This window comes from Rhopalosiphum padi, chromosome 3 (genome assembly GCF_020882245.1).
Source record: "Rhopalosiphum padi isolate XX-2018 chromosome 3, ASM2088224v1, whole genome shotgun sequence".
Classification (NCBI taxonomy): Eukaryota; Metazoa; Arthropoda; class Insecta; order Hemiptera; family Aphididae; genus Rhopalosiphum; species Rhopalosiphum padi.
In genome coordinates this window covers 40977942-41266299 of record NC_083599.1, presented here as the reverse complement: position 1 = coordinate 41266299, position 288358 = coordinate 40977942, and the positions used below count along the sequence as shown (strand labels likewise).

General features: G+C 28.8%; 3 protein-coding genes and 1 non-coding gene across 4 annotated transcripts in view; 1 reads left to right on the top strand and 3 right to left on the bottom strand.

Annotated features, from left to right (window-relative positions):
* LOC132927403 (uncharacterized) overlaps positions 1-6249 on the bottom strand; it is an 8839-nt gene extending 2590 nt beyond the window's left edge. The window contains exon 1 of the mRNA XM_060991923.1: positions 6032-6249. Coding sequence (XP_060847906.1) covers positions 6032-6115 — 84 coding nt within the window. The 5' untranslated portion in view covers positions 6116-6249. The remainder of the gene's footprint in view (positions 1-6031) is intronic.
* A 50358-nt stretch (positions 6250-56607) lies between these two features.
* On the top strand, positions 56608-250603 carry LOC132926647 (carbonic anhydrase-related protein 10-like). Its single transcript, XM_060991020.1, is given in 13 exon segments — positions 56608-56959; positions 81264-81343; positions 154180-154230; positions 197607-197743; positions 200638-200829; positions 203112-203207; positions 229689-229736; positions 229738-229756; positions 230364-230464; positions 230466-230515; positions 245811-245949; positions 248244-248292; positions 248647-250603. Coding segments are annotated over 12 exon segments (975 nt in total). The 5' UTR covers positions 56608-56959; positions 81264-81273; the 3' UTR covers positions 248670-250603.
* On the bottom strand, positions 65005-65076 carry Trnap-cgg (transfer RNA proline (anticodon CGG)). The gene has a single exon. It is a non-coding gene; the product is annotated as a tRNA-Pro (tRNA).
* A 17862-nt stretch (positions 250604-268465) lies between the features above and the next one.
* LOC132927667 (cytochrome P450 4C1-like) lies at positions 268466-279731 on the bottom strand. The gene is made up of 12 exons (XM_060992249.1): positions 279551-279731; positions 279285-279394; positions 275507-275597; positions 273910-274098; positions 273570-273636; positions 273377-273503; positions 273179-273260; positions 273004-273110; positions 272833-272901; positions 271372-271540; positions 270509-270688; positions 268466-269040 (listed from the first exon to the last, which is right to left on the bottom strand). The coding sequence occupies exons 1-12, from the start codon at positions 279729-279731 to the stop codon at positions 268838-268840; spliced, it is 1575 nt and encodes a 524-aa protein (XP_060848232.1). The 3' UTR covers positions 268466-268837.
* Between the last annotated feature and the right edge of the window lie 8627 nt (positions 279732-288358).

Here is a 288358-nt window from a genome sequence, read left to right as displayed (position 1 = left end):
TCAAATAGAAAAAAATGACGTTCTTTAATAACAGTTTTAAAAAATACAAACATAAAATGCATTAGAAACTAGTAAAATATTAGAGATTTTATTAAAGCATGATACTAAAAATTAACATTAATTTCAATCATTTTAATTTATTATTTTTATTGAATTTATTAAAGCAGATTCTCTAAAAAAAATTGTTTTCTTCTATTCCATGAGCATTGAGCATTTTATGGCATACTGATTGATAGTAAGCAATTAGAGTGGGATGAAACTCTAAAACTGTTATTTTTTTTAAATTTTCCTCAACAATGGTTTTAATACTAATAAAATATTTTTTTTATAGAGATATTATTTATTAAAATATTGTACATTTCTACACAAGAAAACCAAACTATGTATTTGTTAAAATATACGTTTTTATGAGATATATTATAAACACAAGCTATCACGAATAATATTATTAAATTATAACACAATAATTAACATTTTTATTCATTGTTTAAATAAATAGTTTTGTCAAATTTATAAAAAAAAATTAAAGTTTTTACGTATGTTTCAGTAATTCAGTATAGAAGATGAAGTTATGAGGAATCTTGTATTCAATTTTCAAAATGTAGAAATAAAAAAAATATTTTTATGTACTTAAATGCAAAACTTAAACAACTTCATATAAAATTTCCAAGCATTTTTATCCGGTGAATAATTTTTTATTGACACTTATAGATAAAAAACAAAAAAATCGAAAATTTCTAATACCTATAAATAGTCAAAATATTTTGAAAATTTAATCGTAAAATTATAATATAACATTTGGTGGAAGTTTCAAGTACCTACGGACTATACGGTAATCAGTTTTCCAGTTACTAAATTGATTTCGTTGAAAATTGGATTTGAGTAAGAGTTTACGATTTTCTGAATTATAAAAAAAAGAGACCACTACCCCATTTTTTGAAAATTGAAGCATTTGGTGATGACAGACAGAAAAAAAACATGTACAAATAATTGTGAAATAAATAGCTATAACTCCACTTGGAATCTAAAAATATTAAATTCTTACAATAGGCATTGTTATTATTTAGTATTTTAATTCTAAAAACGCACTGATTTAGAATTGAGTTTTGAGCCTTTTGCAAATATGTGCTCATTAATGGAAACTCCGACCATTTACAAAATGACGTACTAGTATTTTCTTTAATAGGATAGGTCAACCGATATTACACGGAATCGCACTATAATCATCGAATTTAGAGAATACAGACACAAACCAAAACGTATGTTGGAAACAAAGGAAATAAAGTTTATTATGTGTAATGATACGTCTAAAAAATACTTATACGAGACTGGTATATCGACATATTATGTCTAGTGATCCGCGTGACATAAGACAATCGTTATTTCGAAAACTAATTACGTAAATTATGTAAAATAAATATATTCATAAACGTTAGCGTTTTCTAAAATAACGACGAGTGTCTTGCATTAAATGAATTATATATTCTAATAATATAATAGGTATAGATATAGTCAGGTATTTGATAATTGATAGAATTATGAACATAAAATTGCTATATAGTTAAATTTTAAGTTATGCATGTCTGGCGTTCGCCTACACAATATACTTACAAAGTTATAATACGATTTCCCGCCAGAAGTCTATATTCTATAGTAAATACGATTTTAAAATGTATATTATTTCACAAACATTTTTTAAACTTTTTTCGGTCATCGTATATACTATTAGTACAAAAGTTTAACAATAATATCGAACAACGACAAAATCAAAAACAATATTCAACGCACATACGGTTAGGACAAAAACCATTTTCAAAAGTTATTGTATGTGTGTCTATTGCAGTGAAGAGTGAATAATAATGTTAATATTTTTTTGTTTTTAGTTAGTTAGTTATATACGACGGGAAGATTAACTAACTGTAGCAGTTGTTGTAGTGTCGGCCGTAGAATAAAATATAAAAGCTCACTATAATATGTAATTTATTTATATATTATTATTAAAAATATAAATCGTTTCCGTAAAATTACATTATTGTTGTAATATTATAGAAAGTTTCAATACCCTTTTTTGGGGGATCCATTAGCCCGAAATATAAGAAAACGTATTTTTGGGGGCTCTCGATCAATATATTTATTTATATACGTATAATATAAAAGATAGATTTTCTATAATAAAAATTTCGATTTTAAGAAATACCATATATTGATAGTGTTTCAATATAATATGTCACACAGTGAATAACGGAAAATTAAACGCTCCGAATAGTTATGGATTTTTTATTTTGTAAAACGTGCAACGAAATGTTTCAACCTGTGCGACTGTCTCGGTTACTTTATTATGATCAGCCGACAGCGCGAGACGTATGCCCTCAAATATAACAGTTGTTGTCATCGGCCGCTGAAAATTTAAATCTGGTTAAGGCTCCGAATATGTATTACCTATTATTATTGTCTGCTATTCGTATAAAACAGTGCGGCAATAGAAGGTAGAACATTTTGAAATTTGGAACTTTTTTCGCGTTGGTCGTTACCGTAGTACGGTACACATCGCATTTTGTCTATATATATATATATATGATATTGGACTCTTATACCATTGGACGATATCTCTTGTAATGGCGTGTTGTCGATCGCCGACGTGGCTATGAAGAAATCAATCGGTTACAAGCCGTGGCCGCACTACCACAGTGTTCGTTCCGTTCCGTGTAAAATGTTTTCAGTGTTTATTACTTTATTAGACAACAATGTAACACACACATATATATATATATATATTATTATATAGGTCAAACAAAAACCCCCTCCTTACAGTTGCCTGATGGCAATTAAAAAAAAAAAAAGAAATACGTCAATCAGCTTTATTCTATAAAACGTACCGTTTATGTTTATTTTATGCGTTTTGTAAATACGTTGCCAATATTATTATGTTTAGACAACACTTTCTGTGAAATCACATATTTATTTTATTTTTATATCAACACAATGGTTGACGGTTCAAACATCTATTCAGAAATATATCCTACTGCACAAAAAGTGTGTGTACAAAAGTATGATAAAACATTGGCAGTATAATATTGAAATTTCAGTTTTTTATGAATTCAAATGATCAGTATTATTTTTATAAGCCTAATGGCAACGATCGGTAACATTATACACCTGTTTAATCGTATTCGTCTAAACCAATATAGTATTATTATTATTATCAAAATCGATAGTGATATACTGTACGGTTAAAATGTTTGTTGTACTTACAATTTTGTATGATAATTGTTACGTTTTTAGTATATTCTTTTAATCTTTATAGCTTGACTATATGTATCGTAAAATCTTACATGGGACAAAACACCCAGTTAAAATAGAATATTACAAACGGCGAAGGGCATACGTCGATGGTATATCATATAATAATATGTAACTAACCATGTTCAAATTAAAAGTTGAAAATAATTACGAGTATAAACCAGGCTAATAATGTAATATGATATGCTTATTTTAGAGGAATAAGTTATAGTCTGCATATGAATCACACTAAAAATGTTTGAAGAGAACAAGAAACAATAACAACAGGTATTAAATAAATATTACTCAAAATATTTTGAAACTATCGTAAGATCAAATAGGTAATACAGAGAATAATAATATGTAACATAATAATTTATGTTATGTAAGTAAATATAATTAATTATGTTTCACTTATTATTAATTATTAATTTAGATGACATTTATTACTTGTTATTACGGAAATTTTAATTCGTAGACGATATGAATAGTATATGTCTTATACATCGTAGACAAAAAAAAAATTAGAATGTAAAAAAATTTGTATTAAGAAATTATTTGAACGTATTGAGCTCAAAAGAATCGATTCGTCGACAGCTCATCATATCATTCTTTTGATTTAATAGTAATAATAATACATAATAACAGGTTTATTATATAGGTATACATAGATTATAACCTCGTTATTAATGGTAATATAATTGTATTAAAATGATTTATAATAATCCAAAATATTACAATAATAATATTTAAATTTAGAATTGATTGAAGAACCCAAAATAATTGAAATCTAATTAAACGCAAAACAAGAAACTCTCCTAAAATGTATTTAGTTTGCTTTTATAATAAAAAATAAATAAATACAAAAACATTGAGGATTATTAGATTGTCGTCGAGAATAATTAGTAATAAATACAAATAAATATACTTCACGATAATTAAATATAGTATAATATTCGCACTACGGATAAGATAATATAAGAATACTATTTTTTTTAAATAATTCCTATGTAAATAACCTAATAAAATGTATCGTTTATTGATTCTTATTATAATTTTATAACACTGACATAATCAATATTAATTACTTAAGCATAAGTAATTGAAGATATTTGAAATCTTAAAGGTGTTTATTCAATTTATTATTTAAATGAAAATTAAAATGTTGACTATTAAAAATATTATTTGTCATTTCAAAAATGAAATAGACAATTATGACGTACTGTCGAATAATACTAGTTTTTAATATGTAGAGATGTAAACTACATATTATACGTTATTGTTTTTAAATGTAGTTTTTCTATCATGACTTTTAAGCCAATAATATATACTCTTGGATCTGATAAAGTTCAAGCCAATCCTCTAAGAAGACTTAAGGAAAAACATGGTAGACATAAAATATTAATACATAATGTTTTAAAAAAAAAAAATAAAGTTAAAAATAAAAAATAATAATTTTTCATCTACATTAATATTAATATAAATAATATACTCATGATATATTTTAAGTCTAAAGTACAGTTGATATTATAATATAGTGTATCAAAATAAAATAAATTATTTTACTTTACCGTTTTTTTTTTCAGTTTAATAGAATCGATATGCAACACCATGAAAAAGGAACTCTGAGGTTGTATTACAATTTATTTGTAACTAAATATTATAGCAAATGCTGATGACGGGTAAAAATAAAAAGCTATTATTTAAAAAAATTTAAGGTCCGTAAATGCGTTAAAACTCACAACAAAACAAGAACTGATTGCCCATCGAAGTAATTTAATTTTTTTTCAAAATTTCTCACCATGAGAATTTAGTACCTACCTATTCTATACTTCTTTCGGCCAAAAAGCTCGGACTTATCTTTGTATAAATGAGAAAATATAGTACACTCGGGATTAAGTTCAAACACTGTACTGTCCAAGTGCACACACAAGCAAACTTCGAACCGATTACTTAAAATAAAAAACTTTCGCTACAATTCTCTGAGTTGTTTTTCGTTTACTTTTACAAAAACGAGCACATATCTGTACGTATCTAGAACTACTAGAAGTGTTGCGAAAAGGAATAAAATTCATTTTACTAAAAGTAAAAGTTATTTACAAAGTTTTCGTTCAGAATTTTCTTTATAAGGTTCATATTAAACGAAAATATATTATTTTTTATTATTTCAGATAAGCGTTCATAATATAATATTCTGTAGGTTAGGTTATCGAATAATGCAGTTGCGCAAACGTTAGTACTTTTTGAGAGAATGAGTGCTTTTCTTTTAATTAAATATCTTTTGTACACGTAATTAATAATCATTGACCAATACAACATAAACTATATTATATGAACTCACTATTTATTTTCTCTCCGATCCATAATATGTATCATACCAATTTTTTTTTCGGTGCAGATTTAATCTTGTGTTTTTAGCTTTATTACTATAGTGAATATAACTAAAAGTTAAAAAATTAATTGTATTCGTACGTAAACTTCGATGTTTATCTTGATATAAGAGCATTTTTAAATTGCGATATTTTACACATAAACACTTAAATAAAACTAAAACATATTTAAACTAAAAAAAAACCGATAAACACATATAATTCTTTTAAATTTAAGTTTGATAATAAGTTAATTAAATATAATAATACAGCTTTCAACACAGTATTGGTTCTGTTGAACGTAAATTGGTGTGTCACACGTGTATCAGAGAGAAGATACAAATAGTGTGCTGAGTTCTTCTTAAGTCTTTTTCGATACTTACTGAAGAGATTCCTTGCGACGAGGGCAGATTGAAAATGATCACGTTAGAACTCAATATAAAAAAGAAGCTCAAAAATAAAGTCATATTTTTTATTTTTATTTTCTGTTTTTTCTGTTTTTTTTTTTTTCGAACCTTAAAGTGCAGTATAGTTTATTACAATTTACCACAATAAAGGTTCATGACGATTTACCAACCACGAAAACATCTGCCTTGACGGCATTTATGAATTGTATAAACAACGATGCTTTGACATCTGTCCACCGGTCTAGTAATATTTTATGAGTTACGTGTTTAAATTGCGTATTGAATAACATACGATACGCGTAACAATATGACACATCGTATATTAAGATAAATATTCAATCAGATTTTACAGAATGGAAGAAAAAACTATTTGTATGTAATCGATTTGAATTAGATATCGAGTTGATTAGTTTTTAATTGAGCAAGTCTTGACATCGAATTATACATGACATCGAGTTATCTATAGTGATGTTAAATTTCGGTAATTTAATTTTTCTTTTCAACTTCAATCTAAATTCTATTTGTATTAAAAATAAAAAATAGAAGTATTCTTTAAATTTAAAAATAAATGCCATTAGTTTGAATTTATTTTTAAATAATCTATGTCAACTTAATATATTAAAACTAAATAAATGTAAACTAAAACTATAATTAAAAGGTTTTTGTGATGAAATTTGTTTTGGAATAATTGTCCACTAACATCTGCAGTAACATCACCATAATAACATTACGCATTACGTAAAACACATATTTTAATTAAACTGGCGAAGCGTGTACAAATCAATTTCTGTAATATTTTTAGCTGGAACATAACCGATATATATATATACGTACCATTGGATATTCCGGCCAATGAATATAAAATAGAATTATTAGATTTTAAAAGGCAATATTTAATGGCGTTATTTGCTACAAAATGTGTTAAGTTATAAAATTGACTAACTTAACTATTAGGTTAGGATAGGTATTCTGATGTTAATCAGATCAATGTTTTCATCATATTATGATGATTGGTAGGAAGTATACAAGTATAAAATATAGTCCATGACGGTTACCTACCTTTCTGTATTCATTATTAATTATAATTTTTAGATTCTGAGCGGAGCGACGAATAAATTGATTTTATAACGATCTGCGTTATTTTCTGTCTTTCATTACCTCTTTGAGTAATTAATTTTTTTTTGGATTTTAAAGTTTGGAGGGGATTTCTAAAAACACCAAAAATATCTTGTCAAAATATTGAAAATTTGCAAATTATTTAATTGTTCAAAATTTAATTTTTAATATTCATACCAAGATAAGATTTGAAAATTTAATGCAATGTTTTATTCATATAAAGATTGCTCTCAAGAATTATAAAAAAAGTTGAGGGTAATTCAAAAAAGTATGTTTATGAGCATCTGAATTTTAAATTTTAATGAAATTGAATATCTACGCCATGAAAATATATATAATAACGATTTTAGTTATTTGTTGAAAACCATAAATATTAATCATAGAGACTTAAAACATTCAAGTTAGTTTTAATTATTTGTACTCAATAAAATTTAAAACATATTATTTAGACTTATTTTAAGATTTTTAAAAAGCATTTGAAATTTTTTTATTTTTAAGTTTTAATTTATATAGTACGTATTTTATCCATTATTTTTCACATTTATAATGGTTAATGAAGACACTACTACTTATTAATTTTGAATATCAAGCTAAGACAATCTATACAGCAATTACATTTTTACATAATCTTAAGTTGAATATACTCTTTTTAAAAATGTTATGCATAAAAATCAAATACTAAACGATATTTTCACTTTATTAAGCAATTATTACAAGTTTATGTTGGTAACAGACAAAAAGTGTAAAATTACCGGTGTTCTACTTATTATTAACATTACATTGTTATTTATAAAAATATTATTTCAATTTTTATATTTTTATATTGTTTAGAAATGTATTCTGTTTCAAGTCATGAGACTTAAAGGACAGGTTTCCATTCAAAAATCGAAATTTGATAATAATGGGCTCAACAAACATCGCTTCAGTTTCCTTGTTTTTTGTTTGTAAGATAATTTATTAATTTGTTTCGCAAGACGAATTCTTTGATTTGATAATTGAGTGTTCTCTTGACGCACGTAAATGTTATATATAATATAGATAGAGATAAATATATATTATAATATTTAATATAATATTTTAATGATTTAATGATTTATTTGTTTACGTTGTTTGAAAAGTCCAAGACATTGAAACGCGGAGATCATTACATAATAATATTATAGGTACTCGAATAATAAAAAAATATTTTATTTTATCTCGCATTGTACGTATTATATTGTATACTAGGAATAACCAAATCGTGTTTTAAAGGTTTTACTTAACGGTGAATTTTATTATGATTCGTATTCTTCGAAACCACTGCTATTACGGAACAAGCATGACCTTCCATTGTTCGTAATTTTGATTTATAATTGATTAAGAATATCGGTTTCTATATACTTATTTATAGAAACTTATATTGTACTTACACATTTTATTGAACTTTTGATTTCGAAATTTCAATCTTTACTTGTCTAACGTATTGTTGAAAGATAAGACATATCGATAAAAATATTAACAAACAATATTTGAAGTTGATTTAAAGTACACTTGTTATTTATTATTTATTAATTTATATAATATAATAATTAATATTTGTTTTTTCTCTACAGAACAAAAACAAAAGTGATAATCAGTCAATAAGGAAACTCGTTTTAGTAATTTTAATATATGTATTGCCAAAGGTGAAGGCATTTACCTATGCGTCGTTGTGTTCGTAACCTCAATAGAATTGTCGAAAAACTATGTTTCGAATTTTAAGATAAATTTATTTTTTATTATTTTTGTTACGTATAGTTATTATTACATAGTCAGATAGTCTGTGAGATTTTTATTGAAAATTCGTAGGTATATTATTTTTATGTTGTTAATTGTTTTTCAATATTAGTATTTCTCTTTAATACTCCGTATTGCATTTGAATAGCTCATTACTCATCATTAGCAATTTACAGCCGAAAGCATAAACAAATATTTATCGAATATTAGAATATTATAGTTTTCAAACAAATCCAAAATGCCTTAGTTCATTTCCAAAAACTAGTTTAGGCTAATTTTAATGTTATTTAATATTATTAATATTCATATATTCGGAATCACATTGTACTTATCAAATTTAAATTATTGGTCGATGATTTACACGTCAATTACAGAAATAATATACCTATTGTATATAATATCTTTACAAATTGTTATTAAAAAAAAAAAAATTATAATAAGAATAATAATAAGTTATGTGTTGGTGATTCATTTTATTACTAAGCTATTTAGATATATTGTAGGCGGCGCCAGATAGACTATACTGCTATAAGCACCAGTTTGCGAGTTTTATGATTTTTAACATATTTTGATTACAGTTTCAGATACTGTACAATTTAAAATCCAATTCAATTACATTTTCTATTAATGTTTGTATTAGTTTATCGTTATCATAGTTTATCATAGTTTATGATTTTATAATAATATTATATTTAAATCATATTTTATAATTCATAAAAATAAAATTACCACCAAACAAGTATAACCGGCCCATCGAAATTTTTTCTGTAACTCGTCGACTTGGTTGCATACTATTACTTAGAAGTATGTTATCACTGTATATAAAGTGAAAATCAATATAGAAAATCTTTGCAAATTGAAAATTGTAATAATAATCTAAAAATATTATGTTATAGTTAATTTTAAATTTTGTGTAATATAAACATAATTTAAAATAACAAATAATTTCGAAACTTTACTATGTGCTATAAATTATTTTTGTATTAAAATCAGTATCAATATTTATCGGTTTGGCCGATTTCCGTATATTAATAATAAGTATCTGGCAATTTCTAAAAATATTGTATAAACACGAATGACTATAGTATATTTTTATTTAAAAACACCGATTTAAACTGAAATAAGTAATTATATAAATTAATTTATCAGCGCCAATATTGTATCACGGTAACTATAATATATAATATGTGTGACTAATTTGTATGAGTGAAAAGCAAAAAAAAAAATACTTTACTATAAAGTTCCATTTTATCATCATTCACTCGTATGAACGAGTGATAAAACATATAGTGATAAAAACAAAAAAAAACTTTAGTGGTTGATAATAATGTAAAGACAGAAAAAGGGATCATCAGTTGGACCATCAAAAGGTCAAAAGCCCAGCAGACTACCGATTATACTGGTACACATTGGGTACCAGAGCGAGAGCATTATTCGTTTATCAATCCCTTTTCAATTCATCAAACATTTTATTTTTTTAGTATCATAACGTCCAGTGCATTTTCCTTTGCTTACAAGATATCGTAATACAAAGCGCGCGGTCGTTTTATTATAGATCAATATTATACAATATGCTACACATATTATTAATACATATTCTTAAAAAAACGGTTCGGAAATTATTTATAACAGTTTTGCTTGGGTATCGAAATCAATGGTAATTTTCCAATACTTAGATGAAATATAAATAAAAATTATAATGTTTTAAATCTGATGATAATATTCAACATTTAAACAGTTTATGGATTAACTATATTGTGTGAAAAACGATTAACTTACTATTTTTATTGCATGTGACATAACGTGTTGACCGATAAGCCTACGGACGTGAGATTTCATTGATTTCACCATACCTTTTTTTTATTAGAAGAACAGCCAAAAGGTCCATCGATTCCGCTACATAGGGCAGTAGTTCCATCAATTCCGTCAATTTTAAATTATAAGTTGTAAGTTTAAGTGACACGATTTTTCAAGTTAAGAATGTTAAGATACTATTTTAATATAAAAAAAAACAGCTATTCGAATCAAACAAATGTGGGTAAAATACGAATATAAACTTCTAAAAAAATAAATTTTAAATCACCATCTTATACAATACTATTATTTATTAAATATATTAATAATTGCATTTTAATTATATTATTTATATAATCAGTATCTGATTTATTATTTTGTAGATTAGAAATATTTTGTTTTACCGTGTCTATTTAAATTTGTTTGTTTAATCGATTGATTATTTTTAAAAATATAAGATTATATTTTTGAATTTTGATATTACATATTTATATATTTAGCTGAATGTAATTTGCGTTATATAAATGAAAAATTAATTATATTTTTATTAATTTATATCTACAAAAAAAAATAAAATGTAGAGTTAAATAGTTGAATCAGATGTTGATTAATATTAAAGTTTAGAAGTAACTAAGAGGACCTAAAGTAAAAATCTATATGTTTTATTTTTTTTTTTGGCACCTTACTGTTGCAAAACACAATCTTATGATATATTATATACTATAAACATTTTGGTGATGAATAGCCAATATTTTGTGTTATTTAGAAACATTCAAATGCATGTTTTATTTTTCCAGAAATTGAAAATTAAAAATTAAATTCTGAATTTTGATTAAAATTAAGATTTCAAAGAGACTATAAAAAAATGTATAGTACCTAACCACAATAACTTTGTCAAGTAATTTTGCATATTATTAGAGAACATGTTGGTCCACGATCCACGATAAAGGGCCTAAATAAATATTCTGATAGACTGTCTCAATTCAGAATCGTTAATATAAGCAATGAATTATCATTGAATCAAATTTAACACATCTACTACAATGACCCACTAGAGTACTAGACACTGTCTTAAATGTACAGCAGAGTAGTGCCCACTTACCCACTTTTTTTTAAATTGTTGAAGATAAACAATTGGTTTAAATTATCAAATGAATCACATAAAGTTGAGGTATATATAACTATAGTAATGTGTGTTAATGATTTTGAGAATATTTCTGACATACTTATGTATTAATAGACAATAGTATTTGAAGAATTGCAGAATATATAGTTTTGATTTAAATTGAATACTGACGAATGTTTTTAAACGATTTTTATATTCGCAGAAAATATTGCTAATAAAAAAGATAATATTCACAGAATATAATTGCAATATTAAAAAAAAAATAATAATAATAAATAGATAAAGTAGATCTATGTAATAATTTGGAATGCAAAGTTAGTTTGGAGTGGCCGTTTAATCGTTTATGTGTATATAGGTACCTAACAGGTTTTAAAATGTTTAATTAAACGGTGCTTCTGAAAATAATTTCCAAACGTCGATAAGAAACATTACAGACGATGTTTCACATGGGAAATGAAACCGCATGCTATTCAATATAATATTATAATATGGTTTATAGTTATTACTAGTAGTTATCATTGCTTTAATTTTTATTAATATTACAAATGCTAAAAGCCGAAATGCATAGTAATTTTTTTTCGTGTACATAAAATACCTAAGGACTATATATTTCAAACAAAAACCAATTATAATATTAGTAGGTACAGACGTAGTAGACGATAGATAAGATATGAACAAAATAAATAAAATGCGTTTATCGGTAATCAATAAAAAATGGTTTTTTTTTTTTTTAATCATTCATATAATGATTTTAATTAGTACGGTATATTTTAAGCAGAACAAACATCCTATTTTGTATACTCAATCAATTTGTATACACTTGTGTTTTAAGTTAAAAGTAAAAATTAAAATGAGATCTTAAAAAAAAAATAATATATGATTATAATTAAATACATTAGATTTTGATTTATAAATACTGACCTTGTAGCGTGTTATTAATTAAAATAATATTGATAGTTAAACATTTTATGTTAATGAATATAATTAATAATCGTAACTTTTCTTCGATAGAATCCACTGTTATAGTTGATATGCCCATGGAATGGCGCAATATATTGGTTTATAAATTAGTGTTAGTGATGATTTTGATCAAAATTTTACTTATAACATTATAGTTATTATTAACTTATAACATTTGTATTGTGTTTAGCTTATTCAAGTAAGAAGTGTCAACCATATTTTTATTTATATTATATAACTTACATTTTGTCGCATGCGAATAAAAACTTTAAACATTTTAAGAAGATTCTACAGGCCATTTTTTTTGGAAAAATTTAGACTTTTTTATACTATTGATTTAAGCTTTATTTCGATAATAATTTTGAAAAAGGTTTTATTTTATTGTTAAATAATTTTAGGACCCTTTGAGTCCCATTTTTAGTTTATTGTTTTTAAAAAGAAAATAATGTCGTATTTTTAGAAATTTCAATGGAAAAAATACAGTTTTTTTTTTTCATAACTCTAATATTCAAAGATTCTGATTCATTATTATGAACTTCATAGTAAATTCAAATATTATGTTTTAGAAATTATTATCGGAGTAAAACTCAAATCAATACGTTAGAATGCGTATTAAAGGTTAGGTTGCTTCAAGAAACGGTAGATAGAATCCCTTTAAAGTTCATAATGTTTTTACTTTACTAAAGTTTAGAGAATATTATTGCGAATATGATGTAGGCTACTACTAGTTTTTTGCGTACCTTTAAGTAATACATATCGAAATTATTTAAAACAGAAATATGTTAATTTAATTAATTTACTAGATAATATACAAGTAATTAATATAATATATTTGATATATGCATTTATGCATATTAAAATACCTCGATATCGATTTTTTTTTATGTTTTTACAGCATTTAGATAAAATTAATCAATTATTGTAGCAAGGTTATGTTATTTTCTCCGGCTTATAACGCTTTACAATTCACTCGTATTACATATTAATAATTAATACACACAAGTGTAGTAACACTATATGATTTATATATATTTTTTTCTATTTAATATGAAATACATAACATAAAATATTGATCATTGTTTGGTTTTTGGCCTTGGGAGATTGATAAAACGATACCTACACTACAGGTGCATGCCCGATACAGTTATATTTGTTTTGCATTAATTATAAATTAGCCAAACACCGATTAATTAAAGATAAAAATTATGTTTGAATAACGGGTTTTCTATGAATATTATTTATATATTTTTCAATGTTACAACAAACTGATAAAAATATATAATATTATGTAGATTTGTAGGAACACTTTTTTTATCCGCCAAAAGTAAGCATAAACTTTTTTTTTATATTTTTGAATATGCTCAAAAGAATTCACATAGATTACTCGTTTTTAATACTGTATTGGTGTTTTATTTAATCTTAATAATATTATTCTTTGTAAAAAAAATCACGCAAATAGGTTGTATTTTTTTCAATATAAATAACTTTGAAAATTGAATTAGCGAATTTCTTATGGTGATGAATGAATAATGAATATAAGAACAAATGTCGGAAATGTATTGGTCTTATTATTGAATCATAGATAATCGTATAAACATAGTAAATGTGTTATTCTACATTCATATTTTATTTTGGTCAATCAAAAATCGAGTAATAACTTCGGACTGTGAAAATGGATTTAAACACGATATATTCTCATTAGTCATTTACATATTATATTATATATTAGGTTAACTCAATGTTTTTATTTTATTTTGTTAACTAAAAATTATTAGTGACTAGTGGTAACAGTTAAACACAATTTGATATTAAATAATAATAAATAAATAAAATTTTATTAGAGCACATCTTATTATCGTAAATGATATTTTATTTATTTTTTCGAGGTTGATGTCATTTTATTATTAAATATCTATAAACTAAATAAATAAAATCAATTTTTGTTGTTCATCATTTTTATAATATTGTTTTTATTTAAAGCGTCTAAAATGCATTTGAAAGAATAAATTATGATCACCAGATATAACTATTATATAACTTATCAATTATTAATATCGAAAAAATTGCATTATTACTTCAACAGTATTATAACACGCATTGTAAAACTAAAATAAAAACAATATTTTCCAATTTGTTAAGAAAAAAAAAAACACTTAACTATACATTTTTGAAGAATCATGACTTTTTGACATGAAGTTTAACATAACAAGTAAATTACAAGAAACCAATAACACGATTCTACGTATTTAATTATTGATTATTGAAGACCTTAAATAATATGATTAGCAACTGTGTAATATGTAATATGCGTGTGTAATAACTTTTTTGTACTATTTTACTTTTGTTTTATTTTATTCAATTATGCGGAATATGATGAATTTATGATACATATTTTTGTAATTCTTTTAAAGGCGATCACGAAAAGCCTTAAGTTATCATTATTAGTATAAATTCTTTTTAGATAAATCTATTTATAAACGTTATTTTATACAACCGTTGCAAATAAACAATTGGCCTGGATCGACGCGCAACAAATAAAACATACTATTTAATAATATGATAGTTGTTCAGCAAAGTACACCGGTCGTCAACATTTTTTACTGTTATTAAATACAGAAGTTAACGATTTGAACGTATGTTTGTACCAATTGTAGATATAGGCACTGAGCTTAAAATAAATTTTACAGATTCTTATCAACAGAAGCAGCTGGTGCACAAAGCGGAGTGATGATTCGAATCTTTAAGTTTTACTACGATGGGGTTTTCTCTCGTATTTTTTTTTCTCTGTAAACACTCTGTTGATGGGTTTTTGTACACAAACCCTTTTATAAAGTCATATATGTCAAAAGATTCGGAAGTTTTTTGAGATGAAACATTTAGATAGCCAAAACGTTTTTCTAAAAGAAAACACTAACAATAAATTAAAAATGTTTAAATGTCATTAAAAATGAAATGAACCTATTTGTGATGTTTGCTTTTGTTTTAGAAACGTATAGTATTTAAATCTAATTACGATAAAAGGGATAAAGGAAACATGAAAATTATATATTCATAAGTGTTCGTGCTTTTAACAAAATGCCCCGTCCGAGACTTCACTGTTTCGTACAATCTGGTTAATTGTTTTTTTTTTTTTTTTTAACAGAATTTCAAAATAGAATTTTGTATTAGTGTTTGCCTTTATGATTTTTAATATTCACTTAAAACTATGTATTAAAAATCTGGATGAATCCACTGAGTACATATATCATCTTATAGCTTATATATCTATTACGTATATATTATATAAAATACTAAGAGTTTACCGATTACTGCTGCAGGAAAATGTTATAATTTCGGGACTTTACTAATATTGATCTCGTTAAATTCTAAGATATATATGAATTTGATTAAACCTCGAATGATAATATTATGTAGTTCTAGCTTTATAAACAGAAAACGATAAATCTTAGGATACTTAGCAATTTATCATAGCAAAAGTCCAAAGTATAAAAATAATAAGTCAATAATGTAAATTTCCAAATTCTGTATGATAAAATTGAAATTAATATTTGAATTTTGTTCTACATATTTAAGTTTGAGTTATTTTATTAATAAATTTAAAAAAATTATTTAAGAAAAAAAAATGTAGCCAATTGTCTGCAGAGAAAAGTTAGTGTTAAATAGATCACTGTATTGGATATATTCAAATTGAATTAAATAATATATATCGTTACATACAAAGAATGATTCAGCGCGAAGATAGCCTGCCATTCTAGAATATTCGTTATTATATTTATATTGGTATTGTTAATTTATTTAAAAATAAGTATTATGGTTGGTTGACTTAATTTTACCTGGTAACATTGCATTTATTATATTATTAATACCTACTTCATTATTATAATACTATATATTTGTGTTATTTTTTATTATTAGTAACTTTTGAGTGAAAGCTGTAAAACGATGCGAACAGGTCCATAGTAGGTAAGTAAAAAAAAGTAATAGTTTAAAATAAATCGAAATATTTTGAAAATGTCACACAAATAATATAATTGAATTCCAACAAAATAATTTACATTTTAAGTTTATCTGTTTTAATGTATATATGTCTAATTTGAACTTCAAATTTGTATAATATAATAAATGTGCTAATAAATCTACTTATATAAATAAACCACTTATAAGGAACCGTATGTTATATATTTTCAAGATTTTCGACCGAGTGAAAAATTATATTTCAATAATTTATAATGACGAAAAAGCTAAATGAAATCGAAAATGTCAAACGTGTATCTAAAGATTATAAGTACTTAGTTAAAAACGAAAGTCGAATAATTGATAATACAAAAATATTCGGAGTGCATTTCGTGTATTTATTTCTACGGTTGTTCGTCTTAGAATAACATAAATCAGAACACAAATGTCAAATTCGTATATGTATTATTAGTCTTAAAATGTATTTCAATGCCATTAAAGACCCCGAGTCAACCATGTCACGTCGGTATAGGTACTCGGGGGGCCGCCTCTCTGTCGTTATTCGCCAGAGACAATAATAGTCCGAGCCTAAGATCGAAGGAAATAGTATTGATGTTATACGTTCCCGCGATGGATTCGGCGATCGGACCGTGCGGACTAGCGGATGGCTGGACCAGCGGGTGGCTGCCAGACAGCGAGAATGATAAAAAAAAAAAAAAAAAAGACGTACGATATATAGCCGAACGAAAAGGCCATCATGTATTATGTAATAAACATCCTTTGAGCGGAGATCTTTTCGCCGAACCGCCGGCGGCGAGGGAGTAAAGTACCAATGGACGTTAATGTCTGCGGGATGAGATATGGACACGCGGGACCGCCGCCGTCGAAAGGTAAAACGACGGCGAAAAAGGACGCTGTTCGGCCACTCGCGCGCGCACACACTTAAAATGCTCACACACACACACACACACCTTTACCGATGTGTGCGTATATATATATATATATACACACACGGGCCTACGCGTCGTCCGACCGTATAATGGCCCCAAAAGTACATACAATAGTTTATACACAGTAAAGTAAACCGAAAGCTCTCATGTGCGTTTGTGCGAGTACATCGTACGATTGCGATAGTAGTGTATGTCTGTGCGTGTGTGTGGGCCCATTTCGTTGCACGTGGGAAAACGGACACGTGAACTACAGAACAGCGTTTCCGGTGTTGCGAGCCGACCGCCGAACTCTACTTCCTTCGTCCTTTTATATTACACTCGCACACGTGCAATTCGCGTATCCGGACAACACACACGGTCACAGGTATATAAGTGTACATAAATAGGTACGAATGTGTTGTATACGACCGTGGCGATATTTCCTTCAATTAACATCGATCAATCTCACCGCCGAACACGCACGTGTATAACTATAACTGGCAGGTATATATATATATATATACAACACCTATGTATATCCACCACTTATTTTTCCTCTGCACTTTTTCGTTCGAGGGACGGCGCGGCGCTTAGTCATCATTGGCCGGGTTTTCCGGGCAGTTTCGCACGGTGGAAAATTGGCCGAACGATTAAACGGCATACGAGGGGCAATACAGATGAGTCTCCGACCGACCGCGACACTGCGCCTCCCCCGGCGGAAATTAATCCGTTCCGATAGTGCCTATATGATTCGTCGCGACTTGTGGTAATTTCGTACAGACACGTACACAAGAAGTTGTCATTATTATTTTTATTTTTTTTGGGGGGGAGGGGAGGCTTCCGTATACGTGCCCGAATACCTATACTGTAGAACGATTCACCCAGTCATTTTTATCAATTCCGTTTTGTACTTTGATCGTGTGCAACCAGAGCCGCATTTAACGGGGGGCAATTGCCCCGGGGCGGCAAATTTTTGAATTGTAATTTTCTTAAGGGCGGCATATTTTAGTTTGCCCCGTATTGGCAACATAGCTTAACGCGGCACTGTACGCAACTACATGACATTTAAATTTTTGCAAATTTTAAGCAATTATTATGCATTACTACATTTTTAAATACTTTGATTTTTACGGCATCCCAAGGTTATGGTGGGTTAGCCTGCAGTGGTATTGCAAAATTTTTTTATTTCGAGTGACACTCGCTTTTTACTGCAGAATATTTTTTAACGGACCGAAAATCGTACGAGTAAAGTATTCAGAGAAATTCATATTTAAGTTGTACGTTAATCACAAAATATAGTTTATAATCATTACTCAGGCAGTAAAAATTATAAAAAGCATTAATTTAGATATTGACTGTAATTTTCGAATCAATCATTCGATTAGGGCCAATTGAAAATAATATTATCGCGATCTGCTGAGTATAGTTTTTAAAAATTGTAAAAATAGTAATTTGATTAAATTTTCGAATAAGTTAAGAATAGAGTAGGGCTGAGCATGAATAGTAAATCGTCTTGTATAAATAAGTGTATTATGTATTTTAAGCGTTAACAAGCGATGTAAAAATATACGAATTGGTCACAGGTTTATAGGTAATATTTTAATACGTTCAGCATGATTGTTATCACATCGACAAAACCGAACGAGATGAAGGTCACTCATCTGCGAGTAAAATGAATTGATCGTCCAATATCGTCATTTTATTGTAAAATAAAATAAAAAATATTGCACGTTTTTTTTATGCTGATTTAAGCCATCAAAGCAATTATACTCTCGTAGTAGGCACCTATACTATGGTCAAAACAACATATTCGACGAAATGTGTAACATTAAAATAAAACGAGAAGAAATTATCGGTTAGCGTTTATATGTTTTTAGGGAAATCATGTTGACTTTTCGTGTGAGTTTTCCGGGTATTCACGTGTATTCATTTCATCAGGAATATTAAAACAACACATTATTTTTAGAATTCAAGCCAAGTAGGTATGTAATATAATATAATATAGGTTATGCAAACACCAAACGGTTAAAATTTTCAGACATTATTTGGTCAACGATGTTTATCATAATTATTGTGATCGACAATATTTTTAACCATATAATAATAAAAACAAATTTATCTTTAAAGATAAGGTAAAATTACACTCGAGCACACATGATTACCGGACAGAACCCTTAAAATGAGATGCTTAATAATTCCCTATCGGCAGAATTATATGTTTGTATATTAATTTTACGCTCCGATGGAATCGGACACTTTTCAATTATTGTGAAGACTATTTTTGTATCATCATAGTGTGTTCTACAGAAATAACGTTACACCATTAGTAGGTACACGTTCTTAATATGTACTAGTTAAAAAAATGTATTAATATTATTATTTTAATTCCTAACTTATTGACTGTTGTATATTCATTTTTTGTATTTTAATTCAACGACACAAAAAGAATTATGCATAGATTATACAAGACAATGAAAAAAAAAGTAGAAAATCGGGTAAACTCGGGTTGAGTGGGTAACTGGTATAGATATTAAATTTGAAATCAATAAATAAATATAAATAATTATAATACATGATTGTAAACGAATAAACGATTCTGAGCAGAGACGGCCTGTCAGCCTATATGATTAAGTACATTTCATGGCATGTTTTTTGATAGTTATTAAAGTAATTTATTTTACTATTAGTATTAGTATTAGGCTAAATTGATTAAAATTTGTTGAAAAAAATTGCTTTTATTATATTATTAGTGTTTAACTATTATACTATAATACATTTAAACTATATTATCTATATTATTGTTATTAAATTTTTAGTCAATACTTTTTGCCGTATAAAATGTGTGAATAGGTCCATTAAATAAAATTGTTAAAAGCACAAAAACAATCTAGATAATTTAAAAATCTAATTGTGTATAGTAAAATTCATAATATGCATAAAAGAAGTTTTAAGTCCCCGTACCAGTAAAATGTTTTTTTAATTATAAAAAACTAAATAATGTGCTAAAAATATATAATTTCAAACTTGGATTTCAAATGTCTATACAAATAATTGTATTTATATATTCATTGGATTTTTTGGTTTAGATATGAAAAACTTATGTGCAACATTCAACATTGTATTACATTTTTAAATTTAAGTACGAATATTTTTTTTTTTTATGTGAAGATGTTAACTTTAAACACATATAAAAAAATGTATGTCTATGTATTTTTAATATTTTTTAACAGATATAAGTAAAACTTAAGAGTATTTTCAAGAATTTTGGCCCAGTGAATTATTTTTTATCAATATTTATTGAAAATTTAAAATACTCAAAGTTTTTTGGAAAATTGTATTATTTATAGAAATTTATAATAATAACAACATAACGGAAAATGTCAAAAACTTATAATTTTTTTTTTTGGTTCACAAAAAAAAAAATCTTTTACGGTTATTTGTATAATACAGAAAAACATTTGATTCCAAAAGTACCATCTAGATCTAATTTTCTACCAAAACCATCCTCAAAGTTATAAACTGAGCATTTTTATTGTCTTAAAGACGATAATAAACAACAAATAAAAAACCCAAACATTTTTATAAAATTAACATGTCCATTCCTTATAATTATATATATAATATTTCCTGAAATATTACTATTTTTGATTTAATAAATATGATTTAAAATTTATAAGCAATTTTATTGATTACGATAATTTTTAATATTATCTTATTTACCTAATAGCTCTTTAACAAATGATAAATATCGAAGAACTTTTAAAAAAGAATTGAAATTGGAAACGTTTTTGATACGTTGTTGATGATGCGTTCCAGTTTGTTAATTAATTAATAATTAATAAAATAATATGTATGTATTCTTCTTGATTGTATGTGTATAAAAATAAACTGATACACTATATTTCACCTGAAATTTTCAACTAAAATATTGAAATTATATTCATGTTATTATATTTCTATAATGGAATCCCAGGAATCCAAAATGAAAATAATAATTAACATTGGTTGTCACATTATTATGTTACTTCCAAACATGCAAGTAAAATAAACTCTAAAAAATTAATTTTAGCTGAAAATAAATATTATCTACATTTTAAAGCTTAAAGTTTAAACTATCTATATATTTAAACATAATAAATATAACTGTGAGCACACGTATATTATGCGCATACTTCTTTTTTTTACGGGTTATCGACGTTTAGTCATTTAGTGGACCCTAATTGCTGAGGGTTTTTGTGATAATTGTGTTTGGCACAGTGAGTTTTGTATTAATTATCGAATCTTGCTGCGTTTTAATACGACTTAATTATTATGAGTTGAAACTTCTTTGAAAATAATTATTCAACCCCCCCGTGCCGTCTACTATTGGCTAGTATCCAAATGTATAAGAGGGTAAATAATAATAAAAAAAACCTGACACTGCAATATTATTGAAGTATAATTTATACGGTTTTTACCGTTTTATTCTTCAAGGGTGGCAAAACGAAAAAAAAAACATTTCAATAAAATATTTTTTTTCCAAAGTGAGGGACAAAATTTCAACGAATTTCGGTCAAAAGCGAGCCGCTTTGTACAACAAACAAATCTTATATACGAAAACAACTTTCTTTTTGTACTTTTTATTATACGATAAATGAGTAGAATTAAATACCATTGAATTGAAGCATAATTTTTTTTTATACCATTTGAACTTAACCATTATAATAATGTGCCGATCGTGAGATTGTTCAATTCGTGAATTTGAAGAGTTTTTTGTTCGGCTGGTGAATTGGTCGTTTTGAGAACAAATAAGTTTCTTTATTTAAAAATATAAAAAAAAATGGTTTTTGTCAGTTTACCAAATTGGACGTGTAAAAAACCTATGCTAAGAAAAAAATAATTTTATTATAATAACTTGCCACCTTGCGCATTATTACAACTTATAATAAACCGCAATTTCAATAGATAGAAAAAAAAAATATTAACATTTTCAATCATTATCGTAAGACCGTATTTTAGTTAACGTATATAGTAATCGTACATTTCATTTGACGTATTTGTTGTGCGTGTTGTAAAATATTTTCAGTTCAAATGAAAAAAGTCCATCATCAATTGAAAAAAAAAAAACCAAAACATCTGAATTATATGTGATGTACTGATGTGTTCTTGTACAGCTAATGATAAAATATCGATTTCTAGTATATTGTGTACTGGATGCATAATTTTGAACAACTCCAGACAACCGTAAATGATTACTACTGGAGAATCGAGAATTCAAAAGAAAAAACAACAACTAACGTTTCGGTAAGAATAAACTTGGACCAAGATATTATGGCCAATATTAACGGCGGAAGAGGTGGGGTTTCGGAGATTAGGGTCATCACAAAACAGATTAATGTCTGAGTATTTTAACAGATGTTTGCCGGTGGACCAGGGGGTGGGGGAAAAAGGAATAGTGAAAACTACAGACACCTATAGCTGAGTATAGCCCACATGAACTGCTAATCCATCTTGAACTTTTCCCATTCCGTTGCACATCCCAAAATTGTTACCTTAGCATTAACTAAAACAGAGGGGAAAAGAAAAAAAAAGACAGAAGAAAATACCTAAAATAACTCTACCGCGGGTCATTTGTGAAAAGACGAAGTGGGATTTATTTCAATCTATTACCACTGATGGTAACTACACTTTGGTAGTTTGTGTTTTTTCCGGTGGGACCAATTTATCATTTGCCAACGTTAATCTCGTATAAATTAATATTACTGTCGCTTTAAAATAATTTGAAAAGAGGAATAAAACGACTAATACATACCAAAAGGAAAACGTGCTTAAAGGACGTTAAGCTTCTTATATATACGGTGACTGTTGAGGAAACAATTTAAAGCTCGAGGATTAATAAAATAAAATAATATGGACATAATGTATAAATAATATCAACAAACAAGTGTTGTCACTAAAAATATACGATTGACGTACCACAGTAGTAATATACAAGTAATACTATGCCGCACGATACATATATAATTATATTTTATTCGTGTAGATACTGTATAAGGGTGCCATTCAAAGAAAACAATAAGTAGGGTTTGGATTTAGTGACAAAATAAATTGTTAAAAAAAGCTTTTATAATTTTGAGAAAAGGAAATTTATTTGATTTAAATCTTAAAAAAATTTCCACAAAGTGATTTACTTTATAGTATATTATAATATGTCGAATTAACTCGTTATTGAGTAAATCACTTTAATGGATTTAGTTAAATTTAAATTCATTGATAACCCATTGTAGGTATACGAAGAAACACAATTCTGAGCGAAGACTAAATTTCTATAATTATAACTTAATACTAAAAAATGTTTATATTATATTGATTTAAGTAATTTATTTTTTTATTAAAAAAATTTAAGTTACACTCATTTTTGCCTAAAACGAATCGCATGTATTAAAATACAATGATAATAATAATAATAATAATAATAATAATAATAATAATAATAATATTTCACACCTTTAACAGTTTGTTGTTAATAACGTATAAGTCAATAATGGCATACCGTAGAACGAAGTGAAGAGATTCATTATATTCATTGTGCATATTTTGAAAGTATCATTGTGAGACGTGTATATTTAATAATAATAATATACACATTTTATATTAAAAAATTTCAAAATCCTAAGATGAAAGTATTTTGAATAACTACCATAAAAAACTAAAACCGTTATTTTTCATTTAAATATATAGTTTAATAAATTGAAATTTGAATTTGAAAAAAAAGATTTGTTTTTGCTAGAAAAATTAGAAGAACGTATTATAAAATATTTGAACCTAATCTATTAAAACTAAACGTTTTATAAATAATTAAAAAATTTTATAAATTGCAAGGTCTCGTGACTTCGATGAATTTCGTTAAAATGTGAATTTCAAACGTTTATACAAAATCAACTTACGTATATAATTTAAATTTTTTTGAATGATTTCACATCTAGTAAATGCCAATAAAAAAATTTGGTGAAAATTTTAAATCACTAGTTCTTAAAAATTGTTCATTTTTAAGTTGCGCCAAAAAATAAAATAAACTTAATTCGGTTTGTTATTAGAAACTATAATCGATATATTTTCACTTTTCCAAAAGTCCATTACGAGAAAAACACACATTATCGTTAAACTAATACATTCATTACTCCACTCAGAATCTAAACAATTTAATTTTACTAACATATTTATAGGGCTTGGAATTTTCCTTCCCAAAATTAAAATCGAACACTTTGGTAGAACTACAACTATAATCTGTATTTCAATGATTACTTTATCAGCAATCTATTAATTATATTACCTCGACAACAAAACAAATTAAGTAAACTCGACAAAAAATATGAACACTTTACTAAATTATGTCGTAAATATATTATAAGGATGGTTAACTCAATGCTACTAGAAGGCAAATTTTTTGAAAGTAAAAATCTAACGGTATGGAAAACATAGAAAGAAAAAAAAAGGGTCAATAAACTTTTTTTTTATTGACATTTTTATACATTTATTTATAAATAATATAATATCGAGGCATTTATAATAGTTCAATACCAGATAATAATTCATACCTATGTTTTACGATAAACGTTATAACGATTTTATAAATATAACAAAAAAAATACAGAAAAATCTTAACATTTTATATTTTTATAAAGTAATTTTGAATGTAGCATGGGCCAGTTAAAAATGCTACGTGGACCGAATGTGGCCCGAATGCGGCCCATCCCTAGTTTAATGCTATACTATAGTAAATAAAATGGCTATATTATTTTTACAATGAATAAAACGTAACACATTTTCTTAATATGTATTCAACAATTATGCAAAAAAATACATTTAGAAGAAAAAGGCAAAATACAATTTGCTGGATTACTTACATTATAATCAAAATGATGCGAAACACATTTATATAAAATATGCATATATGTATTATATACAGTGGGTGCCGCTTATAAGACTCACTTTGGGACTACCACAAACCGAATAAATCTTATATGTGAAGTAGGAGGAAATTAACAAAACTTAGAATTACATATTTATGAATTTTATTTGAATTTACTTTAATACATATTATTAAATTATTGCATACTACTTATTAGTGAATAATTGAAAAAAAAGTATAATTAATTTAAAAAAATTATGTTACTATAAAAATTATTGCATATTAATAAAAAATTATAAATTATGTATATAAATGCTTAAAATTTATGAAAAAATTTGTTATTTTGGTTTTTTTTTGACTTATGTTATTTTTTTTATTATTTATTTGTTGTACGTTTTTTACAATGTATTTGGATACTTCCAGACGATTTTGAGTCTAATAAGTGACTGAACCTTATATCAGTGAGTCTTATATGCGGCGTATATACTGTATAAATTAATATATAAAAATTGCCACACTCCTCGAAAATAATTTTATGCTACATGATATTACGTATAAGTCACTAGCCAAGATTATTAATATTATAGCTTATAGGTGACCTACAGATTTTCAGGAAAAAACCTGCTTTTTTTGCAGAAATATTGAAAAATACATATATTGAAAAAAAAAATCATTTTTTTATTTATTAAAAAAAATAAGAATGAATAAACAAACATAATATAATTATAATATTTTTAGAGCAAATATAATATATATTGATAATACCATTGGTTATTGAATTTTACTGGAAACTACTATATAGTATATTATAATATTATATAAGTACTTATATTCAATTTTATTTTAGGTCTTATCAGTTATTCTTTTATGTTGGAATATTAGTATTTTTTTATGCTGAAAACGATTGTGCAATCTAAAATCAACTTACGGATTTAGTTTTGAAGCTAAATAAATTTCAAGTTGGACCGTACTTGGTAGGTCATAATATGTTGTAGCTTAAATGATTACTCACAATTGTTTTGTTTCGTGGTTTGTTTTTTTATTTGTGATTTATATATATATATATATATATATATATACTTTTAAAATATTCTAAGCGTAAATAAACTTTTATAATTTTAATTTATCAGTTTATTAGTATTAGAATTTCAAATATCGTGATTAATCATCAAGGTTGAAGGTTTATAGATAATATTACATTACTAACCTTGATTAATTATTATGAAATGTTTAAACATGTTATCAAAAATAAATAATTAAATAATTATGAATTTCAAATTGTATTTTATTATTATTTTTTTTTCATATTCTTTAATGATATTGAACTATTATTTTAATTCACTTTTGGGGACTGTGAAGGCAAAGCTCCCCACGGTACTGTGTTTGGAAAATTTTATGGACTACACGAACAATTTCTAAACATGCCACCGAAATACGTATAATACGAAAGTGACAGTGCTATAATAAATTATATACTTATGTTCATTATGTTTAGAATAATTAATTCTATAAATGTATAGTTAATGATGAACTAAATTGTATTATAAAAACTTAAAAAATTATTACGATAATAAGAAAAACTGTTGTTTTATTTCGACTGAAAATTTTGTAAAAACAATATTTTCAAAACATAATTATATTTTGAAATATTGAGTGTTTTTCGATAACAGAATGGCCCTGTATAATAAGTGATGTTTAAATGGCTATAAAATTATGTTTATTATAAATTAATTTAGTATTAAATAAAATAATTAAAACTATACAGGGTAGTTTATCATGCATATTCACTCCTATTTTTTGTTTTTGTTCAAATGTATTAAAATTCTGATAATTAAAATTATTCAATAACACGGAGATCGTATTTAAGACTTCTGAGATTTGTACCCAATACTAATGAAGATACACGTGGAAATACAAATATTTGTTTTTTTTTTATTCAAACTATAATTTTTCTTTTTTACTATAAATTATTTAGAAAACAACTGTTGACGGTTTTTATTATATTTCTATTAAAATAATCAAAATTGCTATTCTTTGTTAAATTATTAAATTTCGTCCAAATTTTATAAAAAAAAATTATATTTATTTATTTTTAAGATTTGTTGGTTACAGTATTAAATACTTATGAGAGCATTATAATAATTTATAATAAAAACTGAATATTTTATACATTTTCAAGTAAAAACTCATTTGCAAATTTTCGTTATCTTTACGGATTGTATTAAAATTTGAATATAAAACGCGTATAAATAAAAACTATGCCTATAAATAGCTATAAAATAACTTCTGAGAAACATTTTAAGCTTATTTATCTTATGAATACAATTTTATGTTAAATTTTGAACCCTATTTCTCAAATTTTGGTATTAACATATTATACTATACATTGCAGTGTACATAAACAAACTTAAAATAAAATTATTTTTTGTTTGTTTTTTCAATTATTTTGTTAAATGCTGTGCATTTTTTTACTTTTGATCTTGTATCAATCGACCCAAAAAAGATCAAATTTTCTACTGGAAATTACTTCAAAGATAAAAATTAAAGCATTTTTATTACCACGAAAGGTGTAACATAAAATTCTAAATAAATTATTAAAAAAATCTATGTCGTTATAAAGTCAGTATATGTATCGCTCCGCTCAGACACTATATAATTACTATTTATAATAATATAATAAATACTATATTTGTTATTATGATGCATTATGTTTTAAATTTTTGTAAAATTGTTTTTAAGGTTTATTAGCCGTTGTATAAACATTTTATTATCTTGAAAACTACTCGTTTGAAATTTGAATTGTATAGGTAAATGCATCAACGTCAATATATATACACACACACACACACTACACACACACACACACACACACACACACACACACACAATTAATTTACAGTAAAAATGAGTTCATATTTGAAGTATGTATTTACACTCTTTTAGTCGTGAAAAAATCTCAATAGTTTAAAAACTATTAATAATACTATATAATATAAGTTTATTTAAAAAATCAGATTTTTAATTCCTTCATCGTCGTTTATAGAAAAAAAAATATATAAATTTTAAGTTTTAAATTTCTAATATTTAATGTGTTTATGTACTATTAATTCACTTAATATATTTAAATATCAATACTGTAACTTTTAAAAATTATATTTAAAATTGAAATGGTTTATGTTGTTTGTATATTAAATTTAAGCTCTTGATATTATAGAATAATAAAATATTGTTTTCCAGTAATGTATCAACCAACATACAATAACAATAATAAAGCATACCTATATATTTATCAATTTATTTGTAAATAATAATAATAATAATAATAAAAACAAATATTAGTACAAAAATATACAATTTTGTAATATTGATATCTGATATTGGTTCTCATGGAAACCGATTGTAAGAAATTACTAAGTATGGATAAGATACACGGTATTATAAGAAATGTATACTTATAGAGAAACTTACAAACTACATTCATAATATACAATATTTACGATACTATATCATTTCATATATTAGTATTTAAAGGCATTAACAAGATTGGAGATAACTTACCTGTAAAGTAGATTTCGCAAGTGCCATACTTAAACAAGCGTTTTCAATAAGCATATTTTAGTTACTTTTTAAATTAATTCTAAAAAATTGATTGTACACCGCAAACTTGGAATTTTTACTGATGTTTTCTGAATTTTGTAATTTTCACAGAGTGATCTACGCAAACATTCCAGTCGAATACGTATAACACGAATTTACAGTAAACGTTGAGAGCTTGTTTATTGCCATCGTTTAATAAATATAAAAACAAAAAAAACTTACTTGAAGTGATGTAGGCTAGAAAGCTGATTCACTCTGATTGAAATAAAAAAAAAATAATATTACTTTTTAATTTAACTAATATCAAATTATTTTAAGTAACTACATGATCATATTATATTGTTTATTAGTGTTCAGTGGCACTACATTGAACGGGATTTAACCTTTATTTTAATTTAATTCAACACTACATAATAATATTACTAATAGTCAGGGCTCGGAAGTTATAACACTAAAAAAATGTATATATATATATTTTTTTTTTTTATAGAATATGGTACTAGGTATTTAGGAACTTTTGTCAGCTCTGGATCGTAAATAAGACAAATTCAGTTCAACGCGACTAACATACATTTTATAAATAACCGAATTATTGGAAATTAGTAGTATTAATTGTCCGATGTCATTCGTCGATAACAATCGACAACGTAACTACTATGCGAAAATCAAAATACGAAATCATAATGTTTTCGTTCGCGTATTTGTATACGTCACTGAATTTACATTTTTATTTCCTTTATTACATACAAATATGCCTATAATATTATTAGCAATTCAAACTTTAAATTAGTAAAATAGCACTAAAAACAGATATGCATGAATTCATAAAATTTATCATACAACATCAGGAAAGTGTGAAACATATATTTTTATCTTACTTTCGATGTCCTATATCGTAGGATCTACGACTTAGCAAAAAACAAATATATGTTTGCTAGCACTTGAGTCTTGATTATATTTTTTTTAACATATAAGAAAAATGCATGTGGTTGTATATATACATACTCAAAAACTGCTTGGCCAGTTTCAGCAATTAATTTGAGTTAGTATAGTAAAATGAAAAATGAACCCAAAAGTTTCTTTATTTATATTTTATTTTAAAATAAATTAACTTTTTAACTTTATTTCGTCTTTTTTGACTAGTTAATTAATACCCATTCTTGTATACAAAGCTCTTCATAAGTTGTACATTTTTCTATTAAAAATATCGTAAATATAATTTATTGTCACAATTTTTTTTTTTATAAGCGTTTAAAGTTCAAATTTTTACTAAATCATAAAAATCACAAAATTAATAAATTTTGTGGTTGAAAATTCATAGAAATTATCGTTTTTATACCTAAGATTTAAAAATGTAATACAAGGTTCTTTATTAAAACTTAAACGTAAATAAAAAAAAAAAAATTTCTACTGGATTACCAAGTTAAATTTTTATGAGCATTTCAAATTCAAATGTTTACACGATGTTAACATAATTATATTTCCTCAAACAATTTCTGATATTTTATTGTATTTTAAAATAAAAAACAATAATATATTCTAGAAATGTTCACAAAGTGTTTATATATTTTTATTTCAATTATACGATTAATTGTTTATAATTTTTAAACTATTTTTGAGATATTTATAGGCATGAGAAAAGGGAAAAAAAATTTCTCATACCTATAAATTTTAATTTTTTTTTTCGATAAATGTCGATAAAAAATAATTCACTTAGAGCCAAAATTCTCAACAATTTAATATACAATTCCACAAAAATTATTCTTACATCTGTACTGTATAAAAGTATTAAAGATGAACATAGTCACAATTTTTTTTTTAATGTTTTTAAGTTAGAACGAAATTACTTATTTTTAAACGATAAATAACGAAATTTCTAACATTTATGTTAGTTATTTCATTATAATTTAAAAATATTATTCTTGGAAACTTAATCTTTTATGTATTTTATTATATTATTACAAATTTAATATTACTATACACAATAACGGTATTGTTTTATTTTAAAATATTATATGTTTTTACTGTCTTACGCTATTTAAATAAAAATGTTATTATATTTTGTATTATATAAGTTATAATAATATAATAAATGCAATATCTTTGGAAAAATTATATCAAAATATTATAAAACTAAAAATAAAATAATTGAATTTATAATTAACTATTGAATTAATAGCTATATCAAAAAATCATTATCACTAAATACTTGGTGATATAGGTCAAAAGACCGTTTCCACACAGAATTATTTTTTGTATACAATGATATATAATTTTATAAAATTATTAAAATCCTAAACATATAAGCGGTGTGGGAAATGTGGCCCATTCTGTGATTGATTTTGTTGACTATGATTTTCTTAAAATATAAAGCAAAACTTCAATTTAGAGTAAAAAAAAAAATAATAAAGTACAATTAATTTCGAAAATATGGGGTTTTCAGTTGGCAATTTGTGGCCATAAAAATGTATTGTATTTAACCTTTTTTCCCCAATATTTTAATACGTATTATTAAGTATATAATATATTCTCAATATTAGTTAGGTTACAAGAACTGTAATTCCCCATTCATTCCCTTATTGGCGCGTCGTCTGCTGTACAACCATGCAATGATCCGGACGGCGTGACACAAAGGGCTTATCACCACTGACAAACTGCCGATGCACAAATTACGGACATTACAGTATTCGCATCCACGACTGTCACAATGGAGTAGCGAAGTCATATTGTTGTATTGCATTGTACTCATACGGTTTCTGCATGCATGCCGTAGATGCGCAGAGAGATAATAAGGACGTCATTGACGCGTATATTTTGATGGTCGTGCGTCGGTTCGATCACTCACACAGTCACAACATCACTCTCCTTTGGGAATCGGTCTAAGAAGGTCTTAGTTTTGTATACGTATTTTTTATACTATAGTAAACCACGTCTACAAAATCGTGGAATTAGTATTATATATAGTAATTAAGCTGAAGAAAAAAATATAAAAAAAATGTCTAAGAAGTCCATCAACAATAAGGGTTTTCGAGGGCTTCTCTGCTCCGGTTGTAGGACACTTTGTACGGTCACCCGGAAAAAATGAAAACCGCGGACAGTTTGTACTATTTCAGAAAGTAATAAAATATACATGGCGGACAGTTTGTACTATTTCAAAAAGTAATAAAATGTATATGGCGGACAGTTTGTAACTATTTCAGGTAAAAAAAAATGTTGAGACATGAAATGTCAGACATAATTATTTGTTATTACAAAACACAGGTAGTTAACAATGTTAACATACATAAATAATAATAATAATAATCAGGGCTAAAATTTGTATGCAATAAATAATTGTAAAATATACATTTTTTTTTAATTTTAATTTTTAGAACCTTTAGTAATTCACATTCAATAGTGGAAATATTTTTAATTTTATGTTTGAAAAATTGGAAAATTTATGTTTGACAAAAAAAAAACCAAGTTTTATACTTTAATCAGTTGGGCTTGAATTAAATACGAAATATTAATATTAAATTATAAATATCAAATACGAAATATATCGTACTTTAAAACATAAACTTTTCGCAATAATATTCTTTTATTCAATATATGCAATAATATGCATTTTATCCAAAATATGCAAAAACGTGCAAAATAAAAACACCACCATTTACATACCGTACAAAACGTCCGCGATCGAATTTTACCAATTTATTATCACCGTACAAAGTGTCCGCGATATGCAACTCAAACAATAGATAGTACAAACTGTCCGTTTACCTTCTGCTCCGCATCCAGAGGAGTTGTGGTCACAAACACGACGCCGAGTTATTGCGAACAGACTGTGTTGCGTGATAATGAGATTAAACACGAGGGCGAATGTAACACGAGGACAATGTTTGCGTTATTTTATACGATTTTTGTAATAGTCAATTGTTGATAATCCGATTCACCGACCGTTGAAGCGTATTTTTCGATTGCCGTCGAAGTCAGACCTAAATTACTGACATTTCTCACCGGGCAGGAATCTACCTAAATACCGCACAGGTCCAGCACTAACAACACAGCACTAACTATATACAATATGTACGTCAGACGATAGTATGTAAATAATTTACTGGCCGTGATTCGTCCAGGAAAAAATAAACATATATAAAATACGGCGCCATGTGGGCGTATCTCGGTTTCACTATAGTTCGCTTTGTAAACTAATTCTATCAAGACAGGAGATTTGAAGTTCAGTTATAGAAAATTGATGTCAAAATCATAAACATTTTCGAATTATTTTATAGTTAAACAGTTATAATATGTTCAATCTGTCTAGCTAAGACTTAAACACGTAATACAATAGGTCCTCCATGAGTAGTTAGTAGTTTTTACCGAAACTAACAATTTTAGTCATTTTTGTGTAGAAATTTTAGATTTTTACGTATAATTTTAAATTCTGTATTGACGATAAAATGTTCAAAATAGTTATATTATAAGAGGTATATAATTGTACCGCATGTGTTGTCTCTGTCTTACTATTGTACAACATAGCAAATATGTGTTCAGTATAATCCATTTTATGTTGTTTGCTTTAATATAACAGTCGATTTATTTGTATAAAACTTAAAGGTAAGTGAGTACCACTCTGTTGTATATAAGATGTCTAGTGGGTCACTACATACTGTGATTTGTTAAATTTGAACTCAATGATAATATATATCATTGAATACGAAAAAAGATTAGTACATAGCAAGAACGGTCTATTCGATTATATCGCTAAGTTTTTTTTTTTTTTTTTTTGACACTGCTATTTAATTAAATTATTTTAATTTTAGTACTATAGTCGTATCATTAGTGTTTAATTATAATAATAATATATATTTTGCCATATTAAATCAACTTATATAGTTATATAAATTAAAATTGAACGACACCTTTCTTTATATACCCTAAAGCAGTGTAAATAAATTCATAGTAGATACCTATAAATAAGTAATATTTTAAAATAATTATAAAATATTATAGCATTGTAAAATTCGTAATAATAAAAATACATAAAAATTAAAGTTCTCAAATACCTACAATGTTTTTAAATTATAACGAAATAACTACATATCGTTATTTATCATTTAATAATTAAATTTCTCCAAATTTGAATTTAAAATGTCTATAAAATATAATTGTATTTATATACTTTTTTAGATTTTATGGTTTTAATATGAACTGCTTATGAGGAATCTTATATTAAATTTTCAAAACTTAAATACAAAAAGTAAAGTTTTTATGAATTTTAAACTACATAATAGTTTTCAATTTTCGCGATTTTGACAAAATTCGTCAAACTAACCCATATAAAAAAAAAATAGATTAAAAAATATAATTTGAGAGATCTAGTATTACATTTTTAATCATTCCTATCCAACAAATAATTTTCGATCGAAATTTATAAAAAAAATAGAAAGTTGCTCATACCTGTAAATATCTCAACAATAATTTAACATATCGTATAATAAAAATTTTAATGTAATCATTTGGTGAAAATTCAAGTATCTATTAGTTATTATTTTTTTTTATTTTTAAATATAATAAAATATCAAAACATTTTTGAGATGAAATAATTATTTCACGGTTGAATAACAAAATATGTCATAATATTTGAACTTGAAATTCAATAAAAAATGTTACAATCTTAAATCGACATAATAGTATTGAAAATTGCATAAGTCTTATAAATTAAATTACATTAATTTATACTTAACGATAAATGTTGTCATTTTTAAAAAAAAAAATTTTAAATGTCTATAAATAGGTGAAAGACAGTAAAAATATTTTGAAAATTGTATAATGCATAGAATATGTAGAAAATGATAAAATAAATAGTAAAAAATTCAAGCATCTGCCGTTTTTAAATTCTGAAAAATAAAATTAATTTTGTCAAAAACTACTTTTACGTAAAATTTCCCATTTTTCTTTAATTATTTTTTTTCTCTCTTCATTTCAAAAAGTACCAGGTGTTACCTCTAAAGTTGAAAATCAAAGCATTTTTACTGTCCAAAAAGGTTTATGACACACAGAAAAAACACATATATCATATTAAAATAAATACATTCATTGTTATCTATGATTAGAATCTAAAACAAGAACATTTGTAATCTTAAGGACAAATACTTATGAATAACCTAAAAAATGTTTAAATAATATTATGTTCTATTAGGGAAAATATTTTTAAACAATTTTGTGTATTTCTTAAGATATTGTCGGGTGTTTACAATTTATAAAATTTCTTCGGGTTTTTTTTCATATACCTAATATTTATATATATATATAAATGGGTTAGTTATATACCGACGTATTATTATTGAGAGTGGTTGTTCTATCGGTATATTGGTCTTATTGTGCTCTGCGCGTTGGCGAAATGTCTGTTAAACAAGACATTTAAAGGGTAGGCAGGCATATCAATAAACAAAGGCTAGGTTTCCGTTCGCTAGACAGGCGAGCATTTAAATCGAAGTGACACGTGCGCGTTGTACACTTATTACTCCGCTCTTTCACATCTCCAATATAGCGGCATTTCCAGTTTGATTACACAACGCAGTTCAAAATGTTACTTTATCGACACTATGTCCATTTGCGCGTCAGTATATAATATATAGTACTGATATACACGTGTCGATTGGTTTCGTTTATACACCGTGATAACTGTATACAATAAATACACGCATATGTTCTTCACAGTGTGTACTGTTTGTCAAAAGTGAGCAAGTTAACGGAAAAATCAACCAAGAAATAGGTGAAGTAGGTAACCGCTTTGCTCTGTTCAGTAGGTGTAATATTTAATTCGTAATTAAGTAGGTCAATGGTGTAGTGGATGTCTTAAATTTGAATTAAGCGATTCGGAGCAATTAAATGATATATTATATTAAGTATATTTTATGATATATTTATGTTAGTACTATCAGTAATACGATGAGTTGAATACATTTTTTTTCAAAAAAACGTGGCATTTATCAAAATATTGTGAATATTTAATTCAGTAGTTTTCAATCTCTTTAACCATGTGGCACACTTCATCTCCTACAACATTTCCACGGCATACCAATCCATATAATATGTGAAGTATATTATAATATATAACTACATATAAATACATACTAATAAAACTATTAACATATTTTTCGCGACACACTTCAAGAGCGCTCACGGCACACCGGTTGAAAACCACTGGTTTAATTATTATATTAGTGCCAGTATGTTTATATCATATTTTATTTTATAATATAACGTCTGAGTCAATACAACTTATTGTTGAACGATATGAATAGTTCCGTGTAGTATACTACATAGGCAATAGCATAAAATTAATCTAAATAATATGTTGATGATTTTACTGTGACATTTCGTGTATATCAAATATAATAATATGTTTTAGGTGAGTTCCCACCAATAATTATTCTTCATTTAAATATTTGATTTCAACCAAATTTAAACGTCAAATGTCTAGTTGTATGAATTGTTTTCAGCTACAAAACAATTTGCAAATTTTCGCGATTTAGACGAATTCGAAAAGGAAGATAATGTTCAAAAACTGTATATATTATTATGGTCACTCTACTATATATACTTAAGTGTACGCGCTATAGAAATAATATTCATTCGTGGCATGGCTTATACTGTATGAGTCTGTGTGTGGAAATTGTTTAATAATGATGTATATACGAACATTAAAAAACAAGTACGTTCCGTAAGTACGTAATGTCACTATTGACAATTATATAGCTTACACAATTTTATGCAACTCTACTGCCGTACCTAACATAAATTTCATAGGGCCAGTCCCCATCCACCCGCCCTATTACCGATTGTGCGACTCCGGTGCTTAGCCCGCTATGTTTGACGAGTGGTTTTTCGCACGAAAAGACATGCGTGTATGGTCAATAAACAAGACGTATAAACCGGACTCGAACCGATTGGAAACGTTTATCGTTTTTTTCGAAACCGCAAGCCCGCGATTTCGCTATTTTCCACGCTATTGGATTTCTCGCTTTCGTCAAATTGTTATACTTACGCAGGTACTATTGTAACCAGACCATATAAAAATTCAATAAACTGCACCTGTATTGTCGTACAATCAAAAACTATGTCAACGTATATATTGATTTTTTTTATATACATAATATATACCTATATACAGTGCTTTAGAATATGCAACGTGGACGGGAGAGTCTCGTTACGATATTAGTTATCCAGAGATGGTATTCTATTCCTTACGGATAAGTTTTCCGTATCTGAGGGTTAGAGCACTACGTGTGAGGCTTTTTTTTTATCAATCAATGATAAGACGCGTTTGGTTTATAAATCTATAGTGATTTTTAGGTAGGTATATTTAAAACAGTACTCAACTGTCTTAGAAGATGGCTGTTAACAATAAGTGTATCGGTGACGTGTCGAAAAGTATATTATATTAAGTAGTGTATATTTTTGTATTGGTCAATTTTATAGTGTGTGTTTATTGTATAACAAATATATAGTGTGAAACGAATTTTAAAAATATTTTAAGTTATCTAATATATTTTGTTATTAAATTGAATTTGGATGGTCGTGTGCACCAAATTTACAATAATTTAGACTTTTGAAGAATCGCGGGTGTTTATTCCGAGGCACGTGACATTAATTAATTTACTCGAAATGTGTCACGTGAATATGTTACTTAACCTCTCGTTGTTACGTATAAAAATCGTATTGTTTGTAGGTAATTAGTAATTGTAATCGTCGAAAAGTGTATTTGATTATTTTTACGTTAATTTAGCTAAATAATCAGCGATTATTCACACCTAATAAGTTGTTAATACGGCCTATTAAATCCGGTTTTATCCGCAGTATATTTTAACATTAGTTGTTTAATTGAAAATATCAAACCATCGCGTTTGTTATTCGATAATCGATAAAAGATTAAAAATTATGCGTCCATTTAAAATTTCGGCATAAGTATATATTATTATGGCGAGAAAATTCGAAAAACGTTTTAATTTTTAATTTTTTGTTTATGAGCATTGATTAAATAAACGTTCGTATGGGATATTGAGTTATTGACCTGCGTCAACACAAGCAGTAAATAAATACATCAACATTTTTGTGATAAATCTGATTACGAACCTCATCCTTTTCACCCTATCAACTCCAGCCATCAGAATTCAACCCTCCTCCATAAAATTATGTATCGCCATCTATATCGATTCCGTTAAAATTAATTTGTTTTCACATAATATAAGTTTTGTGAATTCATTTATTTAATCTCCCTGTTGCAACCAATGCTCATCACTCATACTCGTATCCGTTGCCAATAATTTGTACGGTTTTTTTTTTTCTACTGAATACGCGTTGTTGACCAATACAATTAATTAATTTTTAATTTTTTTGTTTTAACGAAGAAACACATTTATAATACCATAGTTGTATACAATTATTTATATACAGAACAAAATGCAGGTAAATTATTATGTAAAATCAACGCCATGTGATTTGCAGGATAAATGGATTCCAGTACTGAATTAGAGGAATATTTTTTTTAGAGAATATGTTCATTATTTATTTAGCTATCATATTTGTGTGTATGAATAATAAATGCTCTACGGTTGAATATTAAAATCACGAAAAACAACTGGAAATATGAGTGTCGATCTACGTACGTCGTTGTGACGTAATGCGATTGAATTTAAATCGCTGATCAGATTTTTTTCACTAGTTATACCAATATTGTGTTCTTATTGTTTCGATTCTCAGATAAAAATGATCAGATGAAAACAAAATTATGTAGGTATCTCATTAATGAAATAAATAATAATACGTAATTTAATAATAAATGTATTTATTTATTAAGGAAAAATGCTATATAATTTAAATCATAATAGTAGCATAGGTGCTCGATGAAGTTATTATTTTTGTTTTTATTTGTTAGCATAGATTTTTTTATTTTTAATATAGTTTATTTTATACAACTGGTTATTAGGCGGGTGAACTATAAAGACGCATATCATTCTATTGACCAGAAGAATAAAAATAAAAACGCGTCACTTAAATAATATTGTAGATAAGTATAACTAGTATAGGTGTATATTATATTATGTTTATAAAATATCAATTACAAGAGATATTACATTTGATGTGTACAATAATATATATTTCAATTCATACCTATACAATAATATGATAATTAACAGGGAATGGATTTAAATGCAAATTGCATATTTTTCTGAATGTCCGAAAACATTGCTTTCTAATCACATAGTATATTTTTAAGTTTAGTATTTTTTTTAAATAAACTAACTATAATAGTGGCCATTGGGTGAATATTTTTAACTGTTCAGCATATTTATTTTATTATATTAAATTGTACTTATTAAGCTTAAAATATAGACATCGTTTATACAAATTTATATATAATATCATTAACATTGGTAGAAAAATACCATTTTTTTTTTTTATCGAATCTTCGAATATAAATTATGACTAAATCATATTATTCATCATAAATACTTTTGGAATATTTATCAATCTAAATATTAATTAAATGTTTTATATTATTTTAATCACTTATAATTAATTTTGAAGGCGGATGTCTAGTTATTCACATAAAATGATACGATTAATTCATGTCACTGGTTAAAATTATAATTTACACTCTAATTGGATTTTGATAAATTTTAACCGATAAAATATTTAAGGATTTAACAAGCATAATATTTTAAACGAGACGTTAAAATTAAGATAGATTTAAAAAAAAGTTTTATTCAATCCAACATTTTATTACCAAAAAAACAAGCTGCTCTAATTCTTCTTTTTAATACTTATCATTGTTAGGATAACTAGAAATATGTAATAAATAAATAAAATGTATTGTATACTTATATTAATAGTTTAGTTGTTTATTTATAATTTGTATACAAAAAAAAAAAGTGGGCACAAGTGGATATTATGATGTGTAATAGATTTTGAGTGACCTAAATTGTAATGGATATGTGTTAAATTTGATTTCGATGATGTATCATTGTATGTGAAAAACGATTCTGAATGGAGGTGGTTTGTTTGTCAGCCTACGTCACTAAGTATATTTCTTAATATTTATATTAAAGAAATGTATTATGCTATTGTAGGTATAACGGTAGATTGATTTAATTTTTTTTGAAAATACTGCATTTATTATATTATCGTTATTTATTGATATTTAATAATTAAAATAATATTATTATTAAATGTTGAGTAAATACTGCATTACTGTATATAGTTGATAGGTTCATAATATACAGTTATAACTATTAGGTAATTATATCTTGAAATTAATTTATATACTTCATAAATGTATAATATAAGTAAGTCCTTTACGAAAAATGTTTTTAAATTAAGACAAAATAATTAATTTATTAAAATATCATTATTAATCGTTAATAAATATAATAATGTCCAAATTTAAATTTAAATTATTTAAATATAATAATTACTATATACTATTGATATATAATATCTACGATTATTCGTTTTCAAATTATAACAAAGATAGAGAAATTAATTTTATCGAAAACTGTTTGGACGCCCACAGTTTAAAATCAAAGCATTTTTACTATTGTCCCAAAAATGTACACACATAAAATAAAACACACATCGTTGTAAAATTAATAAATTGATTACTCCGCTCAAAGTCTAAAACAATTTTATAAAATAAACAGTATTGCGTCAATTCATCTAAATGTAAATCAATTTTTGTAAACGGGATATTATTATTTTTGAACGTACCTATGTTGGACACAAATAAATAGACATTATAATTTAATCCCCAAAAAACGAATTCATTATAATATTATATATTGTATATTTATTTTTAATTAACAAACTTATCGGATTCTATTGATTTATGTATCTACGTGATGTTTATTATATTAAGAATACTAAATAAAAATATCGAGTCTCTGAAATATCACGTACCCTGATCATAGATATGCGTATAATACCAGTGTATCTCAAGTGATTCAAGAGTCACTTTTGTATTTAATTTTGTCGCCAAGTTATTTTCCCACAAAAAAAATTGATATATACGTATATATTTACAATAAAAAATATCTATATTATTATAATAAGTATACCAACTAATATAATTTCACCTGAAAATGAATTTAAGTTTATTAGGTTCCCGAGGAGTCATATGCATATTTCATATTCAATTTAAGACTAATTGATAACTTTAAAATTCTCTTTGTAATGCAAAGCGAAATGTTATTCTTTTTAGTACCATTTTTAAAGTATTTACTTAATATAGGTCAATTGGGGTAGAGACCTCTTAAGTTTCATTTTTGTCAGTAAAAGGCGTTAAAATGAAAGTAATATTTTTACCCTCAGTAACTCCATAATAAAATCAACTAAACCTTTGTCGACATCACCAAAGTGCTCCAAATGCCGTGAAATAATCTTATATGCGTTTATATACTATACTATTATCTTACATTATTATTGCTTGTTTTCTACAAAATTAGATGTAGAACTGATATCATAAAACATAATAAGTTACGATTTAAAGTTACATTTTTAAGGTAATACAATGAAATCAAATCACAATTTATTTAAATATTAATTATACTTTTAAATAACGATGATTCCTATTTACTATGCTGACATTGCAAATAGTAATTTGATCATTGACAAAAGAATATACTTAATTTTTTTTTTTTTTAATATTACAAATGAATATTATTTAAGTGTTTTTCAAAACATAAACTATTATATTAACACAAATATAAAAACATAAGTAAAAAAAATAAAATCACAAACGTAGAAAGCTATCTTTGCAGAAAAAATATATCAATGGTTAAACTATGTGGTTGTGGGAGAAGTGAATAATTTAGGAGGATTAATATTTACATCATCGCATCTATATTGTGTGGTATATATTAGTGTAGTTGTCGTCGCGTAGTTACTGGTGTTGGGATGTTTATCACTGTCTCTAAATAAAATACGATTTAAACAACTCAAGTTCCATCTTACGTCTTACACTATAACTTATACTGACATTGTATACCTACTTTGTCGTATTTTTGGTTTTAGCAAACCATGTCTACCGACTACTGCTATTATAAAATATTTGGAAAACGCGCCTAGCGTAGCCGCGCGTGTTATAGTGATGAAACCTGAACAGTCACATACAAGTCGTTCCTATAGTATAAACCAGACCCCGAGCTAAAAATGAAATTGTTCCGGGAACCCCATTTTTTTGGTATTTCTTCCCGTTACCCGCGTTACCGTGTCATAAACGAGGGCCCGCGGCTTATAGTCGTACTATCAAACACAGACAATCGCGACCCCCCCTAACATTGACCCCGGGAATCACTGATTAATAGTGGAAATCGTCGGTCTATATATTATGAAGTGTAAAATACGTGTGATATCGACTCAATTATTACCTATGGTATTAAAAAAAGTGTTACAAAAAATATATTATAAATTATGATGATTCAAAATTACCGGGAAAACGGACCCGCGACACTAGAGTAGCTAAATTGCCTATAAAAAACGCCGTGCTTATTATTAGATATATTATAATAAAATAATGTATTAAAATATTATCATAGATACTTACGTGCATCACTGGGCATTTTATTAAAAAAAACGATGCTAAAATGGGATGGAAATAACTGTATAAGACTATATGTTGAATGGAAGCATTGGATTTGAGTATGTTATTTTACCTGATCGCCTTGGAGTTAAAAGCTATACATTTTATTTAATTTTAATAATAATATAATGTAAGGTTAAAAATAATATATAACTAACAATTTAATAATATAAGATAAGAAATTAATTTGTCAAATATCAGAATACTGTAATAAATATTTATATTCGATTCTGAACGAAGTGAGGAATGTATTGATTTAACAATGATGTATGTTTTTTTTTTGTGTCAATCATCACGATTTTGAGTAGAAATAATCTTTGATTTTTGACTTCCCCTCTTTGAAAAGGAAAATTCATCTAGTTGATACTTTAGGGAGTCAAAAGTAAGAAAAATTCTAGTAGTTTCCAAAAGCGTTAGGAAAAACCCTAAAAAAGTGACGGAAAAACGGGAATTTTTACATTTTTACGCATAATCGGTTTTTGACAAAATTGATTTTTTTATTTTGAAGTAATTTGAAAACGAATCATTGTAAATACTTGAAATTTTCACCAAATGTTTATATTAGCGTTATATATTTGCGATTAAATTTTCAAAATATTTAGAATTTTTTTAAACTATTTAATAGAATATTGACATTTTCGATTTTTCTAGGTTTTTTTTTTGAAAAGCATTTAAAGTTCAAATATTTATGAAATATGTTAAAATCACTAAAATTTGCAAGGAATTTCGAAATTGAAAATTTATAAAATTTTCGTGATTTTTATTTAAGGTTAAAAATCCCATTATAAGGTTCTTCATAAGTTTTCCTTCGAGTAATTATAAAAAAAAATTCTAGTGTCAATATAGAAATAATTTTATGAGAATATGAAATTACAATATACCACGATTTAAATATAGGTAATAATATTATATATCCTACTAAATATCCTAGACTGACAAATAATCTCCGTTCCGAATAATCTTTTGTGCACAACGATACCTGTCATTGCATTTAAATTTAACACATCCATTATAGTGATCTACTCTCCATCTCAACTATACAGCAGAGCGACACCCACTTGCCCACCTTTTTAAGGTTTCAGACCATGACTTTAATGAATTTTTTTTAATATTAAATGTAAGTAGTCAAAATCCAAAAATACATTTTAATGTAAAAATCAGAATTTAAAAATGCTAAAATTATTTTATTTTATTTTAATTTTTTACTACAAATATAATAATATTGGATATATATATAATATATCTAAGCATTCTAAAGCTATTAAAATATTATTTTAAATGCATAAAATCTGTTTGCGACGTGTGGTGTTTTCTTTCTTTTACCTTTATATTTTTTCTTCTGTTAAGATAATGGCTAAAAATACGATATATAATTAGATCCACACGATTCAGATTCAAATATGGGTAGATCGTTTTTGGCTTAGAGGTAATGGTGTACTATTCTGGTACATCATTATAAAATTGATACATTCATCATTTCGTTCGGAATATAAAATAAATACATTTTTTTTTTATAATAAATGTATATATCAATTATTAAATTTGAAAAAGTAGTTGTAATCGTTACAAGTGGGGAAGAACCATTCTCAGACTTAAGTCTTAATAATTAAGAAACCAACAATTTTTACATTAATAATTTATCTATCAGTTTTATTTGTATGATAAAATGTTGTTTTCTGGTGATACCATTTTTGTTACACAGTTTTATAATTATAAACATCAACCAAAAATGTTATTGACATAATAGTTATTTCGAATTAGTATTTTAATATATTTAAGAATTAAAATTTGAATTTTTTAAATTATTTTTAAAATTTCATATAAATTGCCTATTACCTATATCAGATTTTTTTTATTCAAATGTTGCGATATCCTATTTAAAAGAATATGAATTTTCATTAGTAATTTTATTAATCAATTTATAAGGTATGTTAAACTATACAAACGTTTGGTAAGTTTTAATATTAAGTTTGACAAAAAAATAATAATAATAATAATAAATAAATAGTTATTAAGAAAATATTTACATTTTATGCCTTAAAATAATTATATTAACACAAAAATTATTAGTTTAAACTCTCATTAAAAATAATCTTTGTGTGTAATACCACTTTAGTTAGCTCACTCGAAATATTGTCAAATTAGTTTTCGGACTTAAAATATTATTCTTTGAAAGTTACTTTTCTTAATTAACGTATTTTATAATATTGACTTTTTAATAAGTAGATACCTGCGGGCTGTAGTTGCTTATACAAAATTCTCGAGTAAACTTTTTTCAAATAAAACTTAATACTTAAAAAAAAATAATAATAAAATAAAATAGTGGCAAGACAATGATAATAAAAGAAAATTGTTTGAAAAAAACACATAAAATATATTTAATGATTAAAAAAGAATACATTTATAAAAGAATATTTTATATAAAAATATATTGTAAATCCTATGATTTAACGTATCAAAATGGTTAAGAACTTGATTGTAGATATCGAGCGTACCTCGTCATTAACTAGGTAACTGTAATGGATGTGTTAAATTTAATTTACGGGATCTTCAAACGGTATTACGAAGTAAAATTTTGTAGTTTTTTCAATTATTTTATGTAAAAACAACTTACGAAGAGCAATGTTTTAAATTTTCATTTCTGATGAAAATTGTATGAATTTTAAACTACAAATTAACCTAAAAATGTTTTCTAATTCGATACTTAAACTATACCCTCAAACTTAAAAATAGATGCAATTTTCCCCTAAAAGGGAATATTATAATATAATATATTAAAGGGATAAAAAAAATCTAGTTAATAAATAATAACGAACTACTTATATTAAAAAGTTAAATCAAATAATAATAAAAAAAAAAAATTGTTAGTTACATATTATTATTATGTACTACTATAGGTAAGCAATTGAATAATAAACTTTTTTTCACGTTATAAATTTGAATAAGTACTTTAATATTCCTTATTCTCCAATCACCTTAAGGATAAGTTCATACAATTATTAAATTATTAAACACACATTACTATAATATGAGGAGTTGGTTTTCTAAAATTTAATATCGTAGAAGTAACTGAGCAACAATTACGATTTGTGTTGCATCAAACTTTTATCCCGATTCGATAATTTATAATTCAAAATATTTATCAATATGATATTATAAAAAAAATACGATAGTTAATTTCATAAAATATATTTTAATAATATATTAAAAATAGCACTTATAGTTTTGTACTAGACATTTTTAAACTTTCATGTAAAAACGTTAAACTATAATAATATTTGTTTTTTTGAAAAATTCTATAGGAAAATGTACCTCGTTTCACAATTATTTTAGTATTTGGTTGATATTCCTCGCAAAATTTGATAGATGTACTTTAATCCTTGGCTGTTTGATCATTCAAGCACTGAACTGTATTGTCTGCAGATTATTGTTACAATTGCAATTATGTATTCAATTTTGGTAACTGTATTGCTACAACTAATTGCCACTGAGTGCACGCACATTACACCGTGTATATGATATTACAATAATATGCATAAACATAAGAAGAATAATTTAATAGAGCAGTATTACAAAATACCTATAGGTATACGTGACATTTATATATTTGATTTTACCTAAAAAATGGAAGAAACATCGGCTGTAAAATGATCACCGATACGTAATGATCAAATTTCAGGATGTATATTATAGGTAATTTATTTTGTTTTTAAGAAAATCAAACTGATATATTTTATATGTTTTAGTCATGATTATTAATAAGTATATAATATAATTTATTATGTTTTAGTTTAAGTAATGAAACTTACTACCATAATAGTAATATAATATTATTAATCTAATTATTGTATTCTGGCTTGAATTCAATACTTATGTAGGTTACATTTTTTTTTATAATAATTCAATTTCTGAATCTTACTAGACTCTTAGTATACCTATTGTAATACCTTTATATGACAAATAAAAATAGCTACACCCGATGCATTTACTCCAGAAAATTGTTTAATATTTTTTTAAATTTTGTATAGAACACAAAGTATAACACATGACAATTTGATATTAGTCTACAAACTAGCAAATAAAAAACATGCGTATTAAATACAATGTTACGTTTAAATAATGTATAGAATAAATATAAATTCTAATAACGTATTAATATTTTACATAGTACGGTTATATTAAATAATTTAAATTTGACGACTATAAATTGATTATAAAAGGTTAGTAAAATTTTTATACAAACGTAAATATTTTATTTTATGTTTCTTACCTAAATAAAAAAACATATTTTATACAATAGTTATTTGTTTGTTAATAGGCGGTTGGTGGTATAGTTTTATTTGTCAAGTACTCATTTATATTATACATTCTAAGTGGATTATACACGTTTAAAATTTAAATTTTCGCGAATGCGTTTTGCTAACAATCTTAAAACGTATTTTTTTAATTGTATTTTTATATGTTTATTGTTAAAACCATTAAAAATGCACTCAATAATGTATATAACTTTTATTGCTGAAAATTCTAAAAATATTATATACACAAGAAAAAGTTTATTTTAGATTACAGTTATTTTATTATAACCGCTATATATTTATATATATATATATATATATATTACATATTAGTTATATTTTGAATGATATGTCCTTCGGTAAATTTACACGATATATTTTCTCAGATATGATGTTGCAATAATATAGCAGTTATTTTCGTGAAATGAAAACGCAAAGTGTTCTATTTAATTCTGACCTATAATTATTATTAGTTGACTAGACACTGTGTAGAAAAAGTAGCAAATCAATGTAGTCTGTCAGCGGCGAGTGCGCAAATTATGCATGTAAAATTTGGTGGTAAAGTTCGCGGTCGGGTTACGCGTACATACACGAGTGCAATATTCAACGCTAGGCGGACGCGTGTGTTCCCGCGCGGTTTTAGAGACGCGAACGGAAAATAGTTTTACCCAATTTTAGTATTTAATTCCCCCAGAGAATCAACACAATTGCACAAGTCTTCTAACCCCAACGCTCATGTGTGTGGTGATGCTACACCACGCGCCGCTCTACCGATACGGTCGGCCGGATTCGACGCCACCGAAGATTGATACAAAAACCTCATTGGAACCGCGATTTAACCTTAAAAAAAAAAAAATAAATAAACCATTTCCCCTGACAAGCATTGTCGAGTTAAGTATTTTTTTTGTTTTCATATTTTTGTTTGTTTTAAATTAGCTATAACTACTGTTAAAAAATCTTAAAACAAAACACGCCAAACTTGTTTATATAGGTACGTAGATAATGTATGAATAATATCTAAATATTCGTTGAGATTTGCCACTTGCTACAGAACCAAACGAAATATTATACATTAAACTGACTGGAAATTTGACCGACGACGATATGGAAAGATTCGGATCAAACAGCAGTGTGAATTATCTTCTTGGATTGAAAGGAAGACAATATTGTCACTAATAAAACCAAACATTTTATATTTGTTTCTGAACACGATGAGAAAAGGTGATATTTGTGGGTTTTATAAAATGTATGTGTTGTATGTTTTTTTTACACTTGTTCTGGTTGAAACAGTGCTCTAAAAGTTTCATTATACGATCTATATTTCATATATTTGATTGAAAATTTGACACAGATGGTTATTCGCCAAATGGCAAACATTTCAAGAGAAATCTAAAAAAAAAATAATATCAGAAACAATCTAACAATCCACATATACGCATCTACAGTTAAATTATTTATACAAACTTTATTTCGGTGTTTAGATAAAATGTAAATAATAATAATTCTAGATAACTGTATTATACAAATAATACAATACCGACTTGATCTATCTTAATTCATCGAAATGGTTGTAAAATCAGTCAGTTTACTACCTACATGTATATATGTTTTAATTTCAGTTACTTCTTATATTGTATGTTTTTTGTTTTTAATTTGAAATTTATCATGGAAATAAATCAAAATGTTTAAACGCTAGCTTAAATAATTTATATATACTCTGAATATTTCAAAAATGAATTACTGATTATTATCTTCTTATTCATTATTAACTTATAAAGTTGTATACATAGAAAAACGGGGATTTTTTCGTTTTCCGCCTGAGTGACTCTCGCCTCATCATGATCGTTTTCCATCAAATGTTATATTGCAATTATATAAATAATAATAATAAATTATTTTAGATATTTGTTTAGAACCACTGAACCTAAATCCATCAAATTTTAATGATTATATTATTTGTATCACAAATATTGATAATAAACTGTTATTTACATTTTTTCTAATAATATTACTCACATAGCTAATGTATTTCCCAGCGTATACGCTATTATACATAATATATTTAAATACAATTTAGTCGTATTCCTGATATATTATGTTCTTAAGCATTTTTATGTGGAACGGTATTATACAATTTTGATTTAAAGTTAATACTTAATTTATATACAGTGTGTAACAGATAGAACTGACTTTTGGAATAATTTTTTTTTCTAATTAATATTTTCAATATTTTTTTTTTTTATCATTAAGAAACCCTAGTGCTACATCTATAATATATTTTTTTTTATGTTTATTTTTTGGTACTAAAAATAAAAAATTTAAATTTGATTTACATTTTTTTGGATAAATTTAAAATAGCCAATTTGTGAATCTGATTATAAAAAAAAGATTTGTCTAAGTCAAGTAGTTTATTTTTTAGATTTTTTACAAATATTAATATTTTTTGATTAAGTTAATTTGGAACGTAATACATTTTTTTAAAAGTACAATTTTTGAGAATTTTCTGACATGAGTATATTTCTTAAATTATTTATTCATCATATAATATTAACAATTTTTGTCATACTTTTAAGTAGCATAATTTTTTTTTTTGGTCAAGTCTATCTGTCACACCCTGTATAGTGTATATATTATATTATATTTGTTTCAGTTTTACCATTATTTATGTCTGCCATACCGAGATGTGTAGATATGAATCAGTGTGATTTCAAATTTGAATACTTGATGCGTATCGTTGTAAACAGTACAATAGAGTAAAATATTCTTCTGTTATGGATGTTAAAAGTGCAAACCTTAACAATATTTAGTAATTCATTTGCATAACTGAATTTAAAGATCAAATAATAAAATTAATTAATTGTGTTAAAACCGTTTATTAAAGTATTTTTAATAATTTTCAATGAAGAAGATTAATAATTCTTGTTAATACACTTATATTAATATTGTACTAATTATTTCCTTTGTCCAATAATAAAGGAGTGGATTTTCATCATACCTTCGGCATGCAACTGCATAGGTGATTGGGTTTTAGAGTACTACTACGAATACGATATTACTAATAATTTAATAATTTTATGAAACAATTATTGTTTTTTGTAACGTGTATTGTTTTGCTGTATTATTTATTATTTCAATATTATTACTCGTAAATGGACTGATCCAAGTAATTCAGTCGAAAAGATGGTCAACACAATGTTCAAATGTTGTAAAATATTTATATTATTTAAAACTAACCAATATACTGTAGAAGTGTAGACCGAAATTCTTAGTAAATATAATAATGCTTCAATATTAATTAAAAAATGTGTTATTCAAAAAAGTAAAAATCATAAGAATGTCAAAGGAAAAAATAGTAAGAATATAATTTTTTTTTAAATTTTAATTTGAAATTAATTAAATTCATGATGAAAAAATATTTTTATAACCATTAATAATATTGTTGAGATAATGTGTTAATTGTTAAAATAATCACTCAGTATATTATGATACAATTACACATCTTGTTCTTGCCATTATTTTAATGTAATTGCATGCAATGTTACATATTATAATATACCTAGCTTATTATATAGACTATATAGTTATATATACCTAGCGTATATTATATATAGCTGCAAGTAAATATTTTTTTAAATTTGCTATTATTATAATAAATTTATCTATTTAAGAGGATATCTGCCCAGCGCCTTTTTTCTCTCAAATAAACACTCAACATAGACAAAACGTATTTTCACGCAAAATCTTTTATTTTTTTTTTTTTAAGATTTTTGAGTAACCTTGTAACCTTAGACCCAACCCAATAAACCCTAAAATCATAGACAATAATATTTTTGAGGGTTGCATTCTATTTAACTAAAAAAGAAAAAAATGTGTTAATTTAAATTTATATTAAATTTTTTGAGATAATATTTAGACAAATCGGTATGCCATACTCTCAAAAATATTATTCTCTATACTTCTTTAAATCGATGTTTTTATTCAAAGATTATTCAAAAAAATATATATTTATACAAACTATTTTACGTGAATACGTTAGCCTATGTTCTCCGTGGGTTAAATAAAAATAAAATACAAACAGAATTAGCATCTTCTTAAATAATGTTTTAAAAAAAAAAGTATAATATGTTTATTTTTTTGGTTCAGACTTTGTGTGGTTTAAAATTTTGTTAACTTAGTTTTTGCTTAAAACTATAAAATAAATACACCGTACTTTGCATCCAATTAATGTATTCACCTTCATTTATACTTGTTTGGCACTCAGTATTATACTCTGTACCTATTGTGCTTAGTTTTAAAAACGAAAATTGTGGCGTTCACATACATATTATTGTCGATAACTCTGGAAAATTAATTAATTTTATTCTGGTGTTAAAAAATATAATAATATTTTTTACTGTCTACTACACAATTTATTTTAAAATACACAAAGCAAAATAATTGTATTGAGTGTGTTATAATTATTAAGTATTTGCTAATTGTTATTGTTTAGCTGTATTTATACAATTCTAAAGCGTGTATAAACGTTATAAGATAACAAAATTTCATAATTAATTAATAATTGTAATTTATTTATGATTTAAATTATCGTAGATCTGTACATAGACGACTGTCGAAAAACCACTAAATTTGAAATTGTAAGGAAAGAAAGTATTTTAGTAACGTTAAAATATAATAATAAACAAAAAAATGTATACACTGAAAAATATATGATAAGCTAAACTTTAACTTAAAATACTTGTATTAACTTAAGAGCTCATTAAATGTTCATTGACAATTCAATTTTTATAGATCAAAATATCTAGAAAATAATTTGTTTCAGAGATCAATAAAAAAATGTATGTTGTTATTTAAAAAAGTAGAACAAATTTAAATCATGGTTAGAATAAAAACACCGAAAATATTTTTCCTTTATATATTGTTTGTAATGAATTCAAATATTATAACAAAAAAATTTTCAACATTTTTAATACTTTTTAAGATAATGCATGGTTGTTAACTAATAAAAAAAAAATAATTAATTGTATTTAAAAAGTCACGAATCAATTGATTTTTTTTTGCTTTAATATTATAAGATATACGATAACCTAAGCATATGCAGTATGCAAGCAATATCTGCAGCCATAGCAAAAAAAATTGTAGAGTAAGCAAATTTTGTTATCTCCATTAAACAATTTTAATTATATCAAATGCATTTTTTTTTAATATCATCTGATTTTTTTAATTAATATTCAAAGTCTATCATAAATGAGGCAATGAGGCATATTATTGATTATTATTAGAATTATTTATTATGGCTTACATAATTTGCTTAACATAACTTTTTATTCAGCTATCTGTTTCAATGTTAACAATGAGTATAATTGATACAGTAATATACAGCACAATAATAACAAATTGAAGAGACCTCCAGTGGAGATACTTCGTCAAGAAACGAAGGGCTTACACTTTAATGTACTAAAAATGTAAGTATAATAGCTTATATTTTATATTCTTATTATTTTTGGATTTGTTTGTTTTTATATTAGAAATATTTATAGTAAGTGAGTTTTAAATAATTATTATATCAATAATAATTATTAAATAACTAAATTGTGTATCTATTATGTAATACAGTTGAGTTGCGATAACTCGAAAAACTTGACAACTCGATTTTTTTTTTTATTCCCCTAGAAATATAAATTTTCAGATTCTATAAATTAATATAAATTCGAGTTAGATATCTCGAATTAATACATATCTCTAAACGAATTATTATCTCCCTTCAACTTCGAGTTATCGCGACTCGACTGTATTAATATGGTTTACAACACTCTTGATGTCTGCAATTGACTTAAATTGAAAAACTGAAGTTTTTTTAAATATTACTGTAAATTCAATAAATTTTCATAATTTTATGTAGTATTTATTATAAGCATACAACAATAAATTAATATTTAATTAAACATTAAATGTTATTGTATCAATATTTATTTATTGATATGATTTGTAAAATACCTATATGGTTTTACAAAAATGCACTCGATATTATTCATTTTTATATTTTTTATTACACTACTAAAAATAAACTATTTTAAAATTAGTTATTTTTTTTTTAAACTTTTTTTGCAAACGTGACATTAAAAAAAATAAAAAATAAAAGGTAAAAGTTCTGTTCTTCCTATGTTAAATTTGTGGTTATTTATCAAAATCTATAATTTTCTCTGTAGTTTTTCACATAAAGCCATTTTTTTATATAATTTCATAATAGCACAGCAACTATATAAATATGTTACATGTATTACTAACATACGAAAGCTACTTATAAGTTATTCTTTTTGGCTTTTTACGAGCTGTTTAGATCCATTTTTGCCACAAAATTTCTCCATCTCAGTAAGTTGGTAAATCTCATTCAGTAGTTGTACTCCATTTTGTACTCCCAATAATAGTGCTAATAAGTCTTTGACGACCCATTTCAAGATTTCCCGGGCCATCATCTTAGCCATTTTATGTTTCGTTTCCATCTTATGAACCCATTACTCCAAATTATTAAAACTGTCTTCGTTTCTCTGTAAAACTCTTAAATTTTTGGTTTTCCTTTTTTATCGTATTCTCTGTGTTTCTTTTTAGTAAAAATATCCTTTTAAGAATCTTATGAATAATATTTTATTAGTTATTTTAGATTAGCATTTAAAATATATATTATTCAACAATTATGTTTTAAATTGACTAATAAAAACTCTTAAAAGCGAATGTGTAGCGTATTGTTTTCGTACTTGTGAATGAAGAAGCATAGACAGTGGTTTTATTGATAACCAAATGATATGACACTATACCGAATTAATATGTTGAAAAACGGCTGGCGATGAGTGTGTTTCCTTAAACATCGTAACGCACATACATATTATTTTAGTTACAGAAATGAATTATTTTTAAATACAATTTTTAATTTTGTGATACTCTGATAATGATACACGAAACTATCAGAAATCAGTCCAAGGCAGCATTTTGACTATACTGTTTCGTGTGGAGTGAAATATATTCAACTTATCGGTAACTAACGTGTTACTAATATCTTGTTACCTCTGAGTTAAATATGTAAAACACGACTTGAAACTATGTAGTATGAACCCAGATTAAGAGGATGACTCTTAGACTGACTGAAAATATAACGGTTATTATACACTCATCATGAGCTTAACATATGTATTCGTCACTATATAAATCCTAAAATGTGAAATATAGTTTGTCAAATTTATTCAGCGACTTAAGTGGAATATTTGAAAATAGCCATTTTTTAGAGTTATTTATTTTTAATGTTGAAAAAAAAAACAATTTTTTAATCGGTTGAATTTTGAATGAACGAAAGAAACTTCTATTTCAAAAAATATAGATGATAATATTATGATAAAAATTGTATAGTTTTGGTAACTATATAGGTAAGTATAAGTAATCCAAACTGTATTAAAGAATAGGTACACTACTCATTAAAATTTAATTTAATTTATTTTGTTTTTATAATATTATTCAATATTTTCATTATACACTGCTAATTTTAACTCCGTCGTGGTTTAAATCAAATATAGTCTTATCTGAAAAAAAAAACGTTTAAATATGTTATATTAAATTATAATTGGTCTAAACATTTTTAAAAGTACCTAAACAAATAAACAATAATATTAATAATAATATTAATTATATCCTGATGAGGTTATTAATATAGTGATATGTACCAATTAATGTTAACTATTATGATAAAATTCTATCAACGCAATATGCAGGTGCGTAAATAACTTAATTTAACATTAGGTAGTCTTGATTTTGATTTTATTTCACCTTATTAATTTAATAGAATGAAATTGAATATTCCTAAGTACGTAGAAGTACATAAAATACCAACGAGTTGTGTGTTCTTTAACATCTATTGAATTAGAAAATTAGTTATTATAGTGTGAATATCATACAATTTTACCATAATGTTATGCTATATTTTTTTAAATAGAAGATTCTTTTATTCATTTAAAATTCAACCAATTTCAAAATTAGATTTTTTGCTATAATATTAAAAATAAATAACTTTAAAAATGGCTACTTAAAAAAAAAACTAAGTGATTTTTTTATTATTTTTATTTTTGACCACTGTAAAAGGTAAAATATAAGTCATATTATACTACATTGGGAAAAACTGCACCATAATATCTGCATTATTTTTCGAATTACAGCTACTGACTTTTCAATTAGTTAACATATTGTATATTATATGTATTATTATATAGTCAATCAAATTAATAAAAATAAAAATTTTAAAAATCTAAATTTGATTAATTGCAAACAGTTAAGTTGTATAGTTTGTATACAAATGATGGAATAATTACTGTGCTTAAAAAAAAAAAAATCATAGTATTATTAGTACATACAATGAACCTTTTTCTCTCAGTCTTAATTTAGGGGGAGGATGTAAACTTTATACTTTTAAAATATTATACAAAACTATAATTTATATAAAATAATAGCTTCCACAAATATGTATACTACTAAACGTTATTTAAAAAAAAAAACTTAAACTATTAATTTAAGGAGAGGGGGATTGGCAGTGCAGCGACCATCACGTCATCCCCATTAAAAAATACGCCCTTACGATTACCATGGAAGTATTTAGTGGAGCGTGGTGGTCGCGTTGGTCTGTATTTTTTTTTATATGAGCATAATTCGAGCTTTTTTTATTTTATTTATAATATTGTTATTCATAATATTATATTTTATTACACGCCTGCAACGACCGATCACGGAACAACCGACTGAAAAGTCATGTTTATTGAATAATAATGAGAGTTCTGATCACTGATCAATGGTTCTCGATAATATATTATAATGAATTAATATTATTTAGTTATTTTCAGTATGTTAATGTTTGCACTAATTATATACGATACTACCTACGTATAATAGGTACCTACACAATCGATCACGGTACATATTATTAATGATATTATAAAGTACGCGTGTGAAATCAATTTTTATTGTCGGAAATTGAATTTTTTTTTTTTCGAAACAGAGCGGGCCGCCGTGTGTCGAAACGAAATTAGCGAGGGGGTGCGAAAACTGCAGCAGTATAATACGGGGGGGGGAGGGTGGGCGTATACGTCTGCGAATATAATAGCGTTCGTCGACGAATCGCGTTGACAACAATATTATACGGTATAGATGAAATACGATTTTTACTACTGTCTCGTTTCGCGGAGGAAAACACGCTCGCGCAATGTTTTCGTCGGCCGCACACGACGAGCGGGCGTCGTACCCGGCGGCGGCCGGCTCGCGGGTACGACTGCTGGACGGGCGGCCGGGAAATCCCGTCGAACGCCGACGAGACAGCGGCGGCGGCGGCGGTGGCGTCGTAGTCGGCGACGAACCACATGGCGGCGGCCGCGGAGACCGCGTGCGCGCGTGACCGGCGGCGGCGTACTGTCTATTATTATTGTGACGGTCGTCGGCGCGCCGGCGGCGGCGGTCGAGGCTTCCGCGGAGGCGTGGGCGGGGGGCGCGGCGTGCCCGACGAGCGCGTGTTGTAGTCGCACGGCGTCCGCCGCGTCACTCAATCGGCCCTCGCGCTCCGACACGCGCGCGACGCCGCCGCTGACGATAAACCGACTCGACGACGACGACGACGACCGGAGAGTCGTATCCGGCCCGGAGCTCACGAGCCCCCCCGTCGTCGTACACTAAACGTGCCTCTCATCGAGACGGAATTTTTTTTTTGAAATTCGCACTCGCACACACATACACATAATTATACACACACGCACACACACAAACGCCCAAGTATAAAACGCGCGCACCAAGTCGCCGCCGACGACGCTGTCGCGGGACCCGCACACTTTGCATTCGTGAGTATGATAATAATATATATATTATAATAATATCGTGATAAGAATATAATAGTATACGAGTGTTATGAAAAAAAAAAATTATACACGAGTTGCCACCTCGAGACGCGTTCTACAGGTCGTCGTCGCCTGTTAACGCATTACAACAGTAGCTATAATAATAATAATAATAATAATAATCATAACGACATCAATAATAATGTATGCGTATATAATATACATACTCTCGTTATATCCAGTCTCGTAAAAGATACGATTTAAACGTCTTTAAGTATCTGTACTGTGAATATAGAATATTCATAATATATTATTGGTGTTCAGAAGTAAACGTTTGGTTACAACCAAGGAATAAATTCTAAAAAAATATTTAAGGATACTTATTTGATATAATAATAGTACTTATATAAATTTATTATTTATTATTATTTATTACGTATTAAGAGATTTTTACTAAGAATATTTTTAACCTATCCTCAATAAATTTTTTTTTGTTATTTCGTGTTTAATATTTAAATTTATTAATAAATAAATAAATTTATAAATCATATTAAAATATATTATTCTAGTTTTTTTTATATATATATATACATAATTTGATATAAAATAGAAAAAATTATTACGTGTTAAAATGTATTGGGATTATTGGGATTTTGATATTTGTAAACGAAACAATATGAAAACTAGGAAAATATCAATGCTAGAATATTATATCATAAACCACATACAATCCACTTCTAATAACCACACGTGAAAATGGTGGGTTAATATGTTTTCCATGGAATGTGGATGATAGATAATTTAAAATTTTGTTGCTCTGATTATTTTTTTTTTCTACGCTCCATTCTGATAAATGTCAATTTTCGATAGTAAAGAAATAATAAATATACATTCAGTAAAGGTCTGGTTTTAAAAATAATTTTGTTTTTTGCTATTAAGAATTACAATTTTTTTATTCATTTTACTATTATTACATTATTTAGAATTGTTTGTATAATTTTAGGTATCAAGTATAATTTTATTTTGTATTTAATGTTCTGAACTTATGAAATATTAGAACGTCATTTAATTTTTAGATTTGAAATAAGAGTAGAATTATAATGGGATACCTAGTGAAATGTACGTTAATTTCTGTATAATTTAAAATACATTTTTAAAGATAACTAGGAGTTATACGTATACTAGACATTTTGGGTGGGAATAATCACCGGATATAAAAAATACCATTACATTTTTACATGGAATTAAATTTTCCCAAAAAATATTTAAAAAAAATAAATTATGCTAGTAAACGTTGTACATTTGTAAATATTTATATTAATTATGTACACAAAAATAAAACATAATTATATAAATAAATAAATTAAATTAAAATAATCTTTTTTACATTTTATAATTTAATTATATTCCAAATATTAATTTTAGTTGTGTTTGAAATTATTATCTTTATAGTACAATATGAAGTATAATAAGTTCATGACTGAATTTTTATCTATATACTTCATGGTTGTAATAATAATAATTTAACTTATTTTACCTATACATTTATAATATTTATAATACCTACATAGTATATTATATGCTTTTAATGTGAACTTCTAAAAATTCCGGAGACATTGTTTGAGTAGATACATATTAAAAGCTGAAAATCAAGTGACTTTATGCTTTATCTACTTTATAGTGGCCTCTTGTCTACGTGCATACCTATCCAAGGCAGATTATAATTCCCTGAATAAATTTCTTCAACGTACCATTATTTGATTTTGCTTTATTTTAAAGATATAATCTGCTAGGAAATAGGGATCAAAAACAAAACTAAAACCCTTAATACATACGAAAAGCTGAAATACCACTGAGATGTATGTATACAACGTAAATTACTCGGGGGAGAGGGGTAAAAATACATATTGTACGTGAAATAAAAATTACAATTTAGACTGTGTAACTGAAAGATTAGGTACCTATACGACTTACTAGTGTATTAATTAAACAAGATATTTTTTTTTTTTTTGAATAATGAACTTATCTTGTTCCCATATTATATATTATTTTACTCTTAGTAAAAGAAAAAATCATTTGTACCATTTTATTTTAATATATTATAATATATTAATTAGGTAGCTATAAAAATAAATGCTTATTATAAATAATTAAAATATAATGTATAATATAATACGCGTTTAATATATAAATGTGTAATCGAAAGCTTATTGAAAATTGCGTTGGTATAATAGATATTATAAATAAGTTTACATCGTTAGCAATTTATTGACATTATTATTATTATTGCCGTTTTTATCATTTCCAAAATGTTTATTAGGTTTATAAATGGTGAATTGTTTTCTACTCTAAAACAAGAAAACAATTATGAGCTTAATTTTAACTCAATTCATTACATGATTTAAAAACAGTTGTATTATTCATTTAATAAAGGATCAAAATATTTATTTTATTTATTAATAGTTTGATTTAAGTTGTATTAAATTAGCTTATAGTTTAAGTAGTTTAACCAGTAATATATTTTGAATCTTTTCAAAATTATAAAGTTATGATGGTTTTTGACAAACAAATATATCATATACGTTCAAATTCATAAGTTATTAAGCAATTCAATACTTGAAAAATATTTTTTTAACCTTTTATAAAGACTTTTAAGTAGGCACTCGAAGTACATAGGTAGTGAAATCCAACTGAAGAAGGAGGTTTTCGTATAATCTTGAAAAATCTCGGCAATCTCACATCGTTTTTTTTTTTTAAAGTTTTAAACTTTTCAACGGAAAATAATAATTTATATTTGCCAGTTAATCGGCTTCACGGAGGGTTTTATTCCAAATCCAATAAAATTATAATACATCGTTGTAAAATTAAAAACATTATGGTAGCATTGGTAGCTACTCCCAACACAATCATTGCTTATAGGGAAAAGTATCAACATTTATACTTGTAACTATATTAATTAAGCTAAACATACTTGTAATTTGTAATATTGATATTAAATGTTTTGATGTTAAATAAATAATCAAATTTTTCACTTTATGGATTACCTCTTAAATTATTGTAATTAATTTTGGAGTACTTATATTGAATTTAGAATAAATGTACATTTACTTTTATAGAAGTGCCATTACCTATTTTAATTAAACTTTGGTGCTTAACAGTAAAAATATTTTTAAGACAAAAATAATTAAAACAAATTCTTAATTTACCAAAACTGTCATAAATAATTATTTGATAATAAATATTATTCAAGAGCTATTTTCTTTTAAAACGTGTGTATGATAATATTATCACAAAAAGACATGATTATACACTAATTTATTTTTATAGTGACAATAAACCATAATTACTAAAACAACGTACCTATAATGTAATTATTTTTAACAGTTTAAACACATTTACATTGTTAATAAGAAATGTCTACAACCAATTCATTGTTGTTTGTGTTAAAATTAATGATCTGCAACATTGGCATATTATTTATTTGTATATACACAATAGATGTCTTAGCAGGATTAAAAATTAAACATTACTCTGTGTGTTTACAATAAAAATATATATTATTTACAATTAAATAGTCAACATTCTATTTTGGATATACTAAAGGTAAATTAAAAAAAAATCCAAAATATACATAATATTATGTGCTGTTATACTTGTCTTATAAACATAAGTTATGTTACATAAGACATATTAATTTGAGATTCTATTTGATTAACGGAATATTCTAAACATGATTTTTAATCTTACATAAATTTTTAAATGTGTGTATATTTATTATTAAGAAATTATTTTATTCAATTAAATATGTACATATTAGTAATGTTACAATTTTGATCAATATTACTAAGTAGAAATACAAATATATACACATATTATTTTGATGAATTGTACTACTAAATCTACTACTTAATGTCAATCTAATAAGTTTTACATGTCTTGTTTGCGTAATACTAATAACCTATCGTATGATGGTAAATGACACAATTTTATTTTAGTATAAAGTGTGCTTGAGCAATCGTTGTTCATAAAATATTTAAAAAAATAATGATTTGTTTGAAATATTGCCATTTGTAGGTAAATGTCAATAATCATGACGTGACGGTATACATGAACAGAACTCAATAAATCTTTGGATACAAAATATAATTAATAATAGATATTAAATTCACTTAATACTGTCAGAGCTAATTGTTTGCTTTAAAATTAAACCCTTATAATTAATACTTGAATTTATTACGATTTTAGGCAAGAGACTGTAAGAGGTATTTGAGTGATTAAAAACATAAACGTGTAATTAAAGGAGAAATTATATAAACTCATGAAATATTTACAGTTCTCATTCGTATCAATTTACTGGTTGAATATAATGTATTTTTTTTTTTTTTGTATGCATAATAACTACGTAGAAAAGATTATTCAACAAAGAATAATATATTTAAAGACATAGCTTGTAATACATTTTTGGTTTCAAAAATAAAATTACATCTCGGCAAAGAAGATGTATGTCTGTTAAGAGTATGTCTTAACGACTGAAATTAAAGGAACACATAGCACATTTATATATATTGTTAGCCAGAAGACTTGTATAGTGTAATGTAACATCACTGCATTGTTCTCTCGAGTCTATGTAATTCAGTCATTAAAGTATTACATTAAATACATCAAAACAGTTTTATCACTCAAGGACTCTGATTATTAGATTCTAATTTTTAAGGAACAATTATATATATATATATGTTTCATAATTATGTTTTTAAAATGATCATCCATGCGAGTAGCGAGTATAATACAAAAAAAATATTTCATTTTTCACTCAAATGGACAAATTTAATTCACATATTATCAAAACTTACTCAGAATGCTTATTACTTAGTATTTATGATTGAGATAAAACCATGTAGATTTTGACAAAATATAATCATAGCCCCAAGCCTTCTTAAATGAACTATGACAAAATATAATATTTTTTTCTGTACAGCAAATATTATAATAATATACATTATAGGAAGTGGCTACTTTTACGTACTATGATTATGATTGGCCCTAATATTGAAATAATATTTTTATAATAATGATCATGTCTCAATGTAAATATAAAATTAATACAAGTACTCTTAGATATTTTTAATTTGTGTTTTAAAGTTTTAGTTAGCTGTATTAATATTAATGATTATTCGCAGCTTAATTAATAATAATACTATTATTACAGTTTACTTTACATAGTACAAACAGAAATACAAAATACATATATTTTACCATTCAATCAATAATATGTTTTAAAATTTTTAATTATTTAATTATTTTTATTTAAATGAACTTGTGGTCTCGACGACTATTGGGTGATATTGACAAGATTAAATTACATATAGATAATATATAGGATTAAAGATCTAAAATATAAATTAATATACAAAACGACTAGCTAAACACTGATTCATACGTTGGAAATTGTTAGTTTAGTGATGATGACTTTAAATTATCTGGTTAATTCAAGAAGAAAAGGTCAGTGATAATATTTGATTGATCTGATTTTGGTCAACTTAGTCGAACACTCATGCCTGATAGTACTATTTGCATGCATTCGTATTAATTGTAAATCGGTCATAAGACATTTAACTGTTTGCGGTTATTGCGAAGGCAAACATTTTTTTAATAGTGGTTTGACAAAGGATGTCAGCGCTCATCGTATTATTTGTTTTCTTTTTCTGACCCACGCGTGCAAGAAAGTAAATTTACGTTCAGCAGCAGCAATTTTGTGTTGTTAGCTTTAATATTAAAGTGAATTAAAGTATCATCCAACTTAAAGTTAAGAACATTATATTCCGTGCTTGTACGTTGGATTTTTTTAAGGATATTTCATTCTTCTGCGATATATGATTATTTTTAAATTTGAATATTTTACATACTCATAAAAATAAGTAAAGGATATCTACGTGATATACGTTATAAACATATCAATCAACTATCAAAGTTTCACTTTTATAATCTTTTTTTTCTGCTACGGTAGTATGTTCCTTAAAAATGACAACAATGTACGAGCTCTGAACTGCCATTCCAGCATTTCTAAAATTGGGTGGTATTAAAAATGTAAGCGTCAACAAAAATCTAAAATAGAGTAAATCAGCCCCCAATTAACTACATTTCTGTTAACATTTAAATTTAAATTGAGGTAGTAATCAAATAAGTGTTTATGAGATAACTTTATACTTCTTTCGCTGTATAGTTCACTTAGCTGATCATAATTTTCGACTAAAATATTACGAATTTGATGTTTTATCATAATATTAAGATTTAGTTAGTTCTCTCTGCCATTTCATGTTACTTATATAATCATTAATGTATATCATTTTTCAACATAAATATCAGTGCTACTTCTACTGTGATTTAAGTATATGCAGTTTCTGAAGATAGATTATCTATTTAGATGTAGCCTACTTATAAGGTTATGTTGAAGGTATATTTTTTATTTATACATTTTACTATCTGTACATTTGCGTCGATACAGTAAGTAAAATATATTCTGATAAATTTTAAGATTTTTAGATAAATATAATTATTAAGTACCTACTTATACACATTTAAAATACCTATTTACTAAATCGTTTGATTTTTGTTTAGTTTGTATGTTACCAATAAATAAATGTCTCTTAAAATAATAAAAAAATGTTATGGGGAATGTTTGCATTGTACATTTTACTATGAACAATACAAACACACTATCGTATTGTACAAGTTATAATATTGATAAATACAGAATAATAAATAATAATTTATGATATGTTAGTAATAATAAAGCTAAGTAAAGAAGCCGTTAATCTGATTTTAAATGTACGCGGATTATTTTTGCTTTAATTTTATGTTACCAGTTCTTCTGTTTTAAAATATTCAATAAATTTTCAATTTGATAAAGCACATAATTTCTATATAAATGGATAATATTAGTAAATGTTAGTTTCTATTGGTGGATATTGTGAGATAACAATGCACTATTAATCTATTATAAAAAATTAAAATTACAAAAAATATATTTTAATTATTAGGTATAATAATTATTAACAAAGTCATAACTTATAAAAGTAATAATAATTAAATTTAATAAGTGTTTGACTGTTTGAGTTAATAATTTTGTTATTAATAATGAAAATTGGAGTTCTATATAATATATAGAATATACATTTCTCATAAGTTGTCTGTATTGAAACCAAAAATAATAATATACGATGTAAGTAGACTGATTGAGCAAATTGTATACGTTTAAAATATTTTAGTTTCAATAATTTGTTGCTGTGTAATTAATAGTTATATACATTAAAAATAAATTAAGACTGTTTGCAAGCTTTTAAGTTTTTATGTTTATGTTTATCTTATCAATATTATAAATGATTCCCTCTTGCGTTTATACTTACTTATGAGTTTCGATAGTAAAATAATATATTCAAAACGATGACCAAAACGCTAGGTAAAACTTCTAGTAATAAAAGTTGTGCTTATTGGACATTTTATGAATCGTCACTTGGGTCAAACTAACGTACTTCTCCTCCTAAAATATCCTTAAACCATTACATTAAACAGGAGCTTCGAAATTATGGAAATTATATGGTTTTAACGTAAAATGGTAATATCGTGAATTTTGCACAATTTTTTTGTGTGCCATCAAATCTCTGTTCTAGTATCGAAAGTACCTATTGCATATCGGTCACGTTTTATCGCAAAAAAAATTTAAGCAAACGTGTCAAATATACGACGGACTCGTACGTTTCGCACACGTACGTTCTTACACGCTCGCAAATCATTCGGTACGATTGTTTGGCATCTATCAAGAAGTGGGGCAGCTCTACCGACGTGGTTTAAGTGAACGTCATTCTCTCTCTCTCCGTCTCGCTCGTACCGGAGCGCGACGTCCGGAGACGTGGCGATAGCAGCTCGTGCGCGTCGCAACCGGTCTTAAGTGAAAGCCGTCGCGTGGCCTGTTGGTCATCCGGCGTGAATGCGTTCACCGTATTCTTCCGCTTAAGACTGCTGTATAAAAACGGCAAAAATTTAACAGCGGGCCTGTCCGGGATTTGAACCCGGGACCTCTCGCACCCGAAGCGAAAATCATACCCCTAGACCAACAGGCCGGTTGAATGTAATAGTAAAAGTTTAATGGCTTAGACAGATCGAAAAAAAACGTGTGCGCGCAGAGCGTTTATCGCATGAAATACTGTTACTATTGCCGTACGCATAACATATACCTGTATCGTAGCGATGAGTATGCACTATACAGTGACTGAGAGTACGTGTTTTGCCTACCCGAGTGCCGTACGCGGGGCCGAAATCAACGAGAGGAGCACGCCGCCGACTCGAATGATGCGCGCAAATCTCGTCGAAATTCGGGAATATCGTTTCACGAACGCGAAAGATATTCCTGTTTGGAGTAATATTTTTGAGGGGGATAATGAATTAGTGGCAACTGAATTTTCCAATCACGGAGATGACCATTATCTCACATTCAGTTATTATTATATTTAACCGTTGTCGCCCGAGTAACATATTTTATATTATGTGCAACGTCGGTGCTTATGCACTGTGCTTTGAGCACAACTCACACACGGGTCCAGTGTTCGGGGAAAATAACGTACGAGTGTATTGATGACAGCCAACGTGTAAAATCTTACTGTAATATAAAAATTTGATAAACACGGTTCTCGTTCAGAACCATGGTTAAAAATTGTTTTCGGTCACCAACAATGCCGATGTAATAACAGTTATTACCGATCCCCCTGCGTTCATAGGTAAAAAATGTGTCAATATTATTATTTCGGTGCTCGTTAACCGTACTTATGAAGTTAGTAGGTGCAATGCACGCACAGTGTTTTAATGTTTACAATTTTTTTTTTTTTTTTATTGATCGAAAAGAAAGAATATACATAAATGTATATGAAAATAACTTTTTCGATTATCTATCTCCTTTAAGCAAAGTTTGTGTTGGAGAGTTATTAAATATAATATTTCCTATATATTATATCAGATAAAGCTATAATATATTATATGTGTTGTGGTTTTTATCCATTAATCCTATGCTTATTAGTAATAACTAATAACTATCGTATATGAGATATAAATTTAATTTAATCACACTTAGTAACTTGCTGAATAATTTTTATACTTGAGGCATAACAAAAAATTAAATACCCATTTCCCAAAAATATTGTGTTTTATACTTTTATATCCTATGTCTATTAACTATAATAACTAGCTAGTATACATCTATGGTTATTATGGACTGTTGTATACATTCTATGGTTATTTTAGACTATATACCTATTATATGTTAAATAAGTTACTTAAGTTTGTCGCTAATCCAGAGTATAAAATCTATGTATGAATATTCCGTATTTTATAGTATTTTTTTTTTTTTTTGTTTATTGAAAACGCGATATTCAATACGTTTAATTTAAACATACGCATTATGACGTGTCAGTACTGAGAATACAAAATACACTGTTAAACTAATATTGTTTTCTAATTAAATAAATAATATTAAATGTGTTCTAGGGTTAGGTATAGTATGTTTAACACTTTGTCTAACACTTAGAATAATATAGAATAACGTCAAGTACTGAAAAGTACAGAACAATTTTATACGATAGAAAATTGAATCAAAAAGTAATTATTTTGTTATTTATCATGTATGTGTGTGTGTGTATTTTTTTATTACTGATTATTATTATATTGTATTATTGATGTAGGTAAACATCTATTATTTCGAACACAATTATGTGGATAATAATGTGTGATATGTATCTCATGTGTACCTTATATATAAAGTTATTATATACCTACTCGCATTTTAGGTATAGAGAATAATTTATCATTCGGAGAAGAAAGTGTGTAATTTTGGCGGAGACAGATAATGTGGCATAATATTATTATTACCTACTGTTAAGTGCCCTATAAATAAACAGAACAATTTCAACACACCTCTAATGTATCTACTAATGAAGATGAGAACCAACTGGATATGCTCGGTCAAGCAGTTTAAATCATAAACATTTATCTGGTTAAAAATATATTATATAGTTTAATTATTTTTGTATTTATTTAACTGTATATATATATATCTATAAGTAATATGACGTGTTTAATAGAAGCCTAGGAAAAAATAATGAAAAAACATTATAAAAGAATTAAAATTGTATGCTTATAAGAGATATTTTGTATACATAAAGATAAAATATTAAAAAAAGTTCGTTTTAATACGAAACATTACAATATTTAACCTTCGGTTACCAAATGGCTATTTGGAATTTGCTTGTTTCATTATATTGCACACTAAATTGTAGTATTAAACGGTGCTAATTGGATAGAGGCTAACTTTAAGTTTTTGTTAAATGTTACACTTTAAAAATCACTTTATTAATGTGTGTGCGATTACCATTGAACTTTTAACAGGAATGTTCACAAAGAAATTTTAATATTTTAACTCGTATAAAAAAAAGCATGCAAATAAAACACTCGTGAACTCGTTAGTTCGTACTTGTATTATGATATAAATTGGTACAATTTTAATTTTATTTTTTCTTCAAATATACACAGTATATATATATATGTTTTAATTGACATCGAATAAAAATTTAAATTGTATATACTAAAAATATGCTTAACGAATATTTACACACAATAATTTTGGGTATATAATATTATTATTAATAATAAGAATAAACCAAAAAATATGATTTTATAATAACGTCAATTGATTTTTTTGTTGCAAAATTTAATAGCTATGTAAATAGGTTAAAATTGATCGATTTGTCTAAAATTTTTTTCCATGCTTTTTTCAAGTAATGGAACCGATTTGAGGAGGGTAACTTGAACATTTTGCAATTTTTTTCCTTCTTCTATACTAGAGGACCACTCTAATATATAGATAAATATTTTAAAATAAACACTAATCAAAAAATAATATTAATTGTGATATTCTTAAAATAAAAATAAAAATAAAAATTCTATTCTCCAAAAATACAAAAAAATATTATAAGTGATATTGAATGACAATATTTTATTATATAATGACACAATTAATAACTCTATGAGTATTTTTTTTTAACAATAAATAACGATGTTATATTTAATACGTTATTTTTAACGATAATAATTATTTATAAATCAAAAACATTATTCATGGAGATTTACAATTTATATATATATAATATGTATCAATATATTATTGTGAATTTTACTATACACTATGAAATTTTTGATTTATTTTCAAATATTATATGTTTATTATATGAATCAATTTTTATTCTTTTACGGTATTTACAAAATTATGTTATTACATTCCGAGTTATATAAGTTGTATATAAGTACGTATAATATAGTATAAATTCATAATATTATTATAATAATTAAATACTATAATAATATAAAAAATGCAATGTTTTCAAGAAAAATTATATCAACTTACCGTAATACTAAAAGTAAAATAAATCACTTAAATAAAGGTGCTCTATACAACAAAAAAACATATAGCGTTATATTATATATAAAGAAATCTAAAAAAAAATAAATTGTTTGAAATCATTGACATTTTATAAAATAGAATAAAGTACCTATTTTAATTATTTGTAAAATGATTTAAATATTATTTGAATACACTGGTCATAATAAGTATTCAATAATAATAATTATTATATATTTTCAAAGCAATAGGTAGCTACATAACCAGCTTACAAAAATTGACATACTAAATTATGTTATTGTGATTTAAACAATTTATGCTTTGTGAAATGAGCGACATAAGGCATGGAGTATTATTTTTACAATCATTATGAACTAATCGTTAAAATAAAAGAGCAAAAATACTTTCAAGTATTGTAATAATATACGTGCTAATCACACTTCGTATAACATAAATAACCAAGTTATAACCGTTGAAATAATTATTATTCAAAGAAAAATGTCATTTTTTTTAAATTTATTTTTTCTTTCTACAACCCAAGTCTCACGAGACTATAAAGTGGACCGACAAACCCCTATCCCTATCGTATATTTCAAGATGTAGACCAAACACAAAGGTGAGTCAGTACCGCGCACGTCACATATATAATGCGAAAAACACGTACGAAGTGAATGAAATTCTTGGAATAAGTATACCGGGTATGTGTGTATATATATACAATATTGGTGGTTAATGTTAGTGGTGAATTTGAATTACGCAAATCCCCGAGGAGGAGTGAAGAGAAGAAAAACATACATTTCAACGGAGAAATTACGGCGTTTGAGAGACAGTACTCTCAGCTGCATTATCACAATTTAGAATCGTTTTCCGGTCGAATGTCCAAGAACGCGTTTTTCTGAAAATCCGTCTCACGTTCGTTCGGTATAACATTCTTAAACAACTTTTTTTTTTTGGTTCATCTAAAATACACACAAAAAACGCAAATACGTTTTCAATTACACGTGTGTAAGATAATAATTAAATTGGATTAATCGCGTTAAAACGGAATAACATTTAGTTTATGCGGTTGTAAAATAATATGACGTATTATTATTTTCCTTTCACACACTATATGTTTACAAGAGTCGTACTTAAGATTTATTGATTTATGGCACGCAGTGGAAAAACGGCGTTGACTACATTAGTACTGATATTGTTTTTATTATAATATTTTGTAATTTTCTTTATTGCAATAAATTATGTACACAGTTTAAATTCATTAAAAATGATTAAGTAACAACAGTAAATTAAATACAAGAACTACTAGGTTTTTGCTCTGTATTTTTGATTGTGGTATCAAAAATTATCGGTTAGATATCGCGTGAAAAAATATATTTAGAAATTTATGAAGTTATTATTATAATATTGTAAATTATATTATTATAGATATTAATACATTTAGGAGTTGCTCGTAATATTTTAGTACCTAAAATAGTATTGATATTGAAATTAAAAATAAATAGTATTTATTATAAGATACAGACTTTCTTAGGATGGCATTCTCTGGAGAAGTATAAAAAATATATAAAAAGAATGACTATAGAGACAGATAAAGAAATAACTAAGGATATACAAATGTTGTTTTTATGTACAAAAAAAAGTTATAAAAATATTATACGAAAAAAAATGGTTTGAATAAAATACAAATTAACCAGAAGAGCTGTGTTTTTGTTTTGTATTTATAGTTAAATATAGAAAGACAAATATTTTATTTATTGAGCTATCGACATATTATTCAGAAAAACGAATTCTGATACATTTTGACCCGAGTAATTTTGTAAAAACAATAAATAATAAATTAAATAAAAAACAATTATTAATCTATAGATTACGATATTGGTATTTCACTAGTATACCTTTACTAAAGATTTAAAGTAAATTTATTGAGGTACATGCAAAAATTAAAGTTAATTGGTTTTGTTAAACTTAAAATTATATACTTCACAGTGACAATAGTTTCTATTTGAATTTTATTTGCATATAATAATATATTAAATTGAAACAGCCAACAATCATACACAATACAAATTATTGATAAAAAACAAAGTAATTAACTAAATCTATTTACAACCTCTGAATTTGTTTTGTAAGATGATAAGTTATTCATTTACTACTTATCGCAATTTCTTCTGCTATTGCCTTTTTTTCTGATCAATATATTTTTTTTTATCCAAAAAAGTAGCATTGTCCTACAAATACATTTGACGTGCATTAGCATAAAGTATTGATTACGTTCGTAAAATAATTATCGTTTGCCGACTTCAAATTTCAATAAATTGCGTTACGAACATTAATTTTGATAATACATAATTATTATATTATGCTGCGCAGATAATTTCGAGTATAATTTTGTTAGCTGAGACGATTGAAGTGAAAAAAGCGCTGAACCATATAATATTAAACAAAAATATCACTGTATAATTGTACATTGTGGAACATCTGAAAGTTTGTGTTCAAAAATCTAAAGTGTTAAAGCTGTTCAACCATTAATTAAATTTCCTCTCTGAGATGATAGTAGTTAGTTAAGTTTACCACCTTGCAGGTAAACCTAAGGAAATCTTAATAATCTAAATATAGCTTTATTTACAAGACTCGAGCAACTTAAACGTCTTGAACGCATTCAGTTTGATATTATAACGTAAGACATTAATAATTCAATTAATTACGAAAGACATTTTACTATATTATTATATTATTATTATTACGTCGTGCAAAATGTTTTGTAATTAAAAATATACTCAATTATTGTAATCCTAAAATAACAATCCACCGCGAGTTGAGCACCTTTGCAGAGTGATATTATTTCGCGAAGCAAATCGCATAATTATCATATTATTAATACTTAACAAGCACAGCGTGTTCGAGGAAGCAGTTTTCAGCTAAATTACATTCACGAGAGTCTGTATAACATACCTCGCCGAAAAATGTAAATCAAACTACCGTAACACATATATTATGATATACATACATTATATACACACATATATATATATATATATATATATATTTTACAGATATATAGTAATGATTTGATTCAAAAACTCCGTTATTAATAATATGACGTGATAGGTACCTACAGAAATTATTAAATACGAACAGATGTAGAGAACCGTCGTAAAACAATTGTCTGTGTGTATTTTCTTTTATCAATGATAACAATAATACTGTAGCTGTTCTAGATTAACTATGTTACCGGAAACAATAGCACTTCCCAGAGCAGATACATCCGATTCGTACAATATCGCAGGTATAGCAATCTGAAAACAACTATTCTGATCCGAGACGCGACTCTCGATCGTTTTTTTTTTTTTTTTTTTTAAAGTATATCGGCACGAGTGTAGAAGCTATAGAAACGATGTTATGTAGACAATCATTTAAGAGTCATAATAATTACCAATAATTTTACACAGTTCATAATTTTATATTTAATCGCGATATTTAACCCATTACTCCCAGCGTCTACAACCTTAATAATTAATAAGTCTATAAGTATAATTTTGTTTTTATTATTTAGTATATAATATACTTTGGTGAACTGATCTTGGTCTTAAGTCATTTAAAATGTGTACATTATATGTTTCTGGGGGGTCGATTATATTTCAAGCATTTCGGCAAGTCCGAATATTTAATAATGTGTATAGTATAATATTATATTTTGAAAGGCGATGGATTTTGAAAACAATTATAAATTGGATTTTTTCTTAAAAAAAAAAGTTAGAAGAATTCAAAGATTAGTTTCTACGACGACCGATGGTGGCGTTGCAGGATTAACTTTAAAAAATACATTTTTGTTGATTATATGCCATTTAAACTGCTATTATAGTAAATGACCGGTTTCATGAAAAATCGATTAGTATTATGATTTTATCAAATTTAATGGACCAGTCATGTGGCCACTAAATCATGTTTAAGGGATCATTAGCTCACTATTGACGTATTTAATGTTTATAGTTATTGTTTTTGCAACCCGTCATAGTATTGACAGGTGCCGTATATTTTATAATTATTTATTTTGTCCAGTGTGAAATTGAGTAATACAGATAGTCCTATTATACAATACCTATATTAACTATATTTTCTATGTTTGAGAGTTAAGATTCGAGATTTCACCTTAACTTCTAAACTGTAATCAACTATATCTGTGGTTTAACAGTTTTAATTTTTTATATCATTCTATTTTTTAAATGTTTGCAGAGCGCAAGTGCTTAGAATTATTTTTATTTTTTTTATCCGGTAAATGACAAAAATCACTGATGTGTAATTATTCAAAAACAATTAGCTACATAATACACTCCCGCGAATTCGCCATAAACGTTCATTCGCTAATTTCGCGTTCCGCCGTATTAATATTCGTTGTATTATTGATGTTTAAACAACACATTTCTTTCATATTCCCAGTAAAGCAAGTAGGTTTTGTGGTTTCACGATGTGGTTTTATTTTCCGAGAACACGCTGTTTCTGTTCAATATTATGTTAAATGAGTGCCTTCTTATATTATAATATATTTTGTGTAAAATGTAAACTGTAACACTTGCAGTACGTGCGCAATATAATATTTCAGTGCATTTTATACGTTTCATTCGAAAGCAAAGTTACACAGCCAATCTCGGCCTATAGGTAAATACCACAGTACACAATGTATAATATCATATATATATATATATATATATATGTATATACATGTGATACATGTAATATATTATGTATAGCGTATATATACGACGAGTTGTATTATTATTATTATTATAACCGCGAGCGGTGCGCACCCGCGGGTCACGGAGCGGACGTATAAAAGGCGCACAGCGCGCGCGCGCGTACTTTTAAAACGGGCTGAATCCGTCGGAGAAACGGCAGAGAGTCGTGTGCAGTTAATGCAAAAGTTAAAAGGCCACATCAATCAATTAGGAATGGGCAGACCGCCGACGACCCGCCGCGCGGTCAGAGTCCGCGAACAGCCGCAGCGTCGGACGAAAACCTATGCCGTGTTTTGACCACGCCGTCCGATTCCCTCCCGGTGATAAATCAAAAATGTTTTGAAAATGTTCGTCGTGATTATCACCGTCGTAAATGCGACCGAGGGATCGCGCGGCGGCGAGAATGGTTTTTTTTTTTTTTTTTAAATTATTTATTTCGAATTTGTTTCACCTCGTCGAGCGAAATTTTTTCTAGTTTTTGCGATGTGACGTACGGGGAACAGTTATTGGTTACCTAATGGTCGCATATAATATGTACGAGGGGGGTGTGGAGGTGGCTCGGAGGAGGGACGTAAAATTTAGTGACTGGCCGACACTCACGCGTATCGTATCGACGTCAGTTTGAAATATTAATAACCGTCTACAATAACACATACTATATATGTATATACCTACTAACCGTTGCAGTGCTACTAAGGGCAACAATAATCATTACCTATATTGCTCATACCTATATATAATATATATATATGGTTACCGCCGACACTACAGTGCAAACAGTTATCCTTAAATAATTCACGAAACGGCTTGTGACATAGTATGTTGCGTATTAAATAATTTTAATAATATGTATAATAAATAATGCCAAACTGTAATCCGTCGTGGCACTTACTCCGTAGACGCCGTTATCACTCGCGAAGCCCGTGACGATAGCCGCGACCCTTAAACTGCCCGGTAAATCAAGAAAAAAACAAATCACTCCTGTTCCTTAGCTCTGACTACGCACATCCTCAGTTTTTGAACCAGCCGGTACGCACGCCAGCAACGCCGCGGAATAGAGCGCCCGTGATCGTTCCCCCGGCGGATGTGCCGAGTGGGCAGAGGCGATGAGTGACGTGGTGTTGTGTTTGTTTTTTTTATTAATAAGTGTATATTTATTTATATCCGGCCGGTATGTTAGCACTACACTTTTTATATTATTATAATAATATGTAATTATACGTAACGAATATTATGGTTATAATACGTCTACAGGCGTCGTCGGGCCCCCTCGCGAGGTTTCTTAGACATAGTAATATTATGATTATTATTATTATCATTCTTATTATTACTATTCTTCTGATCAAACATATCCTATTATTTCTTTTTGTCCGAGTCTTATGCCGTTCGGCTTTCTCGGCCCAAAATTAAAATTTTATATCTCTCCACAAAACTGTTGTAATTATTTCTTCCTACTTTTTTTTTTATCTTTACACATAAATCCACGACAATCCGGCTCAACAGGGCCTCGGTTCGTGGTCGGCGACCTTTTTATATATCAAGTGTCCGCACACAAATAGTGAAGCATCTCAGGGGCTGGTGGTCGTACGTTGCGCGTTTATTTGCGAGCGAATGTTTTCATAATTTCAGAACGCGTGACGTTTACTCGTCTCCGCATTCCGTCCCGAAAGCCACAGAATTCGAAAACAAAACGTTTGTCTGTAAACGTCGACGTATCGAATATAATACATGATATAATATAGTGATATACCTATACCGATTCCGCAGTAGTTCGTAATTCGTGTAGACATTCAAAGTTTGGATACGTGATAGGTAGGTGTACACGGCGAAGAGTTATTACCGTTCCGTTCATTTGAAGTCGCAGCTCATCTCCCGCGGTGTGTTGTCGCGTTTAGTGTACTTTTGACTTTTTGAGTGACATTTATTCGTTTCAATATTTGATTTCGCACCGTCTCGCGTTAAAACACGATTTCTAGTCGGTAATAATAATAATATAGACGTTATTATATATTTATCGTTTTCGTGATATTCCTCGGTGCCGCCGACCCGCTCCCACTCGACTACGTAATTACGCGTTACGTCCAAACGTTTACAACTGCTGCGCGACGATTTACATTTGGATTTGGAGCGCATATATTGTTACTGCAAATATGTCATTATAATATTATTATACTCTATCGAACGAAATAATCCATTGCGCACTCGGTACACCGTTACAGTAAACGCGTGTGTACACATCGTGTATATGGTACATCAAATCGTGAAACATTTGTTTACTGAAACCTTTCAATAGCGGACATTGCGGACACACTCTTATATTTCCCCGGAGTGTTATTATGTGGTTACAAGCTGTACTTAAATATAATAAACGAGTATATATGTATAATAATATAAGTGGTGCGCGCACATTCAGTTTAATTTTACCTTTTTTGCAGTCTGTGCGTTTTACGATATTTCGTCGCATTTTATTTTCCTAAGTATCTCGTTTGTGACAATGTCATCGTTATACGTGTGTATGGGTATTATAGTGTTATTATTATTGGGGTGAAAAATAAGAATTCAGCTTATTACCGCAACCTTTATCAGATTATACGGCCCGGTATCTGGTAACCGCGGGGTGTTACGAAATTTCACAGAGGTGTGCATAGATTCTTCAGCGTTTTAATTGAATACTTAAAAAATAATCCAACCTCTGCGGTCCACTGTGACGGGCTTAATATTAATAAGCTACTTATAACAACGAATTTCGTTCATACTGAAACCTATTGTTATTTAGGTATTAAGTAAGGTGTATACGTTCTTAATTTACTTAGACTATTTACTGCGGTTTCATTGAACATAATATTATTATTATATTTTAATACGTATTTTATCCGTTCGTTATCTGTGGAGAAATCTACGGTAGAGCGGCGTTCATAAATCAACACATTTATTCATATATGGTTTAAATTTACAAATAATATTATGATTTAGTCACAAAATGTTCAAAAATTTTTATCGTTTTACTTGCCGATACTCGTAGGTTGTTATTAAATTTTCAGTATAGAAAAATGTTAAATCAGTCAAACTCGATAATGTTTAATAAATAATAAGAATAACCAACTAGGCAATACACACGTCTGAATTTCAATTTGATTTTTTCTGATTCATCTATATTAGTTGATGATGATACTTTTCTTTTCAAAACACTAATTTAATGAATAATTTAGAATAATTAAACTATGATGTGTTCTACATTATTTAAATGAAAATTGCTAATTATTAATGATTGTTATTTGTATTTAACACTCTACACATTACTTATTGCATTGTTTTGTAGTATAATAAGTTTAATTTTTTTGCAAGTAAATACGTGATAAATAATAGCACGATAATCATTTTTTTTTTTTTTTTTTTTAATAAATTTGCGCTCAATGTTTTATTTTCATTTTTATAAATTACAACTTATGAGAAACCTTGTATTCAATTTTTTACCGAGTGAACATAAAAAAAAAACTAATACTCTAAAATTGTAATTATTTATAATTATAGCTCAAAAAGAGTAAAATATTTTTAAATTTTACCATATTGTATAAACATTAGACAATGATAATACAGTGTCCCGTGAGGATTTACCCATTGCGATCTCTTGAAATAATAGAGATACTGTAATTCTGACTTTTTAATAAGATTCGAGGGGACAAGAACTAAAAATATTTCACGTTTTAATTGATTTTAATATTTCGGTAAAAAAGTTAAAAAATATATATTTGTATTTAATTATTTTCAAAAAAATTGAAGATAGCCATTTTGTCAAGTTCATTTGTTTGAAAATATTAACGTTCCAACATTTTAATTTCATTAATCTCCTGATTTTTAATATTTTTTCTAGTTTCGAAAAAAACTGTGAATTATTTAATACGATAGTGGTATCATTGTATCAAACATGTGGCCTGCGTGGGCCATGTGGCGGTGAACTAACCGGCTGGCTTCTCGAAACCGGAAAAAATATTAAAAATCAGGAGATTAATGAAATTAAAATGTTGAAACTTCAATATTTTCAGAATAATAGATTCTACAAAATGGCTATCTTAAAATTTTTTGAAAATAATTAAATGAAAAAATATGTTTTTTTAAACTTTTTTACCCAAACATTAAAATAAATTAAAACATATTTTTAGTTCTTATCCTCGTGAATATTATTAAATAACCATTATTATGATATCTCCATTGTTTCAGGTGATATCGCAATGGGTAAATCCTCACGGGACACTCTGTATATACAAGATCTTGCATGAAAAATGTTTGTTTTTCCCGGTCATTAAAAAAACCTCCAAATTTGATAATCAACGCACTTTTGGTATTCAAAGAGGTGTTGATACAAAAAAAAAAACACGCAGACGTCATTGTAAAGTAAATACATTCATCGTTCCGCTTAGAATATAAAATCGGATTAATCATTTGTACTCATATGCACAGAACTGGATAATATATTTCGTTGCTGAACATAATATTTAGATAATTAAATCTGTGAACTATATAAAGATAGATAACCGTGATCAAACTAGTCGAAGCTGGAGGGGCTTATAAAAAAAACACAAGGTTCTATAATCTGATTTCGACGGTAATATACTTAAAGCGTTATCAGTTATGTGTGTATACGTCATATCGTGATTATTTTATTATATTATATATTGTTGTATTGTTCGTGTACGCATCGTTCATAATAATAGTAATAGTAATAGCCCAGACGTTGCTCTGCAGCGGTGTGGTGTGGAGTAATGCAGTGCAGCAGTAGTGGCGGTAGTTATATTATTGTTGCTTAAACGTCAAACTACGCATGTATGATATGTTGAGATACGTCTCAAACGTTAAACCGTCCGGGGAAAAAAAGATACACGTATCAGATTTGACTTTAAAAAATAGTGTAGAAAATAATAATAATAATAAAAATAATAATAACAACAACGAAAACAAAACAAAAGCACGCAGTAATATCATCCGATAGCTGGCAATATGTCATAACGCCGACGTGGAGTATAAATTGTTCTTTTCAAGTGTGGTGTATATATATATATATATATTATTTGATCTCGATGTTTGCTTTTCTCCCTCGGTTTTCGTTACATTGCCCCCCCGGGATTTCGTTATTAGACGGTTGCAATTGCACACACACACACACACACACACACACACTGCTAACACACGTACACCAGTCTTATATATATATATAATATTATATACGTTGTAGGTACATATAATATACACGCGTGATAGATTTATCTTGCATGTCGTTCAACACACACACACACACACACACACGCGCACACACGAGTACATACTTACATATGTGTATTTATTGTAATTTCCAAGATTATATATTTTTTTTTTGTCGTCGGTATCTACGCGTGGGCGGGCGACGGAAAGATAATATGCGCGACTTTCGGTGGTTTCGTTTGTTTTTATATATTTATATATATATATATATAACATACATATTTTCGTACGTCGAAAAAAACAGAAATAAATCATAATAAATGACTTTTTTCGTCGACGGTAACACGATATCATGATGTATATATAGCTGTTATAACGGTGCACATATATATGAGACAAAGTGGATTCCACCGCTCGGTGTGTCGCGCTCCCGAAGACTTACACTGTAAACACACACACACACACACACACAAATGATATTGTACTATATGACATTATATACGTATAATAATTAAAGTGATTACTTACGATTTTGCCCGGGAAAACTGCGTACGACCGGCGGCGTCGCTCGCACGGTATATATTATATATTTATATAAATAGGTACGTTGTACAGTATGTTACGGTACAGTATTACACACTCCCTCACAACATCATCATAATAATAATAATAATATAATAAACCTAACCGTTTATATATACACACACACACACTACACACCTCGTCAACTGCTGCTGCACAGGGTCGTCTCATTCGTCGTGTGCGCGCGTATTATTGGTATACTACTACTACTACTACTATACAGCGGTAGTACGACGCTTATGCGAAACAACAAAAAAGTGTTACTTATTATTTCCTGCTGTACGTTCCGCGTTTTTTTTTTTTTTTTTTGTACTATGTTACGTTTTCAATTGTACGATGTCTTGAGACATGTTTTATTTTTATTTTATTTTTTTTTTACCGAAGAGCCTTTCCCCCCCCCACATGTCCCTCGCCGCGACACTCGGTATATAAACGGGCTTGGTAGACGGTATATATTATATCAAATATTTATCGTAAAATACGAGCATAACGATTTTCTTATCAGGTGGATAAAAATGACTTATTTATGTACCGCGTAAGAATAAAAAAAATTAAAATAAAATATGCATAATATTATACCTATAATATTATGTACGTTTTACGTTTCACTTCGTATAGAGTATTTAATTTTGTTTTTCCGAGACGTCTTACAAAAAGTTACTGCGCGTGTACTACGAGTAACACGGCGGCGAATCGTCGTGTACGTATAATATTCCATCATATTAACACGATGTGTAATCCGAAGCGAAATGGTAATAATAATATCATACTACGTCGTCGTGATCCGAATAGTTGAGATATTTGACGAGATTTCTGTATATTATATTATAAAACACCCGTAGTAATAAATTAATGTATATTTTTAGTCTGGACAGTTTTCTGCGGTGCACCGGCTCAACTAAATCATATTATAGGTTGATAGATATACATTATACTAGGTAGATTTGGAAAACCGTTATTTCTTCTGACCGGTTCTCGAAATACAATATCCATAACCCTTTTATTTATTTATCTATTTAAGCAAAATCAATATCATTATTTCAATACAATAATCAAATTACAATAGTTAAATTATTACAATAACAGTGATAAGAGCTGATACGTATACCAACTGAGCAAGCTCGTTTCTGGTATACGGAGTTCCTATACATATTACTTATATAATATAATAAAATAAAATAAAATGTCGTGACGTGTCTTATACAATTGAGAATGATATATTTTAATTCTCTGAATAACATTAACTTATAATTACAACTAAACGATAATAATAAATAGATAATCATTATTTATATTTACACACAGATACTTTTTAGTAATTGATTTTTACACACATTCTCATCTAGGTCATTTACTATTTTAGTAACTATATTTTTTACATCGGTTTTATTAGACTGATTTTCACATTCATACTTTATTTGACACTTTACATCATTACCTAAATTGTTGAATATAGTTTTGACCATATAACCGGGAGCACTTTTTGTACTGGATAGTGATTTATAAGGTAATTTTATGTTATAACCTGTTCTACTGTCTATTATATCTGTATTATTCAGTATCTGCATTTGAATTGATTTTATAAGTGTTTGTTTAATGTATAATTTGTAGATTGATAGTATGTTAGTATTTTTAAAGATATCTATTGAAGAGTATGTTGGCGGTAACGAGTAGGCTACTTTTATAATAATTTTCTGGGCAATATATACCGATTTTATGTCTGTTCTGCTAGCGCCTCCCCAGCGTGTTATTCCGTATAATAAGAGTGAATTACATAATTCCATATAAATTTGCCGTACAACTGATTTATTAAGAAAGCGAATTTTATAAAATAAGGAAATTAATCTCCGGATTTTATTTTTGATAAATTTTATATGCTCAGACCATTTCAGCTTCTGATCCATAATGACTTCTAAATATTTAAATTGTTGTACCATTTTAAGTGGCTTACAATTAAATTAGTCTTGCCCTTTGGTCTTTGAGTGAATACACATTTTTGCACGTCGGTCACACATAACGCGAGTATAGATATGGGTAAAGACCAAAAATTTTGACGGGCCATCACTAATTTCAACAATATTTTTAAATAAAAATCTGTATTCTTGTTTGTGCGTGTGCATTTGAGCTGCATAGCGGTTACGAGATTTAGTAAAAAAACGTTTTTGCGTTTACTATATTATATTATGACGTCAATTCTGCAACAGTGATGATAATATACAGTAATGGACACACACACACACATACATATTTATACACTTTATAGTAATATTAATTAGCCAATTCCTACACGTCGCATATTTTCAACGGTATAATGAAATGATTTAATATTATTATTGTTGTGTTTTTGTTTCAGATAATTTCGGATGATTTTATCTGTGGCGATGTTACCATCAATCTTGGCGGTTGGAATTTTTCTACAAACGCTCATACCAGGTAAAACTATATTATTTAATGATACATCACGTATAATTGTATTTATTAAGTAATCTCGTGGGTGAAAAAACTCAAAATCACATATAATATTACGGTATGGATTAAACGACGAGAGACCATAAAGAGTAACTTTATTGTATTGGCACAACTCATTAAATAAAGACGAATTTAATAAGCTCGCAGTTTATTTAGACGAGTAACCATAAATGATGTTATTTAAATCAGCCGCGAACGTTCTGGGTTTATTTGATATTATTTGTTTTCAATGATGTGTAAATAAAATGTCTATAATTTATGTGCGAACATTGCGTTAAATCTGAAAATTCATTCACATTTACAGTCACTCTAATCCGTTTTCCGAATCCCTCACGATTTTCAGTATTGTCACGTACGAAAAATCCTTTCCGCGTTATTACACCGTTCAAACAATAACACGTTTAATCGTTTGAACTATCCGTGATTATGCCGTATTCTTGTCGCCGCGATGAAAACTATTATATGCTAATAATGCGTACCTATCACAGACTAAACGAATCGCATTATTGGTGCACTTCACCATACCATCCGTTGTACTAAGTATTTACATTACAATATTTGATGATTCAAATCGTTTTAATCAATGTACAATACTATGTTACCCCACTTATAGGCCGTATAACGATTTCACGCCATTTAAAACCGAAGTTCACTGTGTTTTCACTAAACGTCTACTCGGATTATGTACTGTTCAATTGCAATTATGGGTACTGTGAATTGTTAGGAGTTGCTAAATTGTTATTGCCCCCGTGCTGTAGTCGAGTTTGCGTTGAGTTGGGTGATTGCAACTCCCTGAAATGCGCGGAAATGACCACCTCGAATATCGACGATATATTTAACAGTACCTAATTAATTACTACGTACTAACCATTATGTTATCGCATTAATAAGATATTCAAATGTCCGATGAAAATATAAGTTCATAATTAAATAACTTGTGAAACTTATAAGTGAAATAAAATTAATACGTTGTAATTTTATTTTAGTAATTTAATCTTTTAACTACTGGTATAATTTCTCTACTTATATATTTGATAAAAGAACTGATTTCGATTAAGGTAAGGTAGTCCTTAGTTCAGTTATTATATTTCGAACTAAATATGAATATATACAAATTGGGTATTTTATCTAAGAAAAAAAAAAGATACAGTTATATTTTTAAAATTTTCATGTTTTAAAACGTCGAAAAAATAAAATAAATGCATAATATTTTAGCAATTATATTTTTATAGACTTAGTATCTGTCTTTATATAGTTTTTGGTAGCATAAATGCATATCCTTTGTTCAGATATAAAACAACAATAGTGTATTCTAAATTGAAAATTAACTTCAAGTATTTCAAATTGTACATGTTATTTAGAGTGTATATTTTAATTCTTATGAGTAGTAGTGGTTATACTTTTGTAATAATAATTAATTGTAATTATATCCAAATGTATAAGGCTATAAAAAATTCAGAGAAAAAACTTCAAATTTGCATAGAAAATATTAAGTTAAGATTCGGGACAAAAATTCATCACTGGTGTTATACTGATTCCACCACAAAACAACAGTAGTCATTTGATTATACAGCAACACAGTGTTGTAGGCATTGTCTATATCATAAAAATTAAATACGTATAAGAGTATAAAACCTTCTTTAATTGTATTATAATAGTTAAATTATATCATATTGGAACGATTCACATTTATTTGGCTTACTAATTAATATGTATTCTGGAATACCGATGTCACGTCATTAAGTGGGTACATTTTATCAAGAACAATAATGTCATCGAGTAGGTAACCACTTTGCTATATACAGTTATAATTAAGTGTACCTCTTCACTGAATAAGCACTTTAGTGCGAATATGTTAAATTCGAATTTAATGATAAATCTTTGTTATCGACAAAAAATGATTCTTAATTAATATGGTCAAACTTTTTAGCAACAAAAGTTCCCAAACAGTTGTTTTAATACCTAGATAACAGTATTGATATCTCTATATTAATATGCAATCGTTTTTTTTTTTTTTCATTAATAATATATTATTAATATTACATAATTTATGCATGTAGTAAGATATACATAGATACTTCATTGGAAGGTAATATGGAGAAGAGGTTGTTAAAAATTAAAATAAAAGTTGGTAATATGAAATATAAAAATTAATAGCCATACCATTTTATAAAATAAAATAAATTAAGATTTTCCCGCATAAAATTTTTAAATATTGATTTTTCTTAACTACAATTTTGTTCATAGAAACCTTCTTTAAAATTATTAATCAGAGCATTTTTTCTTCTAGAAAAATAGTATTTGACATAAAAAAACATACATCATTGTAAAATCAATATATTATTCTATGCTCCGCTCAGAATATAAAAATGTCTTATAAAAATATTCACTTTAATTTATTTTGTATTCCCGGGAATCATCACGTATTAGTGACCCTTTAAGGGTTCTAGGGAATATTTACATTTTCAAAAATTACAGGAAACTTTAGATTCTAATTGGTAAAACAAAAAACATTGTTCACTTTGTTCGACCGAACAGCCAAGGATGGAATGTATTACTTGACACGATCATATAAAGTGTTAAATAATTAATTTATTTTGTTCCATTGTTTGGCGTCTTACGTTTTGTTACTAATTTTATGACAATGAATAACAATACAGTCAAGTAACAAATTCAAATTTCAAATACACCATAACATAATCTGATTTTCTTTATTCTTAACTAGTAAATTATTTTATTAGTGTTATGCGAAATAATAATACACGGAATGTTATAATAATAATAATTTCAGGGCTCGCAAATTCTAGCAAATGCATATTTTTCTTGGTTTATCATAGAACATCCAAAGTGAGATATAAATATGCTTCACTGTTCTCCAACGTCAACATGAAATTTAATTTTGCTATTTTTTGCATATTTACTGGTCTTATTGCTATTTTGCTAATTTAGGGTTTATAGTGCTATTTTCAGGTATATTTTCACATAGTTTCGAAATTTAATTGCTTAGTGTAATTTCCAAAGTAAATATATAAAATAATAATTTAATTATAGGTAAACTTTTACAAATATATTTAAAAAAAATATAATTACCCTTCTCGAAGAGAGTATAAGATTCACGAAAAGTTCTAGGATGCGATCAATCGCGACCTTGTCAAGTGAGATACTTATAGAACAGACATTTAAAGATGTAGGAATCGGTGATATCATAAATAATATGGTTAAAATCACATCTTCCACGTTCAAACGTTTCTTTCAGTATCTGCATACCAGTTATAATATTGCCAATATAGGTTGTAAGATAAGATGTTTATTTGGAAAATCCGTTTGTATCAGAATTATTTACCTTCAAATTAAGATCGTCTAATTGAAAATATCATTTCGTATTTTCCAAAATTTGCAGAATACTAGAGATAATAAATTCTTAAAATTTTTCTTCATAACTCCAATAGTGGCTTAATTATTGATTCATTTTAAGACGAAGACCTATAAGTAATTTATTATTAATAATATTATACTATATAGTATTAGTTTTCGATATAATATTTGTGTGTTTTGTGTATTTTAAAAATTAAGTATATTAAAACATTTTAAAATTCTTCGTTTACATAATATTGTGCGATGATTTCACTATTATCTTCTCTTTTATCTCACTTTATTTAATTTATCTAGTCGTTGATGCTGTTGAGGATTTCACGTTTGTAGTGTTTGACGTTTTCGTTGGTTTTGTTGAAACTGGTGAGGATTTCTTTGGTGTGGTTTTTGATGTTGTTTTTGGGTCTGTTGGTTTTGTCGATGCAGGTAAGGATTCTTTTGGTTTGGTTTTTGACTTGTCGATTTTTGTGTAATCTATTGGTCTTGGAATTCTTTTTTCTCTATAACATGTTTTAGTGGAACGACCCAAAATGAATCCACCTATCACGCCTACAAACAAGTACAATGATTTAGTGTTGGGCATAATATTAATTTTTGTTCATCGCATCACGTTAATATTATTGAATACAAATTAAGTTAATAATATAAGTATCGTGTTTTATACACGTTCTATTTATTTATTTTTTGTTTATTGCTAAACAATGCTATACAAAATGTGCATAATTAGTAGTCGGCCAACATAATACTATTTTTTTTCCTCGATTAATATTTAAAATAAAATATTGAAAAATCAAAATCGCTTAATATAGACCAACGATTTAACTTCAAGACAATCCGTTCAAAAAACGAATCTGACGAAAATTGTATGGTTTGATATCACGTTAACGATTGCGTCATGTAACCAGCTACAATATACTGCAAGAGTATAATATATAAAATAATAAAAATCAATACTTCAGTGATTTTCAAAACTATTTAATAAATTAAATACGTCATCATATTGAATAATAAAAAAGTTGCGACATTATTTTTTAATTATCTAGAAACGTAATCAAGTTAAAATAATTTATATAAATAGTACATTAAATATGAATCTGATCACATTTTCTTTGAGAATAGTATATTGTTTTTTTGTTGTAAAAGTTTTGTAAAAAGTGTCTGTGGAGACCGATGTTGATTTGAGTTAGTCTGCCAAACAAACTTCCCTTCATGCCACTTTTATATTATGTTCTCATAAGTTTTACACAGCCGACGTAGAATCGTAGTTTTATATCTGATTTTACCAGTATATATCATTAGTGCTTCGATAACAACCCATTGTTTATCACCTATGTGTGGTTATGTTGTCTTCCACCGGTGAGACGTCACAAGTAGGTCACATTACGCGGATTTCAAATATACGTAGCACACGTCGAAGCTCACCCAGAGCCTAGGTGTTAAAGTGCTAAAATGGTTGAAAAACAACAGTTTGAATATCGCATTGGTAAACTCCCTAGTTTTTCTATACAGTTAAATCTACTTATTTTAACTCTTACATCATAAATAGGAATAAAACTTACCAACAGTCATGACCACAAGTCCAGATTACTTGTGGTACTGATAGAAGAAAATGTATTTTCAACTCTCCCTTAAGATATTACCAATTAACAAAATTCTACCTCTAATTAAATTATGACTTAATTGTAGCCATTGAAATGTTGTGTTATAAGCATTGCTCGGAAGTTGTAGCACTAAAAATATTACTTTTTAGTTTTTAAATATGCACTTAAAATTTTTAATATATGAGCAATAAATAGCATGAAAAATCAAAAAATATGCATTTAACTTGAAAAAATTATATTATATTATTATTATATATTATTATTATATAGATGTGATTCTAATCGTATTATCATAGATATCACCGATACCTACATCTTTAACTATCTGTTCTATAAGTATCTCACTTGACAAGGTCGCGATTGATCGCATCCTAGAACTTTTCGTGAATCTTATACCTGCTTCAAGAAGGAAAATTATTTTTAGGAAAACGTGTAAAAATACTACTCTACGTGACAAACATTTTAGTTGATAGTAGGAGAGAGGAAAAGGTCTAATTTCAGTATAATTTGTTTTAAACTGCAGGAATGGATATAATATATTGTCTGATAGTTTTAGAATTGTTATGAACAAAACTATTCTACACCTTACTGCAATCAGTGCCAATCACTATTATCGTATCACGAACGAGTTGGAGTAGAAAAATCATAATAGAAAACAGTGCTTTTGGAATTGTGATTTCATAAACGCGTTCTCCCCAAAGCTACTTCACCTCATTCGAAAAACTGATCCACTAGAGTACAGAAGTTAGCTAACCATCATTCAATAATATATACATTGTTAGTAGATCTATTGGTCCGTAGGCTAATGGGTTAGGTAGATCAAGTTGTTTCTCAGAGACGTGCTTTAGGAATTAGATTGAGTAGTATTTGAATTAACATAATTTGACGCTATATAGATGATAGTCACGGGTCCACTCGAAATCAAAAAGGAAAACTAAATCTAAATAAACAACTCATGGAGTTTATTTTTTAATATATTATAAAATGTCCATTACATCATATACAAATTGTTCAAAAAAATTTCAAAGTGAACTTTAAAATTAATTTTAAAGCTATTTACACTTTTTAAATTAAAAATGTATATAGTTTTTATATTGGCTGTGTGGTAATGATTTTGTAACACTAGTGTGTAAACTGTAAGTATTGATATTTACGATATTAATATTCACAATTTAACACTATATTTTATAGTTGTTTTCTTATTCTTTTCAACAATTTACTATTACTTTTCATATAGTATTAATACAGCTAAAACGATCATTATATGATTACGAATAAATTGACAATTTCAATTTTCTATATGTATACTTTATTGCTATATTATACTTTATTATAACTATTTTTAATCGCCTTACCACAGCTAAATATCCGAAATAAGAGCCAACGTAAATTAAAAATATCTTAGAAGTTTTCTACGTCACACCTTAACAGTATTAACAATGAGGATTATTGTTTCTTACACTGATCATAATTTGTTAACATTTAAAAGTTTTTATGACTACGTGAAAGTTGATACTTTAAGACGATATATTTGCATAATTGCTTTTAAAAATAAACTCGATTATTTTAGTAAATATAAGTAATTTAAAGATAATTAACTACGTGAATTCAAGAAATCGATAACGGAAACATAGTCACAATAAGTGACATCCTGTCAATTGCGTTGATAATATTAGTTACTAGCTGATCCTACACAGAGTTGCGTGCGACAAATTAAATAGTGCCAGCGGATTTCCCTTATCTTAAACTCTGTTCAATATAAAATTCACATACATTTAATACAATAATTTGGATAATGTTATAGACAAATATTAAATAATTATCTAAAATTATATACAATTATTATAACTATTATATTATTTGTAATCAATGACAACTTATAAACAAATACAAATATTCGTTTTTCGTGCGCCAATAAATCCCTTATAGACTATTTTTTAAAATTCAAAATTTAAAAAAAATTGGTTTTGTGGCGAACATTTCAATTATCTATGTACCGAATTTCAATGCAAGACTTGATTGTAAAATATCGCTAACAAGCACATAAGACACATACACAAGCATTACCTTATTGTATTAATATAAATAATATAAGTATATTACTTCGAATTCAAACTTATTTTACGTCGTATTATCTATACGGTACTCGTATATGTTTAAATTTTGATTATTTCAAATGATATTACACCTAATTTAGATAAATTCACTAAAATAAAATAATTAAAAATATACCAACTTCGTATAGATACCGTTTCATGGGTTAATAATAATAATTGATAGTTTATGGGCAGTGGATAAGTTAGACATTTCCCTAGCAATAATAATAATAATAATAAGAACGCTTTGCGAATTATCTGTACGTTTTTAAAAATATACAAGATATATTTATATACATATTGTAAATTGTAATAAACAAAAAATATTCTACTTGTGGTAGAATTTGAACTCATCGAGTAAATTAAATTTCGATATTATAATAGTATATAGGTACTCGCGATTTGGTTTTACGTCATGTAGTACCCAACATAATAATAATATGATTTCACGTAGATTCAGTATACGATTTCTCAAGAGAAAAACGCCTTCCGAAAAATCAGATTTAGCCAGACTCTGAACGCTTTGTACTAATCAGTTTGATATATTTCATCGGAACAGCCGTGTTTAGATACTAAACTATTCGTATTATACGATTTCGAGAACACAATTGTAACTACATTAGTATAGTCGAACGGTTACTGCAATTCGGTTTTTACATTAATTGCATATACGATAATATATATACGATGGCCATTCGTCCTGCTGCAAACGAACGGAATTTGTGTTCCGCACGGGTCGAGCTCGCACTTGAAACGCCAAAGCCGTGTGACGTGTATCACATATTTTACAATTCCGCGTAATGTAAACAAGCCCCGAACCGTAAATCGAATCGATATTGAAAACTTATCGCGTCATATTATTGGTGCATACGCACAGCTTGCTCAACTCGAATCGTATAAAGACTGGCGACGAAATAATAAGAGACTGTGGCCATAGACTGAAAATATTTGTACTATCGAAATGTTATGTTGGCGTTTGTTTACGAACGATGGTATCCGCGATAAATAGGTGTTAATATTTCTCGCAAGGCCGAGTTCTAAAACGTATATTTTGTATAAAGTTCGTCTTCAAAACTCGGGTTACCCATCCGTTGCTAATTTCTTATTTGGAGTAGGTACTTACCTAATTAATATCCGACTCGATGATGGCATTATATTATATTATTATAATTCGTGTTGTGTTACAGCCACCCCGCGGGTTATTCTGCGTGTTACGATAACAAACGGCATAGCTTTTTTTTTAAATTTTTTTTTTTTTTTTAACAATATCGTTAACCACGTTTTGACTGTAGATCAGTTTTTATTCGTGTACCTACGATACAAAATTGTATATATATATATATTTTATAATATCTGTCAAACTAAAAACGAAACTTGTAACAGGTGTTGCTCGTTAATAACTTATTATTGTTAATGCGAAATATATATTAAAAAAAAAAAAAACTTTATAAATTAAAATAAAAAAAATAATAACGATAATGAATGAATAACAAAAATTCTACGCGAGTTTTTATACACGCTTTCATATTTTAATAACAATATTTATACGACTTAATATACGTGTTTTATAATAATTATTAAGGGCGATGAAAATTAAAGAAATTTGTTAGTTGATAAAATTACAATTAATCATTAATGTAATTTTGACCAAATCACAATGGTAATTTTTACACCATAAAAAGTTATGGTGTAAATTATCTATAATATTCATAATGTTCATTTACTCTAAAATTATTTTAGTACAAATTTTTTTCATATTTATTATACATAACACTAAAGAACATCCATTTTTTTTTTTTTACTGAAAATTATTATAATGGGCAGATGATGTTTTTAAATTTTAAATTAAAAAAAAATCAAATGATTTCTTACTTAGTTTTCAAGTTATGGTATTGCATGTTATCAAAGTTAAAAAATAATTAATTAATTAAAGGGAGCGAACATATGTTTTGTGAATCTTCCGAGTATAGAATGTAAATATATAAAAAATAAAATACGTTAAATAATAATAATAATTTTATTTTTATTAAAATCGTCCATTCTCAACAAATCATACTATAGCTATGGATTAATAATGTATTGCTATTTTTTTCTACTTATTTTTCTAGTTACAACATTTACTATGTCACGTGCATGAAAATCATTGAATGTTTGAAAAAGTAATTTAAGATTTTAGTTCCACGATATCTAATTCAAGGGTATTGTCTAAAACTTTAAGACTAAAATCTAAATCATTCGAAATCAATTGGGAAACATTTTTAGTTTACACGACTGAATTAATGTGGAATTTCATTTAATACCATACAATTATCTTAAAGCCAATTTAAAAACTTTAGGTAAAATTAATAAATTTCTTATAAAGTAAAAATATAATTCTGTGTAAACAATTTTTTCCTTGAAAAACCGCCGATAATAATTTAATCAACCAATGTGATTGAGAAAATATATTTTTTTGTAAGAAAAAAATTTTTTTAACGAGATCGTTTTGTTAAAAAAAAAAGAGTCTCAACTTAAAAGTTAAAACATTTTACATTTAAATATATATGGGGCTCAGATTCCAATCGTGTGAATGTGTGATGCATTTTATCTTCCGTGATGGTATTTAAATTAAAAATTATTTATTTGCGTCCAGAGATTAGAATATTGTTATTCGTCGTCCGTAATTTATAGTTTTTAACAATACAATTAATGTAAAATAAATTTTACGACACGCAGTGCATAATAAAATTTGTGTACCGAAAACTTTGCTTCCTTTCTTCCCGACAAATAAAGCTTCGTTTATATTCGTCGTTATAGGTATAACTTATTACGCGTATCATAAATTATTACTCACTCGAGTGTTACAGTAAAAATTATATTTAATATTTATCCTACAAATACAAATTTTATCGATTTACCGAGACTTGTATCAGATGAACTAACACAACAATTATTAAAATAGGTATTCGTGGTAAACAATAATAATTGAAAACCATTTTTATAAGCAGGCATATTGCTATTTTCATGACTCGATACGCGTTAATCGATTTGAGTATCGAGTTGATGTCATACAGACAATTACGACAAATCGACCCTAAGAATGAAATGCCGAAAATTCACTTTTTAGTTAACTGTTTTACAGCTAAAATGTCTCGCTTTTTGAAGTCAATTACATTGCTTATCCCATATTATACTGTTTGGGATACCATGTATGTAAAGTTTCTAGTATATGAAGCTCATCTACGATAAAAGTAGTTTATTTTCTACTAACTTTTTACTAGTGAAAACGTATTTAGAGATAGAAGGTTTTATATAGTGAAGTATTATTTATTTTTCGTGCATGAAAAGGTTCTATATTAAAAATTATTTATGCATTGGTTGGCACAAATATTCCCTAAATAAAAATTGAACTAGGCACTTAAATATCTTGGTCCTTATGTTGGTATATCTCTAGTAAATTGACAGAATATTTGAGCGCGCTTTCTATAACTATTTTTTTATTTATTCACTTTATACATAAGAAGGTCCCCATATCATGCACTTTCAAAAATTAAATAATAATTATTGTCGATTATTTACTTTTACGTTATTATTATTTTTTTTTCATTTATTATTTGTTTCTATAAATTTAATAGAACTTCCATATAGAATTTCTTAAAAACAAAAACAAACTCATCAAGAATCCGTACGTTTTTAAACTCAAAAATTCGTTCTCCGGATAGTTTCAAAACCGACACAAAGAACCTTTTCGTTCTCGACTGGCCGTCAGCCAGGCGACCATAAACTTAAGAGTATCGCGCGCATATCGGATAATACACGATCGCTCCGAGTACGTAATAATTATAATATTGTTATTCTATCCTAAGTCGTGTTATGGCGAAATCCCGATTAAATCACCGAAGTAGAGTATTATATTCACACACACACACACACACACACACACACGCGCGTCGGGTCAGCTAAAACGAACAAGGTCGGTGGGGGGGAGACGAGATTTTCCCCGTTACCGCGATTACCGTCGATGCTGTACGCCGTCGTACAACAATATAATATCATAATATATATTATATTATTATATACTGTGTGACGGAGTGTATAAATTATTGTTATCGCACATTTCACGCTTATTTTGAAATGTCGGCGAATCGTCGTACAATATTACATAATATATTGTACACGCGCGTTTCGACGTGATGATATTATTTAATTATTATTATTATTATTATTATTGTCACCGTTACAACAACAGAACGCAACAACGTCGGCGATGCTGGTCCGGCGAACCGTTAAAATGCCATAAAATAACGGCGTTGGCTCGCGTGTGTTATTTTTCACGTACCTTCCGCGAATCCTATGGCCAAATGTTTTGATAGGTAATGTACATAATATATTATACAGTACATTATCGTACGCGCGCGCGTTTCGCAGTCATGTCATTATAATCCGTTTAATAAGTTTACGCGATCTCGCGGACGATTCGATTAATATATTTCGGTGCCCGAGAAACATTTTCCCGGGGCCAGGCAAATCAAGTCCCAAAATATTTGGCTCGACGTCAGTACAGATTTGGAAGATATTAGTTGTTATAGCTGTTAGGTATATTGTGAGTCGAATAAGTCATTACTCTTTTAAATGTTATTCTCAGTATAAAAATTCAATTATTTTTAAATTATTTTGAATTGGGTATTATGTTAGAATTTTCAAAAAAAAAATATATCCATTGAAAAAAGATGGTTATCATATGAAATATAGATGTTAATATCACTCAGACAAATCCTTAAGTATTGTAACAAGTTTGAACAATTTGAAAACATGCTCGTTATGTATATTTAAAAATTCTAAATATCAAAATTTTAATGGATTTGTCCAATCAAATGAAAACAATGGGGGTTAGCATTCTTGACGAATCATTCTGTATATATTATCAATTCAACATTTCCGTTGAAGTAGGTATATATCTACACTAGAATTTTAAATTTACAAAATATGTTGTTCGTACAGCAAAAAATATTAAAATTTATTATTCGGGACCAAATAATATACTATGTTTTACGATAATGTAATAATGTTTAGTACACCGCACGCACTTAGTTAATTCACTAAAATGTACGTATTTCTTTTCGTCTTTTAAATTACGGGGCGACTATAGAGCTATTCATACGGCGATATCATAAAAAAAAATGATTACATTTATTAAGTTTTAGAGACTTAGAATTCTAGCGCCGCGTAATGATTATTATACCCATATGTACGCGCGCAGTGTTTAATTTTCTCGCACGTGTTTTTCGAGACTACCGTTTTTTTTCCGCGGAATTTTCATTATCTCGCCAAACTTTTCCCACAGGGTTCATATTATATATCTGTGTATGTATGTATGTATGAATGGGACACGGTCCCCGACGTGCGTTTCGGTACACAACATGCGCGCGTATACACCCTATGCGCATTATAGGTGGCCGGAGGCACGTAAACACGAAATTTTTCCTGAAAATTTATCATCGCCTAATGCGAAAACGTCAGGCAAAAAAAACGTTTCCAGTAGACTATATACATTTATATATATATATATATATATATATATATAAGTATGTATAGGTACTATATATTTATATAATGTACATTACCGCTTTGCTGTCTGTTGCCAACGATCCACGGTCAAAGCCGTGTATTGAACGCACACGACATCCCGGATCGCGAATGTGTTGATAATAAATAAATAAAACTTTGAACCGATACCGGTACTTTAAGATAATAAATAACCATCGAATGTATTTCTCGCTAACTAATATTTACCGAGCCTCTATATATTATATTAGAAGCAGATATATACGGTATGTATTTCTACTGTAATCGATTTTATTTTTTTTTTTACACATTATAAAATTGGTGGACATCGGACGGAGTGCAGAACCTATTCTCTTAAAAGCGATTGGAAAAGTAATTGCAATACATTATTATATTAAAGATTTTCGTCTATACAAAAATATAAGGTAGTAAATATGTCGATTTATAGTGAAAATAATAAGACTGAATATTTAAATCAATATTTTCTCTTATTTTCTCGTACTACGGGAAATGAAAAGTGAGAAACCCGTGACTCGTGGTCATTCGCTTAAGCACATAAGTACTTCAAAATAATTTAAAATACGTAACATCGATAATCAACACGGTAATCGCGGTTTCTTAAAATTGTTACCTTCCCTCTCATCTAATAATTGTATTGAACTCCACTTTTGTGTCAGAAAGAAACAACAATTTTTCTGATTAATTGCTTTATCTTTTGTTTAAATATAATATTACATTATTGTATATCAACAGTATTTACATATGTTATTATTAGCATTATAACATACAAATGTACCCGGTAATGTACGACATAATAATATAAATCGCATTAAAACTTAATCCAATAACAACTTCCCTAAGACGATGTCCCTAATGTACGACTACGTGAGTATAATATTATAATCATATGTAAAATGTCGTTGACTTAATAGAACGAAATGTATTTTTTTTAAATTTCAAGTCTACAACACGAGAACTGGATGTATTGGCCTCGGTTTTGTCGTTCTTTCGCGGTCACCTTTCTAACAGTTGTTACTGTGGACTAAATTGACATATTAATATTATAATATGATTTACTCGGCTGCAGTCTAGTTTAAACTGAAATCAAAATTATTTGTCGTTGTCGTATATAAATTGTGAAGGGATGATTTGATATGAGTACGCGTTTTGTCGCTGAATTATAAGAAACTTAAGCGATGGGCCATCAAGTAACAGCGCTATAGCAGGAACACGGTATAGGGAATCCTGTAAATAAGTTTCAATCGATTATTGGTATTACGATCGACAAAAATCTTGCTCGCACTTGGTATGTATACTTATACATAATATAGCTAAAGATGGGCGTTTGTAGTATTCGTTAAAAGCTTATTATTTTTATTTTTACATAGGTAACATATTATAGGTATGGTTGCTGTTATAGTTTAAATAATTACTTGTTTACCTTACAAAATGATTTTTTTTTTAAATAAAATAATATTTAATTTATTTTTCGTAATTCAAATAATATACAACAAAATACAATGTATGTCCTTATTTTTGTAGCTTATACACTTAACAATTACTTGACTAATTTTGACCAAAGTTTAGAGAGATTGTTTTCAGAGATATCAGAAAAGTTAAGAGAATAGTTTGAACCAAGTAAAATATAGCAAATATGATGATATTTGGTTGAAATAGTTAACAAAGCGAGGTTTACCGATGCCGATCTTTCCGTGAAATTGAGGTACAGTCAAACCGAAATCCACCGATATAGCGCCGTATTTCGTGTTCGTTAATTGTTTCTCGGTTAAAGTCGTATGATATACTGCTAGTTGAAAATACAAATAGGCACGAATATTCTTTATTTGATCTGTGTAATTAAAAAAGTAGATAAATCTGTTCAAGTTAATATTTTTTCCATACTCACTTTAAAGCATTTAATTTATTATTTGTTAACTATTGAATTAACATTATTTGAGTTAATTATTTTCATCAAATCGACAAACTTTTAATACATTATTGCCCGTGTCCTATCCCATGACTTTATTAAATATGTATGGCACACCCACGTCTACAACTGTCCATACAAACTTACACAACTCGGCATACGACATATAATGTAGTTTTAAATAGTATGATATACTAACCTTTATAGTTGCGACTTTAGTCGTAGTGAATGAGGCAGTGAACTTCGTACATTTAGAATAAATACATTTTTATTAATAAACGTCTGATGACTTAAAGTTTTCTATTTGTAAAACAAAAGTTTTGAATACATATTTTTATTTTTGAACAAGACTTATTATTTCAAATATTAAAAAAAAAAAAAAAATGGTCTCTTTAGTCTAAGTTTGAAAAACGTTTATAGGCCAAAGTAAATTACGGAGATGATGACGATACGTTCATCATAATAATATAATATGATATAATATGTGTATAAGGTCGCTGTGGGTATATAATAATAATGATATGTGCTCCACCACTCAATTTTATAACACAATGTGTTCGTATCGCAAACGTTATTGCGTATTAGGGACTGGCACAGTAGTTGAATCGTTTATTCCTTGTATTTATTTGAAAAAATCTCATTTCTTTCCTTTCCACCGATCCCCTTGAGTTGAACATCGCAGGCCGCTTGTATGACATAATTTCCTCCAAACTATTATATATTATATAATGCAATATAGAGATTGATGGACGGTATAATATGAGTTTCGTAAGAGTTTTCCTCTTCTGGCAATTCGACAAACCATCATTACATTGTATATTAATATAATATATTATTATGTAATATATATATATATATATATACGTAGGAGGTATTATTATTGAGGAATAAATATTTTATTCTTATTATTTGTACGGAGTACTATTTTCGGCCGTATCGATTGCAGATAACCTATAACAATTTCTAGTCGATGAGATATTGAGTTTTTTTTAATAAATGGGTCGATTACATTTTAATAACTAATGACAACGATGGACTCATTAACTAATTTTTTTCAGAGTGCTTTTATTTTACTATAGTCAAAGACTCCATTGTGAGAACTTAGCTGTTTCCAGTTACAATATATTCCTTGATTTAATTATTTAGTTGACACCAACATCTAATTACTTAAACTGCCACAAGTGCGCTTGTGCACCATAAAGAAGGAACATTATAATTTGACGTATTTGTGATATAACAAAACATTCTGTTATGATTTAAACAAATTGAAAGTTGCACAATCACTAAGCATGTATGACTCAGGTGTGGTAGTATAAAAAAAAAAACGAATGAACTTGTTTTTAACCGAGTTAAGTTCGCGTTAGTTTTAAACTTTTACAGTTAACCATTATATTTATTTTCACGTATTGATTTATTACCTAACATGGTTGACGTTGATTTAACTCCATAACTATATTTCAAGTCAATTATTAACATAAATTCACAAATTTTTTTTTTAATTTTAATAATAGTATTAAATTGGTATTACGGTGACGCTTGGTCGACTAACTTTTATCGTACCTAACGAAAAATCGATATCGATACAATGCCATTATACCATTGCGTTGAACACCAATTGATAATATTACGCATTTGATCCTCATTGATATATATATCATATACTATTAAATGATTTACTGGCGGAACGCATTATTTTATTTCACATTTGTGCGACATGGCCGCGACATGTACCCGCATAGGTCGATAACGCCGTCCATAATATTATATATTATGCGAATGCGTTTACTTTAATATTTTGTCTCGGCGTTCGGCAATATCCCCATAGTCGACTGTCACGGCTATACCCAAGGGTAACGACGGCCACGTTTTAGCGTGGAAAAAACGCTATTCCTCTTTAAGAGGCGCTCAGTGGCGATACTAACTTTTGAATTTCAAATGAAAACCACTATTTTTGACTGCGGTTTATAACTCGTGCTCGTGTTTATGAATCTCTTGGGATTATCGCAATCATATTTTGAACGAGTGACTCTCGAGCTATTTCCGTTTAAAGTTTTTGAAGTGGGGCGGAAATGACACGGAAAGATAAAGGAATGTTTCTGTTTTGCACCGTCTTACCGCCTACAAGAACTCAACACTCAAAAGAGCGCGCGCGCGCTGCATTGTTGGAAAATGACGTGTTCTTGTCGATTACCTATATAGTTTGTACATCTTTTCGAACAAACTATTCCACTAGTTCGCGTACTATTGACAACAAGCGTTAATGAATTTTCGTGTCAATTATCTATGATAATTTTTCTAAAAAAAAAAAAAAAGAAAGCATTTAAGAAAATAAATTTCGACTTACCATCAATATAAACCAGTTTAATGATGTGATAGTATAAGTGTTTAAAAGTCAATACATTTAAGGACGTGTTTATTCAAACGAGAATAACATTATGGTCAATAATTAGTTGCTTTAAAATAAATTATATTTACCTAAATAATTGTTTATGTACATTTTTACGAGCACCTACAATGGCTATACATATTTATAGACATTTTTAAAGTGCTATAACAAAAAACTTTTATAATGATTTTTTTTTCTCGAAATACTATTAAGGACACTAAGAGTTTTTCAAAGTTTCTTGCAATATAATATATATATATATACGCAGACATGCGTGTGTGTGTGTGTTCGATTGAAAATAGGATGTATGTTGTACTTTGGTTATGTCAAAAGTCCAAAAGTCTCATTATTTTTTGAGAAAACCACAGAAACTGCAAAAACGACTGCTCCAAATTGTTATTAGAACGATTTGAAAGTCACTTCTAAATACAATATGACAACTTTTACACGCAGCTAACTCTGGCAAGAGGTTCAGCCGATGAGTGCCACTTTTCATAATTGGAATTTTATTTTTTATCAATATAGGTCAACTATGTATATATAATACATTTTAATACTTATAATTTTATTTTTATCGATCGAACGCTAAAACCAAAAACTCGTTGAAATAATTAAATATTAAATATATTAGGTATATTTTAATCTTGAATTTGAGACATTGTAATGTATTTAGATAAACTGAGAATAAGTCTTTAATTTTATTTTTTGGCACATTTTATTAAACTAATATTATTATAAATATATAGGTATGCAATATGTATATTATATAAAAGTCATATAGTATGATATAATAATTCAAGTAATAGTTTCCATGTTATACATAATATAACGTTAAAAATTAAAAAACAACTAATAATATATAATATATTATATATACTAACAAATTAAGTTTTCACATTTTTGAAAGTTTTAATAACGAAATTATAATAATATTATTTATAAAAAATGAAAGGTATAGATACTTATATAAGTTATACTGTATTTTACTTTTATACACAAAGCTACTTAACTCAAATATTTTATTGTAAACGATATTTTCAGTTAAATTAACGAGAAAAACTTGTGATACTAGTGAACCGCACTGAATTACGTAACACCCAACTAAGATATTGGTTTACATTCGATTAATATTCAAGCTGAAGAAACATAATAATACGTACATTTTCAACAATAAATCAATTATTTATCATTTCATAATATTAGTGAGTAGGTATTTTAATATTTTATGATATTAACTTAAGCAAATATGTTTTGTATTATGATGATTAATTAAATATATACATAATATAAATAAAATACAAAAAATACAAATAAAATCAACGTGACAAAATAAAATCTTTTAAAAACAATAATTGTTAATATTATTGAACATGTGGTGTAACTGGTAACTGGTAACTGGTAACGATGTTATTATATATTGATGTTTTTGACTTTGAAATAACTCTGTATATTTCTGCCATACATGTTATATTATAGGTAATAACGTAAAGTTAATGCTTTTAACCGTTTAAATTATAAAGGAAAAGTGTATTTTTTTAGAATGTATCTAATATAATATATGATATTATGATTTATTTCGGATTATCGGAGTAGTATAATAAATTATGCTATGTACAGTAAATTTGAATTTAATTTAAATATTATGATTTTGATCGCCGTAATCATTTCGTTCTTTTTCAAACCAAAATTCTCCCACTCTACGAAAATAACATAAATACTATTTACGGGGAAAGTCCTCGCCATTCGAACAATATTAATATATAACAGCAACGGAAACGGTCTCGTCGAGAAACACGGGTGATGGTTTGTATAACGACATTAATAACGGATCTATATAACATCGGTTTCCGTATATTGATCATAAATTATAATATGTCACGACACCTTATCGTCACGAGAACCGTTGCCGGGAAACTATAATAATTTGCCGTCGAAGCTGGGCTGTTAGATTAGCGGACAGAACACAATAACACGACGGTCACTTATTACCGCTACTATACAGCAGTAGTGTCATTGTCCGGTCTGCCGCGCAAAGAAACAAAAATCATTGGAGATAACGCGTCGTCGCGGTTTAGTTTCGTATATTATGCATATTGTTGTAGACACCGCGTCGTCCGAAAGAACTGAATAAAAAACCCAATTCGTATGCCGTACGAGTTGCACACAAAAAGAGACACGCAATTCCGAAAATATAACGCATTTGTTTAATTAATGATCTGCCGCCGACCTCGCGCGTGCGTTTCACGTCGCAGGTACCCACACATTTATTTTGTTTAATGACATCCGACAACGTAGCGGTGCGAGGCGCTCAAATTTAATTTTTTTTCTCGTATGCAATTCCAATTAAAATGCCATTCATGCGGACACGTGGTACCTAATACACTACAATATACGATATACAATAATGCCCGTGTGTGTGTGTATGTGTTTGTGTTTGTGTGTGTGTGCGCGCGCAATACTCTCATATTATGGAGTTATGCGGTGCAGACGAGCGACTTTTCATTATGATATAATATTATATGTATTATATTATTATAATATTATAACACGCCGGAGAGCTTCGTATTTCGTTTACGCACTTGAAGAACCTCTGGTGTACATCAACTTTTGTTGCAATAATTACTGTGTGTTTTCTCTTTATTCCTTTGAGTCGTCACGACATTTCGCTGGTTTTGGATTTTGATTTACACGCGGATTTTTTATTTATGATCAATAATACCTATATTTTTTTTTTTTTTTTTTTTAAACACGCTCGTCTGATCGGTCAAATGATCTATATTATACATTTTATCTACGAGTAATAATTATACACTATAAATATTTCGTCATTGTCGCGTAGCCATACGCACACCCGATACAAATTATAAAGGTACATACTAAGGTTCATATATTATCGCGTGTATTTAGTAGTACTTCACTAAACAAGGATCAAAAATTAATTTCGGAAAACAGTGTAAAACCTCAATTCCTATTATTTTCCAACACATTAACCGCAACCGAAACCAATATACATTTTAAACTAGGATTGAAAATCCGTTAATAAATTCGAAGAATTTAAATTATCGACTATAAACCCCAAACGCATACCGATGGATTTAATAATCGTCCACAAAACCTAAACATCCTGTTTTAAAATGTACATAGAACTTATATGAACGCTCGATAGAAACATCGAACATTATAGTAGGTACTCTGAATTTAAATAAATATCTATACACATATTCATTCAACTCGAAACTGTATAAGACTTGTACTGTACATCAAATTATATGTCAGATGATCAGTAATCATTTAGGAGTTGTATCTATTTAGTTAACGTTTAATTTTTTTTTCATTTCTGCTAAAGTACATGTTGTAACTGTTTACAATTTAAGCGTTTTTCCAAAAATATTGAATACACAGTATGTTTATTGATCGAGAGACAAGTACACGGTTGAATTCGTTGAATTATAGACTACCTATTATACGTATTTGCACCGCGAACGTTTAAAGTGAAAATATTCGCGTTGATATCGAACAAATATAATCGAAATAACGTTGGTCTTGGTCAAAAATGTGATGTCATCAAGTGAGGATTCGGACAAATATCACAGTCGCGGGTGCACACCATTTTATTGCTTACCGGTCCGATCGATTGGCATATTATTTTGAAACGCGGTACGATGACAGATATGTGCCAACAATAATATTAGTCTATAACCCGCTACAACGGCCACTATTATAATATTATAACTCACTGGTGAAGTCGTATTAAATGTAGTCGGGTCACTGTGTTTAATGCGATTTACGTGTACGTTTGCTTCTTTTAGGTGTCGACGTTAGTTTTTGCGATGTGGACAACAATAATAATAGGCGATAATATTATATTAATAATGGATTGACGATAAACGCATAAATGCACTAATGATCGACAAACGAAATGCAATAATCTTGAGAGCGGTGAAAACATTTGATGAAAACCAATCGATCCAGTGCAATTACGGGATATTCTATGGCGGAGGGGGATGGATGTACATAATTCACACTATCCGATGACGTATGGACTGCAGTTTACTCTAATATATACGAATGTAATATAATATTATGACGTGATAAGTCTAAACGATTTTTAACTAGCCATATTAATATTATCAAAATACGAAAACGGTCTCTTTTCGTGTCAACGTCAAGGTGAAAATAATAGGTAAATTGTGTAGTTATAGTGCCAATAAGTCGAGTTAAACTAAAAGAAACGGTCGAAACCAGTAAGTTGTGTTATCAATTTAATCGAGAGGACATGGATGTCTAAACATTCTCAGACTATGTTACTTATAATAATAAAAAAAAATATATATAAATTACCTCAGTGGCGTAGCCATGATTTTTTAGGGGGGGGGGGGGGTAGTAATAAAATAAAATAAATCTACGACCGTGTTAAAATAATAAAATAATTGAATAATAATGATTATTATCACCAGTGCAGTCGATAACGTGAATGCGGCATAACAGAGTACATTTCACCACGAATAAATGATTGTATTCCTATATTATAAACATTATATTTTTGATAAAAATACGGCCGAACGGGTGGGGGGGGGGTCAACACCCAACCACCCCTCTGGCTACGCCACTGAAAAACCTTGTACCTAACCGCAGATGTTAGTTAATAATAATAATAGTATACCATTAATCGCGTGCGAGGGAAGTTTGTTTATTATATTATATGCATGCCATTACTCGTTAGTAACATCTTGGCGTAAATCATCTCACGATGGCGCTATAAACAGGCTTTCGTTAATTTCGTTAACTTTATGACTTGACTCGTACGAAAAATTAAAAATATTCGAATGTTTAAAACGATATTGAAAACATGAATATTATTATTTAAACAATAAACGACGAGAAATCGATGGACAAGAATAAGTCAAAAGGGCACACTCTCGCCACCCCGTGAACACGTCACTTCTCTCAAAACCATTAAACGATTAATTAAAACAAACACAAAATTAAATACTTACGCATGTCCAGACCCGGATCATCACTTATGCTCGTAAACGATCGTTACCAACACACTCCTGTTGGCTGAACGGAGACATAATCGTTCTCGTCGTGTCAGCATCGTTTAATGACAATTTATTACAATTGTGTAGTCTTAACCCATTAGCTTTCCCCATATTAATCACTCAGATTATTTAAATATATTTTACACTCACTACACCTACCTACATAATATAATATTGTGTACTATTGCGTATTTTTAAATTACTATACGGTTTGTAGAATAACACCGTATTATTATACTTTCCACCGAGAAATTTGAGGAGGAGGTGAGAGATACAAAATATGTTTACGGCAATATTATATACCTGTATTACTATTATTCCTATACCGGATGGCAAAATATCATGGAAAAACTGTGACTAGTAATAACGATGTTATTTTATATTATGTTAATTTAAGTTTTTTAATAATGAAGGGTAATATAATGGTTCAAATTAAAATGAAATAAAATTTTAACACAGTTTTGTAATCTATAATATAGATAATATAATATAGTATAAATAAATTTAAAAAAAAAACATTGAAACGAGGAATACGATATTTCTGAATATTTACTGAATATTTTATTCGATTTTTAGAATTAGGTTTTTTTTTAAATACTGGAAAATAGAAAATTTTCTAGTATCGGAACTTAATTACATAAAAATCCAAAGAGATATCAAATTTTCGTAATTTAGTTATAAAGAAATATTTAAAAGTATGACGTAAAGTAATTAACAATTTGTAATAATTTATGTGAGAATTTAGACTTCTAAATGTTTCATATCAAAGACCCTAAACCTGTCCCGATATTTAGGCAACAACGTACATTTTTGAATATTTCTAACTCATACAACTATCGCAAATATTTAAAAATTATGCAGGTGTTCGGGTGCTCCAAAAAAATTACACTTTTATGGTTGTTACAAGTATGTCAAAAAAACTGCCATAAACAACATTTTGGAAATAATTTAGTAAAAATGTATCAATTTCGTAGCAAAATATTTGTTTTAATGCAGCATCTAAGATTACCAGTGGCTATGCTGGTGCCAAAGTGTAATAGATGTATAGTTAAACTTACTTATTATAATAATTGAAAAATACTTTATGTAAATGAATGATTTGACCTAATATTTTCATTTATATTATTTTGTCAAATTATGATATTGCATATTGACTTATTTTTAATTATTTAAATTGATTTAGAAAAACATACAATTTGTATTGTATGTATGTTGGTTTCGGTATTTATACTGTTTGTTTTCATATTAATTATACACATGAAACTAATCGGCGGCCAAATAACTAAATAATTATATGTATGTGTTTTATTTGTTGACATAGTTTATTGCATAACGCATTGCTCGTTTGATACACACCATGATATTAATTAAAAATATAATAATTACTTCATATTCTCTGTAAATAACATAAAATATTGATTTGATGCTGGGTTCTTTGAATAATTTATTAATTTAATATTATCATTAATTTTACTTATTAGCTTTAATGACTGTTTATTAAATTCAGAGCAGAGAGAAAAATCTATTCGTATTATACTATCATAAATGATCAGCTTTCCATTTCATAACTGAATACACTTCAGAGGAATAAATGAGATTTTGACATTTATGTGAAGTATTCATTCAATTGGAAAACAGTTTTGTAGGATTATATGTTGAAATATACTTCTCAAAATTATCTTTGTAACTTATATTATGGGTAGATTCAAATTTGCTACATTTATACAAAATTAATTTTGTTTATATTTTTATAACGTTAAAGACAATTTGATCTATAAACCTAATATTTCTATAATAATATTATAATTATACACAATATAATATTACAGTAGAAGTCTGACGATTTAAACATAAGAATATAAATAATAATTAATAACATGACAGTTTATACGTAGATATATATTTGACGATCGAATTTAATTATTCACTTTCTTATCATTGATTAAATGGATATTATTCGATTTTTTTGAATCTTATTAGTTAATATTATAATGCAAACACAATTATACATAAGACAATTCCATTAATGTAACGTCATTTATTAATATAAGAGGCTGTTATTGTTTACACAGTAATAATGATTTAATTTTATTGGAAGATTTTGGTACGCGATTAAAGTGCTTACATTTAAGCTTTAAAATAATCATTTTACCTCGAAATTATAATATATTATACATAGTTAGTCCAAGTGGATTGGTTATTGCGAAATATACTTATTGTTTAAACGTATAAACTACTTTTTATTAGTTATAATTGTTCAAATGTTCAATATTTTTTTTATTAATAATCTTATTATTGCATGATTTATGTCGCTCTCATCATCATATAGTATTAATATGAAATAATAATGCGTGTATAAATTGACTCATTCATAAAGTCAACAAATATTTAACAATAATTAATAATTATATTATTAACAAAAATTATATCTATTGGTTTATAATGTTTAAAATAATACTAGTTTTCAAAGTTCTTATATACTCGACGACTAATATATGGCGCCAGCCGTTTTTCATTAAAAATGAACTGTTATGTATATTATTTAAAAATTATGGTTAAATTAGTAACTTTTAAAATATTTATTTTGTACTGTTCGGTATAATATCACCATAGATGACACCGTTCAGATGCTTCTACACAAACACGGTTGTATTTTTTATATGCAAAAAAACTTATTTAAAATATGCATTTTTAACATTTTATATTTTATTCATATAAAATATTAAAAATAAGCAGAAATGTACACATATTTATACAAACATAAAATATTCTGTAAGTAAAATGCTTATAATTATAACAAATATTTTAAGAATTTCTTAGTATAAAATATAATAACATAGGTACTAGGTAACAGCTTACAATATTTTAAGTTAAAATCTAATTAATTTAAATACATTTTTGAGCTTTTAAAATTTAAAATTTCGTGTATTTTAAAGATAAAATAATTTGCAATTTAGTAATTTTTCATACAATTAAACTTAATATACCCATACAAAAAAATGGTGTTTTCTTATACTTCGATATTTCTAAATTACAAAAAATTATAAAATCTTCATGTATATAAATAGATTTAAATTTTTCCTGAAATATTTAAGATTGCATTCGTGTAAGAAGTTGTAATTGAAGTGAATGAATGTTTTATGTTTCTACAGTCAATATAGTTCAAAAATTGATTATGATGAAAACTAGTTATACATTTTTGCATTAATATTTCTATTTTTCCGTATATCTCATTTAGTTTTTTTTAAGCTAGCCAATTGTTTTGGAAATGATGTTGGTAATATATGTTAAGCACATTTATCGTTACTATAATACTTGATTCTGTTACAGTTAATACTGGTTTCAAAATGTTTTAATGTTTATAAAAATTTGTTTTATGAAAATGAGAATCAATTACAGTTGTTAATAAAACAAATGTATTTTCACCATATTTTTCGTTGTCATTTACTAAATCATTTTGTTTTTGTATGACAGCAAAGGTACATTATTAATTTCATAATATGGTAAAGTAGAAAATATTGCTGAGTGGTATGGTATTATATAAAAATCGAATTTTAAACTAATAGTTAATTAGCTATAATTATTTAAAGTTTAGACGAGTAGAGTATATTTTGACCAACATTTTGCGAGGTAACACAGCTGTGCCACTCCACTCGAAACTTTAAATACTTAAACTATAAGTAATTAACTACTCGTTTGAAATTTGACTTTTATGTACGTAGTTTCTAAGAAAAGCATTTTGCTTATGAATATAAAACTAAAAATGTATGCAGAAATAATATGCTGTCATTCAAAAAAATCAATAAACTTAAGAAATTAAGAATAAATACATTATATTTTAGACATTTTATTTATATACCGACTTAAAATTATGTAAAATAAAATATGTTCAAGTACAACCATGGTATTTGATTTAATGAGTGTTTAGTCTTAAACAAATCACTATGTATAAAGTTTAAACATAAATAATATAATCATATCAAAATACATAGAACTGATTATGCCACTGCAGTGAACACAAATTATACTATAAACTAATTTACGAATGCACTGTGTGTAAACAGCGACAGCGTCTACATTACATAATATAAGTAAATGAATGCTTAATCGACATTAAACAATAATTTATAATATATTATACTGTACAAAAATCGAATGAATTCACATTTTTATGTATATGTTCACTTGGTCAATCGTTTTCGATTTAATGTTGTTCGAAAATAATTTATTCACGTATGAAATATGACCAAATAAGATCTATTACAACTTGTGTACTACATTCATTATTGTTGAAGTGACAATGTATTAAATACAGTATATTATCATTGTGTTTTCGTTGTCCCTTACTCGCAGTGTGTGAATATACTTTCAAAAGTTTCAAAATAACGTAAAAATTGCACAAGTTCTTTCGATATAAAAAAAACCTCGTTATCCTTTTGTGGCTACAAACTTCAAGAATCCCTTTTTGTACCCAAGTATTTTAATTATTTAATTGAATCCACATTTTTATATTTTTTAAAACAGATTTCACTGAATTAAATAATTTATTATTATATAATATACATTCTTTTTAGTTATTACTAATTATACAATAAAAACTATCCGAACATCCATTAATTCCGATTAAATACATTACAATTATCAATATTATATAACCAGGAAAAAAAAAAGGAAGTAATTTAAATTATTGGGATAAAAAACTAAGGTTTCGAATGTTTGGAGTATAATCGACTGATGTTGTCTTGCCCAAAATATCTATTAAACATTAAAGTGAAACTGAATTATTACAATTATTTTAAGCAACTAAAACCAATACAAATACTTAATTTTCTATTTGAAAAATATTGGCTGAACTATCACGTAACTACTTCACTAAAATGGATGAAAAATTGATAATGCAACCGCAGTAAAAACACTTCAACAATATTTATTAAAACGAAAATACGATGATACTTATGCTAAATATTTTGCAAAAAAAAAAAATTAATTGAATCAATAACTTAACTGATGAACTCATAACTTATAGAAATATAGATACTTTATTTACCGTTGAATAATTTAAATTTAAGATCACACATTTAAATACATATTATAGAGCTATGATAAAATTCTTAAAATAATCTAATGTTACGTAGTTATAATTGATATATCAATTAAAAGAAAATAAACAATGTCAAATTACACCTTGTCAAATTGTTGTCGGAAATGTACATCTCATCAAAGTACTACATGAGCTGATTAGAATATTATTGAAGAAGAGCTAACAGTTGCTTGCTAATAAACATCATAAACTTATGAGTCATTTAACCCCTATTTAACGGATTAACGGAAGATACCCATTATACCCACATAAAACAATAATGAAATATTCAAGCTCAAATTGTTGTCCTATATACCGATATGAACATTTTAATATTTCGAAATACCTTATAAAATTCACCTCACAATGGTGTCCCAGACTCAAATAATGTGAATAATAATCAATTGTATTTTCTAGTTACAAAATAAAATACAAATAATACTCATATTATATATAACGAACTCCAAAAAAAAAAAAAACGAAAGTATAATATAAGACATTTTTATTCTATTGGCCTTCCTAAATTAATTCAATGCTCTAAATACGCTATAATCCTTAATAATCTATAGTAAAATACTTTTGAAAAAATACCAATTTTATACAATTTCTTTCTTATAAATACGCCTACAGTGAAATTCGATGGAAGTCACATAAAATAAAGACAAATTACATTACCTGATTATTTGAAGAAAAAAAAACACTAATATTGAGTAATATCTCTCTAATGGTCAAAAGAACCTCTACCAATAGAAAAAAAAAATACGGTACTGTTAGTTAAAGGTTTCTCCCGACAATCTATTTATATAATTTTTTTCTCATATTGTTACAACATTTACTTCTTGTACATTGCATCATATAGATTGTAAATAAAATATTTATCCAATAATATATAATAACTGTTATACTTACGATTTTCTTGTTAACAAGTTTACAAATTTACAACCTTTCTATAATACAAAAATAGAATTTATATATGTAGCTTACTGACTTACTGTTGTTATGCTTTATATAATAGCACTGTGCTTTAAAAATTGCTAAGTTGTCATCACAAATACTGATATTCATGTACGGCCGGTAATCTGTTTTTTTTTTTTTTTTTTTTTGGAAAATAACACCTACAAATATGTGCTCGATTATTATCATAATATTATCCCAAACCCAAACAGTGTTAACGTTAAGTACACCGGACAAGAATATCGGAACAGCCTATAACTGCTATAAAAAAAATGTATATACATTTTCTTCAGCGATTCCTAACCGAATCGTTTTCGGTTTTACTACCACCTCATCACTTCTGTCTCTAACGAATCGGCAAGATCTGATGATAGAAACGCGGAACTATATAAAATAGTTATATTGCAAAACGTGTTGAGAGCATGTGGAGAATATAGTACACCTACATTTAATTGTATTGTATATTTGGTTGCACGTCGTTACTGCTATGACATGATTGATGGCTTCGGTGTACATTGTACATTTTAATTTTTAAACTGCACTCGTTAAAACAGTTAACTCAAAACTGTTCACCTAACGATCGCTACACGCACTGTTCGTATAAAAAGTATGTTACAAAGTGTAGAAAATAAAAAATCGCTTACTATAATGCACACATTTAAATAGATGTATATTTCAATTGTATAGCAATATAATATAAACAATAAACATATCTTAATTATTTTGGTTATAATAATTCAACGAAAAACAGTCAATATCAATATTATAGGTATGTAATAATCGTATTATTCCATGAGATTACACATTTTTATAACTGCGATATCCTTATATTTATTCAAATCATAAATGGGTTTACGTCTTTACTACCCTCCTCCTCATTTACATTTCTTGACCCACCCATAATAACACACCAATGACTAAAAAACATTAATTTACAGTTTTTTTTTGTTTTAAAGGTAACATCATGAATAATTTCTGTCTAGTCAGCAGTCAGATTTAATTGTGATTTTCGGGAAAACCTAGGAAATAATAAAATTAATGTTTATTAACGATTTTCAATTTTTATCAATTGAGTTGTACACATACGTAATACGACTTATGTATATATATATTTTTTTTAATGAATATACAATTGTTTTCAACATTTTATTTAGATAGGGCCAATTTAGACAACCATATAGTTTACAATTAGTTAATTTTATGTTCAAATTGCTAGAAATCTCATGAAAATTTCGCCAACAATTGTGTATTTCAGTATTCCTAGTAGCTCTTTTCAATGACCCAATTTCAATCCAAAGTTACCGAAAAATATTATTTTTAGTTATATTTAAAAGAAAACATGAATTATTCAACTTGTCTCACAATTCACAGTCAACATGTTTTTTTTTATATTTTATTTATATAATCTATACATTATATATACATCAAGCGTAATAAATATTTACCGAAAACGAATTAAAAATGAAAGAAAACTTAATATGATAAAAGCACTCCATTGACGAGGTATTAGGTCTTAGGGTATTAGATGAAAAGCCATCGTGGGAAATATGTCACGACACAAGTTCTTTTCAACCTCTTGAGAGGATTTTATGAATTGTTTTGAGTATTCATTTAATATAGAAGTGATTATGAAAATAATATTACATTATTTATTTTCAAAAAAAAAACAAGATAAAATAACAATTATATGACTAGCGACTTCCAGCGATGATACCAGTGGTACTATAATATGATTTAGCTTGGAACGATCGTCTAGCGGAAAAAAATAAATACAAGTTAGTAATTTGAATCAAATTATATATATTATATATTATTATATACACACATTTTCTGTCATATTTTAAATATATAATTTCACTAGCTTATCGATTTTTAATTTCTATATAATACAGTGTCTCATAGGCATATGAAAGTCAAATCTACTTATAAAAAACCATTGGAATTATGTGTATAATGATACGTCAGTAATTTTTAATGTAATTTTACTCGTGTCAAAATCGGTCTTATATGTTATGCGTATAATAGACTAATGTCTGGAAAATTTTTATAATTTAATTGAAAACTTAGAGGTTTTGAATATTTAATTTACCTACGTGAAAATGTTTTTTTTTTATTTGTATTATAAAAATTAAGAAATTAAATTTATACTTATTAAATTAGTTTATATTTAATAATTATTTAATTTCAAGAACATTATGTTTAATAAATGATTTTCTAAAAACAAATTAAAACAAATTAAAGTTTTTAAAGTGTAAGTTTGTTTGACAAATCCAATTATAAATTATTTTAGGTAGCCATTATTCAAATATATATTTATTGTGAATATATTATTTACAAATATTTTTTTTTTTGCTTTGAATACAACTTAGCTGTTTTCATAGTATAGAGGAAATAATTTAACAGCCTTTATTGATCTTATTCAATATCCACCGCCTTAAAAACAATTAAGAAATAAATCGACTAATAGACACCACAATGACTTGATATGTTTATTGTTTATCTTGATATACAATCAATACTTGATACTCACATATTCTTATCTTTTGTTTGTCCTCTGTGTTCCTATTCGGCTACTCTTTAACTGAGATAAATCTGGTCGATATAGACACCGTGAACCTGAAACTTAGTTTAAATACCTCCATTCTCGAGCTTGTGGACAAATCCAATGTTATAGACATTACTACGAGTAAAGACTACAGAACGATTTCCATATAGCCAAGTAAAATTGAAAAACTGTACTAGAATTACTCGTCTTGCTCAACGTCTAAGAGTAGTCGTCATGTTATCACTAGTATAGTAGTATTACTTAATCACAAATTTTTTAAAACGATTTATTCAAATGGTACAAAAATAGATTTTTCCAAAAAAATATATTTAATACTTTTTGAGACAATGTGCGCGTGTGTGATTTACTGTACTATCGGCGCGAATAAGATTATTAAACAACAATGTAACATTTTTGAATCTATGCATTTCCATCGTGTCACTATACCAGCTAGACGGATGTTGTTGCAAACATTGTTCTCGTTGCGACGACCAAAACTGCTAAAGTTTAACAACGAAACGTCATACGAATATAATACACACTTAGTTTATATGATATTATTATCATTTATCGCACACAATATGTACATTATACACACACGCCTGCACGTGCATAATATATAGGTACACAATGATGCGAAGTGGACGAACTTAAAGTTTCGTATGACGCCCGCGGGTTTGTAAACTATATACGTGCCAGCCATACGGCCGCTATAATAATATGTAATGCGCGTGTCCGTCAACACATTTAGTACGATTTTAATATCATCATAGTTTCTGTTCACGAATAATACCGTCGGCGAATCTAATCCGACTGTCTTGTAGTTGAATTTCACCCCCTCCACCCCCGCGAACACTGCAGCTTTGTCGGTCATAGGGCGGACGAGGAAATGTATCTCATCGTAAGACATGTAATGTCGGCCATTCGCAATAATAATAATAATAATAATGATATGTCCGAGAACCGTAAGTCGTTCCGGTATATTGCAAAAGGATATATCGCTACCTACTGAAATAATTGAAATACACTTCCAGTAAGATCGTCCTAGGAAATTATATCACCGTATACTACGACGATAGTATAATAATACACGTATAATGTATATATATATATATATATATTGTTTGAATAAAACTTTAAAACCTAAAGGGTACAGTAGTATAGTCAGACTATACAATTATTATACGATATTATATTTTTACTATTCTCTCAGTAATATTACAATGTAATGGCTTCTAACATTCACCAGTCGCGATTAGAAATGACGTAATACGCGTTGAGTTTGTTTTCTAGAAAACGGTGTTGTCGGTTGTTGTATCCTATCCGGAATCGTTTAAAAAATGGCATGGCATTACCGCGAAATTTGAATGTGTTTCGCCAGACATTTAATAAAAAATAAAAAAGTCAGTTTATCGTTTTTACTCATACGCGGTTATCGACCTTATTTATATACATCTGTGGGTACTGTATATCGTTAAGTTCGTTACCAAAAAAAAAAAAAAAATATATATATATTATATGAGCATTATTATTAGTTTTATTTTTATCTGATATGTTATTCAGGATTAAATTTACAAGTACAACCAATAGGATAATCAATATAATGACTTTATAATTATGTATTCATTTTTTTATACTTTTAACAGAGCTGTGTTCATACCAAATAAAAAATATATAAGTTCGTTAGAAAATCCTATTTTATGTGTCATAACTCCTAATGTTAATTATTGTACTTGTATATCTGGCAGAAATAATAAAAATTTAGATAGCACATACAGTATTTAACCATTAAACGATTTTGCATATTAATATACTTATTGAAACTTATGATTTAAGTTTGTTTTCATTTCATAACCCGAAACAATACATTTAGACTTGAAACCATTGATATTTAGAAAGAAAAAAATCAATTTTCAACTGAATGTTTGGACCGAAAAACCGTTGGTGAAATAATAATAATAATATGTTATTACAATAGAGTTTGCGAAGCACGGGGTTCGAACAAGGTTTAAAACTTCTCTATTTGAAGGCATGAAGTCTTCAAGTCGAAAGATATCGAAAATAAAAAATATCAGGACGTAATGACAATATTATCGAGGCTCGTGTTATGACATTATCACATCGGAAATAAGCAAACCGTAAAAATTAAATACCGTCCGTGTGATAACGAATTCGCAGCGGTCAACGGCGGGACTTTGATAACTTAGTTGATAATATCGATTGCTTGAAAATCGAATAAAGCAATAATAGTATGAACGGTGAGACATGACGACTCGTAGCGTAACCATAACTTCCACTCGTTTTCCAATTACGTCAGAAAACCACGCCAGGTGGAATGAGACAAATTCGTCATCGTCTTATACTTATTTTTACAACGTATCTGCGGATGCTTACCGGATTGACCAACCATGCTGGGCACCGTCAACTCGAATGCTCGACCCGTAAATAATCTAAGATTACTTCAACAGAACAAAATGATTATGACGAATATATTATATATAATATAAAGTCAAATTTTAAGAAAAAAACATATTTTATATTTAAATATAATAAAAATAAAAAGTTTGGGAAGTTTATATTGTGCGAGCGTAATTCCCGGTTTCCAAACGTATTTTAAATGTTCATAGGTATACTACAACAAGCAATAAACTATATAATTCCATATTATCATATACATTTTAAAAATAATATTCGTAACCTCTGTATTTCGATAACTTTTTTTCATCGTTGTCTTGTACGTATTGAATAGGTACTCGTACTTTGTTTTGGGTTTTTTTTTTATATATATATATGTTATAATGCAGTGGCTATATTATGGACTTGCTTTGAATTATAATAATGTTATAGTATACAATATAATTATCACGATTAAACATCTCGATGCAAACAACCGTAACCATGTACCCGGTAACTAACGGACGGACACGGCGGAGGTGGGGGCTGGGGGGTCAGAAGTTTGCGGCGAAATCATGTTTAGAAATCTAAAAACACATCGTTCGCGCCATCACCGTAATAGCGAGGGGGGTAGACCTCGCCACTGCCGGCCCTGCAGGAAAAACCCTTTCGCGTACTATTAATAAGGCGCAACGCTTAATTATGTTCTCCCGAAGTGCGTTCACAGTATAAGTATCCGAGTAAGTATTAATACGGACGTAGGCACAACGATTTGTACATACATAACGATTACGCGCGCACACACGCACACGATCGCGACCGGAAACGTGCCCGCGACTCGGCTGTGCCGTAATTCGACGTAAAGTCCTCCTCGTCACCCGTTCACACGCGTAAGCGCCTATTATACCGCGTCATCACGCGGTCCCCGTCGATCTCTCGGGCACGCCGTGTAAAACGCCGAACCGGGCGAGACGACGACGTCGGCAATTGCGATTTCGCACAAAATGTTAGACTCGCTCTAACCCGCAGCTAATCTCTTAGCCGCCGCCGCCGCCGCCTCCGCCTATCGCCGCCGGCCGCATCCGTGCCGCGTGTGTCTGATTGTTCTCGGCGGTTCTCGCGGGTTTTAATAACACTTAGTCGGGCCCGCGAGAGCGTACACACCTTAAATCGAAGCCGCCGCCGTTAATTAAATTTAGACGTCCCGTAATCTGTATATAGGTATATAGAAAACCCGGTCGGGACGGCGTTAAAAACCGTACGATTTTTAGAACGGTCGCTCCGCCGTAAACGCATTAAAACGACGCGTTCCATATAATATAATAATATACAGTACACACACAGCTATATATATATATATATATACACCTACGCATTGTAGGGCATACGACGCACGAGTGTGTATATGTATAATATCATATAGGTACCGTACACGGTATACCTAACCTACCACGTTTAATAACGATTAACAGCGGTAATGGTGGACGAATCGCATCGTCGTGTACAATAATATAATACACACGAGTCCGTCGTAATTTCCTAATGCAGTCGCCCGCGCCCTCGTTAATTGCACCACCGAGTCGCATTCCGGCGGCGACACCGAAGGCTGTCTCTTCTTTTCGACGAAACTCTCTCTCTCTCTCTCTCTCTCTCTGTCCGCAGTCTCCGCAGATACAGTTAAGTACACAATAAACGTCTACGAAAACGACTTAGTCGCACACAGTAAGCGTCCGAAGTGTCGGTCCGTATCGTTTTTACTTTTTACGGATTACTCGTGTGTGTTTATTTACTGCGTGGCTACCGAGCGTCCGGGACAAAACCGCTACCGTGGTAATCCGTATGCCGCGATGGCGCGATGGACTTCAGTAGTTCAAAGCGAAAAAAAAGGTGACCGCTGGTCGTGCACACGAATTTATGTGTCTCTATATAATTTTATGAACTGTCGTGATATATACATATATAAAATGTAATGTTAGTGTGTGTGTGCCTAACTATCCATAGCCGAGTCTATCGCACTCGTGGTTTAATATAAAATAATTAATATAATTGTATATCAATTTAGACTTGTTTTTAAAATAGTCAAAACAAACAAAATAGTTGGGTAAATCCACTGGTATTACTTAATTTTTCACGGGTAACACCGTAAAAAGTTAGTCAAAAACATATCTAATAATTTAAACCCTTAAATTTGTTAAAATAAAATGAAATAATATCGTCTATATGAAATAAAATTCCTAAAACATATGAGTCCATTACGCAAGTCCACAGTTTTTTAACGTATTTCGTAAAGTTTTCGTTTCGGTTGTGATTCAATAAGATCCGTAGTAATTTATGAATGATTGCTAATAGTTACAGAAAAAATAAAATAGTTGCTATGATTGAGTACCAATTATTACTTTTACCTTTTATTTTTGGTCAAAATGACGCAAAAAACTATACTAAAACTTAGTGTAGTTTACATTTAACGGTGTATAAGAAAGGGTAATGCACAGTAATTTAATTGGTCACGTGCAACGCCGTGCAGGATCAACTATTATTGTAATAATTTATAACCGTGAATGTGTTCTTCGAAATTATACGTTTTCTCTGATATTTACCGACTTTGTTTTCATATAGTTTGAGCATATTCTAAGAACATATTTTTACATTTTAATAGTTAATACCGTAAAGTTTCACAAAATTCGATTAACAGCTTAACACCGTAAATCTACATAACCAAAACCATTAATTTTTTTAATAATATAGTATACACTATACAGTATAATCAATGCAAGAAACAGTTAAAGTTTATAATGTATCATACAAATATAATTAAAGTAATGATTTTTATACATTTTAATATTTTTACTGAGAGTATGCTATCCAACGGGAGAAAGAAATGTTAACGATTTTTTTTAGCAGACAACATATTATATAAATGTTTATTATGCATAAAAATGCATATTTTCTGGATGGTGACGTATTTGAAGAAATTTTCATATTCAAGCATATTTTGTAGATAATGATTCATCAGATACATCTGCTTTTGAGCATATAGTAAGGGTGTACCTAATTTTTTTGAGAAAATTGTCCAATTTTGATATGGGATTCCACGCATGGTCATGGATTGTAGATGTGGTAGCGTGCACGTTTGGTGTTTATGTTTATATAGATTACCTAGTATAAAGTCGAATACTTATTTTTCTACAAATAGTGCTTCTAGCTGCTGGCTTGATGAAAACAAACCGTAGATCATAATGATATTATATCATTGTGTTGAGATATTAATACAGCTGGTTTGATGTGATGGAAAACACCCGATCACCTCAAAACTCTAAATGTAGATTCTAGATCAGTGCTACTTAAACTGGTAGGGTTATATTACTGGAGGGCTGTGAAATATTTATTTTATTTAAACTATTTCCTTTGGGCGTTTACGAAAAAATAAACTATAATTATTATTCTTGACTCAATATTAAATGGGGTCGGTTATTTAGTTATTAAATAACCAACCATATGATTAATAATTGTCGATAAAGTCTAATGTTAGATACCGTTATTTAATAATAATAAAATTGTTATTACATTGGAGAAGTTTATCTCACATTAGAATATTGACTTAAGAAGTGAATTTGCGCGTTGCAGTCATTTATATCACACCGGACATAAATGTGTTATGCAAAAACACATAAGCCCACCAGTCATCGTATTTATAATTATCGACATTTGTACCAAATATTTATCTATAATTTTATAGTTATTATCAATTAATATAATATGAATTTATACATGTTTAAATATTAATATTATTATAAAGTTTTTTGCAAAAGTATATTAAAAAACATTAATTTACTTTACATTTTAATAATTTATCTGTGTGAAATAGCATATTATGTAATGTCAGTATATGAATAAGAAAAAATAATTAATGATTTTTATCAAGGGGACCTTGAACATTTTGCATTAAATTTAGAGGGCTCCATAACAGAAAGTTTGAGATGCACAATTCTAGAGTAATAACAATCACGTCATTGTTCATAGACGGATGATTACTGAAATGTGCACATGGTTTCAGTTGACTGAACTGTTTCGTTCATAAACTTACAATATTATTGAATTATCCATTAGCTCTCAAAGTTCCACAGGTGGGTAGCTTTAAGTTTTATAAGCGGACTTCGTGTCTGATTTTACATAGGTATTGATTTTAAACTTCATTAAAATAATTAAAAAACATCGAAATTCTTTGCCTGAAAGTTAATTTATAAAAGGAAAACCCATAATGTAACTTTTACGTTATAATATCTAAATATTTAAAAAATTAAATACTATGTAATTTAAGATTAAAATATCCTATTATTTCTCATTTTAAACGCTATTAAGTCAACATAATAATTTTTCATAAAATACGAATTGAACCATTTAATATATTATAATGTTTAATTTATTAGATAATAGAAATTCATTTTTAATTTTAATATTAGTGATATTTATAAATTTAATTATTAGACTTTTTAGTTTTTATACGAATTAACGATTTATAAATTTGTATGTACATCTTTCTTTTAATGCATTTTTGTATCTTGAAAATAATATTATATTAACAGTAATCGGTTATGGTTGTGCATAATAATATCAAACATACGTATTTTATGCGAACAAAACTTAACAGTTTAAGCAAATTATCAATATTTTCACAGCAAAAACCAAATATTTACAATTTCTACATAGATTTGTTGAAATACAAATATTTGCATGCTTACAATTACATAAGTGTACAACGATATGGTAATAAGCAAAAAGTGGCTACTTGTTTATAATGTATTAAAATAATATATATTGTATGATATACCAACGAATTTAAACATTATGCACGTCACAAAGGCACAGACTAAAATATATTGTAGATATAAGACCGTAATAGTGTTGTCCATTGATCATATAGTTGCAATAATAATAATTTTAAAAATGAAAGTGTACTAAACGGACAATGCATTTATCCATTTATCAACGTTTGGCATACACGTGTATCGAATTAATGCGGTTTTAATGTTTTATTATTCAAACTTCGCCGAGTTCGAAACAATAACAATACAATAATATTATTTTATACTATAATCTGCAGACAATGATATTTATCAGATTTAACGAGGAAAAGGAAAGTTACGTGAAGTCTAAATTAATCAAATAATACGACATAACCGATAATAGAATAATTATTTATATTACGCGCGTGTCGTAGGTACAGCAAAATGTCTATACGGTTACGAGATCTTTTGGAATTCGTCGGTTGTTACATTATTACAATTTATGACACGTGTCGCGAAGAAAAATTGACATTTTTTATAGCAATTTCGGCATTTTTACAAGACGGCCAAATTTACCATCCAATCTTGAACAGTGACAGTGTATATTTTATACACGCCATAGCATTTATTGGTGTCATACGTATAACATGTCCATTTATCATGCATAATTTTTTTTTTTAATTTAACATTTATCTACAAAACATAGGCTTATATTTTGAAACCTACTGCTTGGGCTATCTTATTTTATTTTAATTTTTATCTTTTTTTAAAAAATGTATTTAATATTTACATTCTGTAATATGTTCAATAATTAAATTTGATGAATACTATTAAAAATAAACAAGTGAAGTGGCGTGTGGTGGAGGGAAGTTTACCAGTGTAGAAATCCTTTGACCTTGGGGTGATTTTATTTCATTAAATTTATACAGGCTGGGGTCTTTTTAACATACACAGTTTAAGATAACAAATAATATACGATTACAATAACTTATCATACAGAAATTGTAATATTTTATACTTGTAATATTCTTTAACGAAAGTCCACAACATAATCCAAAGTAATCCTTGTTTATATTTAACTACTTATAGAACATAATTTGATAGGTAATAATACTAATATTATAGTTAAGGTAACCACGAAGGTAACATAAGTCACGGTTAAGTAGACTTAGATTATATGGTGTAGCTTTTTCACTTGAATAATTCATTGGGTTCAAATGCAATTTTCGGAAACTCTGATGTTTAATGAAAAAATATTATAAAAAGAAAAGTAAATGTATTGCATTAAACTGTAATATTTTTTTATTTGTAATAAATTAGTTACAATTATTATTACAACACGTATTAAACATCCTTAAAATTAACATAATATGTTTAAAAAAGGTAATATAAAATATAATAAAAGTATTTCATTCACGAATTCATTATTCAGATAAATTACCAACATTTCAATGTGGGTAAAGCGGATAGTACCACTATTGTCTTTTACGTTTACAAAAACATATTTTAAGTATAATAACATGCCATATAGTAATATTGCTTAATTATCTATTTTACAGCACACGCAAATGAAAAACAGTATTAAACGTCTGTATTATACCATTTATACCTAAAAATTATGTATATTTACCTGATGTTGCTGTCTCTACTACCGAATGGCATTCATACCTTATACCGCACTCCGTATTCTGCAATTTTTTTTTTAATTTTTGTTGTATCTATCCATACGTCACGACGTAGCATATACTGTGCGGTCAGTTCCATTAGTACCGGTGAAATAGTATTCTCATAGTACATTATAAATTGTTGAAGTGTGGAATGATAAAGTAGAAAAGTATATACGCAGAAAACAGTGAATAACTAAAGGTATTTATTTACAAACGTCTGTATAATATTCGTTACGGTCACGGTCGTTATTTATTTATATAAATTAATGTCAAATATGGCTTCAGTACAGAATTATATACAATATACTAATAAAATAGGTAATACAATAATATATGACATCATACATTCAATAGTACTAAATAATAATGATATTAGTTAAAATACAATTAAAAATTCTCAATATATAAGAATTTCGAAAAAAGATAAACTCATGAAATACGGTGGATATTCCAAAATGAAAGAAATCAAGTCCGGATTCATTTCCCAATCTCAGAACTCTTTCTAGGGGATTATTATGCCCATAATTAATACGTAGTATTTATTCGGTAGTCTTTTAATTCCACACGACCACTACGTTGAATCGTCTCTGTTTTAATTATTAGAATTAAACACGATGTTATATAATAATATGTAAGCACTTATATCATCAATAAATTGATCAAATACGGATTGGAAACGTGCCCCGTCTGTAACGGTTATTACGGCGTAATACAGTTCAGTGTTATATTATATTATTGGACGCACTGACTAATGAACTCTGCTGCAGTTCGTGATTATATAATAATATTATTCGCGAATGAAAGCCGCGCGTAATGTTTTACTCGCTATTATTATACTTTGCAGACGACTGGCGTTTATCACCTTACGAACGGTAAAACTCTACACCGGCGAATAATATAATCATTTACTAAGCGGCGGTGGTCGTCGAACGACAATAATATAATATATTGCTATAGACATTACCGGTGCTAAATCGGATATCGTGTCAGCGACGACAAACACAAACGGGCCTTCTCTCAAAATAGTGTACCGTGACAATATTATTATTATTAACGTTCGGTTTACACGGGAAATATGTGGCACACGTGTACGGTAAGTAAGTCGCGTATGATGTATGGTCTACGTGTTCCGAGATGAAAATAATTAATATCAAATAAGCTCGCAGATTGGGGTAGACGATCGTAACTCTCCCATCTGCAGTACTCGTATTATAAGATACACCTACCGTGACACGCGACAACGTGCGGCGTGGCTACCGTACAAACTCCATTTTGGGGCTTAACGTTGTTTGCGAGCAATAATAATAACATTATTATTATTATTATTATTATACCCGATATAGTATAATATGATCGAAAATCTATGAAGTCGTGTACTACAGTTATCGCACGGGTTTAGTTTTCGGTCGTGCTTTAATTTTTTAACGTCGACAAAACACGTCGGAAGACAGGATTTTCAATAGATAATAATAATATGAGCTGTAGTGAGCTAACAAATTTAAAACAATTTAATAACCGAAAAGCTTTTTTCCTAATATGATAATATATAACAGTTTTAGTTGTACGGATAATAGAAAAATAAAAGATAAAAAATAGTTTTGACTGAATGATAGAATGTTAAACGATTTTTAGCCAAATACTTTTTGAAGTATTTATTTTTTTAACCATAATAATATTGTCTCGCGGAGTCGGTTTCAACGTCAACTATACTCACGGAAGTAATGACTACACTTTCATCGTCTTTATTATTCCAAACAATAGTTAACGTTGATATACAGACTTGAAATTACTGTAACTGCAGTATCTTAGTAAACGAATGGAAATTGAATTTACATGGTGATTCAATTATCGAAAACAATCATTATTTAAAAATCTATTAACGTTTTTATAAAATATATATATATTTTTAAGTTTTTTACTTTTTTAATGACAGCATACAATTTTAATTTCATATTCTGAATTAGAATATTTTTTTGTAATTTTTCGATATATACTATTTGGAATTCGGTCGATTAGGTTATTGGTTATAGTAATATTAATTTTTTGCAGAGTATTCCCTTACCTCTACCTTTAGTGTGTCTAAACCTTTAGTATTTATAACTCTTAAACTTCTTATTTTAATTCCGATTCTTATGTACCGAAATACTCCAAAAAATGTTGGGATTGGAATTAAAAATAAACGTTCTCATTAAAAAAAGTAAGCAATTTAAAAATATTGATAAAACATATATTTTTTAAAAAATATAAAAGATTTTTAAACAATAAGTATTGATCATTCAGTATACTGCAATACGATATTCTAAAAATAATAAAATAATACAATGTATAGCAGTAGTATTAAATAATAATACGTCTAAATAAGAAGAGTAATAAACACGTTTTGTTTGGAAATATTTTGTTCGTATTTATTGCAATTCATGATTTCGGGAGACACTATAATGTTTAAAGTCGTCAAACTTGAAAAGAAATACCTTCATACGACAATAACACATAACTACAAGTACCTTCGTATTGTATTTGAAATCACGATGGAATGTGTTCGAATTCTCGAAATATTCGCGTGAGTGTCACGCAAAGTCCATTACACTTGACAATAAATCCGTTCAATATATATTATTATATTATGAAGAAGATAAAAGCAGTTATAATTCAATATTTATTTAGTTGTGTCCGCATTACTATAACGCGTGAACGAACAGCTATCGAAGGTTGTCGTCACGTATACACACGTCTACTACATTGACGATATTATATTATTGAACATGATTCGTCGATTTACGTGAAATGCTTCCCTCGCACAAAATTATGCAAAATTACATATTCGTAGCTATCAATTTAGATAAATAGAAAAAAAACTAATGTGTTATCACTGTTGTCAAAAGCTACGAACGACAATATCAGTAAAATTTTGACAACACATATTATTGTATAGTAAAAGCTGTACTAAAACTTTGATAAAAAGCCTTCGTGTAAAAAATGTACAACTTATCAATTAATAGTGTTTTTAAGAATAAAATGGACGTATATTTTCATAAAATAATGTACTGATCTCGGAATAGCTTTCACCAAGGTTTAATTTAATTTAAAGGATGAGTCTGTAAAAGAATCAAACTTTATTACAATATTGCGTTCTATAAAGTTTAATTATGCCGATCACAAAGAAAAAAACTGTGTAGGTGACATTTATGTTTGTAAATTTGAAAATCTATTAATACACTTCAAAGGAAAATATTATTAACACTATATTATATAATATGATCAATATATTTTGGATAGTACGCTTATTGTGTAAATTGTACATTTACTATCATATGCAAATATTAAAAACCCTTAGTCAAATAAACCTTTGTGTGTAATATTTTCGTTTATGTGAAATTCTAAAAAAAAAAAAAAACGCAACGTAATATGAATCAACCGAGTATAAAAAATTATTTTAAAGTTAAATAACACTTTAAAATAAAAATCTTATCATGATTTGTTTTTTTAACGCGTATAATACAAATGTCAAATTTTTATTAAATATTTTTTAACTTACCTATACATGTATTAATATCTACATTATTTGTATTATGACAGGGCGGACTAAGGGTGAAAAAGGGTGCTCTAGAAATAAACTGTAATACTATATAAGACATATGGACAAGGATTAATTTAAGGAGTATGTGACCCAGAGTACAAAACTCCAAATTTCTTTTTTTCCTTGCTTTATATAAAAAAAAATAGTAATAATAACAATACTTCCTACCTATTAACGAATTGTTATATTAACTTAATTATTCTACTGTTTATAGTTAATAAATTATAATATTAAAAATGTATAACATAATTCCACCGTAAGTTTAAAAATAATGACTATTTTATGATAAAAAACTACGCGGGCATTAGCCACTTCTTACTACGCTTACCATCGTCCCTAAATTTTTTCCAATCTCCTTGGATTTTTAATTATAATTCAAATAATCAATACTTTTATTTTTTTCTTCGTCGGTTTCTATAACAAAACTAACAAATCATCAAATTATAATAATAAAATTATTTTTTGTATAACTAGCATTATAGTTTTTTTAATAAATTTAAAATATACATACATCTTCAAACAAGTTCCTTGAAAAAACATTAATTTCACATGATGTATAATATTTTAATATAATAATATTAATAGTATTTATAATTATATTATAGTTGTTATACAACAACGTTTATAATTTAAAAATAAAAATCATTATAAGTTGTTGACTCGATTAATAATGATTCAGAAGTCTGCATACACGGCGCTAAATCCGATGGTATAAATAAATAAAATATTAAAACTCTTAAGTCATAACTTTAAAAATTGACACACAGTAAACATATTATAAAATAGACAATAGTATAATTGGTATACTCGAGTCTCTTAGAACTTACAAACATAAAGTACAACGCTTTTTTTTTATATAAATTAATTAGTTTAAACCAAAAATAAATGTTATCTGAATGATGTTTCAGTAACCCTTGTGACATAGCTCACGCATATAATAATATCTTCTCATAATACATTAAAACAATTAATATTGTTTGTGTTGGAAAATTACGATTTTACACACAGGGGGTATATTATACATCAAGCTATAATAAAAAATATTATTAGCTGGTGAGTTTGCTCGCTCGTGTATGTATTACAATCATTATATATACGTCACTATCGTTACTATTATTATCGTGTGTATTGCATGTAAGCTTCCCCAGAGAATAAATTATGTATTCATATATGAGATGGGGTGAAAACTCTGACGCATTTCGTTTTGTTTGATAAAGAAATTCCTGAAATTAATCAACCACACCTATAATTTATCCATCCTACACCCCTTTCCACACCAATAATACATGTCTGTGATGCAGTCGTCTTCGAAAACTCTACACCAGTCGCAGACATCCGACGTGTCCGACGAGTAGAGGCGTCACTTAGGTACATTTTACGGAGATTTCACAATGTATACTTTTCCTATAATATAATTTTCTCTTTTTCCGTTCATTTTAGTGATTTGAACGTCGTTGGTCGTCAATTGCTATATTATAACTTAGAAACTTAAACGACTACGCTGTGTAAACTTACATATTATATATGTGTATATGTACAAGTATTGGAGGACCAAATCAGATAACATAATAATTATTATTATCATTATTATTGCTTTTTAATTTGCTGATTAGTAAAAATACATCACTGCAATATTATTTTTATACATTCGTCACTACAATATGCATTATTTTCATTACAATTTGATGGCAATCAATTGGCCAAGTTAATAATAAGATAAGTTTATTAGGTATATTGATAACTATTTGATTGTATTATTATTGTTTCATAACGTATAGAAAACTGGAAACTGAACGTGCATGAAGCGTAACTAGTTTTAGTTTAATTTCATACATTCAATGTAACACGGCGTATTATATAGGCAAAACAGGTACACGTAAGCTACGCATTTTTACCTTCCATTACAGAATAAAACATACCGATTTAATATTGTCATGACGACCAATAAAAGAGATTATTAAATATTCACAAAAAAAACCACCCTCAAATATGTTATCCTCCGGATAAATTCACTAGCAGTATTTAATTTGTCACGGACAACACCATACGCTATGCAGGATTAGATGGTATGTAATATGATATAATACATCAATAATCGGTACACGTCACCGGAAACACCGTTAACTTAGTATTATCCTCGTTTTCATTGTCGTAATGTTTTAAAGACCACGTTAAAACAAACATCGTTCGTTATGATATTAATAATTTGTTTCCCCCTTCTGAGACTTTGATCCCTCGGAACCGCAATCTGACTAACTTTGTACAACTTATACAACACACCGTACTAGCCAAACTTGTATAAAAATATATATATTTTAGTAAAAATATCGATACTATTAAAAAAAAATTATTTATACTACAGTTGTACCTTCGAGTTTTTACAAAATATATTTTTTCCTCAATCAACAGAACTACGCGTTTTAATATTTAGCATTAGTTTTATAGATCATTTTAAACCATATTATTTGGTACAACTATACATTACTCATCAGTCCTTTTCTTTGTCGAGATATTTGAATTTTCAATCTAGTGCAAGTCACATAAAATAAATAAGACATGATATTATGTATTATTATTTTTTTTATGCGATTGGATTTGGAATAAAAAGCTTATAAATTAATATGATAAAGTGTTTAACATTTTTCATCCAATAAAATCTTTTTCAAAAGTATTTAAAACATGTATTCGAGAACTTTTACCCGAGTTCTTTACGAGACTATATAGTATGACGTAGAAGATGAAAATCCTGTTCCCCTTACCACGATCGACGGGTACGATAAGCGCACGAAGCTGCGGTATACGACCAGACCGTACTATTTTCGTATATTTTGTTGCGGCGGAAAATAAAATATAAATCCCTCCTCGAACGATGAGAAATATAATGCGCGTATACGACGATGGTACAACATTATAATATAATAATATATTCGGATTAGATTGCGGGAGAGTGGAAAAAAATATAATAATAATAATAATAATAACCAAAAACCGCGAGTCCGAGAACAGCCGCCGTTAGGTCCTAATCCCCGGCCCGGTGGGCAGATTTATTGCCGAAATCGCATTAGGCCAGAAGGAGAAGAGGAAGAAGAAGAAGCGACATGCCGTCCGGACGCTTAACGTTTTCGACGTGCGTGAAACGTACTCGGCGGCGGCGTACGGTCGTTTAGAGATGTAAAATATTACGAATTCCACGCGTGTGTATAATATTTCATGTATGTATTATACGATATGTACGAGTAAGTATACATTCCGTTTATTCGTATACGATATATTATTTTTTACACGGCTCACCCCACTTCACGAATCGTTTTTTGTTTTATTTTTCATACACCTATACGCGATGGTATTTGGCACGAAATATTATATTATTTTTATTAAAAGGTCGTTACGTGAAACATAACGCGCGTACTTACACGCTTACCGCGGTATCGATAAGCAATAATATATCGTTATGCGGTCACCCGTCTCCGCTACACTCACGTCGCTCGAAAACGCGCCAAAAATCCGGGCACACGTGTCGACGAATGAAAGACGACGGGCACGTGCTGTTTTTTTTTATCGACTTCGCTATGGGTGAACCGTCGTCCCCTTTGGATGACGGGAATCACATCGAAAACCGCGAGTGTACGACCACGAGCAGCACATATACATATGTTTAAAGGTGTAACCTGCACCCTCACGCGTGCAGAACGCGATTATTTTTTATTTCCAAGACCGCGGCGGTTATCGGCGGGAGACACGTTTTTTTGTAATATGTTCAATACGTGCAATATTGATATAATATTAACGCGTTGTCCACGACCACCGTAACGGACACAACGTATACATTATTTTTTTGCGTCATGTTTTCGTTGCTTTCTTTCTCGTCAAACATACAAGTTCGAGTCTCGATTGTGCTCGAGAAGATTCGGATGTCTTTTAATTTCGGTTCGGACACGAAAGCGTGTCAAGCGCGAATAGTGTTTTATTAATTTGTATGGTCATTATTGATCATCAATCGCACGCAGTCGAGTGGTGGGCGAATCGGCTAGAGACTCTTTCCCGTGGGAGAATCATCGTTCCATATATATATATATTATTGTTATTACGGGGACGTTACATCCGGATGTATTGTCTTCGTTGTATAGCCGTACCACATAGATATTTTGTGAGTTAGCAGTTTCCATTTTAGATTCTGAGCGGAGCGATGAATGTATTGAATTTACAATGATGTGTGTTTTTTTTTTGTATTACGATAAGTAATCGATAAAGTACTTCAATTTTCAATGTTGTGGGTGGTTTTGAATAGAAAATCGAATCTCGTTTGTACTTTTAAAAGGTCAAATTAAAAATAAGCATTTTATATTTTAATCACATATTTTCGTTATCAACAGAATATTTTTGATTTTACGGATAACCTAAAAGCTTGCAAATAACAATAATAATCGTGCAAATATATGCTGATTGCATGAGATAATTTTGAACGAGGCGGGTTAATAGATAAAGGACATGTATTTTATAGGTATGTATGACAATATACTATTAACTTGGTTATAAATCATAACTTATAATCAGCTATATATATATATATATATATATATATATATATATATATATGTATGTGCCAGCTGGTTATGATTTAAAAACGGCTTGCGGACATTTTGGCACTATCGCCCGAAAACTGAAATGACGTGTCTGCACTTCGTCAGCAGTACGCCAGTATAATATAGGGACGCGTGTGTTTGTCGTGTAGGCACAGCATTCGACGGCAGAGGCGCGCACACCTGTAATACGATATTGTATATTATTATTATTGCATTACGTATGGTGCGACGATAATAATAATTATGTTATGGGCCAGTTGAAGCGGTGTCGTTGACACAATAATATACAGGACGCGTTATTTGGTTGTGAGAAAAAAAGAAAGAAAAAACAGTCAAAGCGAAATGCCAAGTAGTGCCAAACACTAGAATTACCCCATCACTTCACGTGCGAGCGCGCTCGTATAATATATTATTACAAAGCGACTACGCGAGCACATTCCACAGAACCCGTGCAATAATAAAAATACAAATAATAATAATAATAATATATAATATAATATCGTTAATATACCCGAAGTACAATAGTAGTGCTCGAGAAAAACGCGATTCCTCCGCCGGTGACTTTAAGTCATCTGGAACCCGTTTGAATTAAAAAGAAAATAAATTCTATGGCTCATTTCTATATATATATTTTTTTATACTAATATTATATTATATTATGTTATATGTTACACGAAACGTTCGAAAATATTCTATAATAGTATACACTTGTTCGTCCGCATACGCGTTTATTATTATTTACGCGGCTCTTTCGTCAAAAACATATACGTATTGTAACGTATTGTAAAACGTATTGTGTACAGGTTCATTCCTCGGGTTGCGGAGTAGGTATATATTATAATAATAATATCGTCGTATAACAAAAAGCACGTAGGTACGATATACATCTGCGTTCGTCGTCGCTCTTTTCTCGTTTCACATCGACGTGTATAATGCTATACTATATTATAGTGTTGTCAAAAAACCCATCTATTTTTTCCGCGTTCTATTGGACTACCGTACCATTTATAATCGCACCGATCAACTAAGCGTAAAAAGTTAAAATTTAATATGCTAATATGCATTACATAACAGAATATATGCATGACAACAAATATTCCTAACCTGGAAGGTAATGTTTATTTTTTTTTTTGGTATAAAAAAATTATTATAATATACACTAGGGTGTTATAATACAATTATGTCGTTTTTATCAATAATAATGATTGATTAAGTACGGCAAGGAGAGTACTCGATCACCGAAAAACACATTCTTCAAAAAAGCTTGAATATGGAATAAAAATTTATCAATATTGATTCTGTTTGATTAAAGACAGACGTTTTTACATGTTGACGTTTTTATTTTCAATTTTTAGTCAGTCGTTAGGTCGATTAATATACGTCATACTATATTGTTTTGGTTAAATGCACGTAATGTGTAATTATACTGGTATACTGATACTGCATACTGAAATCAAAAAGGCAAAATGTGAAAAAAGTCAATAAAAAACAATTTGAATTAATTAAAATATTAAATAATCAATCCCGTGCATAATATGCGCTTCTGAAAAAGACCCATATAGATACATAATATTATGTACTACGATGATAAAACATTTTCCAAATGGATCAAAAATAATTTTGGTATTGATATCAAAAATCCTCAAATAGCGCCACTGATTCTATGGAAGTATGTAATTTGCAACGAAACAGTGTTTTAAATCTTCAAACATAGGGTGTCGTATTATATAGATTGTCTAAAAAATAATGAAACTAAAATTCAGATTTTAATTTAGAAAAATTCAACATAATTTCTTCTCAAAATTAAGTCCCTCACGTCTTTACAAAGAACAACTTCGCATTGTGATTTCATTGATTTAAGGGTAGCTATCTCGAAAACGGTTAGATTAGATAAGCGAAACACGTTTTACTAAATAATTGTCTATCTTTTACGATCGTATAGATCGAATTGATGTACTATCAAACCTGATATGGACTGGATCTGTTCATTTTATCATACACATTTTAAACTACGATATTCGAGAGTATTGTTGCCTTTAAAAAAAAAAATATTTAGTATCATTACTTTTGGACATATTTTATATTATAATAGTCAAAAATATTGTAATTTTCAGCAAAATGTGCATAAAATATATATATTATTATTTTTTCAAAACCTTCATTGACGTTGAGATTTGTTAGACTCAAATAAGAATAAGAATTATTTGAGATTTATGCTGATTTATTAACCATTACAAAGTTTCACAACCGATCAGTCGTAATCACAATATTATAATACACTATATTACATTAATTGATTTTTTATAACAATAATGAATTTATTATATTAGTAATTACTGTGATTTTATATATTATATTTGTATTGTTACTATATAGCTTTAAAGTAAATATTGATGTACCGTATAGAACGGTTTGAATAGGTTAGTGAAATAACCACTCAGAATCTCAAATGCAATATTCTGTGTTTTTATAGCTTCTCATATATTATGTCTATAAATTATTACATACTAATATCGAAACGTGTACGTACTGTCGAAAGAATAATCAATTTAAATGTTGATACAAATATCAATTTGCATAATATAATAAATTCATTTTTTTACTACCTGAAATGGTGAAAACCACAAAATATATGATTTCTGTATAAATTACAAACCCATATTTGAATGTTGGTTCGAATTAAATAATATGTTGTATATATTTTTGGTAAATGTTGTTGAAAATTCGACACAGTTGATAATTTGTATTACATCCTCTATTATGTCTACCTAATTCGCTCAGTTTTTTATTTATATAATCATACATCGATAGTAAGTTATCACCACCGTTTCACTTTGAAATTGTATAATAGTAAGTGGAGCTTAACAGAAATATGAATTGCTGTTTCCGTTCGATATTAGCATTTGTACACCGATGCAGTGGATAGATTTTTTTGTCGTGATGGCTGTGTTTGCACTTCGAGAGATGAAAAATAATTTCACTACCGTTCGATCTGATAGTGAAATAATAGAATAAAATATGTATTGTTATTGTTACGAACAATATTTTTTAGTGATACAATTCTAATAATATGTCTTTCTTTCGAAAAAGTACATAACAATAAAATGTTACAGCTGTTTTATAAAGAATAAGTTTTTCTACCTCAAGTAATAAAATATATATTTTAAATATAATCAAAAACAGATACCTGTGTCATTCCTCCAAGATACTATCACCCCTCGTCGGTTTTATAACAAGTGTTTGAACTTTAAATCAATGTTTTTCAATGCAATATTATTACACGACTCTAATATTATTATATACTTACCTACAAAGCCGTAATTGGGTGGAGGGTCCAAAGGTCCGAATCACGCGCTCCCCGAAATTTTTAAAAGTACAAAACATTTTAGAGGCGAATAAAGTTTGTTGACTATACATTTTCAGTGATTATATTTAAAAAAAATGTCGAACCTCCCCGAAATTTGTTTCAATTAAATCCTTGCCTACCTGTGACACATATCACACGATCGCCCGTAAAATATTTTTAATCGGTATTTAATTTATTTCGTGTAGTAAATTTTGAAAATTTCGTCAAAATCACCCCTTTATTAAACCCCTTAAGAATCCCATTGCGAAACGTCCTCTTTATTGGGATAATATCTAATAAATAGATTCTCGTATACATATATTATTATAATATATTGTACGTCGTTCACATACGTATTATGTAGGTAGGTATACGAACAAGCGGCTTACACGATACTTTATGACATGTATCCCGCCTTTATATTATACACTCACGTTTCATATTGTGTATTTGTATCTCTCTCCAGTGTTATGTGCACGTATTTTGTTGTGATTTCGTTCAAGTTATTTTTCCCATTTATTTTTGAGTATACTGCTTTGACTACATATTTTTTTCCACGTTACAAATCGTTTAGTGTTTAACAATTTTACATTTTGATAAGAACAGGAACACGAGAGAATACAATTTTTTTTCAATAATAATTTACTGAAAATCGCGCAGCTAAAACATTTTTCTTTTTACGGCAAAAACAATAACAAGCGGGCTGATGTATTACGGGTTAAAATGTTGCGCAAAAGCTGGCTAAAGTATTTTTAATTAAGTTACAATAAACAGTATAGTTTTATTTTTTTATTTTTAACGGTTTAATTATGTTCTTAAACACAGTCAATATTTTTTCTTATTGTTTGCGTTAAAAAAATATTAATTTTATGCGACCCTTTACTTCTTATTAAAGATAATGTTTAACTATTTACGCTTAGTAAAATAATGAAGAATGTCAACTTATTTATACTCGTATAACAGTTCTATGCGTTTATTTTTTTTTTTAAACTTTTCATTTGATTTAATTTTTTATTTATTTAATTACTAAAATACAAAATTAAACAAAGCACCAATGGCCAGAAGAAAAAACAACCAGGTTGAGTAAATATACAGTATTTTACACAAATTTACAATATTATGTTTTATAAATTATAATGTATAGAAATATTATGTTATGTACAAAAAATGATTTTTACTGAAATAATTTGAATAAAAAAAAAGTCTACTGTGATCTTAGGCCGTCGAACAACATAGAAAATTGATTTTGATACTGTTACTGAAATAGAACACCATGAGATTTCAGAACAATTTCCTTCCCCGATCACACTCGTTAGTAATGAATCAAATTAAATGCGAGGTTTAACAAATACCTATAATAATAGCGTATAGTGTTATCGCGAATCGTCAGTTGTATAATAATTATACCGAATTATATTGATTATTATAATCTATGGTTACTATAGTTAGCACACGGACTCAGGGACGTTTGTGGCCTAATATTCTTGACTAGTCTTCGCCGAACTTCTTCGCCCGTAATCCGCACTTGTCCCGACGACATAATATCAACATTGATATTATAAATACTAACAACTGTAGTCCCGTTCATTGTGTACGCTAAAAATCCGTATACATTCCACCGTAGGCCGTGATATTGTACATAATATATTATGTATCATGCGTCTACGTAATAATATAATATTATGTTGTTCAGGATAACTACTACAATTTTAGGAAATATTTAAACCATTGGACCAAAATTCAAACAACTCGACGCGCCGGCATGGCATTTCGATGCGCCCACCCGTCGCGGAAACTTGCGATTGTTGATGGCGGCGGTTTTAGTCTTTGAAATATTTCCCTCGTGATGTGATGTGACTGTCATTTCAAAATACCAAACAGCGCAAACACACCTACACACACACACACACACGCGCGCGCACAGACTCGCTCTCAAACATCTACATGGTATTTAAGGATTCAAAGCTTTTATTGTGTAATAATAATTATTAAACGAAAAATATTTGGTTTAATTACCTCGTTATATGGTTCGATAATAAATATTGAATGCCACAGTCGACCGATAAATTATTGATATTATTTTGACATAAACAGCCATATATTACATGATTTAAATTTAAATGTTGTTCATCGTCGCGTGGTAAATATAGTAATAATATAATGTAAAATTTAAAAAAAAAATACCATTTAGTATATTATTTTAAGATCACAGTCGTTCTAATAATGAATTATTGATTGTCAATGGCATCATTCACAATACTAATGTTATATTCTATGGTTTGTAGTTTTATTTTTATATACGATGAACTATTAATCTAAAATCTGTTTATTACTTCATATTACTTCGTTCCAATAAGTATAATATACCATTAATATTCTTTTGATAAGTATATTATTTATTGTTAACGAAACATCTAAATATCCAATTTAAATTGCCCAATGTTTAGGTAAAAAAAATTTCCAAACATATTCGTATTTCTCATTTTTCGTGGTAAGTTCGGGACCTATACTGTAATACGTACTATATTTAACTCGTGCTCGCGTTTAAGCATAATATAATACGCGTACTGTTGTACAGACAGCAATATTGTTCACTAATATTGTTTGCAGAGCCGTAGTGCGACGATTTGTGCAACATAAATCATGTCAGATGTCTAAAGCTTCAGCGAAGTTTAAACTACTCGTAACATTATAATAATAATTACATAAGTGCTCGCCAACGTTTAACGTGGTCCATATAATATATTCATGCGTACTATTCGCGTAGGAGTATCAACTAGATAACTAATAATCTCTTATTGTTTGGAATTCATCATTTGACAATAATATTGTACGCTGTTTAGCAAACAACATAATTTATTATTGCAGTTATTCAAGACGTGTGTGTACGTAAATAATATATCAATATAATAGTATATTGTAAATAATAATATCATTATATTATATTTTAAATATTATAAAATATATTACTCTCTGTAAATAGTTAGGAAAAGATGAGAAATATATATTATATATTTTTTTTTTTAATGTCAGATTTTCGTTTATTACCCATTTATAAACACCTACATGATGGGTGTATTTAATTTTTTTTTTTTCGTCAATGATCGTCCTCCTTTCAGTGCGGTTCAATGGTTTAGACAAAAAAAAAAAATAATAACAACAATATATTTTGGTACGTCGTTTTCATATGAATAGATATATCGGTAAACAATGGTAGTCAATAGCAATATGTTTTGGACGCGTTATAAACGCTTTGAAAATTACAGTCAGATTTAAATGAGATATGAGCTCATTTTTTAGCCCATTTACACACATTGCACACCGCGTGTGTAGGCAAAGCTAAAAATTAATTATGAGATGTTTCACATCCCATGGGTGACTACAACAACGCGTGTGCTTCTTGTTTTCCGTATCTCTCATGTATTATAATATATCTGAATTTAACACTGCCTCTATGACGCTATCCGGATGCCATTATATCGTATTATATAAGATAACCAGTGGCGTCTCCTTAAAATATGCCGTCTTGTCGTGCTACGCTTTTGTTAGCTAAAGTTGTGTTTCTGCGGTTTTATTCCACTAACAAAGCGCGCCGTTCGTCGTCTAGCCAGTCAAACACCACATCTCCTTTTTAATCAGGTGATATTTTATTAACTACGTTTATACCACATCGTATACTATTATTATGTTTAATATAATATGTGAGACGCGGAGTTTATCATGATAAACCATAGGATAATAATAATGTCATCATATATCGTTATGTGTGTTACCTGCAGCGAATCGGTACTTTATCGGAAAAATCATTGAAAAGTGTAATAACTAATAATATATTGTAAAGTGTAAACACTCTGAAAACTGTATTATATAAACACGTTTTATTCTTTCCGACAGCACGAGGAATTTCTGCCATCGCAATAATAACGGCAATCGTATTGGATTTATGTGCTTATATCGATATAATTATATGATATATTAAATACCTTACCGTGCGAAATGCGCGTTTTATTATTATTATTTTTTTTTTTCTGTAAATCGGAACACCAGTGCACATATTAACATTTTATATTATTATATAAAAAACTGTCCACTGCCAATACTGAAATAAATATTATATAATATAGTGATGGCAATGTCGTACTTTCGAGGGGGTCGGAAATTATTGACGTCGAGCGAATTCGGAAAACCGAAAACACGTTGTATATTAAATTTATCCACAGGTAATTATAATAATAATTGTTAATCGTGACGGCGACGATAATGTTATATTAAAATAATAAAATATCGGACGCCGTCAGCCGCGGCGATTGTGCACCGCATTGCAAACGTGCACGACTAAAACCAAAACGAACGGACCGTATATGTAACGCATATACTGTGGAACGGGTACGGTTGTACCGGCGGTGTACCGCGTATTACGACGATAATAATAATAATTATTATATAATAATATAATATAATATTATGTAGTCGAAAACGCTCACGTGTGGTGCTCGCCACACTATATACGTCCGCCGCCCGTCCGTATTTAAACGCAGCGAATTCGTGCCAATTCAATTCAATTACAACAACGGACGTGCGCGTACGCTCTGCCGGCGGCCCGTTGTGGGTACCTGCGAATTTTTATTTTTATTTTAACGAAAAATCTCCCGGAACGAGTGAAATGTGAAATTTAATTTTCTATTGTCGGGTCGCCCGTTGTTGTTTATTGGACGTTTCGAAAAAAAAAAAAATCACAAAAAATCGGAAAAAAAATCATACGCGTCTGCGAGTTGTACGTATACACATAATATATTATAATAATAATAATATATATATATGTACTAGACATCCTTGCGCCAATAATTATACACACACACACACACACATATATTTATATATATTTTATACTCGTGTGTTTGTACATGTATATATATATATGTATATTATGTATATTTGCGGGTCGCGGGCGGTCGAATCTCAATAATATAATGTATACCGCGCTTGTACATATATATCTATATATATATGGTGACGTAAAAATGCGCGCGAGTAAATATTTGTTCCCGTGATAAAAAACAAATAGCGGACCGAAATCCCGTTTAAAAATCCCGAATAATAATAATACGTATATATATATATATAATATTATATAAATGACATGTGATATATTACGACGACGTATGCGCAGCGTATGTATAATATTATAATATATAATATATCGGCGCGATAATGGGGTCATATTTATACTGTCGGGGGTGAAAAAAAAACAATGGCCGCTGTACCGACCGGAGTTAATAATAAAATATATCGATCACCGTTTTCGGTTTCGGGCCAGCCGGTTGATGATGATAATAATAATAATATTATTATTATTTTTATTTTCCCGTCGGACAATGTCGATAATTATATTATATCCCGGAGAAATTAGTGTAGACTGCCGGACAATATTATAACGGCGGACCGTGATATCGTTCGCTTGAAACCGACTGCTTGTCAGACGCACATGTCAAAACGTGCCGGTGCGTTCAATGTACGACAACTATCCGCCAGTCGGAATGCGTTTAGTGTCCAAACAGTAGCGAACTTCGGCCCGACGAACGCTCCCTTTAGCGTGGCAACTCGGGGGCTTTATGGGCCTCGAACTTTGAAGACAACCCCAAAACCGGAGTCGGCCGCCTTTTAGTGTTATTTATATTTGAACGGACTTTCCGACGCTACGACAATACACTGTCTTATTATACTTGCGATCGTACGGAATATAATCATCGCATGGGTCGACATAACAATATGATATTATTTTCTTCGTGATTCAATGATCCGATGATATTGAGGTTAAAGAAATCTTAAGACGTGGGATTCGTTGGTACAGGCTTTGCAAAACTGTAAATAAAAATATATTGCTAACGATCAGGTCTAGAGTTTGTATATTTTTTGATAAGTCTTAGTAGGCTGTTTGTAGTTTTAAGTAGGTGATTCTAGGTAATCGCTCGAATTCCTGACTAAGGTTATATATTATAATTACTCGACCCCTGTACTGCAACTTGCGGGGATCCTGGGGGTGCATTGCACCCCCCAGAGAGGCCTTATCGTTTTACGTGACGAGGCCCATGATTTAGAGCGAACATTTTGTACGAGATGAAGTCTGCCACATGGTTGAAAACTACTGATTTAGACACTAAATTACATTAATCCATATAAAATTTGACTTTCGCCGCCCCTAGTTGTGGCACTGCTTGTCTTACTACATAATTATTATTATAGTGCTTACGTATCTATTAGATACGTAATTTATAAAGTTATAATTAATAATACATATATAACTATAAGTTAAATAAATAATGCTAAAGTATAATATTTTAATTATTGTGTTTTGTGTATTGTATCTTAAAATAGATAAAAATTAGAAATATCTTGAATTTACAGATAAAAATTGTTGATCTATCTATAAAAATATTTTTACGAATTATCTTGTTCGTCCTTGTATATAAAACATAAATACATGAGTTTATAATAACTGCATTGACTAATACAAAAACATAAATTAGTAAGTTGTTATTTTAAAAAATAAGTTTAAATATTCTGAATCAAATTTAGAGATGATTTTATTTTTTTGCTAAAATTTATTATGTAGTTATTTTGTGGCTATAGTAAAATCTAACATTTTTTTTTTTTTGTTAAAAGTTAATATGGACATTAAGTTAATTTGTGCTTATATTTTGATTTTATGAATTAAGCCATAGTGTGTTTCAATCTGTATAAGCAAATTATTTTTCCGTGTACAATAAAATATGTGCTTAAAGTATCAGACACAAATACAGAAATTCAATTTTATCTCAATTAATCTGGATATCAACTATTAAGCCGTTAATCACCACATTGACATTGCGTGTTTCCTAAATACAATAAATTCGAATGTCTGTTGTCAACTGCACGTGATTTTGAAGAAAATTGCTATTATCGCTCAATGTCACCGATAAAGAAATCACTAGTACGAAGGAAACAAAAAAATAAATGGTGACGAGACAATATTGTTGTTTAGTTTTTACTCAAATAATAATATTATGTTGATACTTAATAATATTTTAAATAAACGATCTAATACACAGTTGAAGCTCATGGATTGGTGGTCAAGATATTATTAGATGTACATTAAAAAACAATACAATCTCTGAAGATTAATAATCAGTGATAAGTAGCCGTAAATTTTAGGAACACTTTTTCAAATTTTAATTCAACATAAAACGAAAATAATATCTATATATATATCAAAATAATGTATGCAATTAATCAGATATTATTTAAGTGTTTTATTAAAATAAAATTTGAATCTTAAACACAAAAATTCCATAACTTATTAAAACACGCATTATAAAATTCAGATGAAAAATCATTTATGATATAGATTTACAAATTTCATCATATTTAAAAGTGATTATAATATACCATTTTCAAAATAAAAATAAACAATGTTGATGCCTAGTTTATTTCATCTAAAAATTCTAAGAAATTTGAAAAAGTTTAAGTACATAAAGGGCAGTGATAATGTAAGAAATAGCTTAAAGGGTAATACATGAATACATAATACTTATTTTTTATAATTTTACTAACTATTTGTAAACATTGATTTGAATATTTCCAGAGTTTTTTAACTTTTCAATTATATGAATGGAATATTTTATAATTAAAATTTGTTTTATATTAAAATATAATATTGAAAGAAACATAAATTATATCCTTCTTTAAAGATGTATTACAATACAATAGACACGTATTATACTAGGAATGGTTATAATTATATTCGATATACTTGTTTTAAAATAAATTTACCAATCATAGTTATGGTCTATGGAACAATACATTGGAATGGTTAAATATGTTTTGAAGATTATCTCACCTCAGTATAAAAATAAATAAGGTAGATATGTAACAAAATAACCAATTTTGTCAAATGTAATTCTGCGGCGGTAATTTGGTGTTTTTTTTTTCAATTTTCAAGACATCGTCATTTTGAATTATTCAATAATTTATTAAGAACTTCACAAATACATTGGATCGATCGATGTTTGACAGAAAACAGTGAATACGATCTAAACTAAAAAAATACATGAATACAATTATTTTATTTTTATATTTTTTATAATCAATACATTTCTTTATGTCAATAGTGTAAGCTGTTTTTTTTCGAATTGACAATCATCAATCAATAAAATATAATATCTTTAACCATTTTATTTAGTTATAATACAATCACAAAAAATGACTAAAGAGTATAATATGGGTTTCGACGGTTTCGTTTTGAAAATAATACTTCCTACGGGTTTCGAAATAAATGGAAAAGCATTAATTTTAGTAGAACGCATAATATATTATGTGCATTTTAATTCGAATCGATTAGAATAATTAAAAATTAAAACACACGTTATACAATTTGTTTAAGGAAACCAATAATAATAATTTTGCTTTACTACATTAATTGTATGCATGGTTAAATGTGCTTTACGTAAACAATGATGTACACTACGGGGTTATTTTATGGGACTTTAAAGCACTTTGGTGATGTTATGGCTTTGCTCTCCCAAATACAAACATTGTAATTAAGTATACAATGAAACAACGTGTATTATTATACGAATCGAGAGAAAGTGTTATTCTATTAAAACCGATAATTGAACAAACAGCTATTAAAATAATAACATTTTCCAATTTATAAGTTAAATTTATTTTTATTTTTGTTTAATTGTTTTGGGGGACGTGCGGGAGGGCAGTGGTGTTTAAAATAAATTTGAGGAAATGGACTTTTTTATTTATTTATTTGCACGCGTTTGAAATGCTGGGTTCTGAGTAAATTGTCACAAAAACGAGTGAAGTATGATGCATTTATCATATATTAATTTTAAAAGTAATTGTTGTATTATTATTGCATTGGGATTATGATTCGATTCCGACCGGAAATCGGTTTACGACTATACGTGTGTAATGTATTAGTGTATTCTATATCCATAGCGTTAGTTAATGCAGTCGTTTAAATAAAATGCAAAAGTGTTGAAAAAAGGTAGATATTGACATTTATTAATTATGCATATACATATTTTATGATGGATACAAATTGTTACATGAGAATTACAAGTGGATAAATTTTATCAGAATTATCGCCATCCACTTACAATCGATTAATTTTGTCACAGCCTACGCTTATAATGCTCACTACAGGTTATTAAACTTAATTATTTTAGTTTTATTAAATCAATTTTTAATTCACTAGTATTAATATTGAATTATTTTTGATTTTAAATTTGACATATCCCTTATCTGAATCGAGGTCGTCTGGTCTTAAATTTTATTTTTATATTCGCGAAGTCTACATAACATAATATATACTAAACATATTATAACATGTTATCAAACCATTGCGATTATAAGTAATAAAATCAGTTCACAGAAAAAAAAATAAATAAATACGTGTAATATTATTATTTAACACTCAGTATTGTACATATTATAAGACCTAATATTACAAGCCTTGATAAAATAAAAAAATACATTAAAAATGTACCTGTTAAAAATTATTTAACAATATATAGAAAGTTTAATGCGTTGATTATTGCAAGAATATTCATTACACATAGATATCTCTAAATATGAATAACGTGTCTCTAAAACAATCCAAAGTTAACAGCCATAATACATTAGTAATTAATTAAAAGATCTATATAATAATATGTTTGTGTGTGTGTATCTTTTTCATATAATATGAAGTGTGTTATACACTATACAACGTATCATTTGACTATAATTATTATTTAAATATTGTACTTGTTAATAATATGTCGTGTGGTTTTAGTCATTGCATATAAGCTGCATATAGGATAATACTAACAACACATTTAAATACAGCTCGTGACATAAAATTTACCTAACATAATAATAAAATAAAAGTGTGTTTTTTTTTCACAAAGGTAATTATTTGGAAAAAATAGCGTGACCACTAGTAGTATAATAATTATTTAGCCGGCAGTACAATGATACGGTTGAAAGATAGGGGCGTGACGAAGTCAACATTTAATTTGTTAAAAATATGTTTCAGGAATTCGCTCTTAATTAATGTTGGTGTAAATGACATGCGCGCGTAATTTCGTCGGACGACGAAGTTAAATATTTGAAAGACTTAAAATCAAAATTAAATTTTTCAATGTATCTATTTTACTTATTGATATTAGTTTTTCTGATTACTATTTGAAATGATATATCGATTTCGTGTTTTGTTTTATTTTTACTTTGTTGTGCAATACTGATTTATTTATTTTTTTCTGATTTGTAATCAAGTTTGAAACATCGTTTTTTTTCGACTTAAAATATCGATTTTACGGTCATATTTTTAATTTTTACTTGCGAGCCTTATTATAAGAAGTATCATCGCCACACCGTTCTATTCACGTACCGTTGCGTTTGGCTGTACAATTAAAATATCGATGTAAATTATCGGTTACATTTTTTTTTTAATTTAAAAATATATTTCAAATATCTTTAAAAACAATTTTAATGTTTAAATAACTATTTATTTATTTAAAGATATTTAATCAGTTTTATCGATTTCAAGCCCTGTTATTTGATAATCTGTTTCGCGTAATTTACAGAATCATCTCCGTCACCAATACATCATACAGATACTTGAATATTATAATATGCAACGGAATAATATGCATTTATGATCAGAACGAGTGGTTTTTCCGTGAATCTCTTTCGATACCGGAGAAAAGCATAGCGTTAGCTTAGATTTGTCAAGCGAAATGCGACGTAGATATGTGATGATGTGAGCAGATTGCGTTTTATTGTTGGTGGTTACTCAAATAGCAGAATTTACAAACTTTTGTTCGGTTATGCGATGACAAATAATAATAATAATAATAACAGGTTATTCGTTTCGAAAATATAATATACGTCCATTAAAATATACAGTTACCGGAGGGTAGTTTGGTTACGTGGAAAACAAGCCACCGTGTGTGTGTGTGTGTGTGTGTGTGTATGTGTGTGTGTGCCGACTGCCGAGCAGAGCTTATTTACAATTTTACAATGAATATAATTTAGCCAGTTTAGGTGTTTGTAACACCTACTCACAAACTCGCCCTATCAGCGTTTTTTTTTAGATTCATATCATAATATTATTATTATAACAGTATGAAAGTTCAAAGTATGTATTTTTTTTACGCTGACTTTCGTCCATGAAATACTGACAAGGTAAATATTAAATACTACTCGTATTATGCAGATGAGGCGATGATATTTTTCTATAAAATACAATCTGTCAAAAAAAAAAGAATAATAGAATTTACTTGCCTACCTGCCAACAGTTATTAAAAGGAAATCGACTCTTTTAGATTTTAAAAATGATTAAAATCTTGCGTACAATTAAAATTGTATATGTGTAAGCAGAAAACTCACACGCGTAAGATCAATGGTGATATATACCAATGTCAATATCTTTGTAAAATGTATTAATAGTTGCTAAAAGTATTATGATTTTGTTATTTTTGAAAAAGCTTTTTCCTTATCAATACGATATAAAGATAATTTTTATTTTTTATTATTATTATTAATTTTTAACATCTTTTGTTGCATAATCTTAATTTTACATAAATATAATGTATGAAATCGGAATTGTACGGCAGAGCCTTTAAAGAATATAATCAAAATTAAAACATTTTAGATTTATTCAAATAGTTTTTCAAACAAAAGTATTCCAAAAAACAGTTAAAATGTTATAATGTAACGAATGCTTATTTCGGGAACTCGTTTTACTGTACTATTATCATTTTATTGTTATGTTCATTTTCACTTCTATACGTATTGTAGAAATATTGAATTTGATTATCGTTAGAGTGATAATATTATTAAACGCTCAAAACACTCAGATTTTGAATTTTGATCGCATTTTTAAATTGTTAAATCGAACACAATACATCGTTCAACGGTTAAAACAACGATATTACTGCAATAACGACTGTCTATAGTCGTCTTAATACGCGTTATGACACGCTTACTTTAACACTCAATAATAGTCGATAAAAATCAAAGACGAATTAAAAATACATTGAAATATTAGTGACGACGGCTATACATGTAATAAAATATATAATATATTATGGCGCTTTCTGACTGTCGCGCGTATAATATACACTCGTAGTAATGCGTTGACGGTGTAACGGTCTTCTCGATCAAACAGTAATTTTATTATTATTGTCGTACCGAGTTTATTACTGACGTTATGTTTTAAGGGCAAACACACCGGCGTCGGCATCGTCCTCGTCGTCGTCGTGCATAACATAATATACCTACCCACTCATCCTTATAATACGATTAACACTACTGCGCTGTCGATGGCGCATTTTATATGTCTCGCAACTTTTGCGTTCGCGGGTGCTATTCTGCATACGTTTATGACGCAAAAAGTGCATATATTATTATTATTATTATTGTTATTATTATTATTATTACATGCTTACGTCCTTGTAACGATCCATAAAAACGTATCGATCATCTGACAACAGACGCATACTACGAGACCGTAAACTCTGCGCGCGTATTCTCACATAATAATAATAATAACACGGAAAACTATAAAAGTTTTATCATATTTTACTGGTTGACTTAACGCGCGGATGGTTTTCGTGTGTAAGCACACGACGAGTAGGTGTATTATAATAGTAATATTCTACACCGGTGTAATTATGTACGTACTAATGTTGTGGTGACGTGCAAAAGGCGAACGACTAAAATATTTATTAATCACAAGCTTATCCGTGACGGCGATTATTATTATTATTATTATTATTCGATTAGCTCTCCGTCTAATCGTCGGTTATAGTATTATTACAGTTTTTTTTTTAATTATTTATACCGTTCACGTCACCGCCGCGTTGGAATTATTGAAGAATAATATTATAAAGGTTACGAGTGGATAGCACGCTCGAGAAGGCCGCGCAGACCGATGTGCTTTCACTATCGCGATGACCCTTATACTCGGAAAACGCTAATACATGCGCTACTCTATTGGTTTTAATTTTCTAAATAGGCGAATATTATCGAATGGCGAATTACTGGAAACGAAAGCGCAAAATAATTTATTATTATTTTATTATAATAACGTCGGATATTATGACGACAACCATAATAATTAATTCCACACAGTCTTATACGGTTCGCACTGGGGAAATGCTTATTATATCGCAATGCATACAATGATAATAATAATAATATCACGCTGATTGGGATTACTCGATTATTAAAATATATAACTGAAATAACGGTCGGTCTTAATACATTTTACTCAGCATTGTTGACGCTGCTAATAAATGTCACTCGTGTCTTATAAATCATAATAACTCGTATATAGCAGTGAACACTATGCCACACTTTTGCAGCGAAGTTTACGTAAAAATTAAGCCGCGGCAATCACATCAACGAATATTTTACTTACTTTTCAGACAGTTTTAACTAAACATTGACGTACGACTATTACAACTATAATATGTGTGTGTACGAATATATTTTTGGTTTTTAGAAAAAAGAATTTGTCTAAGAACAGTTATAGGATATATTTTTCCAACTTCTGTCTGTTTAGTATATTTCAAATTTACCTTTTTTTAACTTTTTATTTTTTTTTTTTAACACAACTTAAGCGATAAATTTAAGTTGATATACGAGACATAGTGCATAAACAGCCATGAAATATGAAAGTTCCTATGAACTGAATTAAAATTCATAGTAGTAAGTGCTCGTAGTAGTTCTTTCGGCTTATAAGTGAACAGAATTAAATACGTAAATTCGAATACAAAACGAATTTCTTTCTCCCTTTTTTATTTTTTTAAACATAGTTCGTTATCCGGACCATACCTGCTACAATGCAACTGTTAATTAGAGCTGCAACACAATAATACCACGAATAACAGAATGAAAATACTTCACAAGTGGAAGTACCTCCTCGTTAAATAACAGTTAAACTAAGTTTATACATAATAAAAGAATGAATTTCCATAATTGTTTTTAATTCCAGTGCAGCTAGGCTGCTAGACACACTTATTGAGATTTGCGGCTAATAATGTATTCATAATTGTATGATAATACGATTGGTTGTGTTATTTTTGTTTATTTGCAATCATAACTCATTAAATTTAAATTTTTGTTTTTTAGCGATTGAAGTGTTGGTAACATTAAATATTCAAAGGCGAAAAAAAATATGTATTTATCGATAAATATAATGTGGGTTTTTGTCATTCTACCGAAAATATTGAGAGAGTTTTTATACAGAGACTTTGGACAGTCCATTACCTATAAATAAAATTATCATAGCCTATACCTCCTTAATAAAATTTTTAAAAATATGTTTAAACAGATTTTAAGCTAGTTAGATTAATCTATAGTTTATGTTTCGACAAAATTAAATATTAAAATGAAATATAACGATTTAGTTATTTTGGTGTATTTCAAAAAATATCTGTTTGTGGGATTTGAAACGTTTACATATTATATTATATTTTACTATACATAATAGCGTTTTAAAAAAAGTTAAATTGAATTTAAAGTGTTATCTATTATGATTATTAACTATAGACCACGAACATATTAACACAATTTTACTGTAAGGTGACATTAAATCAAAAATTAAGAACAAATATCTACTGTAATAATATGATATAAATATAAATTAGTACTATTACAATATAACAATAGTTGATATTATAATAAATTCTATGACAATAACAGAATACTATGTAACTACCACAGCGACATAAATACGTAGGTTATCAAAATATACTCGGTAGTCGGTATCGTAGCTTGCCAGACCGTTTTTTTTCGCACGCATCATCGACGTATCATCGAATTCGATTTAAACGCCATCCGTCACTGCGACCCACTCAACAACGATGATGTACACTTTCTACGTCTTCACGACTGTACAGCTATTATAGATAGTTGTACATTTTTTTTTCATCTCTGAACGGTTTGACTTTTTTATCGATTTGTAATGTAATGAGATAATTGTTCTGCACTCGTGGGTTATAATAATATGTGTTTGGTATTTCGTTTTCGACGCGACTTAATATTTTTATATTATTACGAGTGACTTATAATAGACGTTTTACGAGGTCGCACTAGGTAAGTTATTCGATCGGACAACGACATGATATTATAATATAATAACGCCGTAACAGTCGGTGAGGGGAGAGGTGGGCATGGAGTGGCGACGACACGACCATACAACCCTCCCCCCCCCTCGGGGGCCGGGGTAGTAGATCATTCGTGTGCGTGCGAGTGAGCGAGCGTGTGTGTGTGTGTGTGTGCGCATAACACTCGGTACGGTCGTATAACAATTAGTGATCGCCGGACGAGATAAACGCGCGCATTTTAATTAATTCGAAAACGGAGGCCGTGACACGATGTTTGCCTCCTAACCCATCGCCCCGCACCCCCCTACCCAACGATACCACTGACAGTCGTAGAGGGCCGCGGCGACAGTGCACGCCCGCGACCGACGACCGACCGTCGGACCGACTACGCGACGGCGGCACTATTCGGATGTGATGCGCGTGTTGTACGTACAGTAGTCACCTCTCTCGTCTAAATGTGCGCTACACGATCGCGCGGCGGCGTCGCAATAACAATAACAATAATAATGATAATAATAATGATAATAATACGCGAGTGTTATGCCGTCGGCCGTACAAACGACCGTAATAACTTTCGGCCGGTTGATTCGTTTAATTTCGCGTGCCCCGCGAGCGCGCGGCGTTATCGCGTTCGTGCGAACCGTTTTAACGTCGTTTAATAATTTTATACTGTTTCGCCACCGCGAAACGCGCGTATTACGCATACGATAACAGCAATAATAATTATTATTGTCGTTACGCGCTACGCGTTTTACACGCCGCGTCACCACACGCGTTTTATCGTTAAAACGCGTAACGTATGTGTACGATTTATATTGTATATACACCCGGAGAGAGAGAGAGAGAGAGAGAGATTCGCCGCCGAATTCTGACGATTTTCGATTCGAATATTCCGTCTCTCGGAACTTATTTTAAACACATAATATTTACTCGGGCGCCTTATTTTCAAATGCTCGCGGGCTCCGTTCTGTTATGTGCATGCATTCGAGACGTGTGCTGCGATGATATACCGACGCCAAAAATTAATGAGAATCGATTTTTTTTCTCGCAAAACTTTAATAGGATTTTTTTTTTTACTATCAACGTTAATTGTGGGTTTGGATAACATATATATATATATATATTATTATTGGATCTATGATTATTAAAACATTTTGGTATTTTTGATATATTTATTATTAATCCACCAAAAAATTTTAAAATTTGTAAAAATTATCCGAGTATAATAAATACTTGATTTTAACATTACTTGAGACTATTATGCTTATTTTCCTTATATAGTAATAAAAAACAAAAAAAATATCACAATAATAACAGATCATACATTATATTATAAATCATTAATCTAAATTTTAAATATTGCAGCACCCTCTATAATAAGCTAAACTTGTACTGGAAGAGCGGTTCTTATCAATTTATTTTTTTTAAATAATAAAATATTCAAATTCTAATTCTAATTTATGTTTAGCATTACTTTTATTATCATTATTATATTCTAAATAATCTTAAATACATTTTTGTACAACATACCCAGTTGTTAAACTTAAAATAAATAAATATCTGTAACACAGGAACTCGTATTTTTGAAATCTGACTATATTGTAATATATTTAACAGTTAAAGTGCATATTATACTATGATATATTACTTTCCGTGAAACTGTCATTTAAACCATTCGAGAGAAAACTTACAATTCTAATAATGACTGTGTGTAGGTGATATGGTGTCACAGACGTGTTGTTGGCGCGCACTGTCAATTATATTATGTGGACACCATATTTTATTGTTACCATCGTCGAAAATGAAAAATGACGGTACGCCGGCATAAACCGTCCGTTTTTTAAATATAGTTAATGTGGTTAATCAATTGTGACGCATAAAATGACGATGAACTATTCCATCTGCAGTTATTGACAGATAAATCAAACGCACACGATTACATGAGTTACGAAAATGTCGTAATACAACATTCTGTTACCCAGAAATAAATCGATCGACTTCGTACCAATCGTAGCCAAAAGCAATGGTTATAGTGTGTTCTATTAAACGAACTAAATTCTCAAATGAAGAAAAATCAATATAAACTAAATTAACTAAATTACAATTTTAAAAAATATTCTTCTTTTTCAAATATCAGTAGTATTGAATTTTTATAAATATTTACAGACGAGGATCGAAGAGGATAAGGAGCAATCGATAGATTTAGGTTAACATAAAAACAAGTTGGACTCAATATTAAACACAACAAACACATTAATTGTATTATAATACTACTGTGATACTTCATTATGTGACGTAGTTTGTTGCGTTTTTCAACTAGTTACTATGAAACTATAAATAAAAGAACAATTTATTTTACGCGTATAGTGTTTACATAGATATTTACAATGACTTATAGGATTGCAAAATGTATTTGAATTTTTTTTTTTTAATAAACTATCGGCTGCAGTTGATTTTTTTAAATTTAAAATTTAAAATGTGAAAAGTGAAAGTCTTACATTACGGTTTTAATTCAAACAAGTGGTCGCTATGGAATGGTAACTACCTTCCTGCCGCTGCCGACCCCCTTTTTGTCTTTATACATTTATAAGCTTGAAATAATACGCCCACCCAATACAACGTTCTAGACATGTTGAAAATATCGGAGTAAATTATAAATTATGGTAACTGTGTAATGCGTGGTTAACGTTACCGTAATTATTACACCTATACTATTATGTTTTACTTAATTTTTTTTTTGACAAAATGTATCACACGGCGTGATATATAGGCAATTTAGGTCCACAAACATGTAGAGGGACGTTTTAGGAAAAAATATTATTTAATTGATCGGCATTCGTGGACATTTCTAATATTCTACTACCTAGTTGGTAATCGTGTAATTCACTATTCGGCCCACCACATAATTGTTTAAATATAATATTATATCATTAGTTTTTTGTCTAGTCGTGTGAGGTTATACTAAGCGGTTTCCGTTAAATTGAATAATTCTTATAACGTTGTATTTAGAATAACGGCATTATTTTCTATCTAATTACGGGCTTTATCCGGGCTGGTGTTTAAAAAATGTCCAAGGAGTTCGATTATTTTACATGCAAAATCATTTAAGTTTAATATATATATGTTGAATTTTCTAAGTTGATTTAATTTGAACTATGATAAAACAATAAAATATGTTATTATGTATTTATTCTATTACGTTTAAAATATTATGTCTTACCGATAACGGATGTTTTAGTTTTAATGTTTAAAAATACTAATAATCTGACTTTGTTTAAAAATAATGGCAGTTATAGTCATCAAGTCACCAGCAATGAACAAAATAACAAACCATTCAAAATACTTTTGGTGTATACTTGGTTTTTCCATCAGACACTAGTTAAAATCTAATAATAACACGATTATTATTTAACGATATATTATTATTATATATTATTTTTCTATAAAAAAAAATAAAAACGAACATTTAAATTTAACTAGAAAATTGTTTATAAGACGAAGATGTTATTGTTATTTTTGCATACATTCAGACAAACATAAGCGTGCTGAAGTCAACCCATACATAATTCACATTTAAAAAAAAAATAGAATTATGTACGTATTAATTTTCTCTTTAGTGATTATATTTTTACCAAATAACGATAAATTTGTACGGTTTCAATGTTCAAATGCAACTTATAGTGTGCTGTCTATAGGATTATAGGATGAATAAATAATAATCTACTGATCTACAAGCGTTGAGCACATAAAAAATGTTTTTCAGTACAATGTGTTGTTTAATATTGTATTGGAATAATAAAAAAAAGACGAGATTAAAACATAATTAGCTATAAATAGGATATTCCGTTAAATTAAATATGACTTATTGATTAGTATGAACAAAATATAATAATACAATTATATTTGTTAGAAGTTTTTTAAAAAAAAAGGTAGTTTTTGAATGCAAATGTATTCCCAATAATGTTTATAACGGTTATGTTATCCAATAAATATAAGAGCTCAATAATACAATTTATCATCAGGATAATTGTTTTAACAGTCAAAAGTCACTATCTCAATAAATTATTATGGTCGTTTTTGAAAATGTTTTTGGTTTTTAATCAAATTACTGCAATACAATTTTTTGAAAAAAAACTTATATTTTAAGTTACAGGTTTTCATTTTTTTTTTGAATCACACAACTTTTATTTTTACACTTGAACACAATGCTTAATTTTTTTGAAAATATTTATTAATTTTCAAACGACTATTAATTATTTTAGTATAGATAAATTAAGTGACATAGTTTCAAAATACTTAAAGTCTTCTACTCCACTCGTATAATTTCTAAATACTTGTAAGTAAATAGCCACTCATTTCAAATTTTATTTATCAAAATTTTCAGAGAAATAATTAGGTCCTGATAATAAATTAAAAAAACTGGGAGTTTATTCAAAAATCTAAATCCAGATAGTCAAAAAAACATAGAAAGCAAAAAATATATTTTCCTAGCGATATAATAGTTTTCGGAATGACGAGTACTTAGGTACTATAAAAAGAAATCACTTAAAAAATACTACGTAAAATCAAACACGTTAATTCGGTAAATTTAAGTTCAATTAGGTTAATTCCGTTTAAAGTTGCAAATACGTATATTTTGTGTCCACCCAATAAGTGCGTGTAAATATATTTATGTAATATTATACATTTATAGTGTTCTTGCAATAGTTGTATACGAACTATATTCGCATAAAGCGGTACGGGTAAATCGAAATATCATAATATTATTACGGTTCATTTATAAATAATTATCATACCCGCACGGCACGCGGTATGCTATTACATGGCAATAATTAGATATTATATTGATTAAATTTCTAGTGGTCAAACTGCTGTTTAGTCGTTGTACGGTCGTGTTGTACACCGCCGTACACCGCAAAATAGTTAATTATCGCCGACCGCAACATAATATATTATTATAAATACTATTGCCGAACGGAACGGACATAAATTACAATCACGAAAACAACACCGCCGGCGCACTATCTATACAATGCATATTATCATATATACACACACACACACACACACATATATATATATGTATATATATATATATATATATATATGTGTGTGTACCTATTACGTGTAAAATATATATGCGCGCGAGAGACTTTGTTGTGCGATTTTTTTTTCATCCCCACGCGATTCCGAAAGTCGGATACATTGGTGTTTGGCGGTCGGCGCGTAAAAAATAACAATCCCGAACGGTTTTCAACTATATATTTACGAGCGTATATTGGCAAAAAACTCGATTTTCGCGCAAATAAATATCTATAGGTACACAAACATACTATAGTTTTCAACTAGTTCGCGCCGTTTGTCACGCGTCGTTTTATATTTTTCGGACCAATACGATATTATATTACATTGTTTTCGTGTTAAACCGCACGCGAGCGCATTTATAATATCATTGACGATTTACATTGTTTTGATGACTAATTGCGTCCCCGTGCATGTGTTTATTATAAACAACGTAATACACCGTTCGACGAGATGCCGTACACACAAAGTGAATCCGCGGCAAAATCGAAGCGCGACTGCTGTCTCCACTTTTCGTCCGCCGCCGCAGTGCACGGGCGAAGTTAACAGCCATCAATTAAATTTTCGCTAGACTCGCCTTTAGAGTCTTCTTTGACGATAATTAATATTAATTCATCGGAGTTGAAATGGTAACGTGTAACTACTGTAACTGACTGCAGACACGAATAACAGCATACGAATACGTTTAATATACTTAGAAATAAGGCGAAAATATTATTCATGATGTTTATTACGATAATATTGTATATTATTATTATACCCGTTTGTGAATTTACATTAAAAATAAAAATACAGTTTTCGTATTAAAACCCGACAATAAATCAGTTTAATATCTGTACGTTGTTCAATACAAATCTATATTAGTTATTGGTATTCTAGAAAATATCAATATACCAAATAAATGAAATGTGGCGATCGTGTAAGTGCGCGTTTTAATCGATTTTCTTATTTTCTACTTTGATTGCGTATTTTAGTATATTAATACAACAAATTATTGCATTAAATTGTACAACGTACGTCAATTTGTGTCATAATATAGCATATTAAATTATAGTCGAGTCGCGATAACTCGAAAAACTTGACAACTCGAATTTTTTTTTATTCCCACGGGAGTATAAATTATTTCGAGTTAGATATCTCGAATAATACATATCTCGAAGCGAATTTTTATCTCCCTACAACTTCGAAATTATCGCAACTAGACTGTATTCTCTGTCACGAATTTGGATAAAATATTATGACGTGATGAATAATTGTTATACCTATTATTATAATAATACAGTAATACACTGACAATTTATGTGATTTTTCTGTTTAGTACCATCAGTTTATTATATGTAAATTTTAATCTCGGTATACAAAATAATATTATGCTCATAACGATATCTAAGTGCCGATTGATTAAGTATACAATATTCTATATTAAGTGTACTTACTAACCTAACTTAAAAATTAAAATACTGACATATCCATAAGTAATTCATATTATGCTATGTTATTATATTCATTGATTTCTAATGATTTTTTGCAAACTTGAGAAAAAATAATAGGTTGTCTTACTCCGGCTATGATAAAATTTAAAAATATGCATTTAATAAGAAATAAGAATCCAACGAAAAATATAATTTAATTCAACTCTTTAGATTAATATGTTTTTTCAATTTAATTTTTCAGTGTTGTCTACTGTTAGCTGGGAAGATTGGTGGACATACGATGGCATATCAGGTAAAATTGTTATTCATATTTAAATAATTTTTATATAATTTATTTTTAAGTAAAATGTAATGTATGTTGTCATTATGTATAATGATAATCATTTTAAAAATTCGAATGTTGTATAGAATTTAGAATTATTAAAGCCAAACTTTGAATTTAAGTAGTATAGAAATTTAAAAGCCATACTTATAACAAATATAATGTTATTGTTGTTTATTTCTTCATAAAGAAAATGGGCCACACTGAACAGGTTTGTGTGGGAGTACACGAGTTCACGATTTACAATATTATAATTATTATATTCATATCATTGATGCAATTAATTTTATAATTATTGTTTTAAAATTGTACTTATAAAATGGAGCTAACTAAAATACTTACAACTTAGAATTATATAAAAATGGACATGTTTGGTGAATCGGTCAGTGTATCGTATAATAACTTGCGCGTACCAAACCATCAATTTGCATAATTTATTATATTATATTATTATTAATATTATTATATTACAATATTCGCATATTATATTCTGTCGTATGTTGCAATGAAACTTGTCCAATTTTATTTTCCCTCGAAACATTCGTGACATCGACCGCTGAAAAAAGATTACTGGCAAACACGATGGACCGCGCGCGTGTCACGTGGACTGTCTCCGGTTGTGTAAAAGTCAACAGACAAGTAGACAGCAAGACGATATACTAAGACGGAAAACTATAAAAACAAACGTCACGTTTATGAAATAATAATAGGAAAACATTACGACATTAATCCGCAGTTATGGCATCTCTGCGGCACAGGGTCGAACGGAAATGTGTTCCTTAATCGTTTTTTTTTTCTCATATTATATCACTAACCGGAAGTACCAGCCCATATACCGCTACTGCAACAGCTCTCACGGGTTTTACGAAACATTTGTTGTCTTTGGGTTTATACACTGATCTCGTATAGGTTAAATGTTCGATAAGAAAAAAAAAGACGTGAACTGTATCTATATAAATCCGTTTGGTGGATCCGAACTGTTGCACTGGCGTACAAGGACCCGCCGACCCGGCGACGGCGGAAAACTTAAAACGGAAAATCATATTATAAGCGTTTAATACTGCCGAAGAACGGTTGAATTTTCAAATCGAAATTGCTTTTTTTCCACATGGGTGACGGGCGTTTAATGCAACACGACATGCAACGTGAGTTCTGGGAATAGTCTGCGTAGAGTATTCTCAAAATGTGTACGTCATACATATTATCCGTGTACCTATTGCGCATCGGCCCCGGAAACGTTCTGTCTGTGTCGGCGCGACGCTGTCACGAATGAATATATTAAGTGCACCGGTGATTGTAATAATATGATGACATTAATACGGTTTGGCAATGAACGAATAAAGTATTTTCCAATGAAAATATTGCAAAAGAAGAAAAATCAATTTCGAATAATGTTTTTTTTTTTTCATAATATACCTACCCTTTAATTATACAATTATTACAGTTATCTCGTACACTTTGGTCTGCTCTATATATATATACCTAAACACACAAACGCACGTATATAATATATATTATAAGCATTAAGCGATAAGTATACACAATTTATTTACTGACAAAACATGTAAACGACGCGGCTCACCCCCGAACTCGTATTGACAATGAACATTTTGTGTTCGATTGAATCAAATACGTACATACAGTTTTTATGTATTTTTTTTTTTCGAAATAAAACTTCAATTAATGAATTGTAATATGTATATATCAATAATACATACGCAGTTTATTATACGATTCTATTTTCAACGCCCTTTTCATTTGATAATCATTTGTTTGTAAATAAACCCTTTAGAATTTCGGAACGAGTTTTGCATTAAGACTATAATTCAACACTGCCATATATATATATATATACACCTATATATTATTTGTACCTATATCATACATGCCTTTATTTGTGTATTTTATTTGTCATTAAATGATTTTATCAAACAGGACTTCGGTAATAAATTATTAAACGCATATCAAAAATGCCTTTACGGCTATATACACTCCCATTCAACTACCACTGTAAATATGCCAATGTTCAACATATATTGTGCGAAGAATGTGTCAATTTATAGTGTTAACAAACTCGACTATGTTAATGTTCCAGTTATATATATTTCGGGGTTTCGGAATTCTCTCGTTCGGCGTTTAACTAACAGTATCGATTGCTGTAATAATAACAGCAATACACCGAGGGGACGGTTATAATTTATAAAATATTATAATGATTAGGTTTGTGACTAATCAAATGCGTTACCAGGGCAAACGTGACCACAATTTAAAATAAAAGTAATAATAAAAACCTACGGCATATTTTATAAGTTACCGGAACTATAAGCAGCATAATGAATAAACGTAAGACTTTACTGTTTAATGTCTTTAATCTTACTTTTTTGAATAACATTACTTATGTATACATCTTAAAACATTTCGTTCTCTTGTATAGATATCCCAACGCGTTAGTGATTAAAAATTAATTTAATAATACAAAATTGTTCAAAATAATATGTGATTTGATGATATACATGTAGATAAACTTAAATTTAGGCGTTTTATTAATAATATAATTTACATAGTTTTGTTCTATTAACATGTTATGTTTTTTTCGATCTCCTGATCAGCGTGAAAAATAATAATGGGCTTATCGAAATATTAATGATAATAAATATTATAATTTGTTTATTGAAACGGCTATCTGACTATACTGACTATACTGTCATTACATGTACTGTCAGCAGGATTCTATTTCTGTTTAGAAACTGTTTTTACTATAAAAATAAAATAGCCACTACAACGCTTTTTACGATATTTGACAAAGTAAATTGATAAACATGTGCACATGATGATCCAATAAACACGCTTTGTTTGAAATGGCTTCAACGCAATAGTAAGTGGGATTTTCTGGAATGTGTCTAACTCACACAAAACATAATATTGTCTTTATAAGTACAGGCAGGTGTGTGTTCAGAAAAAATGACCATTTACTACTTTACTAGCTAAAAAGTTAAAGTTTTTAACATAGCGTATTTCGTTTTATATTACTCGTATTTATAATCAACTTAATCACTTCAATAATTAATGCGATAATTGCAGTAACTTAATTTTCTCCGGTTTATTTGAAGAAAAAAGTAACACACGGTAGGTTAATATCAGTTTTGTAAATATCTATAATCAATATGGTTAAACTGGCCATTAATTAAATACATATTTATTTGATCACGCTGTACACCAATATAACTGTATAGATAATATGATAATTTGAAATAAAAATAAACGCCATTATTTATTTTTTAGTTTAATCATTTAGTCGTTAGTGTAATTTTCAAGAATATCCTTAAGGTTTTAAATTTGAATATATATTTTATAAACTACCTACTGTAAATAATTAAAGCTCAATATTCATAACGCTGACTAAACTTAACATAGCCCTAACTAATTGAAGTCAACTATTTTTGTAATAAATTAACTTATGATTTGCATCGTTGGCCGCATTAGCGCAACTATGGTGGTGAACTGGTGAACAAGGAATTCGCGTACCCCCCCTCCTCTCCCAAAAAAACATTCTTTTATTAAAATTTAAATTTTTGAAGTAAATATTTTAACTAATTGAAATATTTTGTACTAAAACTGTATATTGAAAAAAATATGTACTTATATATTATGATCTCAACTAGGTAGTAAATTAAATATCGAAAGTAATAATACAACAAATAGTTTGAAAAGTGAACAAATTTTAAATATATATGATTTGCATTCAAGAAGAATCATGTTTAAATAATTTTGAATGTTTAATTTGTTAACCAGCAAGTGTATTTACAGTAGTTAAATAAAGTACAATAAGTAGTAAGTACAATGTACATCGATATATACATTTTATATTATTGTTATTAAAAACACCTATTATTATCGTTTATTTAATATTTTATCTTATATTTTATTTTATTTGTTGACTTTTTTTTACTATTCGATTTTTTGTTGGGTTGTCTATAGTTTAGTGATACTTATAAATTTAATTATTTTTAAAATAATTTACTACTTACAAAAAAAAAAAAATAATTATTATTATAATGTGAAGATTAAATGAGGTATATGAGCGCAAAACTTACACAGGTCTGTGAGCTCATCGCTTTTTGTGCACCCCAAAAAATATTGGTCTAGTTGTGCTTATAGTTGGCCGTCAGTAATTTAGTGTTCGTTTCAATATTCTCAAAAATCCCGTTTGAATTTAAGATATCATCTAAAATTTTCGTATAATCACTAGCTATCGGTTGTTTACAAACACAGCATTCTTAAAATGTATACACGTCCGCAAAAACTATCATCTCTATATTATCATAATATAGGTAACGGTGGATGTCCCGCGAGGATTTGTCATTTTAAAGTGGTAGGTTAATGGTGTTTACATTATACTATACTATGGTGCTTTAGAATAGTAAATCTTCGTGTGACATCACGCAGTATATTATTATTTGCAAATCCAGAGAGTCTATACTATATATAATATATTATATTAAATCGAAAAAGCGATAATTCAATTTGATTCGGTAAATATGATAAATAAATAATTATATAGTATGGCATTGCGGACGAGTGAGAGCACTGCAGTTGTGTGTGATATGTTTAACAAAATCGAAACTTTTTTCGAATTTTTTTTTATAAATTACGTCATCCTATATATTTTATTATATGTACATACCTAATTTGAGTTGTATAATATCATTTCACCAAAGACAAATAACTGAATAGCTGTAAAATACTCTTGTCTTTTAAGTAATATTAATTTCTATTCAAAAGATTACGGGGCACTATTATGTTGTGCGTCATGACTAACAGCTGTGTTGTTGCAAATTTACATTTAGGAAATATATTATCGTTACGATATTATAAAATAATCCATTTACCTATTATACATCCGAACGGAAGCGGTTTTCGATCTTAACGTTTCCGTAAAACGGCCATCAGTTGAAATAAATAAAGTGCATCTACTGTCTATATTTCGTATTTTCCGTCTATAAGTCACGTATTATTGGATTGTTGGTTTTTTTCGCCGCCGTGGCCGTCAATGAAACGTCGACTAACGAACGACCGTGATAAACCACCCCACAAAAACACGCGATAAACAGACAAATGTTCGTAACGACCGTTAAAAAGTATATGTTGTAAAAAAAAAAATAATAATAATACGCCAACAACCGATTCGTCTCTCCGAAATACATATATATATATAGGTACCTGGGGAACTTAGTTTTGTGTCTGCTTTTCGAGTAACTGCAATATAACAATGTATATAGCTGTTATGATAGTATATCGGTAATCGAATACAAGTCCCATTCAACGGCGCAATTTTCCGCCGACCACTGTAACGTTGTTATTGGCAAAGTTGCGATACGAAATCCGACGGTAGCGGTTACAAAAAAAGTATATATATATTATGTTATTAAATAAAAATTGCGCACGGATGGTATATATAATATTGTTTTCTATGTAACCAATCGATATATATATATTATATATATAGGTGTCTTCGTCGCTCAGAGGAGGTTTGGAACGACATTTTGAGAAGATCTAAAATTATAAATCTTAAGTATTGATTCAAATTAGTATCTTTACAATAATTGCATGTAAGTAAGTACCATTGTTATCCGTTGCGTAATAATGAGATTGTATAAGAAAAATTATTTGCAACGATAACGAACCACTCAAACTACAATAATAGTTGGGAAACCAAATGTATGCATAAAACAAGGAACATAATATTTGTATTGTGTATTAGCGTCTTTAGTTTTTTGATGTCGTTAATATACACAAAAAAGTTGTTATTTTTTTTAGATTTGACATTTTTATATTTCTCAAATTAAAATAACATTTTATAATTATGATGATATAAAAAAATAATAATATTAAATGCGCTAGGTACAACGCAGACAACATTGTCTTATGTATCGCGTATGAACTCAACTGTGATTGTGACCCGAGTGGTCCTTATTCGCGTGAAACGGTTTTGACAAAAAATTTAAGGGTGTTTGGCATCTGCTAACAAAAGAAAATGTAAACACACGGTGGCTCACTTTATATAATGTCGTATGTAAATATTTTAATTGTCCCTTTACCGCCGCGAAACCAGCAGACCATAGGCGACACTTTGCAGTAATCTATGAGGAAGGACGAGTAACCTCGTCGGTGGCCGGATGGGTGGGAGGAAAATAAACAGTAGTTTGTGAAGGTGTGTGTGTGAAGGTACCGACAATAACCCAACCCTCGTGGTGCCACTTCGGTTTTAACATACCGTTCGTTCGAACGAAATAAATAATTCTAGCTTAGCCAACATTACATTATTATCGTCATCGTCTTCTGGTAAATGAAAATAATTTGCGGTTAGCCTTAGACGAATTACCGCGAACGTCGTGCCGAGGATCCGGAAAAGAACTGACGTGAAGGTACATAATCGTTTTTATTATTTTAGATAAAAATTAAACATGTCAGATTGTACAGAAAAAAAAACTCTACCGGGACAAAATAATTTAATTCGGCCTCGGTAGAAGCTTAATATTATTATAATACAATTTATTTTTCAGATTTATATTATTTTATGAAGTATTTGTAAAGATTTTTAGCTCATGAAACAGTTTTTTTTTCAAAATAAGATATATTAACGTGTATTTTAATTTTATATCTTTCGTTTTATATGACCAAACAATAATTGTTTGACAAACATTTATTTTAGAAACCATTAAAGTTTAAATTACGGACAAAAACATCATGGTTTATACATTTTTTTTTTTTTAGATCGATTTTGTTAAATTTATGATTTATAGTATTTAAACTTGAAATGTTACAAGCATAAATGATTATAAAATCTGTACATTTTCATTAAACATTTGTATTAAAAAAAATAAATGGGTATTGAAATAAAAAATCTCATCATTATAACGAAATAAAACTATAATATCGTTTACCGAATTGTGAAATCTATGTAGATGGTATGATAATAATAAAATAATTAATATGCATAATAAACAATCGTTTATAGTTGGCGTTCGTCGGACCGTACTGTAAAATCTAATCGGTATAATATAGCGATCGCTTCAATAATACTGATACTATTAAGCATCAAAAACTCTCATTTAAAGATAGATAAAAATGAATTTAACAAATTATTGTGTATATATCAAATTAAATAACTAAATTAAGTAAATTGCTTGATGAGAAATTTATTTTTCACGAGAATAACTAATTTTGTAAAAATTAAAACTTCGGATATTCATAAAAAAGACACAGGTAAGTACTGTAATATTTTAAGTTTTAAACTAATCTTTTATTATTAAACTGTTTTTTAAAGTTTCAATAAAACTCAATATCTCGATTTTTTACCGTTTCCTTTGAAAATCGACTCAACTCGATATTTCTGTGTAATAGTATTCAAACATTTTAGTGGTTGTGACTATATGAACGAGACACTTCCGGAAACACAACGTGACGGGAATTTCCGGAAACTAAGAATATAGTAGAAATTAAAGGAATTCGTATAAAAACTGCGAGAACGAATTATATTTCATGTACCATAAAAATAATAATAATAATAATAAGGTATTTTGTTTTAATATTAAACTTTTCTTTTTTTTGTATAATTTCCATTTTAAAAAGCAAATATATTACTTAAAAGTATATAAACAAAAAATTAAGCTTCAATTATAATACGTATATTAGATACCTGTAAACGTGAAATCTGTGCTATAATGGTAGAATCGAGGATCTCAACAATACATAAAAACAAAAAAAAAAACAAACAATTAACATTGTAGATGCTACATTAAAATTCAATGCAACAAATCATAGTTTATAATTGTTTAATAATAATTATTGAATTGAAATTGAATACAATTCATAAAACAAATCAGCCTTTATATACTTCTTTGATATTTTAAATATACTCAAAACATTAGTGTTAACAAATAGGTTTAATGAAAACGGTAAATACCGTATACTGGTGCTATAAATTAAACAATAATGCAAAATGAGTTTATAAATTCTAACAATTATATTTCCTAGACATACATAAATTCTGATAAAAATGTTCGTAACATATCCAAATTGAACACCGTAGATAAACCGTTGTTCATAAATTATAACTTTTAACTACCAAAACTCTTCAAGCGTTTCAATCCATCTGTCTACGAGTAATATTCACAAAGACCTAATAATACTTACACTCAATCAATTAGCATAATTATATTACTTTAAATTTCACACCAACTTAAACTCTCATAGTAACCCATTAATAAAACAACTATCTTCCAACTGGCTTCCCGGTAATGTACGTAGAAGTACGTTTCTGTTATAGGAATATTTAGTTGGTGTTTCTATTTTTTACGATTATAATGAATGATCAACAAAACATTTGAAAACGTTTGATTTTTTTTATATATATATTTACCTCCTTCCTCCCAGAATCTAAAAACTACTTTGAAACGTTCCACCAGCCATCGCACAGTACATAATATAACCACTATGAATAAGATTAATCTTTTTTTTATAGTAAAAATATCAACTTTGCCGTATGACGAATAACTATCTGCATATTATTATATTATATTATACTATTAAATTTTGTATATATATAAAAAAAATACATAAACCAAAAGACGTGATTGTTTATATATAAACAAAAACTAACAGAAATGTATAATTTATTTACCTATTTATTATTTCGTACGTATACGTATTCCCGAGAATTTCCAGGAGTGCTGACACCATTCGCGGTGATCCAACAATACGACGCAGTTCCAATCACATTATCGTTTAAACGTTACAATAATAATATCACGTCGTAGCTTCCGTAGAATTATCATATAATATTATAACTGCAGTGGCACACGACCTCGAAATAAACCAAAAGACGTGATTGTTTATATAAAAAACAAAAAAAATTCAACAAAAATGTACAATTTATTTACCTATTTATTATTTCGTACGTATACGTATTGCCGAGAATTTCCAGGAGTGCTGACACCATTTGCGGTGACCCAACAATATACGACGCAGTTCCGATCACATTATTGTTTAAACGTTGCAATAATAATATCACGTCGTAGCTTACGCTGCTAGAATTATCATATTATAATAATATTATAACTGCAGTGGCGTGCAACCCCGAAACGACATCCGTGACGTTTGTATAATATTATAACGACAATATTATATACGTATATGTCATATAGTGCACCGCCGCCGGTGTAGGTCGACGCGTATACAGTACACGTTATCATTATTTTTATTATCGTACAGGCAATGATGTATGCGATATTTTATAATATAAACTGCGCGCGGGTACGTTTTGTTTTCTATATAATAATAATAATAATAATAATAATAATAATATAATATCGTACGCCGTACACATTTCGAATTCACCTAACCCGCGCCACCCGCCCACGCCGCCGCCGTGTTGGCGGAGTACCGCCCGGCGACGGAAGACGCGCGTACGCACGCGACGGACTATAATAATAATAATAATAATAATAATAATACAGAGACGGTCGCAATAACGGCACCCCGTAACAGATGATGACATTATACGCGAGCGGGAGCATAGTCCGCGCCCGAGTTCGGGTGAATAAGACAAACTAGTTTATCATATTGCAATCCGTGTGCTGTTCGAAACACATTTGTCTCGTTCCTTGCATTACGTATGCAATATAACGACGGCAAACCGCCGCCGTGTGTCTGACCTGCATAATAAAAGTTCGGTCGGAATTCTCGACGACCTTTTTTTCCCCCCCTCTTTTGTTTTAGCTTTTTTTTTTTTTTTTGGTTTTTTGTGTTTTCCTACCAATGATTTCCGCCGCCCGTCTCGCGCGCGAACACTGCTTTTATCCCGACGCATTCGTCGTCGTGGATTTCGCATTACGTTTTTGACGCTTTCTCTCTCTCTCGCACTCTCTTCTAACAATATTGTAATTGATCACGAGTCATATAGTTATGTATGTAACCGAGTTACATATAGCACCGTGTGACAATAATAGTCGCAAGTCATGTGCGCACGAAACGCAATATTTAGAACAAGACATTTTGCGTAAGCATTTGTCTGATATATCGTGCCATAAATCACTACAATAGTCGTACAACAGGTTATGCATATCAAACAATCGCCGATCTCCTGTAATGAATCGAATTAATAAATTATTATGATAAAAAAAATCTAAATTGTTATCGCAAAGGCGTCGTTATTGCGCTACCGAACTGTCCGTTTTGAGCAAACAACATCTTTCGAAGCTTTAGTAATCTGAGTTTGGTATTATTATGTTTGATGTTATAGGTAGTCTCTAAGTCTCAGTAGTTTTACACGGGGTATTGTCGTATTGATAGACGCTAAAACCGCACGTCGATCAAGTCGAAATAGGTATTTCGCCTTATATCGGTAGCCCGCGGTATATTATGGTTGATAACATGATTTATTACAGTTACGCGAACACATGACCCAAGTGGAATATCACTTTAAGCATACAAACTCGTATATTCTGTTAAGAGTTATAGCAACAATTTCATTTAGGTACAAGTAACCGCGGCAAACACTTTAAAATTATGTAACTTGTTACGAGTTACAAAATGTAAATGTAATACGTATATATACACCTATATTATATAGGTGATTTTTTTTTATCATCTGTGATATGGATAGAAATTGGCTTTGATTTTGTAAACCACCTGAGCTCTAAATCATAATATAATAATATGCGATACTACAATAGTACGATTTCTGCACGGGATGAACTTTGCAGAACCTTTGCAGGTCCTTTTGATTTGTGTCGCTATTATTATTGTTAGATTATCCTAGAAAAGATACATCACTATTATGTAAAAATGGTGTAATATTATTGTGAATAGCTCATGCATTCGATAGTTTTAGATTCATGAAGAACAAGTGCAATAGTTCTTTTACAATTAATTCTCAGCTTCTAAATTATGTCAAAATGTATTTTGCCGATAACGCATTTCCATTGAACATTTTAACAGGGAAGTAGCAGATGTATTATTTAATACGATTACGTTTTGATCGGGTTTAATAAAAAATGGGCAATGGCGATTGTTATTCATTATTAACGTTAATATAATAAATGTTTATAGATACTCGTCAAAATAGAAATTAAGATTACAATTATTAGAAAGTAATTAATTAATAAACATCATATTGAAAATTATTTCGCGACTGATTTATATTTTGTTTCTAGTTAGGAAAGTTTTAATTCTATTTACATTTACTACGATGGTAAAAATGTGACATTATTTAATCGAACAAGCATCAAGAAATTGTTTCTTTAATAAATGTTTTTTTTTTATCGTTTTGGAACAAGAGTGATTTTCTAACACAACCGTCTGTTAGGTGTTGTGTATTTTTTATAAGTCTTAGTAAAGCTTTTAAAACTTATTTAGGTCAGCCAACACATTAATGCAGTTTAAATAAATTTAGTTTAATAAAAATATATGTATAGAGTATTAGTACGGTGTTGTGTACTTCATATTAATAGCATTTTAACATATTTTTTGAATGTCTTAAATCTACGAATATTATAGTGCAACGGCTGTAACACTTGTAACCATTTTACGAAATTATTTTTAAACACCTCATAATATGTGTATTAAGTAAAAGTGTAAAACTAATTGCTGCGAAAATATACGCTAAATGCATACAAATACTTAACGAAACTATTTGCATAATAATAAATGTCATTAACTTTTGATTTAATGAAACAGCCGATGTATTTTATTATAACAAACGAATAAAAATATATATTTCTTGTAAAATCGATTTGTAGCAAATACACTGACTTTGTTATTATTTCGTTCCAGACGATATCAGCAGCAATAAACCCGATACGATATAGAAACAAAAACGTATTGGAACAAATACACACATATTATGTATATACACGACTAATAATTTATTTGCCACGTTACAAATGGCATAAACTCTCACACCAAACTATCTAACTCGACTATCGACATTATCATAACTCATAATGTAGGTACTTTTAGGTGTTATAGTACTGTAGTTCGACCAAGACGATGTTATCGCTGGTTCGAATGTCTTTACACTGTTAAATGATTTTTCAATTCGTTCTTACGACGAACAATTAATAAGAACGATTAAAAATAATAATTCACTAGGTGACCACAAGTATTGTGTACGACATACAGTGAAAGTATACCAAAATATATAAAAGCGATTGGAATTATTTTTCCTCGCGTACTTATCTGCTATTATTTTAATATGTCGTGTATTTGGTTTGAGTTGACTGAAAAATCGCAAATTGCAAACAACCAAATTTATTTTGGTTTTCACACAAACACGCCCGTACATGCACAATGGGATTCACACGATAAATAACGACAACCCTACGCACTTACGTTCCAACGCGCGCGCGCGCGCGCGTGTGTGTGTGTGTGTGTGTGTGTGTATTTAGTGTTTACACAATGGCAAAAATATATTACGTGCCGTGTTTTCGTACAAACACAAATAGGTATACTACGGGACACGCGTGATTTATAGCACACAAATAAATGAACATATTACGCTGTAAATTATATTCGCGGGGTTGAAGTGTGTGTTTTAATATTGTCGTCAAATACAGTATATAACTACACATTGAATATAATTTTATTAGGTATAGGTATATGAAATTAAAATGAAAATCATATTATCGTTTTATATTGTGTACGAGCACGTATTTATCGTCCTTTTGCGCAAATGAAAATAAAATCACATATAAGTACTTTTAATACATCGTCTGCGCCTTCGATAGTATTCTGCTAACAGTTTCCCAGTCCGGGCCGGTGTCGCACGCGATATAAAACGGCGCGAATCCCACCGCATATCGAACGTCGTTGTGAAATACGTTTCTTGCGATTTGTTTTAGCCGTTTCCCCTCGTCGTGGCCGTCGACGATCGTTCGGCAAAAGCCGACTCCTGTTCTGCGACGACGATGGTTCCGCGAACGAGGCGAACGATTTTTTTCTCGTTCGACCGATAGTGCTCCGCCACCGGTCGTATTATACAAAGAAAATGCGCCATCACGATGAGATGATGATCATTTAATTAAATTCGACGCGGTATTGTTCCGCGATAAATTCCAAGTACATATAAAATCGGTTTGTTTTTCACGGAATGTAAAAGTCCCTCTATATTTTATCGACCTCGCGCGCGGCCCGTCGGGTGCCGTAAAAAGATATCGATGACGAGTATAGTGCACCTGTGTGTACCTCTATATATATATATTATACGACAGTCCTAGTATTATATAGCACACCCTACTAATACATACCTCACCCATTCGCCACTATCCTTTACGTACACACACACACACGCCCGCGCGCGCTCACTCATTCTCTCTCTCTCTCTTGCCGTGTCGATTGCTCCTGCAAAGTAATACGGTCTGGGAGCGGCCCGCTGCTTTCGTGCAGTTTTGCCGTCGTTTTTATTAAAATACGTCTGACCGTGCGTGAGTGAGACGCGTATATAACACACACGCGCGCACGCGTATATACCTATATATATATATATATATATATATATATATTATATGAGTTAGGGTCACGGCGTAATTTACAACTAGTAAAAATCCCCAAAAGCTGCGGTGCGACCGGATATATAGTAAACGTGTAAACACACACACACGCGCGTATATATATATACATTGTACGAAGTTAAACTTATCAGCACGCTTCGCCGTGACGTGAGAACTTGTACAACGTGCGACCATAATAATAATAATAATAATAATATTATATTATATGGCTTACCACGCCGACCGGGGGGGGGGGGATTTTATTGTTCGTTTTATTTCGATTTTTTTCCTTCGCTCGAGAATACCCGAAAATCCGGTTCGTTCCGGAATCCCGGAGGTCCGAAAAAGTCATTCGCACTATTGCACCCGCGGAACATATACTACGAGCCGATCTATGAGAGTATACAATACGGTTTCGGGAAAATTGTTTTGTTTTATTTTTTTATGAGAGAGGGTGGCTACCCCCCCGGCACCGGAGTCTGGAATTGACCATAGTAATAATTATTAAAGCGCCAAAACAAAGTATATTACGTGTGGTTTTCAGCGAAAGTGAGATTAGCTTTTCCGGTCATATTTATCATGTGTTTCATTGCGTCCGCTGGCGGCTGACACAAAAATAAAGATCGTATGTAATATTATTAATAAAACAATTGTCTGGTGCAGCCACGCGGTCCACGGGTTTTCGGAGTGTGTGACGCGCACTCGGTCGACGACGTATAGACAATGAGGAATACCGTGTCATTAATACATTGCAAAATTCTCATTACAGTGGTGAATTTGGACGAAAGCGTGTGCACTAGTAAATATTACATCCATATAATTTATAACTGATTTGTATTGTTTCGAATTACTATTATATAATATAGTATATACCGGAAACATCGTCCCTCCCCTAGGCCGTTACTCGTTAGTGATATTATATATTTAACATGCCGCGTACCACTGTCGTAGTACCTGCTACCACCCATCGGTGAACAATAATAATGCACAACTCATACGAATGGCTAGTTTTCGATTTTCTCGACACGAAATCTTTCACTCGGTTGTTGCATAATTATGATTTTTAAAATCATCTTCGAGCTGGTTACTGGCTACGTACACAGTTAAAATAATAAAAAATAGTAAAGTTTTTATTCGGAATCGCATCATATCACTATTACGGCGTACAAGTGGGTTTTGGTATGTATACAAGGTCGTAAGCCTAAGCCACGGGTGGAAGTAAGACGAAAACGCTTAATATTGTTATTCGAAATCCACCAGAGATTCACATCCACTCTAGTATTTGAAAACCGAGTCTTGACATTGAATACTCTAAATATTCTTATTATTCTGTATAATTTGTGTTATTTAATTCATAGTGCACCGGAGACGAGGTCGTTATTTTAGTGTACTTTAAACGTGCATATACATTATATGCATACATTTATACATCACTCTATATAAACATAATGATTGCATTGTATCTACAATTTGGCAAGCTTTCGCGTTGTATACAAAATAGTAAACAGATTATAAAAAAATACTTTTTGTATGTTTTGTTAAAACATATTTCCAATACGTATTATATTTTTATAGAACATTCAACGGCATTTGTTCCTATTAATATTTTTCTTAAAAACTGTTAGAGTCATTGAGTCATAACCTTGCAGTTGATACAATCCCGTTAATAATATTTAGTTATTAAGTTTATATAAATACTAAATACAAATATTTTTTTCAAAATATATAAGATTATAAGTACCTATTCTGTTTTCATAATCAAGGAATTTTGTACTTATATAAATTAATAATATTTTAAAATGCACTCAGAACGCAATTATTTCCTAATTAAATTGTATACATGTTGAAAGTAATATTAAACTTTTAAACATTTACTAGATATTTCGGTGAATACATGAGATAAATTAATAATCAGTATTTGTATGTTTATTGGTTTTATTTTTTGGTTTGTGTGGTTGAGAACATTAAATCCATATAGGCACCTTAAGAGATTATCACAATTGTGTAGTACATACAAATTAATTAACCTTTCTGAGTTTATATTTTTACATTAACCTCAATATTTAAATTTACCATATAAAATCTTCGAGAAAAAGTTTCACGAAAACTACAACTGAATTCACAGAAAAACAATAAAAGTAATTTAATATGACGAACATGGTTTATCTCAACTGATTTTAATCATTGCATACATTTTTTATACGAAGCTAAAGACTTTTATTTTAGTTAGTATATTATTTCGTACACATGATTAATTATTGAAAAAAATTTAGATGATTTTTACCTTATTCGTTGAAGCTACGATCTCTAGAGAAATCGTTTGGATTCCGAGAACTTATATTTACAATACCTACGCGTTTATATTTTTGTTTAGATTTGTTTCAACCCTTGACAGTGTATATGTGTATTATGTAGTAGAGATATAAATATATAATAATATATTATTTGTTAAGGATATTTAACTATTTTATAATGAACGAGAGGAAAAAAATTGACTGATGAAATAATATAATAGATTGAGATCCTCTGCCGTTATTTTGTCTCACGAGTATAATTGGCGATTATTTGCTAGAGGACAATTTGCAAAGGCTTTTGTATAATAACACAATACGCTACACGAGGGAAAATATTTCTAAATTATAAATGTACCAACGTGGGCTTCTAAAAAAATAATTACCTCCAATACCTGCATATTATATTATTTAGGCAAATATTATCAATATAATATTAATCGATTTTTAAAATTTAATATTTACTGTTTGCAATATAAGTAAAAATGTCATCATTAAAAATATAAACCAATAAATATAATTTTCTTACAGTAAATTTTTAATGGATAATGCTATCTGAAAATGCTAATATACTTAATTTAAAATTACCACAATTAGTTCCTCGATTATAAAAATGTGTTCATACCAAAAATAATAGTCCTTACAAATGGTTTTATAAAAGTATATAATATATGTACTAACCAATTATTATTATTATTATTATTTTATCTACTAATTATTATACTTTCACTATTTTTAAAAATAATTAATATTAATAGATTTCTATATATTTATAAAATTTACAAATTATCATACTCCCCGAATACTCCGAACTTATTATCATGAATCTGTAAAGTTAAAAAACTTTAAACTACTTGTTCGAATTTTGATACGAAAATATTTTCAGAAAATAATATCCACTAAATAATTTACGGTAGAAAACAGTGGTTTACATTTTAAAAACAAAAGTTTGCATCTTCATAGGAAACTCCTTATGTAATAATATATGAAATTTAAAAATATTGAAAATATGGTCGGTATATTTATAAATTCCAAAAGTGTGATTTTGCATTATTGAAGAAATAACAGTGAGCATACTTATTGAATTATACTACATGTATATCAAATGTATAGCGATGGTGATTTCGAGTTATTTTTATCAGTTTAACTGCTCACTTACCGTGTTATGAATCGTGGTTAATCGTTCCAAAATGTAATATTATAGGATCACGTATATGTACAAAAGTTGAGTTACGTCATGAAATCAATAGTCAAAAGCACCGTATGCGGTCCAGCAGCCGTGCAGAGAGTCACCTATAACAATATAAATATAAATGTTATATAATATTATTTAATTAAACATGGTGCAAATATCATAATGTTGTAATTATACAATTTTCAATAGAGAAATCAAAAGTTCAAGTATAGATTTATCGTTTTTCACATACATTTGCGAGTTTGAGTGAGTTTGAAAAAAAATTACAGTAATATTTATACTGTCGGAAATCGCACAAAATATTAATAATTTATACCATCATGAAAAATATATTACACAATTTCAAAAAAAAATATCGTTGATTTTTATGATAATAATTACAATATACTAATCGGCGTATACTGTGATATAATTTATTACAATATTTAATTCGTAGATGTGTAGTTGCAGTTCACTTTTCGAAAATAATATTGTGATGGTAATATTATATATAAATATGTAAAAAAAAAATATGGTCGAGTGGATACTACTCCGCAGTGTATTAAGCGTCGAGTGGGCAACTATAACGAGTGAAATAAATTTGAATTAAATGATAGTATATCGTAATATTGTATTCGAATAACGATATTGAACGGAGACGACTTGTCTGCTGGCTAGGATGATTCATATTAAATTATTATATTGATATTATCTCTTAATAATAAGGTAGGTCGAATTATTTTTAGGCAAAAATTTGCATAATACATCAGTAGGTATATCCCAGCATTATCTGTAATAGTAGAAAATAATAAATACAGGTATATGATATCGGGATATTTTTGGAACCGGTGTAATGATTATAGACGCCACTGGATCTATAATAGTAAAAATTATTCTAATACTTTAGAAAATGTCGTCATTAAGTGTGTAATAAAAAACAAATATAGAAATTAACAAATTTCCGAGAAAAATATTTTTGAATTATAAAAAATATTTAAAACTGTTAAAATGTATTTAAATTTCTAATTTTGTTAAAATTTAAATTTCAAAGGCTTATAAAGATTTCGTGCTCATATTTCTTTACAATTTTTAAATGCTATAATAAAACTTATACAGAAACTTGCATTAAATTTACAAACTTTTTAACCCTTTACACCGATTGGAAAATTTCTTATCGACATTGATAAAAAAATAATTAATTTCTCAAATGTTTATAAATAGTTCAAACATTAACAAATATTTTGAAAATTGTATTATGTATTAAAAACGATAATAAAAATATCTTTTGAAAATGTGAAGTATCTATATGGACTAAAATATTAATATAAGGAATCGTGATTTTATGTGTTAAAATCCGATTTAATCAAAATTTAAACTTTTGGCACTCATAAAAAGCATAACAGAAAAACTTTTTTCTATATAATTCTAGTTAGCAAAACTTACGAGGAACCTACTTTTATTAATTTTTCAATTTATTTTACCAATCAAAAATGTTTTATCGGTAATAATTGAAATTAGTAAAAACGTATAAATTACAGTGGTGTACTCAATGACGAGGTAAACTCGGAAATTTGGCATCCACTGTGCAACGGAGTGGTTTTCTAATTTTCACATTTTTTTATGTTGCCACTTACAACTTTAAAATTAATGATAAATATATATTTGAATAGTCAATTTAAATATATTAATATTTGAAATATTTATTTTAGTATTCTATAGTATGTTCACTGTTAATTTCACGGCAGTTATAATCCTATAAATAATATAACGATAGTTAAATACTGTGAACGCCACTTTTTGAATTTCAATCAAGTATATAAGAACAAAATAATTAAGTTAGTTTAAAAATGTATATAAAAGAAATGTACAAAAAAAAAAAAAGTTTATATACTATATTCGTATATATTATTATGTCTTATAATTCCATGCTGTACGTATTAACCTCAATATTATCATTTTGTTAATTATAATAATTATTATATCGTTAAATAAATTTTTAAAAAAACGTAAATTGTGTTGAATTTTTTGATGGATGCATCTTATTGCACACCTCGTCGCATGCCTACGACGCGTCACGATCACCAAGTCTTAGCTCAACTCGACGAAGCTGTAAACGTGAGATCGATAATCACAACACAGACGTATTTTAACTGTGTATCAGTATACTATATTATATACTTATACAAACAGGAATGTTATAAAAACGTTTTGACGTCGAAATAACCCCGTACACGGATACCAGTCACGAATTTGCGGTTATTTGATCGAAACGATTGGACGTAGGTAATTCGTCGTTTGCATTTTGCCGTAAATTTGTGAATTATACTTTACTTGAAATTATTTCAATTTAACAGCGTATATTATCACGATGACACGTGCTAAATACACAAATAACTTTGACTGGTCATTCGCTAAAAAATATTACTTACACGTAATTAAATAGTGTCAATGTAGTGATAGCCCATATGACGAATACGGAATAACCGCGGTCGTTCACAAAAAAAACAGTAGTTAAGTAGGTACTGCTACGTGCTCCGATGTCCTATAACAGTATAACTACACGACTCCGCTACGTAGACGCAACACTTTCCAGTGTATATAACAAGGTAGAATAAAGTGCAAAAATATTGTATAATATAATATTAACGGTAGGCCTGGCTTGTCGTGTACCCATCGGTATTAGATGACCTATAACGTATTGATTCGATATACCTACATCAACCACGAGAGTATATTTATTTATACTCTCGTATATTATTTACGGAGAAATAATGCGACTCGTTGGCGTAAGCGACTACGCAGTAGTGCTGACCAGATATGTGCGGTTGTGGGTAATTATAGTCTACAGTTCCTAGAGGATTTTATCGTGGGAGGAACGTCATCGGAATGCCATAAATTCGTAATATCATCATAATATCGTATCAGTTTCATAACATCGCGCACGTACGCATGAACCGGAGGACGCGTGAACCGCGCGGGAGCACGCCGGTGCACATCGCTTGGCCAGATGGCCAGATATGACCAACTATATAGTTTGTGGAAAGGACCTATACAGGAGATCTCGAGATAGACGTTTTCAGAAGTGATGATTTACAAGAGTTAGAGCGAGCACATTCACACCAGTCTACGTCAGGATTTGGTCATTTGGACTTAGAAACATTTCCGAATTAAAAAACACTGAAATAATTTTAATTTGTATGTGTGTTTATAAAAACTAAAGTCTGGTTTTTATGCACCGAAAATTATCCATTAAACAATAGAGGTATTTACATAAACATAACGTTTCCTTTAAGCGTTTAAATTTTTAAAATTTGAAAATTGCAAGCCACAGCGTTAATAATACGCTTATTATTATCGTTTACAGCTTTTTTTAATATAACACAAACTAATATACTAATTTGGTTTACGATTTGAAAGTAATTTTAAAGGTACGATATGTAATTGTTCAAATAGCTGGAAAACGCTATATTTAATATTCTGTACGCTGTTTTAAATGCTTATTCGATTTAATATTCCATGCTGCAATATACGTTATAATGCAGGTAATTATACCTTCCATTAGGTTGGACATACTATGACAATATATTATTATTATAACAAAATATAAGCGAGAAATTTGATTCACACAAGTCTTGAATTTCAATTTAACTACAATATGTTAAGGTGTGATAGTCTTTTTATATTTCAAACTCAAAAATCCATATCGTTATACTCAGTGAGAAAAATTGCCGTTATTTTGGGCACACGCAATTATTAGTTTATCAAAAATTATATTCACCCAGTGGTGGAGAAACCGATTTACCACCGACGGTGTACCGGAAAACAAGTTTCACATCGGCGCACCGCGTGTTTTCCAATTTTCCTCTCCATCAGTTTTGTTGAAATGAAAAAAACCTTCCGGCGAATTACACACACACACACGCGCGCGCATACGCGTGTAATGTGTATACATATAGTTTAAGTATTATATTTTACGTATATATACTTCCAATCGGTCCACCAACAATATAATAATAATAATATTCGTGTAGTGGTTCAATATTATAGTATACCGATGCACCGGGTGCTTGATATCAAAGGTCCGACGTCCCAGATGTATGTCTGGTCGGTCACCGTATTCTATACACAACGTTATATTATACACGAATCGCATTAATATAACCCGAGGCTTGGAATATTTATTATTTTTTTTTTTTTGTGCCGTTTTAAGTTTTCAAAATTTGATTTTTTTTTTGTTGTTAGTGCTGATTTTGGTTCCGTGGCTTTGTTTTAGCAAAATAAAACAATACAAGTACCTACTCACTATTCTACAATTTTATTTTTTTTTTTATCAATTCACCATTATTCTTCCTCTTTTGATATTATAGTTCATCATTTTGAGGATTTATTCTGATTTTTCAATGATGTTTATTTTAATTTTTTTTTTTATTGAAACTCATTTTAATACGTGTAGAATGTAGTTCCATTTCATTAGAGTAAATAATTGTGCAATATTTTAGTATATCAAACCGAATTATAAGCATTATGAAATGTATACTCGTATCTAATAACTCACTTTTTAATAACTTTTATGAAAAACAAACACTGTACACAGTAATTTAAATAAAAATGTTGTTTTGATCCTTAAAATATCGGTTTTTAAATATTAAATAATATCCTTTATTATACGGTGTTCATTATTAAAATGTATGTATAGGATAAATAAAGATAAATAATTACTAAAATATTTAATTATTGTTACTGAAATATTGAATCTATTTAGGTATTTTTTAGTATTTTAAAATACAAATTAAATACTTAAGTAGGTAGATAAGTGAAATAATATTTCTATTAATTTATTTTGTTAATAAAAATAATTTAAACAGAGACTTTCATAATTATTACTATACATGTATCTTAACACAATGTTCTAAGGTAGATTGCAAATTTTTGTACTTGACTACATGAAAACAAATTATTTACTCCGCTAATCTTATCTGTATTTTTAAGTATTTAAAAAAAATAATAAATAAATAATATTTCAATACATAATTCTATTATCATATGTGTTTTTTCTGCCAAAAACTATAATAATAAAAATAACTGTTTCGAGATTTTCAGTGGATTCCCGAGGAGTGTCTACACACCTGTATTATAGTTTTGGAAACCAAGCCCCTCCCCCCCCCCAAAAAAAACAAACGTAACCGATCTTGAAGAAAAACCACAATATCGTGTTAAATATTATCATAATAAACACAAAGCGGCAAACGGTCGTGATAATAATACACATACCCTTTAATATACTAGTCTATATTATTTGTCGAAAAAAGTTTGCCCGTTTCCATCATCCCGTTCCGCCGTCAATCGCCCACCCGGCTCGTTTTAACATGGACAGTGTGTACGGCCGGCCCGCCGACGAGTTTCGATGATTTATTTAAACTCTTAATCGGCCGCGGCGGACGAGCCAAACCGTCGGGCCGCACACAATAATGACGTCACGGGGGCGAATGCGAATTGATGGTTTGCGTGTCGGCGCTATATTAGGCGGAGTTTTCCGGCTCGTTTTCTGTTTTTGTTTTCCGACGAGGTGACCTGTGTGTGTGTGGGGGGGGGGGAGGGTGATAGGTGTCCCCGGCTCTGCAGGGTGTGGTCTCTATATATTATTATATATTATATTTACCTACGGCGGTCTACGGCTGGCCCATCATGCACGAACCATGACATATTAATAACAAGATTGGTAAATTATAGGCACGCACCACACGCGGGCACGATGTGTGTGTGTGTGTGTGTGTGTGTGTGTGTGTGTGTGTGTGTGTGGATATGTGTGGTGATGGGTGTGTGAGTTTACGTACACCGCAGCTGTGTTATTGATTACCGAAATTTATACTCGGGAAACACGTCGTGCAATAATAATAATAATAATAATAGTAACATAACTACCTAACGCGCGTCCGTGTGTGCAGTGCGTGTACGGAGTGCGTCTACATAATATAATATATAATATCGTACGATATTTATCGGTTACTTAAGTTGCCCCGTCGTTGTTACCATAATATTTTGCGAGTGCGAGTGACGCGCGGGTCCGAGTAATAATATCATAATAATATACCATCTAGAATACGAGTGATACGTATATCGTTTTTAAAAGCTTGTGGCGATCTCCGCGGAAATAAACCATGTAACTATTACCGCACGCACTTGTGCGACCGGATTATCCATATTATAATATTATGTATAATAAAACAGCGTGTTCCGCGATATAGAAATCGATGATTTTATATATTTTTTGGGGGTTTCAAAAGGATTTTATTCTTCTGTTTGTCTTGAAAAATGAAAAAAAAATTTAAAAAGATATTTTGGTAAACGCGCATAAAGTGTATTATAGGACCTTATACGTAACATTTAAATTTAATCGTATTTTAAATTATCAATTTATAATATATTATTGTAGACTCTTAGTGGAACAAAGTTCCAAAGTTTTGGTTTTACAACGATATGTTTCTATTATTTTTTTCTTTATTTTCTTTATCGTTTGTATCTCAATAAAATTCTATGTTTTTTATACTTTTAAAAAATATATATTTATAAAATTATAATATTATCATTAAAATGATTACTTTGACACTTTTATAAAAACAAATCTATGTTTTGCATCTATATTATAAGGTAGTCAAATTTAGATGTATTTTATTGTACCTATTGAAAAATTGACTACCGATTTACCATCAGCTTTTTACTGTAGATAATATTAGCACCAAATAATGTTCTAGCAACCCCAATGTAATAGACGAAAAACATAATTATTTTTTAACCAGTTTTGCCGTTAAGCACTTCATTTCCATCATCTCGTTGTCGTGTTGACTAAAGATTTGTCGTTGTGGTTCGACGATATAATTATTTTCTATGTGACCGGTAGATATAGAAATAATAATGTGGTTAACGCTTAGACTTAAATAGAATACAACATTTTTGGTATACGCCAAGAAAATGCGTTTTGATTTCTCATAGTTCTAAAGTTCTAATCATGCTATTCATCATTTTTTTTTTTGGGGGGGGGTAGGGGGTTTAAATTTTAAGTAATTGTATACACGTTTTACGCAAATAGCTATAGTATGACAAATCGCTCAACAAATCACGTTCGACAGTGGACTACGAGATTTCGATTACGGATACAATAAAACGGTATGTAAGTACTGGATTTGGTAGCTGATCGTCGACAGAACACCCAAAACAACGTGTCTGCATAACCAGTATAACATCTTATTATAGTCGACATCATAGATTCGAGACTGTTTGATATATTATTATATTTTGAAAAAAATAAAATAAATGATACTTTTACGGTCGGTAAAAATTAATTCAATTCCCATCTAAATATCGTGTAAAATATTACAATAATTTGTATCAACGCGTATATTATGAACACGGTGATTACAACACCGTGTACACGTAATGACTTATTATATTTATGTAGGATAAAAAAAAAAAAAAATGAGCACGTGTTTTGCGAATTATTGTATAGTCAGTCGTTAGCGAAATCATGTCGAGTGGAGGAGGGTGAAGTGCTGCGTGGTTTTCTCGGCAAAACAACACGCAGATACTCGAGTCCTCTCGATAATGTCTTCTGATGTTCGCGCCAGTAATCGCATCGTTAAACACCCGTGAATGCGAATCGAAAACTCGTCGGGACGAGATGCACGCTATATATGTGTTTATTTCGATTAACAATTTTCTAGACGCAGAAACTTTAGAAAAAAAGTATAAATTATAATATCTTACAAAATAAATAAAACACACGTCGCGAGTCGCGTGATAATATAAAATTAATATTTGACAATGGCCATTATCTCTGAAATCACAATGATTACATAAACGCACGAGGAAGCGGCGACGTGATTATTTTAATCGCCCGAACCAGCCCCCGATATTATATAGGCTATTAAATAAATAATCGATACTCGATAATATACAGCTTTTATGTCGATGTCCGGCACTATATAATTTTAAAATTACTACCATCGCCGAACGATTCGAGATCACGATAATAATACATATTATTTTAATATCGCAATCAGACAAGTGTTTTCAGCTTTATCTACGGTTTTTTTTTTTTTTACATACGTATATAATTGATGGAAAATAAAATAAATATTATTTTAAATTTTAAATATCTCCGGCGAACAGCGGCTATTACCGTAATTTCCGTAGGATAAAAATATAAATTACTGCTACCATATATTGCTAACGACGTATTGGTGAATCAATTCAATACACTATAGTACACTACATCATTTTCGAAATAAAAATTGTAATAAATAAATAATCTCAGTATAGTTACGATTTAAATGCCTATAGGATTAAGATTTTGTCATTTTTTTCATTTATAGATAAATATTATGCTTTTATTACAGATTTAAGACAATATAATATGACTGTGTATAATTTTTGAGAACCATAGTTGTTGTGGTTGCATTTATGTTAACGTTTTTCGGTCTTAGGTCTATTTAAATTTCTGTTTAAAAAGATTTTGTTTGTAGTGTTGTACTTATTCTATTGTACATTTCGAGTGTTCATCAGGTTTCTTTTCGCCGATTATCGGTAAAAGTGGTTTCAGATGATGTGTATTTTGACTGAATATTTGAATGTATCTATATGAACTTGCAAATCTTAAAAATGAACTGGATGTAGTTGATTTTGCAGAAGTGTTTTCCGTATATCTGCATGTTTTACATTTTTAATTTGGTGTAAACTATGAATAAAAACAACAAGTACTCGGAATATATGCAGTTATACAGTGTATTTCTTCTCCAGAAGTATACACTACAAATACATTACTGAATTTTGTGATAAAAAATGATCGAGAAAGATAATAGTCATCGAAAAATCCGTTGGCATCACGGAAATAGGACACGATCAGTAGGTCGAACACATGTGGCGTATTACCTATAATACAACACAATATAAAATAAATACAGCAGTCACCACTTATTGGACTCATTTTGATAACAGAGCATTTGAATAAGTTAACAAATAGAGTGAGTAAGTCGTCAAGTTCGATATTAAAACGATTTATGTGCTATATATATATAATAATAATTTAAATCTTTATACGTGAAATAAATACATAAGTATAATTGCTAATTAAACAATTTCTTATTATGTATTTAATCATACATAAAACAATACATATTATATATTTTTACAATAAAAGCAAATAAAAAAAAAAAAGTTATAACAATAAAAGTCTATGTATTTTAATTGTCTCCGTTAAATAACAGTGTAGTGAGCATAAATGTACACATTTTGTTAATGTATGTATGAAACGGGAGTAGCCTCTTTGAGTTACACGAGTCGATTAACCGCGAGTCCAATAAGCGATGACTTACAGTATATCAATTATACGTATATTTAATATTATAATTATATATATATATTACATAATATAGTATTTAATTCCAATGAAAATTGTCTATTCCAGTGATCCTTGACCTCATTTTTTACAACGATATTCTTCAAGTCGTGGGCCAATGACTGAACAATGTATCTAATGTTTAAAAAAGTATATAGATAACTAATTTTTGACTAAAATATATATTTTTCATATCACCACGATTATATTATAATTCATGTTTCATTTGTTAACGGTTAATAATAATAATAATATCGTTACTATAATAGGAGATTGCTTTAATAAATTGACATTCCAGCGAGGAATAAAAGGCTATGGTTTCGCTCGCTCTCGATTATACTATAATAGGTAGTAATAATATTTTCATCATATTTAAAATACGTGAAAAAAGTGTTACGCCAACATTTTAAAATAATCGACAAATTAATAATATTAAATATTATAATAATTTTAAAAACAATATTTTTGTAAATAACAGACTCTAGTACCCGTGGACTGTGATATCACATTTGTCTTAGTACACTATAACCATCGCAGCAAGTCCCGTTTAACGGCCACACGTATGATAGAACCACGGGGTTTTTCGATTTGCATTGTTAAAGTTTGTACGCGACGTCAGTACATGATACTCTCTTACAGCGTTTTAGTTTTAATTTCATAATATTATATGATGTTTAACCTATAAACTTATAGGAGTATAAATTTAAAAAAAAATTTAAAACTACACGTATAATATTATATTCGCTATAGACTATAATAACGAGGTCGGAGAAATCGTTAGACATCCAGTGACGAATTTCAGAGTGATCCTTTAAACGATAATTGTAACCGTAGCTGGGAGTCTTCGTTTAAATAATAAATTCACCTGATACATTTTATCACATTTTATTTGATACATACCCAATCTTAATTAAATATTACATAATATTATAGTATTATGAAAGACTTACGCGTAATCCTTACAGTGCGGGTAACCGTTTATTGTGGTTTATCGACGCAGGCGCTTATTGTAGACACTTGCGTAACACTATAATTATATTATACTAGACGAACCAAATAATATAATCATCGACGTGAGCGCTGTGGTTGGAAAAACGATAATTTTGGCGTTTTAATTGGATACGAAACATAAAGTTTTGAATTTCTATTGATAGGGCGACGTTATACATATATATATATATACACGCGAGAGGGGAAAACGATAAATTTCGAACGTCGGATAGTGATTCCGAATTGGCTTAGTATATCAAAAAGTTGTTACGCCGTGCGGGGGAGTATGCAAGTATAGTTGTTATTGTTGTTTTCGCCGGTTTTTTCTCCTCTCTCTCGTTGTAATTATTACGTCGCGGTAAACCCGAGTTTTTGCGCGGCGGCAGAAAAGAAATCCTAACCGAAACGCCTAAAAACAGCATCTCCCCGCTCGCACCGTCGACGTCAACCTATTAAAACGGATTGGTTGTCAAACGGTAAAAGCCACTTTGGGAGTCATTCATAAACCGTTGGTCACTGAACCGCGAACACACACACACACACACACTCGCGAGATAGCGTGTACACAAAACCGTTGCGGAAAACCCCAAAACTCAAACGCATTATTTTATTTTTTTATCATTCACAACTACAACTGTTTGGGCGGTTTGGCAGACGCCCCTTAATGTCCCACGCGTATAAATCAACCCGCCTGCCAAACCCACTCGGATTGTGGGTTCACGTAGTAAGCAATCGCACGACCGAATGCCGCGTGAAACCTGTTTTGCGAAAATAATTTCTCCGTTTTACCAGATTAAAATATTAATACTGCAGTGAGTTTCATCCTAGTTCCGTCACAAATATAACGATTTGATTCAGAATTATTCAGAAATCATAATATTATTATTAATAAGATATACGTACTTAAATAAAAATATGTAACAATATTATTTGAATTTTATAATCTATTTGATTTATATTCTAGCTTATGAATATTGAGAACTTTCATGTTAAATATGTACATTGATATTGTTACAACTTATCTATTACCTGTACTATTGGGCAAATTTCCAGTTTTATTTTTTTGAATAAATAATAATTTTTTTTCACTAAAAGAATAAAAACAATATTGAACACTAGAGGAAGTGTATTCAAAAATAATGCTAAGCATATCGTTTAACAACTTGTAAGACAATTACCCACATTTATTAAATTTCATATAATTTATTAAAGTTTAAATAATTATGTACAATAATATTTAAAGAATAAATTAAAATAACATTTTAAATCAGGTAAATATAAAGAAATTGTCTTCAAAAATATAAACCATAGATAACCATGAATTTTTTCCATGATAAAACTGATGAAGATGATTAAAATCGTCAAAATGTATTAATAAATTTTAAAAAAAAGCTGTGGATGATTTTTTGTGAAAATTCAGTGAAACTTATTTTAAAAGAATATTTTCTAATTATTATTTTAATATTGTCTCATCTAATAATATAGATTTAATTAGAAAAAATATCCATCAAGCGGATTCTTTTATATTGTTAAAATTACTTACATCCATTAAAAACGTTCATGAATTTTAATATTAAAAAAAATTATGACATATAATGATGAAATTTTTTTAATTATAAGCGATCCAATTACAAATGTGTTTATGTTTACTTGTAATACGGACTTATTTCGATCAAGTACAATTAGTGTAATAAGTACTCTTCATTGTTTGACGGAACCTTTACAATAATCTAATTTTGTAAAATACAAGATCTATTACTGTCTACTTGTTATAGAAATGAAAATTCTGAAATCAAACAACTTTTAAAATACACATTTGCCATTTTCAAGAGACAGGAATATACGATCGTATGAATTACCTAAGTTATTTTTATTTTGTTTCTGGACTTATGAGAATTAAATTAGTTGATGGAAAAGTTGATTTATTTTATTTTACTTAGATAGTTGGTAATCATATTTTATCTGAATCTATTTTTCTACCTTATACATAGATTGAATTGTTACATAGTATTTTACGTACCATAAATAACTTTAAATCATTCCGTTTTAAATGTAGTGGAATGCTTTATAATATAAAGTTTATATCATGTTACTCACCCAAATATTTAATAATTTATAGAAACTTTAAAAAATAATCAACTAAATTTCCACATAAAATTAATCAGCATTTTAAATCGAAAGAAATCTTTGTATACCAAAGAATATATTATTTAAAAAAAAATATGTATAAAAACAATTTAAGTCAATTATCAAGATTGAAATTTGTAAGAAAATAATATCTTATAAATTTAATCCGATTTGATTTTTTTTAAATAGTTTATTTAAACTATTTAAATTTTACTGAATTGTTTATCTTTAATATTTAAGTACATTGATTTTAACATTGTATTGCATCAATTGAATGTATAACAATTTAATTTTTCTTTTTAATATTTATAATTATACATCTATGAATAAATTAATTATAACGATTTAATTATGAAAATGTACTAATGTTTTAGTTAACTTTTTTATTTTTATTTTTTTTTATGGATGGAGTTAGTATAATATTATAAAACTTATTTTTAACAAGAACACAACAGGTATTTACTTTTTATTTCTAATGGGGCAGAGTCAGTATAAAAAAAAATGTTTTGGTACGGGACTTAGATAGTTAGATGCAGCCATATCGAGTGTCCCAAAAGTAAAAGGTATCACTGTAAATATCTCACCTAGGTAAATCAATATATATATTATTTTAATTGTATATTAAGTATATAAATTGGTTATATCAACAATTTCGATTTTATATTAAATTTAGGACATTTAGGTACAATATGAAGAAAATTTCAAATTATCAAAAAATTAACTAGGTGTTCAATTTTTGAAATATTTTTTTTTATTTTCACCTTATTAAATTTAGTAAAAATTGATACATCTTTTTAAACTGCGATTGATAGATGAGATTAATATGAATAATAATGTTATAATGTAATAAAAAATAATATTTTATTACTATAATGATGACACTAAATAAGAAAACTAAACTAATTATACATACCCATCAATTTTCTGGAGTCATATCGGCTCTGCGGACAGCCGAAATAATAACGAACGAGTAAGGTAAAATTCTAGTTCCTTTACGGGTATATTTATTTTATTTTTTTAGAAATAAACATTTGGTTTGTATACGTACAAAACAGTTTCAGATCTTTAAACGATATGCCGATAACGAACACATCGTGTACTACCCCGTCGTTGTTTTGTTACGGATCCATTTATGTTTATCGTGTATGGCAATAATGGTTAGGTACACGAGAACATAAATATCGCTACGACAGCTGTTCGCCAAACCGAAACGAAAAATATTAAACATTTACCTAAATGTATAATGTACAACGTATTTATTATGCATAATTCGTGACATTATCGTAGTGAATAAAAACACGGTGTTCAGTTATAAAAATCTGTTTTTATAATACTATTGATGAAATTAATAAATTTTCGATTCATTATAATATAAATTATTTATGTCAAATAAGCTCCCGGCAAACAGTTTCAATAGACGACAAAAGAATGAAAAAAAAAATGTAATAGACTTAAAAACCAAAAGCTTTCAAGTTTTAAAGGCAGAAAAAAAAGTTAATATCCTTAAAACTACAATGAAAACGCATCATGACATGTATTGGATTGTTAATGTTATTGTATTTATCAATAACATTTGTTGTGTTAAAATAAACGAAAAACAAGGCAGCTTTTATAATTAAATTGAAATACAGAAAAATATAATCATTGTAATTAACTTTTCTATTTCATAATAACATTTATCATTTTTTAACGGATATTGGGTATATTATTTCGTGTTATAAATTGCATTATTGTTTTGTTTCGCAGTTTTTTTTTTTTAATACTCACACATATAACATTTAATTAAAAACTTAAATATAAATAATAAATGTTTTTAAACAATATTTTTATTTTTATTTTTTATTTAGAGAAATTCGAATATTATCGTAAATCTTTAAATTAAACTAAACCTATATCAATATTATTATAAACAATAATCGTGTGTGTAAAAAAGATATGTAGCAATTTTTTTTTTTTAATATTTGATATAACATCTAAAGAAAATTCTCGAGAAAATAAAAAATCAAGTTTCTTTAAAAAGCTTATGTAACTCATGATTCATAAAATATTTTACTCGACGGTGAATATTGTACTCAAAAACAAAAAGTTATTTAATTGAAATTTGAAATCATCAAGATTTTATATAAGGTCGTAGTATTTAATTTGATCAATACATTTTTTTTTTTTACTTATACAGGTCACAAAAACCGATGAATAATATACGAACATAGGTACCCGTACATAGATTCGTTTAATATTTATTCGACAAATCTTGCAGAATACAGATGGTACAATATGTATACCACAACTATTGATAACCATAAATCACTGACCAAAAGCGTTAGTGGTCCAAATCGTGTGCACCTAAACTTCACTGGATGAGATATAATCAGACCACCTTTACCAGACAGGTCAGCTCTCGGGAATATAAAAGGGATCAAAGCTTGTTTTCGTCACATCACTGTAAAGCTATTCGGATGTAAATTTTGAAATAAAAATACTTAAACATAAATTCTTTACTGCTTTATTGAATTTACCCGTTGAAATAATGCAACTTGTTTTGGTTTTTAAAATATCAACTGACAACAACTGACGTTTTTAACATGATTGATGCATAATAGACTATTTATTTGATAGAAAATCGACTTAAATTATATTTAAGTAGACTCGTATTATGCCCAATTTAAAAAAAAAATAATAACTAACTTAATATCGTTTGATTGGGATCCTGTTTTTGTTTACAAACTTAAATTATAATCTTTTGGCATTAAATATAGAATATATACAACTGAAATTAGCAAATATATAATTTATGATGTTTCTTTTAAGAATTTTAATAATTGTGGACATTTAATAAAAGAGTAAATAATAAAATTTTTAAAAATCAAGTTGGTTAATATAAAGTCAGTATTATTATATTATAAATATAATACAACAAATAAAATATTGTAGTTGAATCTTTTTTTTTTTTAACATCTCTATCTATTTTATTTTATTTATATTTATTATGAATAGGTAATATGAAATATTTATACTTTTACAATTAAATAATAATTTAATTTAAATTTAACTAAATTATAAAAATATCTTTAAATAATTTATTTAATAACATAAGTTTTTCTTGTCATAATATAGTAAATTGTGGAATTTAAATTTATTATTTTTTTTAATAAAGCCTACAAGTGAATCAATTTTTTTTATAACCCTAGAAAAATGCCATTGTTATTATTTATTTATGATACTTAGCTCTTGAGTCTGACATTCATCGCAGTAAACATTTTATTTATTTTTATCGTTGGAATGAGACGGAACAATTTTATTTAGATCCTTTTAAAAGCCACTATACTAGAACTCTTGTTCAAAATACGTAGAATTAAAATATTTTATTATATTTCATTCCATGTTCCATATGTATTTATCAATACTGTGATATATAATGTGTAATTTATATTGCTACTTCAATAATATGCATACGTATAATGTTTAAATGTTCAAAAAAAGTATAATTTTCAAATTTTATATCGTGATGAAATTATAAAAACAAATACTTATAATAAAGATTGCGTACAATATGATATTAATTACAAACCAAAGACGATTCAGTGAAATATTTAATTTAAATTAACGAACACTAACGTCGTAACGTTGTTAACCAAATTGTCAAAAACAATTAAACAAGGACAATGGTCCTTAAAATTGGTTTTTTATTATATAACATAATATTTTTGTACATTTATTTTTCAAATTATGGTATACTATCTATGTATGCACAATATATTATATTAGCATAAAAACTAAACGAAATAGATGTGAGGTGTGAACAAAATAAAATAAAAAAAAAAACAAAAAAATGTGACTAGGCTATGTATTTTACGGTGCTATTGTGCATCGTCGTGCATTTTATGGCACGCGGTGCTTTGTAACCGAACGTTGTCGTTGCTTTTTTACTATTATTATTATTATTATTATTGTGGTTGTTGTGCCGCAACATTGCTCGCATTATAATAAATAAAAAAATATGCATCGGCGCGGTGGGTTTACCAAAGACATCTATATTGGGACGGTCTATAAAAAGAGAAAAAATAAGAGCCAAAAAAAATGATTGGGCGGAGAGGTGAGTGGTGTGAGGAGATGGAGACACAGAAGGAGACGGACTTGTGAGAGGAAATGTCAGATGATTGCGTAGTAAAAAAAAACCCAGTTTTATTATTCACATATCGAAACTATACATTATTTGGGCGGTTTCCGACGCACACAAAACATTATTATTCAATGGGCTCATTCGTATATAGGTACTTCATATGTTTAATGTTTATATATGCAGAGCGATTCACTAAGCATACTTACCCTCGGTTTTTTTTATTTAATAATGAATTTATTTAAATTCTGATTCTAAGAATTTTTAAATACATTTAAAGACCATATTTTAAAATTGTTTAACCACATAAAGAGAGTCCTGTAACAATTCAAACTTCTGTTTTTCAAAATAGGAAAACCTTATTTTTTGCTGTAAATTATTTATTGGATAATTTTTTTGAACAATTTTGTTATACCTTATTTAATACCTTATTTAAAATTCGAATGAGTAGTTTCTCAATCGTTAAAATATTTGTACTAACATTTATACTCTTAGTACCTACGCAAAGTTAAATAGCTTAAAAATATTTACCCCGTCAAATTTGGATTTTGATATGTCAACATTTTCAGAAAAATGGTTCGCTAATCGATTTATAGCAGACAAGAGAGTTCTTATTTGAAAAATAAAAGTTTATAATTTTACGACACACTTCTTAAGTAGTATTTCATCATGAGATCTTAAGAATTTTAAAATGATTTGAAAATATTCTAAAAAATTCCAATAATTGTATTTTCAATAACTGCATTATTTAAGTAAAAAAAAAAACCGTTAATCTTGCTTTATAAATCACCCCATGTATGATGTGTATAACATACATAATAATATGCACGAGTACGGTTTATGTGCACAGTATAATACATACATAATATACGTGTGTTCGCATCACGTTGGACCAATTGTCATTGCAATACGATATGCGTCTCCGTTTCAATCGCACGAACGATGGAATATAATTTTACTCGTCGTGTATCAACAACATAATAATATGATTATCTTATACGTCATCATCAAGCCATCTGATTACGATAAATGTATACAAGTGCCATAGGTTTTGATTCGAAAAATATCAAATTGTACGTCTAATATATTATAATATACGTGTAAATTTAATTACGAAAATAATAAATCCTAGTCGACTCATTTCTCAAGACGTTATTAGTCCACAAATAGAATATCACGCTTCTTTCCAAAATGATCAGATTCATAGTCGCCAATACGTCGAAAGAACTCGATTTTGTTTTTATATTAAATTAATGTAATTGATTATTTATCCTGAACTTTTTTTATTATAACTGAATAATATGTTTTTAAAATAAACACAAATTATTGTTATAAAGTACAATGTAATAAGACAAATTAGCTAAATTGTTTAAAGACTGAGTACCTACTTGGATGAAGGAGCCATCCATTGATGGAACTTAAATGACGTGCAGCAGTGGAAATTAAATAATCAGTAAGTCACGACATCGTGTTAGGATGAGGAGACAATTCGATGTGAAATAATTAGTTTTTATAAGGCTTGAGAGAACAGTGGTAAGGGGGTATATAAGAGGATTTAAGATGTATTTAAATTCAATTGAACATTTAATGAGTGAAACTGCATTGTTTTTTATAGAAGTAGGAAAAGGATTTTGTTTGAATGATTAGTGACTCTCAGTTACATATAAATATGAACGAGGTTTTGTGGTTTTTATTGGCTGGTTGATGATGATAGTATTTAGGATTTATGGTTAACACTTAACACCACTAAACTTACTGGAAATTAATTTTTTAAGATAGTCTAAATTCACTCTTTGAATTATTTTCAAATATCATTCACTGCCGTTGAAAAGGAAATAGTTTAAGCCATTTAAGAATCTATTTATATAAATAACTGTAATATTTTAATATATCTTGAATTTGGACAATGTAAGAATACCTCCTCTATATAAATACCATTGTTCATGTAACACATATAATAAAATCAAAAATCATTAAACATATACTTATAGATATAGTTATATATTCTATACTTGTAAGTAAACTTTTGACTAAATAATTTAAAAAAATTAAGTTAAGACATAAAAATAACAACCAAACTTCAACCACTATGATCCGGTGTATGTAAATAATATTATATTGTTAATTTATTAATGTATGCAGATAACCTTATAATAATTAATAATAAATAAAATATACGATTATACAATGCTATATTTATCAACTTTATAAATTTCCATATTACTATTTAATTTAATTACATTTTTTTCTTTGTACTCATTTATTATGATTTTTTCTCTTTTAGTCTTATTTTATAGGATATTTCTGTACACTATTACAAATTATTATTTGAGTAAATTTTTTACTGTTGTATGGTTAAAATTATAAATAAATTGCAATAATTATTTTTTTGTTTTTGTTATAACTACTATTGTTGTTTTTATTATTATTATTTATTACGAACTTTTTAAATTTTATTAAATATTATTTGTCATTGGGTTATTTTTCTTAATCCTTCCGATTTATGTTAGGTTAGGAAATCTCAAATGTCTTTTATTTTCCTATGTTGTATTATAGTTAATCAGTTTTTTAACAATTCCTTAGAAAGGCTATATACATAAGATGTTATTTTAAATATGTAACTAGTGAATATTTTATGACGTTGTTTTCATTTTACACATTAATATTGCTTCACGTTGTATTACATAACTTTTATTAAAAAAAAAAAAAAAAAAAACATTGCATTTAACGGGGAAAAACAGAGATTTTTTTTAAATGATAATCGACACTTTTAACATTTGAAACTATATATTTTAATATGCTACTTATATTGTATACATGTACAAGTATACAATATATTTAGAGTACTTGATTGGATTTCTGATTTCAGATTAAAAAAAAAAAATAGTCAGAGGTAGGTTATAAAGCAGATATTTTAATATGGTTATTTTCAATTCTAATAATTTAATTAATTAGCATTGATTTTTGTGAGCGTAAAGTGGAACGTTTTAATGAATTGAAACGTCCAAGAAAGAATTAGGTCGTTCTATTAATATAAGGACTATACTATACTTATTTTTGATTTAAATTTTGTCTGCACTTTTTTTGGCTAAATACAAATCACCACCACTGCTTTTAGATCTGAGTCTTACTGTTATAAAGTAAAGTTATATGCATGGAAAGCCACGTTCATCTATAAAAAATGTCATATGCATATTTTTTTTTGATACGATTTACTCGCTTTAAATACTCAGCTGAGTAATGATCACACAAATATGTAAATTATTTTATTGTAGCTTAAAAGTCATAAAATTTTCACTTTTGATAGCGACCTTCAATAATATATAACATAATGTTTTTTATAAGCTGTTCTTACAACGATTTAAAATATCGAAAAAACATACGCTAATATGTTTAAATTTGAATTTTAAATGTTGATCAATTGAATATGAAATTGTATTATAAAAAATAATCATTATTCCTCTTAATATTTTAATTATTTTGCTGTAATTTATTTAAATATCAATCGAAGGAAATCGAAACTTTTCACCATTACACATATTACAATTGACGTGCATATTGTAGTTTTCAAAATATTTAACCTAATCTATTAATAGACTACCCATCAATATACATACCATGAAATTATTCACACTGTTCTTACGGTATGACACTGATGATTAATAAGTCAAATAAAATAATATGATTTAGTATATTAATAGTATATATTCCATGGTTTTGTCAAACATTCAGCTATCATACCATTTAATTAATACGGTTAGGTTACAATTATTATGGGGAAAAAATACGATATTACTAATATAAAAGTAATTTACCAATGTATAGTTTTAATATAAATAGATCATAAAGTATCGTTAGAAATCAGCAATTGCACCACATTACGATTTCTTTGAGGTTTTTCTTTTAAAGTTTACTATTTTAAAAGAATTAAATAAATATGCCTCGTACTTTGTGTTTGTTGCTGTGTAGTGTATAATACGGTTCGCTCGTGTTTTTTTTTTTTTTTTAGTTTCATATTTTCAAATTCTATATAGTAGGTACCCATAGTTGTTATTTTATGAAAATATATTATCTAAACATATTATTAATATTTATTGGTAAAGAGTTTTACGATTATTTAAGTTGTCTGAATACGGAGTAAACTATGTGCCCCAGAAGAATGTTCCACCGGAATGCGTATTATTTAAAAAAATAAACCGTTTACAGTGCTTTTTGCTTATCAAAATATAAACTTTTAATAAATTCCATAATAACTAAAAAAAAAAACACTATTATTATATTATTATATATAACCTGTATAGTATAAGACACAGTAGCTTAACTTTGGCTACATATTAAAGGTGGACAAATTAATCTATTGATTAAAAGCCTTTTTCTAAGGGTCGGTGGAGCAACGTGGCACGAGCCATCGTAATTCCCAGCGCGTTGTAAAGACGTCTTTGTATAGGGCGCAAAAGGACATTTTTGAGCGTTTGAACTGTTTTTTTCTCTTTCCTTTTATTACGAGACAAATATTGATTTCATTGATTTAAACAAAGAATCCGTCATTTTGAATAAAAGTTCGTTAACAAAGTAATACGGTTTATAATCTCTACTTTGCTACTCTTAACTGGAATACCTCTGCGTATACCGTAAACATTTTTTCTTCTTCAAAGGTCCACTCTTAGGAGTATAAACGAAGGTATACCTGCTTGTTAAATATAATCATTAATTAATTTAATATTACATAAAATGCGTACTGCATGACATTTATACACAGTCACGAAACGGTACCTTTGTGACTTCGTTTCTTTTAACGTCTGCGTCTCTCGAGGAGTAGCGATTAAGGAGATGTACAATATTATTAAGTTTAGTGACCATAACGTCTCACTTCTGTGGTATGAAAACGGTAATTATTGTTATAGGCACGCAATTCCCCATATACACTTATTTAGTCATAATATGCATGGTTCTATAGAACATAAATATAATATATTTGTTAAAACGTCAAAAGATAAAAAAAAAAAATATAAAAATTATAACATTTGTTAAGATCACGTAATAATTAATAAGCTATACAAGATTTGCGATAAACTCTATAGTATAATATAATTTTATGTTCTTGAAATTTGTTCTAGAATAATTTTTTTCCGATCAAATGTCATTAATTATTTTACATTATGTATATATAATACTATAGTATGTAATTCGAGGCTTGAAACCAATTTTAAACGGTTCACGACTTCTTAACCCAAATATAAATAAAGAAATACCGATATTCGAAACAAAAATCGAAATTTTAAAACATAAATACTAATACTTATTTAAAATCAATTTTTAAATTAAAAACATATGAATACTATTAAATAGGTATGAATCTATCTTATCAAGAAATACGGTTTTTTAATATTGGTTTTTATTGAGTTTAGATATTTATCGTCCATACCGAATGTCAACCGTTCTATATACGAACGCGATAACATATTTATTTATCTTCAGCAATATTATCGGATGAGTGGTTTAATTTAAATAAATAATAATAACAACTAACTGGTCAGAGTTAGAAATGGCATTTTATTGTTAGCTTAGAAGTTAAAAAAGTATTTAAAATGCTGAAAGTTAAACCATAGAATAGATTCTGCGGTTAGACCATAGTTGCCCTATCGTTCAAATAATATCTTTGCGCGTTTAAAAAAAAATGTTTGTTATTTTTAGTGCATATATTTGAGTTGAAATACTAAGGTACTAAAGACACTAAAGTTGGCACGACCTTTATTTTTAATATCGTATTTATTTTCATAACTCGATCGAATCTTCAGCAACAATACGAACGTCCGTGTTCGAAATCGAAATCGGACCGTTAAATATAAGTGCCGGCGGTGTTCGAAACCGTAAACAGATTCGGCGGAAAAAAAAAACAAACAACGTTTCGTTTAAAACCGACAAAAAACGTCCTAGTGACGGTCAGGTTGGGTTAGGTTAGGCGTTATTGTTGTAACGACCAGCAAACGGACGGGCGAAGTAGAGAAATAATAATACAGACGTCCGCCGGCGTGTTCGAACCGATTATTAAACGCCGGTCGAAATGACTAGAATTTAATTCGCGTACGCAGTGAAATGCGTGTCACACCGACTCGAGCAGAGTCAAGCGTGTATGCATACATATATACAGGGTGGGCCGAAACAGACCGTGCAGTTTTGAAAGGCTATTAAAAAAAACTACGCAAATTTCAGTAATTATATTTATTTAATTTTCTTCAATTCATCTTGCCGTTTTATGTATCAAGTTTTAAAAATGACATCAGCAAGATGATGGTCACCAGCATGGTAGGCGATGAAGGCGAAGTTTTCGGCCGCATTTTGACACATTTCGACTGGTATAATTATAGTGGTAAGCGCCAATTTCCTCTCTAATTCGCTTTTTGAGGTCTTCCAAGGGGCGAGGCCGATGTTTAAAAACCTTTTCCTCCGGGTAGCCCCTGACAAGCAAAATCACAAATGCTCAAATCCGGTGAGCGAGCGGGCCACCCCGGAGACGACCATTTTTTTTTTTTAAAAACCTACAGACGGCGAAGCCCCACATTGTTTACTCGACCAAACCATATGGTAATGACTGACAACGGCATGGCCTGCCGCCTGCCCGACGAAATGAAAACATCATAATCGCACCGCAATAATACCCACCACACGGGAAGTACCAATCTTTCGAAACTGCACCGTTTGATTTGCCCCACCCTGTATAATATACGGTCTGCGGCTGGCGTGCCGGTTAATCCCACTGCAGCGGTATTACATGTACACATATATATATATACACGTGTAGCGTTTATATGATATAGAGCCTAATCCGGGGGGTCGTCGACGTTTTTTGTTTTTTGTTTTTTTTTATCTTTTTTACTCGTTTTGCACGGTACGGCCCCGGCCGACTGGCTGCAGAGCGCGCAGATTTTCGCGAACGATTCGCGGCACACCTGACGGATTTCGAATACCCGACCGCACGCACTCATCTGCGTTTATTATTATTATTATGATATATAATATTATAATATCATTACGTACGCGTCCGCCCCCCGCGAGGGATTCGGACGTTATCGCGGGTGGGTGTGACGCAGTGGCGGCTCGTGAGGTTCACATAAGGTGGTGTACAAAAAATGTATAAGATATGTACAGTGACGAATCCAAAAAAATAGTTTGAAGTCCCTGATTTTAGTTTTTGGCGTAATTTTACTTCAAGGGTAACAAAATCATAGTGATATATTTGTGGACAGTAACATATGTATGCCCCTAAATAAATACTTTATCAAAATTAATGTGTTTCCTCTAAAATTCACCCCCCCCCCCCCTGTTGTCTTGGTCTGGATCCGTCCACGGATATACCTATGTTAGATGGTAAAAAGATTAATTTTGCTATAGGTGCATACTAAAATAATGTACTTACTTATCTCAACTAAACATATATACACGGTGGGCAGTTGATGGATAATGTACAACGATGCGTTATCGTTTCAACGAATGACGTGATATCGCGGGACGATAAAATAGATTCGGTGCACACATTAAATGTGCTCCGAATCGCCATATATATTACTTACCGACGTGTCGAGTATCTATAATTTTACACGGCCACCCGGAGTACAAACAATTTGTGCTCCGCGAAATTATTTAATCATTTATTAGACACATTTCTTAATATAAAAGCTGCAAAAACATTTTTTTTTCATTTTTATATTACAGACCATTTGCATAATAATCAATTATATGTTACTATTATAGGAGTCTAATAATTTTTTATATATTTTTTTGGGGTGGTTCACGTGCTCCTGTGCACCATACCACGAGCCACCACTGGACTGTGACGTGAGGAGGGAATTGATGGGATTTCGGGGGTCTGACACGTATGGAGTCGCTCGGAAAATATTGTATCGCTGCAGTTATTTGCCTTTTGATTGTTTCGTATCGATCGCAAACACACGAACTTTCCGCTTGTTCGACATTATGCGCATACCATTGTTATTTTATACGCAAATACAGAACACGTGCAACGAAATTTTAAAAAAAACATTAAAAATGTTTGGAAGCCCGTGTTTCCAAACGACTCGTAGACTCTCCCGGGAAGGTCTCGGGACTGGATTTTTAGACTCAATATGAGTCTCACTGGGGGGGGGGGGCGGTACCTGTTTAAATCCCGGACCGTGATGCAGGATTCCGAATGTCCGAGTTAAGACTTTCCGCACGACTGCACACCAAAAATCAACTGGCCTTAGTATTAAACATAGACCATTACGGTCTGTTTATTTCCTATTATAGTCCTGTTTTCAGTTTATATAAGTCTCCCGACCTTCCTGAAAAGGCTATTAATACATTATACGTCCCAATTAGGTCACAATGTTTCCTGTAAAAGTCGCGTAAGGAATTATTTTTAAATGTTGAAAAATCTCAATTTATACCACAAACATAAACTCGCCATTCCACAGTACTTTGATACTGACGTACAAAATAAAATAATGATAATGAACTACCATTTACTGACGAGGCATACATGATACGTTTTAAACGACAGAGCGAGTTCCTCTGTTTTTCATTTTGATGTATTTAGTTGTTGTTTAAAATGCAATACCATTGTATTTTTAGTGAAGAATCATATTATCAACAGTTTATTTACACATTTTATTTGAATAGAACACCGATATATTTAACTATTGAGTGACTAAATGTTATATTTAAAAATGTGTTTACTATTGATTATAGTAGAAGCATTAAACTATTATTGATTTATAATTTAAATGTTTACCAAGTGGTCTAAAAACATATACCATGTTTAGTGCCGTGCTTGCGCTTATAATAGGTATGTTATAGGACCTAATATATTTGTTAACATTTAAATAAACCTAAATAGACTTATGTATATCTAATAAAACGGATTTTTGATTATGATAATACTGTAATATAACTGTAGTATAAATAATTATGTAACGAGGAATTATTGGACTACTCCAGAGACTATAGATACACTGCAGTGATATGTCTGTGACGTTTTGTGAGCAAGTGACTGTACGTGCGAATTTAAGTCATATTTGTGTGTCACCGTGAACGAAATTAGCGCATGCCTACACCCATGTGGAAATGATTGAAAGTAGGTAATCACTAATCACCAATAATTGCAAATGGTAATGACGAAATAGAATGTCGAAGTGTGCGCAAAAACGCGCTTACAATATTTAAATAGCACTGTTCTTTCAACAACATCGTGTATAATATTATATATTATGTACGTCCCAAGTCATGTGACGCCGTTTAGAATCATGATTGTGCGTTTGTATTAAAGTATGGTTTTTAGGAGTAGGCGATTTCGAAAAATGTCTCTCACTTCGTATAATAATACGTTGTAGGTGCACAATTTCCCGTGCATCCTATAAACCGTGCCCGAATAATATGTTCTACTGTATAATATATATATATTGTACTGAGAATTCGTTTTGAAACTAAAACTAATTATCTCGCTTAAAAATACAAAGACATACGTCTTGCGAGTTCGAGCAAATGAACCTACAGGAAGGGTCGACAGGGAAGAACCACTTTGTATAGTGGAAGTTATATATATACCTATGCTATTAACGTGTGTACATACTTCGGTCTCCAAATTGCATAATCAGTTTCAGTTCATACGCATATATTATGCAAGTGTGTATAATACATATATTTATAATACGATATGCGTGTTTTCTAGGACCGGCGTTCTGGGGCCTGATTAATCCCGAGTGGAGCCTTTGCAACAAAGGCCGACGACAGTCACCTGTAAACTTAGACCCAGAAAAATTGCTCTACGATCCCAACTTGACTGAACTGCACGTGGACAGGCAACGGGTGAGTTGATGTATATACTTAATATATCTGCAGTAAGTTTGACAGTAATACTTACGCATTGACCAAGAAACACTTTAAAATAACTTTAAACATTTGTATAAAGAAAACGATTTGATATAATATTCAGATAAGATTTTCTCGTGTTTATGTTTGGAAATAATCTTTTAGTTATATAACAGGGGTGGCCAGCGAGAAGAGACTCACGAGCCACCAAATATATTAATAAATATGAAAGAGCCAAAATGTAAAAAAAAAAAAAAGGTCATAATATTATATAATTTGTATATATGTATTTATCTTAAGAATAAATAATTCAAACCATTTTCCGTACCTAAAAAAAAATTGAGGTTTGTTTGGTTAGAAAAGCAACAAAATTGAATTGTGAAAATTATGTAAAAAAATTAGTGTTTATCAACTCACCTTGATATAATATATAACATTGATTGATAATATTTAATAGTTATCGATGGACGTTTAGAACAATAAAATACCACTTCAAATGTCTTTAGTCCGTATAGAATAATGGTGTAAATAAGTATTAATTTTAAATTTATATTAAAAATACATTTCAATATTTCCATCAATAACAAAACCAAAATCTTATTTTTTTAAGCCAAAAAAAAAATGTTTTTGTTTGATCACCGACATGTTATAGTAACAACTAACAATATAATTTATTTTGTTCAATCAAGTGTAGGAATTGTATCATTCACTGATAATTTGTTTTACAGAATAGTTTATAATTTAACAATTCCACTACACTGTTCGATAATTCTCATATAACGTGATATTCTAAAATAACACAATAACACATTTTCCCATTTACAAAAACCATCAATATACTACACTTCACACCACTTTGTGTATAAATTTAAACAAAGCTTTTTACGTTCATTTTTTTTCCTTTTATTTTTCGTAACTATTACTGCTATTACAGTTTATTACTCATTGTAAAAAGTCCATTTAGCTTAAGTGACACTTTCGTAACTTTCCTATTTAAGCGGAAAAGTTTGCAAGGTTTGTAAATATATATAATTATAAATGGTTATTAATTTGTTGACATAATTATAAAAATACCAAACAAACTTTATATATACAAAAAAAATATTTTATTTCTGTTCATTAAACGAGACAATCAATCATTTAAAACACTATATCTCATAACTCATTCGATATGGTACATTTAAAAATGATTTAACTTTAACGCACATGTTGCAAGTATACCTACGTGAATTCGATGCTTTGAACAATTTGGCATTTTATTTAAAAAAAAAAAATTTTACAAATAGTAAAAAATAGTTATTGGTAATATTTTTTACAATCTATAAAGATATATCACTACTACTTCAATTTTTAAAAATAAATATAAAGAATTCAAAAAATAGATATCTCCTAACCTTAATCAAATCGATACACAAGTTTCATATATTACAACTTCGGTGTTTTTTTCAATTTTTTCTACCAGAACTTAATTTAATCGTCAGCTTACAGATAAACGCTAAATAAATATAATCACAACAATATTCATACATTTTAAAATGTTTATCATTTTTAAGCGTGTTCTCATATTACAAAGTTCTGTATTCATAGGATTTGTTTTTACAATGTATGTTATATTTTTTGTTACCAGAAAATTAAATTAATTCATGTTTTTGTAAGTACGTTAATTCATTGGATAATTAATCAGTGCCCAATGTATGGGGATTTATCATTTTTTCCAAAACATCATTATTTGAGATAAAGTACATATTAACTCCACATTTGTGCAATAAATTTAATATAAAACTTGATCAACAATATTATACTTATATATACATGATTATAATCATTTTCTATTCCGTTGTTAGTGTGAGAAAGAGAATGTCGTGCCATTAAACGAATAAACTTTCGACTAAATTATACGTCACTGACACTCAGTACATAACATAAAAGTTATATTTTATACAAAACGTGACGTTATTACGAATATAATACAATGTATAGTATGTTATTATAAAGGTCCAAAAATAATACATAGTCGACAATCATCAGTGAATACTAAGATTCGCCCAGCCAATTTATGTACATAGACATGAAATAGTTTATGATTTTTAGTATTTCAAATATTAATCGTTAATCATTTAAAAAACGTGGACAAATATTAAAGAAATTATTTAATGTTAACAGCATTATGATCTAGAAATATTTATAACATTACAAACAACCCTTCTTTTTTACAGCTGCGTTTTATTTTGAAACACTTTTTTTAGTATCGCGACACCGTGTAACCTAACCTTTTTCCTCAGTTTCGGAGGCAGCTGTTGCGCATTCGTAATTTAGATATCTATATTAGCCAACTATATAATATTTTTATAATCTACTTATCTATTATTTCCGTTTTATTTAAGTTGAAATATTTTCAATTATTTTTTTTCTGAAAATTGGTAAAATAGAATAAGTACCTATATAAACTTTGTCACTAATATAATACACTAGCTGTGATTTTGTATTTAACGAGAATAGCTGTATTAGTCTAAATAACATACAATATGACGCAGATAATTATATCTAATCAATAATAACTATTATATTTTCTGTAACGAATAACAACGATAAATATATAGATAAATAAAACCGAGGAGAAAAATCGTTAGGTTAGGATAGAAAACAAGCCACCCTACAGCGAACTACATGTGTTGAAAAACAAAGTTACAATCCCTCACCGAGTTTTGAAAACTTTCTCCGATAACCTACGAATCTATATAGATGAAAAAGAATAGAAAAAAAAAAGAAAGAAAGAAAGATTAATTAATATTATAGGTACCCATAGAGATAGATTATATAATTACATAATGTCGCGTTTCCGGTAAAACTACTGGCAATAATTATTTAACATTTTTCGTGCATCGTTACAGGTGGACGGTATGATATGCAACACCGGTCACAGCGTCATGTTCTACCTGGAGAACGGCACCAAGAACCACATAAACATCACCGGTGGACCGCTGTCGTACAAATATCAAGTGTACGAGATACACATACACTACGGTCAGCAGGACGAAATAGGCTCCGAACACTCGATCAATGGTTATTCGTTTCCGGCAGAGGTAATATTATAATATACAAATCAGCACGAAATTTACGACCGCGTTTTGGCATTTATCAGCGCGATAATCGCAGTGCGTTTGACGTGCGACACTTCGCTCAAAAATCCATATTTACCGTTTAACACATTACGTATAGAACTCGTCACACCGGTCATCGATTTGGGGCTTTCACGCAACAATTTATTATGACATTAATATTTACACTTTTGACGATTATACGGTTTTTACATACCGTCTCTTAGCGGATCGACGAAACTACATTGGTCTTACAATATTATAATGCGTATTTGTTTTTATTATTATTATAACCTAATATAATATATAAATTTTTATCTGTGTACACTTTGTATAAGAGAAAATATAGTAGTTATATTTCTGGGGACATCTAGGGGGTGGCTTCAAGTAGAAAATTGGATGTAATCGGTATACCGGTAAAGTGTACGGTGGAAACACGAAAACGTTTAAGAAAACAAAAATAATTTTTACCAAGTGCCTGCTATTATTACATACTCTCGGTTAAAACGTATCTTACACGAGTTAATGTAATTTTATTCGTATTTCAAATAGGTTTAACGGTATAAACTATTATAACATTACGAGTATCGTGTGTTGTATTATTTGACAATATAATGAACCACTACGCCTGCGGAAAACTGGATGGAATTTATAAGTGTTGGGTATAACGCTCTTTGTTCAAAGCAGCCGATAAATTGTAACGTTATCGAATAACACATTTTGTTCGCCGTTCTCCGGCTTAAACCGTGACGTACATTTTTCGTTTAAAATATTTGATTACTTATAAAGTAGATACCTGTCATATTGATCTGCAGCGAATTTAACACGTCGTGTAGTTGTAGTTGTTGGAAACATTAAACATACCTACCTATCGAGTGTATCCTACGTTACCCCAATGATGACTAAAAATGATTTAAATAATATGATAGATAATAATATAGATTAAATACAACAGTTAACACTCCATGCGTCTAGATAATAGTTAAGAGATTAAAAAATGTATTTAGATGAATAAAATATGATTTAAATCGAAAATTTTGTAAAATAAAATTTGTTTCTATAACTATAAAAATATATAAGTATATACGTGTGGTCACTTGTAAATACGAGTATCCATCGACGTTTACAGCAATACAACGACCACGGACAATGCATTTTAATACGATTGCAGCAAAACACATCTTATGAACAATAAAATAACTAAATTATATAAGAATAAAATAAATAATAGACTATAAAACAATGAATACCTACGCCTTCAATAAAAAAAGAAATTTTCAATTGTGCATACCTTATCAAAATACCAAAATAACGTATATGCTTATTCCTGCTTTTTCGTTCAAAGTAACGTTGATTCCTGTATTTACATTGCAGTTGCGAACATCGAGTAATGTTCGTTAAACTTACATTTCGGAATTGACAAAATCATGTAGGTACATAAATCAATGAAATATTAAAATATGTCTAGCCCAGGCACGTGCTTCCTCGTGATTACTCGTTTATTTTTCAGACAAAAACTGTACAGGAAACAAAATTGATTATCCATAAAATACTAACAAACCGTTCGTACTCACAGCTTTAGAATCACGACAAATAATTAGTCACATCATACTATTTTAAAGCACACTGCGGTGACCAAATATATGATGCCAACAGTAGTTGCACTAATAGTATATATACCATCGAAAAAAAAAAACTTCGTTATAAAATAATGATAATAATATGTAATATCGGTCGGAGTCTTGCGAAAATGTCGTGATGTGAGACGTGGTGGCAATATAACATAATAATATTATATCATACTTTGTACTATGTCTGGACTGTGACGATTCACCTTCGTGACTTCTAATCTCTCCCTCTCTATTTCGCAACACACACGTATTTTTGTGCTCAACGCGGTCGTACACACGTAGTTTCAACGCAAAGCCGCGATCGTGTGTTTTTGCCCGAGCCCAGTTTATAGAACGGGGCGGTTCCCGAACTTTTTTTTTTTTTTTTTAATTTCACGGCACGCGAAAACCGTTTGTGAAAATTTGCGGCGCGAAGAAAAGTTTCGTGATTTATTTAATACTTTTTGATAGGACACTAAATTGGGCGTGGTATAATAAAGTTTAACGATTCGAAGAACGGTTGGAATCGATTCCGTCCGACGACATATTATTATTATTATTGCTTTCGTACAACATATTATTATATCATAGTCATTGTAATGTAATATTATCGTGGTCGTAATTTCATATCAGTATTTTATTTTATTTTGCTTACAGCTTCAGATATTCAGTTTCAACTCGCAGCTGTTCGCCAACTACTCGGATGCGGTGCAGAGATCACACGGCATCGTCGTTCTATCGTTACTATTACAGGTACAGCAGCAATACACAATAAGTTATTATAATTATTATTATTATTTCGATCACACGCTACAATACTCGACATCAAATAATTAGAAACTTTTAACTTCTCGCTTTTACTAATAAATAGAATGTTATCATATTATTTTTAATAGATTTAAAAATAACCTATCGAGTTGAAATTAAAATGTTTGTTTTAGTGATTTTATAATATATATGAATCAATTATACACTATGCATACACAGTGTTAAACAAAAATAATTTAATACTATTAATAGTGATAATATTATCTCTAATAATAATTAGATAGTCTTAATTATTCCTCAGTATGTCCCTCGGTAAAATATCTTGTTAGGCTAATGATCGTATATCTACTTAACTTGACTACTTATCTTGAGTTAATTGTTTTCATTAACTTGTTCACGTTTGTATAATGTTGTGTAATAGAATCGGTCACGAAAAATAAAGCCAGCCCTGAAACGTACTATATCATATTATAAATTATAATATTCATCACGCGCGTCCGCAACGGTGGAATAATGTTTCGCAGTTTATCATGTTGTAACAATAAACGGTGAAAAATCGTTCGGCCCGTCCGTTTGGATGCTTATGTTATTATTATCATAATATTATATCATACAATTCTGAGTGGAAAGCGGTACTTCGCAATGTCGTCGTCCCAAGGCGCGAACGTCAGACAGTTATTAAAACGCAAACGGGAATAGACGCGCTATCAGACGATTACATTTTGTTGAAAAAATAATTGATCATCATGTAGAAATTTGAAAACGTAATTCGTTAAAAAATATTTATCCCAAAAAATGGTGTTTAGAAATCAAACCGTTAGAGTATATAATTTTAAGATAAATAAATAAATATTTAAAAATATTTGGAAATGTATTTTATGGAAATAGTATTTATTCAGAAACTAATTTTGTTAGAAAACTCCAAAACCCAATTACATAATAATATACATAATATGTATATTGTATATACATTTCCAACGAAATAATAACCATGAAAAAAATGTTCTTGAGCAAATACGATTTCGAAAAAATATTGTACATTATAATACAGTTCCAACAACAAATTATATTTCAAATAGGTAATATTTTTGATAAATTTATGTTTCCAAAATAACGTAATATTTTAAATAATTTACGATTCCAAAGTAACAAGGTTTTATAAAAATACAGTCCCAACAATATGTGTTTCCGATCTGTATGCCTAAGATTGGGAAAATCTAGGAAAATAGTTGTATTTTGTGTATTCTGTTAGAAAATAATTTGAAAATGACCACTTTTGTGAAAAAAGTTGTAAAATTATTCGTTTGTATCCTTATTTTCGTGAAAAATATCCCATTGGAAACAAACATTATCATAACTGTATTAACTGCATTTTTCATTAAAAGCATATTATTATTTTAATCATAATCCATTTAAAATATATTATATCAGAAACAAATCCATATGGTATTTTAATTTAACGAAAATATTGTAAAAATTTATTACACCACGACAAATAATAATTGTTGTCTATATTTTTTAAGAGTAAGAATAGTTTTTTCGAGTAATGAAATTAAGTCTCCGAGAAATAAACTCTTTTCTGCCAAAATATAATTCAAGTCAGTACAATTGCAAATGAATACAATAATTCAGAATAAACATTTTTCAAAAGTTCGCATTCTGACCAATTATTTTCCAACAAAATGTAATTAATAACCGATAAAAATATCTGCGCGCGTTGCATCGATGTGATTTAAACGTATTCGACAAATATTTTTACGTTTGTAACCAAACACCGACAAATGACTTAAAATTTCTCAGTAACTTGATACCGTAATAGTAAATTTTTATTAGATATTATCATACATTTTTTGTTCATTGATCGACGAGATCACAGTGTGATTATCGGTGTAGGTACAATATGAAAATGTACTGTGTAGAAACACATAATATTATAAAGTATAGTGTTATTACTAAACACGTTTAATCAAAATTAATCATCCGATGCACTTGGCTTCCCAGATAACTCACCCCGCCATGTAACTACTCGGTTTGGGGATACTATGAGAAGACACCGTGTACGTACCAGTATTATCATCAACCCCGAGGGAAACCATATTATATATAGACTGTATATTTTGTAGGTATCATCAAATTAATTTGGATTATTACCATTTTATTTAATGTATGTACCATACGTAATACTCGTATTCTATAATTCTAAACTTTAAATCTAAATATATATTATTTAAGAATTTGAAATAGGATGAATCATTTTGAATAACTCTGTATACCTATACGTGCATTGGGTTTAATAATCATCGGGATTGTACGTACATAATATTATAGACTATTATTATTGTAATGGGTAAATAGTTTTAATGTTTTCGTGCTCGAAAGCACATAATAAATATATATAGTAGAGCAATGGTTTTAATGTACTGAAGAATCATCAGATATGTATTTAAAAATATGCACGTTCACGTACTATTCCGCAATACAACACAAAAACAGTAATATTAAATGATTTGATAAACGTTTTGTTGCACTATATTGTAAGCTACTTGTTATATCCACTATAATCATACAGTACTATAAGGAAAATAAGTATTTACGTGATCATGACAAATTCACAGTATTATATTAAATAATTGTCAATCTTGATTTACGAAAACATTTACCGAAGTTCTCGATTTTTGATAAACATGCATTCAACTTGCCATCAAACTATGCATTTAAAACCCAAAACGTTATCTTTAAATCCAACAATTAAATATTTTAAACATTTGAACACAAACGTTGTGAATTGTTATTTGTACTTACTGAGTAGTAAATTAACCAGAATAAATATGCAAATGCATAATATAATTATTTCTGTAATTATATGTTAAAAACGTCATATTATCTTAATCATAAGTTTTGCATTACTCACAAATTAAACTTAAATATATCTTTATTTTTTATTTTTATTATTAAATGCGATTTACAGTCTATACCTCTTTGGGGGACAATTAATAAATTAAATAGTTCACAATAAATTACACATAAAACGTGAAAACTTTGAAGAAAGCAGACACCCACTAGTGACACTATCGTTTGATTATTATTATTAACTTTATTTTTTTAATTAGTTGTCGAGTAGGTCACGACACTATTTTCGTTTTAACCGGGTTAGAGAATTACCACGAATTGTGGGTAGTAAAATTTCTAAAAAGAGGTTTATAATATAATTTTTGGTTTTTGGTGTACTGAAAGAATTTTGTGATCAAAATACACAGTATGGTTAGACGGAATGGCGTTTAATAAGTATTTTATTTATATTGGAATTTTTCACATTGACCCAGAGCTGCAGGCTATAATATGTCCAAATAACACGTCCACTATTAATTTTTATCTCATTGTCGCCAATAAGAGTGGGATAATTTGATTTAGAAACGAGAGCGCACAGATACTCGTGCGTTTCGACCGACTTCCATCACGAGACTGAAAATATATCTTTAAATGAATTTATTTATATATTTATCATTAGGCAATACCTAGTTGTTTGCATTTAATAACAAAACATAACATACCGTTATGAGAGCATAATAATATTATATATTTATATTATATACGATAAAATAACGTTCCAAAGTCCAAACCATCAATATACAATATATATACAGTTATTGTCAAACAACAGATAAACTTATCATAATAGCTACAATAAAGTAGTTTTAGTAAGTTTCATGCATCGTATTGTGACGTTTGTATTATATTTTTCAGTTATACCCGATATAGTACGATAAAATAGTTTAAATGTATCACACACAATTGATCAGACAGTCTTTTAACAATATTATACAGACAATATTTCGTTTAATATCAAAAATACCAATTTAAAATTTAAATAACATTGTTTTTAATTATATGAGAAATCCCGTTTGTCTAGACGGATATGCTATGTGGGCGACTTGTGCACTTATTATATCTGTACCCATCGACAGGGCTTTAAATTGTTTTTAAAAATCAACGAAAATCATTGAAAATCTCGTAAAAAATAAAAAGTAATGAATAAAATAATATTTTTTTTCTTATAATATTCGAAATTTATTTTGAAATTTAAAGAATTAAAATCAATAATTTATAACAAAATAATAATCGTTTTATACATATTATATATGTACACGCCGATTGACTTATAAATATCAGTTCATAATAACATCAATCGTGTTTATAATATTGTTCATCATTAGGTTACTATAACATTACGTTTATTTAGGCCTGTTTCACAGTCGAGCGTAACGATACGTATGGAACGTGCGAATTATGGTCCCGCTCGAATAGCTCGCAAATGGAAATACAAATTATAAATAAAAATTTAAACACCATAGTTTAGCACGCATACCTACAATAATACACAGCACGGGTTTATCTCTCAATATTCAGTTCAATATGTCGTTTTATGGATCTTTTTGTCCGGTGGCCTTTGATTTATCATTTATCATTTATTCATTGGATCCAAGTTTAAAAGAGCCGGAAACACGATCCGTGACTTACAGTTTTCGACACCTACAAATTTTAACATCCCGTTTACACAATATTATAAAAGTATCTTGTTATGATTGGGCACTAAAAATGTACGGTTTTGTTAGACGCCCCCGTGCTCAATATAAAATATAAATTATTAGCTCCGATTAAGTATCATTACTATAATATGCTTTAGTTTATGTTCTGTTTTGGAATAATATGCGTCTGTACCACATACCGTTATTAACCGAGTTTTATCTTTTAGAGCGCGTTTAGTGTAAATTCTTGTCGTTTATTGAGCGTTTGTAAAACACTAGCCGCTCGATTATTCTCCGGTTCTTGATTCTCTGAAAGGAAAGGCAAAAAAGATAAAATAGACCCTCCGCATCACTCAAGTTGCATTAGGTTAAAGTTCCTTGTTTTTTTTTTTTCAATATTATGCACCACATGCTACTACGCTACTAATCACTTCCACCCCATGTAAGTGTGTACGTATTACCAATGTAGAACTACCCTTCTCTTCTTCATAACAACACTAAACACTTACCAATAGTGTCATTAAATTTTTTATTAATATTTCTTACTTTAGTTTATTTGTCATTGGCATTTCTAAATTTACCAGACAGTAATTTTTATTAATAAATTTAATACTTATATTTTATCGTTACCACCAGCACAGTCTTTCACGGATCCTATTTACATTAACAGCAGCAGTGTTCGTCTGAAACATCGCGATATCATACATAATTATTTATTTAATCATTTATATAATATATCACGTCCTATATCGATCGCGGTCCAAAACGTATAATTTTACGTCATCGTAATCGGCCGGCCAGGCGTACGATATCACGTCCCCGATAAATGTATATATATATATATACAAATAAGCGTACAAGTGCAGTGCACACATATATATGTATATATATAACTAGTGTGCCAATAGTAGCTGTTATAATATTAATATGGATTGTGCATTTTTGATTTCGCGTGCACCTTTACGGATGACGGGACATATCGGACGGCGATGGTCGACCTGCGGGTGGAAGGGACGGGGGTGACTGGGCTCCGGGCGGCGAATTTGCACAGACAGGACACGCTAAAACCACCGAACCGGAAATAACGCTTTAAACTATCGGGCCCTTCCGCGCCGCCGACCACCGCCGCCCCCTCCTGAAGACCACTTCCGGCTGGTGATCGGTCGATTTTATTTGACCGAAAAAAAAAAAAATTACATAAATAAATATCGACTGACGCCCACAGATAGTGTATATTGGGATACCATTATTATTATTATTATTATTATGTTACGCGTGGAATCGATTATCTTTCGGGGGATGAACATTTTCGAAACCCTGCACACTATATTATAATCTGATAATTAGCATGGGCACTGCACCTCGACGTGTTGTCCCGCGATTTAACGACGTTCCGATGATAATGACGTTTATGCGGCGGCCAATCCACTGTATTTAATCGTCGTCAACGATCGCATCATGTCATCGTTTTGAAAACGGCAGGTACTTACGTTGAATTGTATTTGCTACACGGCGCTGTTTTATATCCGACTAAATTAGCTGTCAAAGTTCGCGGCTAGAAAACTTATGGTGGCTGTTCGACCGTTATATTATATCGTATTCGATTAACCTGTTCCCCGAACGGTTCGGGAGACGCTACTGCAGATAATAACTATACGTTGTGGTCCAATGGAAAGTTTTTAATTTTATAAATTTTATATTTTGTTGTTTTCGGGCCATGATACGAGTGACGTTGTATTACAACCGAATGTCGCGCATTGTATTATTCACTCCACTGCTCCGTAAAACGTTGTGTTTCAAATTCAAGTACATGTTAAAATGTACATTCAAAAAATGTCATCACAATAGAAATTGTATTTGACGTAGGTATATTATGATAGGTACTTCCGTAAGTGTATTATAGTACACATATTTTATCAATGTGAATTAATATTAATTTATTATGCAATGCTTCAAAATAACGATATTAAGTTTATTGGGATTCTTCATAAAGTTATTAACATTGTACCTCGAGATATAAATCGGAATCCGAGATATTACCCACACAATTTAAGTGAAACATCATCACACGCCAATCGAGTCTAATTCAATTGACTTCCATTGGTCTAATATTAATCAAAAATATTATTATATTATCAATATTAAAGGTTAGTTTTTATATTATATCATAATGTCTTATTACGATTTCAGACACAAAAACGAAATAAATTCCAATTATATTATAATATTTTTTTTTTATAATCTTATACCAATATAATATATTGGTGAAATTAGCGAAAAAAATCCCGAGGAAGAATTAAAAACTCTCCATAAATTTTCTTTAAAAAAATAAGCCGATACAGCTTTATTTGATTTATTCTTCACTTTTTTAAAACAAAATTATTAAATAATAAAACAGTTATTTTTATTCTACTATAATTTGTATTTTATTATTAAGTACACGCCTTTGTATTAATAATGAAAGTATTCGAGACTTGTTTCAAGTTTTTATAGCAAATTAAAGTCAAATGTATTATCATTTACCAAGTTTTCAAATAGATACATTAATTCAATTTATCTACGGTGAAACAGATCACCTATATATAAAACTTGAAAATAAAATATTACAAATAAGTAAAAATTACAAAATGTCTTATAGATACGAGTATATGTATATTGCTGTCATAGTGTTGGTATTGACATTGATAGTACGTGTCACGTAACGCGTTTTACTGTGTAACGTATATTATTATTATTATTTATTCGTTTTAAACTGATATACGAGCTTGGAGGTTAATTTATCTTGAAAGTGTATGAGTAAATTTCGGGGTGCTAAGCATCTCCACTCTCTCCTATAGTTTCACTTATTACAATATAATTTTACGAACGCTTTACATTTTACAACGTCGTGTTTTTACAAAAATCCCATTTTTTATTATAATATACGTGTTTTTTTTTAATTTGAATACTTCAATTATTATTTTGTGATGAGTAAAAAGAAAAAAAATAATGCGATAGTGATGTGCGTGTGCGATAGTCATTTTCCGAGTAGTAAAAAACATTATCTTGATTCTTGACTGATAGGTAGTTTATAAAAACTTTTACTACTTATTGATGAGAAAAAAAAAAAACTAATGAATGTTAAGTGTTTTACGCATTTCCATAGGGATAATAAGACTGTTATACGAGTAGGTACTACCACCTAAATATACATAATTATTTTGAACTATAACTTAATATCGTACGTCATATCCTGTGTTATTACGATAATATAATATGAATGCGTTGACTGAAGTTTTCAGTACCGAAGTGTTGGTACCAATATATCGTATAATGCCTGTATAAACTCGTGTACCAATTTAGTATTGTTGTGAATCGCTCAGTGGAAATGAAAATGTTATATAGCCCATTAAGCACGACAATTATTTAATTTATAGCTATAAGTTGTAAGCACTTGAGAAACCGAAATTCCCATGATCTATTAAACGCTACCACACGAGCATTAGAACATCGAGACTGAAAGTTTTAACACGATTTTAATATGTTTGTATATTGTAAAGTGTATTAATATATTTAATATGTGTGTGTGTGTATAATGTTTTTGTAGATTTAAAAGGATAATAATTTTAACTTTGAAGTTATTAATTTTGTAGAAACAATGTCTTACAAACACATTAAGTCTTTAAGTTTCAGAACTTAAGAACGAAATTATTTATAAAGTTAAATCTAAAATCAACAATAAGCTTAATGCACATTATGCGAGTGCTCATCTGTATTCTATGCGAGATTATTAATTCAACAGATACGTTTTCCATAACTACTATTCGCCGAAGGAGGAAAAAAGCAAAACATTACGTTGTTACACTCGATGAAATTTAAAAAAAAAAATGAACAATAAAACAATCCGTTTCGTATTTTACATGTTTCAATAAATTCATATTATGCTTATTAACAAACGAATGTTTGTCTCCTAATAACGACAGAATTGTTTTACTATAAGAACTGAAATGTTACACTTCCTAATAAAAAGTATCTTTAACGTCATTGATATTTTTTTATTCTATAAAAAACGTATTCAGATTTATAACTTGTGATGTGTAGTATATCTATATAGTATATTCCATGTATAATACGTAGACATCGATCATGCAAAATGAGCAGAATTTATATATCTCATTAAAACCGCGACACTCACGTACTGCGTGTCTGGGGAGTGACTATATTTTGTATAATTTTAAATAAATATACGAAGGATATTATATTATTAAATTATTGTAATTTTCATATTCACTAAAAAAAGATTATTGCAAGCTATTGAGTAGTGTACATTCTACGAATTATATCACATCACGAGTCCCTCACGGCACTTCGTAATGTTTATCGTCAATAATGGCTCGTGGTTGATGATTTCGTCACATCTCAATTTTCAAGAATTCGCTCGCGTGAACACAGCAAACTGTAAAACACCACCAACAGTATGAGAATCAATGCTAATAATCTTTAATGAAAAAATAATACTAATAACTATTATTAATACAATTTTTTTTTCGGCGGAGAGTAAATTGAGCCACTTAAACGTACTGATTTCGATGCATCGTGTTTTGGTGTCTGTGATGTGGTCCATGTTAAAAAACAAATAAAATAAAATAAATACTCAATGGGATGAAAATTAATTTTATTTCATAAGTGGTTCATGTTTACCGTAATATATTATTAGAACAAATCGTGACCGTTTCCCTCGCCCCCGGAGCGTATACAATATAAAGAATATTATGCGTTTTGCACTGTGTTGTCGATAGTAATTATCAGACCTACCCATACACTATTGTATAGCATTAGCATTTTCGCCGTAATCCGGGTTGTGCAAAACGGACGTATTTTCACGTGTGGGGAGGTAAAACGTTGTGTAAAAACAATAGAAAAATATAATCTGAATGCCTACCATACTGAAATTAAGCGCTACAAAACTAATACTACATGTGTGTTATTAGTGTGTGTGCCCAAAACAACAATAATAAAACAACATTGGACGATCAATATAAAAGTTAATTAAAACGAATATGTCATTCATTCGTTTAATTTTTTTGTTTTTTATGTATAGCTTGTAAAAAATATAAAACTATAGTATTATTACGATCGGTCGTGGTTGAGGCCAATATGGTAATTAATAGCGACGAAAATACCCGGGTCGAATTCGACTAATTCTGCAGCTCACCTCGGCAAACAGTAAGTTGTAGAATGTTACGGTGTGTTACCTATATATTCGCTTAGCGTAATTTATCGTCGCGATAGTGCGTTTTTGACATCTTGAGATATCGAATACAAGAATATTAAAGAGAACGTTTTTTTTTTTTTAAAGAGATATCGTGTCTAATTTAAATTAAGACAATTTTGTCTGCGATTCGATTGCGATGAGAAAAAAATTAATTTGTCTTATTAAAATATAACATCACTTTACGGTTATAATTAATTCGCGTTGACATAATATTAATGCTCATACTTTCACATTAGTATTTTTCATTTTATTTAATGTTATATTACGCTCTAATATTATGTTAAAAATTCGATTTACATTATACAGTTTCCTGAAATGTATGTAGGCAATGGTTAATGGTTATATTGTGTTTACATTATAAGATTGATAATATTATTATTAATATTAAAAAACAATATTGCGTTTTGAACAGATACGTATTAATGTACCTATTTTGCCTATGAATGACGCCGTGTTACTCAACAGCTTAAAAAAAAATCCGATAAAACATCGAAATCGGTGCTCGGCTCAATAATTAATAAATTATTATTCATAATCAATATTAATTTATACGTTAAAATATTTAAAGGATATTCTGAATGGAAACTTCAGTTGGCTGGTTTACAGATCTATTAATTAAAAATCTTTTTATAACATTGAAGTTGTCAATGTTGTTTTAGGTCCTTAAGATTAATATAATATTTTATTTTATATTTTCAAATATTTTATAAATTTTAAACCACAAAGTTCATTGTTTTTCATTTTAACTATTATTTACAGAAATTCAATTGAAATAAACTGTGTCAAGAACAAATGATTAGACCGTTTTGCTTCATTTTTTTTCTTTTCCAGTGTTTTATTTACATTTTGTGTGTAATCGAGCACGCGTGCGCTCATACCGATAGCTAGAAAAAAAAAACGGTGTCAAATGACCATTACCGTTTATGACTTTTACGCAATAAAAAATAGGACAAGAAAAGCGTTAAAACACACTCTATTAACCCACGCGTTTCGGTTGAATTTAAAGACAAAGTTGTTGTTTTATTAGCCGCTCACCTCGGATCTTATCAAAATACGGTAACCCTCTTGTCGAACAACATCTCTATACATATATATATAATATGTGTAGGTAAATTATTATAGTGCGTCTACACAAATATTAGTATTATGTAATACGTGCGTAATCTTAAATGGCGATCGATTCGGTTGTTTTGAAACGCGATGTGTGTTTTTTACCGGACTGGAAACAGTTAAGACGCTAGGAAACACAAAAAGTTTTCAATAAAACCGTACGCGGTGAAAAAACACGAAACAATAAAAAAAAATCGTCCGGCTTTATGGCCCTGTCCGAAATCGCGTTTTCTCGTGGGACGTGCGAAGAAAATAGGGCGGAAAAACGACTTGGGCGGAGGGTGGCAACGGTTTTAAGTATTCATCGTGTACCTACCCATTCGTTCGGTCCCACCACCGCCACACAGAAATACAAGACAGATACGTGAGTAATGGCGAACAAACATCGCGCTCGATTCGTTCTGGAAACATGTCGTGGTGTTCGGTCTCATTACCATTATTATATTATTACTTGACAACGGTGGTGGTCTCGTCGCGATTTTCCCAATGCCACAAAAACGATATCGCGTTTTAATCACAGGGAAGTACAAAACTTCTATTTCATCCCATTTCGGCTATTTCCATTAAACATCACAACAATATGCATAGGTACGTTATGTTTTATATATTAGACTTGGATTTATTATACTGTATTACCCTCTCATCGTTTTCCGATCGGGAGCCGAAATCTTGGGTTTTGATACGAGGTCTGTTAGAAAAGTGTTCTGTTACCACGAACGCAGGATTTATTCGAATCAATAATAATAATAATAATAATAATAAAAGTAAATAACAAATTAAAATGATCAAAATCAAAGTTTTTCAAAGGAGAAATTCGTTTTAGTATGTCAACGTTATAAGTACAAGTTCTTATCGGATCGATCGCAGTCCCCGATTACGACAATCAATATTATTGTCGTTATTAGATTTTCCGGCGATTGGTTGAAATTTTATTGTCGTAATACTATAAATCACGTACGGTAAATATTTTTTGAAAATCCGTCTCCCTGCGAAGTCCGGAAATCGCATTTCTCATACGATATCATCCGCAAACGACAAACATAATAATAACACTATTATCGTTACACAGATATCTAAACCGTAAGTACGTGCCGTTAGCTGCGGTCGCCAGTGCAGGACTTTTCTTTATTTAAATGTAAGCACGATACTATATCGGAACGTCTGGTATATTATTATTATTGGCCTCGGCGTACATAAATTCACGTAGGTACATGTAGAAGTGTACATATATTAACTGACGAATGTATAACGAAATTACTCGAATCTGAATAAGAGACGTAGATTATAGGATTGTAAGTAGAGCTGCAGATGATCGCGTAGACAACATTTTATGTCAACAACCATATGAAATTACAAATCACGAGACTAAATTATGTTAGTTAAACATTTTGGAGGATGAATAGTATTCTAGAAAATTAGAGAAAATTGACTTTTTTGTCTACTGAATATTATTAACAATCTGTTATACTGAGATTTTCCTGAGATTTGAGGTCAGTTGGAAGTTAAATTGTTGTCCGATGCATTTAACTTAGTAAGATCAGTGTAATAGTTGTTATATATTAACTATAATAATCTACCAATAACAGCAGATTGTTAATATAACAATAATTATAATACTGTTTATTTACGGTATACGTATAATATTCAAATTTACAAATGTATGATGATGAAAGTACATATATAAATGTGTTACACTAATATAATGAAAACATACAAATTAAAAACACAAATTAACAATTAAAGAGCTAATTAGTATAATTTTAATAATTAGGTATACCAAGTTAAAAATAGATACTAAAGATTTCTATGGTTATATTAATAAGTAGATACTAGTCACTAATATATCGACTAGACATTAATAAAATAATATGACAAATAATTTGTATTGATATTAAATAAATAAAATGGATATATTTTATTTCTAGAATTAATTTTATTTACTTTGAAGTTAATTTGATCTAAAAGTTCGGTGCAATAAATTAAATGATGTACCTATATAGTAATTTAAAAATAAATTTTACATTTTAAATCTTTATTTAATGGTACTATTTAAAAATATATATACTTATATAGTTATATTAATAAATTATAAATTAGGACTTCATTCAAATTTACATTTAAAAGATAAATATCTTAAAAAATTATTTTGGACGCTAAATAAACTATGATTTTGATTAATACTATCTGAATATTAAGTTAAAGTAGCATAATCAATATGGTAACGTACTAAAAATAACATTTTTAATATTCAACTATCATGTAAATCACTAGGTTATCCCAGTTTTATTGTGAATATAATCTACATGATTGCTAAAAGATCATTTTTTATCAAATAAAATTTCTAGGTCTTCATTAATATTTTTACGTACTAGATTTGTATTATTACATCATAACTGATGTAGAGAAGTTTTTTTTAAGAATACGACAAAATAGAAAATCTATCAACATATAAATACATTTCATTAGTGTCAGCTTGAAGTTCCAATGTATCCTCATTCTTTTAAAATATTTTTATGTAGTTAGCTAGTAATATAAAAATTTGAATAATTTAGAAATTGACAAATACCAATAATGAACATAGAGAAAAAGTAAAGGAGATAAATTATCACCGCGGGGAACACCGAATAATATATAAATTGATTCAGATAAAAAATTTGCATCTTACAGCTTGGACACGGTTGATTAGAAAGGAGTGAATCGCGAAAGCAAAGGATCTATAAATTCATATAATTTTAGCATATAAACTGACAATACATGGTCAATCCAATCGAAAGTTTTTTTAAAATCCGTATAAATCATAAATTAATCAAAAATCGATTATTGAAAGATACATAAATTATAGTCATGGTTAATCGCTTTGGTCGAAAGCCATGTTGTTCATTTGTGAAAATATACTCATAAATTATAAATATTTATCATATTTAAATATATTAGCAATCATAATATAATTGTAAGAAAGGTGTTGATTATTATTGCTGTAATAGTGTACATCTTGGTAAGTCTTAATAATAGTATAAAACGATTAGATTTAATTCATTGTCACACAATTTTGCAATAATTTTCACATGTGTTTTAAACATAATTATATATCCAATTTGTTTATTAAAAAACTATCTAAGATACGCACTTATAAAAGTAGTTATAAAGCGTTATAATAAAAAAATAGTGTTTTATTGTCTTTGAATGTAGCTGTTAATTTTTTTTTTTTAAATTTCATATTAATTTGAACTATTAAATGTAAGTAATCAATGATCACTTATAATAAACTGTTTAATAAATTAAAACGGAATAGTTTTAAAGTATTGATTATTTTTATATATTATACTATATTATATATATATATATATATTTTTTTTTTCCATTTTATTTTATTAATAACATAATATAAACGTAATAATTTTATTTTTAACAGTTTTGATTAAAATAATGTTTTTTTATTATTTACTAGTTTTATATAGTTACACTTGATAACATAAAGACGAGATTAATTAAAAAACAAAAAATGAAAAAAGAATCTCTGACAATAAAATAACAAGACAAAAATAATAAAAATTCAAGTAGTAATTTTAAATTTTTACTACTTTAGAGCGCAGAAAATAACATAAAACCCATAATTTAACATTTTTAATGTTTTAAAAACAAAATATTTTGAAATAACTTAACTTAGAATTTAAGGGGAACACCGAGAACATGTACCTAAACACATAATACGTGATATATTATTTGGTATATATTATGTATTTATTTTTAGTTCATTGGAATGTACAATCTACACATTTTTGTAACACAATATGCATAATTTTTTAGTTGCTATTAATTTTTGCATACTTTACCCTCGGGAAAAAATGCATTCATTAGCAACACTTTTATGTGTGACATTTTACTTAATAAAATGGTATATTATAAAAACTATCATTTTAAAATGTAAAAACATGGAATTAAAATTTTAAATAATATTAAAATATTGATACCTATAATAATATACATACAATAAAAAAAATTATTAAATGTTTTAACGCGATAGTTAAATGTATGCTATGCATTTTGCACAAAAATTGTCAATTCTGATATTCGGTCATAATATACTAACACATATAATTGAACAACCGTTTTATTCATGAGCGCAACTTGTAAAATTATTGGGGGGGGGGCAAATATATAGTTACATATCTATATATTATATTACTCACTCCTAATTTATTCTGGGGGAAATATCCCCCCTTGCACCCCCCCCCCCAGTATACGTCTATGGCTTTATCGATATTTAAAAAGATTCAATATTTGAAACGTTTATTATCGAGTATTATTATTTTTAAAGTTGTTCGGGCCGTACGGCAATTGTAATTTGTTGCACAATCGAACGCATGGTAATTTGAACGATTTTTAATATTATTATTTATGTTTAGAAAAATAAATATAAATCAAACTAGGTTAAATTTTGAATTATTTATTAAACATAGTCGGCAGACTAAAATTAATAATGTGTCCTTTAATCAACGCAGCGCGTCCAGCGTGCTTATCTGTCTTTTGTGGCGACCGATTACAGTATCGCCAAGACTGAACAAAAGTAGGTAGGTATTTATTCAATTATCTCAAAGTCCATATCCAGTTTATTTTTAAAAACTAATGAGAATTTAAATTTAAGTTGTTATCAGATATACTTAATAAAATTATACTAATAACATTATATTATATGTATACAAAATAATGTTTCTGTCATTTTTTCTTCATTCTTTGTTCTCTATACACTCCAAAATTATTGATTCGTTTTTAGTATACCTTACATGACGTCTCTATTAGCTAGTACCTACTTATTTACTCTCGTTGATTAAGATACATTTCTTAGTCAAAATATTTAAACAAGGGATAATTCACAATTTATGGTGTTAGAAAAATGTAAGATTGTTAACATTGTTGTGCCAGAGAAACCCACTTGAAAACAATTAGTTTATTATGATTTATGACTATCAGTCACAGGTAAATTGTCTACTTTGGTTTTGTTCATTTCCGAGTAATGTCTGGTAATACAGAATGTGTAATATAATTATTACATTAATAGCAAAATAATAAGTGAGGTAATTATACCGAATGAGATTTTTAGATTTGCATACAATGATATTATGGGTATTACTAGGTAATTCGTATTTTTTTTAAGTAAAAAAGTAACACAATTTGTTTTGATTTTTCTACTTCAAATCTGTTGTACGTTCATTAATATATTTTGATAAAATCTCTGTTTGTAATAGTGTATTGAAAAATTGTTTTTCAATCTTATAATACAATATCGTTTTTGTATTAAATTAACACAAAATAATATATTACCAATTTTATATTATAAGTATACGTATATATCAAAAAAGAATAACATTTAATATGCGTTAAATTTTCATGGTTTCTAAAATTACCAGATTTCATTGTATTTAAAACTCTGGGAATGCCAGTAAGTACGCTCTCTTTTATATTTGTTCATTTTTAAACGGAAACTATTTGATTTCATTAAATCTTTTAAAACGGTTTATTTATAAATTGTAATACAAAAAATAATAAAAAATCATATAACTTTTTGAGATGAGTTTTCTTTCTTTTTCTTTTTTTTGTTGTTGTATATAATCGAAAGTGATATTAATGAAGATAATATCAGAGCTGATAAAAGAAAATAATTAATAAAAAAAGTGAAAATATCAAACAAGAATTTACTAAGGACATAATAACCAACTGATTTTAGCGATACATGTTTTTAGAACGGATGAAAAAATGAAAATTTGTGGACCGCTTATCGAATTTAAATTGAAAACAATTTCTGATAAAATATTGAAAACTACGACTAAAGGTGAATTTTAGTTGATCATTGTTTCTGTTTATGTTCTTTTATTGGTTTGGATATTTATATCTGGAATCTTGCCAAAAATGTGGACACATTTTTAGGATGCTTACGTTGTTTGAAAGAATAGATCGTTTTTAATATTTTAAAACAAAAACCAAACTAATTGAAAAAATATAATTATTTGATTAATTTCGAAACCTGTTCGTTTTTATAGTATAATATATTTAGTAATACGTAAGATGTAAAACGTTCGTCGAGTTTTCTTTTTTTTTATTCGCACGTTACGCCATCCTAAAACTCAACATGTGGATGTACGAATATCCGAATATCAAATATTTCATACAGGTAACGAAAATGAACTGATGAAAAACAATAAATATCTCGCGACATCAGAAAGATTAGTGTTTCTTTCGAAGGCTTTTATTCTTTGACACAGTCTCAAAAATAATATAACAATGAACACGAGTTGTTCTTGCACGTAACTTACAATGTTACGAGATCAAATAGACTTGAAATGTTTTATCAAAATGACTTTCACTGCCATTAGCGCAATGATTTTTCTATGAAATTCTGATTAAAGAAAGAAAGAAAAATTGTACGACGCACAAAATATAGATTTGACCAGATTATACTTTGAACTTACAGGAAAATGTTCACAAAACTTGTTTGACTCATCTATATAATTTACCATTTATATTATGGTATTATCGTGTCTGCGATACAATTTCACACATACTTTTATGTCAATAATGTATAAATCCTCGAAAAACCGGAATTCAGTTATTATAACCATATAATAACAACACGAATGTCGTCATTTTCGCATAGCCGTGAGCACGAGTTCAGCGACTGCATACATCCGACTTACTGCGAGTAAATGTTCAATACAAAATATTATTTTACTTGTACATTAAGAAATTGAAAAAACAAAAACACTATAATTCTTCATCCGTCGTCTTTTAATACATAGTTGATTATTGTTATAATTGAGTAGTGGTGTGTCGGACAAGATGATTTTTTTGAAATAATAGACCAGTTTACTCGAAATTCCGTTGTAATATAATTATTCTATTTTAATAAACGTTTCTTCTGTACTCGATCTGAGGTAATAACATTGACGCACAACTATGAACTGTTGATTTAGATCGTGAGAGGTCCAAATACGTAAATACGAATAAATACGAACACTGAATTTTAGAAATTCGACGAGAAAGTTTGCTATTATAGAGAATCGGTGATCCGGTGGGTGTTATGTGTAATAAGATTAAGATAACACGGCAAGATTATCATAGTTGTTCCAGCACTACGTTAGTATTATTTACTAGTTTACTATCGACATTCAAATGATTGTAATTGTTACCAAATGTGTACATTACATTATGCATACAAATGTGCATTATTATTAATATTATAGGCGTATGCGCGAAATTTAATTCCGTGACATCAAAATTTAACCACACGAACGCGAACTATCAAAACTGAATATTTAATCAATCTATATTTTCGTAGACGAAATTGCATATTCCGCAGTCGTAATCAGTAATTTGAACTGTTTGGACCCCCCCACTCGTCGTCCCACCATTTAAATTGGTGCATATGTACCAACCTGTTGATTTAAGTATTTAAACGTCGAAATTGCGGTGTAGATATTCTATAAATAACGATATTATTAATAGTTTAAACTAGACTAAACCGATATACCCACACACGTACGGCGCTCAATCTGTACCAAGCGTGTCGGGGTCATCGCAGACAGTGTCTATATTTTACTTGATTGATATTTTTAAATGAAGCGATAGCGATATTGTGAATAAAAAAAAAATACAATACAATACAATATAAGTTAGACATATACATAATATTATGTATTCGACATTAGATTTCAAAATGACATTGGACATTGCCACCCTTATAATAGTACAATTAATGTTTTAAATTTAAATTAAAGTCATGTTGTTCTATGGCTTCGGACGTTAGAAGTAAAATGATAAAAAAAAAAATCAATTGAAAAACAATGATACGACTGGTTCACTTTAAATTAATTCCATTAATACCGTTTACATCCTGATTACGTCTGTACATAATTAAGTAATCCTGCATTGCCCGTTTCAGACAAAATCAAAAACTTTTAATTAATAGTTAAACAATTAGAAATCGTTTTTATAAGACCAATCATTATTTTGAAACAATATAGTATACCGTATTTTTCATACGGGTCAACTAAATTATAATAGTTTATAAATCTTATCAAAAATTAATTACCAATTCCTAAAAATAAAAAATTATTTCTATCATTAAAAATTTTGTTTTTCTTTCTTTCTTAAAAAGTGAGATTTTTGTTATTTGATATTATCGATGTATGTAAATTGTAAATACTTCTATAAAAAAACAAAAAGTAAAATTAAACTATATAGTCCATACAATTAAATTGAAAAAATCTCAACATAAACAACAAACATTTACCGTTTGAAATATAAACTTACTAAAAACAAAACTAACAAATATTTATCTATAGAGTTTATACTTCTAAAGATGATTATTAATGTTTAAAACACCCTATATGTTGTTCTAAAAACTAAATACCTACCTTTACAAATAATAAGCTGAGCAGTGGACGTACATACATATATTGATTTTACAATGATGATGTTTAACCTTTTTGGGAAGTAATACATTGATTTTTAACTTTGATGGTGGTCGCCATTTGGATTTAGTTGTTAATTTTGATGGTCAAAACTCAAAAGTAAAAAATGTAAAGTTCTTTTTAAAATAGCCAACAAAAATAAAGAAAAAATTGAATTTTTATGCAAAACCAGTTTTCAACCAAACCTTGGTTTTTGGTAGTATAACAAAGCGAATAACCATTAACTACATATAATTGAAATGTTTATAATATAATTTAACATAATGATGTAAAATTATAAAATATATTGATTATTTTTGTTATATTATATTATATGAATTAAATTTTTTTTCTATAAATGTCAATACAACATTTTTTGCTAGATAAAAAAACCTTAAAAATTCAATATTATAAGTTATCATTAGTGCTATTTAAAAACATTAAAATAACATTTGTATATTTATTTAAACGAAGAATATAAATTTTAATTTTGTATTTATAGCTACTTTAAACTGTTGTTATATTTTATTATACTTCAACGAACGCAATGACATCTTTAAACGAAATGTCTAGACAAAAAATAATAATTCGTCCTTCCGTATTAAGTAAATAGTAAAATAAATTACTTTAATAATTAATATAAATTTACCACAAAATATACTTAGGGCTGTTCTTACAATGTCCGGTTAAGTGTCGGTTAAGACTAACCGGTAGAGTTCTATCGGTTAACACATAAGAAATTCTGCCGGTTAGCGTTATTAGACACTAACCGGATATTGTAATATAGGCTGCAGACAGATCTTCTTCGCTCAAAATCGTTTTTCGTATGCAATATGATTTTCTTATCATCGAATTTACATTTAACATATTATACGTACCACTGAATTACTAAATGCGGAGGTACACCCAACACCTATTAAACAGCAGAGCGGTCATCTGTACTTTCTCCTTTTTTACTGAATTGGTCCAACTCGTATATTTACTTACTTACTTAGTAAACTAACTTTACAAACGATAAATGCTTACAAAATCGTGTATTATATAATATGACGTATTTGTTGATATCTAATTCTCCGAGTGACCTCTATCGTTGTGTTATATATGAGCCCCCATAATGACGATGAAAATATATTTCATATTAAATTATATTAAATTTAAATATTATGACAAACGAAAAATCTCCGTATAGACTTCACTGAATACATAATATATTAAATTCATTTTTCGGTTTTATGTATTGTATAATTATTATGATTATTCAAGATAAAATTAATGCGAAAGCGTGTGATTTGTCAAACCGTGGTCATCGTTTATATGCTGCGTATTCACAACAGACTACACGAACTCCGTTTATACGTGACCAAAGTGACAAGACTCGGGAACCGCATATAATATATTAAAACGATATGTCATATCAAAATACGCGGTAAAGATCGCGACTGCTGCGGACGAAAAACATCGAAAAACAAATAATACGAAAAACAATATTATATTGTATTAAACGCTTTTATTTCGATCGCGCATAGTACGTATTTAAACAGCGTGTTTTCTGATGTTCGCATAGGGTCAACGCAAAAAAGAATGATTAAACGGCTCAGTATGTCGTTTTGTGATAAGTAAACGGCAAAAACTATCATAAGAATTATAATAACGTATAGAAACGTACGATCCGTTAGTTAATGAAATTGTTTAACGTGACATTTGACTGCAGCGCAAAATAAATTACGTCATAATTATTAGAGCTCGAAACTTGATGCATTTTGCATTTTTTTTTTTTTTTTTTTAGAACTTTTTAGACGATGCTATACTGCTGGCCACAGATGTGTTTCATTAACATGTGAATCTGAACAACTAATTTTTATTTTGTATTTTGCATGTGTTTATTACTTTTTAAGTCATTTTTTGACATTTTTAGGTCATTCTAGTCATTTTTACTGATTACACATTAGTTTACTTCTTATTGTTTCTTGTCGACCATTATGCCGATCAGTCGTCGTTGTCGTGTTGTAGTGAATATTATTGTACCTACATTTTATTATTTTTTCGTAATATTTTCGAAAGGGCGTAGACCGTTTAGGCGAATCGACCCAAAATATAGTCCGTTTGGGCGAATAGATATATACCGTTTGGGCGAGAATTATTCAATTAAAAATAACGTTTGAGCGGTATGAAAATGCTTATAATATACACTCAACAATTAATTAAACAAAATCATATAAAATATGAATAATTAATAATAATAAGTCAAAAATCTACAGCCAAAAATCATATAACACATAAATAATTAATAATAAGTCAACTATATCATGACGACTTAAAGTCTTCGAAGTGATTGAAATAAGAAACACAAGAGAGATGCTATAGTACAAAGCATAAACTAATGACTGTAGTTCAAAAGATATGTTGTGTTAAAAACTTAAAAATTAATAACTTTTCAGAGGATTGCAGTTGTGTTATTCCTCAAACATATTATCTACCGTCCACACGTTCTAAGAGAACAGACGTTCACGTAACTCTTCGAATAAAACTTCTGAAATCACTGCGCAATGTTCACCGACTAGCTGCACCTGTGTTTGTGGCCTTGATCACACTTTCAATAATAATTTGCAATCGATCTCTTAACGACGCTCATAGCTCGTCAAATCGTAAACCGTGTGCCATACGAACGCGTTTCGCACATGTGTAAACGCATTTATAACTACTTTGTCGTTATTATATGAGTAATTTTATTTGTTTTGAGATTTTAACATATATTCAGTTCTTGGTGTATTTGAGTTTGGTTTTAAGTGCAATTTGGTCATAGTATAAGAAAAGTTATAACTAATAAGGCAGATGTCTAGCGTATTATAAACAATACAATATGCTTTTGTATTAAAAAAATGTATAGTCAGTTTATCATACTTAGTAAATCATTTAAAGGTAAATGAACAATTTGAAAAGTATTAACATTTTTTAAAAATATTGTTTTTACATAATTTTAATTTATTCCAAATATTTTTTTCGTAATCATTTTTGAAGATTTTACCTCGACTAAATATATTTTTAATTGTATATAAAAATTTAATTTTAAATTAATTGTAAGTTAATATTACCTATTTAGAATTCAGATCAGAGAAATAGTAAACCAAAAAAAAAATATTAAATATTATATTATTCAATATTTTTTTATCAATTGTTCAAAATTTGATATCGTACAATTATTACACGACATTGTAGTCTTAGAAAAATGTAAAAAAAAATAATTTCAAAAACATTGATACTCTTAGAAATAATATGTATGTTTACTGTTTAAAAAATTATCCTATACCTATGTAAAATGATGTTATACAGCTTTTATGATATCGTCCATTTATAAATGATATTCTTGAGAAAAATACTAAGAATAAAAAAAAAAAAAAATAGGCCTTTATATACATTTCAAAAATAACAAGAATGTTGTTTGGTTTTCGAAATAATGAAAAGTAAAACTGGACCACCTGTGTTGAAAATTATCTAGTTAAAATGTGTATAAATTTAATACCTTTTAAATTATGTAGAGAATTATGTTTTAATTCATCTAATATTTAGCTTAGATGAAAAATTGGCTTATATAGATAATTTAAATATTAAAATACTTCTACAAAAAATTAAATAAGAAAATATTATACTATTTTTCATCACAGAATAATAATGTTAAAAACACAAACTATGAGACAAGAGCGCCTAATCCATATTACAAACAAAACCAATGTTACTAAAATAGTAAAATAAAAAAAGTTTACAATATAATTTCTTGTTATTATTGTCAACAACAAAATATAACAAATGTACACTACAGTCCATCATTAAAAATTGAGTGATTGTATATTGCCCCGTATATTTTAAAAATATACCAAAATGATATTCTTGTAAAACCATTCTATAAAGATTATATACCTACATACTTACACTGCTTATAATTATTGTTGGTTGTAATTTTATATTATTTATTATGTATGTGTTTTAAATATGTAAGGTGAGGTTTATATGTAAGGTGAGGTTTATAGCTCGCCCTTGGTAATAAGTTTATTACAAGTCGCTATAGCTGTGAGTGCATATTATATTATAATATATATATTTTACATGATTTATTCAAAACTAATTTTTCCTAGTAATGGGTATAAAAATACATTAATTATCATATGCATAATGCATATTATGTTCTAATACATTGTTATCGTAATTATTAGTATAACACCATACTCCCCATGCCATTTTAAATGTATACAAAATATAAAAAAAAAATTAATTATCATTTTGTTTATATCTAGATAAATTCCATTTATCTTATTTAGATATTTTTTTAGTCATCTATTCCCAACACTGCTTATCGCCATCCAAGGAAGTATTTAAAATTATTTTCATTTTTGTTTTAAAGCTCACATTTTTAGTAGAAATTATATATTTAAATGTATGTATAATAAGTATAATTTAATATTAAACTTTTGTTTTAAAATCGTATACTACTATGTGATTTTTCATTTTTTATAACTAATTATACTAAATTTTAATCATTTTTATGGTGCAAAAATTAAGCATAAAAATTTATTTGGTTTATATTCATACCATTATATCCTCGATTTGTTATTATAATATTTTAAATATATTATACAACCGTATATATCGTATTTATGTGGTAGATATCTAGACACAAGTGAGCATACACTTTTGTATTTAAAAATAATTCTATAACGTTTACCAGATCAATTAATTAAATATTAATTATTCTATTAACTTTATTAAAAATCATTTTTTATAAACCAATCATATTATATACCCTAATATTATACAGATTATTAATCGATCTTTGCCCAATTAGACCAATATTAGTTCAAATTTTTAGAGTCACGTTTTTTTATTGCGTCGTGGCACAAGTATACAATATTGCCATCCTCATAGTACAATGGAATATGATCATTTTTGTTTTGATTCCATTACAAGTTTGTGACTGTTAAAGTTTATGCTTACTAGTTAATGTATTCGTGTTACGAGTCAAATTTCCCGTAATCCAAAATATTTTTATCTGTTTGTAATTAGTACAAATCAATTTGAATTAATTCATTACGATGAACGCAATAAGAAAACGTTTCAATTATACTGCACGTCTAATATTATAGTCATATAACACTCATAACTCCATTATAATATTATCATCGTTTATGATTTCATATCAATGTTGCCGTGTATTATTGATTTAGTCTTGTGTACATAAACACGTAGTTTAAAACTATTAAAATAATGATTTGCGTCAAAAACCTACTTATATTAGTAAATTAAACACGCGTTTCAAAACAATAAAACAGTCTAATTGAAAACAGTACTCGTATTGGATAAATGCTATTTTGAACGCACCTAGTGCAATAAATTTAACCAATCGTGCGTTGATGATAACGTGAAATAAATGTATATTTTGTTTTTGCGACAGGAAACCGTGTTCGTATGTTAAAATAACGCACTTGAAAATAACGAGCGCAGCGTAAAGCCCAAAGCTTCGGATGAAACTCTTAAAAACGTCATTGAAAAATAATAATATTATTTAGGTATACTCACATCTGCTCGCATTACTGCAGCATACAATTTATTGGATCATTATTATGACAATATTACTATATTGGAAAAACAGTATATACCTATTATTATAATATTGTTACAATCAAACAACTCTCGAATGTCTGTACAATATATTGACACGAAATCAATATGCATATTTACCAACAATAATAATGTAATTATCTAATAATAGTATAATAATATCGTATATACAACATATGATAGTCATACTCAATAATATATATATAAACTTCAACTTCGAGTATTCCGTCGTTTTAAGTGGTCGGTCGTCAATTTAATGTTTATGTGACGTTAACGTAAAACATTATCCATTGACCTTTTACAAAATGGCATATGTAGGCAGGGCACCTCACTTTAATACGTTCAATTATCGTGTTATTGATATCGAGTTTTCCGACAAGTACGAAAATAATAACATAATATTTATTAACGCGTGTGCGTATATTATTATTATTATCGCGTCGGTCGAGTCTTTTAACAGTTGTAAACAATCATTATTTTATGCGATTCAAACATATTTTTGGTATTGCACGCACTACACTATATTATTATTATTATTATTAATTACACTAGTGTAGGCTTTTTTAAGGGTTTTTCTTGTCGTATGCACCTATACGAAATGTTAACGCGAAATGTGGCCTATACCACTCTTTTAATTAGATTGACAATATGATATATTATTTATTGCATTATATATTTTAATGACCTATTATATAATTGATATATTTTCGTTAATTTACCATTATCTGTTTTAATTATTAGTTTTTGTTTCGCACAAATATAATAATATATAAACTTTTTCTTAAAAAAAAAAAATAATAATAAATAAAAGCATCTTAGATTTTTTTTTTTAATTTTCACCATTTTTCAGTTAAACGTCCATGGTGGTAAATCAAGCGAGATTGCACGCAATTATTTTTTTTTACATTCCGTAACATCAACGACCCTCATAAACTTTCAATTTGCTGTGTGGTGTAGTGTGCCACCATTCAACGGATACAATAGACATCCGTGATAATGATTCACAGTCTTTTGGATGTTACGTTACGTATCTACTTAATGTCTTTTCCACAAACCAATTCATCCCATTGGATTTCGGTTACAAAATTTAATTTCTCTTTCAATAAACTCATATAATGTTTACCTATCTTTTTTCAAACATCATACCACAATATTACCATTATCCTCTTCCTGACACATATGGAAAAACCCACGGATCAGTCATTTTATAATTCCTATTGTTGAAATCATAATCTTACACATAACTCGAGCCTTTATTATTTAACGTTCTATTTATCCTCCCGCGATTATATTTTCTCTTCGCGTAAATATATAAAACGTTTTCAACATAATGTTACACTTAGTAGGTATATCATAGGGTTTATGTAGGAAATGTATAAGGACAATTATTTTAAGTGATGTTAGAATATATATAAAAAAAAAATTTTTTAATAATGTATAACTGTTATGAACCAAAAGCACACTTACATTTAATTTGACTATCTTCATATATTATTATTATTTTTTTTTTTTTTTTCAGCTTGGTGATTTATCAAATCCAGAATTACGAATACTCACCGATCATTTGGGACATGATCAAGTATAGTGGTAAGCTAAAAAATCAAATTTACTGTCGTCATCGTCAATAATATTATATTAGATTTTAGATTAACATTCTCAACAAAAAAAAATTGACCACGCACTTGCATATTTAATGCGTAAGTTTAATCGGAATAAGAATATTCCAAAAAAAAAAAATAAACGTTTTATATCAATAGAAATTGATTTTGTACCTCTTACAAAAACATACCTGGGCATATGTATAGCGGACGATTTAAATAACATAATTATTAAAAATAATGCAAAACTCATCCGAAAATATTACCTCTGAGTAATATATAACATCATCCTCGGTTTGTCCGTTTTAAATTTACGAATTGGGTCGAATACCAGTTACAATGTTTTATACATTCCCGTCCATTCGCCCGTCGCGTATTGACGTATCAGACAATTTATAGCGTCTGTACGTAATACCTTTATAGTTCACGGTAATAAATAAATAACAAGTAATAACCCTAATGCACGCGTTTGTGGAGTCGGACCTTATGGGGTAGTACATGAAAATCGTCGAGTTCATTTTGCGGTGTTCGACCACACCACCGACGGTTGATGAGTATTATTATTATTATTATTATTTATTTTATTCTGTGTTTAGGCGACGAAGTTCCTGTGAAGCGATTGTCGGTCGCCGATTTGTTGCCTGCCACTCATTACTACATGACGTACGACGGATCTACTACGGTTCCCGCGTGTCACGGAAACCGTTACCTGGTTAATACTGAACAAACCAATCTACATCACTAAACAACAAGGTGAGTACACGCGTATACAACGTAATACAACGTGTGTTCTGTTCAACACAACATTTGGCATTATTAAACACACGACAGTGCTTTCATTTAAGTCGTGATTTGTATGTCATTAAGAGTGTATCAAACGTTGTTATTTAGTCTACATATGATGGGTTGAAGAACTTTTAGGAAATACGCCCTGAATATCCTAGCAGCAAACATATTATTAATATGTTTGTATCGGCATAAAAAAAAATATTTAATAATATTATTTGTTTTATAAAATATATTTTTTAATAGTATTTATAATAGTTATAAATTTGTAAATATAGTTATGATGAACATCGGGAGTTTTATAAAACATAGTATAGTTATATTTTATTGAACGTTATACATACGATATTTTCTAGAACGATATGACCAGTCCAGCAACTGTATTATACAAAATATGTTTTTTAAAACTTATACTTAACTAGTTATTTAACTGCGGGTATTTGCTGTTTTTATTACACATTAATTGTCTCGGTGAATTTCCAAAATATATTTAATGTAATATTACAATGTTTTTTGTGCACGATCTCATCACATTTTAAAATTTTTAAATACATACAACTCTCGACTACAGTGATAGTTATAGACCGAAATAAGGATATGAACGACAATAATAAAGTGCAGAGCTGCTTGTAACCTTAAAGTAATTTATATTAAACTAACCGACTGAACCAGATATCGTGTGCGTAAGGACGAAATAGTGGGTCGTTTATTTTGCTAGTTAGTCGTATTGATACGCCCACGCTCAGCAGCTCAACATTCTACGTTCTGGACAATACAAAAATCTCAAGAATATAGTTCTAATTACCTAATACTCCAGCTAGTCCAACTAATTTTTCAAGATTCATCTCGTAGGAATGCGCATTGTAAATAACCAAAATTTCGTATATAGTTATTAAATTTGTTATGCCTACTCTTAGAAATAATCGCTAGAATTAGTTTGAATAGTACTGAAAATTTATCGTCTATCTCTTAAAAAAGTCACTAAAATATATGTATAAAAGATAATATTATCATGTATATAAAGGAAATAAAAATGCCCAAATTTACATATTTGTCACAGCCGAAGATAAAAACAAATAGTTTTTAATTCCTATTATACCTAACCAGGAGTAAATCTAGGAATGAAAAAAAAGGATTAAACTGAACATAAAATGTGCACCCAGTGTACATTTTTATTGTATAATTATATTATTCATACTTGTAGATTGAAAAACAAAATGATAAAATCGTTCACAAAACCTAACCTAACCATTAACTAGTCCAAAAATTGCGGTTAAGTAAATAATTATAGCTAAGCAAGCTATTTTTAACTAAACTAATTAATTAATTTTTCAATTTATTTAGTGATTTAATTGGTTACGGGCTTACAGTATTCATTGTATTAATTTAACTCTTTCCAATAAATTTGAAGAATAATACATCAGTCAAAATAATGATACAATACATCTATTGGAATTTAAGCTTGAATAGATTTGACGAACTTTTTTAATTCAACGTCCTGGATGTAATTTCTCAAAGTCTCTTTAGACATTTTCCTTTTTTCACGGTAAAAACAAAATAATTCATTTTTAATGTTAACAAAATTATTTTTAGCCATTTATTATTACTGTGACATTTTTCACTGAACAGATATATTTTAAAATTTTATTTAGCCAAAAATGCACTTGATATTTTCTGATCGCCAACTTTATTTTAATATCTGTCAATGAATAAACAATAAAGTAAATTTATTTTCGGCGGAAAGATCTCAGATTTTATTTATTCATTTATTTTTGCACACGCGCGCAACTGCACGAAATTTTAATTTTTTAAGATAAATATCGTAAAATCAAACGCAGTATTCTCCAAAGAAAAAGACTATTTCAGGTATATAAAAACAGTATACTCGGTTTGATTGAATTAACATCTCGACGTGAGTGGAGTGATTAGCGCGGTTCGCCGCACTCAGAGTCCGTGACGTGCACCAGGTCAGATTACGAGGCTGTAAAAAACACGTCGGAGTCGGGGTAAACGTCAACAACGATCCGGACAAGCGGCTCACACCCGAAAAGCCGATATGGTAATAAATTGAGCTGAGAAACGACGACGACGACGACGGCGTTAATTTAAGGCTGTCTGTAGAGTGCTTACCGAGTAATACGAGTACAGAGTGGTGCGTGGCAACGAAATAAGAGCACTTTGCACGATTTGCATGATAATATTATATTACCATCCGGCCGGCCGGGCAAATGCGCTGGCACGCAGTTCAAGTGATGTTGTTTTTATCGATACCGCGCGACAACGGCTATCGATTCTGACACGCGTCGCGTAACGGACAATTGCTTATTTTTTCTCGATTTCCAAAGCGGAACACTACGTCATTATTATTTCACGGGGCATATGTTATTATTAACGGTATGTGTTTACTTGACCTAACCGCTCGACCGCGTTACCGAGAAAACGAATAATGAGTTCGACGTAATAACCGAAAATGTTAATTTCGTTTCCCATACCTAAACTCGAGATGATATTTTTTTTATTTTTCAATGTTCTATTTGACTATATTATGTTTGACTCGTTGTGCGATTCAGATTTCAAATCGATTGAACTTTTAAAACAGTTACCCGTCACATCGCACGCAATGCGTACCACCGTTCGGCGTTAAATATATCATAAAAATTATGTTTTTTATATTTTTTCGTTTTACATTTATGTCAAATATCTCCCTCTATAAGCTCCTATACATTCACGTCAATATAAACACCCGGGATTTTTAACAAACGATATTATTATTCGTGCATTACGCTTTACTCGGCATAACCGTCGGTGTGAAACAACATATTTTATTTTTTTCCGAATTCGACGGTTTATCGAAGCGGTTTTACACAATAAATTATATATTATAGAATATTGTTTACGGCCGTTTCAATATTATTATTATTATTATCGTATAGATTAGGGTATAATTCCATCAAAAACAAGTGTTCAAATACTTCAACTATTATAATATAACACTTAAATATTTTACGCGCGAGTTGTTTCGCGTGGTGACCGCTGTCGTAAGGAGACCTACTGAAGAACGTCGTTTCCCGATCTATTTCTTTTACGGTTTTTGCGAGATGTGTACAACAGTGCTTCTCAAACTGGGGGTCGTGGCTTATGACCGGTTGAAATATATATTATCTACCTAACCTAATACTGGTAGGTCATAGAATAGTTAACGATTTTGATTGAGGCGGCCTTGACAGTTTCACATTAGATTTAGGGGGAGGGGGCCTATGACAAAAAAGTTTGAAAATCACTGGTGTACAAGGTATAGGTACAAGGTACACGCCAGATCCCCAGGGCCCGGACTTCTGGGGGGGGGGAGGCGGTTAGGTTAGGTATAAAATAAGTATATATAAGTAAAAGGGCCCGAAATTGATCAGCCCTGGGGCCCACCAAAGTTCTCGCCGGTCGTATAGTGTGTATATACACAGCAGCTGTGAGTTGTTGTCTTTGAGGAGGAAATATGTTATAACACGCGCTCGAAAGAAATCGAAAGTGTGAACGCAAAACGCGGTTTAAACGATTTATTAAAACGTATGCGCGAACGGGGATTGGCGGAGGAACACAAGTGCCGGGTGTGGGTGATGGGTATCCTGGAAATTATTTGCCCGAATTATTTTAAACACTTCGCCACGCCACCGACCGGGAACCACGCAACCGCGGTTATTGAACCGAATCGTTTCCAGCACGCCATCGCGGCCCCGTTCACCGTCGAAAACCACCCGTGTTTTTAATGCATCGCGGAAATCGTCGCGTCCCGTCCGACCGACAGCAGTCAACAAATATTTCGTTGATATCTCTCGCCGCAAGTAAACATATTTTTTATTAAATGTATTGTAATTATATGCTAATACCGCGCGATTTTATTAAATTATTACGTTTATTATCGTGTCATTTTAATATACGCGTATATAATACCGTACACTATCTCTGTGTATGTGTGTGTGTACTGTGTGTGTGTGTGTGTGTATCGCGCTCGCGATCGTAAAAACCCGACGCCGACCGGACGCGAAGTCGTGTCCAAAGTTCATTTCGCATATTTTCACATCGCATTTTAATAATATTATTTATACGGCCGCGGGCTGTGTTACTGCGAAATATATAATAATATTACATTTTATGCGGACGGCGATGTCGAGGCAACCCGAGTGTCTACACGTAATTGTGTGTACGTATAGACACAAAGTAGAAATCATTCTTACATATTATTATCTTATCGTGTTTTTGTTTTTTATCTTAAAATTCATAATATCCGTTAAATCGTAATAATAATTATAACCTACGCGTAAAACTTCTATTATCCTACGACTTCCGTCGTTATTACGGCAGAAATTATTGTGATTTACGATCGCAACCGCTCGTTTTTATTTATAGCACCGGCTGTCTGTATCTGCAGCGTTCGAGCAGAAGTAGATATTATTATACAGATAGTGTTATAATACGGAGAGCTTCGCGGGACGTGTTTGTCTACTTTTCCCTTAAATAATGAATTATTTTTTTTAAGTTGCACATCATAAAGGATATATTCTGTAACAATTACATATAATATGTGTGTATGCTTTCATAATATATTTTATAATATTTGAGTTGAATCCCAAGGGTGGCGCAAATTTTTTAACAGTGGCGCAGCCATAATTCTTTTTTGGGAGGGCTGATCAATATTTGTAGCGTTTTCATAGACTATTAAAAATTAAAATAATTTTTAAATTTAACTTGATATTTTTTTTTGGGGGGGGGGGGGGGGGGGGGGGTAAGGCTGTAATCTCTTTTAACCCTTCCCTGCCTACGCCACTGTTTTTTTTAACGATGTCTACACATTTAAATTCAAATTATTAATTTCTATCTTTTCTAAGAATATTCAACATAAATTTATAAATACTAAGGTTTCATTCGGTACCTACACGATAATACGTTTAAATATATGGAGACGATGATATGATTTAACAATTATAATTACAAAAAATATAATAACATATAATTAACAGTAATAAAATTCAAATCTATTTACTAGGTACTATATTATTATAATTGTTTTATGTACACATCAAGTTTTCACTAAACTGCCCATTATTCATGGTACATTATATCACAGTAAAAAATAAATGAAAATTCAAAACTAATAATAATTAATTCAAAATTTATCCCGTGTTTATATTTGAAATATATAGAGAATTTAGTCCGATTAATTTCTTTATTTGCACAGATTTTAAGGACAATATTATAAATACATTTTCCAAACATATTTATTTCATGAATATAAGCCGACGACTGTTTGATGAATAAAACCTTATGTCAAATGTCGTTTAATGTGACACACAAGTCAAGTGATGATAATCGATCAAGAAAAGCCGGCTGAGAACCGGATTTTCTAACCTAAACTAACTTTTCCAACATGAAATTAGTAAAAGTCGTATATAGTTTTAAATGCACAGTAAGCACGAGTAATTAATAATATTTTAATGATTTATTTAGTCGTATATATTAGAGTTTACATGACGTGATCATACTCAATACTTTCTTTTTTTAAAAACCACAACACCGCTATTGGATACAGCACACGTGCACTCCGAAGAAATGCAATCGTTTATTGTTTTTTTATTTACCTAAAATCGAACGAGTTATACTTTTCATTAAAATATACATGGATATTGAGCTGTAGAACAATTCTAAGTTAATAGATATTCAACATTTTTTCAAAAAACTGAATTGTTGCATAACGCAAAATACAACGGTACATCGTCTACTATAATAGCGTTCCTCGCTCGCTTCACAAACGGTTAGTGCGCGCTGAATAATCGCGACACCGCTACATATTATTATAACAAACCCACTTTTTCTTACAGGAAATATAATACATAGTATAATATTGTTCGTGCTGATATCTACAATTTATTTAATTATATATATTATAAATTGTATACATAACTTCACTTGATCACATGATGACTCAAAAGTGTACAACATCTATTCGAAACTCAAAATTTATTCCATGCACATCCGTTGACTTCGCTAGTTTTTTAGATCCTGTGCGGCTTGTGATAACGCAGTGGCACGCACGCAGTATTTTTAACATTTCCCCCAAAAAGAAGTAGTCACGCAGAGTAAGATCCGATGACCTAGGAATCCACGTGTAAAGTATATGATGATTCATTTCGTATAACGCCCGCCGTATACTTAGGAATTGGGTGATCAAATGTAGGGGGGTATAAACCCAACCATATATTTTTAAATGTGGTTTCGGGAGACTTGGCGATGCTATAATGTATATAAAGTAAACTTCTGAGGGGCTACAATTCCCACCGGTGATGGGATATAACTAACTAATAATCCAAGTCGGTGTAAGTCACGATTTCCGTAGACGGCAACGATCGTTTTGTCATGATCTCGTATATACAGCAGCCACCGCCGGCCGGCGTGGGTTGGTGATGGTTCTCATATAATATATTTGGTGTTAAAAAAAAAATACAAAACAAAAAACAAATGATCGCACCTCGGGGGAAATAAACACTCATATACGCACACGTACACGCAAACACTGTCACAGTCACGACGAAATCGACTGAATATGAATACGGCGGTATATAGGTATCTGAGTTACGCGACAATGACGATGGCACTTCGCTACAGCTGAAACGTGAAAAAAAATGTCGTTTGAGATATCGAATTCTATTTTTAAGTCGGTCGGAAGACGTTCGTTACCTGTACATTAAGTGCTATATTTTATTTTGGTCGCATAATCCGTTTCCGATAATATTGAAGTCAATATTTAATGTTGGACGGATTAGCATTAAATATTTATCGTTTGTATGAATATAATCGAATTAAGAGACACGGTTCATACACCGATATGCATTTAAATGTATTCGAGACAAAACTCGATAAATTGCATAATACGTTTAGATTACTTTGAACAAAAATTAATAAATGTAAAAACCGATGAATGTGGAAAAAAGAACCCGGTTAATATTAATAAACACATTTTATGCATTCTCCTAGATATTAATATTGGCAATTTCATTTTTAACAAAATGTATAAAATTATATTCAATATCAACATTAAACACTTTTATAAATAAATAAATAAATATTTTTTATAATAATATGTACTTATGCATTATATCAGCAAGGTGTTATAGTAAATTTTGAAGTTTTTTGAAGTTTTTAAATTTTTAACGTCGTTTAAGCTGTTTCTTTAAAAAAAAAATGATTAGATACATACATAAAAATCATATAATATGTAAGTAAACAAATCACTTACTTAAATATTAGTTTCTAATTATAGTGCATGAACTCGTATCTCATCTTGACTGAAAAATATAAAGAGTTTGTATAGTAAATGCAAATTTAAAAATATATTTTACTAAGGGCCGGTATAATATAGCACCTTAAATCTTGTTCTTGGACAGATCATCACGTGTTCTCTATCGCCTAGGCACTAAAAAAATTTACTATTTGATAAATATAGATATTTATAATATGGCTTTCATATGTAAGCACATGGTATTAAAATAATTGCTGAAAAAAAAAAACTAAGCAAATTGTACACGTAGCAAGTACATAGGAATAGATGAATGCAATACGATTTTCTCGGTGACTGTATTGCCTTTTGATTCAGGACAAATTGTTTTAATTATATTTAGCGGTTTAGGACAGGAAATAGTTGAGTATAAGCAACTACTCTATAGATTTTTAAGTTGATTTCAAGATTACTAAACCATTTATTTTGGAATGCGCCAACCTATTTAGTCCAATTAATAAGTAGGTACTATTGTGCACAATAACATATTATTTACGAATAGTAGTAACCGTATGCTAGTTATTACGTCATTAAAAACCGCGGTTTTTAATTAATTCATATAAGTAATAAAATGTTATAATTAATTACGATGTATAGATTGCTAGTTTATACATTTGAAAGTTATACCTAATTAACAAGTTTCACTAACAAAAATAATAAAAACAGTATTTGTTCAAATGTATAAACAAAATAAAAGAGCAGAAAAAAAAACTTTCATTTAAAAAAATATGTTTGTAATCGAAAAACTTGTTAACATTACACATACATATATATGTGTGTGTGTGTGTGTGTGTGTGTTCTTCTATGCGTAGGAAATTCTGTGAACAACTATATAGAACTCAAACGATTTCTCTGCTTAGACCATGTTATTAAAACTCTCATATGCATTTTATTACAGTCAAATGGTTTTTAGGGGACGAAAATTCGAAAATAAAGCTCGACTAATGTTTGTATACAGTGTATACACTATACTAACATATATATATATAATACCATACAAGCTATATATGTTCAGAAAACGTCATTATTTTAAGTTTTAACGATTACTAAGGAATTTATCAACTAAAATTAAAATTTCTCCGTTAAAAAAGTTTTTAATACAAATCTCTAATACGTTGTGTGTTAAGCAATCTGCCATATTATTACACTAGCTGTTATAAGTAGTGTTTAATTGATTACGGTTTTGTTGCGCGTAATTTATATAAAAATAATTTAAATTACGTAATTGCCGTTGCTCGTATTTATAAGTCCCAAATATCGTGATACAATTTACCATTTTAATTTTCTTTATTTTATTAATTGTATATACACTTTTTTTTTTATCCAAATTCATTATTTAATTACGTTTAAAATTTTTAAATAGAAAATAAAAATAGAGTTACCGTAAACTTTTTTATGAAAGTATAGTAAATCACTCAAATGTTTACTCCCTTCCATTCTTTATCGCTTCGTTTTGCCAATACAATAAACAAAAAAATCGATATTTCGATTAATTCAGATTTATATTTTTTTTTAGTAAAAATTTCAAGTCGCAAGAAAAAAGTATATTTAAATCATTTTTTTGCAATGCAAAACCTACTTCGGTAACTATTAAATTAAACTATTTTCAAATTAATGTATTTTCATAACAGTTTAACCACAGCTGTCTAAAATTTATATACAATTTAATTATCTTTATTGTCTCGATTAAATATTATTTATTCAACAATTAAAAATAAAAATTATAAACGTTAATTATTTTTTTATTATTTAAAAATATTCAATTTATACATACATTTTTTAAACTTCTTCTTTGCTGTGACACCGATCTTAAAAAACAGACTATCAAACATATTTGACTTCAATTTTATCTTCTATTCTATTCCTAATTTATTTTCAAATACTTAATTCTTGTTCGCTTTCCATAACGTCCGAGTTTCCTACCCAGTTGTTTTTATTTGCACCGGAAAAACCATGTGCTCTGCATAATATGTTAAAACTATATTTTTTTTCTCATCTAGCCTGATACTTCTTAATACTTTTTCGTGAATTAAGTAAAACAATATAGGCGACATCATCGTGACTTAATCTTGTTGTCACCTAGTACTACATTTAATATGAAATGTACTACCTTAATATTATTATTATTAACTAAAAAAAAATATTCCGATTAAAAATTATTTAATTACATTTTCGATGTAAGTGATCTCTGCACCAATTTATTTTAAGATTTATAAAATATATATTAAATTATATGACTGCACAAAATAGTTTATAGTGGTGGACGACAGAGAATTCTTAAGGAGCTAGTATTTTGTTTGAAAAGATGCGATGGTATAGAGTACTACGTAGGACACGACATTGAATAGTTTGATTCCTTTTTGTGTTCGTTATACAACTGTCCAACTATACCGACTACCAGTGTATTTATTTAATATATTGCATGTACCTAATATTCATATTATTTTACACACCACGTCATGGTAACTTCCAAATGACAGAGTTCTTTACATCTGTATTATTTGTCCGTGAATTCTAAATCGTAATATCAAATGATATTTCTAAAAAATTAATTTTTTCAATTATTATATTATTATTATGTGTACACCGACCTATTGTTATTGTAACGATACGGACATTAATTGCCAGTTTGAATTATTGTAGTCGTCGTTTTTATATTTCAAAATAGTAACTTTTTGCATAACGATTACGATACGAAAAGCAGTATTATTGCCATTCGGCTGTATATCCACAAGCTTCTGCGAGACATTAAAACATATTTTTAGACCGTATAGACGTACTACGGTTATTATGCATGAATAGATAACACGAAACACGCAAGTTAAATATTATAATACTCCGTCCTCTTATTAAAATTTTAACATTATCGCGTGGTATTTGTAAACTCTGCTATTGAAGTTGTCCGAGAAACGTTGTTATTTTAACGATTCGTACGCAAACGATTGGGTTTAATTAATTTTAAGTCTGTGGTGTTTTACGACATACTCTTAGCACACACGTACGCAGCTATGTAAAATCATAACGGTCCCACACATCGTAGACCAAGACCATACCTATATCAATGATAATGTGCATGTAATTAGCCACCCAAATCAATTATTTTTTTGTTTTTTTTCTCAATAATAAATTTGAGATCATTTTTTTTATTTAATATTTTTTGGAATTTGTAATTTGGAAGTTCAAAGTCGTGTTCACTTATACACTTAAGCCTATTTAGCTGATTACTCCTTTTAAACCTGCAGAATATTTTGTCATTTCACAGTTTTTTACCGTGCCAAAATGTTTAATTTGATTTTTTAGTACCTATTTAATGTTTATGAGTAGGAGTTTAAAATTTGTAAGCTCGTCTCCATTGTTCCATAAATTAAGTTAGCCGTACTTCGTTGATAATTTGGAAATTCCTAAGTATTTTTTTATAAAAATTCAAAATTAATTAGTCACTCCTCCCTTATAATAACCACTAAATATGAGGTTACTAGTGCTTCATTTTAATTTTTGTTTATAAGTACTTATATATTGTATTCAACGTTTTGGCAATATTGACATATGAAAAACTCTATGAAGCACAGCTAACTTTATTTTTAAATAAAATTAAGGCCGTTTTGCATATTCTACGGAATTATTGTCTTGTTCAATTATTATCTTGTCTAACACCGTTTGGTGCCTACCTATTTCAAATGTAACCAATTATGCATCAAATACCTCTCTACCATTCTATCTAAAATTAACGTCAAAATTACATTGAACAATGAATATGAACCAAAAAATTCAGAAATGTTTATGTAAAACAACGATTTAAGTTAAAGCTACACACGAAAAAAAAATATCCATTAATCCATAAAATGTTAGTCCGACGTACATGCTCGTGAATATTATTACCTTGGTCCCCGCTGTATTCGATGTAATGAATATCACAAACTGCTCAAAAGTCTAAAATTTGCTTTATCAGAAGGTAAACTATACTGGCTAATTATAAAGGATGACTACAAAGGATCACAAAAAGTTTATACACAAAGTTTGTAAAAGCAAAACATGAAAAATGTTATTAATAATCAATACCTAAAACAAATTATCTGCTTCAAATATTCAACAAACTGCCCAACATCATAATATTTATATTATAAATTCAATTTCCAGCTCTTAAGCAAAATAACTCCTCATTGATAAAATCTAAATTTATCAACTCATAGTCCTAACACAAACACAAATGAATGTTTAAAACTTACCAAGCAACATTCTACCTTTATTAACGATCTTAAATCACAAATAATGTATCATATTATTTTCTTATTTGTTACCGCTGTCGTTGATAAATTAATCCCGAAAATTGACTATTTCTTATCAAAAAGAAAAAAAAAACCACTCACTATATCAGTCATACAAAAGTTTTAAAACAGCTGGATAAAACTTTATATCAAAAATGTAAAACCGTTTGATACCATACCATACCATTTTCATGTAATTTATAGTTTAAAACGAAAACGGTTACAACACAATATTTGAATACATATTATTATTATTATGTTTGAAACGATGTGAATTCAATCGTGCTGACTATCGTACAATATAATATATCGTAGGTGCGGTTCGTGTGTGACAGCTGGTAGGTATAATATAAAAACATATTTATCGTACTAATAAAACTTAAGAGAGTTCATAAATAATCAAAAAATACGTATTACTCGGGTTCAACCACTCGGGTGTTATTAAACGCTCTATTTATACAACATCATGACATCCTATACGAAATATATATATATATATATATACGTATAGTTAAAAACAAAAATAGTATGTTTATGAATAAAAATTATTTTATGACTAAATTACAAACAACAATTACATAATATTTTAAAAACAGTTATATTATTACCGTTATAATAATATTATGTTATTGGATATAATGTAGTTGTCTTGATAATATAACACATACACAACGTGCGTCACCTTGTTTACTCGAAAAGTGATGATGTGGCAGTGTATAATGTACAAATATGATTTACAAAAGTTTCATGCGGATAAAGCTATAAGTAAATAATGAAGCTATCGTAATCGGCTATAGCTAGATGAATGATAATAATCGTACACATAAAATGAAGTGAATACAAATCAATTAAATTTATTAAATGATAATCCACCCCAATGATACGAACTAATACTAAAATTATAATAACACGTAATTACCAGCGCCACGAAAGATTAGCATTAGCACAAATTTTCGCAATTTAGCTACGACTAAAAGAATATTAAACGTTTGTGGGATGCACATAGTTCATCGAATAAGGCTTAACATGTAAAATAAGTACTTATCTACCCACGAACTGATGTATAAATATTAAAATAACAACATTGTATATACTGTATGGACGTTAACGTTGATATTACCTTGAATAAATAACGAAGAACGATAGTTTCTAGTTCTCTAAGTTATTATTTCGATATTTACTTGTAAATAACGTTATTTTCATGTATAACGTCTTTTACTGTAACACAAACATAATACCATTTATATATATATTATGTACGTATGTACTGCCCAGGTACACCCTAGTCTACACGCTATGGCTATCTTATAACTATCAAACATCGATCTTTTGAAATATAAACACATCAATTTCAGAAATTTAATTGAAAAGTTTCTCGTAATGTTTGATTGTATAGATAAACTTTCGTAGGAAAATCGGTTAATATATAGATGAAGGTCGTTTATCAGATATTTCAAACGGACTAAATGGACCGTGTTTTGATACCACTCGAGGGACTCACTCAATCAATTTGAACTTGCTTTTTGTTATACGTAATAAATCATTCGACTCGGAACGCCTAAACTTATTATTATCTCGAAAGTGGATGTTATTTGCAGTATGATTTTATGCTTTACGTTTTACATTTGATGTATAATAAGTTCGACATGACGTGCCGTCGGCGGTGCTGACCTACACAGTTTTCAGTTCCTTCTTCGGTAAAATTATACTGTTGTAGCAGTCACGTGTCGCCGAAGAGAACATACACAGGTCGTGAGATAACGTCATAACAAACAAAAACCGAATGATTTATACCCGTTTAAATTGTTATAACATATGTATACCGCGCGTATAGGGACTACAGTGTGCAAGACTGGGAAATTAAACAAATTTAAACAAATACATCAATACAATAATATTTTATAGAAATAATACATATAATACCGTTAGACTAATTGACAGAAAGTCAGGCCGACCAGTGATTGAAAACTACCAACAGAAATCGTTCATTATTTTGGTTGACTTTGAATTAGTTAATTATTTAAGAAAACGCCGCGCCGACGTCGAATTTAGGTTATATATGGTAGTGTTGTGTCGTTGAGCGATTTTAAATGAATTACTTTGGATAAGATTATAATAGCATTCCGTATTTCCGTGGACACTTTATATACCGTATTTATAAATATTTAGACAGTCTAGTAATTACAACACGTCATACGAAATGTGTGTTATAAATCATGTATATTATATATAATGATATATTCTATGTATATATAAAAACAATAACTTTTACAATGAAAAAATGTATTTTAAACCTATTGGATTCGTCTTGTGGAAAAAAATGTCTCGACGCGAATACTATACAACAAATTATTTAATTGATCAGTTGCTGCATATTGTCACGGAAAAAAAAACTTTATTCGTCGAGTTAGAAGTAACTATAAAAAAAAAAAAAATAAGTAACTCGTTATGCGACAAAATAATAATGATATATAAAACTACCTTAAATTAAACTTTTTTAACTCGTTATTATTTCCAACTTTGCCGCCGCTAATAATAGTAATATGATAATATTGTATTCGATTGAATATGACTAACATAGCGCATATGAAGTGATACGTTATGATAATAACGTGAATAACAAGTTGCGCTATACACGCAAAGTCAGGGCCATATTTACCATTACGCAGGATAGGCAACTGCCTGTGGCCTCCGTTATTAGTGGGCCTCGGATTTTTATAAACCTTTTTTTAGAGTGCTACTTTCATCATAATATGAAATAAATATAAGAAATATATAATATTTCAAAAAAATAAAATAATTAATCCTTATCAGCGTAAGATGTAAATGTAAATCTGTAGCCTGTACAAGTAAAAAAAATGTACCTATAACATTATAATTATGTTTGTGAAAATGTATAAGTAGGTAAATACTAAATTGTAATAAATTATGATTTTGTTTTATACAACTCATTTGTGAAGGGGGGCTATGGCTATATGCCTATATACGCTACTGTTGACAATAAGGGGCCACATTTTTTATTTTGCCCAAGACTACAATGCCTAAATCAGACCCTGCGCAAAAAATTAAACAGACTACGACTATAATAAAAGACTATAAATTATATATACGCGCGTAGTACAAAAATATTTAAGAATAAAATAATACACGAACGGTCGTGATCAGTGTCGTCGTTACGGAGGGGGGGGGAGCAAAGGGGGGCGCATGTCTCCCCAACCTCCTCTGAAAATTAACTTTTAAACAGAATTTGGTAATTTAAAAAAACTGTGTATTGGAGTTGTATAAGAAGTTGTATAGTATTAAGTTCTATATTGTATCATTTATTTTATTATTTTCATTTATTGAAATTAATTACTAATTACTACCTATACACTTGTGTATTTGACTTTATATAATCCATGATTATTATGAACAATTTTGAAATTTTGCCCCCTTCCCCCCAACTAAAATTCCTAGCTACGCCCCACTGATCGTGACAATGGTTCAAAAATCGATAGAAAAGGACTTATATGGGGTCGTTTTGCACACACACACACACAGACACGCACAAGCGATAATAACGTGGCCTCGGGGCCGTGTGCGGAAAACCGATTGCGAACTAAACGAATTCTGTATCATTACTATATTATAATATAATATTAATATTGCGTGTAATGCGCGTATGTGTTGCAGTTGTACAGTCTGCGGAGCCTGATGCAGGGCAGCAAGAAGAACCAAGGCATGGCGCCGCTGGGCAACAATTTCCGACCGCCTCAGCCGCTGCACAATCGACTGGTGCGCACCAATATCGATTTCAACCTTAGAAAGGTATGTACGTCATAATATTCGTACCACTTGACACTTGTATATGATAACTCTATACTGATATAATACGCACACGCGGACGGGCAGTCGTGATAGGCGTAGACGGCAGTGCTCGAATTATAGGTGTGATGCAGGAGACGGAGTGCCTACCCGTTTTCTATAAAAATTATTTTGTACCGTACCGCGTTTCTAATTATATAATATTATTATGATATCGGGATCCTACTCAAATACGCTCGATTATTGCCGTTCGTCATACGCGTTATCAAATTTTATACATTTTATCAATTGGATGGTTTTGGATCCAAACAAATTAAGATGCTTAATTAAAATGCAAGTTCGTAGCCAGAAAACAATTTTATTTTTATTTTGGGGGGTTCTATATAAAACCCTCCTCAAACCAATTTGGTTATACGGCATCCAGCTGTGGGAATCAGCAAAAAAATCTAATATCTACAAAATTCAAACATTCCAATCAATCTCACTACGTATGATTTACATGTGCTCCTCCCTATGTCTCAAGCCATACCTTACATTCAGACCTAAAAATACTCACCGTTCAAGAAGAAGCCAAAAATTCCTATAAACTCTTCCGTGCCCCGTCTTAGAAACCACTCTAATCCTCTAATTATTGCTCTAAATTCTGAATTCATTCCCGGAAACCCACCAAGAAGGTTAAAACGTAATTGTAACCGTGACCTTAAATAATTCTAATTCTAGCCAGTAAGTGTTACCGCTGGGTGATTACTTAATCATGTCAACCATGCCAATATGTTATATAAATCATCATACATGCTTATTGTAAAATTTATTTATAGATCGTATGTTTTAAAAACAAGTTAAAAAAAAAATTGGTGGGTGGGTTGAGTATAAATATGTTATATTATACAAGTTTTAAATGTAATAGGTATTTAAACCTATTCAATATTATTTCAAGAAAATATTTCAGGGGGGATGAATAACGTACGTGACGTCACGCGAATCGTCCTTATTGGTAAATTTAAATCATCGATAACTCACTTGTTTTTTTTTTATACTTTGTCGTCCCCCGTTTTGTATAATATTTTGTTTTACATTATTGTTCGAGTGTTGGACTCAGATGGACCGTAATCGATACACCACAAATTATAAACACGAATGCAACAATTTTAAATCGAGTAAAAAATATTTACCCGACAGCAATCTCTGTGCCGAGTGGAGGCAGCATTTTGATTGTGTTCCACATGTTTGGGTTGTTAAAACCACACAATATATAAGGCACACGCAAACTTTCGTAGTCAATTTCCAACGCCGTGCATATTGTATTATACGATGGCACATTCCTTAAATATATAATTACCATCGCACGATATTATTATTATTATTATTACTACACATTACGCTCGCCGAGTTTTTCTCTGTAATTTTCCGCACGATGCACATTTTAGTCCGATCTGTTTTTCGATATTACGACGATCGCGCGCGTGTATACGTTATATTATTAATATATTATTAAAGCGTATAATCTTCGAAGTAAGGATTTTAGCAAGCAACGTTATAATATTATATCGTATTATATAATTTATTTTCCGGCGAACACTTAGCCTACAATTTACGTCGAACAATTAGTCAGTGCACCGTATAATGTTTCCCGTTTTTATTTTTATTTTTCCCCGCGTAATTGCTCAGACAGAGATTTTTTTTTTTTGTTATTAATAAGGTCGTTCACGTCATCGTGACCATAAATATTATAATAATATATTCTACGACTTCGACAGCGATCGCCTGATAAAAATATGACAATTGATATCTTTCGTTTATTGCAACTCGATCGCTTCTCCGTTGGCATATAAATACACGGTAAAAACCATCCCTAACCGAAACCTCTAAATAACGAACGCGTCCAAAAAGCGGTTTATTTTGGTGAAGGAGGGAGGAAGTCACACATTTTTTGTGAAGTACACCCTCTGGATGTCAGGCACATTTTCGACGACCGAGATTGTCCGGAATTTAGAGGTTTCACTGTAATATATATTAATGTATTATTACCTATATCACCTTTACGCTGGTTTTACAGTTCATCGACCCCTACTCGGAGAGTCGTTTTTATTTATATACCGTTAGAATTGTAAGACGTTTCCCCGACAGGTAGATGGTACTATGTAATATAGTATTCCGACGTCGACTGCGTCGTCGCCGACCGAATAAAAACCATTTCGTCTGCCGTTTGCTATGACGTTAATGGACTGCGCTCGTGTTTTATTATTTTTTTTTTTTTCATTCGCTCATTTATTATTATTTTTATTTTTACATTACAGGACGATGAGAAATACTGCCCAAGCATGCACAAAGACGTATACTACAAGGGTAAGTGTATTAATTGCCGGTTATCCGTTTGTCACGATTTATTTATTCGTTTAACGGCCCGGCGGACGAACATAGTGCGCGAGTCCTTTTTATTATAATATTATACGTTTATTCGTACTATACTATTATACCAGTCTACTGCAATTATATAATATAATATGTATAAGTATATTATACCTACAACGCGCATTACCGACGCCGCCCGCATGCACTTCCGACCATCCGGCCGGCGATATTCACATATATATATTAGGTCACGTGTACATAATTTATCAAACCCTCCTCTATTTTTTTTGCCACGAATTTCGGTCTCGCAAATCCCCTCGATATATACGGCGTTTTGTTTTGTTTCAGCCAACGACTGGAAACCGCACTAATAACGTACCTGCGTAAACAGCACGCCGCCGTCGCCGTCGTCGTCGTCGTCGTCGTCATCGTCCGTCGAAACAACAACACCCTTCGTCGAGCGACCCGAGCGACATTCCAGTATACATATTATGATATAATATTATTGTGTAAAATAAATTATTTAATTAAGTATAAAAATAACTGAGAAAAAAAACGAATGACTCGCCGAGTTTCGGTGAAAAAAACTATAAAAAATAACCGACTCTAAGACTCCCCGAGGACTCTCTCGCACTTATCATTCTCTCTCTTTCTCTCTCTTTTTCTCTCTCACTATCTCTCTCACTCTCTCTCTCTCTCTCCGACCCCCCCCCCCCCGAACAGATTAATTTAGCTCGTGCCTCATTCCGGTATAGTCACACCACCGCACGATAATAATGTTATCCGTTCCGTCTTCAGTTCGTTTTCGTTTCGACGACAGTCGTGATAACTAATAATAATCGTACGAAATTTATGATAGCGTATTATAATGTTTTGTAAAGGGAAAAAATCCCGAACTGCTATGCTTGAAAATCGGCGCCACAAACATTTCGTCTGCGTTCTACCGGATCGTGCGAGAGCGGATGAGGTACCTTAGGGTCGGATTTTTTTTTGTTGCGTTTTTCCTATTTTTTTTTTTTCAGGGATAATTTAGTTGTATTAATAATATATATATATATATATGTCTTCGGCTCGATATCGAGAGGTTCTTGGAAACAGAATCTTTCGCAATACGCGCGTTCCAATAACTATAATGTTATGGGAGTAAAACAAACGCACGCGAAAACCCTCGAACGAAACAATATACGTAGTGTAGCCAATAAAATATATAGTACCCACCTACTCTATGCATACACGCCGACGACTTACATAAAAATCGCTCTCAGTTTTTCTGACTTTTATAGATTTTGCATTAGGACACGTTGTGTTTATGGCACATGAAATGTTTTCCCGTATAATGTCGTTCGAAATATGTACCTATTCGTCATTACGCGGAATTTCTCGCTCGAATCGTGTTTTTTACACTAATCTCGGACGTCGAAGCATAATACAAATCACACGTTGTATACGCAAAACGTTGACGTTTACCTTTTTTTAAATATTTTTGTTTATTATTATTATTATTATTATTATTACTACTACTCGAACGGCGCCGCACAGTTTTTCGCAAATAACATGTTATTACGTGTCACGTGTAAACTAAGCGTTTTAATTTTTAACTTGTACGTTTATTAATCAATAATTATTACAATATTATATCAGTAGATGGATTTATTTTTTCAAAAAATATCGAACGCTTGTTTTGAAAAATCACGATAATCTTACAATCCGCGCGACTTAATATAATATTATTTTAGTAAAATTATATAACATAATATTATTACAATATCGTATATTCGTAAAACTATTTAGATAATAAATAATCTCGCACGTCACAGTATAACGGTATGTGTTATTCATTATAATTATGTTCATAGTTGTTGTTCTCGACGTACGTACATATTTAATAATAGTAACATAAAAAAAAATTCCAACGGACTTGAACCAACTTCTATATTGTAACTCATTTACGGATTTCTACGATATTTTAGAGCCTGTTGATATCGAGCTGATTTTGCACTGCGTTTAAAAAAAAAAAAACATAATCATCTCATACGCGATTACATTACACATATCTCCATGATTGTAATAATTTATATTCATGTAAACAGTTTCAGAGCACTCTTAATTTTGACTGAAATTCAATTGAAACATAATATTATTTTGCTAGCGTCTTAATTTTATTGTAATATTGTAATAATACAAAAGTTCATACATATACATTATGCATATATTATAATATGGATGTCTGTAGTGTGTCAAGGTTCCTACAATACGTTGTTATCATTATTAGTGTATTAATAAACCTTTGACTAAGTGTTTTTGATTTTTTTGGTTTGAATTCTATTTATTTATTTGTCCTTACCTGTATATGAATCCCTACGAATGGTTACTATGTATAGATTACTGACAAAATTCAAAAATTCAACTCCCGTAAATAGATGACATAAACGCGATTTCACGTTTGAAGTGCAATTGAGCATTCTATTTTTTAATTTTAATTATATAGGAAATAAGTACGCAAATACGTGCATTTTCAATAATAATAATTTATAATAATATTATAATAATTTAGTATTGCATAAGTTAAAAATGCATTTACTATATTAAATATCCAACTAATGTGTAAAATATATTTGATATAAACACAGATTTATAAATACAAATATATACGTTACGATGGAATTAAGCCAAATTGATAGACTATAATATTGTATTATTAAAACATTATTACAATTTTTTTTCTATATTCTATCTGTTCTTATATGATAATTTAATGATAAAAATTGTTGTAACCAAATAAAAATTTAATGTTTTTAAAATATCGTGTATAACCATATAATAAAATGCCCAGTATAAAATCATTATTTGTAATAAATCCACACAAATCATATAGCACCTAAAATTCACAATTTTTATGGCTACAAAAAAAGGGAACATAATGTTAAAAGTCAACACGATTTTGAACTAATAGTATGTGTGTTCAATTGTTTTAAACAAAAATTGTTCGAAACATGTTTTTTTGAAATGTAGGCAATTTTGTATGGTAAAATATGTTTGAAAAATACAAGAAGGAGAAACATAAAAAATATACATTGAACAAATAGAAAAAATACGCGTTCAGTAAATAAGTCTTGGGTGCATGACAGATAAAATATTCACGCGGAGAGCGAAAAATCCGGTGTGAATGAATGGGAAACATTTGACATAAAAATGTAAAGGTGTCGGGCGGAGAAAAAAAAACGAAAGAATTCTAGTTTATCTGTGATAACAAATCATAACGAGAAGGCTGGTATAAAACAAGATTTCAACTACTTGGGATTTCTTTAAGTTCTACCTGAGAATTACGCAAACATAAATCGTTGCGGAAACAGATTTCTTTCCCCTGTCATTTCTCAGGCGCAGAATAGGATCATTCAATTTATACGTATAGCTTTAAACAACTTACTTGTGTTTGTTTACAGGGCGTTTTTTTATTTTTATTTCTTGTTGGCCTGGTAAAGACCTATAGGTACTTATGTTGAAAATTGGTACAATATGTACAATAAACAGATTTAAAACACCGCAGAATCACAATTATCAATATCAATTAGATTGGACGAATTAGATGAACGACGTAATAATAGCAGGTAAGAATAATTTCGTTTGCCCGACATTGTGCTCAGCTTTGGATAAAACGAGTGAACAGAATGTTTTCATCAGTTGACTAATCCAAATGTATAAATAGACAATAGCTATCGCTTTATAAAATTCGCTCCATTTAAAGCGTAGGTACCTATTAATTGTTTATTTGCACCACTTAATCCTACAAAATAAATTTAAGAATGGATATAAATAATAATAAGTGTTTAAAAGGTAATAAATCGATGGTCTTATTTATTTTTAAAATTAAATTAGTTGTACACTACGATTTTTCGATCCATTCAATACCATCAAACCGTTAACATGACAATATATACGTGTCCTACAATTAATGGACGAAACGAAAAAAACCCATCTGCGTCGATAAGATTATTTAAAAGACCATTCGACATAATCATAATATTTTCTATTATTGTCCGATTTAAAGGAAAAACCTTTTCAAAGAACAGACCATAAAAATAATAGCAACGCGTACGTTATAAACATAATCTGCGAAAATTATGCATGCCATTTTGTTTCACTTATTAAACTATAATTAATTTAATATAACTATACATTGCATCACATTTTAAATTATTATGACCTTGAAAATACTATTTTCATATTTTTATGTAATAGCTAATTAAAATATGTGTATTTTAACGGGTACACTAAACGTTTTGCTCATTATATTATTTTGAATAGTGTTAACATTTTATATTTTTTATTTATTTTAAAATATTTATTCAACAAAAAGTTAAGGATATTTAACAATATGCAGAAATTTATATTTAATTAATTATTTAAGAAGTTAAAGGGTTTCACCACTTCACCTATATTTTTAGCCACAAAAAAAAATTAATTCAAGTTATTCCACTGAACGCATCACTATTGCCTATCTAATGCGCCGTCCGTTACACACTAATAAAATATTGTTATTTTTTCGATTCATTATTTCAACATATTTCATAAACATACATCACGGATTCATAAAATTAAATAAATTAATAAAGGATTAGGCAATATGAAAACAAATATAACATTTTATAATTTTTTTTTTTAATTTATAATACTAAATATTTTAAATAAACTATAATCGATCTATTACATAAAATTAAAATCGAATTTGAACTCGTTTATAATAAACTCAAACTAATAATTACTCAAGTATAAAATTGTGTTAATAATAATATATTTATTAAAATATCTAGTTAAGTAATTCGTCGTATTCGTATCTGTCTTAACAATATAATAATAAATGTCGAAAAAAATTAAATTCGTTGTTGTGGATACGTGAGTAATTTAGGATTAAATTGTGTCAAAACTAGAAACAAACTATATCGATCATTTTATATCATAAAATAGTTTTCGAAATAAAATTCGAACTAACGAGTCTTATTATTGTGAGGTTTAATGGTAAATCTGTGGGTTGAAGTTTACGAGGTTTAACCCACTCGCCACATTCCTATACAATACTTTTTAATTCGTCAAAATTGTTATAATATTGTTTTTAATATAACCTAACTTAACTTTTATTATAATTTATTTTATCAAATTATCGTACAATTACTACAATATCAATCTATTTTAAGCTAATATATATAATATATATATAGAATTTGTTTGTCGATATGATATGCATATTAAAATTAAATTGATAAAGCATGTCAATTGAAAAATACATACAAATACAAAATTTATGTTTCAGTTAAAATATGGATGGTTGTAGCAAACAACTATGACACGTGTAAACGCGTTAGATTCAAACTGGTCACTTGAATTTTATTTGCTCAGAAGTAATGTAACCATTGCGCGTTTGACATAAATATGAATGAACACATTCATCATTCAGAATTTAAATTTGAAAATTTGTTGCCATTACAAGTTAAAAGGTTAAAAAATTTGAAGAAAAAAAATGTACATATTCCGATATTCGTATTTATATACATACATAAATAATAAATATATTATTAATTATTATTTTATATCAATTCAGCGTCAATCATAATAATATTTCGATTAAGTGGAATATTCAAAAACAATATGAAATATAAAAGGAACTTTTATAATGTAAAAAGCGTAACAAACAATGTTTGATCTATCCAATTTTATATTTGTTGAGTTTAAAATAATAATTAAAGAAATGTCAACAATATAATTTTAATGCTCCTCGATAAACACATGTATTAATCAATAGCAACTATAGCGCACAACTTGAAATTGAGCATATTTCTCTAAACTTATTTATCAATCATTATTATACGAGAGATGTAACCATGTAGGTAACTGAAACCGACAGAATTTTTATTTTTTTAATAATAAAAGTAGCTGTAAACCCAACAAACCTTTTGCTGCTTTAACAATATTGTTAGTCAACCTAAACCAATCATTTTGAGTAGTTACTGTCTACAAACTCGTAGCATGATTGTATTTAACTAATATAAAAAGTAATAAATTATATATAATTGGTACAGATTGTTTCACCAAGAATTGGCTCACCTCCAATTTTATCCCTTAATAATGCATTTATTCAAAGTCTTATTTAATTATATTAACTAGATTTTAGTTTTTGAGTTATTTAAATTTGGACATTTTTTTAGGATCTATGAGACTATTAGAGTATGCATTAGATTTAAAATATATAAAATAGAGTGAGAAATTATTAAAATTATAGTAAATAATATTAATTAATTAGCATTGTATTATTTTTAAAAACTATCAAAATATAATAAATACTAGACTGCATTTAACATTACATCTATTTTATATTTTATGTAAAACTATTATACGTATTATTATTAGTAGCCATATTATATTATAGTATACATCTTAATAATTCAGAAACTACTTGATCGAATATTAATAATTATTCAATACGTCAATATTTTTAAAAAAATTGTTCACTTAACAATTTACAATATAAAAGAATGGTTATCAATAAAAAATAAAAGATTTTAAATCACCACAAAACATTCTCAAATAATATAAGAAAATCAAAGTATTTTAAAATATAGTCTTTAATTGGAGGTATATCCAAGGAATAACTAATTTTAAAATTTTTAAGTATATTAGTTAACACATATCTATTATTTTTATTAAAACTTAAACTGTGAACATATATTTATATATAATATTCTAATATATATTATTTTGTATTACATAAAAGTAAGTGGTTGTGAATTATTTTTTTATATCATTAACGAGGTAAAGGTTAGTTAACCACACGACCGTTGTTAATAGACCAATGATGTGGTACTCCATTTATTATACCTTTTTCCAATTTCAAAAAAGTGTAAATTGATGGGTAGCTTTTAGTCCCTCTCTTTTACAAAATTGTATTTTCTGCCACTGTTTTTATCGTATTTAAAAATCAGAATTTTAATAAAAAATATACACTGTTTAAAGATAAAACGACAGTGAGTATGTTTTGTAAATTGTCTCGTCTCTTGTACAATTCCGAAGACAGACGACTTCCGATTCAAATCGAAAATTATTAATCGATAGTTGTAAACAAACGTAGCATAATAAATTCGTTATGGCCAAACAATGTAATGATGATAACGATAGGTGACCGTTATCCGATTGCACAAACCAAATCGAATAATAATTTAATATAATAATATACTAACTATTATTAAGTATGTAAAAGAGCGGCGTTCGCTTCGATTTACATAACAATCAAAAGCAAAGGACAGAAACAAAGCAAACGGTTTCACATTATTCGTTTTAAAATATAAATACAGTAATAATAAATTATTCACCATCTTTACTTAAAAATATATATATTTATCACATATTATCTCGATGTATACTACACTCGTGAAAATTTAACTATTAATGTGGCATAATGTTGTACACTGCTGTTTGACCGTTTAACGTTCCGTAGACCAATATTGTTTGCGGTCGTGCGCGTAAATAGAAAGCCTGTGTGAAACGATCGTCACGGGGTGGATTTGAATTTTTTAACAATTCCTTTTTTTTATATAAATGATATATTATATACAAACCGAACTTATTTTATGTCTATATGCCAACGCGCGGAATATATTATAATCTGCATTTTTACGTTCCGACCACATAATAATATAATATAGTGGTCTGGAATAAAATTGTAAGCAGACAAAAGTCAATATGTTGAAAGGCCGTAGACAATTTATACAATATATCTATAACGCCGTATCACTATAACGCCGTGCGCAACGCGAAGAGCATTTTCATTTACGACGTTTCTTCCTTCACCTAAAACGTAAGTGGTGCTCGTTTTGTACACAGCGTGTCTGTATGATAATATACGGTTCCGGACAAAACATGTGGTGCACAAAATATCGGACACATTGAGTCCGATTAAATATTCGTTGTTCCCTTTCAAATATTTCCACGGTATAATATTTCCGAATTATCAAAACGACAATAATCGTAGAGTCATGATGGTGTGTTTTATTGGAATAACGTTTCGGATTAGTTTTATAATGGATAGCTTCGCCAGTCGTTAAAATTACAAAATTCAACAGATTTATTTTATAACTTTTCGTTTATTTAAAAAAAAAACCCAATTTGTTCATATTTTGTCTTTAACTTTGACGTTTATTAAAGTGTATTATAAAGTATAAGCTATGCAACACGATTATTAATATGTATTGCTTTCAGTTTATAGTTTTACGAACGTGAGTAACTACATATTTTAGTTATTATTTAAAAAAAAAAAGAAACTTCTAACTTGACGATTTAAAATTTCTCCATAAACAAAACCTATAAATTGTACCTACTTTAAATCTTATATTTTGTTTTGAACAAATGATTGTTTTTATAAGACTGTCAAAGATTTGAACCCACTGAAACTGGATTTCAATGAGGATAAAAATAAATAGGTATATAAACAGTATTATACCAGTTTCGTTAAACAATATTACCAATACATATTAATTTAAAATCTCACATTAATAAAAATGGCCCAGATCGACATCGGTGTAAAGATCTCTTACAAATCAACTAACAATTAACCTAAATGGTATATGACTGCAGTTAGTAAAGTTTAACCATTGGATATTTTGTAACCTGTATGTTTGTTTTCTATCAACTATTATAAGTACTCTTATATGTATTATTTTTACAGTATATTTCTTATTTTTTTTTTTTTAACAAGATATAAAACATTTAATTTAAGAATATAAATTTTAACTTTAAACTCAACTTACTTATGAATATAATTATTCTATATCTAAACTCAACGAGTTCAAAAATAATTTAACTTACCCAGTGTTTAATTGCTTTAAAATTTTACATAACTCATAATCAACTTCATCACATAAAATTAATTTTTTTTTACTCACTATAATCGATCACATCCTTATGGAAAAATGAGCTACACATTCAATCATAAACTCCGTGTGTACAATAAAAATATGATATAAAAACGTTTTTCATTATATGCATTACAATTTAAAATTCAAAATCTAGTAAAATATTACTAAAACAGCATTTGTAACAAATTTATGTATTTACATTTCGAAACCCAATACCATATAATATTCAAATATTATTGTGTTTTTATGTATTACGAGAAATTCGATTCTTCTGAGCCAGGAAAGTCTACTACTGCGTGATGACGACAACTAAAAAAGTATAGGAATACAATATAATAATGTCATATGTTTTTCCATTTTAAATTGATTTTGATAAAACACAAAACTTTAATCACAATTCATGCCATTGTACCATTATTGTATCCAAATCAAGGATGGGCCGGTGATACAGCAAATGCCGTTTAGGATATTATTATATATGGAGACAACTTTTATTCAATACCATTTTTGGACCAGCATATTTTCAAAACCAGAACCACTTTTAAAAAAATATAAAGAACAACATTTTTGTCTAAGTTCCCCCTTGATTGGAATTTACCATATTGTTGGAATATGGTAACACGGCTAAAAATCTTAAATTAAAATAACCCGTAAACTCGAATAATATTTTCCAACATTTTTAAACTTTTTTCCAAATACCTACTAAATAGAAAAACTTCTTACAGATTCCTCGTAAAAAAAAAGTAATGGATAATAATTGTTATCTATGACATTTCTCTAAATGTACAAACGTATTTATTTTTTTAATTTAAAATCTCTACAAAATCGAATCAAAAGTGAAATGTGTGGTGGTATTAATATTAATTATACTAGATATTAGACAAAAACACGATATTATACATTATTGATTCGTCTTCTTCCAAATATCCCAGTCGCTTGTGTATCAACTCTCGTAATATTAAGTATTTTGTCTTTTCAAATTTCGCAGTTCAGTTAATTTTTCAGTGAGCACAGAAATTTCGGCATTATATAACTGTTTTTTTTTTGTTTTTTTAATAAATAAACAAGTGAAATAAGAAATAAAAATAACATTTAATAAAAACCATTTGTTACTATATGAAACGATTTAGGCATAAGTAGGTGCCTACGTGTATTAAGGATTCATATATATATATATTTTGAATTGATCTGCGACAGTGGGAAGGTAACGGCGTCGTCGGATTGTCGTCACACGGTACCCCCCTCCCCACACACAACGTAGAAAAACACTACAACATCCACGACATGGTATAATATTATGCCTCAGATGAGCAATGATCGGATGGAGAGGGATGCACATTGTTACGCAAACCCGACCAGCACGTTCAACCCCGAATATCTGATCCGCCCGTCGGACAACCACTCCTTAACCACCGACTGCCGCCGGCGTTTTCCGAATCACCGCGTTCTTTCGGCGCGAGTGATCGACATCCCACCCCTCTGCGTCTCCCCGCCATAACTCAAACTACCACCTTTCAACTCTACAGCCCACACTGTTTCCCTAACCCCCAACACATATTTGACTATATATTATATATGTATATATTATGTGCATACACAGAGTTTACCGCGTTTACTTCTGAATTCTGCGCGCGCTGCCGAATGTCACGTGTCAAATGTTCGAGATCACGCGTGATTTATTTGAAGAAAAAAAATGTTTATACTTGCCAATTCCCCCTCGTTGTCTACGTGTGTTAACCAGGCCTGAATTCGATGCCGACTAATAATATTATTACTGAAAAACAACGAGCGACAAGTACCGTTTGACAGATTTTACAGACAAAGTAAATCACATAATATTATTGTCCTGCTAATCGTTATAACCTAACTAACCCCTAATTCAAGCTTATATTAGTGCTTCCTATGCATCGCGTTTACGTAGGCTGGTCTTTGTGGCATTAATTTCCATGTTCAAATCAAACCGAAAAACTATATATCTAGAACTAGACAAAATTTTGAAAAATCTGATAATATGCTACTCTTTGAGAGAGGTTGTATATAATGGCATGTTCATTTTTTTTTTTGCGAGAAAGAGTGTAATTATAAACAATTATTTTTTTAATTTATATAAAAAATACTAAGCAATATATTATCATCTGATTCAATTACACATATACAATATTTAATTATCTTAAAAATATAAAATAAATAATGAATTACTTTGGAGGTTGAATTCTTACAACTCCAACCATAAATATGATACTGGTCAATTTTTATTTTAACATAAATTATAAACCGTTAAATTACAGTTATCACTTAAGTCAGGGTTAGGTGTCATATTATGTCTTAACCTGGTTTAGACGTCGAATAATTTTTAACTACCGAATGTGTGTACATTTATTACGAGCATTAATTATTTATTATTATTGGCTATAATTTGATGACTTTAATGAGATAAAATATTATATTGATTTATTTAATTTGCTAATTATTATTTTATTTGAAAATTGTATATTAAGGAAACTATATATTAATACTAGTTGTATAATTCGACTTCGCTGGGGGAAAAATTAACAAATATAAATTACGGTGCTATACATATAAATGTATCTCAGTGTTAGTTTATCTCTGTAGTCCCCTAACAAATTGGTGTCGGTGTACCTCATTTTGTGAAGTAATTCAACCGAGATGGTCAATTTGTCAGTGGCATATTGGAACATATAGTATATTTTCGAACGTGATTCAAACTTCTATCTAAACTTCTGATATCACCAAAAACAATTTCTAAAATTGTATTCAAAATTAGTGAAGTAATTTTTGTTCGTATAATCTAAAGATATACATTCCAAGATTCATATATATTTTTTACGCATATAAAGTTTTTATAAAGTCTATTTTTTTTTCTATAACCAAGAGGCAACCACATTATATTATATACATTAAAAAAAATATTGGAGTTTTGTGGTCCAAAACCGAATTCCTGAGTGAGCCACCATATTATAGTAACCTTTATGGACTGAAAAACGAATCCATAGACATTCTGTTCTAGTGAAAAAAAATATATGTGAAAAAGGTGGTGCCAATTTAATAAAAAGTTCAGAAGATTATAATGAGTGCTAACAAACGAACAATCATTTTTACACATACAGAAGAAAAAAATCATATAAATAAAGCTATAACACGTTATCGTGAAAAATTGATTTAATTTTAATTTTTTATTGCTGCAGAGCTTTATTATGGACGATGGGTGCTATGATATTATGGTAAATAAAAATATTAAAAATTGTTTTATTAGTGTATATAGTGTTATACTCCTCACTTGTGTATTTTTACTTTGAGCATATACATTTTCTTCGATCATTATATTGTATATTATAATACAGGGAAAAAAATAATAAAATAACTATAATAAACTGATGTATCCGTTTTCCATTGACCGTTTAAACGACAAGCTGTAATAAAATGGAGGGAACCGATAAAAGAAAATTACGACGTCATTATACTACGCGGAATATATGTTGACCGTATACTATATATAGTACAGCCAGCTATGGGAACCCGATAACTGCACAAAAATGGAGTATTAAATCAATTTCTGGTCTCACGTCTGGTTGCAACATCATTGGTCACGTGGTATAGCAGTAATAGATATACATTGTGTAGACCAATAATGTATTTGATATCGAAGAATTGTATCAAGTAACGATGATGACAATGTATTAAACGCGTGTGTATATGATTAATTTATTTCGGGTTAGACTTCCGTGAACCACAGACCGTTAAAAATTTAAAATTTAAAAGTCTAGTGCACGAGTCACGTATATCCAGGGGCGGATTTAGGTAAATGGTGGCCCCTGGGCAGAATACATTATGAGGGCCCCTTATACATAAACAAGGAAATATATTTTTTTTCTTATTAAATAACATTTATTATCATATTTAGTAGTAGTAACAATTTACTAATTATTTAATAACAAGTAATTATAAAACCAATCAAATCGAGTACAACTACTAACTAGTATAAGTAATATCATCATGATATTTTTCCTGTATCCTAATTTAAATATCATAAAATTGTGGGGGGCCCCTGGGCTGCAGCCCACTCAGCCCTCCCCTAAATCCAGCCCTGCGTATATCTCGATGAGTGATAAGACTCCGTAGTATATCCACGCCGATGTATATAATGACGTGTATTCGATAATGGCCCTAACCTATAATAGCTATATCGATTAACGCTGTAACCGATGATCGATTATTAATCGTTGTCCGGGGTAATGCGAGGATTTATGTCGCGCACGACATCACTGCAACGTACGAACTACGTACGGTGAACTTATATAAAAACACCGTCTCTTTATAATAGGTATTTGGCCCGGGAAGTGGGGGAGCAGTCTTTCTGTCGAAGAGTCGGTTGCATTATTACGTGTTTATTCCGCGCTAGACGTCGCTGCAGCCCTGCAGGGTCTCGCGCGCGGACTATAATCATAAACACACGTAAAATAATAGGCGAAATATTATACGTTTCGACGATACGGACTGCTACGGAAAGTATATCATAACACACACACACACACACACACACTTAGAGTATTAAATTATAGCCAACTCGCGCGAGTATATTATATTATTATTATTATTATTATATGTGCTCACAGAATATTATATGTATATATATTGTGCGCGTGTGAGTGGGCGCGGGCGGACGCGCGTGTATATATATATAGAACAACGTCGGTCTGACGTATATCGTTGTACCTAACAATGGTACGGTTGATTAAACGCGCGCCGCCGCCGCCGTCGGCGATAACGGCCTCGGCGGGCGTCCGCGCGTTCTCGCGGCGGCGTCGCTTTGACGTGACATTCGCAGACCGGAGCCATAAATTTCGCCGAGAAACTATATATATATATATGATATATACGTATATACGCGCGAGGGGCGGTATTCTCATACAGATATCATTATTGTTATATATATGTGTGAGTGTGTGTACATATATATACATACAAGTACATATTATATATATATAATTATATTGCGTAGGATTTAATCTCGGCCAGTCTCCCGTACGAGAGATGTTTTCTTAAGGTATTCCCGCGCAATAGGTGTGTGCGCAGGCGACTATAACGCATAATATTATTATAATATCTCGTGGCGACCTCGCGCGTGCGCCATGAGGACGAGATACGCGCGTTTCGCGTCGGCCGTGTACTATGTAGAGCAGAGGTGGGCAGGCAACTGGCGGCCCGCGATCCTTTTTTATCTGGCCCATGCCACATTTTCAAATTACATCATAGAATTTCAAAGTCAATAATCGTCTATACTCTATGCCAGCGGTTCTCAATCTTTTTAGTGCCACGGTCCAAAATTACCCCGAAAAATCTTTCGCGACCCACGTGATTTCACTTTTTAAAAAGTAGTTATAAAATACAAAATTTGTAATATATAAATATGTATAAATTTGTAATTTTATAGGTTTTATTTATTTTTATAAACGTACTTTTAATAATGAGGTGTATGCGAAACGTGTGCTTGTTTTCTGTTATGGTCGATAACAGCATCATTGGACATTATAACTCAAAAAATTGTTCGCGACCCACACTTTATTGAGAAACGCTGCTCTACGCTAAATTAAAATGCATGTTTCGAATGACCATTTTACCGGATACTCTCTATACTCTGGCCCGATAAATTTTGATTTTCTAAAAATTGGCCCCCTATAATAACTGCCCGTCCCCGATGTAGAGAACGAAACGGTCGACGAGCGGGTGAGCGGGGACCGCGCCGCGTGCGCGTCTTCGAAGTGGTCGGGCGGCGCGAATCACAGGCGGCGACAGGCACGCAGAGCCGCAGCCGTCGGGACGAGGACGGTGGACGGCGCGCGCGGTCTCGCTTTTTCGCCGTAACGACTATAGTGATAGCACACGGGTCCTGTGGGAGAGACCGACGCGACGCGGTCGTCGAGCAGTCCCATATATATATATATATATGTATGTATGTATATACCTGTAATACCCATACACGCGTATAAATGGATAACTATATATATACATATGTGTGTGTGTGTATGTGTGCCGTATAATAATAACGTTCGGTGTCGTCGTGTATATACGCACACCGGTCGTCACACATACGCACACATCTATCTGTCTGTCTATCTGTCTATATGTGTATATACGGTCTCGCTCTTAAGAAGAACTTATATAACGTTATAGACGGTTTTCACGTCGAGGGCCGCGTTTTATGGACTTTTATTCGATCCCCCACGCGGCTCGCGTCCTCAGCACCTGCCCGCCCATAAACCCTCCGCGTACGTCGGGACAAATTTTTCATCGCCATAAATAACAATTTAGAAGAAAAAAAATAAGAAGATAAAATCCTCTAAGGCAGAGACATTTATTTATATACATATATATATATATGCCGTAGTCGGTCCGGTATATAAACAGATCAGTATTACTTTCCTCGAATCACCCCCGTCTTCGTTTCCGCACGACGACCGCCGCCACAGGTCAGTTACAAATATAACGCGAACGGCGAGGGTGATGGCGTTTGAATTTCGTTTAAACGCGTTTGTAGCGTGTAAGTATAATTTCGCAGGAGAATACCTTTTGCCGTGTTTTCTATGCCTATTATTGTTTAAAGGATGACTAATATAACAATTAGGTACTAAAGACCAAATTTGAGTTTTTGAAAAAAAAAACGATTTTAAACGATTTTTTTTTTTAATTTTAATAAACATTCACATGCAGTTCAGTTAATCGGAGTAATGAATGTAAGAGATTACCGAAACAAATTTTGGTCCACGACTTCGTAAGTCTAAACGTTTGTAAGTTGACATTAAGAATATAATACTTAATGAAACAGCCAATAGTATTATATATTTTTTATTTTTAAGTGTTTTTATAAAACTTTCAGCAATAATATGCAAAACGTTAATGTAGCCAGTTAAATGAATCACTCCGTATTTATATATGAGATTTGCGTAATGAGCGATAGACTGAGAGGGTTTCCCAACACATTGACATATTATTATACGATATTTTATATGTACGAAGATAAACATAAGATTAAGATTAATTCACGTAATATTAATTTTGCAAAAAATACTCGAATAAATATATTCAAAATTCAAATATTTTTAACAAACTACTTGGTCAAAATATTTTTCAATACTTTCTCAAAGTATCTATGTTTAAAATCAAATACTTTTTCTTTATAATTTATATATTTTATATTTTCAATTCAATTATGTAGAAATATAATAATAAATGGTGTAAAATTATCTATACTTACAATTAGTGTAAACATAAATCTTCACTTTTTTTCTGTTGATTTATTAAGTTTATTAAATGTATGTTATATGTATTGAAAATATTTGAAAGTATCTATTAATTCTTTATTTTTACTTGATATTTAAATGTGTAGGTATTTTAAATACTTTTCAAAACAAGTATCTGTATCTGAACTTGAATACATTTAAAAAGTTTATTTCACAAGATTAATATTATACTGCGCCTAACGTATAGTAAAACATAGGACTATTATAATGGGTACGTATATGATAATACGATGGGACAAACGGTCATCATCGTCGTCGTCGTCGTAGATTTTATGACGCGAATCTACCGCAACTCGACGGTTAACGTAAGTTCTTATATACTCGTACATAATTTTTCCGACGATGTTCTGCGTGGAGACTGCATTTTGTAAAGGGCTTATCATTATTTATGTTATATTTTTATTTTATACACCATGTTATTGTTTATTACGATAACGTACGATTTAAAACCACGAGGATTTATTATGGTACATGTATTATGTTGTGTCAGATTTTCATACACGACGATATTATATGGGCGTTTACAAGTAGGTTCCGATGAACTTTTCATTTTAATAATAAAATTATGCTACAATAAACATTTTCAACTGGGTTTGAAAAAATAATTATACACTAAACCGATTGCAGTTTCACAGATTAACACATCCCTATTTATAATAAATCGATGTAGAAAATTTAAGCAATGTATACACATAACTACATAAGCATCAATACTAATAACGATAAGAAAATTATATAATAATAGACTAACCCAATATCAAATAGGAAAATCATCGGGTTGATCGAAATAATTTATAACAAAAAATATATTAATACCATGGTGACAACAGAGGTACAGGTACAGTTATTAGGGATAGTTAATTTAAATGTTGTCATTAATTTTGTTCACCGATTGATTTTTTATTTTCTATGGTTTTGCTTGACTTTAAGTGTGCTTCTTTGTTTTAGATATTATGTTTCACGTTAAATCTCTTTTTCGATTAAGAAAAGCAATTTATTCGTGCTAGTTTCTAACTCAAACAGTTGTGCGATGACGGGTACTTACCTAATTTTTATCGGAAACCAATATTTGTAAATTTTATTTTGTTGCACTAAGACCAATTCCGTATTTTCCGGTAATAATGTTAGTGAAATCACAGGATCACGTAACCACAGTGTAGCGACGAAGGATAAGCTGGGGTCGCTATCCCTAATAATGTGTATCCGTAACTGGAGTTTCGCTTACTCGAATATGTCGAAATCGACCATTAAAAATTAAGACGTAGTCCGTTTGGGCAAATCCACCTAAAATCTAAACCGTTTGAAACATTTTGACTAACCGTAACGGAGTGTCGTGTTTAGCGGAGAATCATGACTTAAGACTAATAGAAATGAAATACTTACATGAATACGTACATAGGTAATTGAAAAATGTGTGTTTGTCACGTCGTTAGTAGGAAGTTAGATGAACGTTGTCTGTTATTTATTTATTAAAAATTATATGAAAATGCTATATTGTATAATATTTGCATTATAAAATTATACTGCTTTATTACATGCAAAGCAGTGAGTATATACATATAGTAAGTATACCTAACCTATGTTTTTACGAAAGGTCACCGCTGTATATTATTTATTATTAAACTTGACCAAACGGTCTATTATAATATAGACACTCCTAAAAGCAATGATTAAATATTATTATTCATGATCACAATATAACCATTGTAATATTAAGGTTTTAGTGTAAGACTACACGTGATTGAAATCGATATGCGTGGAATAATAACTAGAATAGTAGATATAATTGCGAATGCTATGGGAAACCGAGACACTTACATTACTGAATGTCTTATAACAGTGGTGACCAAATACGGCCCGCAATAATTTATTAACCAGCCCATCAAAGTAATTAAAATTTGAAAAATAATTATAATCTAAAAATGTAACGTTTGTAAAATATTTCCTATGTCTTATATTCTTATCGTATTACCGTCAATTACACATATTTATACTTAATATTTATATTTAATTTTATAGCAAGCAATGTATAATAAATAATTAAATTTATGTGCCTAAAATAAAATATAATATTCAATTAAAAGAAAAAGTTTAAATTCTTTTAGAATTTTTTTATTTTTTTACGTCCCTCGGTAAAAAAAACGTTGGTCACCACTGTCTTATAATAATAGTACTACATAGTACATGCTTATGTTGTGTGTCAATGACAATCAGACCATCAAAGTACATATCGAAATTATTGTATTATGAAAAGACTATTATAGTACCTGCTTTGTCATTCAATACTTTTTATTTAACTGTTATAATATTCTTTTAAATAATTGTAACTTATGTGGTTTGAAAATTTAAGACTAACTACGAATAATTGTGAAGGTATTGGTCATTTTCCGTTTCAAACGCTATGAATGTTACTATTATAGTCGCGGGACACCTTAACAATTATCATAAATCTGATTAATAAGTAACAAGTACAAGATAAAATTATATAAAAATCTCGTTCCGAGTTTATTGTAATATAATACTTTCAATCACGAGGATACAAAGTCAGCAAATCAAAACAATAACTAAAAAATATTATATTACAATAAATATTAGTAATTTTACCAAAGTGTTAACCCGAGATTATATTATAGTGTTTCTTCCTTTTATTTTTTTAACAATATTCGACTCGTGGCTGTATAGAAAAAATTGTATTGCATTTAAATAATATATTATATAGTATATATAAAATAAACAATGTAAACAATTTTTATCTAGTTACGTTTATAATTTAAGTACAAATAAAAACCTTATTATATTTGTATGGTATAGGTAGTAATTAATTGTATAAATAACTATTTCATCTCCAGAGTACAACCAAAGTTCGAATTTTGAGTAAAAACTATTTCAACTTTAGTTGTTAAAAGTTTTTTAAAATTATTTGAAGATTTGTTTACATTTGAAGGGTCTTTGAAGTTATTCCGTACTTTCAACTCTACCACAGTTAATATAGAATAATTCATAGTAAATATTTAAATAGGTACCTACCAATAGATTATACTCATTGATTGAAATTTTATACCGTAACTTATTAGTTGGTATAAATAATTTCAAGTAAAAATGTTTCATAATGTAATTTATTTTTTATTTTTATACAGTGCGTAATAATACCATAACCTACAATAAACATTATTTTACTAAATTATGTAACTATTGTTGATGTACTGTATAATATGTAAGCTTCTAAATTCTAAATTTATATGGATATATGATATGAGTATAAATATGTTACTTAAATCTAATTCCATAATTTTATTTATTAATTTAAAAAAATAATCATATTTTTATTATAGGGATATCGTGCTCTACGCTATACATACAATGAGCGAGTATTATTATATCGACTATTATATGCTTTAAAAATAATTTTAATAAATATATTATTGAAAATATTATTTTTGTTAAATTGTTATTCATAAATAATTAAATATTACAACTTTAAAAAACTACTCATTTGATTTAAAAAAAAACTATCCGCTAAAATATAATTTACTAGTTCATAATAATTCTCAATTGAAAATCAAAAGTTTATATCTCAACATATTATCTCAAAAATAAAAAAATATTTTAAACAAATTTAAAATATGGTCTGTAAGAATATTTAAAAATTCCAAAAAACAGATTTCGAATAACTATATAATTAAAAAAATAAAAATAAAAAGAGTGAATCACACTTGGTGAATCACATGTAGGTGTATACCAATTTCCTTAAACTTTTATGAGGATATTTTATTTTGTTTTTTACTTTTATTATATTTTTTATAATAGTATTCTAATTAGTAATGTAATTACTACAGCAAAAACATATAGTTTTTACATTTATTTTATAACATATTTAAACAAAGATGCATAATTAATAAGAATGATTCGACTTCAAGTACATAAAAATAAAAATAAAACGCTAAATAAGCAACATTTTTTATTTACATTTTAAATATTGTATTACACGACGCAATGAAATATTGTGTTTCTGCAGTTTTATTCTTCGCCATAGTCGTAATTTTTTTGTTACTTTAAAGTTTTGTTTTATTTTTAACTTAAATGTGAAAAAAAAACTAGGCATGGACCACTCAGTCCCGCGATAATTATCATCATTATTAAAATCACTGTTATTGGAAAGGAAAATAAAATATTGTCGTACAGCGATACGCGTAATGGGCCAGCTGCTTGTGAGAGAAAACGTTTCAAAGACGGTAGGTGTACAGTGGAAAGCAGTTGATTCGATTGCGTGCGGGTTTCGTAACATATTTTATACAGCTAGTGGCGATCTCTCCGTATTCATGTGACACGAATGTTGCGGCGCGCGTACGACGGTCTTCTGTCCCTCGACCGGACGGTGATCGGATATCCGCCGACTTTCCGTGTGAATGCGTCGTTCATTTTTATCCGAATGTCCGACAGTTTGATTTCCGTGTGCACGCTGAAGTTGCGCAACACATCGGAGATCATCAGCTTCATCGATATCATTGCGTACTTCATACCTATATTCAGACACGGAACAAACAGACCGAACAGTCAGCGCAATTCAAGTTTGGTTTGGACGCGAGACGCTTACTACGTATTATAAAAGATGTGCGCGCGAATGTTGTACGACTAGAGCACGGATTTGTATGCTATCTTTTTTTTCTTTTCATACTTTTGAATTTTCGTCGATAGACTTGCGAGTCGTTAATCATAGTAGACAGTAATTGCAAGCTTACGACAATCATTCATTTATTTATTTATTTTTGTTAATATTTATTGCATAAATGTAATCATATTATTTTTATAAGAATAAAAACAATAAATATTTTAAATTAATAATATTTTGTCGAACAGAAAATTCTAATAATGCATTTTGTCGTTTACGCGGGTTGTCTATTATTGTTTAGTAAACTATAAAATAAAAATAATATGATAATAATATAAAATAAAATAAATAAATAATTTATAATATAATATCAACTATATCGTTTTTAAAAAAAATTAAATTTTCTTGTTCATAATATTTACAAAATGTTTATAAATATGTATATAGCATAATATTTTTATGATTTTTACTGCATATTGTAATAATTTTAATGCATGAAAATCCATGCTCTAATTATGACTATTTTACATGTTTGTCTCGCGTCCATTTTATGTGAAGTTTCAGTTTAAAAAAAATAATAGTAAGAGAGATTAATATAGTTTACTGTTAGACAAAGTCATTAGATTGGCACCACAAAAATGATAAAGAGTAAAAATGTTGTATTTTTATTTTCTGTTTCATTAGTAAACTGATATTCAACGAGATCTACTTGAAAACGTACGTTACAAATACATAATGTTAATGTTATTTAAAACATATAATATGTATCATTAAAGTATGACAAAAAAAAATTTATTGGTTTATCAGTTTTCTCCTCATATATTATAATTGTTTATTATTTTCATTATTGATCTTGTTTACCTCCAAAAATATGGAAAAAAGCAAAAACTAATACTGAACGTTTTAAAAATGAGTCGTTTGAACGTTACAAATATAGACATGAATAACGGTCATTGATTAATAGAATCTAATACATAGAATATTAAGTCGTAATAAAAAAGATTAGAAAAAATGGGTTTCAACGTGACTTTACAAAATTATAGAAATACGCGTACTATACTATTGATTTTGGTGTTTTAAACATAACATCTCTACACCAGTTATAATTTATTAACGATCGACCAAAGACTTACAAAATTACAATATATTTAAAAATAAAAATATACCGACAGACGTCTCGCCAAAAACGCGCGCAGACATATAATTATTATTGTGCGAACGGGTACAACAGGTCTCGGGGCTACACGGGTTCAGTGCGAGCCGACGGGATTACCGTGATTTTGGGCCGTCGATTAAATACTTTGGCGAAATGTCGCGAGTGAAAAAACAAAAGTCGCCAAAAAGTTTTTGTAAGTTTTTCGCTGGTCGCGCACACTCACCTATGCATCCCCTCGGGCCGCCGCTGAACGCTATGTAACTGTACTTGTGCCGTTTGGCCACGTTCTCCAAGCTGAAGTTGTCCGGGTTGAACGCCTCGGGATTCGGGTACAGGTGCGGGCAGTGGTGCGTGACTATCGGCGATATCGTGACGCTGGCGCCCCTCGGCAGCACGTAGTTTGCTAGTATTATAATATAGTACGTATAGTTTAAATACGTATGTGTGTGTGTGTGTGTGTGTGTGTGTGTACATGATAAGTATGTGATGATAGGGTTGTGCTGATTATACACAGAGGGCATGGTGCGGGAAAAAAAATGTTCCATCGAAAGATCGTGATTGGAACGTGTGAATTTAATACAGTGAGACACTTCTAAAAAGCGATGAGCACTTCCAATTAAAATGATCTTTTTTTACAGAACAAACCGAATCCTCTAAATATTGGACACAATTTCATTATATACTTCCAAAATATATAATGAGGATAAGAAGCGAAAGCAATGGAGACGAGCGGCAAACTGTAGTTAACGGATTGAAAATGTGATAGATAGTTTTTGAAATTTTTTTATCATATAAAAAACGACTTCTTAAAATATTTTATTTTTTTGTATTTCGCTTTATACAACTTTTTTGACGTCATATATCAAAGCATTTAAGAACCCATTTGTGTTCTCCCGTCAGGCGTCCCCCCTTCCTAAGTCCAAAATTATGGCTAAAATTATTTTTATTTTCATATTCGATTTAAGAATAATTTTTTCGAGATAATATGAATAATCTTTAAAAGCTTGTTTGTCCGATAATATAAATTACACGACGTGAATTTATAAACAACGTCAGCAAAACGAGTGGCACATGTGTTATACTCACTGACTTTGATGTCTTCCACCAGCTGCCTTGTAAACACCGATATAGTCGGAAACATCCTCAGAGTTTCTTTGATCACCTGTTCCAAGTACACAAAGTTGGCTGTATCCTCGGGAGTCAAATCACGGTCACTGTCGCCCACCACATTGTAAATTTCGTCGTACACTTCGTCCTGAAAACACGCGAACGCACACGTTTTCCATATGTTTAAGAGTAAAAAAATTAAATAACAAACAAAAACCAACTCCTAACCAATAATCAGTGGTGACGAGTTTGGTTCAAAATACAAACAAAAAAAAAGGTTGTTTAACAACTAATACCCGAACCCACCCATCTCATCGTCCTTGACGGTCAAATGATCAAAAATCTCATTTCATTTGCATATTATATTAATTAATTAATCTATAACAGTGTTGTTAGTTGTCAGTATAATTTTTTTTTTTTCGTAATTGGTAAAATAAAGGTAACTCGGGGACATAATATCTTCAGGTTCAGAACTTTCCCTCTTAACGAATTCCTGGGTACGCATCTGTCATGGTTACATATTCATCATTTTATACATACAGTTTACAGCATTTAATTTTTATTTTTTATACCTAACCTAATCATTACACGTTTGGTTTTTCCGTTGATTTTTTAGAGCATTCTAAGCTGGTTGAGAAAATAACTGGCTAATAATTCTATAAAGTCAGCCCAAGTATTTTTAGATAAAAATGTTTTATCTGTACTCAGCTTGAATAAAAAAAAAAGAGCCTTGATCTTCTTATATCTAATTATGTATTACTTTACAGTATTTTTGAGAATAATCTGTTCATTGAACATTATCCAAAGTCCAGATAACACCGCCAGTTGGCTATTTTCATTATCCTCCAAATATTATTTCATACGATCGACTACAATTTATTGTGACGGTAAACAGCACGGGGAAATCGTTTAAAAATTCCAATAGGTACGAAAATATTATAATTGATTTTTCCCAATTTTGAATTATATTTAACAAATAATTACCAACGATAAAATATAGAGGTACCAATTTAATATTCTTAAATTAAATCACGTCAAGTTTATTATATTTTATCGGTAAAATTATCGGGTTGAGTTTACAATAAAAATTTAATCGCCATCCGAGTTTAAATTTGTCTAATAATTTTTGACATTATTTTGGAATTATTCACTGATTTAATAAATTAAATATATATTTAAGTATTTAACATTGGTTATAATACGTGAAGGTACATTATTTTTCTAAACCATATACAAACACAAATAACGATGAAAAACCAATCTCCCTTTTTTTTTTAAATGCGGTGCATAGTTTTTCGTTATTTTTCGAAATTTTTTTTTAAAAGAAAATGTCTAGCCGTTTGATTTGTCCACTCTTTGCCTATGATTATTATTACTCGTAATGGTGTTATTATAACTCGATCTTATGTGTAACCATACTACACTTATTGTTATACCTACCTGAATGTCTTGATGGATGGCCAACAACAAAAGACAGAAACATTCAGTGGTAGCGTTTGTGTCACTGCCCTTTAAACAGACATAATATAATGTTATGCGATTAAAGGTTTTAAACTTTCATCTTAAAAAAAAAGTTGCCAATCCAAATCATTCGACTAATATTATTATTACCGCGAACATCATCGTTATGACTTCGTCCCTGACATCGGCGTTCGTAAAATCGGGATCGTTTTCACTAGCCTCCAATAGCGTGTCAATAAAAGTTTTAAATTTGTTTTCTAAAAAACAAAATCGAATTAATTATTACAGTCGTTAATATTTTATTTTTATAGTTTTATTCATATACTTTTTTCATTCGTGAATTCTATATGATTCGATTCAGACTCGACTATTTTCGAACGGAAGTCGATTCTCTTTTCGTCGATCAACTATAGTACCGCAAACATAAAATTCAATGTGCATACATAATAATGTATAGGTGCCTAAGTACGTTTACATTATCGACGTAAATGTTTTAGGATAAATATCAATAGTCGTCACTTACTTGCAACGGGAGTTTGTTGATCAATTCCAATTTTTCCCCGAGACCGCTCATAGACCTGTAGATTGAAAAGAACAAGCTCGGGTAGAGATACGGTCTGTTGACGGTCTTCACGAGTTGGTCTGCTATCCTAAAACATTACGGTGCTCGTACAATAATTGGCTTGTCGTTACAGTCGTACATTTATCACACTTACGTTGTCATGAGGTCTAAAAATTCGGTTTTATTGTGTTTTTCGTTTATACGGTAATCCATTGCAGTTACTGCAACAAAAATAAAACGAAGTGAAATCTATTGTAGAGTCGTATACTTTTTATTCCATTCTGCGATGATAATAATAATAATAATAAAAACAAAAAAAATGATCAGTGTAACAACAACAACAACTTGCAAACATATAATATCCCGTAGATAGGAGGTAAGTAGATGGGTAGGGTTTTTACCTTAATAATATTATATACTTTATACATTATTATTATTACTATTATTATTAAGGTGTACGGTATAATAATATAAAATACTGTGTTTATACTTACGGCATATGGTATCGAAAGTAGTCGATATAATATAATCCCAGAGGTCAAATGGTTGTGTTGAGTTTATATTTTTTCGGAGATTTTTTACGAGTATTTTATTTTTCTCGTTGAAAACTGGATACAACTGCTCTAAAAACTTTACGTTGAACGCATACGATATGATGCGACGATGCTTTCGCCATCTGTCCACTGAAAACGATCGTTACACTAATTATAATTTGAAAGCGTTATATTTTTCTGTGCGTTGTGTCGTACAGTCTTATATTAAAATAATGCGAAATTTATGAATAGTTTAAAGAACGGCCAAACTCATAAACCAGGCAATGTGTACAAGAAATATTGAGAAGTTGGGAAAATTAACTAGTTTTTTTAATTCACCGAATTAATTATATTGAAATATTTAAATTTAAGTTAAAAGTTACAGATTACTTTTTTTTTATTATTTGTAAAAGTTATAAGTTAAACAGAAAAAAGTAACATAGCTTAATTAAAAATCAGGTTAATTTTTTTATTATTAACCAAATATTTACATCCCATGCCAAAACACGGTAAGAAAATTTGATAACAATATAGATAGGTAATATAGGTACACTAACCTAACAAAGATGGATAGTAAAAATAATATAAAATATAAGAAAAATTGACAAAACAAATAACAGAAATGTATAACACCCGAGATTAAAGACCCCTATTAAAGTATTAACTATAATTATTATAAGTTATTCGTTTTGATTTTTAAGCAATCACTGCAAAAACGACGAACTGGGTTGTTTATTATTGCATAGAGATTTGAAATTATAACTGTCTATGGAAAAATTGTATATAAATTTGTATTTATGTACGTTATTTTGATCCCTAATGAAATCCAGGTACATTTGACAATTAAATTGTTTACTTTTCAAAATGATAATAACTGCAATACATATTATTATACCTAATAATGTAAAATAATACCCATTCTGATTATTATTTTATTTTTTATATATATATTAAATAGGGTTTATATTTAGAAAACAATTAATATTTAATAGTAACTACGTATATACATTATACCAGAATAAAATTTAACTCGTTGTGTTATAGATAAGTTACTTTAGAAATCATAGTAACTGATTATACCTATGTAACTTGACTAGACTTTAATTTTGTTTAACCTGTTAACACCCAGCTTTGAGAATTATCAAACATAGACGTAATAATATTATCATCGTGAATAATACGGTCGAGTACGTATAATACCTACGTGACCAATCAAATGATCTGATTTCAACATAATAAATTAATAAATGATAATATCTACATTATTACTATAGTTGAGACGACGGGTTAAATTTGATTTTTAATCCAAAAACCTCATTTCTACTTTCCATAATACAAAACAAAACCATTATTATTATTAAAACATGACTACTTTACAATAAGCTCTGTTTGCGCTCTCCGTATGTATTCAAAACTCAAACATATCTGAATATCTCACAATATCGTTTTCATTTATTAATATTTATTTAATGATGATATAATAATATTACAGCCATATATGCTTAACACTTAAAATATTCTATGTTGAAATATGAAAATTAAAAACTAATGTAAATACCTGAAGCAGTTAACAAGCCTTCGCCGAGTAAACTTTTCAGGAACGAATAAAGTTGACCCTTTTCCAGTGCTCTTGAATTATTTAATACGATCTAAAATCATTGATAACATTATTATTATTATTATTATCGTTATAATTGTATAGGCTAATTATATATATAGTTATAAATAATTTAGTTGTTAAAATTATTTTTACTATTATTATTATTATTGCGACTCGTTAGTCGTTATGTGAGTTTAATAATATAATAACATACTAATACTATATGTCCTGAATGAGATCATACTTGCACAGAGACCAATTTTGACAGCGTAGTGAAAACACGCCGCCGCGCGCACAGGTCGGCCGCCAGGGTACTATCTAATTCTTATTGGAATATACTACGCACGTAACGTTCCATTATCGTGATCGAAGTATATTATAATATATGAGCTAAAACATGTATCATAATTCTAACTGCGAGCACCTCTGTATAATATCATATGTTTAATTTTCTTTTTTATAAGAAACGATAAACTATTGTTGTATAATATAGTGACATAAATATAGCAACAAAATTGCTATAGATAATAATATTATGTAACAATACTATTTATGCTCAAACAAAAGATCCAGAATAATTAGCCACGACAGCAATACGGACGAACGTTAAAATTAAAATATACAACCTTAAACTGTTCACAAGATATAGTGAATCAGATACGTCATTCCGACGGCCAGTCGCCTGTGCACTACAGTCCAACAAGCGGAAAAATAATAATAATGCTTTCTCGCCTTGCTCTACGTAAAATCCATAAGAAGAAATTATCACATCAACACCGACGAGTGTCATATGAAATTAAACATTATTAAAAATCCGATTTTAATACATCATATTATACTTAGTAAATACTATTAATTTATTTTGGTAGTAGTATTCGTTCTATGAGTTTTAACGTTTATTTATCACCCGTATTTACTATTTTCGAACAAAATATTATGGAACAATTTTAAAAATATATTTAAAAACAAAATTTAAAATATATTATTATAATATAATATACATATATATTATTTATATAAATACTTTGAATGAAAAAAAAATAAAATTCATATAATTAATTAAGTGCTGGGTATATTTAGGATGATATTTTAAGGATTGACTTATTTCCACTATTATTATTATTACTGTACTTTAATGTTAAATATTAATATTAATTGTAAAACCATACTCATGGGTTCATCGCCGAGATGAAAAAAAGAGACAAAAAAAAAAATAACTTTTTATCAATGGATAAACTTAGGTGAAATTTAAAACGAACTACGCTTCCTGCACTTCAATAATTGATAATCAAATTCCTTAAATTTATCGTGATCTAATCAAGCTAAAAATGAATATTTTTTTATATGAAACGTCACCAATTGGTCATAAATCATAATACTCATTTATTATTTTGATAAAAAAATAACTCTAAATCAATGTGCGAAGTAATTACGCTCGTAACTCGGTAATCGTAAAAATATAATAACCACGAATCAAAATGGATACTTTCTACCGTCACGATTTGAGCAATAAAATTATAATTTTAAATATATCGAAAAATATTTAGAGTGCAGTAAAAAGCCACTAACAGGTAAAGTCAAATAGTTTGTATCTGCTTTGTATTTACTTCCATTAAAGGTTTTTAATTATTTATGTAAATCCTTTATTAATCGGTGTGTTATTATAGTATTAACTGTATTTACAAATAATATAACTACTCGAATTTCAATCTACTCTCATACAAGCGTAACTTTGTAGCAGTGGGGTAGAAACGCTTGGAGGGCAATAAGCCAATAAGTAACGATATAGCTCCGAAAACAAAAATACGACGAACCCTATATCAAATTTGTGTTTATTGCAATATTGAAACTAACCACGAAATCCGACCACAGTATGTAATGATTAATATGTGCTGCCATTCTCAGTAATGAAGCTTATAGCTCACAAATTTAAAAACTTTCTGTCCTAATTTGAGCGATTGACCGCCAAAATCTGTCATTGGTAAGAAAAATAATTTGAAAATAATAAAACTCGAAATAAATGGTTCATGATTCGCGTTTTCTGAAAAATGTTGTTTAAGTCTTTTAAGATTTCATGTACTATAGGTAACAAGTTGTTTACAATACAATTTTTTTTATTAATTTATCGAGGAGTTTTTTCGTAAAAATAACCATATTTCCTTAATTCACTCCCTGATATTTTTTAAATACACTGTTTAAAGTTTAAAATTTTTACCTTTCAAAAGCACAAACTAGATTTAATTTTTTCTTAAAACCACTGTCAAAGTTTCAGATCAAAGCATCATTTAGGCTACTTATTGTGTATAATATAGAAACCAAAAAAACACACATCATTAGATCAATTTATGCATCACCCCGTTCTGAATCTTAAACATAACTATTTGATGAAATTCTTTAAAAATATCATATAAATAGTAAAAAAAAAAAATTATTTTATGAAATTATAAATTAAGTACTAAAATAAAATAATTTAATATTTTAATGATGACGTGATTAACAAAACGTATACATAAAATTCTAGGTATAGCTGAAATTCTCCCTGATATGATGTTAACAATTTACTATAGGAATGCATTGCGTTAAATAAACAATAATTTTTCTTGAAATAAAACTAATAACTATGTAAATATAATATAGGAACCAACCTAATATAATACGTATTTATCACTATACACACGAATACTCACTGAAAAATGAAGAATAAGTACAATATGGCTCAACACATATTTGTTTTATTATTTGAGGTCCAGTGTCGGTAATAAAAACGAATGAAGAATTGAAAAACCAAATTATTTATTTATCATAAATCCAATTTGCTTAGTTCAAAATCTACCAAAAATACATCGCTCTCATTCAGTGGCGTAAACCTTAGGTCCCAAAGGGTCGCGCTTATACCACTCTAAATAGTGTTTTCTTACAATATAAAAAAATACACGGCGGAATACCTAAATAAATCAAAATTTAAAAGCCAAACAAAACAAATAAACGTGTTTGACTAATAATTTTCGAGATTGTCTTAAAAGAAATTAGAATATAATTATAATTTATAATAGACGTAAAAATTTATAAAAATCAATAATAATATTTAAGAGCGTTAAACAAGTATTTTTTAACCCGCCTAGCTAGTATATAATATTGTGTACCTAGTAGGAATTATTAATAACATAATATTTTATTTTGAATTTTCATTTGGCATATTATTTTATAGTTCATTGTAGAACTTATAATTTCATGAAAGCATGCGATGATTGAAAATTTAAATCGTTGATTTCTTCCAAAATCTCATCGAACTTGTACGATTATGGAATTAACAAATAAATGTTAAAACACCGATCAAAGACTATATAATATTTTCATCCAAACCTTATTGTAAATAATATAATATTAATAATACATAACATTATATTACATATTATATTAAATTACATAGTATTCCGCGTGATACTCCAACCAATATATTATGTTATTATAATCATAAACTAACGGCCGTGTCAAAGATTTAGGTGAATTTATGCAGTGCCTATTTGAACTATGTACATTACAAACAGATATCACAATTTAAACACTCGCTACGATATTAATCGAAAAGCGGTTTTTTTTTCGATTGCCTATTCTAAAATAAAAACACATTCTACTAAATTTGTTCAAATGGTACTGTAATAGAATTGATTTTAGACATCGTCGAATAGACGTTTTCCGCTGTTTTTTATCCGATAAAAATGATCGTACGACATACTTGTATATCCTCCGGTTTGACGACGCTAACGTAATGGATTGGACCTATCCACGTCCCCACTGGCTCGTAATTGTATTGTTCGGCGTTCTCTTTGAGTTTTGCTATCGTCTCTAAAGAAACAATTCAAATAGTATTACTTATAAGCACCACATTTCTGTACGACGTGAATTTTTCTTCTGTTCGAAATCGTCTAATAAGCCAACGGCGGCAACCGATTACGACGATGAAGTTATTATTATTATTATTATTATGGTAGTAGTGCTAACCATCGTACGTATGTGTAAACATAGAAGTGGTTCCGATCAATGGATAGGACGGTGGTCCGGGAAGTTTTCCGGCTAAATCCAAAAAATATCGATGCTTCCATCTCCAATGAAACCACAGAGCCAATATTAACACGACCGACGTATAGATTATCAGCTCGGGCGATGACAATTTACCGTACATCTAGAATTAAAAATGTGGTGTTAATTTGGATTGCGTCGTTTTTTTCTCGAGCTTAAACATTGTAAATGAGCAGTCGAATTTAAACACAAGATTTAAAAATTATTAACTAATCCTCGTCGTTAAAAATTGGCCACTTTAATATCGTTAGTTAGAGCTAAAAATAGTCAATATTAATTCGCGTTATTAAAAGAATATAATTCTTAAATAAATTATAACGTAAATTGTTTGTTCTTTAAAACCCTCGAGTTAACGTTAAATATAATTATATTATAATTCTTTTCTGGTTACCGTAAAATCGTTACTGCTTTGAGTTTGTATTTATAACGAACCAACTTAATTTTTTGAAGCGTTTGTGACAAAAGTGTTAAAATACTACAGACACGTTTTAATCAAGATGCTAAATATGTTGAATGAAATTATTGTGTTAAATTATTATTTTTAAGAAATTAAATAATATTTAGTTTTTTGATGTACCTAGTAAATGGTATAATTTAAAATATATTTTTCATTGTTTTCTATATTTACGTTTTATTTAATTTGTAAATCATTAGCAATAAAATGTTCTCAATAATATAACTTACATATATTTATTAGGCAACTTAAAAAATGAAAATTATATAAAAACAATTTATAATTTCGTCCTATTTACGATAAAATATAAAATATATTATTTAATTTAAATAACGGAGGATGTGTGTATATATAGAAAATGAATTTGTACATATTTAAACGAGTTAACTGTGTTTAAAACTATTACATTTATTATGTTAAAATACAATTCATTATAGTTAAAATATTTAAATAACATGACGTGATCGCTTCCTAACGTTTATCTTAGTTTTTCGAACATAAGAATTAGATAGTGTTTGTTGATATAAGTCAGTAATACTAATAATAATATGTTTCATTACTTACAATGTGTTTTCGTGTCAACCTATCACTATTAAAAATACTGAAAGACTATAGAGTAAATTACATTCTTTTAGAACATTTCTATAGCCCCAACAAATATAAAAGTGTCAAGGATGACAATGACAAAAACATACATCAAATTTTATGTGAAAAGATATATTTTTTTTTTTTTGCTTACAATACACAATTTACGATGCGAAATGTAATTATGTTTATTTATACATTAGAAACGCATCCAATGGTAAAATATTAAAATGTTGTTAAAATCATTATTAAATTATTCGTCAATTAAAACCATATATAATGTATGCATTAAACACCTTGAAAAATTTCTATTAATTCATAATCTTGACGACAAATCCCATTATGTTTTGAACAAAACTACCATCTATAATATCCATACGGTCAGACATCGAACGGATATAATAATTTAATTTCTCAATCATTATTGTATTATTATAATCTTATACTTTCCGATTACCTATGCAGCAAACATAGCTTTCATAAAGTAAAAAAATAATACTCTCAGAAATACGTGTACACTGAAGATAAACCAGCTTTAATGTGAATGGTAACAAAGTATCATACAAGCTATAAATAATACGACGCATATGACATAGAAATAGGGTAATTTAAATTTTTTGATACGGTTATACAAACAATATGTAACTATAGATTTTACAATGAAGTTTTCTAGTTTTTTGAGAAAATCGCGAAGAAACAAAACTCAAGGTACGTGAGACCCCTTTAGAACAAAATATACATTATTTTTATATTATATTGGTCAATTGACTTATTCAAGAGTTGTACATCTCTGGTTGAATTACTTATTGAATATTTTCATAATGTAATGCATTTTATTGTAAAAATGTAGGAGCAAAGATAAAACAGAATGTTTTTTGATTATTCTTGATGGTTATTATTATAATTCTATAACAGTTATTATTTAAAAAAATTGCATGCTTAATAAAAATGCGTGGGAATTTGAATAAGTATGATATAACACATCAATATTCGTATATTCGTATTGTGTAGTCCGCCTAATGCATAAGTCTTCGTCCGAGATACAATAACATTAAACTAGAATATCCACAACAAGTATAATGTAATATATGTAAACGAAATAAACACTCAATAATAATAATTTACATATTACATTGTATTGTACCTATATATCAATTACCTATACCTACAAGATAATTGTTTTAAAGGTAAATACTAATTTTCTCAAAAAATCTTGACATGCTTAAAAATATTGTTTTTAAATTATATGGTGATTACAAAACAGCATTTTTTTTTTTTAAATAATATATATTTTTTACTTTTTGATCGACATCATACATTTTTAATATGTCATACTCCAAAATCAAAAAATCAATTTTATATATACAAATTGAATTACGAACAAATAGTTGAAATAATATAATTTGATTTTAAAAATATTACTATTGTAATGACTTCAGATTATAAAAAAATAAATAAATAAGTTTCCAATGCTATTTATAGTTTTTTTTTATATAAAATGAGTGTTTATCTTTAAAATAGTCACTTTGTAGTTACTATATATTATCATTTCGTATATTGTATTCAAACACGCGTATATTCGTAAAAAAAAAATTAAACCAATGCTATATTAGGAATATAGAAAATACTCCGGTTTCTGTATATCGCCTATAGCTACACTATAATGTTATTATATAAAACATGATATTATTATTATTTAGAATGAATGTGTATATTATTAAGTGTTTTTTTTTTTTTTTTGTTTAATAATAATATCTCATTGTCTCGCTACCGACATCTTTACTTATAAACCTCTCGTTGACTATAGTCAATATAACGTGAGTATAGGTACCTCTAACCCTAACTGTATTTAAAGGTCGTCCACGAATATGTAGTGTTTAGGAGACTCTTATTGTAGTGTTCGCCAAGCACGGTCCAGGAAACAATGGTAGTTTCATCGCGCGTGAAACTCAACAAAACGATACAAAAATATGATAATATTATGTATAGGTGCCCATACAATACCATTTATGTACGGCGCGTAGGTATATACACTTTCCACTTCACACACACAATAGGAGTTGGTTTTCTAAAAGTTTTTCATTAATATCAGGATACCTATACAAATATGCTCATAAACGTTGTCATCGCGAAGTGTTTGACAAACATCGTTTTTTTCGACTTCAACTCGGTCGATCTGACTTCAGACTACAGACGAATCCACATAAACAGTGATTTTTTACAAACGCTTATAAAAATAACGAACCAAGTTGTGATGATATTAGATAAAGTGAATTGTTTTGTATTCATATAAATCAACTACGTTTTTGACAAACGACGTGTTTCTTGGTAAATGGTTTTAAAATTTAAAATTAAAAAAAAAAAAGAGAGGAAAACGGCGATTGCCAATTGACATATTTTACAAAATAATAAAACCTAAAATATTATTAACATTTATAAACGAATAAAATCATAAAAAATCACTGACCTATTATATTTTTTGCTGCAAAAACGTACTGAAGGTATTATAATGACATTGAACTATAAATATTAATAACACATTTAACAAAAAACCTCCATACAAGTTTACCAAGAAAATGATCGAATCGTGTCAAAAGAATCACCATATCTCTCTGAACCTATGTATAACACGATTTTACAATTATATTGCAACGGTAACTCTATTATATTATGAACTCGCGTACACCTTTTACATTATAATTACATAATAATAAAATATGATATAACATGTGTGTCCTGCCGATCGTAATTATAATAATGTAAAAATTACAATTTTGAAAAAGGTCTAAAATTTAATTCCCATCTAAAATTAATTTATAATATACTTATATGTACGCATAAATGAGTACAAAAATACTATAATATTTATTATTCGATTTTATATCATTAAAAATATAAATCATGGAACGAATACCGCTCAACGACGTGTCGTCGTACAATAATTATAATACATCCGAAGCGCTGCGATATTTTGTTTGACGAATCAAATCGTACAACATCAACTATACATAACATTTATTAATTATTATACATTATTTTTATTTAATTTTTCGGAACACACATCCCGCTAAAATACTCAAAAGGATCTCAGCGCATTATTATTTTTCTCTCTTATACATAGACTCTCGCGCGACATAGTAGACAAAACACATTTATGTAAAATCGTTATTTACGATTGTTAAGTACCTAACCACAAGTGCGCAATATAGCAAATTTACGATCAGCAGATCACGTTTAGCTCCGTTAGTTTAAAAAATAGAGTGAATCGACCTACTATGAAACTTGATGGTAAGAACAATATCTATGTTTATACGCTGGACTTTGACGATTATTTATAGTTTTTAAGTGAGTTATGAGCATTTTTAATTTACGCTAAATTATATAAGCATAACTTGCTAAAAAAATTGAACTATCGTAAAAAAACCAACATATAAACACAGATAATTTTCTTACCATAAAGTTTCATAGTAGGTCGATTCGCTCTAATTTTTAAACTAACAGAACTAAACGTGATCTGTTGACCGTAAATTTGTTATGTTACATACTTGTAAGACGGAGACATGCGTGTGTGACACCCTCATAATGTATAATCACTCATATAAAAATTACTAAGAAATATACTATTATGTTATCGAGGGTTTGACGTGCCGATTTTATATTTTATTATATTGGACTTTAAAAATCAAAAATTAATATTGCAAATTTATTTGGATATTAAATTGTCTTGAAACAATATTTAGACAAATTGATATATCATATCCTCAAAAATATTATTCTCTATAAATATTGTGATGAGTAATTTTATTCTAAAATAATTCAAAAACAAAGAAAAAATAATATTTTTCGTGAACTCATTTTGTCTATGTTACGCGTTGGCCATAGAGATAAAACAAACTGACATCCTCTTAAAAGTTTTAAAGTACGTAATAAAATAATAATCCAATTTAGTTTGTTATTATATTTATTTTCAACATCACAGCAGGATAACCACTTTGTTAGTATTTTAGTAATAGAAATTGGTTCGTCATATATTATATTATTATTACATGTACGGGATCATTCTCCTTTTTTTCAATATTTTCGTTATTAAAAATCTGGTTTTTGAAATTTTTAAGTATGCTAAAACCATATTTTTAAAGAGTTTTCTATGAAAAACAACTTTTTATTTTCCAAATAAAAATCTCCTTTTTTGTTATAAATTATTTGGTGAATAATTTTTCTGGAAATTTTAACGTTTACAAAATAAAAATTCAAACTAACATAATTTTTTAGTTATTCAACTTTGTGTACTGAGGATTATAGGTCCTATAATGAGTTTAAAGATAATATGAGAGTTATAAGTGACTTGAATATTTTAATAATTAATATTAATCTATCAAATTTATAATTTATAAAAATTTCCTGCAGGTACTATTTAGACTTGATCCAATAGTGCATCTATTTTAAATTTTTGCAAAAACACTTTTAAAGAATTTTATCATCAATGTAAACATTTTAATAATTGAAAAACTACTTGATCGAATTTTAAATTACGTACATCAACATTTAAAAAAAAAATTATCCGCTAAATAATTTATAATAATAAATAATTTGATAGAAAAAAAACTAAGGTTCTTAGTTTTTATTTAAAAATCAGCTAGAAGGTTGTGCCAGCACAACACATTCCTTAAGTAGTAAAAAAATGTCAGGATCTTGAAAATATGGTCATTAAGTAAAATATTTAAGCATTCCAAAAATAAAATTGTGAGCTTGGTGAATCTCTAAATATATACACAATACACGCCAAACGTTCCGAATGGAATGACAGAGACACTTGTAAAAAAAAATAAAAATAAATTTCTAACTTTTCACAATCGTCACCATAATATTATTAAGTCCAGAATCACTGTTATCATTATCTCAGATCAAAAAGGAGAGTATAGTCCAGCAAAACCAATTGTGTTCAATTTTATTCTTCCGGTGTACCCAATATACGAATCGAGTGTTCGCAATATTATTTTGTTTGATGTACCACCGTCGATTTATATAAATGCATAATACGTTTTAGTCTGTGAAACTACAGCATTGCGTAGTTGTCCCACAATAAAAATTGTACTTACTTGTAACGTTTTTTTTTTCTTCTGGCGTGTAGATATTCGTGAATGGATATATTTTCAATTTAAAATGATATTTCATAAGTATTTAGCTACGTTCGGTCGTAATGTACTTACATGTACGCATACAAATATATATGAATGTTATTTATCTGCAACATCGCTCGTCTCGTTATCTACTCATGATGGCAATCATAACGTTGAAAACGGTATTTGGTTTTTATTTTTTAAACATTATGTCGTGCGATTTACGATCCCCGTGCCGTACATGTAACTCAAAACGAAAATACAATGCAATAATAACGACTGTTATTTTATTTCATAATACTTAATCGGCGAGAAAATTTCAACAAAAAACGTCATAACTCATAATATAATATAACATGTATGTATTATGAGAATGCCAATACACATCTTTATAATTATTTTTTTTCGTTTCGTTTTCACATTACCTATTGATAGTTATTTAACACGATAAGAAGTACGGGGGATACCGCAAGTTCTTATCTTTGATCATTTCGTTTTCAGTTTAACCATAACATATTATTATGGTCTTTGTTTTAAGTTAGTTGTATATATTTTTATCTACAAAATAAACATAATCTATCGTTAATAATAACTTTTTATTCGCATAAAACATTATTTGTTCTAGAATATTGTATGTATACAAATTAATAATAAAAATAAAAAAAACCAGGGAACTCTACGTCGAACGTATCTTCAGTAGTCATTGAGTAGGTAAGTCCCTGTAATAAATGCACCTATTTAATTTGAAAGGAATGACAAATTAAAGCGTTCACTAAAAAACAATTCCGAAAGAAAGAATTATTGAAAATGTATCACTATCGAAATAGTACTAAATGACGTACGTATTTGGTGTAGATAAATGTAAAAAACATATTTTATTTTAATCAAATCTCGAATGAACAAAATCGAATTTTACCGTCTATGTCTTGTTTGTTTTTCGGCAAGCTTTTATCATAAATGTACAAAGATAAAAAATGATCTCTTGAAATTATCAATCATAGAAATATTGTTACTAATATAAGCAATATCGACAGACCGTGCAGTAAAATACATATCATAATATTCTGTAAACTAATTAAAACTTGGGAAATCCTATTGTTGTACGCATAACGTCTTGACGTTTTCGTTTATGAAAAATTCAAACTTCCACTTTACATAATCAACCAAATTCAACGCAATAATTTAAGCTAATTAATTACAAATAATAATAACACGACGAAAGTATTATAAGTCATAACTCATGAACTTCAAATTCAAGAACAATCAAATCAAACGATTAAACACAAAATAATATAAAACCAATGTGGATGATATTCTAAATAAAATATGCCGTTAAAAAATATAAACTTTAATCAAATCTGTATTTTTTTATGCGTCTACACTCTACATAGGTAACAAGTACCAGGTACCTGTAGGCATATATATAATAATTATAAGTATAGTTTTTCACGGTTTATCATTTAACAGAGTTATCTTTTTCATAAGAATCGCTCTCTGTAATAATATTATAATAATGAAAACTTCTTTAAACAAATTTACAGGAAATGCATTTTTGCATTTTTAGTAACATAATAAATACCCTTATTTATTATACAACGTGAATGCGTACTTGTATACTCCTTTTTGTTTTTATTGTTGATGTTCGCATAACAAAAAATGTAATTATAAATATATACAACAGTATAGATTTTTGTTTCTATCATTCGACTAGATAAATAATAAAAAATTTTATTTTATTACTACGTTGAGAAAATAATGTTGTTTCACGTGTATTATATACGTGCAACAATTTTTCGGTCTCACGTCAATGATTGTCATTTAGAGTCTAAATTGTGTACAACAAATCTAGGCAATAATGACCAAGACAAATTGGCCAAATTTCAATTGCTAAAATGTTTTGATATCCTACCCGTGAGTAATATACTTTATTATTATAATATAAAACATTGTTTACGTCTTGGATTCTGACAAAGTGCTCAGCGGAATACGCGGCGACGGGAAATTTTATTTTTACGGCTCATAATTATTTAGGGGCTCGTGGAGCGAGAACGATTAGGTATGCATTAAAAAAAAAACGAAACGAAAACAAAAACAAAACAAAACAAAAAAAAATCACAAAAGGTCAGCGGCGAGAGCGTACTAGATGAAAATTAAATTATTAAAAGCCACGACGAGGTACCGCGGAGTCCATAAACCGTATTACTTTACAATTATTATTGCGATATCTGCACTCCTGCAGCCATGTTATTAATTATTATTGTTACCGTGCGATGAATGGCATTATTATCGACCGAAAAAAATAAACGTACAACGATGAGAAAATTATTCCGGTTTTACGCGGCAGATGATTCGAAATCACTATTATAGACATTATATATACCTAGTGACGTATTTAAAATTTTCAACACTTACACTCTCATATTTACATATTTTAATGTTTTAGTCCGCGGTCGTTTTCGTCGAATTTAATTTTTAACTGTTGATAATAAAAACTAAGCACCCTTTATTCTCCATTTGTCGAGCGGCGCGTAGTGTAAATGGTCAAACATTTTATAATAACAGTAAATATCC

Coding starts and splice junctions, on each gene's coding strand:
- LOC132927667 (XM_060992249.1), bottom strand. CDS start 279,731: ATGTACGGTAAATTGTCATCGCCCGAGCTGATAATCTATACGTCGGTC. Junction 273,637..273,909: donor TACTTTCGATACCATATGCC/GTAAGTATAAAC, acceptor TTTTTGTTGCAG/TAACTGCAATGGATTACCGT. Junction 273,111..273,178: donor AGAATTCACGAATGAAAAAA/GTATATGAATAA, acceptor TTTGTTTTTTAG/AAAACAAATTTAAAACTTTT.